At 44.1% G+C, this 288,358-nt stretch overlaps 3 protein-coding genes and 2 long non-coding RNA genes across 9 annotated transcripts; 3 read left to right on the plus strand and 2 right to left on the minus strand.

Annotated features, from left to right (window-relative positions):
* The first annotated feature begins 8,667 nt into the window (after positions 1 to 8,667).
* FAM234B (family with sequence similarity 234 member B) lies at positions 8,668 to 45,216 on the plus strand. Of its 2 annotated transcripts, XM_082352592.1 has the most exons (13): positions 8,668 to 9,263; positions 19,409 to 19,807; positions 23,273 to 23,371; positions 26,980 to 27,168; positions 28,608 to 28,738; positions 33,170 to 33,317; positions 33,646 to 33,787; positions 34,796 to 34,939; positions 35,099 to 35,180; positions 37,562 to 37,717; positions 40,147 to 40,264; positions 41,774 to 41,994; positions 42,576 to 45,216. In XM_082352592.1, exons 1-13 carry the CDS (start codon positions 9,086 to 9,088, stop codon positions 42,579 to 42,581), a joined length of 2,013 nt encoding a protein of 670 aa, XP_082208718.1. In that variant the 5' UTR covers positions 8,668 to 9,085; the 3' UTR covers positions 42,582 to 45,216. The 2 variants fall into 2 exon arrangements, with proteins under 2 accessions (XP_082208718.1, XP_082208717.1); XM_082352591.1 differs by lacking the exon at positions 42,576 to 45,216 and having other exon boundaries at positions 41,774 to 42,549.
* A 747-nt stretch (positions 45,217 to 45,963) lies between these two features.
* On the minus strand, positions 45,964 to 72,543 carry GSG1 (germ cell associated 1). Of its 3 annotated transcripts, XM_082352600.1 has the most exons (6): positions 59,748 to 59,804; positions 54,049 to 54,100; positions 51,173 to 51,491; positions 49,784 to 49,954; positions 48,936 to 49,088; positions 45,964 to 46,314 (listed from the first exon to the last, which is right to left on the minus strand). In XM_082352600.1, the coding sequence occupies exons 1-6, from the start codon at positions 59,789 to 59,791 to the stop codon at positions 46,121 to 46,123; spliced, it is 933 nt and encodes a 310-aa protein (XP_082208726.1). In that variant the 5' UTR covers positions 59,792 to 59,804; the 3' UTR covers positions 45,964 to 46,120. The 3 variants fall into 3 exon arrangements, with proteins under 3 accessions (XP_082208726.1, XP_082208728.1, XP_082208727.1); XM_082352602.1 differs by lacking the exons at positions 54,049 to 54,100; positions 59,748 to 59,804 and adding an exon at positions 72,448 to 72,543; XM_082352601.1 differs by lacking the exon at positions 54,049 to 54,100 and having other exon boundaries at positions 59,748 to 59,808.
* LOC309610151 lies at positions 60,029 to 146,903 on the plus strand. 2 transcript variants are annotated; one of them, XR_014233733.1, is made up of 6 exons: positions 60,029 to 60,157; positions 60,948 to 61,155; positions 65,205 to 65,329; positions 101,736 to 127,055; positions 127,555 to 127,680; positions 136,696 to 146,903. It is a non-coding gene; the product is annotated as an uncharacterized lncRNA (long non-coding RNA). The 2 variants fall into 2 exon arrangements; XR_014233734.1 differs by lacking the exon at positions 136,696 to 146,903 and adding an exon at positions 129,483 to 136,684.
* Positions 146,904 to 157,219: 10,316 nt separating this feature from the next.
* On the plus strand, positions 157,220 to 177,425 carry EMP1 (epithelial membrane protein 1). Its single transcript, XM_082352612.1, has 5 exons — positions 157,220 to 157,380; positions 172,061 to 172,173; positions 174,142 to 174,241; positions 174,356 to 174,496; positions 175,183 to 177,425. The coding sequence occupies exons 2-5, from the start codon at positions 172,096 to 172,098 to the stop codon at positions 175,332 to 175,334; spliced, it is 471 nt and encodes a 156-aa protein (XP_082208738.1). The 5' UTR covers positions 157,220 to 157,380; positions 172,061 to 172,095; the 3' UTR covers positions 175,335 to 177,425.
* Positions 177,426 to 193,258: 15,833 nt separating this feature from the next.
* LOC309610153 lies at positions 193,259 to 239,555 on the minus strand. The gene is made up of 2 exons (XR_014233736.1): positions 219,559 to 239,555; positions 193,259 to 217,171 (listed from the first exon to the last, which is right to left on the minus strand). It is a non-coding gene; the product is annotated as an uncharacterized lncRNA (long non-coding RNA).
* Between the last annotated feature and the right edge of the window lie 48,803 nt (positions 239,556 to 288,358).

Genomic DNA, 288,358 nt, shown 5'->3' on the forward strand with positions numbered 1-288,358 from the left:
ATAACCTGTTTCTGCTCTGGCCATATCTGAGCTCATCTTTTGCTAATTTCCCCCTAGAACCATCCTTTCCAGCCACATTCTTGTTGGTCTTCTAACAGTCCAGGCATGCTTCTGCCTCAGAGGCTTTTCATTTGCTATTCATGCCACCTCCATAAATCTTTGTTCAAGGGTCACCCTCTTACTGAGGCCTTCTCTAGACATCAAATTTAAAATTGGGATCCCCTCCCCCATTGCCAGCAACTTTCACACTTCATTCCCCCTTCCCTATTCTATTTTTCTCCATGACATTTATCACCACCTGATACACTATATATTTTATTTAGTTATCTATCTTCTCCCTGACCTGGCTCCACTATTTTGTTTGATCTTACATCCCAGCATCTAGAATAGAGCCCAGAAAGTAGCAGTCACTCAAATATTTGTTGAATGAATAATTTAAAAAGTGAATGAATGAATGAATGAATGAGTCCCAAAGAGGAAGCAGCTATGCTAACATGCCCTCCTTCCTTCTTCTGATCTCACCAATCAGAAAACTCACTTCTTCCATGGTGCTGTAGCAGAAATGTCTCCATGTGGCAATATGGGACTGGGAAATAAGTGTTTCCCAAAAAGTAATGGGGGAAAATATAGAAACCCATTACAAAGCATCTCCTCAAATCAGACCAGTGCTGGCTTTTAAGACTGGGGAAGTGGAGGAAAGATTAGCCTCATGCAAAATCTTCCAAGTGAAGAACAAAACTCAGGTTTTTAAGATTAACTCAGAGAAAGAAATAAAACAAGACAGTTGTGTTGGGAAGGAGGAAACACCTTTATGCAAAATCTCATCTCTAAGTGCCCACCTGTGGTCTTTAAGACTGGGGTAAAGGAATTTAAAAAAAGTAATTACTTAGATGAAAGAATAAAATTTACAGGTTTTGATGACTAAAATAAAAAAGAATATGAGAAGGAAGAAGTAAAAGAAATGAATGAGATCTGAAGAACTGGATACATAAAAGGCAGCTTTATATACACAGTTTCTGGAAATTTTCTCAGAGCCTTTAGTTCTTTAAGGACAAGCACTTGGAAGGAAAACAAAGCAAAAGAAAAAAGAATGAATGAAAATATTTGTGGAGGCAAATGTCGAGTAGATTTATTTGTCTCACAACCTCTGCCCAGTCTGTGGCTAACTACATCCTCTCAGCTCTGCCACTGCTCTTCTCAGAACCTCAGATAACATCCTAGTGATGAACTAAGCATCACATCAAGTACTGTGTTATATTAAACCCCAGGCTGATGAACCAAGCTTGCTGCCAAACCTAGAAGGATGGCCAGAAGTACCTGGTGATCAGGTTTTGTTAGTTTATTTTAGAGGCAATATTATAATAAAAATATTTAAGAAATAATTAGATGATGAAAAGTATGAAATAATTTTTAGGTCAAATATTTGAGAAATAATTTTTAGGTTATTCAAAAGTTACATTATTATAATGTGCTTCAAATAAGGAAAACTGAAAGTGTTAATGGTACAGGAATGTGAATAATGGCTAGTATTTACCATGATTGTATGTTAGGGAGAACTTACTTTTTATATAGTATATCTCATAGAATGGCCATTCACCTTCCTTTTGTGACAGATTAATATAGAAGGAAAGTTTATTTCCATACGTTGCGTGTTGGGCTGTCATCTAAGGCGATAGTTCCACCTAGCCGGGGGCATCGCTCAGGGCAGAGAGATCCAGGGAGCCTCAGTGTCTGTGTGTTATTAGGTCCAGTCCTCCAAGGGATAAGAGCCATCTGTGGCTGCGGATAAGAGCGTGGCTGTTGGAGCGGCAGGTATGCGTCAGACCGGGGGTAGGTAACTGTCCCATCTACAGCCAGGCTCACCGGAGAAGGAATGTGAGTTCTGTAAGCTTCAACAGGTTGTATGATAAGAGGAAGATAAACAGCACCCATATTTTCTTTTTTTTTGCCAGAACAGGAAAGCAGGTGAAAAGTCAGAATTTGTGCATACACTGTGTCTGAGAGACAAAGCATGAGTAACTGAATCCACCATGATCTCTTTCTTGTAGCTGGTCTCCCCATCTCCACTTTCAGTTTCTTCCAGTTTATTCTCCACATAGCAGCCAACTAGATCATAGTTGATCAAAGTCTTTCTCGGTCAAGGCCTGGAGGTTGCTTGCATGATCTGGCTGATGTTACCTCTTGCTTCTCACCACCAGCTCTCTGCACAGCTGTCCTCCAGGCCCGCTGGTTTCCGCCACTGAACCAAGCTCTTTTCTGACCCGGGTCTTCACTCAGCCAACTTCTGCCCATTCTCCGGGCCCTCAGGTTCTCAGAGAGCCCTCTCCTCGCCCCCTCCGCGCCCCGCCTAAGCTATGTTCTCCCCATAATTGTCTCTCATGGTACTGGCTTCCTCTCAGTCATAGTACTATTGTTATTCGTAATACTACACTATTCATAACCTGCTTAATGTCTGTCTCCCCCACTAGACTGCAAGGTCTTTGAAGGCAAGAATCTTATTGGGTTTGTTCACTATTTTATACGCAGCTCTGCGGAAACAACTGGCCCTTGAGAAGGATATAACCAGCGGACTCCAGGGCCCTTGATATCAAGTGTCAGTGTTGCTTATTCTGTAGTATGATGCCTATGGAGACGCAGAGATGAGATGACCAGAGGAAATTATCAGAAAAGCTGAGTCCACCTAACTGGAGGGCAACCGGGAGGCATGTGTGGAGTGTGTAAGCATTCCTGGGGGATAGACATTCAGAGGGACTGGGTTTCCTGAGGTCAAGTAGTCTGGGTGCTTGGACCATGGCACTGGTATGAAGAGGCGCAGTGAAAGAACTTGAGAACATCTGGATTACAGGAAGCAAGGAATGTGACCTTAGAAAAAGAAAGTCTTATTAATTATAAAAAGGTCCCCCACCTGTTTAAAAAAATTTTTTTTTTCTAAATGATCTTATTCTTCTCTCATAATGTGATAGTCATTCATTTGTGAATTCAAGTTTATCCAACAAACATCTGGGGCAATGTGCTTTGCATCAGATAGGGCTAAAAAGGATACAAAAATCTCACTTCTTTTTTTTTTTTGGCCATGCCAGCGTGGCTTGTGGGATCTTAGTTCCCAACCAGGGATTGAACCCAGGTCCACAGCAGTGAAAGTGTGGAGTCCTAGCCACTGGACAGCCAGGGAACTCCCTCACTTCTATTCTTAAAGAACTCAGCATTTAGTGTGGGGTTTTTAATATGGTAGACATATATTCAAATCATTACAACACACAGCTGCCTATGATAAATCCTCTAAGAAGGGCAGAAAAATCAGGTGTTCTAATAGTATGTGGTTACACAATCAGCAGTACCCTAATTTATTGACTTTCAGAGCATTACTTAGGACTTAACCAGTGAACTAGAAGAGCAGAACTAAAAAGACTCAACCGGGACTTCCCTGGTGGCGCAGTGGTTAAGAATCCGCTTGCCAATGCAGGGGACACATGTTCGAGCCCTGGTCCTGGAAGATCCCACATGCCGCGGAGCAACTCAGCCCGTGCACCACAACTACTGAGCCTGCGCTCCAGAGCCCACGAGCCACAACTACTGAAGCCCGCGGTGCTCCACAACAGGAGAAGCCACTGCAATGAGAAGCCCGCGCACTGCAATGAAGAGTAGCCCCCCCTCGCCGCAACTAGAGAAAGCCTGCGCACAGCAACGAAGACCCAACGCAGCCAAAAATAAATAAAAATAAAATAAATTTTACAAAAAAGTCTAAAAAAAATAGAAAAAGACTCAACCAGGGGTGTAATCCAAATATTAACAAATCAGTACATGTCCTGGCCAATCAGAACATGTCTGACTAATCAGCTAGGACTCCCAACCAATTAGAACAAACGTTGGCCAAATATCAGCCACACTCAATCATTGAACACCTATCATGAATCAAGTACTGTCTTTTTAAAAAAATAAATTTATTTATTTATTTATTTTGGGGGGCTGCGTTGCTGCGTGAGGGTTTTCTCTAGTTGCAGCAAGCGGGGGCTACTCTTTGTTGTGCTGCACAGGCTTCTCATTGCGGTGGCTTCTCTCATTGCAGAGCACGGGCTCTAGGTGCGTGGGCTTCAGTAGTTGTGGCATGCGGGCTCAGTAGTTGTGGCTCACAGGCTTAGTTGCTACGGGGCATGTGGGATCTTCCCGGACCAGGGCTGGAACCCGTGTCCCCTGCATTGGCAGGCGGATTCTTAACCACTGCGCCACCAGGGAAGTCCCTCAAGTACCGTCTTGAAGGGGTTTTTAGTATGGTTAGTATGCTATGAGTGAAGCAGGGATTACAAATAGTTTTAAAATTTTAGGCTGAATCAAATTGATAGATAGTAGCTCCCGGGAAAGCTGGGTTAAGGATTCTAAAGCTGTGTGTAGGCTCACGGTGCAGGAGTGTGTGATTGACATGTGCCACGGATGAAGAAAGGACAAATTGTAGCACATGTGCCATGTTCTTTCTTATGATTAAACAAACAAACCTGCATTCAAATCCTCCTTCAAGCGCTTAGCAACCCTGTGCCTTTGGGCAAGTGGCTTGTTCTATCCATGCTCACGTATCTTCATTGTAAGAATCGGGTGGTAATACCCACCTTGTAGGATAGTTGTGAGTATTAACCAACATTGTGTGAGAATTCCCTTGTATGAAATGACAGCTTCCATGAACAGATTTCACCCACTGTAGGATGGGGGTGAGATTCCAGCCTCCTGTGGAGGTTAAAGGCAGCAGGAGGCAGGAAAGGGAAGGGGGGAAAGCCTAAAAGTGGGATAGACCCAAGAGGGTCCTCGTGGAGGAAGACATAGTGGTGGAGTGGGAGCAGAGACCTGGGAGAAGAGACGTGCCTAACAGATTTTTTTTGGTGAAATGCTATGTGCCCTGTGACCCCTTCTCTCTCCCCCTCGAATCTTCAGGAAAACTACACAAGTCACAATATGCTTGGTCCACTGGATTGTTTTTTGGAAGCTGGTGAAGGGCTGGGTTTTGGATCAAGTTTGGCAAGGGTCCAAAACAGTGTCTTCCCTGTAGGTGATAAGTGCTCAGTAAATGAACACATAGGAACAAACTATGATGAGGGCCTAGAGGAAGGAGGGCTACAGTGGCCAGCGTGAGTCTGTCCTTAATTACACTGTCATTCATTCTTAAATATACGTTCCAGCCAGAGACTTGTTAAGCAGCATTTGTTTCAATCTCAGGGCCCAGAAAACGTTTTATAGTCTAGGCTAGACTAGTCTAGAAAGTTTTATGGTCTGGAAGTCTGTATGAGTCTAATCTGGATGAGCCCTTGTGTTTTATTAGAGGTTGCTCTGGGAACATAAACCCGTCTGTCTTCGTGATAAGCCATGCAACTCCTGGTGGTAGAGTCAGGTTCTCTGTGATGAGAAGTGAATATGCCACTTGTACCTGCCCTTTTCGAACTTCCTGATCCAAATGCAAGGCTGATGTCATAGGATCCTTGACATTTGCATCTCACCCCCAAATCTTTTGCTGAGCTCCTCTTTTGCTTTTCTCCATCTCCCTGCTGTCATTGCTATTTGCTACAGTATTTTCTTTTTGCTTTTTGATCTTATACGTATTGCTCCCTGATTCAATCTCTTTGGTACCCCTGTAGCAGAGGGTACTGCTCTGAGCCTGAGGTGGGTCTACCAGTGAGTTCAGACTTGTCCAGGCCCTGCTGACTGATATAGGAATGGCCACCCTTGGAGGGGCTGAGGCGCCTCCCGGGAGAGCTTAACTTTAGACGCACTGGCAAGTCCTAACTTAGGACAACAAGCTCAGCTCACGAGCAGAGCTTTGGTCCCTAGAAGAGAAGGGCAGTTCCAAGTAGAGCAGAGCCTGAAGCCCCTCCCCTTCACCAAGAACTTAGGTCTGTATCCTATAAATATGTGGGGTGACTAGTGTAGCAGAGACTGGCTTGATGCTCACCAAACTGTTTCCTTTTCTTCCTGGGCCCATACCTCCCTGGCACACATATTTTGTGTCTAAGTTCTGGCCAAATAAATGTGGGCAGAAGTCACATATATCACTTCCAGGCCTGGCCCATAAAACTTCCTGCATGATCAGGAGATGCAATGATCCAGTGGGGGAGTTGAAGGCCCTGGGATGAAGAAGCACCAGGCAGAAGGAGCTGGGCCCCTGAATGAACTGGAGGAATAGAGAGTCTCAGGGTTGCCTGTTCCCGCCCTCGCCTTGACCGTGACATGAGCAGAAATGAACTCTTATTCTTTAAAACCACTGAACTTTTGAGGTTGTTGCTAACAGCAATAACCTTGCCCCGATTGACTCACTGGGTAAAAATAAATAGCACTGTTTAATGAAAATACTGCATTTGACCTTGAAGAATAGGCAGCACAGCATTTATTTTTCTAATCACGTGTAACATAAGAAGAAGAAAGAGACAGTCTTCCCCAGTTGTCACTGCACTGAACAGCTCTGACATTTCAGCAGCACTCAAATATGAAGTGGCAGTGACTGCTGGGAGATACAGGAAGAAGTAACGGTTTTTGAAAGGAGGCAGAAATGCCCATGAGGCTTGGCGGTTATGGCAGTGCTGGGAGGGAGGGGTGGCCGCTGCTGTGCACACGGTGGTACTTGTTCCAAGAGGAAGGGGTAAAAGCTAGTGGGAGGGGCAGGACCAGCAGAAGAGGCCACGGTGTCTAGGGAATGGGAAGTACCAGATGATCAGATTTGCTTATGAGCCCATGTAGGACCTTTGGAGATTTTTTGAGCAATGCTTGGGGCATCACAAAGGTCATAAAGAACCAGCAAATATGGGTTGCCACCACAAAGCATTGGAAACTTGGAAGGTTAGGGAAGAACAATGCCGCTGCAGATCCTTGTAGGGAGAAGAGGCTCTTCTGGCTTCAGCTGTGATCTTCAGATATAGAGTTTCTTCTCTTCATGGCAGGCACAGCGGTCAGGCAGGGTAGGCTGTCCACAGGCTTATCTCCCCAGCCGATCCTTGTTTCACTCCTCTGGGAGGTAAGCCAAGTTGGGAAGTCAGGAAGCCTGGGCGTTTCACTTTCCAGGGCGCCCTCAGCGGGTGTCTGTGCAGCAAGGCACTCAGTCAGCCAGGAGACTAGAGAGGATGTCACAGCTTTTCTTTAGGTTAAAGGTTAGGATTCTGATTTGTTTGGTGGCCGCTTTGAATCTTTTCCTTTAATTGAAGAAAAGGACATTAAATGTGAGAATCACTGTTTTAAGCTGTGGTTCCCATGTTAAAATGGAAAAAAAAAAATGTGGAGGGGATGGGAGAGATTTCCGGAGGGGGCCAGAGTGTCAAAGAAGAGGAAAGGTCAGGGAGCCAGAGGGAGGGATTCCTGACATCTGCTTCCCCCTAAAAATCATTTCGGCAAAACTGGGGTGATGACTGTGGGGGGAGAGGAAATGCCATAAAGATTAGGCATAAAAAGGGGTTAGAGATGCCACATCTAGGGGATGCATATACCCTTACACATGTTTATGTGCAAACACGTAAGTGTGTGAACCCACACGGGTGCTTTGGGTGACGATACAGTTTGCAGCAAAGTTTTAATCAGACTTTGTACAGTTTTATTTTACTTTCATCACATAAGAAGGGACTTTCCCTAAGAAAAGTGGACAGATTTTTCTCCTTTCCTTCTCTGCTGTGTAACCTGTCTGTTTAAGTCCACCTGCACCCTCTCCTAGAAACCCAAGTTCCTATCCTACAGCAAAAACGGATCCTACTCACCTTAAAGGTTATTTTTCTCATATCTTCATATCTCAAGAATGTGTTCCAGTTAGCTAATCTGATTTCAGGCAAGTCTCTACTGGTTTATTGTGACCTGTAATGGGGCTTCTCTTAGATGACCCTCATAGATGCAAAATGTGTTTTTTAATCATACCTCCAGAGAAGTGCCAAACAGTAGAAGTTTCAGGTATTGTAGTATGCAGAAAGAATAAACAAATAAATTACTAACCCATTAAAGTCTTATTAAATTTATGATTAAGTTATTAAATTGTCAAAAATAATAAATTGTTAATAAAAAGAAGTGCTAACACTTATAAAACACGAGGTGCCACACACTGTTCTAAGTGCTTTGCATGTGTCCATTTAATTCTCAAGACTACTCTGTGGAATAGGAACTATTTCATCCCCAATTTGCAGATGAGGAAATCGAGGCAGAGAGAGATTAAGCAATTAGCCCTAGATCTGGCAGCTAGGAAATGGTGGAGTCCATTTGAACTCATGTGGTTTGGCTCCAGAAATCTGCGCTCAGTCGGAGTGAGTGACATTTTTGCGGGGGGAAAAGGGTGGTGAGGGTCGCTGTTAGAATCTCTGGGACTGTAACGGCGGCACTGTCCTAGGACAGTTTCTCACGGGAATGAAGCGGTCCAAGTGACAGGTATCTTAGAACTTTTGTTTGACACTGAGAAGTCACATCACCTTTACAGACCTCAGTTTTCTCTTTAGTAAAACAAGGAGCCTCTAAGGTCTGTTTCAGTTCTAAGATGAATAATATCTTCAGCATTCCTGGACTAAAATGCCGATCTCCTGGTGCCTGTAGGGAAGAAGCAGGTCTATTCTTGCTTCCTTAGACTCTTCAAGCTAGAAGCTGCGAGGTAGGGTGCTGTGTGGATTACCTGGAAAGAACTGGTAACCAGAGATGAGGCTTAGAGCTCCAGAAAACCTCGACTTTTACCTAAGAAACATAGAGAAACACATTTACTAGGTGCCTACTGTGTGCTGCGTGTTTTAAACAGATTATATAATATCATCCTCACAATACGCTCATGAAGTAGGTGGTACTGTCTCCATTTAAAAGATGAAGCTGAAGCTTAGCCATACCGAGTGACTTGCCCAAGATGGCCCAGCGAGTGATGGGTGCAGGCAGGATTCAAATCCCGTCCGACTCCGCCCACACGCATTTCACAACCCGGGCCTACTTTACTATCTATTATCTCATTCCATGCTCACTGCAAGCCTATGCGGTGTATTATTTCCCCATTTCACCGAGAAGGAGAGTGAGGCTCCGAGTGGTGAAGTGACCTGCCCAGGAAGGGGGTCTGTCCCCGAGGGGGCGGAGTGGAGCGGGAGGAGAGCTCACGTGGGAGCGGATGCCGCAGCCCGGCCCCTCCTCCCGGCCCTGCCTCGCGGTCCGGCTCCCACCTTTGCAGGTCCTGATCCCGCGCACCCCGACTGCGAACTACACTTCCCGGCAGGACGCGAGAGCGCGCACGCGCACCGGGGCCTCCGCCATGGCGACCGTGCTGTCCAGGGCGCTCAAGCTCCCGGGTAAGAAACCGCAGCCCCGCGACCACCCCGCCCCCGCCGGGCCTGGGGAGATGGGGAGGCGAGACTCCGGGGGCGAAGCCGATCGGGGTCTGGCCCCAACCCGGGCGCAGCTGCAGGCGCGGGGAGGCGAGGCGCTGCAGCCCCCGCGGGCTGGGGTCCACGCGCCACCAGGGGGCAAATGAGGCGTTCGGCGGGTTGGGGGTCGCCGGCGCTGGGCGAGCCTGGGAAACACGGAGGGGGGGGGACGCTGGAGGCGCGTGTGGATGGTGGCTCGGCGCTGCGGCGGCGGCGAATGTCAGGGAGCGCGTCGCCACTGTCCCCAGGGCAGGGCGGTGAGGTTAGCATCCTTTCCCGAGCTACGCGAAGGAGGTACCGCAGGGTCTCCAACTCCTTCCGGCTTGGGCTGGACCTGGGCGGGGTCAGGGAGCGGCAGGATGGCGAGTGACACCTTGGAGCAGCCTCACCACTTGATGACAACATTAATGCTGCCTTGAGGTAGGTGGGACAGGCATTTCCCCTCCTAAAAAATGAGTTATTTGGCAAATTGACCTGTCCAGGGTCGCGCAAGCAGTATTGGAAAAGCCTGGACTTGAACATTGTGGGGGGAGGGGGTCTTCTGACTGTAGATCCTGGGCTTTTGGTTCCACTTGTTGGGCCTCTGGCTCTCGAGCCTGAGCATTTATGAGGGAAATTATTTGGCACCTGCAAGTTGCAGATAACGGATGGAATATTCTTTCAGGAGGCACTCGTGGTGATGTCAACTTCCAGAGCTAATTCAGTACTTTGGGCAGCAGCTCCAAGTTTTTTGTTTTTGTTTTTCCTCTTAAACCTCCAGCATGGGACTGTGCTACTAGAAACGTGCTATTTTAATAAAAGTATATTTATTCTGCCCAAATAAATTTTAGACGTTAAGGCTTTAGAAAAATTTATGGTTTAACCTAAATAAGTTTTAAATATAAAGCTATAAACATTTGTTTGATGGTAACTTAAGGTGTTAGTGGGAAAAACAGTTGTTTTCCTGGCTTGGGTCGAAAGTGCTAGTTGGGTGTCTGGCAGACATCCAGCATAAGGCTTCAGGGGGATTACAGGGTCCTGTTTCTCAAGGAGTTTCCAGTCTGCTACATTGTGGCACGGATGACACTGGGTTGGATATGAATTTGGTATGAATTTTCATTTCTGTTCCCAGATTTCATGACCTCAGACACCTTTTTTTTTTTTTTCCCCACATGTGCTCAGTAGAACATCGGAAGGAACACTGATAATATCTCTCTTGGAATGTGTATGTAACATTGGAATGGAATGGGGGACATGTCCCTCTGCCTGCAGGATTAACTTTGAAGAGAGTAGCCTTGTGTATCCTTAGTGTAGGATGATATCCTCCCAAGGGGTAATGGGATGTCAGACATATTTAGCTTTATTTCTTGTTTTCTTTTAGACTCCTTGCCCCCCTGCTTCCCCTCCAGCATAGGTAATTGTCATTCTCAAAGGCTGGGAACGCAAACAAAATCCTGCTTTCGAAACTCTTGAGCTCTTTTGCATGCGGAGGCTTTGGTATTATTACTCCTGGAGTATTCAGTTGCAGTCACTTGGTCAGCCGACAGCGTAGGGGAAGCACAGTCTGGTCGTTGGGCCTGTGTTTGGGTAGCAGCAGGGCCCTGAGCACTCAGGAGCGTTTGATACTTTTAGGCCCAGGTACAAAGGCCATATGTTCTTTTATGTGATGTGGGTTTTTTGTTTTTTGCTTGTGCTTTTGCTTTTCTCCCTCTTGCCCTTTTCTCCCCTCCACCCCAAATACAGTTTTTAGGTAGAAGTTGCTTTCTTATAGCTCTTTTTGGATACCCTGTATCCAGTTTTGGGTCTGTGAAGCTACTGTCCTGTTTGGGCTACTGTATCATGTTACCTTAGTTAACATTCCCCCCTTTTTTTTTTTAAATTGAGTATCATTGACATATAACATTATACTAGTTTCAGATGTACAACCTCATGATTTGATATTTGTAGATATTGCAAAATGATCACCACCATGACATCCTCACCATTTTTACGTGTAAGGAAGCAGAGTAGAATGGTGGTGAAGAGCATGCGACAGACTTGGGTTAAATCCACTCTTTTTCAGATTAGTTACTTATTCTCTTTAAGCTTTAGTTTCTTCATATGTAATAATAATGTTCTTGTGGAACATTCACTGTATGCCACACAGTAGGGTTATTTGGCGTAGTAAAAGAGATGGATGTCCTTAAGAAGTTTGTTGACCTTTGACATGTGTTAAGTATTCAGTAAGTGTTAATTAACCATTCTTTTTTTTTTTTTTTTAAATTTATTTATTTATTTATTTTTGGCTGTGTTGAGTCTTCGTTTCTGTGCGAGGGCTTTCTCCAGTTGCGGCAAGTGGGGTCCACGCTTCATCGCGGTGCGCGGGCCTCTCACCGTCGCGGCCTCTCTTGTTGCGGAGCACAGGCTCCAGACGCGCAGGCTCAGTAATTGTGGCTCACGGGCCCAGTTGCTCCGTGGCATGTGGGATCTTCCCAGACCAGGGCTCGAACCCGTGTCCCCTGCATTGGCAGGCAGATTCTCAACCACTGCGCCACCAGGGAAGCCCAATTAACCATTCTTATATTCATCATTAGCACCATGATCTTTACAAGTGTGTTACCTTGAGGAAGACCTGATGTAATGTGCATATGACAGATGTCCATCAACCTGGTGAAGAAAGAACAGTTGCTGGGGATGTATTTCGGTCTCGTACCCTTTCACCAAGCTCAAGATGGAAAGATGTTTGGTCCACATGCATAGAATGAGGTTAATTAGTAACAGAAGGGCAGTGTGACAGTCATAAAGCAGGGGGTGGGGCAACTTATCTCTTAAGAATATATATTTTTAGTCCATTTAAAAGTTTAAAGGTCAAACACTGAAGGGAATATAAGAGCATAATGTTATTGTAATGGTTTGTTTTATTATATGTAACTTGGAAAGATTATGTGCCCCTGGATAAACTAATTCATGATGCGATTGATTTACCTTTAGTTGTAGTAGAGTGTATAGGATAGTCTATGTAAAGTGTAGTGCATGTCATAGAATAGTATATATTATAGTATGTTTTCCTGAAAACACTTAGGGGTGGTACAGTTGCATGTCTTTCCTACTGATGTTTTCCTCTATCCCGGGAATGCTATTTACCTAGTAACCCCAGTCGTCCTATAAGGAAAAGTGACAGCCATGGAAAGCTCATTTATGTTGATTTATTCTGAAATCAGTGTCCTCTCTTTATTCTTTGAAAACCTTTCATTGACTAAAAATGTGAGTGGTAGCTGAAATCAGCAGACAAGAGGGTGGGAAAGTTGAAGCAAGGATTTGGTGTCTACTCCTCAGCCTGAGTATAATTTTAGGCAAGTCAGCGTACTGTATACCTCTTTTTCTGTGAATAGACAGAAAAAAAAATATTTACTTAGGACTTCTCTAATTAAAACTTGCAGTCTGTAATAATTAAGCTGAGGCTTGTCTTTGCACTTTCTGGAAAAATATATATTAATAGTGTTAAAGTCAGTATTTATCTTCCTCTATAATTTGGGCACGAACACGTCGCAGTCTTCTGTGATCCCTTGAAGAAAGCCTCTGCGTTCTTGCATGCTTGCCTCTGTACTCCAGAAGTGTCGTGTGTGGGTCAGTTCTTGGACTTTGCGGCCCCCTCTTCTTTCTCTGAGGATTTTTCTATTTTGCCGCACTGTCGTTTAGAAACGTATGTTACTGTGGAGAAGGCAGCCTGATTTTTGTCCCATCATTAGTGACTTGATTCTTTTTCCCTTGGCCTGCCTGCTCATGTGATTCCTTCTTTGTCCTTGAAGTTCAGTGCCTTGACTAGGATATGTTTCAATATTGATTATTCTGTATCAGTTTTTCTTGGGGCTCAGTGGACCCCTTATTCTGCAATTTTAGGTCTTGCTTTACTGCAGAACCTTTTTGGTATATCTTTTAAATGTCATTTTTGGTTCCATTTTCTTTTCTGTTCTCTTTATTAGTTATGCATATATTGGATCACTTTTGTTCTTTATATCTATCCCTTTCTCTCTAGTCCTTTTAAAAGCTTTGATCTTTCCCATGGGAAGCACAGAGATAGTCAGTCCAGGCTTCAGGGCAGACTGCCTGGGTTTGAATCCTTGTACTATCACTTACTTGCTATTTAACTATGGGCCAGGTACTTAAACTTCCAAACCTCAGTTTCCTCGTCTTTAAAATGGAGATAATACTGTGTCTACCTTTAAGAGTTGCTATGAAGATTTACTGAGCTAAGACAGTAAAAGGGTTTGGAAGAGAGCATAGTAAGTGCTCAGAACTGCCAGCCACTGTTGTTATTTCCATTTCATCCTGCTTGATTTTCACAGTCTATCCTTTAAGTCTCTGATGCTGTTTTTAGCCATGTCGGTTCTTTTTGCTGATCTCAGTAAGGATATCCTTTTTAAAATTGTTTTTTTTTAAATTTTATTTATTTATTTATTTATTTAGGCTCTGCCAGGTCTTAGTTGTGGCACACGAGACTTCGCTGTGGCATGCACATGGGATAGAGTTCCCCGAACAGGGATTGAACCTGGGCCCCCTGCACTGGGAGCGCGGAGTCTTAGTCACTGGACCACTAGGGAAGTCCCTAAAATTGCTTTATTTTCTTCCATCGTTTTCCTGAGCTCTCCTTGTTTACTTTTCATCTTCTTTATTGGATTGTCATTTCTTCTTAGAAATACTATATTTTTCCTATGAGCCCTTATTTCAGAGAAGACTATTTCTTGAATTTCTTGGATCCCAGCGGGAAGTATAGGTTCATTATCTCTTCTGTATCGTGGTATAATTTGTCCAGCATTTGTTCTGTAGCCGGTTTCGTTCGCTAGGTTTTGTTGTAACTTCTTTCTTAGGTATTTGTAGAACTTTGCAGTAGCTTATGGACCAAGTACTAATGATGGCTCCTTTCTGATTTCTCTTCATATTTAAATGGGTGGCTGTTTTACAGCCGGCTATTGGCTGACCCGTGGGCTGGGGCAGCTGGAGGCTGGAATCTAGTTTAGGCTGTCAGCTCAGATCCCTTTCCCATCCGTGCTCTTCCTTTGCAGATGTTTCTCTCCTGGCTGGCGTTTGTCACGGGGCCTTAGAGTGCTGACTTAGTGTTTACTTCTCTTTGCTTCTTGTGCCAGCTATCAATTTATTGCCCCTGAGCTGCACATTCAGTTTTGTTGCCTGATCTGTGAAAGTGGATCTGGACCCTTTAAATACCAAGTTTGTCCTTCCTGGGATACAGTCTCCCCATCCTAGGATACCTTTTGGATTTCTCTTCCCATATTTATATTTACTCTCCTATCACTGTCTAATAATTCTTTATATGAAACTGTCCTCTTTGAATTACTGTCTGCTTTCTGTCTCCCTGTTGGACCCACACTGTCCAAAAAATCCTCCTCCCGAGAACTGACAGCGCTCCAGCGCTTTTTTCTAACCTGCCGTGCTGCCAGCCTGCTTCTTATAAAGAGAGAAGCTTGTGCTTTTTCTCCTTCAGTCCTAACCTTGCCTTTGACTCTGTGGTGTTGAATGGGGCTCATTGGTGCTTCTGGGACCCCAAACTTTGTCTTTCCGAGCAAGAGATTATTTGGTTTGGCTTTATATCCGTGGACAAGGGAGGCAGCATAACCGATGGGTTAGGACTGTGGACTCTAATCAAATTGCCTGAGGTTGAATCCCGGCTTTCCTTATTAATTCTGTGATCTTAGGCAACTTACCTCTCTACATTTTCATCTTTTTGATGAAAATGGGAATAATAATAATACCTACCTCTTAGAGTTGCTGTGGGGATTAAATGAGTTAATCCCTGTAAGTGCTTGGACCAGTGCCTGGCATAGTAGCTCTCAGTACCTTTCCAGTTGTCATCCCCATCATCACCATTATTAATTCTGTGAACTCTCCTCATTGCTGGAGACTTGAAATGTATGTCCCTATTCTCACTGTACTTCCTCAGTTGGATACACGTTTCACTGCCTTTGGCAACGGTTTTTCATAAATTCTAGTTTGGGAATGTGGCTGTTTCCCTTTTTTTTTTCTTTTTCCTATTTTTATTTCTTTTTATCCCCCCGCCCCCTGATTTTAGGAAGAGACAGACAGAAAGGCCTTCCTTTGCCATCATTAACTAGAAGCACATAATTTTGTTAGAGGGATCAGTTCAACAGCGGCTTTGTTTTTCAAAGAATGCTTGCAATTTATTTTTATGGATTTATTAAAGAATTTACAGATTTCTGCAGCATGTGCAGTTGAGCTTTCTTCCTGCCTGTGATAGTATATCATATAATAAAAGTGCATTTCCTTTGAACCGTTTTGTTCGCCAGTATTTCAGTCATGATTTCACTTTGGCAAAGGTGCTGTTTTAGGCTGTGTTTGTTGCAGGGTGGAAACTGACCAGCAAGATTGACTAGCGAGACTGAATTCAGTTAAGTGTCGATGCTAACTTTTTCACTAAAAATTGTGCAATGATAGGACAGCTTGAGTGTGTGTAGAAGGTGCTTGGGAGCTTTAGCTGAATCAGTTGTGTGATGGGGCTACCAAGGAAGCTGGCCTGATCCTAGGTTACAGGAATTGAACCGTAGTGTCCTCTCTGACTAGGGGGGACACCGTTCTGCTCTCCTCTGCCCTGGTCACACTGCACCCTGGGGACTGCATTCATGTCTGGGAACCGTCCTTTAAAGAGCACAGACATGTCCCATTGTGTCCAGAGGGGAGTGACCAGGATGTGTGAGCATCTGAAACAATGCTTCTTCAAGTAATGGGTTGAAGAGGTAGAGGTACTTAACCGGGGCTGAGGAGATTGGGTGAGGGCAGTGGGGAGACAGAATGCCAACCATAATAACAGAAGCTGAAATTCGCTGAGTGTGACCCTAAGGCAGCACTGGGAACCATGCATATGTTATCTTATTTAATCCTCGTAACAGTCATATGAGGTAGGAACGGTAATTATCCCATTTCACAAATAAGGAAATTGAGGTTACTAAAGTGAAGAAATTGAATTGAGGTCACACAGTTAATGAGAGATGGAGCCAAGATTTGACTTTAGGTTGCTTACTGTAAAGACTTGAGCTTGTAAATACCGTATCTTACGTTTCTTATGATTGGTATCTTCAAATACTGGTATCTTCAAGTATTGTGCGTGGGGAAGAGGGGTCCCAGAAATTGAAACTAAGACGGGTAGTTGGCAAATGCCCAGAAGTAGATTCCTGAATCAGAGTAAGGTGCTGCTTTCTAGATGCGAGGGTAGTGAGTTCCCTGATAAGGCCTCCGCTGAGGTGTATGCTGAGTGACTGCTTGGTGGGCTTTGGTAAGGAAGTGCATGTTTGGAATAGGGGTGGAGGTAGATTGTGTGACCTTCAAAGTCTCTAAGAACCCTGGGATTTGGGGCTGCTGTGTATGTTTTCCTCTTTGTCAAGTGTATTCTTTGTTTTTAACTTGAAATTTAAAAAATTGTGGTAAAATACACATAATAAAATTTAGCATCTTAACCATTTTTAAGTGCACGGTCTGGTTAAGAATACTCACATCGTTGTACAACCAAGCTTCGGAACTTTTTCGTCTTGCAAAGCTGAAATTCTGTACCCACCAAACAACAACCCCACCATGGACCTCTCCCTCCAGGCGCTGGAAACCACCATTCTACTTCCTGTTTCTGTGAATGTGACTACATATAAGTCGAATCATACAGTATTTGTGTTTTGGTGACTGGCTTATTTCACGTAACGTAATGACCTCAAGACTCATTGGTGTTGTATGTAGCATGTGTCAGAACTTCCTTACTTTTGAAGGCTGAATAATACTCCACCATATGCAGGCAGCACGTTTAAAACATTCTGTCAGGTGTATTTTTTTTTAGCAAAAAAAAAAAAACTTTAAAAAGTATTAGAGTTAATATTACAACAACCTATGGTTCTGTTTGCAAACTATTATAAATTAAGTTATCTGGGATGGTTAGGAATGATGGGCCCTAATTAATGAAACCATTTGGTTCATAGAGGAAATATAAAAATTATGGGAATCAGCTGCACTGACTCTGTGGCATATCCTAGAGGTACTATTTTGCATTAAATTTCTAATAATTGCTTAATTTTCTTATAATTTAATACCTTAAAAAATCAAATTCAGTATTTATTGGACAAAATGAAGTGACATCACCAAGATCACAGTGACCAGAGGCAGAGAACATGAGAAATTCTTCCTTTTCCCCTTTTAAATATCTGGGTTGTATTTTCTTTTTTATATGTCTTCTTAACAAAGGATTTAACCATAGAGTTTACGTTAGTGATAGCTTACCAGATAATTTCCAAAACCAGAAACTTTTTCTTGGTTTTTATTTGGCTATAGCCTGAAATAAAGGCATAAACTCATCTAGTCACTGGCTGCGAGGGCCGGGGTGGCTCAGGAGGAGGTGGGCTTAAGCCCCCCGTAATGTCTGCCTCTTGCCACCCCTGCAAAGATATGGTCTAAGTAAAACCAGGGTGCTTGTTGTGTAAACCAGCCTCAAGACAAGTCCTCCACCTCCTTGTGCTGGCTGGATCCCACCCCTCTCGGCATGCAGGCTCAGAATAGCAATTTTCAGGTAACCACTGTTTACTGAAACATGTACTGAAAGGGCAATAGACTTGCAGGAAGGTTCTCAAAAGTAAATTTTTGGTAAGACGTCTCCAGATGACTTTCAGCATTTGACTTTCTACGTGGTTTCCATAGCGACAGCTGGGAAACCACATATATTGGCCTGTGAGGAGCAGTGTGCAGAGAACAGTTGTTCTAAAGGTTTAGTGGAGGGAATTACCTGGCGGTCCAGTGGTTAAGACTTTGCCTTCCAATGCAGGGGGTGTGGATTCAATCCCTGGTCAGGGAGCTAGGATCCCACATGCCTGGGGGTCAAAAAACCGAAACATAAAACAGAAACAATATTGTAACACATTCAATAAAGACTTTAAAGAGGGACTTCCCTGGTGGCTCAGTGGTTGGGAGTCTGCCTGCCAATGCAGGGGGCACGGGTTGGAGCCCTGGTCCGGGAAGATCCCACATGCCTCGGAGCAGCTAAGCCTGTGTGCCACAACTACTGAGCCTGCCCTCTAGAGCCCGCGTGCCACAACTACTGAGCCCACGTGCCACAACTACTGAAGCCTGCGTGCTTGGAACCTGTTGTCCGCAACGAGAGAAGCCACCGCAATGAGAAGCCCGCGCACTGCAGCGAAGAGTAGCCCCTGCTTGCTGCAACTAGAGAAAGCCCATGTGCAACAACGAAGACCCAATGCAGCCAAAAATAAATAAAATAAATAAACTGAAAAAAAAAAGACTTTAAAAACATGGTCGACATCAAAAAATTTTCAAAAAAAAAAAAAAAAGACTTCCCTGGTGGCGCAGTGGTTAAGAATCCTCCTGCCAGTGCAGGGGACACGGGTTCGAGCCCTGGTCTGGGAAGATCCCACATGCCGCAGAGCAACTAAGCCCGTGCACCACAACTACTGAGCCCACGTGCTACGGCTGCTGAAGCCTGTGCACCTAGACCCCGTGCTCCGCAACAAGAGAATCCACCTCAATGAGAAGCCCGTGCACCACAACTAAGAGTAGCCCCTGCTCGCGGCAGCTAGAGAAAGCCTTCGCACAGCAACAAAGACCAACACAGCCAAAAATAAATAAATAAATAAATTTAAAAAAATGTTAAAAAAAAAAGTTTAGAGGAGTCGCAGGAAAGATTGGAACATCACCAATCTAAGATAATCAAAGGAAATACGCACATTAGGTGTATGGAAGCTTTCCTAGAAGAGCTGTGGTCTTTTTCGTTAGTGAGAGTCACACAAATTAAGAGAGGGCTTTTTAAAAAAAAAAACAACTAAAATGTATTTGAAATTTGCCGCTTTCTCTGTTTCTTTTCCAATGTTCTTAAGCTCATGAAAGCAATAATTCTAGAGCACTGATTTTCTTTTTTTCCCCCATTTCGCTGGAATCTATTTTATAGACGGCTCCAAGGTTCAGGCTTGTCAACCTAGATTTGTTCCGTTCTGTTCTGTTCTGTGTGTTCTCCTAGGTGTTTACTGTTGCTGTGTGTTTGCCCAAGGTCCCTCCTTCCAGGTTCTCCTTGACCGTCTGGCTTTCTGTCTTTTCAGGGAAGAAGAGCCCGGACCTGGGGGAGTATGACCCCCTCACACAGGCCGACAGCGACGAGAGTGAAGATGACCTCGTGCTTAACCTGCAGCAGAAGAACGGAGGGGTCAAGAACGGGAAGAGTCCGCTGGCAGAAGCACCAGAGCCCGACTCGGATGCTGAGGTCACAGGGCCTGGGAAGCCCCATCTCTCGGAGGTCACCACGGAGGGGTACCCCTTGGAGCCCCTGGGGGGCCTGGAGCGGAAGGCGGCCTCCTCCATCGCGTCCTACGTGCGCACATCCGTCTTTCTGCTGATGCTGGTGATCTCCATGGTCCTGGTGCTCGTGTGTGCCTTCCTGATCCCCTGTCCCCCCCGAGACCTGCACAGCACGTGGAGCCGCCACTTGGGCCCCCAGGGAGGTGAGCTGCGGGATTTTTAGCTCTAAGTCTGTAAAACCTTCACGATCGCATGTCATCCCGGCAAGCTTCTGATTACGTTGAAAATTTCCTCCACGTCTTTACACGTTAACGTGCGTGTCGTCTAGCATTTCTCCCCCTGTGTGTGGAGGTGGTTAGGAGGTTAGGATTTGAAATGAGACAGAAAGGTGCATCTGTACGGCTCCAAAACCTTGGGAGGATCGCTGCGCTGTGTGTCTCTGGGGAAGGTCTTAATGAGACGCAGGGAGGGGAGAACCCAGTTTGCTGAGTCCTGTCGTGCAGCTGAGGCTGCATCAGGGGAGAGCAAAGCTGTGGGAAGGGCGGTTTGCAGAGAAAAGTGAAGCTCCCATCCTGGCCAGGCCAGAGGCCACAGCTCCTGTAGGGCCCTTGGGGTTTTGTTGATTGTAGAAGCCTGATCTAAATTGAATTTTCAAATAATTTCTCTTTATTTTTCTTTTTTATCGAAGTATAGTTGATTTACAATGTTGTGTTAGTTTCTGGTGTGCAGCAAAGTGATTCAGTTGTGTACACATCTTCTTTTTCATATTCTTTTCCACTATGGAAAAGATTTATTACAGGATATTGAATATAGGTCCCTGTGCTAGACAGTAGGACCTTGTTGTTTATCAAATAATTTCTTTTCAAGGAAAAGAGAGTTGCTTCCTTGCTGCAACTTTTCTTTCTTGCTCCTAATGGTTGGGATGGTGCTACCCAAGTAATTTTGGCTATTTTGTCTCATTTTGGAGCAGGTTTCTTTATTTTTATTATTATTTTTTTTATTGAATGAAAGAGTCTTTAAATTTTACCGTGCTTTCCAATTTTCAAAAGTTTCACATACATGATTTCCTGTAAACCCCTTTTTTTAACCCCCTACCCCTACATTGCCCCTCCTCCTTCCCTCTCCCCCTGGTAACCACTAGTTTGTTCTCTGTATCTGTGAGTCTGCTTCTTTTTGTTATATTCAGTAGTATGTTGTATTTTTGAGATTCCACATATAAGTGATATACAGTATTTGTCTTTGTCTGTCTGAGTTAGTTCACTTAGCATAACACCCTCCAAATCCATCCATGTTGCTGCAAATGGCAAAATTTCTCTCTTTTTTTATGGCTGAGTAATATTCCACTGTGTATATGTACTGTATCTTCTTTATCCATTCATCTGTTGATGGACATTTACGTTGTGGAGCAGGTTTCTTTAAAGCAGCTTGCTCTGGGTCAAGATTGGGGATCCCACCTAACTGTCAGTGCCGAACGGTCCTGTCCCTCGAAAACTGCACCAGGCCGAAGGGGCTCAGAACACACCAGCCCAACGTGGCGCTTTGGTGTATTGACTATTTTGAGTTAAAGGCATTTGACCAATAGCAGGTGCAAGAGGGCCACTCTGACCTTCGATTCTTCCTGAAAGCAGGAGATGAAACTCCCAGGTGAAAGATGCCCTCCCTATTCCAGGAGGAAAGAACACTCTTATCACCAGAGACGGGAGGTTGAGGCAGAGAGACATTTGTACAAACAGACCTTGTTAGAATAACTCTCATCTTCCTGTAGTTCCCTCATATATTTTAGTTACTTTTCCAGTTGCCACTCTTTGTGCAATGCGGGATATAAACACTGCGGCCTAGCCACGTCTTTGGGTCTTCACTTAACTGTGGGAACTCCCATGCACATGCACAATTTTATTAAATAAAATTTGAGTGCTTTTCCCTTGTTCATCTGTCTTATGTCAGTCCCAGCTAGAAACCTTAAGAAGGCAGAGGAAAAATTTTCCCTTCCCTACAGCATGCCCACACCCCTGCATCATCTTGATCTAGAAACATTTTCTCTCTGACCCTTCTCTGATCCCAGCTGAGTTAGCTTCTGATGAGTTCTGTGTTCTCATCTTTACTTTCTCTTAAGGCGAAACTGGGTGGATATGTCTTACGATATGTTCCTACGCATAGAATGTCTCTCCCTCTCTTCCTTCCTTTTTTGTTTTTTCTAAGTTAGCTCTTGTAATATTTATATGCAGCGTAAAGACTAGTAACGAATTCTTGGTGTATCCACCACCGAGTTTAAGAAATGGGACCTTGTAAAGATCTTTGCAATTCCGCATGTGTCGCTCCTCACCGTATCCCCCTCTCCCCGCCAGAGGGTCTTCCTCTCCTGAGTTTTGTGTCGTTATTCCTTTACTTGTGTTTAAAGTTTTACCACATAGATATGCATCTCTAAATGATATGTTCTTTAATTTTGCCTGTTTTTGAATTTCGTATAAATATTGATATAATCATGTAGTTGTCTGTGACTTGCTTTTTTGTTCAGCATATTTAAAGAATATGTTTGAGGTTTATCCGTATCAATGTACTGTCACTGGAGTTTATTTTCACCACTAATTTTCCATGGTATGAATGTCCTATGATTTATCGATCCACTTTACTGTCGATGAGCATTTAGGTGACTTCTGTTTTTTTAAAAAATAAGTAATGCCACTAAGAAGATTCTTGGGCATGTTTCCTGTTGGAGTGTGTAAGGATTTCTCTAGGGCATAAACCTGGGAGTGAAATGGCTGGGTTACAGGGTATGTGCATGTCCAGCGCTAGGAGTTTCTGTTAAATTATTTTCCGTAGTGGTTGTACCAGTTTACACTTCCACTAGCCGTGTGTGAGTTCTCTCCGAATTTGGCAAGCATCCTCTGACTCCACACTGTTTGGAGGTGTGTGTGGGGGAATGACACTACCTACCTTGTCACTGCCGGGTGGAGATGGAGGTCCAGGCTCCCGTCAGGCGTCTGCTGACACCAGGGCTGGGCGGCTGCCCCATTAATGCTCGGTGGGGATAGAACCGTAGGCTTCCCTCGTGTATGGAGGCCTGAGTGCTGCTAGGTGGGGATGGGAGTCCAGCCTCCCCACCCGGCCTTCTCCGACCTGACGCTGGTGGGGTGAGGGGGACCTTGTTACAGCCCGGCAAGGATTTCCTCTTGGCCTTTGCTATGGGGCTGGCTGGGACCACAGTTTTATCTGTGGTGTTTGGTTGGGGTAGAGCAGTTCTTGAGGAGAACTTTTCTGGCTTGCTAGGCTGTGCCTTTCCTGTCCTTTGGCTGGGGACCAGCTCTTCTGGGGCCTTCTGTGTGTCCCTGGTGGCATTTCGGGGTTGCCAGCTTCTGCAGCACCCTGTCTGGGGTATGAGGCCAAAGAAAACCCAGGGGAGTCACCAGCTTGTCCTTCCTGGGGTCTCGCCGTCCCCAGCCGGTCTGCCTTCTCTCCACCTTCCAGAGTCTTCTCCTGTTTGTTTTATGTGTAACGCCCAGGGATTCTAGCTGTCCTTGGCGAGAGGCACGGGCAGAGCTGGGTCTGTGTATCTTATCTAGGACCCAGAAGTCTGCCTGGTTTTTATGGCGCATTCCCTTTCCAGCCTGGAGCAGGGAGCTGGTGTGTGCAACTTGCTGAGGACCCTGTGTTTCTCATGTGTCCATCAGGTGGGGACCTGTCTCCGCTGGACCTGGCGGACGTGAACGGGGACGGCCTGCGTGACGTGCTCCTCTCCTTCGTGACATCAGGGAACGGGAGCACCGCTGGTAAGAGGGTGCCTTTGGAGGCCTCGGCGGGAGAGGCCGGTTGAGTGGAGGGTGTGAGCTAAGGGGAGGCGCTGGGGCCGCCTCCTGCACGGGCTGCAGTGAGGAGAAGGCCCTCGGGGATCCGGCCCACACGACGGGCCTCGTCGGGGGGCTCCTGCACGTGCGTAACGCCTGGTTCAGGGAATCACAGAGCACGCGAGCTGGAGGGCGCCCCGGTCCAGGGACCCACCTGAGACCCAGGGAGGAGGTTCCACGGCCGCACGCCTGCCCTGAACAGCACCAGCACCTAGGCTGCTTGAGTTTTCTCCGAGTCGGTTCTCCCTGGCCTCTTAGATGATGATAAACACAGACTCTATCTACCTTCCCCTCCCTGGCGGAAAGCATTTGCTCACGTTCTGACATATCTTTATACACATACCTCTTGGCTGGGTGTTCTCCTTTGACCCCGTCTGTTTGCTCTTCCGTCTCTGCTCTCCATCGTGCTCTCCGCGGGACGGGAGGCCGACCCGTACGCGTTGCGTCAGGTCCCAGGCCTGCAGACTTCCACTGGGTTTGGCCAATGGGGAGCACAGGCCAGAAGCTGGAGGAGAGGAAGAGAGTGACCAGAGGGTATTTATTGCCCTGGCTCCCCTCTGCCCGGGCCACCTCAGGCTGGCCGCATCCTTGATCAGAAGTCACAGCCTCTCTCAAGGTGGTCCTCTTACAGGACTTTCTTTTTCTGCATTCCAGGAAACGCTTCCTCCCCCTGTCTCTTTGGGCCTGGGCGTGGCCACGGTTCTGAGGGGCTGTACTATCTCTTGTGGTTTCCCTACACCTTGACCACATCTTTGTAAACAGTCTGTTTATTAAACCTCCACAACTTACCCTAATTGAGTGAGCTGGGTTTTTTTTGGGACCCCAGCTGATACATGTCAACTGCAACAACAACAACAAAAAAGTTGCGTTTTCATTATAGGTACATGGGGGCTTTTGGTTTGTCCTGGAGCCTCCATTTAAGTGGATTCGAACTGAAGTCTGTAAACTGATACAGGAACTCTGGTTTGAGGCTGAGGATGCCCTACCAATTGTTTTTTAATCATTCAGGCCTTGGAATAAACATTTAGGTGTGTTATAGAGAATTCTAGGCTGCATGCCTCTCTGATGTTATTAGAAATACCTTTCTGGGGCTTGTGTAATATGCAGAAGCAATTTGGGCATAGATTTGTTTATGGGAAGAAGCTCCAGCCTAGAAATTGACTTTTATATGATTCAACCTTAATTATGTTTTCTTTCTGCCTATGACTCATTAGCCTTTGAAGTAAAAATTTCCCCCATCCACTTTTAGAGATTTTTTCCAGTCATTTGGTATTTTACATGGTTTGCTACATATCAGGACTCATGATGGCAAGGCCATGAGTTTGGACACAATATGGACCAGCCTGATTTGGTTATAGATTATAAAAGTAATAGTAGCGCTAACACACACATGGTACTTTGTATGTGCTATGCACTGTTGTAAGTACATGACATATTATGAATGAATTTATCCCTCAATGTACCTATAATGTGGACTAATATTATTATCCCCGTTTGCAGTTGGGGAAACTGAGGGGTAGTGAGGTTAAGGAACTTGATCAGTCTCACAGCTGGTAGTGGCAGAGGTGGGATCCAAATGGTGTAGCCGGGAGACTCTGGAGTTCCTACCCTTGACCCTTACGTCAAACTGCTGTGCCCATAACCCCAGCCAGTGGGTTCAAAGATCTGTGCCACTGAACATGAGGGGGATTGTGTTTCTTACTTGTTTGTTCATTTGTTCATTCATCCAACAACTGCTGCGCACCTCACATAGAGCTGCACTGCTTCTTTTGAGCTAAACGAGAGGAGTGTGGTCTCTGCCTCAAGGAGTCGTGGTGTGAAGGGAAAGGGATGACGCATCACCACCGGGAAAAAGACGAGTCACGCAATTGATGTGGAGTCGATAGGGTCATGAAGGAGGAAGGAGAGCACAGTCTATTAATCAGAACATCCCTGGGAAGTCCGGGGGGTAACATACATGGCTGAGATTTGTCATGTAAACCGCTGCTTCTGGCAACAAGGTCTGAAAGGGCGAGCCAGTTTGTCACTTGTTTTTGGGTTGTATGTTTAATTAGCAGTTCTGAGGAATAGGTACAGTGAAGCTTTAAAGCCTACATGTCCTTATCCTTATTAGCTGTTGCTAGAAGTGAAAAGTGGAAGTGTGTGAGGTGGGCCGTATCCCTATCCTGAAAGTGAATGTGAAACTGGCAAGAGAGAAAGTTATTATTCTGATAGGTTAATTGAGTGCCATAAAGGATTGTTAAAGAGCTGAGCTGCTCGAATCCTTTGCCAGCTAGGTAGTGAGTTTGCCCAAGTATTCTTTCTTGGCTGGGGCCAGATCAGCTGATTCCCTGGAACTAGACCAGGAGGACCTCCTGATCTTTGCTAAGTATAATCTTCAGGGTTTTTTGTTTGTTTGTTTCACTTTTTGGCCGTGCCACTCGGCTTGTGGGATCTTAATTCCCCGACTAGGGATCGAACCCGTGCCCGCTGCATTGGAAGTGTGGAGTCATAACCGCTGGACCGCCAGGGAAGTCCCCAGGTTTATTTTATTTTATTTTATTTATTTATTTATTTTAACATCTTTATTGGCGCATAATTGCTTTACAATGGTGTGTTAGTTTCTGCAAAGTGAATCAGTTATACGTATACATATGTTCCCATATCTCGTCCCTCTTGCGTCTCCCTCCCTCCCACCCTCCCTATCCCACCCCCCCATCCCACCCCTCTAGGTGGTCACAAAGCATCGAGCTGATCTCCCTGTGCTATACGGCTGCTTCCCACTAGCTATCTATTTGGCTGCTTCCCACTAGCTATCTATTTTACATTTGGTAGTGTATATATGTCCATGCCACTCTCTCACTTTGTCCCAGCTTACCCTTCCCCCTCCCCACATCCTCAAGTCCATTCTGTGGTAGGTCTGTGTCTTTATTCCCGTCTTGCCCTTAGGTTCTTCATGACCTTTTTTATTCCCCAGGTTTATTTTTTAAAGAGATTGTTTTCTGCTCTCAGGGAGCATTTGCTGGCGATGATTAGAATTCAGGTACTTTGCTTCCTGCTCTATACATATTCTAGATCAGTGTCAATTTTCTGAGCCTAGCTGTGCCTCCCGTTTTTTTTGTTTGTTTGTTTCCAATCACTCCTTTTCCATATTCTTGATTTTGCTCCTTTTATTCAGAAAGCACTTGGCTGCTAGATATGCTCGGCGCTTTGCAAAGCACTGAGGATGCAGAAATGAACGTGACAGGCTTTACCCTTAAGGATATCCCTGTTTAGCGAGGGCTGAGATGACAGACACGTCAACAAGTGTGTTGGGAGAGTAGAGGTGCACACGGGTTGCCTGGAGGATGTCGTCTTACATGAGAGATGTGTTGAACAGATGTGACAGGTACTCTGTTTGCAGACCTTGTTGCCAGAAATACAGGAGGGAGCTGAGCACACAGGTCTGAGTTGCTGCCTTACCTCTATTTCCTTTTGGTTTTCTAGCCCCCCGCTCATCTCTCCCTCTTATCTCCTCTGCCTCCTGCCCTTTCTTGTCTCTTGTGTGCTTTTAGGTGTCTCAAGGCCACCTGCTGTCCTCGTGTGCCTTTCGGGGATGAATGGCAGTACGCTCTGGTCTAGTCCCCTCCCCGAGGAGGCCCGAGATATTACCTGTCTGGATCTAATGCCAGGGAGAGTGGCCGAAACCGTCTGCCTTGTGACGGGGACACACAAGATGCTCAGCGCATTCAACGCGACATCAGGTAAACATCACTGACTGCGGGGGCTTCACTGGTGGCACAGTGGTTGAGAATCTGCCTGCCAATGTAGGGGACACGGGTTTTTGCCTGGTCCGGGAAGATCCCACATGCCGCGGAGCAACTAAGCCCGTGAGCCACAACTACTGAGCCTGCGCTCTAGAGCCCCCAAGCCACAGTTACTGAGTCCGCGTGCTGCAGCTACTGAGGCCCGCGTGTCTAGAGCCCGTGCTCCGCAACAAGAGAAGCCACTGCAATAAGAAGCCCGCGCACCGCAATGAAGAGTAGCCCCCGCTCGCCGCAACTAGAGAAAAGCCCGCGTGCAGCAACGAAGACCCAACACAGCCAAAAATAAATAAATTAAAAAAAAAAAAAAAAAAAGATCACTGACCATGAGAGATCCCTGTTCCTGGGAGGCCTAATCTCAGGTTAGAACAGTCTGGTAGGGAAGGGACCGTTGCACTCTCCCATGGTGGGAGGTCTGATTTCCTGCTCTGCAAGGTGGATATTAAGGGAAATAAGGAGAAAGGGTTTGAGCAGAATGAGTAATAGATCCGTGGTTCAACCTGTTTGGTGATAGGATGGGGCTAAACTCAGTCATCCAAACAGAACCTATCCCAAGGCTTTCAGTTTCTAAGTAATCTCCCTTCTCTGTTCTTTGTATAGAAGACCATGGAGCTTTTTCTCTTTGTATTCAATATTTGACATACAAGTGTTCACATGTAAACTTGGGCATTAACCACTGAAAAATATGCCAGTGAAGAAACTAAGGTTTGTGGAGGCATGTTGATTTGGCCTCTTTTATCTTTTTATCACATTCAGACATGTGACAAAAGGAACGGAAGAGAATCAAATATAATGAAGGCTCCTTACAGAGTCTTATACTTCCAGTATGCTTAACCTTCGACTTGAGTGAAGCTGAGTAAAATAGCCTCCTTCCTAGTTGTAAAGGTTGGAGTTTGGGAGTGGGGTTCTTCTGAGTGAAAAAAATTTGCGTGTGAGTTAACTCTAGCAATGAATTCATCTTGAAAACCTTTTATGATTTCTCTACTTATATGAACACATGGTAGAAGGAGCGAGTTGGGCTTCTGTTTGGCTGCCCCTGGATGGTTCCTTAGGAGTTGGAATCATCTCTAACAGATCAATTCCTCCATCCCAGACAACTGGGCTCTTCTTTCTTAGAGAGTCTTCAGCATGTCCATGTTACCTAAAAAATCCAGGTGTGAAGTTATTATATGGGCTTGTTAGCCAGATACTTGAGGATTTCAGTGCATACTCCCTGCTCCATTTCTCCCCAGTAAGATAAAAACGAAAGGAAAAAGTGTGTAGGAGTTGCTGTCTGTCATTCAGCCTGTTGAGTCTCTTTTCTGGCCTGGGAGCATTGCATCTGCCTTTTGCAGAGGCAGAAATCCCTAATTGTGATGAGTGTACTTATCTTTCCCCAGGGAAAGCCATTTGGACTTTAGACCCACACTACTTATCGAACGGTACCCTGGCTGCCCCAGGCGTGGTGCTGCCAGACCTGGATGAAGATGGCATTAGAGATCTCGCAGTTCTGGCCATTGGGGAATTGCAGGTATGCGCCATGTTAGGTGGTCCTTGTCTCTTACAGGGCAAGTGTCAACTTTGGTCGTTTCCTAGTATCATTATTAGAAATGCTGCTTGAAACCTTCTCATTACAAGGGCTTAGGTTTAAATAAATTCTCCTTGTGAGATTAAGTGAATAGATTACCATTATGAACCCATTTTCCAGGTCCCATTGACCGACATGGCAGAGCTTGGGAGCCAGATAGGTCTATGTTTGAATTCCTGCTCTACTGCCCTGTGGCCTTGGGCAAACCACAGAGCCTATCCCAGCCCTGGTTACTTCGTATGTAAAGCGGGGATGTTATTCTACTTGCAGGATGGTTATGAACATTAGAACTAACATATATGAAATGCCCAGAGTGGTGCCTGTTTTTCACCAAGTGTACATATTGTTGATTTTACTATGTATATTTAACTTTTATTGCAGCTATAAAACAATGAGACAGACGGATAGAAAGCTCATAAGATATACATAGAAAAAAATTGTAAGTCAAACAAGTAATAACAACAGCAACCAAAGAAAGAGTTGTCGTTTAAGCTGTGCCTGCAGACTTTGGTTCTGGTACGGTGGTCCCTAAATTATGCTTCTCAATTATGCTTTGCTGGAACTCCAGTGACCTGGAACTAGTTATTCTCTGCACAGATAAAATAATAGTAGTTTTTTTTTTCTCCGTAAATCACAGGAAAGAATATATTAATGGATAGAATTATCTCAATTTTAAGTTTTTATTCCTGAAGCTTTTCTCAGAGCTCCTGTCAGACTTTCTCTTAGACTTTTTCTCAGACTATCTAGTGTGAGTCTGCCAGGAAAGGCTCGTGGACAGCAGTCAGTGAGGAATATCTGTGGGAAAATGTGGCTATCGATCGTTGTGCCTCATTTGATAGCTGATTTTAATTTTACTAGACCTTGTTGTGATTTTTGTAATGTATATATGGAATGGAGTTACAAAATCTGCCAGTAAAATTATTTAGAATGGAATTAAATCTATCAGTACTTTACGGTTTTCTGTTAAGAGCACCGTGAACTAACTCAGAGTACTCCACCAGTCACAAGTTTCAGGAGCCCTGCTCTAGTGCCTCAGACGATACTTTACGTTTGTGAGGTGAGAGAAAAGAAGATAGATAGTGAGGGATATTTCCGAAGGCTAGTCGCTTTTAGGGGTCCTTTCTGTTTGTTTTTCTTCAGCTGGTCTCAAAGTAGACTGAACCAAAATGTCAGGAATTCTTCACATAATCTTTTTTCATTCCAGTCACTGTGAATAAAGAGACCTGGGAGTAGGGAACATTTTAATGATTACATCCATCAGGGAGTGATTCTCAGAAGGTCCTAAAGTGGAAAGTATGGGGAGTTTCTTTTTTTTTTTTTAATTTTATTTTATATTGGAGTATAGTTCATTTCCAATGTTGTGTTAGTTTCAGGTGTACAGCAGAGTGATTCAGTGATGCATATATATTATATCCATTCTTTTTCAGATTCTTTTCCCATATAGGTTATTGGGTTTTTTTTAATCTTTATTGGAGTATAATTGCTTTACAATAGTGTGTTAGTTTCTGCTGTATAACAAAGTGAATCAGCTATACATATACATATATCCCCATATCCCCTCCCTCTTGCGTCTCCCTCCCTCCCAGCCTCCCTATCCCACCCCTCCAGGTGGTCACAAAGCACTGAGCTGATCTCCCTGTGCTATGCGGCTGCTTCCCACTAGCTATCTGCTTTACATTTGGTAGTGTATATATGTCCATGCCACTCTCTCACTTCGTCCCAGCTTACCCTTCCCCCTCCCCGTGTCCTCAAGTCCATTCTCTACGTCTGCGTCTTTATTCCTGTCCTGCCCCCAGGTTCTTCAGAACCTTTTTTTTTTTTTTTTTTAAGATTCCATATATATGTGTTAGCATACGGTATTTGTTTTTCTCTTTCTGACTTACTTCACTCTGTATGACAGAACCTAGGTTCATCCACCTCACTACACATAGGGGAGTTTCTTTTTAAAGGAATTATGGTTGTTAGCAGAAGCATAGCAAGACATAGGAGAAGTGGTGGGTTCAGCGCAGTGGCTTCATCTTCATACTGACTTTTCTGACCTCTATACCAGCAAAAAAAGAACCTGAGGGACGTGTCTGCTCCGAGCAGCAGATGTGGTAGGAGGAGTGAGAGGTATTAGGCCTATGATACAGAGGGGTGGCATTCTTAGATCTGGGGCTGGAGTGAGGCAGGCCTGGGACACCTAGACACGGTTGGGGTTAGAGGACAGATCTGGGCTAGCATGTCAGCGGGAAGGGACCTCAGAGGCCGTGAAGTTAACCCCTCACACTGTGCTCCAGTCGCTGATACACTGTTCCAGATACATTGGCACCCATTCCCTCTGAGTCCTCAGGCTGATGGCAATAGTGTGCATTTGTGAGGCAGTCCATTTTGTTCTTGGCCCACTCTAGAAAATTCTTATTGGTGAGAAATCTGCTTTCTCATAGCTTCCATTCATGGTGCCGGCTTCAGCTCCATAGAATACTCTGAATGAATCTAATCCTCTTTCTACATGAAAGCCCTTTTGCTGGAAGCCTGGTCCCTCTAAAGCCTGCTATTCTCAAGGCTAAACAGTCCCAATTTCTCATACTGTTCCTCATGCAAAATGATCCAGACCCCTCTCTTTCTTGATGTCTTTCTCTTTTCACTATACTTTGTCCATATCTCTTTTATAATATGGTACCCATAAATGAAAACAGTATTCTATTGTAATATAACCAGTTATATCAACATAAGGAAATTGTTGCTTCTTTTGATATAGACTCTGTATATCTATAAATGCAGCCAAAGGCTGTGATAGCCTTTCTAAGAATCAGTTTTTGTTTATAACCCGTTAAAATACCCACGTCTTTTTTCCCTACTTCTTTCATTTTTTTCCTTCCAGTTTTATTGAGATATAATTGGCATACAGCACTGTATAAGTTTAAGGTGTACAGCATAATGATCTGACTTACATACGTCATGAAATGATGACCACAGTAAGTTTAGTGAACATCCATTATCTCGTATTGATACAAAATTAAAGAAATAGAAAAAAATTTTTCCTTGTGATGAGAACTCTTAGGATTTACTCTCTTAACTTTTGTATATAATGTACAGCAGTGTTAATTATGTTTATCATGTTGTGCATTGTATCCCTAGTACTTATTTATCTTATAAGTGGAAGTTTGTACCTTTTGACTGCCTTCATCCAATCCTCCCTCCTACCCCCCCTCCCTCTAGTAACCACAAATCTGATCTCTTTTTCTATGAGTTTATTTGTTTTTGAAGTATAACTGACCTACAACAGTGTGTTAGTTCCTGCTGAACAACTTACTGATTTGATATTTCTATACATTTCAAAATGATCACCACGATAAGTCTTGTTACCATAAAATACCCACGTCTTAATTAATGGCCTAATCTTTTCTTCCAGATTTTGACCCATCTTCCAGTCTAAGACTTTCTGGAATTTTGAGTTTGTCAAACAGCGTATTACCTATCGCTCTCAGCTTTGTGATAAACTTGAATTCTGTTCATTCAGGTCTTTGATAAGAATGATGAATAGGAATGAGATAATAGCTAGGTGCTGTGACATTCCACTGAAACCTCCCTCTGGGTTGGCACTGGCCCTTTCTCAGGGTACACTGAGAACCACATTTCTTTATCTTGTCCATAAGAATCCATGATGATAAACTCTGTCAAAAGCTTTACCGAAGTCAAGATATCGATGTAGTCCTTATATTTCCCAACCAGTGACTCTATTCCCAAAAGAAACTCCTCTAGCGCAGGGGTTGGCAAACTATGGCCTGCAGTTTGTTTTCATAAAGTTTTATTGGGACGCAGTCACGCCTGCTCATTCATGTATTATCTATGGCTGCTCTCACGCTCGAGTGGCAGAGTAGAGTAGCTGCTACGGAAACCATCTGGCTGGCAAAACGTAAAATACTTACTGTCTGGCACTTCACAGAAAAGGTTTGCTGATCTCTGCTTGATGGTGAGGTTGATAGTGGCCAGGCCAGATGTGTATGTCATGATGGGAGCACACTGCTTGCTCTGATTCTCCTGGGACCAAATGTTACTGGGGATTTCTGGGTGTGGGGGTAGAGACCGGGGGTCGGCTCTATTCTGTTTAGCTCTAGGCTAGAGTTCTTTGCCTCAGGAGACTGCTTGTCAGCAACAACTGTGCTTCGGAGAACTTGCCCGAGCTACCATCTAACAAGGGAATGGGGCATTTGCCCCACTTTCTAACTTCCAGGGAAGTAGAACGAAGTGGGCTTGGCTTTGGGCTTTCCAACTTTGGGAGGTGTTTCTGACCTCTTAGCTAATGAGGAAGCAATGACTATCTAGAGAAACGATTTGATTCGGAAACGATAAGTCTTCTATGGACTCAACCCCCGTCTTTCACTTCGTCAGCCAGATCTGTGCTTTCTGCTGGTGTCTGGCCGGACAGGGAGTCCCGTGGGCCGACCCGTGAAGTACAACATCGTGGGAGTGGGGAACCTGATCGGCCCTCAGGTTTACATCACCACCAGCGGGGCTGCCTACATCCTGTTTGGCTTTGGTAAGAAGCAAGGCTCATTTTTGCTACTGTCCCCATGGGTGTACGGTGAGGCCTCCCTGTGTGACGAAGAGAAAGCCTGGAGTCAGAAAGCCTCGAGTCACTGGCACCAGCCCTCTGTCACCTCCTCTGCCCGGGCCCCCTGCCGCAGGGCACTCACTCTTCTCCAACGAGAAGCTCTGCCCATCCCCCCCACTCGTTCCCTTCTGGGCCGGGCGGGCTGTGTTGGACCCATCCACCTGCCCAGGCTCTGGGTCTCTCGCTCCCATCCTCACCCTGGAAAAGTGCTGTAAAGTTCACCTTCTCCGTGTTGGTTCTTCTGTGCTGCTAGGAAATACCCAGGCTGTCGCCCTGCGGGACATTTTTGTTCAGGCCCAAAATCGAGACAGCTTACCACCTTCCCTGCAGATAGACGAGCCCGAGTGGGAGAGGCGGAGATCCAGCAACCTGTCAGAGCTCATTGACATTTACAGGTGGGCAGCGATCTGGCCCCGTCACAGTGAGACCAAGTCATTGTCTGGCTGGGCTGGTGAACACGTGGGCAGAGGTTTGGGGGGGAAAACAGTGCTGGCCTTCATATACCACCTTCTGATCTGGTTAAGGGGAGTTACAAGTGCTCTTCTCTTGGTGACATAAAGCGTTGACGTCTACGTGTGGGTGCCCGTGGCGTGTGATCACTTCGCACGTAGGCGGCGAAGAAGGATATTCGTTTGGCGTGGCAGTCAGAGCAGGGCAGGGTGAGACTGGGGAACCTCAGGTAGGGAGGTAGATTGATTTAACACAACTGCTTGTAAAACGGTGCGGAAGGATCGGCCTTGCTCTTCGCCCGTATTTTTCTCTTAGTTGAAGAATCACTTTGGCAGAAGCAAGGGCAGCATCCATGAAATCTTATTTTTTTTTTTCTTGTTTATTTCTTAACTAAAAGCATGTTGTTTGTTATCTACCGTGGATTCTACTCATTTCACCCCAGGCCTGGGTAATAATTGTCTTCGTTCTTTTCCTCCCAGAAGCTTCAAATCATTTTCTAGCATTTTCTTAGGCAGTATCGCATTGTGTCAGTGCATTTGACAGATGTTAGAGTAGTCCCGGTTGTACAGAGGGAGAAGTAATTGGATGAAGTGTATGGTGTGAGCAGCTGTCCGAGCTGAATGACAGTTTCAAGCATCCTGTCCCGACCTCCGTCTCCTTCCCTGCCACTGTCCTCAGCTCTGTTCTCTTTCCCAGAGCATCCAGCGTGAGATGCACTTCTCCTGTCAGTTCCTTCTGAACTTGCCTGAATTTTCTAGGGCTCCTTGGTTTCTAAAGAAACCAAGAAAAGGAGATTCAACTGCAATTGCAGAGTGCCCTGCTTGACAAGACACTGGTGGAAGACAAATGCGAGGGTCTATACAAACACGTACGCCGAGAGGAAGAGCCAAAATAAGCAGGGCAGGAATCTCATCCAAGCCTGAGGCTAACTGTCGGGGTCTTGTTTAACGCAGTGATGGGGTGGAGCTCCTCCAGGTGGTGAAGGTGCCGGATTCCAACAGCAGCAACCTCCTGATCACAACCAGACAAGGCCTCGTCCTGCTTCAGGGGCAAAATCTCACACCTTCCTGGACCTTGAGCCTCCAAGGCCTGCGCAGGTGGGCAGTGTGCTTTCTGTTCCACTTGCCCGCGTTTCAAAATCGCCCGGAATGATTGCTTGATATCTGGGGCTAGTGCAAGGGAAGGGGGCGGGAAGGAGTTAGGGTCTCCTCTTTTTCTCCTTTACTTCTAATCACTCACGTTGTTCTCACTTGCAGCCAGCCTACTCCTGGGTATTTCACGGATGATGAGACGTTAGACTTCCTCCTGCAGATACCGAATGGAGTTGGGATGAAAAAGGTAAAACCTGGGGACTCCAGATCAGTCAAAACATATATCCAGTGTAAACTTGGTGTCCAGCCCTGCGCTAGGCATCGTGAGAAATAAAAAGAACCTAAAATATGGTCTCTTCCTTCAAAGAGCTCCAAGTCTAGCTGAATGGATAAAATGAAAAGTCACAATGCAGTGCTAAACTCTACAGCATCAGAAGCTTTTCTAGCTGCCCTCCTTCCTATGCAGGAGTTCCTTCTGGATTCTCAATGTACAGGAGCCTTCTGAAGTCTCTTGATGGGGAAAGGCAGGTATACATAAATGTACTACTTCAGTACACATACTCCTAGATTTCACAGAAGGTGGGCTAGCCGGGGTGGCTGGGCTGTTACGGAGGACTTCATGAAGGCGGAAAAGGTGAGCAGAGTCTTGCCGCTGAACTGCGTTTCTAGAGGAGGGTGGTCAGGCAGGCAGGGGCAGGAGCTCCTGCTCCCTGAGATAGACGGTAAGGTGTGTTCCAAGGACACAAATAGGTCATTCTGATTTTATGTCAAGTTGTATATTGTGAGGATTTAATGACTGGATAGACAGTTTTCATTCCTTTAACATTACAGGTGGAATTCGAGTTTTTAAAATTTCCTTTTTTTTATAATCGACTGAGCGTTTTGGTTTATCTTCAGCGTGAAATATGTATTTATATACGATTGTACCCTGTTCCCTGAGAGTGACTTCAACAAACACTTAATCACTGCCTCTCATGTATGCCAGGTTCTGTGCCAGGTGCGCAGATGATGGCTGTGGAGACACAGCGTCAATGGGAACAAGCCACTGCCTCGTGTGGTTCAGTCACCGGGGTGCCTGTACCTCGTATGTCGTGGTAAGTGCTGGAACGGAAGTTCGCACGATGCCACAGGGACATGGGGAGCAGATGGAGTGAAGGGTGTCAAGAGATGCTTCCCATCGGTTGGGGGTTAGATGTGCAGAGTCACGAGAGCAGGGAAGAGGTTTGCTGGATGGATATAGAAGGCTGGGCAGAGGGGCCTTCCTTACAGAGCAGTCAGGACGCGCTCAGCTGGTGGAGGGCCTGAAAGCCAGGCTGCGGAATTCAGATGAGGCGTAGAGCCTAGGGTTATTTAGTCATGGGCAGGGGACAGATCCGAGGACACAAGTACCACTTCGGGGAGAGTCTTCCAGCAGTGCTAGACAGGAAGGAAGCAGTGTCTGAGTGTGTTTCAAAGGTAATTCAGGTAGAGACTGAAATGTCCGTTGGCTTTCCCAGCAGGATGAAGGAAGAAGGGTACAAAAGGGGTTTAGTCCCTGACTTATTGGTGACCTTGGGCAGATGACACAGTCTCACCCAGCTGTAGTTTCTGCATCTGTGAAACGGGAGTAATAAGACCACTTGCCTTCATAGGGTTGTCGTGACAGTTAAATGGAATAATACGTGTCACTGGCTAAAGTGTTTTAGTGCAGTGTCTCTAGACTTCTTTTCTCCCCGAGACTAACGAAAGGAATCTTGAACTGCTAGCCTGCTTCCTCTCTGCTTGCTCTCGGCGAAGCAGAGTCTGATCCTGGGCAGAGAACGGCAGGCCCAGGACGCTGGGGGCGCAGGGAAGGGATTGTCGAAGGAGGTGCAGGGCAGAGACACTGAGGACAGAGGCCGTGGAGATGCTGGGGCTGGAGGTGATGGGGGAGTTTCTCGGGGATTTTGGCAAAGGAGAGGCTGTTTTGTTCTAGAACTGTGCGGTGTGAGGTATTTGGGGTGACAGGAGATACAAGTGTTGCCGGGGATTATAAATCTAATCCCCTTAATTATCCCTTGAGAGATGCAACTAAGGAGTGAATTTTTCTCTTAATTTTATGTTTTTGTGCCTGTTCAGACTATGCTCTTTTAAATTTGAGACTCCCTTTGGGCTGAGCTGCACCTGCCAGGACGCACAGGACAGAGTCAAACTTGTAAAGCTTTTAGCACGGGGGACGGGACAGAGCTGTCGCCGAATCACGTTCCCCGTAATCGTGGCAGCTGCATCGCTGGAGGGAAGGGACGAGGGTCGGGTTTCAGCCCCTCCACGGTGGGATGGTTGCTCCATCCAGGACTGTCCCGAACGCAGAATAATCGGCGTCACTTCCTGTCCCTGAGCCTCCATCCCCTCATCTGAGGACGCGAGGAGGCCTAGATGATTTATAATGTCCCTTCCCACCTGGGAAGGCTGCAGTCCTTTAGACTCTATCTAGGGTCCTGGGCCTAGCTGCTATTTAACGCTCTCTGAACACCCCGTTGTTTGCATGTGGTAAGCTCCGCCTGTTAATGTATGTGTTATTTGCATGTCCATGGGCTTTTGTTTGGGTGCGCCTGTGTTTTCCGCTGTCTCTCTGAGGATGGCCTGTACTCACCATCTTCTCTTCTGCAGGTGATGGTGGTGGATGGGGCCTCTGGCCTGGTCGCTTGGAGTTACAGCATTCCGTGTCACACGGAAGAAACCCCAGCCACCTCAGCAGCCGCTGTGGACCAGAAGTCTGTCTTCCTCTTCTGGGCTGAAGGGCTGTCAGCTGCATCGCCCAATCCTGTGAGTGAGCCTGGGAGGGCCCCTGTGTCGCTTCGTCAGATGGCAGCAGCTCCCGGGGCTGACTGGGTCCGGAGGTGTTATTAGACCAGCCGCGCTTCCAAGCAGTTATGGGTAGAGACGAAACAGCCCTCAGGTGGGCAGGGCAGGAACCTGCCTCCTTCTGAGCTGTGCTCTGTCTGCTCTGCCTTTGCGCTGAGCAGCGAAAGCTGACCACGGCTCCCAGCTACTGGCTCCATGACAGTGGGAGGCGTAGGTAGAGGGTGAAGTCTAGACTCATATTAACAGCTGATTCCTATGTGCTGCAGGTGCTGAAGAGAAATAACCATGCCTGGTCTGCAGTGGGCAGGGAGGGTTTCATGGGGGCTGAGGCTGGGCTTTGAGGTGAATAAGCTGAGATTTCGGAAATGGGCGGGGCCGCAGGGTGGCAAAGCAGAGAGGTGGGGGACGCTGGGCTGAAGGTGAGGGTTCACCTGGGGGATCACGGGAGAGAAGCTCCGATACACGGAAGGCAGGTTTGAGAATGTCTTAAATGCTGTCCTGCAGCACTTTAACGGGGTTGAGGGGGCACGGGGCCACCTCTACAGGTGCCTGGGGATTTTGAGTAAGACTCACCCTGATTGAGTCCAGTTAAACACAGCTGACCAGCACCTACTGTGTGCCAGGGACCTCGGGGTAAACTAGGAAGAGTGCTGCCCGCTGCAGGAGAAGATGGACGGTCCCTGGCGATCGGGTGGCCTGACAGAGGGGGAGTCCTGCGTTCATCAGCCCTGTGCTCTAGGACTTAACTTTTTTGGGCCCCATGCTCTTTATCCGTTAATGAAGATGCTAACATGGTCCCTTGCTTTCGGATCAGATTTCCGTAAATGGTTGTCCTAACTCTGCGGTTCCCTGACATGTGAATGTGGGCAATCTATCTAACATTTAACTTCCTGGTTTCCTCCTTTAATAAAATGAGGGGCTCGGATCAGATGACTCTCAAATGTAAGTGTCTATAAATGACCACAAAACAAAGGCATATTACCAATGCTGTAATAGAGGTGCACATAGGAAGTTCAGATGGAAGCACAAAGGGAGGGGGGTAGTCATTTTGTTGGGGGCGATTAGGGAGCTTTTCTTGAAAGAGGTGGCATCGAGTTGGGGACCTCCGGACAAGAAGTGTTTTAATGTGTGGAAATGGGCTCACGAGGAAGACGTCTAAGGGGGAATAAGATTGGCCAAGGTCAGGTAAAGTCAAGTGAAGCATGTGCTTGTTTCACAGACGTTCTTGGAGCGTGGGGTGCATAGGCATATAATCGTAGGAGGCTAAGGAAGGCACATGGGGGTTGAAAGGCATAAGACCTTGGTTTTCACGCTAAGGAGTTTGGGCACCATGCCATAGGCAGTGAGGAGGGAGTTGGGCTATTTTCTTGTCATGTTAGCTGAGCTGGTGCTGGGACCCTGAGGTGTGTGGGAAAGCCCTCTTCTGCTCTGTGACAGTGGTGGGAGCGCACTGCGAGCTTCCCGCACACGTGTCCCCTCCCCTGCTGACAGTGTGGAAGCAGGGCTGACACTCTCACTTCAGTTGTGTCGAGCGGGGGCTACTCTTCATTGTGGTGTGCGGGCTTCTCACTGAGGTGGCTTCTCTTTGTTAGAGAGCACGGGCTCTAGGCGTGCGGGCTCAGTAGATGTGGCACACGGGCTCAGTAGTTGTGGCTCGCGGGCTCTAGAGCGCGGGCTCAGTAGTTGTGGCGCACAGGCTTAGTTGTTCCGTGGCATGTGGGATCTTCCCGGCCCAGGGCTCGAACCCATGTCCTCTGCATGGGCAGGCGGATTCTCAACCACTGTGCCATCAGGGAAGTCCCTGATGTGCATTTTTTTCTGCCGTCGGGGGTCAGGAGATTGACACTCAGGCCTTGGAATTTTTATTTTACGATTAGTGAGTTCTGTTTGGTCCATTCCTGTTTATTTCAGGAACAGATAAGATCTTTGTGATTTTTTTTTAGCCTGACTCTTGCGATTGGCTTCAATATCCAGTGAAAGCAAATGTCTTTGGCTCAATATTTTTTTTTATATGCAGATTTTGCCTCCACGAAGCCCCCTGCCTGCTGTCGGGGAAGAACTTGTTCCTAATACTCCATTGGCACCAGACTGCGAGGGCCCCCATCAGTTTCTCTCCTGGGGCATGCCCATTTCCTTTCTTCCTTTCTTTTTCTCATGAGGGAGAAAGCATTTTCTAGCTCTAGTGGTTTGAAGAAGTTAGTGTTTAATCAGTGTTTTCAGCTCTTTGAAATGACATGTCTCTCGTATGTGGGAGTTTCTCTCAGACACACCCTCATAGTTGGGATTGCAGGGGATGAGTGATCACCACCGTCTCCACCACCCTTTCATCTGAGTGACATCGTACGCTGGTGTGTGGACTGACCTTTGCTCTCACTGTTGCTTGTTGTCAGGATGTCGTCCCGGGAACCGAGCCACCCAGCCTTCACCACCTGTACCTCCTGCATCCAGCCTTCCCCTCCATTCTTCTGGATCTGGCCAACGCCACCGGCACCGTGACGGCTTCAGAGGGTAAGTCCCGGGGACGGTGGGGTCTGTGTACACAGAGGAGGGGAGGGGATGTGCTGGCCGTGGTGAGGGTGACTCCGTCGTCCCACCGAGGGGAGGGTGTGTGCCTGCAGATGACGGCAGGACGCGTGTGCCGAGCTGCTCCCACGCATTTCCCCTGGTGGCCCTGGTGCCCGGGGCCATCGCCTGAGAGCGCCCTCTGGGGGCAGCACCCGGCTCACGGGGTGAGGACCCCCAGCCTCCAAACATGCTGGAAGCTGCGGGCCAGTGTTGTCCCATCCCCAAGGGTCCACGGAGCTAATGTTTCAGCAGGTGTTTGCTCAGCATCCGCCATGCACCAGGCGCTGTGCCCGGGGCTGGCAATACAAATCAGACTAGTTTCTCGACCTTGTAGGAGCTTAGGACCTGGAATTCACCGCAAAGGATAAAGCAGAGGCAGGATGTTTCCTCAGGGCATTCGTTCAGGCTCAGTAGAGACTTTCTTTGGACTAAAGTGCACATGACCATCGCATAGAAACTGGCGCCAGGAGTAAAAGGGAAAAAGGAAAATCACCCGTAATCTGACCGCTCATAACCGCCGTTAACATTTGGAAGTGTTCTACTTTATATGTGCATCTAAATAATATCACAGAGCAAAACTGGGATCACATCTTAGAGACCTGTAATGCAAAGCCCTGGAAAGTCGGCCACCGCAGCTGGTCTGGGATCGTCCGATGGTCCCTTCCTTGGAGGGTCCCGTCCCACACTGGCCTCTGGGAGTCTGCAGTCCTGCTGGGGCCGGCCAGGCCGGCCATGGTTCCTTTCTTCACTTCTTTTCCATATTCCCTTGCCATTCAGAGACTTGCTGTCTCCTTACAAACTCGTTTGCCTTGAAGGTGAGGTTGGTGCTGTGGCTGTGGGCCCACTGGGCTGCACTGGGCAGAATAGCTCATCTGGAACCTGCAGGCACTCCTGCCCACTGGCTTTGTGCGCAGCAGGGCCGCGGTGGGGAGGCGTGAGTTTGCAAAATCCTGTGACTGGACCTAAATGGCCTCTTTTTCAATAGTAGCATAAATTATTATTCAGTGAACGTTACGTAATGGTAATTAAGAATCGAGACCATTTTTATTACAATACCTGGTTTATAGATGAGGCAAAATAAACACTGGCTGTGTACATAGCTTATGCCACCAGGTACTGACAGTCTAGGAATTCTCAGAATTTCTAGTTTGTTGTACTCACTTTTCTACCAAGTTGTCGCCACAGTTGGCCATTCCTCTCACTTCCTGATCTGGGGCTTTCTTAGAAATAGCTTCGGAGAAGCACAGGTACAGAGGCTGAGAATTTGCTGCTTTGCACCCCTGGGCACCCATTGTCTAGTCAGTGCCTTGCGTTGATCAGGTGCCCAGTAAACTTCTATGAATTAGCGAAGGAGGAAATGAGTGAATGAATCCAGTTGCCGAACCAAACCACTCTCCTGTTAGCTGAAGTTTTCTGTCCTTTTTAACTGCTCTTGTTTTTGTCTTTCCTCAGTTGGGATCAACGACCTCTGGAAAGATGCCTTTTATGTTACTAGGACAACAGGGCCAAGCTCTGAAGGGCATCGAGCACCCCTGGTGGTCAGCAAGCTTAGTCTGCGGTGGGCACTGATGGAGGGCCAAGTGGTCCAGCTAAGGGAGACCACCCCCAAAATTGGCCGCGGGGAGCTGCGAAGATTCCTCTCTAGGATAAAGTTCGTTGACTCTCCCTACCAGGTGAAGAGCTTGTGAAAGAAATGTTTGGTTACTACTGAGGGTTGAAGACACATACTACCAACCCCGAGTCTGCTCTTTAGAAGATTTGGGGAGTGGGAGCCTTCTCGAGTAGCCGAGTATCAGGAAACAATTATTTTCAACCAGTGTTATTTTGTAAGGGTACTTCATGACCGTGAACTACTACTCAGTTGTTTTGAGCTGGAAATGGTACCATCTCTCTTAGGAGACATTTGGAAGTTTGGGCTCCTGGCTTTTACTGTTACTCCTGGCCTTTCCTGGGTAAGGGCTCGTTGTGCCAGCATTGTGCAGGGCTTGTGGCAGTTACATACCACAAAGAATTATCTTGCTCAAGATGCAACCCTCCCTCCCACTCCTCTGAAAATACTACGGTCTAGTTCAATGTTCAAGAGTGTATCATGGAAAAAGATAAAGTCTCTGGGCCTTTCTGGAGGGACACTTACAAACCACTGGGGCTAGACAAAAGCACAGGAAAATAGAGGGATATTCTGACATTTAGGGTCCCTCCATGTCTCTACCGTGAAAAAAATTAAAGTCATTGATACTTGCACTTTTCTCCCTAGATCTAGGCTGCTGGACTCTTCAGTTTCAGAAGAAGTGAACTGAATGGTACCGTCTCTCTCCAGCTGGAGAGGACGACTTCTGTCACCCACTCCACCACCTCTGCGTGAAGGTTGCCAAACACTTTGGAAGGCACTTGGAGGCCTTGGATAACAGCACGATCCGTTTGGCTGGGGTGCTGCCCTTCCAACCCCCTAATTAACCCCTCCTAGGTGTTCTGTGTGGATAGTTTGGAAATGTGAATCTTGTGTTATTTTTTGTGTGTCTAATTTATGAACCCTTGCTGGGAAATTCCAGTGAAGTCCTTCCCTGCAACATTTTGTTGTGTGTTACGCCCTGATTGTGTATCTCTTGGTGTGGTGATGAAACCTTCTCTAGATAAGTATGTCCTAAGCTCCAGGGACCCAGGTTCTCATCCGTCCGAAACACATCTGGTTGGTTTGGGCCTCTTGAGACTCCCAGATAGCCTACCTCTGACTCGGAGGGCCCCTCAGCATTTCTCCCCTCCGTCTCCCCCTACCTGTACCTTGGCTGCGGTAGCAAGAAAGACTGACACGGGGGTGGTGCGGGCCACCCAGAATCCTCTTCTCTTCCTTGTTTTGTGGCTCCTGTCTCCTCTCTCCTCACATGTTCCTTTGCTCTGTATTCAGTGACCATAACAATAACCCTGTTCCTATCAGAAGGGGAGCAGGAGAAGTTTAAACGCCCCACCTCTGACAAGGTCCATAGGTTATGACATGGTTCGGGTGGTTCCTCCAGTCATGACTGTTCCTACCGTGGTCACTTCGGACGTGCTTAGGTGTGCACCGTCCACAGCTTAGAGGAAAACTCAAGTCAGGAATGCCTGAGGCTGGCGGCCTCATCCCCTTTATCTCCACCCTGCTTTCTCAGCACCTTTTCCTAGTGGGCGTCCTCCTTTCTGCCTCTCATTTTGCTCTCTTTTATTCAGGGATATTTTTGCTTTGCTTGCATGAGAGCAAAGCTGTTTCTGGACTTTGGCTCCTTGAGTCCAGCATGCAACCATTCTGCCCTGTACCCTCCCTTCCTTGTAGAGCCTTTGAAGCAGAGTATTTTGAGAATATGTCTGTGTAAATACTATAGCTTTTATGAATGGAGTAGTTCTTTGCGATTATCTCCAGAGCTTGCTTCTTCCTTCTTCTGTATGGATATGTTACTTTATCAGGTTCTCCCCTAAACTTCTAGGTCATTGTTTCTATTTTGAGAAAATGTCTATGTAAATACTATAGCTTTTATAAATGGAGAAGTTCTTTAGAATTATCTCCAGAGCTTATTTCTTCCTTCTTCTGTATGAATATGTTACTTTATCAGGTTCTCCCCTAAACTTCTAGGTCATTGTTTATATAACAGAGAATCGCTGTTCTTCTCGAATAATTTTGATAGGTCATCCCTGAGTGCACTCAGGTTCTCTCTTTACTTGAGCCCGTGTCTTTTTAGATTGTGTTACTAAAGAGATTCCAGAAAATCGGGATGCCAGATTTAAAAGGGTATGTCTGAATTGCCCATTGGTAGGCATTGTGATGTAAAGGAAGGTTGGTAGCCAGAGCTGTAAGCAGGCATGTTGCCTGGCCTGGAGACTGGCCTCGCCAGGTTTCTGCCCCCTTCCCGCCCCCCGCCCCGCCGCCTGAAGTCCCTGAAAGCAAATTTGCTTTCAACACTTTGGAAGGCACGTGTGGGTCCAGCTTATTGTGAACTTGGGAGAACAATTAGGAGACGCCCAAGAGTATGGGATTGATTCCAGATTCACTTCTAGGGTTTGAATCTGCCTGGGTAGAAGGGCGTAGGATCTAGTTCAGTCTAATAGAGAATTCTAAGGACTGATTCATAGTCAACCGAATACCTGAAGCCTGAGTGGCGGCCTGGGCTGGGCCACCTCGTTCTCTACCACATGGAGGCTTTCAGAGCTGCCAGCCACTTTAGGCAGGAGTCAAATGCCAAGTTGTTTACAGAGGATCTGGTTTGGGAGGACTGTTTGGGGCAGGAGACTATATTTATGCTGGGTGAGTCCCAGAAATACCTAAGCAGCAGCTAGGAAAACAGCGTCCCTAAATTCTTTGTGGTGTGTTTGCAGACTAGCTTCACATAGATTGTTTGGTCTCTGACCGGTTTGAATCTCTCTTGCTGAACACAGGACGCAAGCTCTAGGTTTCTTCTTCCTCCTGCAGCCAGTATAGGGGGAGTAAGTGGTGGCCGAAGATCGAGGAAGCTTCACCTGATCGGTGTGGGTGCTGGTCTCTTGTCAGATGTGTCCCTAAACTTCCTTCTCCTCGCAGGCAACCCCCCAGCCAGACGTCAAAGATAGGAGGCGCTCCTCTCTTTCGGGGTTGCCAGCGGAGCCAATCACGCACTACTTAGAAAGAGTATTGACTCCAGTGAATGCCAGGGTGTTCCTTCTCCCACTCTCTCCTCTTTCCTTCCCATACAAGCCCTCTACCCTAGACGACATCCTCCCCACCCCCAGAGGGACTCTGCTGCCCCATCTAGTGTGGTTGCCCCCCCGCCGTCGAATGTGAATGGCCGCCCTTATTGCCTGTGTTAAAGAAGAGCCAGCTGGTACGATGTCAGGAAGCGCTGTTTAAAATGTGAATCGTTACCGAACAAATAAACACTGTGTATAGGAGCGTACGTGTGTGCTGTTCTCATTCTTCTCAGCCGTCGAGGATGGTGGGTGTTCCCTGACGGAAAAGAGAAAGGGCGAGTGGATAGATGCACTGGTCGCTGGGGAGCTGCCATCCTGTCTGCGTGGCCTCAGTGGGCCGTTCTGGGGGTGGCCTGTCCCCGCAGGCTGCAGGAGCCTTCTCGTGTGCCCTAGTCTCCTGATGGCTCTGAGGATAATGTGTAATTAACGTGATGTGATATGTTCCCTGTCGCGGGGATGCAGGACACCGTGGTAGGCAGCGCGGAGGACGCCCGTTCTACAGGTCAGAGCTCCTAGGAGAGGCTTCCAGCGTGTGGCTTCCAGGAAAAGTCAAGTGCACCACGGAAAGCGGAGCCACCACCAACTACCCACCTCCATTCGTCCAAATCCAGGACAGATGACCAAGTTGGTCGGCCTCTAAAGGGCAGGAACTATATTTTACTCCTCTTTGTATCTCCCAGAACCTGGCATATAACCAACAATCAGAAAAGGCGACCAGGGACTTCTGAATGAGTGACACGGGGGGCGGGGAGTGGGAGGCGGGAGTGAGACCAAGCTGTGACAGAAAAGGGAGCGAGGGCACCGGGCACCCGGGCACACGCCCCCTGGACTTGGACTTTAAATGGCCTTGTTCTTAACCTCTGAAAATCATGCTCAAGAAACAGACTTAGGCTTAAGCACGTGTTGATAACAAAGCAACATCTAGGGCTCAGCCTGCTCTCCAAACCCACTAACCCCTAACACTGTTCTTCCTCTGCAGATGACCCGGCCGCCTCTTCCTGCGGCTCCCAGCTGGTCCCGTGTTGAAATTCCTTGTGTGTAGCTCTGAGTAGAAGTCCACTCCTCCGGAGACAGAGCGGACGGGCTGATGGTGGTACTGGGGGTAGCTGGTCAAAGGCCCCTCGGGTGGGCTGTGCACGCCAGCTCCTGAAGGAAACATAGGTGGTGATGCACTAGGCAGCTCGGCGGGGCTCCTCTGAAGCTCTTACTGTGCTTGCACTTGAACTCCAGCGCCAGCCGGCTGTATGTGTTGAAGGTGGTTGACAGCTGATGCCACGCAGCAGGTAAAGGAAACCCAGGCCGTGCTAGGGACAAATGTACGAAAAAACTGGAATGTAAGACTGACTTCCTTACGGGTTTGAAAGAAAAATACCGGGATCCCTTCCTACTAGTCAGCTAGGCCGATGCCGCCTTAGGGATTTAAGGATCTCATGGTGTTGCCTTCCACCATGTTGCAGGTAAAGAGCTGTGGGCAAGAGGACTGAATTTGGTCTCAGGGTAGGTTCTGAATGTTTCCTAGTAAAAGACAATGACTCGTATAGTGTTAAAGTCAGGCTAGGAGTTTAACGGATTCATTTTCACTGCACTGATTAGCGTAAGTGCTGTGTTCTTTCATACCTGGTGGCTTATTTTACGTGTGTGTGTATACACACACACACACACACACACACACACACACACACACACACACACACACACACTCACCCCCCACCCTGCCACACAATTTTTTGGACGGTTGTTTCCCAAGCTACAGTTACCCTTGTATAATCTCCAAGATTCCATAGACCTGTAGCTCAGCTGGACACAGTGGACACAGCCCGAGGCACTACATCCCTCCTTTCCCTGACACACATACTTCCTGCCAGATACCTCTTCCATCTTCCTTGGTTTTGCACCTAGCTGTCTTAGGGTCCACAAAGTTGAGCCTCTGAGAGGCATTCAGGAAACACTGACTACACGTCTAGAGGTATTATTATAGGTTGCTCTAGTGGAATTTGCCTACTATGGAAACAGTGTGGTTCTTGGCTTACGGGAGTTTGTAAAGGATGGAAGAGATGCTGGAGATGAAGAGAAGCTGGATGGATTCAACAAAGAGGAAAAGACACCAGGGAACTGTATCAAACACATTCCTAAAAACTGGGGAAGTCAAACCCCTAAGTCTTCCATGATCATGGGAAGCCCAGGACACCAGGAGTGGTGTAGGTCGGGGGGGTGGTATTTCACGAGGCCAAGTGATGGGAGTTTTGAAGTCTGAGCTCTGCAGTTGAAATGCCCAGAATGGCTTGAAAATGGATAAAAGGTGAGAAACGATGAGTCTGGAAAATGAGCTAAACTGATCGGGTGGCTGATGGAGAGATCAAAGGCCCCTGAATCCAATAGCACATATTACACCGTGAGAAAAGGGGATGAGATCCTGTGACGGACATATATAGGCTTCCATATGCCTCTTTGGCACGGACTGTCTTTCCAGCGCTGTTAAGTGCTTAGCACTCGGCCCAGGTGGTTCATGTAGGTCCAAGTCAGCACCTGTGCAGTGAATGGAGAGCGATCCTCAAGGGAGAAGGTGAGGAACCCAAACAAACGGGGGTGTTTCCCTTGAATGTGTGTGTTTCATCATGGTTGGTGCTTCCCTCTTAAGAGAAATCTAAACTAACTGAGCCCTCAGTTCTTTAAGGGTTAGAGAGAGACCGGTAGGGGAAGTTTCATTTCTATCACAGTTTGATGGAATAAGAATGGAAACAGGATGAAGTCACTCTTCGTCACAGGAGAAGAGTGAGCCATTCACAGGAATGGACTCCAATCCAGATTGCAAGGCTGATTCTTCATTTCTGTGTCTCCCGATACCTTGAATCATAAAGTATATAAAACAGAGAGCATCATTTCTGTAAGCCATGCAAAATTAGTCTCACTTCCCAAGGGCGTCATACGTATCAGGTGAAGAAGCACCTGTTACAGCTTTATCAGCAGAAAAAATAAGCCCGAGGAATCCACTCTGTACCTCCTCAGAAGGTGGGGAGGGAATGGGTGTGGGATGCTGGTCCAGCCCTCTGGGTGACTCATGCACATCTGGGATGAGGGAGGAAGAGAAGGCAGGAGGACATAGAGCAAGCCTCTAGTTGAGGTGGACCAGGGAAGAGAAGAAAGGTGGAGGAGCACCTACTAAAAGGCCCAGCCATGATTCCAAGCATGGGGCCTCCAGTCTACTGGACCCAAGTTGGCCGTTGCTTGGAAGACTTGTGAATACATCACACGGCCCGCCATCCCCAGAAGCCCTACAGAGGAAGCAGGAAGGCAGCTCCCTTAGAGGCAGGCTGGCATTGCCGTGTACAGGGAACACGATTCGGGAGCAACGTCCTCATCTGGCAGCAGGTACAACCTGTGTCGAGGCGTTCCATTACCCCGATGCTACCACATTCCAGGGAGACTACTCTGCAATGGGGGCTTCTCCTTGAAGGCATATTTGCAGTCGCTTCCCCAGGTGTTTAGTTTCAAGCTGTGGGAACATTTCTGAGTCAATGCTGCACACAGGCTGCTGCTCTCTTTACTTCTTTCCCACCTGTATCCCTGTCCTTCGTCTACACGCATCTCTCACTTGATCCAACAGAGCGTGGAAAAGCTGTGTGTATGTCATGACTCAAAAGTAAACCAGACTGTATTGTACATAATGAGAAAACTTAAATGAAAATGAAAAATAAAAAGAACCTAGAGAGAAATCATTTAGCAAAGGACATGATGATCTAATACAACATTTCACATGTTATTTCAATTTAAAATTAAAGACGCCTGTGCTGTTATCTCCTGGCTCCATTCTTGAGACTGCCTTGGGGCTCCTTCTTCCCTTGGGACAGAGACTCCAGCCTTCCGGCTAGTGCTTCAAAGGCAGCAGAGGACACCCACCCTCCTCTCCAGCTCTGGAGATGCTCACCTGACAAGACGGAGAAGATAGCGGTGAAGGTGCTGAGCTTGAGGCCACAGCCGGGGTTCCCCGTGAATAGCAAGTCCATCAGTAGCAGGAGGAAGCTGATGAGTTCAAGTCCGAGGTAGACGAATTGGACTCCCAGTGATAAGCACAGGATCTCTGTCAGAAACCAGAGGAAGAAGAACCCTCACCCTGACAGTTAACTAACTGAGCCGGCGGTAAACAAATGCTGCCCATGAGAAGTGGAGAGCCTCGTAGCACCAGAGGAGGAGACAGAGCTGAAAGCAGCTGGGACAGCCCTTAACCTGGGGCTCTGTGTTCTCACTCTGCTCAGTACCCAATACATAACCAAGTACGCTTGATTGACTGTAAATACTCTGAGGGAGGTTTGAGAAGAAATCATCCAAGTTTCACCAAATCTTGCAGGGATATGACTTTGCTAGTTATCATTTTTGTTTCTCCTTTGTTTTAAAGTTTAATTTTGGACCAATCCATTTTGTTTCTCTTCTTCCTCCCCCCCACCCCCACCCCCGCCTTGCCCTCTTTGACTCCCTTCTTTCTATGTTACAATAAAATTATCGGGGAAAAAAAAGAAAAAGGAAAAACCCAAGCTTTCTACGTGGTTACTTGGCAACTGGAGTAGGTTAGAGCTGTTGGCAGATTTCTATTTGTGGACTTTATTTGTCCCTGCTGTTCCTATTTTGCATTCCTGCATAGGAATGAGAGTCAGCCTAGCAGGAGTTTGTGTCACCCTATAGGGCTCAGAAGAAGAGAAAAGCAAGAGATCACAGTACAGTTTAGATACTCAGAGGCCCAACTCAATGGCAACTAAATCTGTTATCAAAGCCACATACTTGCCCCAAGCCCCAAGGGAAGCTGGGGGACGAAAGCCTTCTCCATCAACCGCTTCCCTCCAAATCGGAGAGTGGGGTGACATGGGCCTTGCAACGTGGCAAATTCCAGTAGTCCTTTCTCACCTCTCTCGGTTGGTGGTGTGAGTTCAAGGAAACTTCGGCACCTCTCCCCTGAAACAGACAAGGTACAAGGCGATGAGGTGCTGCCCTGGATGAGGGATGCAGACTTTTCCCCAGTCCCATCCCAGGTACTGCTCCATTTGGTCCTACACAGGCCTGCCCAGCAGGTGGTAGGCAGGCAATGAATGTCTCTTTGGAAGCAGGGAAGGATGTATGGATGGATGAACAAAATAGGCCAGAGTCATCCAAGATGAATTTCTCTCTCAAGTCCTGATAATGAAGAGTACACTTCCCTGAGTCACCCTGGGGAATGTTCCCAGCATTGGTTCACCAGCACCTTTTTCTCCTGCTGTACCACTGGCCTGCAGGGCTCTAAATTGTTTCCGGGACTGGAGTTGGAGCAGTGCTAAGTGGCAGAATAATAACTCAAGTGTAAATGTAAATACACACGAATTATAATCCTGTCCCATCTCCTTTTCCCCTTAGCCTAAATCGGGGGAAGCAGCAGATTGCAAATTGTACACATTTGACGTTGGGGGTGTCCTCAACCCCACTGCTCCCCACCCGAGGACGACCCTTACCTAACGGGCTGGCACAGTGCCTGCTTTGCGAGTGTGAGACCCAGCGGCGTGAGACCTGGGAGGGTCCGTCTGGGTCCACCTTCCACAGTCTAGTTATCCCCTCTGGGCTTCAGTTCCCCTACCTTTTCAATTGTAACAGTAACACTTAGAATGAGAACACCCTTTTGGGGTCTTATTTAAAGGCGATCTACTCTGATCCCTGCATCTCACAAATGAGAAAATCAAGGCCTGTAGGAATGAAGTTCTCCCTATAAGGTCACAGCCCGGGCTTTTTCTATGATAGTCTCCTCGTTTGGTCCAGGCAACTCTAGCTCGCTGGGATGGAAATTCTCATAATGTTAAAGGTCTGCATGAGCACAGGGAACTCTACTTCACTTTGCTGTACGGTAGAAACTAACACAGCATTGTAAAAACAGCTCTACCCCAATTAAAAAAAAAAAAAAGTCTGCATGAAACCCTTTAAGGGTAATGCTATTTGAAACCAGCGAGACTGGAGGTGAAACGCCAGATGGATGGACTTTGGGGAAGTCTGATGGGGAAGGGACACAGTGCAGAGTGGGGAGACCCCGAGGCGGAGGTGAGGCCCGGCGGGGGCGAGTGAGGGCCGTACAAAGAATCCCACTGATTCTTTGCCTGCATGAGATCCCTGGTGGGGAAAAGCTATCAGGTGGGTGGGGTGAGGGGCCACCTGGGTCTCCCACGATTTCCTCACAGGAGAGCCACACGCCACTCCGGAAGGCACGGAAGGTGAAGCGGTCATCCCCAGTCTCCCAGCTGTATTGCGCCACCTGCTGGGATGATGCGTCGGCGCTGCTCCCATGCAAGGGCACCGGCACATCAACGCGCTTGGCTGGCAGACCTTTCCCGCACAGGGGCTGGGGCACCTTCTGTATGCCCACAGACCAGTAGCTGCTGAGCAGGGGTGCTGTGGAGAGGCTGAGTGACAGCATGTTGAGGAAGGCAGATAGGCATGTCCATTGGTCAGAAACGGCCTTCGGGAGCTCCATCTGTAACAGACAAACACAAGAGCGGAGCCCGATTTCAGAGCCTCCTCGGAGATCAGTGCCCTCCCCTGCGGCTCCCTAAGCTCGAGCCACTTTCCTCCAACAAGATGGGCACAACGAGCCACAGGGAGTTTTCTCCAAGTAGCCGTGAGGCAGCTCGGGCTCTAGGAGTGGCCCAGAGTAGGCACCGTAGTGATGATGTTCATTTAAGCCGGACCTTATTATATTAAAATGCTTATTGGGGATAATCTGAATAAGCATCAGATAATAATGAGATTAAGCCACTGAGCTAGTATCTATCTGGTTGAGAAAAAGAATTGGGAGCTCTCCAAATGCTCCTGCTGGTAATTTTTGCCTTTGTCTTCATTGAAAGGTAGCAGCACTGACTTGTGGAGGTATTTGTTATTGTGACAACGTAAGTTTTGGATGTCTTCCTCCCTGCGTTAGATTCCTCTGAGAGGAGTAAAGGGGCATATATCCTATCAACGAATGTTAAAGTGGATCATCCCTGGGGGAGCAGATAGAGGCACTGGGCCCTTGAAGATAAGAGGGCAGTGGGCCAACTGGGATGGGGGGATGCTGCGAACTTTGGAGAGGAGAGGAAGCTGTGGGTTCTCAGAGGGGTGGCGATATGGGTCCAGCTTCCATCCACTGCCCCTGAGATGACAGAATCTCAAACGCCAGCTGGCTGCATGGTACCCATGGAGGCTGGACGCCGAGTGCTGTGACCTTGGAGACACGGGACGGTGCCCTTGGTGGGTGGACAAGGAACGCGCAGGGCCGGGCCCACAGCCTGATGCAGCCGCAGTGCCTGACTTCCGGGGGTAACCCAGTGTGTGGCTGCAGAATGAATGTGGCCCGGGTAGCTCTGGCTGGAGCCCCTGACCTCGTCGTTTTTAGCCTAAGAGAAGAGAAGGGTGGGCTGAAAAAGTCCACTATTAGATATTTCAATGTTGGGGAGTGGTGGCTTGGAGCCAGATTTAAGCTGATTTAGAAAAATAAAGAAATCTGACAGGTTTCAGATTTTGAGACCTTTGCATTACGAAGCAGTTTGTACTGTTATATTAATACATACCGAATGGAGAAGAAGCCCATACTTAGTTGCTGACAGACACTTCTTAAAGTAAACCATCTTGAGCCTTCTAGGCAATCACTCATATCAGAATTAATCAGACCAAAATCTGCTTAGCTTAAGAGATGTAAATAAAACCATAGCTAAATGAGACAGGCCCATCTCCTCTCATCACCTCCAGCTTAACATTTTCTACATTAAACAGGGAACTTTCTCTTAGAAACATAACAGTTTGTTCTTCAAACTGTTATGTCAGTGCATACCACAGACAAAGTGCAGGTTTTTTTTTTTTTTATGGCAATAAGAAATATATCAGATTCACATGTATATAAAAAGCCAGTAAGCAAAACGTATGATGAAACAGCTTCTGAAAAGCAATTTGCTAATATGATTTTTTTTAAGCACTCAACAAATTAACTCCACCAAGAATTTTCTGGATGACCCTGCTGAGGACTCAAAAGCCATGGCATCCGGAAGGGGGATGATCTTATATTGCCAGATACGGGAGTCATTATGAGGACCCCTTCTTCCTGCAAAAGAATGTTTTATTCTTGTTTTTAGTTATGAAAATCCTATTGGCTTTTGTCATTGTTCTGTTACTATGAGTTAGTTATCCTTTCTACTTTTATATCCACTGCTTGACTAGGAAAATAGACTTCAAGGTAAAACATCTTCATCAATCATCCTGTATAAAAGTAGAACTAAGGATTTATGCAATTCTACATTTTCGACAACTTTATTTTCAATCACATCACATCAGATTTTAATTCTACCCTCAATCCATTTCAAATCATATATATTTGTAAGTTATTCTTCAGGCTATTCCAAAATAAGAATAATGAACCACAGTGCAACCACTTTGTAGCAGCACTAAGGTGACAACCAAATTAAGGAATTGAGAAACAGAGAATGAAAAAGAGCTTAGAATGAAGCCCAGAGAGGTTGTTTCCAGGAGTGTCCAGCAAGGACAGACTCAAGGAGCCTCATTTAAGAATTATCTTTATCATCGAATGAGAATCCATTCAACAGTATTTTCAAGAATTATCTTCAACACCCGCAGTGCCATGCCCTGCATCACATATTTTATTCCTCCCTCCAAAATATGCCTTTTCTCACTAGGATCCAGATACTTTTTGAATTGGAAGAACAATCTAATTTGGCAACGGTTTCCTTAAGGGGATCATGGAGAAGTAGCAGCCAGAAGACAAGTTCTGTCTTTGCGTGTACTGATAAGCCCCAAGCCAAGGGGACTATTTACTCTCTAGAAAAGGGACAGAGTGTGGCTTCCCTGCTCAGATCACTAGGAAGTACATAGATGTGAAAATGTCAGTAATTCTTCCATTGACGTAGGTTAACAGAAAACCCTTAGATTTAACATAGGCTAGTAAGGAGAGCAAATTGATGAGACTGGCACATCTCTTAAAAAAATCAGGTGCAAAACAGCTATGGAATCTATGTTCTGAGTAATAAGAGAGGGAAGCTGGTTACCTTGGCCAAGGTCAGCATCTTGTGGCTTGTCCAGAAGGACTGCAGATGCCATCTGTGCTCCAAATCCCTTTGGTTTAGTGTTGAAAGAAGGAAAACTCCCTTTCCACCCTCCTCCCTCCCCTTCCCACCCCTCCCCTCTATCTCATATTTTTTTGGAGTACCTCATGATTAAATGCTGCCTTGCAGGGAACTTGGGCATTTAATAATTGACAGTGCAATCATGACCCAGCTGTTCTCGGAGATTACACAGGAGAGCTTGCCAGTGGGGATCTGGGATTCAGCATAAGAAGCAAGAACCTGGACCTCTGCATGTGCAGAGGGAAATTTCTTTAAAGAGTACATGATCACTGAGTTTCCATCTCACTGCCATTCCCTAGGTAACTAGTGTGAATGGACTGGTCTTGATTTTATGGCAGACAAAATATTCCAGAGTCACCATTACTACAAAATACTACATTCCCTTGTGTTGGGTTTTCCATCCCTTTAATAAACTCTGTGGCCTGCAGTGTCAGGGCCTCATGGAGCCATGGGTATGAAAAGGCTTCTTGGTGTCGTGGGTGGTCTCCACCGTCCAGTTAGTGATATTAGTAAGGATTATTACAACATCCTGAGACCGTCAGAGTGTTAGATAGGGTTGGGGGTGAGGATGCAGTTGGAGGAGGGTTGGAGAGAAATAAATCCCAGGGTCAGTAATGCTATAGCTATCTACCATTTCTCTCCCAATCTTTGGGCAAAGGGATAAAATTTTTTATTTTTTAAAAAATCATTTCTAAAACAAACAAAAAAAACGAATCTGGCAAATCAATAAGGGTTTGATGGCATCTCTTCTTGCCGTCAGTCCCCTAGAAGTACAAATTGTGCTTTCTGTACTCAAAAATTGTACCAAGTGGGATGAGAAGGCGGGAAGACTGCTGTGAGTTCATCCTCCTCCCCTTGACAGATACTCTTTCTTCCGGGAATGTCTTCTCTTTTACCTGGTGATCTGCTTCTCATCAAGATTAATAAAAGTCACTCATTCTTTAAAAATGTTGCTTCCTGGGGCTCCCCTGGTGGCGCAGTGGTTGAGAATCTGCCTGCCAATGCAGGGGACACGGGTTCGAGCCCTGGTCTGGGAAGATCCCACATGCCGCGGAGCAGCTGGGCCCGTGAGCCACGATTACTGAGCCTGCGCATCTGGAGCCTGTGCTCCTCAACAAGAGAGGCCGCGATAGTGAGAGGCCCGCGCACCACAATGAAGAGTGGCCCCCGCTCGCCACAACTAGAGAAAGCCCTCGCACAGGGGCGAAGACCCAACACAGCCATAAATAAATAAATAAATACTTAAAAAAAAAAAAGTTGCTTCCTAAGAACAGTTCCCTTTGCTTTGTCCTTGTCACACTGTACCCCTCCCATGACGCTTTCTATATTCCACTCTAATTGTTTGCCTTGACTGTAAAGTCCTCAAAGGCTGCTGCTTGTTCAAGAGCAGTAGGTCTCAATTCTGACTGAGCATCAGAACAATCTTTGCAACTTTGGAAGATATGCAGATTCCTGGGCTCCATCCTGAGCTGCCATTGTGGTTCTGGGGTGAGGCCCAGGAATCTGTAATTTTAGAAAGATTTTGGTACCCAACCAGGGATGGAATTCTGGTTTCTGGTTCTGCATGTGAGGACCTTGGGAGTCGCCACTCTGACCAAAAAACAAGTAAAACCTGAACAGACTGAAAACTATATAGCCAGGGGATTAATGTACCATAAAATCACACCTCTTTGATTCACTTTGGGCTGACATTTAATGAAAGCCTCTCTACCCTGCCCTGCCCTTCTGCCACCTTGTCCAGATTTGCCACCAACCAAGTCATGGTCTTCCCATCCTATGTTTGTGCAGTTGGTTTAGGGAATCAAAGGCAGGCTTCCCTCGGAGCATTTGAATTGGCCCACACTCCAGCCAAATGAGTCTGTCACCGGATATGTTCTCTACTCTAAACAGCACGTTTTACACATGTCCTTCTGTCCAGGCGTGATGTCTGTATCACCCAAATGGCCCTTTCTTCACGGTGACAGAACTCCCTCTCTTTTGGGAGGAGGGAGCAGGGATGCTTGTGGTCACTTTTTACCCCTGAATTGGCTGTTGGTCTCTAGGCTGCAGTTTTCATCTCAACGCTGGGGGGCACTATCTCCCCATATTTTCCCTCTTCGGACACAAGCTTCCCCCACCAGTTGGCAAAGGTGGGTGGAGGTGGCTGCCCGCTGGGCAGGCTGGCACTCTTGCTTTTTCTTCTTCCCTTGGCCTCCTCCCCACACACGAATCTATAGAAGCCGTGCGTCAGCCTTCTGGAATTCAGGGCTCAGAAAGAACTCTGAGGCCATCCAGCTGCTCCCCTGAGGACATCTTGTAAGACTGTTTGCTGTGGCACATTTTTTTGTGTGGCCAGTTTTAGTTTTCAGTAACTCAATAGGTCCTCATATACTTCCCATGGGAAATACAACTCCGCAGTAACAGAAAATACTGTTAGCCAATGTTTCCTGATGAGTTTTGCGCACATTTTTCCCTACTTAATCGTATCCTCATTCCCTTTCCACCCCAGAACAGTGAGCAATTCTTTTCCTTTCTCTCTGCTTCCACCCTTCAAATACTTGGAGACACTTCTCATATCCCGCTTGAGTCACCGTTTGGCACAGTACTCTGTCTTTGGGTTTTTATTGCCTCTGCTCATAAACCGTGCCCCCTGTGTCTTAATAGCCCGAAGTGTGCCTTCTCCAGGGAAAAGGGGATGGGAGTGGCAGAGTCTCAGGTGGGTCACATGAGGAGGTCTAGAGGTGGATTTCGAGAGTGTAGCTGATGAAACCTCAGCTTTGTGGTCCCCCACTTACTCAGGCCCCTTCCAAGATGCTGTTACCTAATTTGTACTTGTCATTTTGTATTATTTTTCTTAAAGAGGGCCTCTCAAATTATATTATTTTAGCCCTTCCCAAAGCCTGAATCTACCCCTTAGGAGGCTGTGCATTTAGTGTGTGTGCTTGGCTGGCTGGCTGGCTCCTAGCTGTGACCAATGTTGAGACCACTCCCCTTCCCTCCCCAAGGACCCTGGGCCACAATGTCTAATTTCCTCTTTTTGACAAAACATGAGTTTCTCTGCCTGGCCACAAAAATCAGAGCCCAGCATCCCACTCACTTCCTTTCATTGTAATTTGGGCATGTTAATCTTTTTTTTTTCTTCTCTTAGGACAGAAAAAGTAATCACTAGTCAATGCCACATAAATATAATTTGGTTAGGCTCAGAAGCTCATGATTCAAGACAGATGAGAAGATTCCACATCTCAAAACAATATTGAACTTTTGTGTGTTGGACTTTTACCATCTCAGGATTGACCTCACAGGGATGTATGTGCGACTGAACATTTATGACATCACAAAGCCAAGGGCTGGGACTAACCTAGTCTTGCTAAGGTCTTAGGTCGCCATGCCCTGCACTGTGCAAAACCACATTTACTAGGTATGAATGAAGAGAAACTGGTCTTGGGACACCCACACTTACTTTGTAAACAGGAATTCGATTTGCTTTGTGACTACGCTGAAGGTTAGAAGTGATTAAAACAATGGGTAAGAATGCTGAGATGTTGAGCAGTGGAAGATTGTATAGCACACCACTTCCCTCAGGTCCAAGCCTGGGGCTACAGGATCCCCATTTTTTTTTTTTTTTTTCATATATCCATTCTGGCATTTTGTCCCAAGAGAGGTTTGTTTGGGACAGATAGTAGTATCTCTGTCCTTCTCCCAGGAGTCAGATTTCTGACCCAGGCCCTGTTAACTAACTCCTTTCTGTTACTCAGTAGACAAAAGGCTGGAATGAAGAGTAAATGTTTTGGTTGTCACTGGCTCTGATCTACACTGCCCTGTTCTCTGTTCCAGCATGTTCTACTGTGTGCCTCTCTCATGTAACTCATCATGTGGTTTACTTGGCTGTTCTGCCCACTTGACTAAGTTTCTAGATACAGTAGCAACTATGCTTTATGCATTGTTGATCCTCAGAGCCTAGCCCTAACAGCCACAAATGAATGGAATGAATGAATGAAGTGTGAAATGGAAACCAGGCTCATGAATACAATTAGAATACAATTAGGAAGACTATGGGTGAAGATAAGATAATGAAGAAAGGTGTTCAAACAGCCTTCTATTGTAGAGGAAATACAAATCCTCCTGCTTCACATACAGAAGAGCAGTGAGAAGCTAAAAAGAGGGTCCACAGGTCCACAGAAACACCCTATGCCTTTCTACACAGATGCACCCAGAGTTTCATCAAACAGACCCTCTGCCAATACATTTCCTCCCACCTGTGGAAACATTCCTGCTGTTTGACCAGCCAAGCCCAGAAAACAGCAATGATCTCATGAACCAGTATTATCTTCAGTTCACAGACACCAGGGTACAATCAGATTGCTCACAAGCCAGTGACAGATTGGAAATGTTATGTCCTTTCCCAAGCTCGTTGATTCCCCACTGACTGGAACCCTTTCGGCTGACATATCTTGGAACCGTTCGAGCTTTCGAAGCTCTAAATTACAATTTTTACTTCAATGCCTGACATGTGACTCATTTATGAACGAAGATAAAGAAGGTTCACACAGGACATTTTTGATATCTGCCTCCCAGCCCTAAAGGGAAGACTAATGCCGCTAAAATGCCCATGCCGAGTATCCAAAATACTAACACCACTCTAGGACACTGAGCTCTGGGATTTCCTAGCGTCAGGTTAATTCTCATGTAACCATGCTTTATGTCCACATGACCCTAGGGGCTCACAGAATAAAAAACGACTCCTGTCTTCCTAACATGGGTCCCGGAGTTTTGGGAACACCTACTTATGTGCAGTGGGAAGGCCCAAAGAAAAGCATCTGGGGGCCTCTCCTCTCTGTGCCTTTTCCCTTTCCGCTTTTTAATGGAATTGTTTGAGGGCTTTTGCTAATGCAGTCATTTCCAGGAGAGGAAGCCGCCTTTCTTCCATGCCGCAAGCAGCTGGAGTGAATCAGAGGGGCAGCCCATCCGCACATCCTGTGGGGCAATCGCTCACGCTGGGGTGACAGAGCCCTCGTGGCCTGCTTGGGGAGGGGGTGAGGGTGGTGGTGGTGGGGGTGGGTCTCGGGGACCGATGGGTGGGGCGGGGTTCTAACGCGAGAAGCCTCTCGAGGGGTGCTTAGGGCGCGGCCCCGGGCGGGCAGCACTGGGCTGCCCCGTTTCCATCCCGCGTGCGTCCCCCTCGTCCCTTCCTCTCCTGTCCTCTCCTCCTGCCCCCGGCAGCCGCGAGGCCCGAGCATAGGCGAGTGCCCACCGCCACCCCGCAGCCCCCTCCCTCCCGGAGTAACACCCCAGCCCAAGGTTTACTACGCCTCCCGGTCGCCTAGCAGCGGGCGCGCGTTGCCATGGCGACGCGCGGGCGCGTGCTTTGAATTGTTTGGCTAGGCTCCGCCCAGCGGCCGAGCGCCAGAAGGTCCCGAGCGGGTGGGGCTCCCCGCCAGGGCCCTTCGGGCCCTCCACCTTCCTGCGGGGACCGGAGCGGCGGCCCGGGGCCCCTCCCAGGCGGGGCGGGCGGAGGGAGTGCGGAGACCCTGCCCATCCCCTGAATTCCGAGCACAGGCTGGTGGGCCGAGGGTCGGGAGGAGCCGGGTGCCGTGGAATCCAGTCAAGGCTTTCCCCGCCCCCTGCCCTTCCCCTGAACTTACTCTCCCGGCTCCAGTTCTGCCGGAAGGCCGTGCCTTTGCCTCATTTCGTGGGTCCAAGAGGCTAAACTTCGGGGCCACGAACCCTCAGCAGATCTGAGTTCTAGTCACTGCTCTACCCACGACCCCAGGACGGGACTAAAGATTTTGGCCAAGTTCCCTAATCTCCCCGAGCGACTGTTTTCTCAGAGGCGAATTAGAAAGAGTTTGACCTTCACGGTTCTGCTGTGAAGATCAAAAGCGGTGGAGTGAACGTGGAAAGGAAGAGGAAGGACCCCTTCCGTGTCCTGGACGGCTTACCAGTCCCTCCACAGACATTTAATCCTCACAACCAGCCCGAAGGAGAGGCGGCCGCTCCGTTCTAGACGCGAGTCCGATTCCCAGAGGCTGACTCGCTCAAGGCCACAGCGCTGGTAAATATTGGAAACGTTCTGATTCATGGCTTGTCCGCCCCGCAGCGAAGGGGAGGCCCAGTCACCTTAACCATCGCCCAGATTGAGGCCCAGTTAGGAGAACGCACACAGAATGAGGCGATGGACTGCGTACTTTAAACTTCACGGATTTATACCGATAAACAGACTCTCCCATATTTCCTCTGTATCTCTCCTCATAGACCAACAAAATGTTTTTTCACTGTGGCTGGCTTTCCTGTCCTATGCCTGTCCACTTCTGAGGGTTCTCTTATTTGTGATCTATTCACTTAGGTAGCTTCTGAACCAGGCAAGCGGGCTGAGCCCACCATGAGCTCTTCTCTGCGGCCCCAGAAGGGTCTCTTTCCTAGAACCCGTCCTATCCTTTCTTCTGAGATCCCTAAATTCCAGCCCATGAACAGCACACCACATTGCTCTGTGTGTTTTATTTCTCTGGCTAATTGTAAGCTTCATTTTTCTTTCCTGAGAAAGGCAAGATATGGGAGAATGAACATTGCCTTTGTTAGTAACCCTGAGAGCTGCAGTTTGGTAGTTCCCAACTTTCTCAAAATGGGAGGCAAGTCCCTTCCAGATGTGGGTTCTACCCTAAACAAGCCAAGACATCTTTGCTGGCTGTGAGTGTCTTTCTGGGTCTGGAAGCATCTCTGCAGATTCTTTGAGACCAGAAAGAACCTAAGGTCATGCTGTCCTCCTTAGTTCCAGCAGATTTCCCATCAGAGCTGGCTTTGAGTGGGGCCATGGGGCTGCCTCACCATCTCTTTCTGTTCACTAGAGTGATACACATCTTTATCGCTGCCATGGTCGTTGGGCCTTCTACCGGGGACCAGATTTTGTAACAGGAATCATACAGATGGAGAGGAAAAAAGAAGAGCTAGAAGACGCTAAGCTGCCCTGGGAACAGAGAGGAAAAGTATGATAAGAGTCAAAGGAGGAAGAAATGGAAGTTTTAATGGAAGATGATGAAAAAACAAGAGGCCAAGGTAGGGACATCACCAGGTTTATCCATAAAAACTGGGCTTGAGTAACAAATTTTTACTGCATTTCGGATCATCCTACCATGTGTTCTCAAGCTCCTTACCTTGAGCATGTGAAATAAATTGATGAATTTGTATAACACCTATTACCAATCCAACATTAAGCGTACTATACATGAGATAGTCCTGAGATTTCAGAATTCAAGGTACCTACCTTCTGGGTGAGAGAAACATTTTGAGTCAGCTGAGAGGAATTGCTCATTCACTTTTGAAGTTCTGAGGCCAAGGGGTTTCAGTGTTTCTTCTGCTCTGTCTTAATCGGTTGCATGGGATGAGGATGGAGTTGAAGATGAATCAAGGCCCCTCTTGCCAGCAGAGGGGTCAGGTGGTGTGAGGTGGGCTGGAGATGATGAAGAGGATATCCTGCAGCCAGGACACCTATGTAGGTGGGGCTGGCTGACACAGGAGGCTGCCTCTGTGACATCACAGTGGCAGCAGGGGTCTCCCTGCTGCGCCCTCTGCCTCATCCCCCCACTCTCAGAAGGACTGGGGCCACTCCGGGGGTACCTATCGGAGGCCTGGGTGTCTTCTCTGTCATCTGGATCAGTGCCTTGATTACTATGCATAAGAATAACCTGGGCATCTTAGTAAACGATCAGATTCTGAAGGTTGGGGATGGCTCCCACGTGAAAGTGACCAGACCACATGGGGTTGTAAGACCCTAGACCAGTGCTGACAAAGAGAAATGAGATATGACGTAATTTAAAATTTTCTAGTAGCCACATTAAAAAAAGGAAAATGGACACACACCCTGAAATACAACAGTGATATCTTATGCAGTGCTGTCGTCAAAGTCAAATGCAGTCCTCCCCCAAACGATAAAGTTGGGTTCAATGGAAAAATAATTTACACTGTTTCCATTTTTATGTATTTATTTATTTACTATTTTTGGCCGCATCTTGCGGCGTGCAAGATTTAGTTCCCTGACCAAGGATTGAACCCATGCCCCCCTGCACTGGAAGCTCGGAGCCTTAACCACTGGACCGCCAGGGCAATCCTGCTTCCATTTTTGAAATTTCAATTAAAATGAAATAAAATTAGAAATCCAGTGCCTCAGTTGCACTCCGCCGAGGGCTTTGAGGACTGCGTAGCTGCATGTGGCTAAACTGGGCTACTGGACATCTCAGCTCTAGACCATTCCCAGAAAAGACAGTGATGTACAGAAATTAGCACTCTAAAGGACTAGTATCTGGAAACTAGTAGGTGTTCACTAATATTATTTAAAGAAGTACATAATGAGGATTTGGGGGCTGTTAACACTGAGACGTAACTCTGAGGCTTGAAGAGAGTTTTCCAGCCAAGGGTCTGGCTGGGGACTTTCTGCCTTGTGAAGTGTCATGCTCAGTCCACCTCTGGGCTTTTACTTGGGGGCCCCTCACTGGGACTCCTTTTTCTTCCTTGTCACCCCACGTAAATCCTACATGACCTTCAGGGCACACAATTCCAACCTCAATTCAGCCAAAAGTCTTGCCTTGTTATTCTAGCCCTCATTTCTCTCCCTTGCCTTTGAGCTTGCATAGCATGGATGGCCCAGCTGCACTATGGGAGCTTCTTTCCGGGGGCTCTTGTGCTGCTTGCTATGCTTCAGGTGTGTTAGCCTGTCTCTCTCATGAGATCCTAAGCTGCTGGAGGACAGACCTACTTCTTTACTTTGATTGTGCTTAATATAGCGTTAAGGGCGTAATAGCTGCTCAATAGATATTATTTGATTTAATGAGCTAAGGTACCTAAGTAAATGTCCGAGAGAGAACATCAAATCTCAAAGTACCAATAACTTGAACAAAAGGAATAACATGCCTCGTTCTCAGAACGTCTCAATTTGATCAAGATGTCAGTTCTCCCTAAGTTAATTTATAAATGTAATGGAACCCTAACACAAATACTAGTGAGCATTTTAAAAGAGACAGATTGATATTAAAGTTCCTATGAAAAAACAAATGCCCAAGACTAGCTAGGAAACCACTGGAAAGAAGGAGCTCTGAGGGGGGATTAGCCCTAACATATTAAAGCATGCTAAGCCTCTGTAACTAAAACAATATGGTATTTACTGGTGCATGGCTAGACAAACAGACCAGTGGAATAGAAGAGAAAGTCCAAAAATAAACACAGCTACAAGTAGACATCCAGTATCTGACAAGGGTGATATCTATAATCACTGGGGCAAAGATGATCTTTTAACAAATGGTGTTGGCACAAACTGATGGCCCTTTAGAAAAATATAAATTGGATTCATTTTTATACCCTATATAAGAACAAACTCTAAATGAACTAGAGACCTGAATGCAAAAATGAAATTATACAAGTACCAGAAGAAAGCATGGGTAAATTCCTCTACAACTTGGGTGTAAATAAAGGCTTCCTAATGATCTAAAAATCCAGATACTAGAGAAAAAAAGATTGATAAGTTTGACTACACTAAAAAACCAAACAAACGAAACAAACTGGAGGAAAATATTTGTACTACGTATGACAGATAAAAGACTAATATCCCTAATATAGAGAGTAATTTTAAAAATTAAGGGGGGAAAAGGGCCACACTTCCTATAGAAAAGTACAAAATTCAGAAATAGGTGGTTCACAAAAAGAGAAATATAAATGGCCCTAAATATATGAAAAGATGTTCAACTTCATTTAAGAGTCATGCAAATTAAAACTATAAAGAAATCATTTCTTATCTGTCAGATTGGCAAAACTATAAACCTTGACAATATACTCTGTTGATGAGGCTGTGAGGAAACAGGTCCTTTCATTCACGGCTGGCAGGAATCCAAAATGGTACCACCCCTGTGGAGGAGAATTTGGCAGTATTTAACAAAATTGCATGTGCTTTATCCCTTGACCACAGAAATCCAACTTCTAGGCATTTACCCTGAAGGTGCACCTCCAACAGTATGAAAATATATATGCACAAAGTTATTCACTGCAGCATTATTTGTAATTGTAAAATATTGGAAACTACCTATATCTCCAAGCATAGGAGATGGGTTGAATAAAATATGGTATATACATGCAATGGAGTACTGTGCAGCTGTATGAAGAAAACCCAAAAAACAAAATAAGGGAGTTTTCTCTGAACTAGTATCAAATGATTTCCAGGAAATACTAACTGAAAAAATGGACAGTACAGAAGAGGATATACAGTATGCCATCTTTTGTGTAAAAAGGGAACGGAAATGAAACATACATATATCTTATCGTTACCAAAACAAACACAGGAAAGATAAATCAGAAAGCAATAAACTTGATTACTTACCAGAGGGAGGGGATGGAAGTGATTCAGGAGGGAGTGACACTTCTATGTGAATAATACTTTTAGTATAGTTTGACTTTTGGAAGCATGTCAATCTTCCACATATTCAAAAATAAAATTAAAACAAGATGGGAAGGGAAAGAAAAGCCTAAAACAAAACAAACTGAAATGAATGAATCCAATTGTATTTCAACCACACTGAAGGAGAAAAAGCAAAAGAAAGAACAAATCTAAGTAACTCATGAACACGTTGTTTGACTATTTATCTTCTGTCTTGGCTGAGGTTGAGTGGAGGAGAATTGTAATCAACTCCCGAACTCTTCTTAGTATATAATCTTATTCATCTCATGGTAAGATGTGTCAAGAAATTTGGAAACTATTTTAGATGTACTGTGGCATTGGGCAAGTGAAGAAATGTGTTAATGCTATTGGCAGTGAGAAGTACCGTATGGGAAATGGACATCAAAATGTGGAATGGGGAAGGCAAGAAGGAACCCTGTGGGGCTGGATTGGAATTAGAGGCATCAATGTGAACTCATGATTTCATGTATGTATACATACACACATATGCATATGTATGTATACATATATGCACACACATGCATATGTATGTATACATATATACATACACATGTGCACATAAATATGTATACATGTATATGTATTGTGCATGTGTATTATATATAATATGTATATAGTATTATGTTTGTATGTATGTATATAAATACATGTATATTTTTTCTAGCTTTGTCTACTGAAAGGGCCTAGAAGCAGAGACACCCCAGTAGCAATGAGCACCTAGAACTCAAATCTTGGCTGCTAATTCCAAGAGCTCCTCAAAGAAATGGCCAGTTCCAGAGCTGGGACAAGGTAGGTACATTATGAGCTTGGAACATTTGGCCAGAAAGTAAAGAAATGCATGAAAAAAAAATGATGAGAGGCATTCACAAGGACACAGGAACCACCTTGAAGGGATTGCTACTGGTTAAATCTGGTACAGTTTGAGCACCAAAATAATTAAGTATAGCATTGAATAATAAACCATTGAAAAAAGTAGGAATTAATAAGTCCCTACTAATAAATATGTAGGCAGATAGATAAACAAATAAATATATAACATTCTATTTTAAAAAGTTGGACTGTGTTCCTAAAAAATGTCAATGTCACAAATGTGACCATGGATGCAGAGACTGGAGTGATGTCGCACAAGCCAAGGAATGCTGGCAGTCACACCAGGAGTTGGAAGAGGCAGGGGAGAATTCTCCCCTGAGCCTCCAGAAGGAACGTGGGCCCCTGACATCCTGATTTTGGCCTAGTGAAACAACCTTCAGACTTGTGGCCTCCAGAAATCTGGCGAAGTAAATTTCTGCTGTTGTAAGCTCTCAAGTTTTGTGTTAATTTGTTAGAGGAGTCTTAGGAAACTAACACAGTGGTAGAAACAGAACTTTCTTCAACTTCTGTCCTCACCCTCCAGCCCATTACATATTCTTTCAGGAAGGTGTGTCCTCCCTGAGCCTTACTGCTTTTAATTTATAACATAGAAAAATAGAATATGTAGGGATACTGAGGGTAAAGGAGCAAAGGTCTGCAAAATACAACCTCATCATGCAAGCCTTTCCTCCCTCTAATACGGAAAGGTAGGTGCTTCCCAACCTTGCCACCTCTCTCTGATCCATCCAGATATCACAGGCACAAGGTGATCCAAATTGACTATATGAATAATCCTACCTCCTGTCTTTTTCTTTCTTAAATCATTATTTGGCTGAGAAAGGATCTAATTCAGAATTTAAAAAGAAATCCAATTGCATGTACTTATTAGTCATACTCCCTTTAATAAAATTTAATGCACTTAAACTCATCATTAATTTGGTGCATTGTCTCATTTAATCCCCATAATGCAACCAGGTAGGTTTATTAATATTATTTTCCTGATGAGGATGACCTTGAGGAAGTGACTTTACAGATGATGATTCATGACTTTCTGATAAGTTATGGTAGGATGGCAGATCTAAGGGGAGTTCTATGCAAGCATGGCCTGGACACACATTTTGCCCAACTTCCTGGGGTGATTAGCAAATATGGCAGAAGTTCAGAGAAGGTGAATCTCCACGGAGGCAAACAGAATGGACAGGGCCCGCAGACAGGAATTCCGGTGGAATTTGAAGTTGGTGGAGTCATCAGTGATTCCAACATAACTAAGTCTGCTTAGGTTTCCAACTGTCTCTGGTATCATGTGACTTTGAGAGAGTCCAGGTCAGGAGTTTTCTTGAATGTAGGTCATTTCTATCTTGGCTGTGAAGATTCTAAACCATCTGCATTCTCTACTGGGTAACGGGTAGAATTTGAACATTTGGAGGTGATATTACCCATGTGGCAAAGAACAGTTTAAAAAATGCATGGTTAAAAAATGCAGCTGATACTTCAGTCTCTAAGCCAATTATAATATTCTGGCTTTCCCTCTTGATATAAGTAGTTGCTGGCACTGTATAAAGATGACGGGATGGATGGTAGGTAGAATGGAATTGCAGGGTTAGTGCCAAAACTCTTAGGTTAAGTCATTGAAACTTTGAAGAAATCTGTTTCCTCATATCTAAAATGGGGTTAATAAAATCTTTCCTACTTACTTCATGAGGATGTCGTAAAGCTAAAATGAGGAAATGTGAACTTCTTAAGAGCTTTGGATTTAGACAGATCTTGGTTCTAATCTACTTTTTCCACTTAGAGAACTTTGAACTAGTTTATTCAAAATCTCTCTAGTCTAGTTTCTATGTCTGAACTGTGGAGATAGTAGCAGCTACTGCATAGGGTCTTAGAGGAAATTAAACGAGATAACAAGTACAACGCATTTAATAGTGCCAGGCATAGAGTAAACATCTCATTCACAGAAGCTCTGATTCTTAAGAGTCATAATTGACATACAAGGAATTTAAAAGGTTAAAAGGAACTGTGCAGCATCTTACTGAATAGTAGCAGTAGTAGTTGGTACAAGGCTCGCAAAATCTAAGCATGCCTGTGAAAAATGCAAATACGCTTGTTCGGGCAATTAGCTCTAGACACAGAAGTACGACCAAGCCCTAATGATTTTTCCCCAGCTGAGACATTATCCACCTCTATTTCGATTTCAGGTATTCCTACTAATCCTGGCATTTTGTGAAGCTTTTTGCTCCATGTGTAACTTGATATGCATCTTCTACTTCCTAAGACTGTAAATTCCTTGAGAATAAAGACAGCATTTTCTCGGTGGCTGTTGAGCCGCGTGCGCCTTGGTGAGGATGGCATGTGTGTTCAATACATTAAGTACTAATCGGTGTTGGGGCATGGCAGGAATGGTTCACATTTCCGCCCAGTGTGATTCTGGGGAATTGCACGTAGGGGACATGGAGCAGGGGAGATGCTAATGATTTGCTAGGATTGGGAGCCTCTTATTCGGGAGAGCGCACATGCTTTTCTCCCTGGGGCTGACATCCACAGCGGTATGAAAGAAAGTAAATTCTGAAGCAAAGCCCAGAGGACTGGTTATGGCTCCTTTCTTTCTCTTTTGAAGTAGTGGCTTACATTAATTTAGACGCCAAAGTCTAGGCTCTGATACTTCCTAGCTGTGGGAGCTGGAGTGTGTCATTAGGTCACTTTGAGCCTCAATTTTCTTATTTTTAAAACAGGGGTTGAGAACCTACTGTATAGCACAGGGAACTCTACTCAGTGCTCTGTGGTGACCTAAAGGAGAAGGAAATCCAAAAAAGAGGGGATATATGTATACATATAGCTGATTCACTTTGCTGTACAGTAGAAACTAATACAACATTGTAAAGCCACTATACTCCAATAAAAATTAATTTTAAAAAATTTAAAAGAAGGTAAAATGGGGTGATAATATCCATTCTATTTGCTTCACGGGGCTGTCCTAAGCACCGATGAGAAGGCATACATAAAAGCTATGCAAACTGTTACAAGGGATTGGGTACACACAGGTACTATTATGATGTCACCCCCACTACGGGCATGGGTCTTTTTGGTGGCTTCTTGCCCAGAGATGACAGTCAGCTACATCTGAAGCACTGAGTACTCCACTGGCTTCCAGGAGAGGTTGCTGTCCAGAACACTTCAGGGGCTGTGCCCCCTCAGTGGCCCTCGTCCTCCAGCTCACAGACTGTGCTGTCAATTTCTCCAAAGCAACCAGGGCCCAAACCTGGCTCTCCAGAAGCAGGAGGCATGCATGAATCTGTTCCCCCGGCTCCAGCACTCACCAGTCACTGTTCTGCCCAGAGTTGCCTGCGGCCACGAGCAGACATTTAGGCAGCAACTGGCTGTATTTGGTGTGCAGTCAAGGACCCCAGAACAGAATTTCTTTGTGGGAGGGTAACCATTCCCCCACTGTTCCGGCTTCCTGGTGCTTCCAGGGTCTTCTATAAGTATTTCCACATTTTGCCAGACTTCTCCTTCCAGAGTCTTTGCTGTAACTCTTGGGGTTGAGTGACCCACTTGTACACCTCGTCCTTGGAGTATGACGTCTGACCTGGCCAACGGCAAAATCGTTGGCTGATGCGTCATAGGTCAATAATGTCTCCCCAGGTCCCTCAGGAGAAGGGACATTATCAGCTGTGACCATTACTACCTATCACCTCATTTTTTGAGGAAATTTCCGGAAGAGAGGGGTATATCTGAGATTGCTTTTGCCCCTTGCATTGGTAATCATCAGACGTGAGTAGACAGAGGTAATTGATCCTCTGGAAAAGTCTAGAGGCTTCCCTGCTTACATTTCTCATCGGCTCTGTTCCTTTTTACAAATACTCCAAGACGCTCATGGACAAATTCCCTTCCTGCTACTCCCTCCACTTCTCACTTTACCTGGAGAAAGACATTTCCAGGGCAATTATAACTTCCTTTAGGATTTAATTTAATTTAATTTAGAATCACTGAACTTCAGAGTCAGTAGAGGCCTTGGAAACCGCTGTCCTAAGAGTTTCATGTGGACACACGTGGACCTGGGGGCTCAAAGAGATGAGGGGATTTAAGGGACGAGGTGGCTCCAGCTACGTACGCCCTGCTCTCTCACACTGCATGGGGCTGAAATTCCTCTCTGCAATAAACGGAGTATCATAAACTAGAAGGAAACTTGAGTGAGCTTCTGCTCTAGCCCCCTGATTGAGGCAGCATTGACCTGGCACCCAGACTGTAGGCAAATCTATTTACTTCATCTTCCTACATGATGTTCTTTCACTGAGGTCTCATATAAGTCTGTCTTTCACTCTCTCTTTTTTGCTTGTTTTTTCTCTTAATTCCTCCCTCCCTATACACTATAATTAAATATTACTATTTTAGTCCCTAGGCTTGTGATGTATTTTCTTTAAAAAAAAAAAGACACAAAGCAAAACAAAGCAGTGCTGCCATGTGGCAAGGCAACTGTATCCCAAACGTTTTCCGCCAGGCACATCAGGACACCAGGCTGGTCCCTGCTCATCCCTTCTGCTCTTCCCTCCCATTTGTTTTGAACTTAGATTCTTTCACCAAGTTCCCTAGACCCCAAAGAACACCCTGTTCAGTGAGCCCAGTCTGTCTTCTACCCTGTCTGCCACATGTTATGGAATTCCAAGTCAAACAGTGCTTTCCTGCCTTTTCCATTCAGCACAACAGGACTGTTTTCTCTGCTGGCAGAGGACTCACAAAAAGAGGAAAATGGAGCAAGCCTGTGAAGGAATAGGCTCAATTACCACAATGGAAACGATGGAAAAGTAGATACAAAGTATAATCCTTGTAGTTACAAATCATTCATAGGATTATTATCTCAAAAAATTTTGTATATGCAAATATAAAAATTACAGCTTGGAAATGTTTTGGAACCTGCTCAAGTTATCTGGGAGCCAAAGGGCTGTGTTCCCTCCTTCTGGTGACCAGTAATTTTGTTAGGGAACCATTGACCGAAACTGCCTGCCTTGGCCAGGCACGATAATAACTGCTTGCATGAGCTGTCTCACAACAAGAGGTCCTGATAAGGAACATGCTGCTGCTGGAAAACTAACCAGGAGAATTCGGGAGGGGCCAAAAGGAGGGAGGAGACGCCAGCCCATAATATGTCCTGCCAACCTTCCAGAAACCCTTGCGCTGGAAACCATCTTGACTGAGAGATGTGTGCACCACCAGGAAGGGCCTTGAATTGGGCCAAATATGGGCATGGGCAAGATGATTGGCCAGAGACAACCAGGAAAACCTGGTTGTCTAACCAGGTTGTCTAACCGCATTACCGTAAAACCTGAGACTGTGAGCCACGTGGCAGAGCAGTTCTCCTGGGTTCTCTTACCCCACTGCTCTCTGCCTGGGCACCCCTTCCCAATACAGTCTTTTGCTTTGTCAGTACATGTGTCTCCTCAGATAATTCATTTCTGAGTGTTAGACAAGACCCCACTCTTGGGCCCTGGAAGGGGTCCCCCTTCTGGTAACAATTAGACCCAAACCAGGACTCATTTGAGAGTGAAAGGATGCACTACTAACGAGGATGCCAGTGGTCTTCTAGTCTGTACTTAAATACCTTTACTAAGACTAGGCAGTGTTGTTGAATGCACGTTTGTGTGCTTGACGCATGGTGAGGCCAAGCAAACCAAAATGTCAGAGTTTGGAGCAGAGAAAGTTTTATTGCAGGGCCAAGCAAGGAGAATGGGCAGCTGGTGCTCAAAAAAACCTGAACTCCGCAATGGTTTTTGGAGAAGAGTTTTTACAGGCAACATTTGGAGTGAGGGCTGCAGGGTGTGTGACTTTCTTCTGATTGGTTGGTGGTGAGGTAACAGGGTGGTACTCTAGGAATCTTGTACTTGTGCTCAGCCTGAAGTTACTATCCTCCACCTGGGCGGGGACCTTAGTTCCTGCAGAAGGACTCAAAGATATTGTTATGTATATCCCTTGAGGAGGGCCTGGATCCTGCCCCATCATTGCACTATTGTTTCTTGACTGCTTCTCCTTTGTTTCTATACTCCCTTACTTCCATAATTAGTAACTGCTTGAATTTGCACTTTGGAACTCAGAGAAGGTAGGAGGCCGAAGCCTTTCCCCTACAAATAAGAAACTGAGACATGGAAAGTCTTTTGTACCCAGGAGGGCCCCACAGGGTCCTGCTCGGTTTCAGCAGTGCATTAGTCTCTGGACAGCTCTGAGCATTAGCTGAAATCAGCTTCTTTGCCTTTGTGTGGATTCTCTCCATTGAGCCATCAGGCAGGACCTCATCCTTCTTCCCCCAATAACAGATTGATGTTTGAAGATAGTTCTCCTGTCTACTGAGTCTGTTCTTCCTCAGACTAAATCTCTCTAGTTCCTTCAGCAATTCCTTATTTGGTGTAGTCTCTTGGTCTTTTGTCCTCCGGGCTGCTCTTCTGAAAGAGCTCCACTTTGTCTGTATTTGAAAGTGTCTGCCCAGAGCCAAAAGCAGTCCTCCTTCTGCCTGTAGCTATTAGATCTCTCAACCTGGCCTGACACAGCAGCTTCTTAGACAGACCTGAGGAACAGATGCTCAGCAGATACCCTCTTATTTTCTTGAGCTTCTTTCCACACACTTTCTCGGACATGGTGGGCAAGGATTGGCAGGCATCAGTGATGAGACCACAGGTGCAGAAGGAGGAACAGGGGCCAAAGTTCACCTGAGCTGGTCAAGCCTTTTACAAAATGGACAGGATTAAATAGTTTTGGCTGACTTTCTGTCAAGGGCTTAGTTTCCAGACTCAGACTACTTAGATTCAAATCCTGTCTTGTACCACTTATAAGATGTCTAAACTCGAGCAAGTTACTTAATCTCTGTGCCTCAGTTTCCTCATCTGGAAAATGTAAAATCATATTGCTGTTGTCAGGATGGAATTAAAGGTGCTGAGGACAGCCCCTGGTGACAAGTAAGTCTCACCCATGCTATTATTGTTATAAGTGTTGTAACTCTCTCTGCCGTCCTTTTTTCTTGGTGCTGTTGGTCACTCCTGGAGAACTTTTCTGAGGCAGCAAAAACTACAACTCACCTGAGTGCTTCAGGCTGGAGACTCACGTTTGCCTTCCAGATTGCAGGTGTCTCTGTGGGAGGATAATAACATGGAAAGCCTGTCATTAATCCCTTTCATGCTAAAGAATTCCAAGGCCCTTGAATAAATGAAGCCAAAACAATCATTAAAACTCTGGACATTTGTATGGCAGGTACAAGAAGTCATTCTGATACAGCTCGTTATCTGTAGTAATTGCTCATTATCTGAAGTTTGGGCTTTAAGAGCTTATTCTAAGTAAGCTTTAAATTTCAAAGCTCAACCCAGAGTCTCCTTTCCATTCTTTTTTTCCTTCCCTTCTGGCAAACCAGAGACAAAGGCTCTGAGCACTCCTTCCAGCTCAATTTCCTCAGATGGGAGAAGAGGAAGGCGTAGGCCAAAAGAGGAAAAAGGCAGTAACATGGGATTCCTGCAAAATCACATCACAAACAGCAAAGAGAATTGGACCTTTCATATTAAGATCTCATAGCTATTTATACTTGACATTTCTGTATCTGCAGTCAGACATAATTGTACTTAATTTATGTAGAGAGCGTTTTGACTTGCCCATGGTTAGAATTTCACCTCTTAGGCATAAGCAAAAACAACAACGATATATTGGTTTGTGAGATCAGTCCCATTGTTTCTGATTTTTAATGAACTCTGCAAAGTTCCTTAATCAAGGAGGTGTTGGAGGTCTGTTCTGGTCCCAGCTCTGGGCAGCATGGTTGGCCTGGCCACCTGCATGGGCATGACTGCATTGTTGGGGAGGAAGTTTTCCTCCACCCTTCTAGGTTCTTCTGGCTGGTCTAAGAATGAAATTGACACAGAACAGATTAGCAGGAGAAAATCAAACAAAAGTTTAATAACAAGTATACATGGGAGAGACCCAGGAAAATGGGGTAACTCAACCACAATGTTGGCCAAAGCCCTCCCCTTAAATACTACCTTCAGCTAAAGATGAAAGAAAATGTTGGGGATGGGGTTTGGGATTTGGAAGGGGAGGAAAGCAATTCACATGGAGTTAGTAAAGCGAATGTTTGGTCAAACGAATGTTTGCTGGGCCATCCAGAGACAGTGGGATACAGAGTGGACTCTGGTCTCCAGGCCCTGCTGAGCTTCCCCACTACACTCAGCCCATACTCTTTGCAGTTCCCTCTAGTGACAGCTCTATTCCAGGAACAGGCCTTCTATCTAAATTCTTTTAGGAAGTTATGGGGAAGGTCAAAGTTCCTGAGTCTTCTGTTTCTTAAAAATAATCAGCCTAAATTAATCCTCAGGCCAAAAAGGCATATTTTGGGGTGGCAAATTTTGCTTCCCTACAGCATAGTGGGTGATTTGGAGGTTGTCACACGCACAACCGTGAATGGTCAAAGGCTGCATTCAATCACATTGCAAATCCCTCATGCTCTGGTGAAAGAAAGAGATGCTAAAATTCCATTTCCTGATGGCCACATGAACACTCTCAATAGGGTGTGTCATCTGCCTAGGGATAACCTGAACCTCTTGGGAAGATGCGGATCTATTAATCTGGGAGAATCTCTTCACAGCACAGACTTTCAAAGATGTGTGTTCCCATCTCCAGTGGCAACAGATGTGCCTGGGTTTCCTCTTGCCCTCTGTCCCACACGTGGCTGGTGGGATGGAGGAAGCATTTGATGAAGTGATCTGTAGTCTCTGTCACTGCCCGCTTGGGTTTGGTGGCACATTCTTATTCCTAATTTCTGGTTTCTTTAAGGAGAAGGACAGAGAGAAGTGAATTAACATTTGGCGAGTCCTTATAATGAATCAGACACATTACATACATGATTTCACAGGTTGTAACATTCCCTGAGAATCCTGGCTTTTTTGAAAATCCATGTTAAGGAACATGGCGGATGATCTACACTTCAGACCAGAACACAGGAGATAAGGGGACAGGAGGATTCTCTTTGTAGAAGCTCCTCAGTTCTCTCTGCTCACAGGAGATGAAAATGCTGACACAATGCCAGATTCTAACACTGATAGACTTCCACATTTGGGCACTCTTTGGGAGTGCACATCTTCCTTTGCAGGTTTGTGAAATGATAGGCTCATATTACTTTGTGGACTGTCATACCCAATGGCAGTAGCGTTTTGGATTTGTACTGGTGACCCTGAAGAAACAATTTAGCATCTTAGCATAACTCATTGAGAGAACATTCTCAGCACTTCATAAATCATGTGTCTGAGATGCATGGCTGTTAGGTGATCAGGCCGTGACCAAGGTACCTCTACCCATCTTGCAGGACAAGTATCTCAGAGAAAATAAACTCACTGGATACCCTGAACATGTATAATGATGTCAATAGCATGATAACTATTTGTAGTATCTGCTTAATTTTGGTTCTTATTGCCTTAGTTTTGCTTTTGCTCATAAGAATTATTGCTTGCTGACCATAATGGCTCAGAACTTAATTCCATTGACACCTTTTTTGAATAGATGACACACCTTGTGGTGAAGATGTGGCTTCTGAAGTTTAACCCTGGCGGTTTCCTGTGGGTGGGCAGGTGGTCTGTTCCACATGCTGAGTTGCTGGAAAGAACTTACATGAATTATTGTATTCTGCTTTGCATATATAAATATTTAAGTCTGTGCTTAATAATATCCTTGATGTAAATATCCTATGAACACATGAACTGCTAAATCAGCCTTTCAGATAAGTTCAATGGGCTTGTCATCCCACAAACAGTTTTTAACAGCTGCCCTCTCTCCAGGCTACAAAACCTGTATCACAGAGACAGTAAAACTGATTAAAAACAATTAACATTCTTTCCTATTCCTATAAATAATATAACATTATTTCCTATTCCTATATCTAACATTCATATTCCTATTCTTTCCTATTTCCTTAAGCTTTTCTTAAGCTTCTTCTGGTAATAGGTATGTAGAACGGTGACATATGAGACATCAATTTACAAGTGTTTAGTGGACATCTTTACTATAAAGCTAAGTGTAGATGCCTGATCCAAAAGAGGTGGGAGATATTGTCCCTGCCCTCAAACACTAATAATAAAGTCCAGGAGTTAAAAATAACACTCAAGAAGTAAGCATAAAAATGTTTGACAATATGTATAAATTGTGTGACTAACCTTTGTCCTGGAGTGCTGGGGAAGGTCATCATGGAGATCCAGAAATGAGCTGGGACTTGAAAAAATTGTAGAATTTGTATTATTAATAATAATTATAATAATGGAGCACATTACCATTTACAGTGAGTTCTTTTTATGATCCCTATACCACCTCTCTGAGATAGGTGGTGGAAGGAAGGAATAGAATTTGTCGAAAAATATGCTAAGTGGACCAGATGACACCTGCACACGAAGTGGGTTTCATTACAGAAGAGGAATCTTGAGCTTAGGGAACCCAAATCTTTTATAATGGGGAGTAAAAGCCTTGATTTTTGTTCCGAAGGGAGACTCTGTCTTCCAAGGCTGTTTATTATACCAATGTCTTTGAAAAGATAAATCTGGAACAAAGAGTAGTCAGTGCCTCTCTCATAAGCCATGCAAACTTATGAGAGACCCAAGGAGAATTGTCTCTCATTACTGTCTCAAGATTACCCAGCTAGTAAGCATCAGGGATAGGATTAGAACCAAAGCAGCCAAGATCATTGAAATGGTCTCACTGGTTCCCTGTCCAAGATATCAGACTCAGATTTGTTCCAACACCTGGGACCAGCCCTCATCCTATTTGGGAAGTTTTGTTGCTGGTCTGGCTCATATGAGGCATCACTCATCAATGATTGGGCTCCTTTTTTGCCCTTTGGAGCCAAGTCCCAAACTTGGGCTCCATTCTTGTGGTGTTTCTTGCCTTGTTTCTCATGGCTGAAGTGCCTGTCTTGGTACTTGACCCAGTTCCACAGTCTCAGGGATTCCCCTGCCATTTTCCGGGCCACTCTGGCTCAGCATCATGCCTGGATCTGTGTGGCTTCTACCCCACTGTACTTGGTACAGTTGTCGCAGTTGCAGGAACTCCCGATAGTGACCTGCCTACCAAGAGCTTTGTGCTGTCATTCCTTCTACTAAGGCTACTCTGAAGGCCTAGTTGGGCTTCAGATATCCTCTCCTGTAACATCTCCTCCCACGTGCTTGTATGACCACGTCCAGTGTGTTTTGTTTCTGGGTCATCGTCCAGTTGCTTACTTGATTTCATTCCAGTGGGAGAGGGAGAAGGTGATGGGGAGATCGAAGATGAACAGCATGAGCGGAGTGCTGCTGGGTGATAGCGATACTGGGCCAGCCCGGAGGCCAGTCTGATTAGAGCCAAGGGGAAGAGTGGCACAGAAGAGCCTCTGAATGCCAGGCTGAAGAATACTGATGGAGCAACTGCTAAATCATAGAGCGTCGTAAAACTTGATGGTAGTGTGCTCAGTTTGATGGAGAGAGCATGGATTTGGGAATCAAACAGAACTGGGTTTGAATCCTGGATCTGCTGTGTACTTGAGCATGACCTTGGAACTTTTGCTCTCTGCCTCACAGTTTCTCATCTGTAAAATGGTAGTAATAACACCTATTTCATGGGGCTGTGATGAGGATCGTTGGTAACACACATGAAACACCTACCACCATGACCTCAATTTTCAAATGCTATTCTGCATTTATCATTATGGAATGTTTGCCCAGGGTAGACCTTAGAGCTTATTTAATCCAACCCTTTTATTTAATTAAATTAATTACTTTATTTATTGAAGTATAGTTGATTTACAATATTGTGTTAGTTTCATCTGTACAGCATAGTGATTCAGTATTTTTGCAGATTATACTCCATTTTAGGTTATTACAAGATAATGGATATAATTCCCTGTGCTCAACAGTATGGCCTTGTTGCTTATCTATTTTATATATAGTAGTTTGTGTGGTCTAACCCTCTTATTTTACACACAAGAAAAAAATGAAGCACAGAGCAGTCAGAAAAATGACCTGTTCGCCCAGCCTTGCCAACTAGTGACAGCGTCTTATTCATTGGACACTTATTATCTATCAAACAGTGCGTGAGAGTGTGCAGTCCCACGTTTATAACTTGACTTTGCTGCAAGCAGTTAGGAGCAACTTCTGGAGACACGGTCCATGGGTTTGATTCTGGCTTACTCTGTGCAGGGGAACTTGCCTTTCTTAGCCATAGACTATCTACATGTAAACCAGTAAAGTGCTCCTGTGACATAGCCAGTCTCCTAGCACTTGAGCCTCACTCCCTTTCCCCCATTCCTCAAAAATACCTCATCCTTTGCTGCCACTCAGGGTCACTTCAACCAGCTAATTCCTACTCATCCTGCGGGGCTCAGCCTAAGTGCCGTTTTCTCAACGAAGCCTTCCCAGAACTCCAGTGAGGCAAGTTTGCGTGTCATGTGCTCCTGTAACACCCGGTGTTCTCCTTCACAGTATTCTTTCTGCTCCTTATGACATCACAAGCACCCTCCTTTTCCGCTGGGTGATCTCTGTGAGAGCAACGGTTGGTTGGTCTTGTTTTCCGGGACATCCCCAGAGCTCGGCAGACAGTAGATGTTTAATGAATGTTGGTTAAATGATTAAACAAGGTTTGCCAACTGCAATAGTTGTTCCAGAATCTTGGCGTTGCTGCTTGGAGTGTAAAAAAATACTCTCAAAATTGGAAGATAATAGTCTCAGAAGAAAGGAGAGTTCTTCCCAAGAAAGGCAATTGGAAAAGTTATGCAGACATGGATAAATTTATGTAATCTACATAGTATACGTCTCCACATACACAAGCATATTGCATTGCCCTTATTTTTCCCATTTCATCTTGCCGTGACACTTCATCATGGACTTACTTGGCCCAAGGACTGGCGTTTGGAAACTGCTGTGCTAAAAGTCACAGCCATTAATTAACTGTAGCAATTTTCATTGCTCCACATTGCTGAGGAAAGCAAATTTCACAGTCCCAAAGGTTTTCATTACAAAGGTACCAAATATACATCCATCTTTTATTTCCTCTTGGTCCAATTTTTACCCCTAGTTCTACTTTTTTTTTTATGAAAACCCCACTTTGTCGCCAGGGCTTATTTAGTTCCCAGGACAGTGCATCCCATCCAGGCAAGGGAAGTAGCAGTAAGTGCAGAAAAGGAGCACTCCTCTGGGAAGTGTCATTTAACCAGAGTGAAACGTGACCCTTATAGCTGCTGAAATGCCTTCATGGATTTATGGTGTCCTCAGATGGGCCCTATCCTGCCCCAGGGTGACAGCAAGGGAACCGTGCTTAGGAAATGGGGCTCAGGGACCCCATGTTCAGCTGTGCAGGCTGCACCTTGCCCAGGTGTCCCCAGCTAACGGGAGGGAGCTGTCTCTCCTAGCTATGCATCCAAATGGGGACTGGCTCTGCTAGGAAGACAAGGCCATGTGTCTCTAGGTCACACGGAGGAGAAAGGGCCAGAGGTGATGTTGATTCACTGCGTCCGTGGAGTGTTTTGGTTTAGGGGATGTGGGTTTTGCAGTCAAGGAGACAGGGGTGTAGCTCTCTGCTCCACCACTTACTGTGTGACTTTAGGCAAGTTTGTAAGCCTCAGTTTCCTTCTCTGTAAAAAAAGGATAATGACAATATCTCTTTCATAAAGTTGGTGGAAGGATTAAATGAGATAATGCAGGCAGAAGCCTCTCAGAGTGGCAGGACCATGTTCAGTGCTTCCTAAATTCCGCCTCTGTCCATCATCAGTGGTGCCATGATGCCCACGGCCATCCAGGAAGTGCTCAAGAGCAGAGAACTCTTATGCCCTTTGCTCACTTTCCCCCATCTCACTGCCCTGTCCCAACCCGTGCCTCCCCTTACTGACCCCATCATTCTTGTTCACTAAAACCAGAAACCCAAGACCGTCCTAGCCGCCTCTCTCTTCCTCTCCCTCACCTCTAACATCTAAGCGGTCTCAAAGTCTATCAGTGCTACCACCTCAGCCTCCATTCCCACTGCTTTCACCCCTGCTGCTTGGCCCAGAAGAGCATGATTCCTCTCTTAGACCATGGCAGCAGCCCCAGGGCTGGCTCCCCTCGCCAGTCTTCCAGAAGTGCAAATCTGATCTCATGGACTCTCTTACTGAAGACTATCCCTGTTTAGGTTCGGGATAAAGCTCCAAGTTCTTTGGGGGTAATTATGGCTCGGCAAGACCTGGGCCATCTCCTCCTGCTCGTACCCCCATTCGGGTGTACCAGAGACGTGACACTGTTTGTGAACTCCCAACAGCTTTGTGTGGTTTTCTATCTCTGTGCCTTAAACACATTCCCCCTTTCTGGAATGCTGTTAATAATGAGGAGGAGGACGACGAAGCAGAGGAAGATGGTAATAAGAATAACAGCCAACATGTACTGGGAATTTACAATGTACGATTCTCAAGGCTCAGTGCTTTACATTCATAATCTGCCTTTCCCCAACTCATCAAATATAATTATCAGTTTTGTTGTTGTTGTTAAAATCTCAGGATATTTATTTATTTATTCTTTTTTTTTTTTTAAACTTTGGGTTTATTTATTTATTTATGGCTGTGTTGGGTCTTCGTTTCTGTGCGAGGGGTTTCTCTAGTTGTGGCAAGTGGGGGCCACTCTTCATCGCGGTGCGCAGGCCTCTCATTATCGCGGCCTCTCTTGTTGTGGAGCACAGGCTCCAGACGTGCAGGCTCAGTAGTTGTGGCTCACGGGCCCAGTTGCTCCACTGGCATGTGGGATCTTCCCAGACCAGGGCTCGAACCCGTGTCCCCTGCATTGGCAGGCAGATTCTCAACCACTGCGCCACCAGGGAAGCCCTATTCTTTTTTTAAAAAAAAAAACTATTTTATATTGGAGTACAGTTGATTAACAACGTTGTGTTAGTTTCAGGTGTGCAGCAAAGTGATTCAGTTATACATATACATGTGTCTATTCTTTTTCAAATTCTTCTCCCAATTAGGTTGTTGCAGAATATTGAGCAGAGTTCCCTGTGCTATGCAGTAGGTCCTTGTTGGTTATCCATTTTATTTTATTTTATTTTATTTTATTTTTAAAAAAAATTTATTTATTTATTTATTCAATTTATTTATTTTGGGCTGTGTTGGGCCTTCGTTGCTGTGCGCGGGCTTTCTCTAGTTGCGGTGAACGGGGGCTCCTTGGTTGCAGTGCACGGGCTTCTCATTGTGGTGGCCTCTCGTTGGGGAGCACGGGCTCTAGGCACGCAGGCTCAGTAGCTGTGGCACGCGGGCTCAGTAGTTGTGGCTCGTGGGCTCTAGAGCGCAGGCTCAGTAGCTGTGGCGCACGGGCTTAGTTGCTCCGCGGCATGTGGGATCTTCCCGGACCAGGGCTCGAACGCATGTCCCTGCATTGGCAGGCGGATTCTTAACCGCTGCGCCACCAGGATAGCCCTGGTTATCCATTTGAAATGTAGCAGTGTGTACATGTCAATCCCAAACTCCCTAACTGTCCCTCGCCCCTCCCCCCGCCATAACCATAAGTTCATTCTCTAAGTCTGTGAGTCAGTTTCTGTTTTGTAAATAAGTATCATTTTTTTTTGATTCTACCTATAAGCCATATCATACAATATTTCTAATATAATTATCATCTGTTAATATCTATCTTTGTGTTTAGTCACAAGAGTGCTTCATGTGTAATCCAGAGGGCTTGACTTTGCCTGGGTCTCTTACCTACTAGAGGAGCTCAAGTTGGCACATGTAGTAACCAGTGCTGCACCTCCTGCTCATGTTTTTTTCCTTTTATTTATTTATTTTAAAAATATTTATTCATTTAGGCTGAGCCAAGTGTTAGTTGCTGCGTGCGGGATCTTTAGTTGTGGCATGCGAACTCTTAGTTGCGGCAGGCATGTGGGATCTAGTTCCCCGACCAGGGATTGAACCTGGGTCCCCTGCATTGGGAGTGTGGAGTCTTACCACTGGACCACCAGGAAGTCCCATTTTTTTTCCTTTTAAATAGACTTTATTTTTTAGAGCAGTTTTAGATTTACAGCAAAATTGAGTGGAAGGTATAGAGAGTTCCCATATACTCAGTGCTTTCCCTTCCCAGCCTCCTCCAGTATCAATGCCCCACACCAGAATGGTACATTTATTATAACTGATGAACCAACATTGATATATCATTATCACCCAAGGTCCATAGTGTACATTAGGGTTCATTCTTGGTGTTGTACAATCTATGAGTTTTGGCAAATGTCTAATGACATGTATCCACCACTGTAGAATCATACAGTGTAGTTTCACAGCCCTAAAAAATCCTCTGTGCTTTACCTATTCATCCTTCTCTTCCACCAAACCCAGGCAACCACTGATCTTTTTACTGTCTCTAGTTTTACCATTTCTAGTATATCATATCGTTGGAATCACACAGTATGTAGGATTTTCAGATGGGCTTCTTTCATTTACTAATATGCATTTAAAGTTCCTCAATGTCTTTTCATGGCTTGATGGCTCATTTCTTTTTAGTGCTGAATAATATTCCATTTTCTGGATGTACCACAGTTTGTTTCTCCATTCACCTACTGAAGGACATCTTGGTGGTTTCCTGGTTTTGGCAATTATGAATAAAGCTGCTGTAAACATCTGTGTGCAGGTTCTTGGGTGGATATGTATTTTTACCTCCTTTTGGTAAACACCAAGGACTGTGATTGCTGGATTATTTGGTAAAAGTATGTTTAGTTTTATAAGGAACTGCCTAACTGTCATCCAAAGCAGCTCTACCTGTGGGCTGTGGTGTAGTGGTGACAGGCTAGGAGAATGGCCCTCTCCTCAGTTCTGTTATACTTGCACCAAGTTTCACAAAGCCTTTCATGAACACAGCTAGAAACCTCAATAAATGAAGCAAAGTACAAGTAACAAAACAAAACAAAAAAACAAAGTAGCTGTACCATTTTGAATTCCCACCAGCAATGAATGAGGGTTCTTTTTGCTCCATATCTTTTTTTTGGGGGGGGGTTATTTTTATTTTATTTATTTATTTACTTATGGCTGTGTTGGGTCTTTGTTTCTGTGCGAGGGCTTTCTCTAGTTGCGGTAAGTGGGGGCCCCTCTTCATCGTGGTGCGCGGGCCTCTCACTATCGCGACCTCTCTTGTTGCGGAGCACAGGCTCCAGACACGCAGGCTCAGTAATTGTGGCTCACTGGCCCAGTTGCTCCACTGGCATGTGGGATCTTCCCAGACCAGGGCTCGAACCCGTGTCCCCTGCATTGGCAGGCAGATTCTCAACCACTGCGCCACCAGGGAAGCCCTGCTCCATATCTTTGCAAGCATTTGGTGTTGTCAGTTTTTGATTTGAGCCATTCTAATAGGTGTGCAGTGGTATCTCATTGTTGTTTTAACTTGCATTTCCCTGACAACATATTATGTGGAGCGTCTTTTCACGTGCTTATTTGCCATCTGTATATCTTCTTTGGGGAGGTGTCTGCTAAGATTTTTTGCCCATTTTTTAATCAGGTTGTTCTTTTCTTATTCTTGAGTTGTAAGAGTTCTTTGTGTATTTTGGATAACAGTCCTTCATCAGATATGTCTTCCGCAAATATTTTCTCCCAGTCTTTGGCTTATCTTCTCATTCTCTTGAGCTTCTACTCATGTTTAAAGTGCAGCTCAGTGCTCACTTTCTGTGACATTGGGCTTGTTTCTTCCCTTCCCCAGCAGTTGATCTCTGTTGACTTTGTACTGGCACTGTACCTTTTACAAACATCCATTGTATTGTAAGTATTTACCCAGCAGACTGTGAGATTCTTGGGGAGAGGGTCGTGCCACTCATTTTTGCGTTTCCACAGCAAAGAGCAGTGTCTGGCATTAATTAAGCCCCCAGTACATGTGTGTTGAGTGAACTGAGGTTTAACATGAGGACACCCCTGCCTCCCTCAAAAGTACAGGGGGAGTTTTTCCTTCAGCAGAGGTAATGAGACACGTGCTCTGGGAATGGCATTCTGGTACCGGTTACATTACCTCTTCACCTGGACACAGGTATTTTTGCTGAATTCCAGATGCAGGCCATCTAGTCTGCACCAGAGAAGTCACAGGGGGGCAAGAAGCTGAATGTCCTCCCTACTCATGACAAAATATTTGTGAAAAGCTCTGAGGCTCTTCGTGGGCAGGGAGCCTGTTCGTTGTGGGCGCATAATCTTTCAGAGGGTGTATCCCAACTCAGCTCTTCTGCTCCTCTACCCATGTCTGCATATCTGCATAGCTAGAACCTTCACTTAATTGATTTACCATTCTGTCTGCCTCCAGAAAGTCTCTTTTGGTTTCCTGAATGGAGCCATATGTGCAAATACACGTGCGAGCCTAGGTGGTGAAATTCCTCGTGAATTCTTTCATGGATCAGAATGTTTCAACCTTTAAAATCAAAACCCTTTCCTCACTCTCTTCTCTCTCTACTTCCATCTTCTTTCTGTTTCTTCTCACATATCATCTTTGCCTCTCTTTCCTTTGGCTTGCAGTGTTTTTGTAAAATTCTCCCTTCCTGACCCATCTACTCTTTGGCATTTAGCTCAGAATACGTTCCATTATGTTTAAGAACCCTTTTCTCTCAACGGAGCTTCTATTGGGATCAGGCTCTGTGTCCAGGCTTGGGTTAAACCCTCGGGCGAAGTAATTCGGAGAAGAAAGAACTTTCACATGGTTTATAGGCTTGTGACCATTTGGCTTAATAGACATGAATGCTAAGACATTCAGAGGAAAAGTAAAGAAAAATCCCTTAAAAGATCACGATGTTTTGTCTGCAAGACTTCAGGCTTTTGATGTTAGGCAGGAAAAATATGTGGATTCTTGACTGAATTTTGCAACTTCCACAGGGTGTTTTAGGAATATTTAGATAATAGTCATTACTAGCATCTTGGATCAATTTAGGTAATTTAAAAAGTTACCAAAGTATTGCTTACTTGTTGTAAAAAGTCCAGGTAAGATGGGAGTCTACAGGGTAGAAGCTTAAACGTCCTTCTAATGTCGTTTCCCCTCCTTCCAATTTCACTGTTTCCTAAAATGAATCAGAGATTGACCATCTTTTTGGACATTTTTTTTTCTGTGCATCTGCATACATTCATAGTTGTATTGTTTTTTTTTAATGTAAATGGTCATTTTATACAATTCCCTCTGTGATGTTCATTTTTCTGATGAACAATAGACCTTGGCGATCTCATGTCAGTACACCCTAAGCTACCTCACTCTTCTGTGCTGCTGCCTAAGGTTCTGTACCATGGACACATTGTCATTAATTTAAACATTTCCCTAGGGAGGGGTGTTTGGCTTGTTTCTTTTCTTTTTTTCCCTTTCTTTTCTTTTTTAAAAATTTTCTATATTAAACAAAAAAATCAATAAATGTCCTTACACATATATTTTTTCCCATGTGTGTATATTTCTGTTGCATGTTATCAAGCTTTATAAGTTGTTGCTGATTCCAAGTGAGATTGAACATCCTTTTTTATTTGTCTATTTGTTTTTCTTTATTTCAAAGAAATTATTTCTGTAAATTTCCTTGTTTACTCTTCTTAGGAGTTATATGTATTTTCTTATTCCTTTTTAAGGACTTTCCCCCAACATTTTACTATGAAAAATTTCAAGCATACAGACATGTTGAAAGAATTGTGTAGTAGACATCCACACACCCACCATCTAGACTTGATCATTAACATTTTCCTATATTTACTTTATCATTTATCTTTCCATCTATTCATCCCTTTATTCATTTATCAAGCCACCTTATTTTTGTGCCTTTCAAAATTAAGTTGTTGATATCCATACACTAAATACTCCAGATGTTTATCAATAACAGACTTTGATATTCATTTACAGTCCTATTTTTTGAAGTAAAATTTACATACAGTAAAATGCACAAATCTTAAGGGTACAATTCAATGTAGGGAGCTTTTTATATATTAAGAGTAGCAATCTGGGACTTCCCTGGTGGTGCAGTGGTTAAGAATCCGCCTGCCAATGCAGGGGACACGGGTTCGATCCCTGGTCTGGGAAGATCCCATATGCCACGGAGCAACTAAGCCCGTGAACCACAGGTACTGAAACCCGCGTGCCTTAGAGCCCGTGGGCCACAACTACTGAGCTCACGTGCCACAACTACCGAAGCCTGAGCGCCTAGAGTCCATGCTCTGCAACAAAAGAAGCCACCACAATGAGAAGCCCACGCACCGCAACAAAACATAGCCCCTGCTCGTTGCAACTAGAGAAAGCCCACGTGCAGCAACAAAGGCCCAATGCAGCCAAAAATAAAGTAAATTAAAGGTGTTGCATGTTTCATTGTTTTAAAAAAAAAAGAGTAACATTCTTTCCCCTTATATATATATTGCAAGTATTCTCTCTCAAGCTGCCTCTTAATTTTTAACTTTGTTATGATATCTTTCACATACAGAAATGGAAAATGTACATAGTCGATCTATCAATAATTTTCTTTTTTCATTCTAAGTGTTATGTTTGCTTAGGAAGATGTCTCCCAACCTAATATTACCTTTTCTTTATAAAGCAGAAATATTTTCACTTTTTAAAAAAAATTTATTTTATTTATTTATTTGGCTGCGTTGGGTCGTTGTTGCTGTGTGCAGGCTTTCTCTAGTTGTGGTGAGCGAGGGCTACTCTTCATTGCAGTGCATGGGCTTCTCATTGGGGTGGCTTCTTTTGTTGCGGAGCACGGGCTCTAGGCACGCGGGCTTCAGTAGTTGTGGCATGCGGGCTCAGTAGTTGTGGCTCGTGGGCTCTAGAACGCAGGTTCAGTAGTTGTGGCGCACGGGCTCAGCTGCTCTGTGGCATGTGGGATCTGCCCCGAGCAGGGCTCGAACCCGTGTCCCCTGCATTGGCAGGCAGATTCTTAACCACTGGGCCACCAGGGAAGTCCCCTAATATTACTTTTTGACTTCTATATTTTCAGTGCTTTGGTAGTTCTATTTAAAAAATTTAAAATCCACATTAAATTGTATTTTTGTGTAGGGAGGAATATAATATAGCTTTTGCAGTGGGGAAACCAGTTGTCCCAAAGCCAAACACTCTTTTTAGAATTCTCTCCTATAGTCTTTGAGTTTTCTCCAAACCTTAGAAGAGATTGGAAGAGTGAAGAGAGAAAAGGCAGCAAAAAAGCAGAAGGTAGGGCAGAAGGGGATGGAGAGAGAGTGGATGAGATTGCTGGAGTGATGATTTTAAAGATGTCACTAAAATTTTCTACAACAACTGAGTGGAATGATTTCTGGCATAAAACAGTGAACATGCAAGGCTAGTTTTTGACAGCATCTCCCAAATAATACTATTTTCTAACTTAAACAACATGATAAGATGATTCAGGGTTTGGGAATTTGCAGTTTCTGTATCTTCTTAGTGGAGATATCTGTGAATGAGTTAGAGCCCAGATATGAAGTTTGGAAGATAAAAACTGCAGCGTTAACGATTGATGAGTCTCTACAGACATGGAAATGAGAGAGAGAAAGAAGACAGCAGCCAAGAGCAGGCATATGGGGGATATGGTCTACATCTTGCTGATTCACTTTCGAGGTGGGGACAATGTAGCCTTTGTAAGGGGGCATGACCTAGGGTTTGAGAAACAAGGGAGCAAAAGTAATTTGAACATGTAGTTCTTTTTTTTTTTTTTTTAACTTTTTATTATGTATTGGGGTATAGCCGATTATCAATGTTGTGATAGTTTCAGGTGCACAGCAAAGCGACTTAGTCATAGGAACGTGTAGTTCTTTTGAGAACACATCTAGAATATTTTATTCAGTCCTGGAGATGTTACTGTTGTGTAGGGAGAGATAATCAATTGGAGTGAATTGGAAAAACAGAAGAATAAATTATTTGTTAAGAGGATATGTTGAGATAATATATGCAAAGGCATTTTGTAAATTCCCTTGTGTAACACAAAAGCAAATGCTTTCTATTATTATAATACAAGGAAAGAAAAAGGAGGTATGATTTTTTTTTTTTTTTGGTTCCATGATAAACACTTACAGGCATCAAGAGAACTATATGTAGGGGTTCACATATATCATGCTTTTCTCCAAACACAATCTCTATTTATTTAGGATCTACTCAGAAGATAATATTGTACCATATGACCTAGCCATTCTCCACCTCGGCATTTGCCCAAGAGAAGTGAAAGGATATACCCAGACAACAACTTGTACATGAATGTCCATAACAGCTTTATTCATAATAGCCCCAAAGTGGAAACAACCCAAACGTCCATCAATATGTGAAGAGATAAGCAAATGTGTTATATGCATACAATGGAATACTATTCAGCAATAAAAAGGAATGAACTATGGTAGACCCAACAACATGGAATAAATTTCAAAATAGTTACACTGAATGAAAGAATCCAGGCAAAAGAGAGCACATGCCTTTTGATTCTGTTAATACAAAAGTCTAGAAAATGCAAACTATGGGGGAAGGGGGGACAGTGAGGGATTACAAAAGGGAACAAGGAAAGTTTGGGGGTTGATGGGTATGTTCATTATCTTGATTGGGGTGATGGTTTCACGGACGTATATCCTTGTTAAAACTTTTCAAATTGTACAGTTTAAACAGTGTACTTTATTGCATGTCATTTATACCTTAATAAAGCTGTTTAAAAAAAGATAATATCAGAAGGTAGCTATTCACTTTGAAAAACATAATCATTTCTAAAAGATTCAAAATTAAAAATTTTTAGCAAGCACAATTTGCTCCTGCATTCAATCCACGATTTGATTCAGAAAAATCCAGTTTATACCACATATTTTTAGAATTAAAATCTTTTAAAGAATTTTTCTTAGAGTTTAAGGAGTTTGTGATCATCTATGAGATGAAAAATGAGTCCGAGGGAAACATAAGAGGTTTGTAAATGCATCTGTTCACCATGACACTCTTAGGGTTATAGAATTAGTTCTCCAGAGGGAAATTATAGAAGTCCCATTTACCATAGTCAAGAAAATCCAACTGTACAGAGACTCAGCTAAGAACAGAGCTCAAAACTTGTAAATGCTTTCATCCAACGATATAAGCTTTTCCAAACACCAATTAACAAAGTCTCACACCATCCTAGGAGCAGAGCGGTACAATCGTCACTCCCTTTATAGACTGAGAATTGGACTCCAAAAGTGCTAAGACAGCCAGCTCAGGGTCCCCTGGTGGGGCAGCTGCTGACACAGGGCAGAAGCTTGAGTTCTGCATCCTGGCCCTTCCCTTACATTCTCCAAACAACAAGAAATTCTCTGGCCCTAAACCAGACCATGGAGGGGGAAGAAAACTCATGCCTTGACCAGTTTGCTTTGGAACCAAGACGGTATTTGAGGCACAACAAGGCAGTGATCTACAACAAGTGTGATGCTAATCTCACTTCATCCCTCACTATTTTGGACCAGTTCTCTTCTGTCTTCATTGAACTCTTTGTGAGGGAAAGAATGTGTTATTGAAAGCTAAATGATTTCTTGGTAAGCTCAAAATCAGGATTTTCACCCATTTGCTTTTCATCTGTTTTGTGTTTTCACACAAATTAGAGATTCTCTCAATTCTGTGGAAACTCTGGGAAATGCTCAATCCTGATGGATTGATGACACAATAAATTTGGAATCTCCAGGACCCAGGGAGGGAAAGCCTAGTAGACTCAAAGCACCAGCAAATGGAAGATTTGGTTTACTTCTGAATTTTGAGGAATTATGTAGCCTATCAGGGCCCCCTCGTTGTCTGGGGCGTGACTTCTGTTGGCTTTGGTTCACAAAGGTGGAGGAACCAGTTAATTTAGATGTCAGATCCTATGATCAGAAGCATTCTTTTCCCGGATGACAAGGTTTGAGGTTCTAGCCCATGTAAGACTCATTTACCATGAGTTTCTAGCGTAGCTCTTCTGGTAATGCTTGACTTACCTGGGAGTCACTCATACAGCAGACGCAGCCTTCTGAAATACAGCTGAGAAAACAGAAGGGAGCAAAAAAGGCCTTTGGGTGGCCAACACGGGCATCAAAAATCCACAGAGCGATGCCTTCTCTCTTAGAGACTATTTCCTTTTATTTCTGGCATGACCTAATAAGTTTAATTCTGCTCTACAGCAGATTAGAATCAGTGCATTAATGGGGCAGGGAGGAACTTTTGGAAACAGAAGCAAGAAGCTGGCAACTTTATGGTATGGGAGCAGAAAGAAGAATTATAAAAGCACAAATAAAAATGCAAGTAACATAGTCTGAGGTAAGGGCAAATAGCTCTCTATAATTCCAAAGCCCAAGAGTTCATTACTTTTCAACATCAGAGTTCAGTATTGGAGGTTATAATTATTTATTTGTTCTACAAATGTATATTGGGAGCCTGAGTACACCACCAGGTACTGGGTATGTAATGACAGAAATGGTTCTGTCCTTATGGAGGGTAAATAAATTATGTTGGGTCGGTTCTGTTTAGAAAAATAGAGAATGCTACCATATATTTAGAAAGAGTTTCATACCAATGAAAAATGTTTAAACGATTTGATTCCCCAAATTTTAGGCTCCAGGAATCTGGGAGAATCCATTATGTAGAACAGTTCATTTCCCACTGGACCTAATAAATGAGGCATTAATCATAGCAGCATGACATTGTTATTAGTTTGAAATTAAGAGCAGTATGCATATGTATTATTTTCTGAAGACACAGATGTCTGCTTTATCCTTTAATTATTGCCAACGCCTGTGACATTATACATTTCAGCTCAATTAAGGCAACCTACTACTCCTGGGGGTGAGGAGACCTGGGCACAACCTTGCTCTTTGATGAAAGGCAGTGACACATTCCAGAAAGGAGAAAGTAAAGAGACAGCACAGGGTACAAGGGACCCCCAATTTTCATTTGTTTATGGAGGACCCTCTTTTTTTTAGCTTCTCTCCCTACCTTTCTCCCAAGCCCCCCTTTTATTTTTTTTAACATCTTTATTGAAGTATAATTGCTTTACAATCATGTGTTAGTTTCTGCTTTATAACAAAGTGAATCAGGGACCCTGAACCAAGATGGCGGAGTATAAGGACGTGCTCTCACTCCCTCTTGTGAGAACACCAGAATCACAACTAACTGCTGACCAATCATCGACAGGAAGACACTAGAACTCACCAAAAAAGATACCCCACATCCAAAGACAAAGGAGAAGCCACAATGAGATGGTAGGAGGGGTGCAATCACAGTAAAATCAAATCCCATAACTGCTGGGTGGGTGACCCACAGACTGGAGAACAATTATACAACAGAATTCCACCCACTGGAGTGAAGGTTCTGAGCCCCACGTCAGGCTTCCCAACCTGGGGGTCTGGCAACAGGAGGAGGAATTCCTAAAGAATCAGACTTTGAAGGCTAGTGGGATTTGATTGCAGGACTTCGACAGGACTGGGGGAAACAGAGACTCCAATCTTGGAGGGCACACACAAAGTAGTGTGTGCATCGGGACCCAGGGGAAGGAGCAGTGACCCCAAGGGAGACTGAACCAGACCTACCTGCTAGTGTTGGAGTGTCTCCTGCAGAGGTGGGGAGTGGCTGTGGCTCACCATGGGGACAAGGACACTGGCAGCAGAAGTTCTGGGAAGTACTCCTTTGCGTGAGCCCTCCCAGTGTCTGCCATTAGCCCCACCAAAGAGCCCAGGTAGGCTCCAGTGTTGGGTTGCCTCAGGCCAAACAACCAACAGGGAGGGAACCCAGCCCCACCCATCAGCAGTCAAGCAGATTAAAGTTTTGCTGAGCTCTGCCCACCAGAGCAACAGTCGGCTATACCCACCACCAGTCCCTCCCATCAGAAAACTTGCACAAGCCTCTTAGATAGTCTCATCCAACAGAGGGCAGACAGCAGAAGCAGGAAGAACTACAGTCCTGCAGCCTGTGGAACAAAAACCACATTCACAGAAAGATAGAAAAGTTGAAAAGGCAGAAGGCTATGTATCAGATGAAGGAACAAGATAAAACCTCAGAAAAACAACCAAATGAAGTGGAGATAGGCAACCTTCCAGAAAAAGAATTCAGAGTAATGATAGTGAAGACGATCCAGGACCTCGGAAAAAGAATGGAGGCAAAGATCGAGAAGATGAAAGAAATGTTTAACAAAGACCTAGAAGAATTAAAGAACAAACAAACAGACATGAACAATACAATAACTGAAATGAAAACTACACTAGAAGGAATCAATAGCAGAATAACTGAGGCAGAAGAATGGATAAGTGACCTGGAAGACAGAATGGTGGAATTCACAGCTGTGGAACAGAATAAAGAAAAAAGAATGAAAAGAAATGAAGACAGCCTAAGAGACCTCTGGGACAACATTAAACGCAACAACATTCACATTATAGGGGTCCCAGAAGGAGAAGAAAGAGAGAAAGGACCAGAGAAAATATTTGAAGAGATTAGAGTCAAAAACTTCCCTAACATGGGAAAGGAAATAGCCACCCAAGTCCAGGAAGCGCAGAGAGTCCCATACAGGATAAACCCAAGGAGAAACACGCTGAGACACATAGTAATCAAATTGGCAAAAATTAAAGACAAAGAAAAATTATTGAAAGCAGCAAGGGAAAAATGACAAATAACATACAAGGGAACTCCCATAAGGTTAACAGCTGATTTCTCAGCAGAAACTCTACAAGCCAGAAGGGAGTGGCATGATATACTTAAAGGGATGAAAGGGAAGAACCTACAACCAAGATTACTCTACCAAGCAAGGATCTCATTCAGATTCAAAGGAGAAATCAAAAGCTTTACAGACAAGCAAAATCTAAGAGAATTCAGCACCACCAAACCAGCTCTACAACGAATGCTAAAGGAACTTCTCTAAGTGGGAAACACAAGAGAAGAAAAGGACCTACAAAAACAAACCCAAAACAATTAAGAAAATGGTCATAGGAACATACGTATCTATAATTACCTTAAATGTGAATGGGTTAAATGCTCCAACCAAAAGACACAGGCTTGCTGAATGGATACAAAAACAAGACCCATGTATATATTGTCTACAAGAGACCCACTTCAGACCTAGGGACACATACAGACTGAAAGTGAGGGGATGGAAAAAGATATTCCATGCAAATGGAAATCAAAAGAAAGCTGGAGTAGCAATACTCATATCAGATAAAATAGACTTTAAAATAAAGAATGTTACAAGAGACAAGGAAGGACACTACATAATGATCAAGGGATCAATCCAAGAAGAAGATATAACAATTATAAATATATATGCACCCAACATAGGAGCACCTCAATACATAAGGCAGCTGCTAACAGCTATAAAAGAGGAAGTCGACAGTAACACAATAATAGTGGGGGACTTTAACACCTCACTACCCCAATGGACAGATCATCCAAAATGAAAATAAATAAGGAAACAGAAGCTTTAAATGACACAATAGACCAGATAGATTTAATTGATATTTATAGGACATTCCATTGAAAAACAGCAGATTACACTTTCTTCTCAAGTGCGCATGGAACATTCTCCAGGATAGATCACATCTTGGGTCACAAATCAAGCCTCAGTAAATTTAAGAAAATTGAAATCATATCAAGCATCTTTTCTGACCACAACGCTATGAGATTAGAAATCAATTACAGAGAAAAAAAAGGAAAAAACACAGACACATGGAGTCTAAACAGTACGTTACAAAATAACCAAGAGATCACTGAAGAAATCAAAGAGGAAATCAAAAAATACCTAGAGACAAATGACAATGAAAACACAATGATCCAAAAACCTATGGGATGCAGCAAAAGCAGTTCTAAGAGGTAAGTTTATAGCTATACAAGCCTACCTCAAGAAACAAGAAAAATCTCAAGTAAACAATCTAACCTTACACCTAAAGGAACTAGAGAAAGAAGAACAAACAAAACCCAAAGTTAGCAGAAGGAAAGAAATCATAAAGATGAGAGCAGAAATAAATGAAATAGAAACAAAGAAAACGATAGCAAAGATCAATAAAACTAAAAGCTGGTTCTTTGAGAAGATAAACAAAATTGATAAACCATTAGCCAGACTCATCAAGAAAAAGAGGGAGAGGACTCAAATCAATAAAATTAGAAATGAAAAAGGAGAAGTTACAACAGACACCGCAGAAATACAAAGCATCCTAAAAGACTACTACAAGCAACTCTATGCCAATAAAATGTACAAACTGGAAGAAATGGACAAACTCTTAGAAAGGTATAACCTTCCAAGACTAAACCAGGAAGAAATAGAAAATGTGAACAGACCAATCACAAGTAATGAAATTGAAACTGTGATTAAAAATCTTCCAACAAACAAAAGTCCAGGACCAGATGGCTTCACAGGTGAATTCTGTCAAACATTTAGAGAAGAGCTAACACCCATCCTTCTCAAACTCTTCCAAAAAATTGCAGAGGGAGAAACACTCCCAAATTCATTCTATGAAGCCACCATCACCCTGATACCCGAACCAGAAAAAGATACCACAAAAAAAGAAAATTATAGACCAATATCACTGATGAACATAGATGCAAAAATCCTGAACAAGATACTAGCAAACAGAATCCAACAGCACATTAAAATGATCATACACCATGATCAAGTGAGATTTATCCCAGGGATGCAAGGATTCTTCAATATATGCAAATCAATCAATGTGATACACCATATTAACAAACTGAAGAAGAAAAACCATATGATCACCTCAATAGATGCAGAAAAAGCTTTTGACAAAATTCAACACCCATTTATGATAAAAACTCTCCAGAAAGTGGGCATAGAGGGAACCTACCTCAACATAATAAAGGCCATATACGACAAACCCACAGCAAACATCATTCTCAATGGTGAAAAACTGAAAGCATTTCCTCTAAGATCAGGAACAAGACAAGGACGTCCACTCTCACCACTATTATTCAACATAGTTTTGGAAGTCCTAGCCATGGCAATCAGAGACGAAAAAGAAATAAAAGGAATACAAATTGGAAAAGAATAGGTAAAACTGTCACTGTTTGCAGATGACATGATACTATACATAGAGCATCCTAAAGATGCCACCAGAAAACTACTAGAGCTAATCAATTAATTTGGTAAAGTTGCAGGATACACAATTAATGCATAGAAATCTCTTGCATTCCTATACATTAATGATGAAAAATCTGAAAGAGAAATTAAGGAAACACTCCCATTTACCATTGCAACAAAAAGAATAAAATACCTAGGAATAAACCTACCTAGGGAGACAAAAGACCTGTATGCAGAAAACTATAAGACATTGATGAAAGAAATTAAAGATGATACCAACAGATGGAGAGATATACCATGTTCTTGGATTGGAAGAATCAATATTGTGAAAATGACTATACTACTCAAAGCAATCTATAGATTCAATGCAATTCCTATCAAATTACCAATGGCATTTTTTACAGAACTAGAACAAAAAATCTTAAAATTTGTATGGAGACACAAAAGACCCCGAACAGCCAAAGCAGTCTTGAGGGAAAAAAACGGAGCTGGAGGAATCAGACTCCCTAACTTCAGACTATACTACAAAACTACAGTAATCAAGACAATATGGTACTGGCACAAAAACAGAAACATAGATCAATGGAACAAGATAGAAAGCCCAGAGGTAAACCCACGCACCTATGGTCCACTAATCTATGACAAAGGAGGCAAGGATATACAATGGAGAAAAGACAGCCTCTTCAATAAGTGGTGCTGGGAAAACTGGACAGCTACATGTAAAACAATGAAATTAGAACGTTCCCTAACACCATACACAAAAATAAACTCAGAATGGATTACAGACCTAAACGTAAGACTGGACACTATAAAATTCTTAGAGGAAAACATAGGAAGAACACTCTTTGACTTAAATCACAGCAAGATCTTTTTTGATCCACCTCCTGGAGTAATGGAAATAAAAACAAAAATAAACAAATGGGACCTAATGAAACTTCAAAGCTTTTGCACAGCAAAGGAAACCATAAACAAGATGAAAAGACAACCCTCAGAATGGGAGAAAATATTTGCAAACAAATCAGTGGACAAAGGATTAATCTCCAAAATATATAAACAGCTCATGCAGCTCAATATTAAAAAAACAAACAATCCAATCCAAAAATGGGCAGAAGACCTAAGTAGACATTTCTCCAAAGAAGACATACAGATGGCCAAGAAGCACGTGAAAAGCTGCTCAACATCACTGATTATTAGAGAAATGCAAATCAAAACTACAAGAGGTATCACCTCACACCAGTTAAAATGGGCATCATCAGAAAATCTACAAACAACAAATGCTGGAGAGAGTGTGGAGAAAGGGGAACCCTCTTGCACTGTTGGTGGGAATGTAAACTGATACAGCCACTATGGAGAACAGTATGGAGGTTCCTTAAAAAACTAAAAATAGAATTACCATATGATCCATCAATCCCACTACTGGGCATATACCCAGAGAAAACCATAATTCAAAAAGACACATGCACCCCAATGTTCACTGCAGCACTATTTACAATAGCCAGGTCATGGAAGCAACCTAAATGCCCATCAACAGACAAATGGCTAAAGAAGATGTGGTACATATATACAATGGAATATTACTCAGCCATAAAAAGGAACAAAATTGGGTCATTTGTTGAGACGTGGATGGATCTAGAGACTGTCATACAGAGTGAAGTAAGTCAGAAAGAGAAAAACAAATATCGTGTATTAATGCATATATGTGGAACCTAGAAAAATGGTACAGATGAACTGGTTTTCAGGGCAGAAGTTGAGACACAGATGTAGAGAACAAACGTATGGACACCAAGGGGGAAAGCAGTGGAGGGGTGGTGGTGGTGGTGTGATGAATTGGGAGATTGGGATTGACATGTATACACTGATGTGCATAAAATTGATGACTAATAAGAACCTGCTGTATAAAAAAATAAATAAAATAAAATTCAAGAATTAAAAAAAAAAAAAACCAAAGTGAGTCAGCTATACATATACATATATCCCCATATCTCTTCCCTCTTGCGTCTCCCTCCCACCCTCCCTATCCCACCCCTCTAGGTGATCACAAAGCACGGAGCTGATCTCCCTGTGCTATGCAGCTGCTTCCCACTAGCTATCTAAGCCCCCTTTCTAATGCCTGAAAATAAAGGGCCAAAAGGAATCGACTGAATGGAATTAGAACAGAGGGTGGGGGGGCCTGGGGATGTACCGTGCATTTAAAATGAAACGAAACCTAATGCCTCTCGGTTGCCAAGGCAGGAAATTTCTGCCCAACTGGAAGGGCTGGTTGCTGGAATGCTGGAATCCTTGAGGGGCCTTTCTGGAAGGGCTGGAGGAGGCGAGGCTGTGGGAGAGCTCCTTTGGGCATCCACACCCTGCTGCAGCCTGGCTGGGGGAATGAGTCAAGTACACCAGTGGTGTCAGGGCAGCTAGATGAGTCTGGCCCAGCAGAGGGATCATTTTGGAATGGGACAGCATTCCGGCGGGGTCATTTCTGTGTCAGGGAACCCTGGGCCCAGCAGGCCAGAGATGGTTGAATTGAACAGCTAGCGTGGAGCCAGCATTAGAACCAGAGCCAGAATCGATCTAAACTATATTTCTGAAACTACTTGCCATTCCTGATTTAAAACACACACACACACACACACACACACACACACACACACACACACACATGCACACCGAAGCAAAGCAAACAACACCCCACCTGTTCTAGAACTCCTCACACAGTCAAATCCAAGAAATCAATTAGATACTAAAATTGGGGAAAATTGGGTGAATTATCCCCATATTATTATTGGCCATCACTCCACAAAAGTTTCCATAGAATAAAAATAAATATTTTTTTCCTAGTAAAGAGTTTGGTGGTTTCCTGTTATTAACTTATTTACCCTTAGTAATGAAGTATACACTCAGAAGTTTATGGTTAGACAGGTTTTACCCTGAGGAGTTAGCAGTCTAATTATAATGAAGACAAACAAGCATAAATACACGTAAGTGCTCCTCTCATCAAAATAACCTCCAGGCAGGGCCTCTGCCCTGTGGCTTCTTAAATATGGCGTCTGCCCCACTCTTAAATATGGCGTCTAGGATGGCAGGGTGTTCTAGGCGTCTGTAGTGCTGGGTGACTGCATTTATGGGGTTAAAATGGTGTTCTGCCTCCTTGGAGCCTGAGCTTTGAACCCACACGTGGGCAGTAGCGACCCTTGCCCACTGCTCAGTTGACAGCACTACTCAAAGCATCCACAGCGGCCAGTCCACATACCCTTAGTGGTCTAGGTCTACCGCCAGTGAAGGAGCTTGCACCAAAACGTCGACCACCCATGCCACTAAGCACACTGTTAGGTTCTACTGCCATTTTAGAGTAAGACCTCTCGATCAAAGGTTGGCCAGCTTTCTCTGTAAAGGGCCAGATAGAAAATATTCTAGGCTTTGCTGGACAGTCTCTATCACAACTAGTCAATGCTGCTGTTTGGTAGCGCTAAAAGAGCCATAGGCAACGCACCTCGAATGGGTGTGACTGTGTTCTAATACAATTTTTTTTAAAAATAAATTTTATTTATTTATTTATTTATTTATTTATTTATTTATTTATTTTTGGCTGTGTTGGGTCTTCGTTGCTGTGCATGGGTTTTCTCTAGTTGCGGCGAGCGGGGGCTACTCTTCGTTGCGGTGCGCAGGCTTCTCATGGTGGTGGCTCCTTTTGTTGTGGAGCACGGGCTCTAGGCTCATGGGCTTCAGTAGTTGTGGCACGTGGGCTTCAGCAGTTGTGGCTCATGGGCTCTAGAGCACAGGCTTAGTAGTTGTGGCGCACGGCCTTGGTTGCTCCGCAGCATGTGGGATCTTCCCGGACCAGGGCTCGAACCCATGTCCCCTGCATTGGTGGGTGGATTCTTAACCACTGCGCCACCAGGGAAGTCCCAACTGTTTTTTTTTTTTAAACAAAAATTGGGGGACTTCCCTGGCGGTCCAGTGGTTAGGACTTTGCCTTCCAATGTAGGGGGTGCTGGTTCAATCCCTGTTCGGGGAGCTAAGGTCCCACATGCCTTGCGGCCAAAAAACCAAAACATAAAACAGAAGCCATATTGTAACAAATTCAATAAAGACTTAAAAAAAAATAAGGGTGATTAAAAAAAAATGAAAATAAACAAAAACTGGCACAAGCAGGAAGTGGCCAGTGGGTTGGATGTGGCTTGGGGGTGGGGGAGGGGCTGCAGCTGGCCAACCTCTGCTCTAGATGAAGGAGGCTGTTCGTGGTTACATTCTGGTGTGAGTTCCTCACCTTGAATACTGCTGGACTAGACAACATGTGGAGGCCACACGAGGCAGGATCCCAGGGCCCATCCACCTGTTGCTGGGGAGACCATGGACAAAGATGTTCTCTCCTTTCTGATCAGAGGAAACATCTACCCTTTGGCCACCCTGCCTTTTCTCCAAACTCATCCATGGCTTTAGCACCATTGCCAGTTCTTATAACTTCACTTAGTAAATGCCCACCCCCTTTTCCCCAGTCTCCTTCTCAGTCTCCTTCTGCACTACTCCCCACCTTCTTGCCTCTCTCTCACTTCTAGTTCTCTGCTCTGGTTAACCTAGTTTGGGGCCAGTTATCCCAACTTCCACTCTCTGCCACCAATAGTGCTGCTTCTACGAATGTCTAGTAAGGCAGATCCTCCTTTTCCCACTTGTAGTTGCAAAATGGTCAAGGTCAGGCTTTCTGGGTCATATTTCTTCTTGTTTAGATGTCCAGATCCTCCCTCTGGAGTTCTATGCTATCAAGTCTTCTACCTCTTTCTTCTCTGGACGCTAGTTCTTAAAGACTTCCTTGCATTTGTTGTCAATAAGACCCTATCCTCCAAGAGTAAGTTTCCGTGCTATGCGTCTTAATGATGAATGTTTCTCTCCTTTTCCATCTAGTTTCCATATGAGTTCACCTCTATCATTTCCTAAACTGCTCCCCTGACCTCTTGATCTTTTCTTCTGAGTTGCTGTCAGGAAACACCAATGTTTTCTCTGTATGAAAAGTTACCTAATTGGCCCTTCCTGTCTCTTTCTTGTTCCATTCAGGTTCCTTGACGTTGGATCTTTGTTCTTTTTTTTTTTGTCTTTTCTTTTAAATTATTTATTTATTTATTTATTTATGGCTGTGTTGGGTCTTTGTTTCTGTGCGAGGGCTTCCTCTAGCTGCGGCAAGCGGGGGCCACTCTTCATCGCGGTGCGCGGGCCTCTCACTATCGCGGCCTCTCTTGTTGCGGAGCACAGGCTCCAGACGCGCAGGCTCAGTAGTTGTGGCTCACAGGCCCAGCTGCTCCGCGGCATGTGGGATCTTCCCAGACCAGGGCTCGAACCCGTGTCCCCTGCATTGGCAGGCAGACTCTCAACCACTGCGCCACCAGGGAAGCCCTGGATCTTTGTTCTTTACTCTCACAATCAATACAGTGAACCATAGTTTTTTCCAGGAGCCAGCCACCCCTCACTGGGTTGGCAGAGGCTAGGTTTTTTGTTTTAACCTTGAATTTAAAGATTCTAGCTAGTACCTGGTACCTCGTGTATAGTCTGTAAATTTTTTAGGCTGACAACTGCACAGATCCATCACCCCAGCCCATGATTTCTCGTAACTAGGCAAAGGCACTCTGAGAATAGGCAGTAGTGAGGCTCCAGAGGAGTCGTGTGGCCCTTGGCCAGCTGCACTCTGATCAAGTCTGTCTTCTGTCTCTAAGTGGGTCTTTCCTCCACTGTTCCCATATCCGCCCTATCTTCTTTGAGGTGACCACTCTGCCTCCCAGACTTTTGTGGGCCCTACAGGAATCTCCCAGAGAACCTGGATTGTGGACATCGGTAGAATGGCATCATGCACCTGACCATAGCAGAGAACTGGGCAAGAGAGAGTGAGGGAGGCTGTGTCTTCTGCCCTTCTCCTCCCAACGGTGCGACGCTTTGGATGGAAGATAAACTCCTCCACGGGATTGTTGTCAGTGATTGGCATCACCATGAACCCATCACTTGAGCCAGAAACCAAGGTGCCCCCTGGATAACTCCCTGTCCCTCACCTGCTCATTTCCACCATCGAGTCTTGTCATCACCAGCCTTAATATCTACTTCCTTTCCTCCTGCTGCCACTTTCATTCAGGTGGCCGTCAGCTCTTAGTTGGATTACTGTAACAACTCCCTTCTCTCTGGTCTTCTTGGCTCCAGTTTGAACCTGAGTAATTCATAATCTCCACGGTAGCCAGAGGGACCTTTCTACAATGCAGTTCTGACCCTTCAGTGGTTATTCATCTTTTTCAGGTTAATGGTCAGATTTCTGAGCCATTCCTCATCTGCCCCTTGGTTACCTTCCCAGACTCACCACTCACTACTCCCAGCACCTTCCCACACTTACCTTGCTTTTGCCTGTGCCCTCGCCCACTCGTCCTTCCCAGATCAGAGTCATTCTCATGGATGACCTTCTCCTCTGCTCTAGGGAGCAGAACAGGGGAGCTGATAGGAGCACAGCTCTGAAGTCCACCGACTGTTCAATTCCCAGCTTTGCCATTTACTTGCTGCATGACTTTGTATAAGTTACGTACCCTCTCTGGGGCTCTGTTTCTTTTTCTCTCTCTTTTTTTTTTTTTTGAAAATGGGAATAATAAACTTACCTCCCTCATAAAGTTGTGAAGGTTGAAGAAGTTAATATATATGAAATACATAGAATAGCATTGGACACACAGCAAACACTGACTATGCTTTCGTCATCTAATTGTTGTCATTGTTATCGTTATTTTCTCTTCCAGTATGGGGGTAGGTGCCTCTCATATATGCTTCTGTTATGCTGACTGTTACCTGATCCTAGCACTTCCCACACTAGGTTGTTTAATCTTTACTTGTCTCCCTGTGAGACTGTGAGCTTTTCCTTTATTGAACGCAAACGCCCAGCACAGTGCCTGATGCAGAGCAGATGTTCAAAAGACATTTCTTGAATAAATGGATGAATACAAAGCAAGGATTTTCAATTCCCTGGAAAATGAAGTAGAAGGAGAAGATAAGAGGAGAAAAAAATTGAAAAAAAAGAAAAAACCAACCCAAACACTGTTAAGACAGCTTTATGCCTCTCCTTACCAAGGACACACTCTCCTCTGCACCACCAGCAGTTGGGGCTTATTTTCTTCTTGGCTCAGCCAAGCAGACATCAGCTGTCACCTTCAGGTCCTCATCTTTCTTTGATCGATCATGATGGGTGATCAAGAGTTGATTTATGCACCCCAAAGTCTTTTTTTTTTAATTTAATTTTTATTTTATACTGGGGTATAGTTGATGTACAATGTTGTGTTAGTTTTAGGTGTACAGCAAAGTAATTCAGTTATATCTATCATCTATCTATCTATCTATCTATCTATCTATCTATCTATCTATCTATCATCTATCTATCTATCTATCTATATCTCCATTCTTACTTCCACAGTCATAGCCATTCTGAGGATTCCAAAAGGCTGATCTCTGGATAACTGAGATGTTAAAGGCAGATCTCAGATCATTGTTGAGAATGGAATGGACCCTCAACTCCTCAAACCCTGAAAGCCAAAAACCAGTGTTGTGAGTTCAGTAATGGAAGGCTTCTGATTCCTGGAGTGAATCCCATTGGCAGTGGTGACAGCAGCAGGATTCACTTAATGAAGCTCATGGCGCCACAGTCTTCATTTTCTAACAACTGGACCTTGTAGACATTTGCTAACAAAGAAGTGACATGTGCTGCTTTGGAAAGGTCATGGTCAGGTGTCTTCAAAGAAGGGACCGGATGACAGTTTGAAAAGAGTGAGGAGAGCTGAGTGGGGTGAGACAGTCTCCCTCAGATCCTGACTATGGTGTAGCCAATGTGAAGCACTGGAATCCTTCAACTTTTCTTCCAACAAATGTTTATTGAGCGCCAACTATCTACCAGACACTGTGCTAGGCCCAGGAGACCCCAAAATGAATAACACAAATTGCTGCCCTTCAGAAGCTCACAGCCTGGAGCATTCTGTCTGGGGACAGTCAGAGACACCACCACATGTTGCTGTGCACAAGTGTCACATCTTATTCAGAGATTCAGTCCAAAGTCAGCATATAAAGTGAAATGACAAACGGAAATCACCCCTGCAAAAACCCCCGAAATCAACTCTAAGAAACTTCCTTCATTTTTCTTTGCATTTCAGCTAGAACTTCCTTTTTTTTAAAATTTTTTTTATTTTTTGAAGCTAAGGTATATTTTGCAGGGGGAGGGGAATTAAAAAAAAAGATGTCTTTCTCTTTCTTTTCTCTTCCTTTCCCTCTTTTTGTTTACTGAGCATGTGCAGTTAAATCCATGCAAGTTAAATGTGCATATGAGACAGCCCTGCATTATCCCTAAGATGGAAGTTTGTATGAATGTACTAAGTGCTCTGAAAGCACAGAGGAAAAAGGTTCTAACTTTATCCTAGGAAATCTAGGAAGGCTGCACTGAGGAGGTGTCATTCAAACTGGTGGAGGGTTAAGAGCATTCTAAACACAGAGAATAGCATGAACAGAGGCCTGTAGATGTGGGAGAGCAGAGTTTCTTCAGGGAATGATCTAGAGTTTACGTTTAGGGCAGGGAGGATGGTAGTGGAGACCATGGGGAGTGATGGGAAAAGAGAAGTTCATTAGGGCAAGACCATGATGCCAAAATATTGGCTCCCTGTACACCGATGCTTAAATAAGATACGGTGACGGAGTTTTGGAGGAGAAAGGGTGGCTTTATTCTTTGCCAGGCAGAGAGGGGAACACAGCAGGCTAGCACCTCAAGAACTGTGCCCCCCTCCCTGGGGCATAGGGAGAGGTGTTATAGTCGGGGCTTGTGGTCAGGGGTATGAGATAAGGATCTAGGCAGTACCAGTCTCGCATTCTTCTTTCTTCTGCAAAGTTTCAAAAGGGTGGGGTTGCTGACAAGATGAGGGTGTGAGCAGGGTCTCAGGTGGTCGGGTTTCCTAATCTTGATGAGCTTCTCTGGTCCCTTTAATCTCGCCTCAGGTGGTTTCCTGGCTGCTCCTCCCTTGATTAGCAACTGTTCACAACTGCCCTTTGGAACTCAGGGAAGGTCATGGAGGCTGGAGTCTTGCCTACAAGAAAGGGGGGACAAAAAGGCCTCTGTGCCTGGGAGCCCCACAGGCCCCGCTCGGTTTCAACCATGAAGGACTGAAACACACCATGTGGCTGGCGTAGCCGGAGGGAACACTGTGTTCACTCCCTAGCAGCCCCGCAGTCTCCACCCTCCCTTCTCATCACTGGCCACTTCCCTCCAGTGTTAACTACTTCCCGAAGTGGCCAGAGAGACCATTCTAGGCCTCAGTCCTGCTGTGCCAGTTCTGACTCACAGAGCGTTGCTTTCTAGCTGAAAAGGATGCGTTTCTATTTCCTAAGCCTCTTGTCATCTAAGGATCATCAAGTCACCTGGAGACTTTGAATCACTACTAAGCTCACTCATGACCCTAAATGTAGGTGGGTGTTGTTTGCTTATGTAGTTGTTAGACTGTGGCACAGCTGCTCTCGGGGAATCCATGGACTAGACTTTGGCCTGGATGGGAGCCTAGATGATACACTACTTTCCACTTTGTCATTCAGACCGTGAGATGGGCATCTTCTGGAATCATGGAAATATTGCCTTTTTCACTTCCCTGGAAAAAAAGGGAAGTGAGTTTCATATTTAGAGCCTCTGGAGAAATTAAGGAAACAACAATGGAATTTTTGGACTAGAATTTATTCAAGATAACTTAGGTGTTCTAGCTAAAGCCTGGAAGGAGGCTTTATCAATTAGAATCAGATCAGGTCACATATAACGAAGAAAACAAAATAACAGTGTTTTAAACAAAATAGAAATTTATTTTCTATATTTTCTTCTATATAAGAAGTCTAGGGGTAAGCTGTCTAAGGTTGATACAATCATGCACAGTGTCAGGGACTCAGACTTCGGTGTTAATACTCTGTTATCCTCTGCATGTGGTTTCCATCTCATGGCCCTGGGTGGCTGCTCAAGCTCCAGCTATCACATCCATACTCCCAACAGCAGAAATAAGGAAGGGACAATTAAGAAAGGGGTTAAGTGTCACCTGACAACTGTCCTATATAGAGATTTCCTGGAAGCTGTCACACATCACTTCTGCTTATAACACATGGGCCAGAACTTAGTGGAGCCTGGGAAATGTCATTTCTCTAGTTGACAAGGTGAGAATAGATGCTACAGTAGGCAACTAGCAGCCTCTGCCACAAATCCCACAAGCAAGAAACCAGCACTGTACATGTGCTCAGAGAGTGAACACACCCTCGCCTCTCCCCTCTGCTTCTTAACAAAGAGGCCTGTGCCTCAGAGAATCATGTAACAGCTGTAGGGGCCCTCCAGAGAGTCACTAAGCCTCACATCCGTGTGATATTTTTAGCACTGGTCTTAATTAAATGCCAGGGAAAGGTGGGGTCACCCCATGTGCTACCACCCTAGCCCTCCAAGTTTCTTGAGAACATCAGTATGGATGTTCCTAACTTTTCCCCAGACCTTCAGCTGTTTGAATGCTACGCAAGAGGTACCCCGCCTCTTTCTGAGCAATCGTGAATGTGCATTTCCTCTGTCACCTAGACAATACATATATGAGTGGCGACTGAGGACACAGGAGGGAAGAGGAAGTAGTGGTTCAAGTGGAGAAGGGATGGTGGGCGAAGAGGAGGAAGGAAAGGGTGGGCCTGCCCAGCCCTGTACAAATATGTGAATGAATCCAGTTTCTTTCCAGGGTCCGTCCCTATCTTTGGACACGATCCCCTTCCTTTGTTCTCCATGTCCTCACTCCCCTCTAGTCACCCACCCTCAGGTCCTCCTTTGCTCTGCCTTGACCAGTCTCTCCCTCCCTTTGTCCCACTCCAAAGCAACATCTGCTGCACTACGTCTTTAGGGAGTCCCATAAGCAATAGCACTTAACTAATGGCTAATAAATCACAGTCTTTCAAAATACGTTATATTTATTCACTCTCTCCTGTAAGTCTGATAAGCTTGTTCACTGCCAGAATGATCACAGTAAGAGTGTGTTCCTCCCAGAAGCCATATTTACATTGTAAGAGAGATTTCTAAGCCTGAACTCAGTGATACATTTATCACCTTCAAAAGAATGCTAGTAAAGCGAAAGGAATTAGGAGGTGACCCTGTGGGACTAGGGCTGGGGCTCTGGTGCCTGTGTCAGTCCACACCGTGAGTGATCCGTAATGAATAGATACGCAAGTGGAGATTTCATGAATGGACAATTTGCGAAGCTGTGGGATGAGATCGAGAGAACCACAAGGATAAACACGGTGGAAAACCCATGCAACCTCTCAGCCTGATGGCGCAGGGGAAAAGGGTGGCTAGCCGCCCCGGAGAGAGTCATGACTTTCAGAGAAGGGCTGTTTGACAGGAGTTGTGGCGTTGGGTAGAAGACCACAGCCACTGCCTGAACATGGCTCGGCAGGAGGGAATGAATCCCCAGACCTCTCTCTTCCCACCCCCCAATCTCTCACCTGCGCCTCTCATTGGCCAAACCCACCGGAAGCCAAAGGTGCAAGGGAGTCTGGGTAATAGTCTGAAGAGTTCAGCCTCTCAAAGGCAGGGTGGAGAAAGATGGAAAGTGGACCTGGAGGGGCAGATAGAAAATGTTTTAGCACATTAGCCTCTGGAAGCTTATACTTTAGTGCAGGAGACTGGTGTGCACATAATTCTAATTAGACAGATCAGACCTGGTGACTTTGCTGGGGAAGAGGGTTCCCTGTAGGAGCTAAGGAAGATAAAGTTGGATTGTTATTAGGACCACTTGGTGGAGAATTTCTAGACTTAAGGTTGAAGAAACAAAACAGTACAGAGCAGCCATCAAGGTCATAAATAGAATGTATTATTTGACTCATTTTATACTTTTCAGGGGTTTCTGTCAGTCCCTTAGTACAGTCTGGAAATCCTCAAATCCTCAAATCAGCTATAAATATTAATCAGAATAACCCGTCTTTTCTCCGTCCCTTCCTTCCTTCCTTCCTTCCTCCCTTCCTTCTTTTCTTCCTTCCTTCCTTCCTTCCTTCCTTCCTTCCTTCCTTCCTTTCTTCCTCCCTTCCTTCCTCCCTTCCTTCCTTCCTTCCTTCCTCCCTTCCTTCCTTCCTCCCTTCCTTCCTCCCTTCCTTCCTCCCTTCTTTCCTCCCTTCCTTCCTTCCTTCCTTCCTTCTTTCCTTCCTTCCTTCCTTCCTTCCTTCTTTTCTTCCTTCCTTCCTTCCTTCCTTCCTTCCTTCCTTCCTTCCTTCCTTCTTTCCTTCCTTCCTTCCTTCTTTCCTTCCTTCCTTCTTTTCTTCCTTCCTTCCTTCCTTCCTTCCTTCCTTCCTTCCTTCCTTCCTTCCTTCTTTCCTTCCTTCCAACAAATACTGAGTCCTTGGCACGTGGCGGGCACCATGTTAGGCATCTGCTTCCGGCTGGTATCAGCTCTGGGGTGGCTCTTTGTCATCACGGACCCTTCCTCTCTCTCCTGCAGACTAGCTTTTCCAGACCCTTTTTGAGAGACAATGATGCTTCATTGTTGCTAAGGTTGGAAAGAAGCAAGAGATGAAACTTTTTCATAAGGAATAAGCCATGTGGAATATGTATTTAAGTTCAAGCATGGACAGAGGAGTGGAGGGAAAGATTGGGACTCTGGAAATTCTGAACTAGAAGGTGAAGGCTGTGGGGCAACAGGGAAGGGAATGTCTTGGAAGTTCAGTCTTATAGAGGGATCGCCTTTAAATGCTAACTCGTGTCACTTTCCTTTCTCCCTCTCCACAAGAAATCAGCACACATGCAGAGGAAAAGCTACCTCAGCAGGTGAAGAGAGAGCCCTCTCTCAACTCACTTGATCCAGAACTGACCCTGTTTTAGATCTAAACTGGGAATTCAGTAGTGTACAAGTTCCATTCAAATAGTCCTAGAACCATTAAGCAAAGCAGACAGACTCTTGGACACTTGGTGTGGATTTCTGGCAATTCCCCTTGCCAACATGCCAACATGCCTCCCTCACCCTGTCTGCCAGCACCTGCCTATTTATCTTTCCCTCATTCTGCCAATTGTCAGTGACCTGATTTCATCATTTCCCTGGAGAACTCCTTTTCAGTCTGTCTCTCCTCTGTTCCTTGGGGCCACTGTTCTTTAATGACTCAGTATGTCTCGCCAGCCTATACTGAAGTATCTCTGAGGCATCCCCACAAGGATTCCAATTTTTACTGAGTAGCTACCTCTTTGCTAGAAAATGTATTTCGTTGCTTTCACAATGTCTCCTCCCTTCTCTGATGAGTCTTCAAATGTCAACAGGGTCGCCATGTTGGTTTCCACTTTGAACAGCACAGTTGTCAAGAGCGCTGATATCAGACTGCCTGGCATTGAAGTCTGCTCCTGCTGTTAGCATCAACGTGATCTTGGATAAGCCACTTAACCACTCGGAGCCTTAGTTTTCTCATCTGTAAAATGGGAATGCTAATCGTCCTAATTTTGTAGGACTGTTGTGGGGATTGATGGAGTCAATATGTATAAGATTCTGGGCCCCATGTTTGACCCATTACGTGTTCTCAATAACAGTACACTTACATCATTACCATGTTGGGGTTATTATTATGGCCCAGGGTACATTATAGTGCTCTTTAGAGTACAGTGTGCTGATTCCATCTGTAAACTGAGTTCTGTGCTCAGTTACAGGGATCTTCTAAGCAAAGAGATGACTTAGTTCTCAGGCTTATCTCCATGTAAAACTCCATCTTCTCAAGAAGGGGAGACTAGAGTAGGGTTCCAGCTCTGGTCATTAAAGGCAGCTGTCGGCTTCTTCTAGAGCTTCCTTGCAATCAGAGAATCAACTCATGTTGGAGCTGAAGGTCCTTAGAGAAATTTTAGCCCACATTGGGCATTTCTCAGTTGAAACAAAGATGAGACTTAGAAGTTATGATCACTTGCCTAAGGTCAACTGGGACCTAGTGGCAGCCTGGGCTAGAAGCCTTGTCTCTTAACTCCCAATGCAGTGTTCTCTCTACACAAGAGGGCTTTTCATGTTTTATAGATTTCATCTATATCTATCTATCTATCTATCTATCTATCTATCTATCTATCTATCATCTATCTATCTATCTATCTATCTATCCATCCATCCATTTCATTTATCTGAATCATTTCCCCTCAAATTACATCTTTTCCTGAGCCCACGTTTATGAAGAGGGAAAGCTGTGTGCTCTGGCTGAAGGGAGATGTAGGACCTGGACCCTGCACACTGACTTTTCCTTTGCCTTCTGCAGCAGCCTTGAGTCTGCCCACATCTCTATCTTATCAGTACTTGTGCATCTGTTTCTTTGACATGGTGTCACATTCCATTTTTCGAACCAGTTTTTCTGGTATATGGAGTTACGGAACCTATTCTGTCTTAAAAGGGGGTTGTTAGCTAATACTCTCCATATAATATACTGTAAATGGAGAAGTTTGGGGGCAGATTACCTTGAACTTTGGTCGTTGCAAGGAGCCTGGAAGCCAGCCTGACTCCATTAACATGGGCCAAAGTTCTAGAGGATGGGAAGAACCCTAAAGAAAACAAGCCTACACCCCACTTTCATCAACCTGAATATTTCTGTCCTCAGCTTGCAGCACACCCAGTCTCGAGTTCCAAAAATTCCATTTAATTTTTTGGCTTCTAGATTCACTCAGTTACAAGGGGACCAGAAGGAGTCTTGGCACTAAAAGTCTGCAAGGAAAAGGCTGTTTCTTTTAACTTTATTGCCCAACTCCGCAGACATTTTAGGTTCAGATAAGGTTTTGGGTGGCCAGTCAGTTCTTTCTACATGTTGTTCTGAAATGAACCCAAACTCTGTCACCTTCTGAGAATCACTGGTCAAATTGTGACAATGAGAAGCTGACACTCCTGATTCCGAAGCCAAGTTTTCCTAAAGGTCGTTTCTCCTCTGTGGCCCTTCTCTCAGCCTTCTCTTTACCTTCAGGTCATGGGAGGTGGGGGGACGGGTATAGTCTGAGCCTTTCCCTCTGACCCTGTGAACGTCTGCTTGGCGGCATCTGTATGTACGGTCTGGTTGTTCACTTGAGAAGTAAGAGGAAGATTTTTTGGAAGCGTTATCTCAGCTTTCTGGGCTATTGCTTATTTTTAAACCATCAGTGTCTGCCCTAGCAATTGAGCCTTCCACTGTAGGGGTTATAAGGAGAGTTAAGTGTGTAGTTTCTCTCCTACTCGGTTAGCCGTGTGTGTGTGTGTGTGTGTGTGTGTGTGTGTGTGTGTGTTTCAGTGAAAAGGGGAAAGGGCAAGTTCAAGGGGCCCCATTATCTTCTAAGCTCCGGGAGGGCAGGGAACATATCTGCCTTGGTTGATGCTGTTTCTTCTGCCCCTGCCACATACCTGGTACATAGTAAACACTCAATAAAGATTGGTTGAAAGAATGAATGAGCATCTGTCCTGCTGTATCAGTAGATCTTCTCTTCTGTTTCAGACTTAAAAAGTACCTTAGCCTCTGAGATCCAGGATATGGCCTTCAGTGGATTGTCTGGATCCATGGAAACTGGTCAGTAGGGCAAACTTCAAGTCAAGGAGGTAACTTATGTGGTATGTTTTGAAGGGTGTTGGGAGTTCTTAATGCCCCAAACAATCCTATAATTCAAGGCTCGACAGTCTACCAGTTTAGATGAATTTATTTGAGTCTTGAGTGTTATTTATTCAGCAGAAGTTCTCTATGAGAATTTTAGTATTCCTGGTGGGACACCTCCTTTAGATTTCTTTGTAAATTTGTGGACCCGCAAGCTGTGTGGGTGGATCATGGGTTCTGGAGCCAGATGAGCCTCAGTTCTAACTTCATTGCCACCATTTACCATCTGTGGGACTTGGATACATTATTTGACCTCTCTCAGGCGTTCCTTATCTGTAAAATGGGGATAATAATATCTTCCTCTCATAATTATGAACATTAAATGATATTGAACATAGAAGGTGACCAGCCACATGTTGGCACATAGGAGACCCTCAGATAATATGAAGTCTTTTTCCTGTGCTTCTCCTTCCTAAATGCCAGGTCCTAGGGAAGAGGTGTTGGTGGAGAAGGGGGTAAGGGAGGGTGGTGAGTACAAATCTTGTCACAGATTTAAAAAATTTGTCTGGCACCAGTCCCATTGACTAATATTGCCTAACTGGCATGCAAAACTAGTAAACAGGGAAATATGAAACTTTTTCCAGTTATATAAATTTTATTGGAACAAACTAACTGGCTTGTACAATACCTTTGTGCAAATTAGAAAAAAGTGCCAACACGTGGGTATCAACCCTCTGGGCATGAGGCTTGACAACCAGACTATGCCTCCAGACACATTTGAAAAGGGGCCATTTCCTCTGGGCAGATGCAGCCCTGAGTCGGGGTGCACAGCTTGGTAGAAAAAGCACAGGCCAGATATTAGTCCCTATCTGCCCCCTCAGCTAGTTGCCCCTTTGCAGTGAACTACCTGCTCGATCATATGAAATGGGCTTGCCAACCAGAGACAGCAGTCTGCCGTAAGCTGGGTCTCGGTCACCAAACATAGTAGAACTTTGTGGAGGAAGCCCTGTTATTTGAAGCAGAAGACTTGGTTCAAATCACTTCTACTTCTAATTCTGTAATCCAGGCCAGAATTATGAAGCAGACAAACACTCCAAACCTCAGTTTCTTCATTTATAAAATAGTTATAACTATATTGTATTAGTTATCAATTGCTGCATGACAAATTATCCCATAACTTTGCAGCTTTGAAAAGAATTAACATTTATTATCTCATACAGTTTCTGTGTGTTGGGAATTGAGGAGCAGATTAGCTGGTTCTTGCCTAGGGTCTCCTGTGAGGTCTTGATCAAGATTTTGGTAGGTCAATCAACATAATATGTTATATCAATAGAATGAAAAACAAAACCCACATGATCGTGTTTATGGATACAGAAAAAGCATTTGACAAATCTAACACCCTTTCATGATAAAAACACTCAATAAAGTAGGAATAGAAGGGAACTTCTTTAACTTGGTAAAAGAAATCTATGAAAAACTCATAGCTAACATCTACCTAATGCTGAAAGACTAGATGATTTTCCCTGCAAATCGGGAACAAGATAAGGATGTCACTCACACCACTTCTATTCAACATTGTATTAGAGAATATAGCCAGCGCAGTTAGACAAGAAAAAGAAATAAAGAGTCATCCAGATTGGAAAGAAAGAAGTAAAACCATCTGTATTTTTAGATGACATGATCTTGTATATAGATAATTCTAAGGAATCCACAAAAAGTATTAGAACTAATAAATGAGTTCAGCTAGGTTGTAGGATATATTTGCAATGAAAATGAAATTAAGATATCAATTCTATTTACAATAGTATCAAAAAATAAAACAGAAATACATTTAACAAAAGAAGTGCAAAGTTTATACTGTGAAAACTAAAAATTGAAACAATTAAATAAAGTTCAAATAAATAGAAATCATTCTATGTTCATGGGTCAGAAAACTTAATACTGTTAAGATAGAAATATTCCTCAAATGTTTCTACAAATTCAATGTAATCCTTATTAGAATATCATCTGGCTTCTTAGACAAGCTGACACTAAGATTCATATGGAATTACAAGGGACTCAGAATAAACAAACAATCCTGAAAAAGAAGAACAACATATCTCAAAACTTATTATAAAGCAACAGTAGTCAAGATGTGGTACTGGCATAATGATAGACATATACATAAATGTAATAGAATTGAAAGTCCAGAAACAAATCTTCGTGTCTGTAGTCAACTGGTTTTTGACAAGGGTGCCAAGACCCTTCAGTGGGGGAAAGAATAGCCTTTCCAATTAATTGTGCTGAGCCAACTGGATATCCACATGCAAAATAATGAAACTGGACTCATTTCACACCACATAAAAAATTAACTCAAGGGACTTCCCTGGTTGTGCAGTGGTTAGGAATCTGCCTGCCAATGCAGGAGACACGGGTTCGAGCCCTGGTCGGGGAAGATCCCACATGCCACGGAGCAACTAGGCCTGTGAGCCACAACTACTGAGCCTATGTTCTGGAGCCTGCGAGCCACAACTACTGAGCCTGCGTGCCACAACTACTGCAGGCCGCACACCTAGAGCCCATGCTCTGCAACAAGAGAAGCCATCGCAATGAGAAGCCCGCGCACCGCAACAAAGAGTAACCCCCACTTGCCGCAACTAGAGAAACCTGCGCACAACAATGAAGACCCAACACAGCCAAAAATAAAATAAATAAATAATAAATAAATAAATTTTAAAAATTAACTCAAAATAGATCAAAGATTTAATTGTAAGAGTTAAAACTATAAAACTCTTAGAAGAAAACACAGGGGTAAAACTTCATGATCTTGAATTTGGCAATGGATTCCTACATATAATATCAGAAGCACAATCCATAAAGGAAAAGAATAAGTAAATTGGGCTTCAGCAAAATTAAAATATTTTGTACCTCAGAAAACACTATCAAGAAAGTAAAACGACAAGCCACAGAATGGAAGACAGTGTTTGCAATTTATATATTTGTTAAGAGAATTGTGTCTAGAATATGTAAAGACGTCTTACAACTCAATATTAAAAGACATATAACCCAGTTAAAAAAGTGCAAAGTAACTGAACAGACAGACATTTCTCTAAACAAGGTGTATAAATGTCCACTTAGCACATGAAAAGATGCTCAACACAATTAGTCACCAGGGAAATGCAAATCAAAACAGGGAAATGCCACTTCACAGTCACTAGGGTAGCTAGAACCAAAAAGTCAGCTATAACAAACGTTGGTGAATATGTACAGAAATCAGAATCTTCATGTACTGCTGTTCTGGACATACACTGGTTTGGCTACTTTGGAAAACAGTCTGTCCGTTCCCCAAATGGTTAAACACAAAGTTACTATATGACCCAAGAATTCTACTCTTAGGTATATACCAAAAAGAAATGAAAACATATGTCCACAGGAAAAGTTGTATATGAATATTTACAGCAGCATTATTCATAGTAGACAAAAAGCTGAAAATAACCCAAATGTCCATGAACTGATGGATGGATAAACAAATGTGGTATATCCATACAATGCAATATTATTTGTCCATAAAAATGAGTGATGTAATGATACCTGCTACAACATGGATGAACCTTGAAAACACTATGCTAAGTGAAGAAAGCCAGTCACAAAAGACCACATACTAGATGATTACATTTATGTAAAATGTCCAGAAGAGGCAAATTTATAGAAACCGAAAGTAGATTAGAAGTTGCTTAGGGCCGGGGAGTATGGGGTCATAGGGAGTTAACAGCTGAAAGATACGAGATTTCTTTTGAGGTGATGAAAATGTTCTAAAACTGACAGTGGTGATGGTTACACATGTACGTGAATATACTTAAAAAAACACTTGTACACTTTAAATGAATTGTACACTTTAAATGGGTGAGTTGTATGATATGTAAATTATATTTCAATATAGCTGTTATTTAAAAAAAAAAGATGTTGGGAGAGGCTGCAATTATCTGAATTCTTGATGGGGACTGAAAGATCCAGTTCCAAGTTGCTCCTGGCTGTTGTCAGAAGGTCTCTGTTCCCCATTATGTAGACTTCTGCATCGGGCTGCTGAATTAGCCAGCATTCTCCAGAGAAACAGAACAAATAGGATATATAGATATAGATAGGTAGATAATTTATTTTAATATAGGAACTGACTCATGCATTTATGGAGACTGAGAAGTCCCAATATCTGCTGCCTGCAAGCTGGAAAACCAAGAAAGCCCATGATGTAATTCAGAGTCTGAAGGCTTGAGAATTCGGGGAGCCAACCATGTAAGTCCCAGTCTGAGCCTGAAAGCCCAAAAACCAGGAGCGCCAATGTCCACAGGCAGGAGAAGATGGGTGTCTCAGCTTAAGCAGAAAAAGCAAATTTGCACTTACTCTACTTTTTTCTTTTATTTAGGCCCTTGATGGATTGGTTGATGCCCACCTGCATTGGTGAGGGCAATCTTCTTTCCTCAGTCTGTTGATTCAAATGCTGATCTCCTTCACTCTTACAGATACACCCAGAAATAATGTTTTACCCGCTATCTGGGCATCCCTTAGCCAGGTCAAGTTAACAACATAAAATTAGCCATCAGAGCCGTGAGTGTCCTCACAAGATGGCAGCTGGCTCCTCCCAGAGAGAGTGACCCACGAGTGGAGTAAGGTGGAAGCTGCAATGTCTTGGTGAAGTGTGGCACTCCATCATTTCTGCAATATTCTAACAGCTATGCAGGTCAGCCCCATTCCATATGGAAGCGGCTACAGAAAGGCATGAATACTAGGAGGCCAGAATCACTTGGAGCCATCTGGGGGTACCTACCAAAAATACATGCCTCACCTTGGGAGCTTTCAACAAATGAGACAATGGGGGACTTCCCTGGTGGCGCAGTGGTTAAGAATCCACCTGCTAACGCAGGGGACACGGGTTCGAGCCCTGGTCCAGGAAGATCCCACATGCCGCAGAGCAACTAAACCCGTGCGCCACAACTACTGAGCCTGCGCTCTAGAGCCCGCGAGCCACAGCTACTGAAGCCCACGCACCTAGAGCCTGTGCTCTGCAACAAGAGAAGCCACCGCAATGAAATGCCCACGCACCGCAACGAAGAGTAGGCCCTGCTCGCTGCAACTAGAGAAAGTCCGCGCACAGCAAAAAAAGACCCAATGTAGCCAAAAATAAATAAGTTAATTAATGTTTAAAAAATGAGACAATGGATGTAAAAGACTTTGTAAACTTTAACCTGCTATTTATTTATTATATTTATAGTGTATTTTATTTAACTCTATATATCCAACTTGTGATCAGTATTTTTAAATTATTAATACGTTTTACCTTATTTCTGTACCAAGTCTTCAAAATCTGCTGTGTGTTTGCCCTCGGAGCACGTTTTAATTAGGACTGGCCACACCTCCAGTGCTCTCAGCCGCAGCAGCATGCTGGCGGCTTCTGGGTCAGACATCGTGGGCTGGAAGATAGTGTGAATGCTGCAGGATGGGTGGAGGGAGTGGTAAGGTTCTGGGGTCCAGAGATGCCCAGGGAACATGAGTACCACAGTTCGGCTCAAGTCTTTGGACTTAACATGGAGAATTTAACCTGCTATTTAAACATTAAATAGGACCAGTTGATTATTGACCTGAATTAATTGTCCAAAGCTAATTGCAGTTTGCTTATTAACGATTCCTGCTTTTGTTGTTCAGAATTCTTACAGTGTTTTGGAATTCTGCAGCTGTCTGCGAAATAGTAAGTTTTTTGAGACTATGTGTCCTTGTTGGCGTTTAGTTGACAGGAGGAAACAGATGTAAGGGAAAAGCTGGTCATTCTAGGATTTACCAGGAGTGAGATTCAAAGGACCATTTTAGCTCAATTCTGCAGCCCTCTTTGTCAGTTCAGCACTGGTTTCCTCACAGCTTTTATTGTGTGGGCTCAAAAGATGCAACAGGGTAAAAGGCAAAATTAAACAAAGACAAGGGGGAAAGAAACCCAGGACTGGGAACCAAGAAGTAACACCAAGTCTCCCTGGATTGTCCAGGGAAAGGCACTTTGCATCCCCATTTACTTGGAATCTGGTCCAGCTTCAGCCTGGCCCCAGGAGGGCAGTTTCAGACAGGATGGAGATGACGGTGAGGTGGGACTATAGCCAGGTTTCTGTCAGTGGCCAGCTACGTCCCGCCCATGTTCCGGGCTTCTAGAACACAACACACCCCAGCCTCTAAAGCCCTTGATAGCGGTGGATTTTAGGCTGCCTTCTGATGTTCTTTGCTTATAATTCTCACAGACAGCGTGTAGAATTTAGACTCAATACGATTATACAAATATAATCCCAGGTTCCCAAATTACAGAGCAGAGTCTGATTATTTGGATAGCTTCTGTCATGGAGGCATCAAGCCAGATGCTTCCTTCCAGCTTTCTGAGTCTAGTCCTTTCTTTGTCTCCAGAGGATCTCTTTGAAGTCTGGTCTCTCAGGCTCACTCCCCCTGCTGTTAAGAAATTGATTCTTTCACCTATTCAGATATCTCTCTCATAATTTTATAAATGTTAATTACCATCTGTGTTAGACATTTGCAGAATGTTCAAGTCTCTTATCTCATTTAATCATCAATATGACCCTGTGACATAGGTAATATTGTCATCATTTGGAGTTTGAGAAAACAGAGACACGAAAAGTTGAATAATTTATTTAGTAGTGAGTGCACAGATAGTGACTGGCTCCCAAACCCGGGGTTCCTAGCTTTCCCCAGACCCTATGCCTCCTTTCTTCAGCCCCAGGCACTATGATTTCCCTTAACTTACAGCACCTTTGTTCTTTCTTGGGGAAGAGAGTAACCTGCCGCAAGTAACCCACCTAGACATAAATAACGCTTTATACATTCTCCCTAAACATTCTGTTCTGGTTTGAGTCATTCCCCAAAGCTCCTATCTAGCTGGTTTAGTAGTTAGTGAGAAGACAGAGCAAATTGTGAGAATGGCCAGAGACCGCTTTTAGAGGGGATAATAACTCAAGATTAAGGTCGACTCTGAAAGACCCAGATGACTTCTGGAATCATTCCTCCCTTCTGAGGCTCCCCTGGATTGGTCTCGCTCAAAGGGAACTGGCATTGGTTTGGGCTCCATCCTGATGTGGATTCCTGCCTTGTGATGGGGTAAAGTCGGGACCATCCTTTGTGAGCATGTGACAGTGGGAAGGAGGACACGGTTATCCCTTATGTAGAGATCTACTCACTCCGGTTATCTCGTGACACTCCTTGGCACCTAGCACGAGTTAGCACAGGGCAAGTACTCAATAAATGTTTTTTTGAATTTAATCCAATGGTAACCAATATTTTGTCTTGTTATTTTCCCCCCTCCAGGAAACCGATTCTACGAATGAAATACACTTAACTGAAATTCCTTCCTGTCTTTCTCCCTTCCCTCCCCCTCTTTCTTTCTTTTTTCTTTTTTTTCTTACCTTCTTCTAAACATTGATGCATATAGAATGTTACTATTTTCAGAGTGACTACCAGTCTGCTCAAGCCCTAGACAGAGATGGGCACAATACAAACAAATAATGCGCCTCCCTCAAATAACCTCATTTGATCTGTCCGTTTCACCACTTTTACCCACAATGCATAGGAAATATAAATTATCATTAATTCATTCCACCCCAAATCCAAGCGTTTGTTCTATTTTATTTTTCCATTTCCTGCATTAAGAAGCTATTATTCATAGCCTTCCTCCCCCATCCCCGAGGGGAGAAAAAAGGATGCTCTTGTTTTTTGTGGGTGGCCTGTGAGGGTTCCTGAGCAGATGTTCAGAGAATTAGATTTCATCTGTAAATTTGTGTCTGAATCACTTTGGTAAGCTGTTAGTATTCAGTAGTATTAGTTAGTATTCAGTAGGCTGCTACCTGAGTACCCCTCCCCAGCACCTCTATTACTTTTTTCCTTTCTGTTTATTTCTATTATTTAAATGAACTCTTCTATTTTCTGAGTGTGTCGTGTCTTACAGTAATGATATGTAAGGAATATATCATTCCTAATATACAATCTATTATATTGTATATATTATATGAATATATATATCTCCTAATATATAAGGAAGATTTCAACATTATTTAGCTTATACATATATTGACAGTTCTTTTCTCACCTAACTCAGGGATTTTAAGGACATCAAAAAAAATGAAATTTAGCAGTTACGCTCAAGAAAAGGATACACCGTCTCTTGACCAAATTCCATTTTTCTTTGTACAACTTAGCCCAAAATGTTCAATACAGAATGCAGTAGTGCAGCCCAACAATTTCTGCGTCTCTCTCTGTGAAAGGAGATAGCAGGGAAGTGATGCAAAATAAGTTCTCGGGCTGTTGTGTATTTTTATTTAATACTTTTCCATCCACTGACCACCACCTTTGTTTTTCTTTTTTTTTTGTTTGTTTGGTTTTTCTTAATATTTTATTTTTTATTTTATTTATTGATTTGTTTTGGCTGCGTTGGGTCCTTGTTGCTGCGCGGGCTTTCTCTAGTTGTGGCGAGCAGGGGCTACTCTTTGCTGCGGTGAGCGGCATTGTGGTGGCTTCTCTTGTTGCGGAGCACGGGCTCAGTAGTTGTGGTGTGTAGGCTCCGTAGCTGTGGCTCGCGGGCTCTAGAGTGCAGGCTCAGTAGTTGTGGTGCACGGGCTTAGTTGCTCCGCGGCATGTGGCATCTTCCTGGACCAGGGATCGAACATGCACCCCCTGCATTGGCAGGCGGATTCTTAACCACTGCGCCACCAGGGAAGTCCTTCTCCGGCTCTTTTAAGGAGAAATAGCCTTTAATGGCAAGAGATGGAGAAGTTAAAGCACTGGATTGAAAACAGAACTTGATGTGATACTTGTGTTCAGGGAAAAAGTATTTCAGATTTTAAATTTAGCAACCTGGTTGAAAGTGACCAGGCATTTATACATTCTAAAATGTATGATTCTGAAGGACAGAAAGGAGTAAACCTGCAAGGGAAGAAGAATGAAAATCAATGAAGTGGATTCCAGTAGCTTAAAGAGTCTGCTGGGAAGGGTCTTTTTAAAGACAAAGAAGTCTAAGAGGGACTTCCCTGGTGGTCCAGTGGTTAAGACTTTGTCTTCCAATGCAGGGGGTGCAGGTTCAATCCCTGGTCAGGGAGCTAAGATCCCACATGCCTCAGGGCCAAAAAACCAAAACATAAAACAGAAGCAATATTGTAACAAATTTAATAAAGACTTCAAAAATGGTCCACATTAAAAAAAAAAATCAAAAAAAAAAAAGAAGTCTAAGAGACCTGCTTGTTTCATAAGAAAACAATATGGTTTCAATAACATATGAAAAAACTATCTTGACCCATGGGAAAGAAGGGAAGGGTAGAAAGAAATTAACTTGGCAGGGCTAAGGGTTGCTTTAAAATGATCTCAGAAGTGGAAGTTTGCCAAGCTACCAGAGAAAAGGATGGAAAAAATAGAAATAATTTGCTCAGAAAACCAGAAAAGCCAAAACAGGAAATAACATGCAAGTAGCAAAGAAGAGAAGAAAAAAAATAAGGGAAAAATGTATTATTTAAATACTGACCAATAAATGAGAGATATAGAAAAAATATTATCCTTTGTAAGTGAAAAAAGAAAGCTAGAAATATGTGATACTTGAAGCCAAAATTAATAAAAATGTTAATTAAGAAAATATTTTCTCACATGTAATCCCTCCATTTATACATAATCATTTTGTGTGCATTTTCTTCTAGACCTGAGCTATATAATACTTGGCATAAGGTTTGTTCCCACTGAGATGCTCTTAAGTGTCAAATACACACTAGATTTTGAAGCTTTAGTAAAAAAAAAAAAAACCCATTAATAATTTTATATTGATTATATGTAGAAATTGTAATATTTTGGATAATTGTGTTAAACACAATATATTATTAAATTAATTTCACTGAAATCACATAAGTGGGTCGCATTGTATTTCCATCTGATGGTACTGTCCACTTTTTATTTTCTGTATGTAATAATCAGGAAGTCTTTGTTAACTAGGAATCATCTGAAGTTAATCAATTAAAATGGGAATCAAAATTTCATAAGTAGCATTAAATTAATTAAACAAGGAGGTTGTTAGACTTAGGTGGCTCTAATGCCAAGGCGGCTTATGTAAAGAAATCAAAATCTCAGCCTGTAAATGCCCCAAGGTTACCAAATTGAAACACTTGGGACAACCAATCACAAACAGCCAACTAGGCTTACGTTATAGCCAATCAGATGATTTCCTTTCTTTGCTTCCTAACACTCTCTATGTTAGCCTTTGGAGACTGGCTAGTTAGTCCTGGCTCTTGTCTTTGGAGTCCTTCTAACCATTTCCCATTTGGTGCTGCCTGATGCCAACAAATTTTTGCTCAGATAAACTCTTAAAATTTTTAATATGCCTCGTTTATCTTTTAACAGTTCTTAAAAAGAATCCTTATGATTTTTACCTTGAAAATGCAATAAAAAATATACAAATAACTTTAAGTCTTCTTGAAATGAAATTTAGGTTAAACTTTCAATTACTCACCAATTCTTAGAAGAAAATACCAACAAATAAAATGGCAGGAGAGGGGATGGGGGATAATTTTTCCCAAGAAAATGAAAGTTAATTTAATACTACACGTTTCGCTTCATATTGGATTATTTTGTAACACAGTCATAAAGAGGACCAATTTTGCAAAAACATTTGAAGAGTTCATCAGTTTCCTCAATGGCCTCTCAGAATACTTTACTACTCAGATTATTCTCTTCTGCATGGCCCATCTTATCATCACCCTTGCCAACTTTACCTTCAATTTTTTATGGATCTAACTCTGAATTATTTGCTAGTGGCTTCGCACGTGATTTGTGCAGCTCTCCAGACTCCCCCTCATTTCATTAAATCTTGCAACTCTGGAGACTTGGATAATGACTATGTAGATAACGAGGACCCCTGCGTATGTTTACATAGTGGAGATAACACTGTAATACAGGTCTATACCCTATATTGCTACTTAACCCTACAGCACACTTATTTCACAATGCCTTTAAGAATTCTTTATAAACATCATTGTAAGTGAATGACTGCTAATAGTCTATCTTATAAATAAATTATAATCTATAATTTATTTAAACATTCCCTTATTTTGGATATTTATGCTGTTTCTTTCTTTCTTTTTTTTCTCTTATAAACAATGCAATAAATAACATCTCTGAACACAAATCTTTATCATATTCCTGTTTTTGCTCCTGATAGTTAACTAGAAGTATAATAACAAGGTAAAAAATGATGGACATTTTTATCCGAATTGCCAAATCGTTTTTCTGAATATTAGTTGTAATTTATACTTTTACCAGCAGCATATCAATGTTCATGGAATCATACTTTTGCCAATATTGAGTATTACCAAGAAAAATATTTTTGATAACCTAATATGTGAAAATTTCTTCTTACTTTTATTTGAATTTCTTTGATAACGGGTTTTAAGATGTTTATGAATGATTTATATTTTATTTTCTGCAATTCTCCCAATTTTCTTCTAAAAGTTTTGAAGCTTTCTTTTCAAATTTATGTTTTACTTCACTTGGAATTTATTTCTGTGGTTGGTGGAAGACAAGAGACATAATTTTGGGGGTAATCAATCATATGAGGATCACTGATTGATTAAATACGCCATCTCTTCTTTAAAAATCTCCATTGATTATTTTTAAGGTCATTTCTCTCATTTATCAAGTTTTAATTTATATGCGAGTCCATTTCTGAGTTCTCTATTCTCTTCTATTGGCTTTTTTGTCCATCCCCTACTAATACACTCTCAATAATTCGACTTTATAGTTAAGTCTTGATTTCTGGTAGAGCAAGCCTTGTCTTTTCACTTTATTTATCAGGAGTGTCTTGGATATTTTTAACCCCTTTCCCTTACTTGTGAATTTTAGGATCCAATAAATACTTGAATGGAGTTGCATCTCTTTTATAGATTTATTCAGGGAAAATTAATGTCTTTTCAATATTGAATCTTCCATTCACAGACATGTTTTATATCTCCATTCATTCAGGTCTTTTCTTATGTACTTCAATACTGTAATTTTCTAAATAAAGATTTTGTACAATATTTATTCGTTTTCCAGATTCTATTGATTTTATGGATGAGATTTTTTTTCCATTAAGTTTTCCAATTGTTTATTCCTTACAGACATCTTTTGACTTTTTAGCAGCTTTATTGAGATGTAATTCATGTATCATACAATTCATCCATTTAACGTATATAATTTAATGTTTTTTAGACTATTCAAAGATACGGACAACCATCACAGCAGTCAATTTTAGAAGGTTTTCATGACCTTGGCAAGAAGCCCAGCATCTTTTAGCTAGCCTCCTACTTTTTCATCCCTCCTCCATCCCCCCACAGGGAGGTTTGGACATGTCTTCAGAATGAAACAAGCATACATCTAAGAGAGTGAAGGAAATTAATAAGGGAAAGAGAATAAACAGAATAGCAGAGGCCCTGAGAACAAATGTCCATATTAGGAGGCAGTAAAAGGAAGAGGAGTTGACCAGGGGGACATGGGATCCGGCAGAGAAACAGAGATGAAGGTCGTTCACAGGAGCCATGGGGCGAATGAATCCCACTGAGTGGAACATCAACATTGCAGAGGAAGACTGAGGCCTGAAAATCAGTCATTGACCTTTAGACAACTCCTTGGTGACCTCTGGGGGAAAAGTTTCTATGGGGCATGAGGTGGAGCAAAATTTCAGGAAAAGAAGAGACTGCTCCTATAGATCACTGATTTAAGAAGTGTGGCAATGGAAGGAAAATAAGAATCGGATTGAAAATAGTGGAGGAAGCATCGAGGAACATTTCTCAAGTTATTAGAAGCCTGGATATGCTCATAGGCAGAGGGGAAAAAGTCTGTGGAAAGGAGAAATTGAAGGTGGGGTCTGCTATGCTCATTGAGAGAGGGGTGTTCAGGAAGTGATGAAACAGGTGTTGTGGTTAACTTGTATAAAAGAGGATGCTCTTTTCTTTCTTTTTAAAAATTTTAATTTAAGTTTTATTTTATATTGGAGTATAGTTGATTTACAATGTTGTGTTAGTTTCAGGTGTACAGCAAAGTGATTCAGTTATACATATATCTATCCCTTTTCAGATTCTTTTCCCATATAGGTTATTACAGAGTACTGAGTAGAGTTCCCTGTGCTATACAGTAGGTCCTTGTTGGTTGTTTTATATATAGTAGTGTGTGTATGTTAATCCCAAACTCCTAATTTATCCCTCCCCCCACCTTTCCCCTTTGGTAAAAAGAGGCTGCTCTGAACCGCCATCATTGTCATGGGTAAATCTATACCATTGCTTCCAAGTTAAAAAAAAAAAAAGTGATGCTCTTTTTCTTGAAGGAACAGTCTTTGGAGATGAAGAAGGACGGTGAGACATTCATGTTAGTTAGGTAGGAGACTATCGTTTCTTGTCAAGACTGCTGAAGATAGTGGAGTGGGAGGGAGAAACTCACTGCTTGAAGGACGTGAAGTAAGAGGGAAGAGGCGTCCACATCCCTGATATTCTCCACTTGCACAAGATCAGGCTGGGAAAAAAAATGAGCTGTTGCCTTAGAGCAAGCTGCCTGTCTGCCAGGCCAGCCGTGACACAGCCTCTTTAAAATGCTCCAGAAGCCATGAGAACCAATCACACACACACACACACACACACACACACACACACACACAGCAGCCTCAGGGGCTGACAGGAGAGCAGCCCCAGTGCATTCTGGGCTCCAGCCACCCTGGGCCCCTGCCACGTCCCCTCTGAGGACGGTGGGAAGCGGCTCTCTCCTGAGTACACAGGTGGGGGAGACCACATTCCCAATCTCCAGGCCAGCCTCTGGCCCAGCCCAGCTGCTGACACCCTTCCTCTGGGCTGTGAACGCTACTCGCATGTTCAGGCTGGAGGCAGCTTGGAGGTAGTGATGAAAATCCCTTACACTTCCTCTCACAACCATTTCAAAAGGGCTTTCCCAAAATATGATGTCATTGCATTCTCATGGCACCATGGCATTACTGTTGCCAGTTTAAAATGCCAATCATTAAACGTCTTGAGTGAGGCCATGCAGCTGATGCTAGTATCTAGGCCTTTTGATGTGAAAACCCCGGCTCTTTCAACCACCCTCATTGTCTACACCCAATTGATCCACTTGAGTGCTGAGGAGGTGGGTTCTGGGAATTGGGAGGCAGGAATGAAAAAAAAAAAAGGTGAATGATGGGGCTTCCCTGGTGGCGCAGTGGTTGAGAATCTGCCTGCCAATGCAGGGGACATGGGTTCGAGCCCTGGTCTGGGAAGATCCCACATGCCGCGGAGCAGCTGGGCCCGTGAGCCACAATTACTGAGCCTGAGCGTCTGGAGCCTCTGCTCTGCAACAAGAGAGGCCGCGATAGTGACAGGCCCGCGCACCGCGATGAAGAGTGGCCCCCACTCGCCGCAACTGGAGAAAGCCCTCACACAGAAACGAAGACCCAACACAGCCAAAAATAAACATAATAAATAAATAATTAAAAAAAATAACAAAATAAAAAATAAAAAATAAAAAAAAAGGTGAATGACAAGACTGATGACACAAAACCTGTCACCCAGCCTGAGCTTGCTGAGGATGACACCTCCCTCTGTGGTCAGGAAGCCACTCCCATTTCTGCTGGAAGGCAACGATGGTGCCTATATATTTAAAATCTCCTGGAAATGAAAGACTCAGTGATTTCTTAGAAGCAGTAGGGCAGGCAGCATAGGTGTGTGTGTTTGGTGATGGTGGTGGTGTTTGGGACACGGACAGGAGAAGGGTACGGTGTTACTTGAAACACAAGCGGGAAATGGCCTCTTTCCTCCTCCTTCACCTTGGATGTGGGCTGGTCCACTCCCAGGTGAAGCACACTGGCCAGATGTGTGACCTGGGTGAGTTCCTCCATCTCTCCTGGGTTGGGCTTCCTTTCCTGGAAAACGAGATTGGGCTAGATGATTCCTAAGGTCTGACTAAACCTAAATCGTCTCCGGGTCCATCATTCGTAGGAAAACAGAAATCATAGAGCAGGAGAAAAGGTTCTTCAGGTGGACTTCCTGTTCAAGGCCTTTTCTGAGTTCCCACAGGGGCAGTGAAATCATGAACGAGTCTGTGAAACAACATCATTTTCTTGTAGGTGGGTTTGTGCCCTTGTGCTACTTACAAAATGAACAGACTAACCAATCAGTTAACCAACTGACTACACAACTAAATCAACTGACTGACCAACACACACCTGGACAGGTAGGCATGTAAACATCCTCTTCTGTGAACAACAGTGAACGACGCTGAAACAGGGAGTGACGCTGAGCTCCGCTCAGCAATCCCGGGCCTGCAGGGTGCAGCAGACCCCACGTGTGGACGCCAGCGAAGTACGAGACTGGCTAGGCTGGTCTTGCAGCCAGGCCAGTGTGCCTTGGAATGGAGAATTTCCAAGGATGGTTTTCCTCTAAAGCTCCGATGGCTGGATGGCAGCCCCGGGGTGTTTCCTGACATGAACCTGTCAGTGTCTGGTGCTCCCTGGCTCGCAGGGCACTGGCTATTTTGGTTTCATGTGGCCCTGCCAACACTGGAGCGTGCACTTTCAGTCACGTGACCCGGTGACTCAGGCCCTTTCTAGTTCATGCTTGTTGGAGTATGGGAACCAGGGAGGAAGGGTGAAAAGCTCCTGCACCAGCTCTCTGGGAGGGTCTGGGCTTGAGTAACAGTTTGTTGTTATGTGGCTCGCCCTGAACCCTTTTTATGCCAGTGTAATAAAGTTATCTTATAGCTGCAGAATTGCCATTTTCAGATGAGGTTTCCAGAGCTCGTGTATTCTAGCTCCTGTCTCCAAACGGAGTAAGCCAAAATCATCCGAGGGGAAAAAAAAAAAAAAAAAAATCGACATTTCACCACTTCCTTTAATGAAATGGTTTGGTATTTAACCACCTCGTCACCAGAAATATCTCTGTGCTCTTGACCTGAATTCACCCTGCCACGTTTCAGCGTGATTCCAAGCTACTCAGGGAGACAGACTGGAAAATTCATTTCATAGCAGTAGGAGTGTCGAAGTAACCTTAAGGGAAGGTGCTTATTCCAACTTTATTTTCTCTTCCCTGCCAATCTATAGCCCCCTTTCAAACTAGATTTCAAAAGTTGAACCCCCTTTCTGAATCTTTCACTGCTGAACCCCTCTCATCCAGAGAGACCAGAACACACAAGCTTGGGGTTTATTTTTTCACGCATTTGTTCTTGTTGACATGCTCTTTTGCAAATATTCTGAGTCTATTTCAGGTCACAGCGCTCTGTATTTGCGAGTAGGGTGGATTCTCTTTAATGCAACTCTGGTGCTGTGAAAAATGCCTGGACTTGGAGTCAGAAGTCCTGGACTTGTCACTCACCAGCTGTTATTTGAGACACGTTCCTCAGCCTCAGACAGGTTCCGTTTACTCATCTGGAAAACAGAGAAAATGGGGCTTCACTGCTGGGGTCATTGTGAAGATAAATCAAGGAAAATGTATGCAAGTGCTGAGGATAATGGCTCCCATTTAATGGGTGACCCGCAGGCACTAATTCACATTTTTTAAGGGCAGCGCCTATAACTTCTATTTCTATAGTTTTCCTTGTTAAGGGCTCAGGATGCTGCTTTGCCCGCTGGAGAAGCTTCATGAGGACTGCTGACTGGCCAGCTTATTTGGTAGCTGAGGACACACAATCAGAAAAGGATTTAGGGTCATTTTGTGCTCTGAAGTCTGGTGAAGTCCCAGATTGAGGGTGCCCACACCAGGTGGCTTGCAGGAGATGGAACGATGGGGCAGTGTATGTCTGCCGGGAAACCAGGTGAGGCAAGATCCATAGAATAGGAATCTAGGGGAAACATAACTGAGGATTTGCTCTGAAAGAGAAGTCTGATGCAGGCATATGGGCAAGTAATGGTCCCATAAAAAACTCTGTCTCTTGTAACTTCTCCAGCTCTTAGAGTTCACCTTTGTGCTGCCTTTCTGTATTACTGCGTCACTTCAACAAGTCCATTCTGATCCTTATCTGTGAGAGGTGGGGCTTCTGTATCCAGGTGCTCAGTTTGATTGCCTAGGAAGTTGCAGAAGTAATTGCTGTGAAAATAACTTACTTTCCCCAGAAAACACAGGATCTGGCCTCCATCTAGTTCCTTAGGGCTTCTTCTGCACGAGGGTCCGAGACCCCATGATACGGCTGCAGCGAGGCTCTGGTGAGTGCAGGGGGCAAATGTGGACACTGCTCTGATGTGACTCCAGGTGAAGTGGGCAGGGTTACTCAGGGGTTGAGCAACCCATTCCACAAATGTTCTACGGAAGGAAATGAGATTTGGGTGGGAAACCCTAAGCCTGGAGATTACTGAGGCCTGGGGAGGGGTTTGTTTCTAGAAGGTGAGGCCAGCTCAATGGATGGGGGAGGGGAGGGAGACTGTTGGAAGGTCAAGGAAAGGGTAGGTCACGTCCATTGCCCAGCTCACCTATTTGGTCAAAGCAAATGAAGAAGTCAGGTGGCAGCTACTCATGTATTTTTCTACCACAAGTGCCTTGACCCATGATAGGATCCTCAGATGCAGAGTTGAACATGTCCCTCAGTTCCTTAACAGGCTGTGCAAGGTCACAGTCTGGTTTTACCTTGGTTGCTTTTCCCTTTTATCCCTGATTATCATTTCTATTTCTCTTCTGCCCCCTCCCTCATTTCCCACTCCCCCCAAGTGCCAATCACGGACTCACATAGGACAGTCTCTAATGATAGGACAAGTACCCTTGGACCTGTGTTCCTACAACTTCTGCAAGAGCCTCCTGGGCACATACCCAGCATGGGGGATTGCTGGGCATAAGGTATATGAATACTTCATTTTCACTAAATAATACTTGGTTGCTTTCCAGAATGGTTATGCCTGTTTAATGCTGCTCCAGAAATGCACAAAAAAGTCTATTTCCCCGAGTCTTCTCCATCACTTGGTATTTACCCAGCTTTCTAATCTTTGTATATCGTGTATGTGTATCAAGTAGTATATTGCAGTTTAAAAGTTTGCATTTTGCTGATTTCTAGGCCTTCCTAGAAATGCATATCTCATCTCATCCTTGGTATCCATTCTCTAAATTGTGTATTGCAAGTTTTGCTCATTTTTCTTTTGGGTTTCTTATCTTTTTCATGTTGATTTGCAAGAGTTTCTTGTATGTGTTAGATATGTAATTATCTACGTATGTAGATACTATAATTTGTGCTGTTCTTATCCAGTTTTGGAATCAAGGTTATGTATATTATTAACCTCATAAAGTGATTGACGTTTTAACTTCTATAACGGTTATTTATCTATGCAAGTTTTAAATTTATTCTTTGCCAACTTGCCTCTTTATTTTATATTTTAACGGCTATTTGTTTATTTTTAAATTTTTAATTATTTTTTAGTTAAATCATGTAAAATGCCATTGTATTAAATTGTATTTTTTCACATTCTTCTTTTTAAAAAATTTTTTTATTGAAATATAGTTGACTTACAATGTTGTGCTAGTTTCAGGTATATAACAACGTGATTCAGTTATACATATACATGTATATCTATTCTTTTTTAGATTCTTTTAAATTATAGGTTATTACAAGACACTGAATATAGTTCCCTATGGTATACAGTAGGTCCTTGTTGTTTATCTATTTTATATATAATAGAGAGTCTATTTTAATCCCAAACTCCTAATTTATCCCTCCCCCCCTTTTCCCCTTTGGTAACCATAAGTTTGTTTTCTATGTCTGTGAGTCCCTTTCTGTTTTGTAAATAAGCTCATTTGTATCATTTTTAATTTTTTTTAGATCCCACATACAATTTAGCACTTTATAAATTCACTATAATGTATCTAGGTATGGATCCCCCTGCTTATCTATGTTTTATAACACTCAGTAAGTTTTTTTCAATTCTATTTCTCTGCTCTGTATCTTAACTTTCATTTTTTTGCTTCTTTTTTTTAGAAAAAAATAAAAATTTATATAGTGTTTATTTGTTTATTCTTAATTAACATAAGTCTCATAGTGTCCTCTTGTATTAATTCTCTTCTTAGTGGAGTACTTCTTCCAAGAGAATATTAAAAGAAGTTTTATGTATGCTTGATATATCATTAATTTTGTCCCAAATTTTAAACAATTTAATTGGTGTTAAAATTCTAGGTTGAAGGTTCTTGTCTTTCAATGCTGAAAAAGTTATTTTCTTGGCCAGCATTTATTATAGATATTAAGAATTCCCATTTCTTTTCAGGGGATCTATACCTTCTCTCTGGAAACCTTTAGATTTGTCATTTTTGTTTTTGGTTTCCTGGAACATATTTATTTTCTTTACCTTCTGAGCCCCATGACATGACAGCAAAGGAGTAAAAACTGGTATAAACTTCCAATAATGTAGAGAACATGGAGAGAGTCTTCAGAAGATAGGCAATTAAGTGATGTGTGGATTATAAGAAGTAGGACAGTCACCAAATGGAACTTGGGTCCACTCATCCGATGTCCAGCAAAGCCAATCCGCTGACTCAGGGCTATGGCAAAGGAAAGTGGAGTGTTTATTACAGGGCACCAAGCAAGGAGATAGCTCCTCCTCAAGGGATATATTGATACATAACAATCTGATACAAATCTTTGAGTTCTTCTATAGGAACTAAGGTCCTCACCCAGGTAACTTCAGGCTGAGCACAAGATTCCTGGAGCACTGCCCTGTTACCTCACCACTAACCAATCAGAAGAAAGTCATGCACCGCACAGCGCTCACCCCAAATTTTGCTTTTAAAAACTCTCCTCTGAAAACCAACAGGGAGTTTGGGTCTTTTGAGCATGACCTGCCTGTTCTCCCTGCTTGGCCTTTGGAATAAACCTTTCTCTGCTCCAAACTTCGATGTTTCTATTTGTTTGGCCTTACTGTGAGTAGGGCACATGAACTTGGGTTCAACACAGTTTCGTTCCTGTCTAAAGAAATCAAACAACCTGTTTTTAGTGTGGGCAATAATGCCACATCTGGGATCCATTTCTATTCACCCTGAAACGGAGCCCAATAGTCAACAGTGGCACACCGAGTTCACAGTCAGCCTTAATAATCCCACCAGTGACTACGTACTTGAGGGAATTGTGATACATGAAAAAGAAATGTCATGGAATAGAGAAATAATCTCATAGAAATACAAGAGATAATTCAGGGTAAATAAGGAGCTTGAGAGAAACTAATTTGTATCCCCAGAGACATTTATGAAGACACCATATCAATTAAACAAGAAGAAGAGGCTATGAAAATGCTAATTAAAAAGCTGGAAGATAAAATAGAGAAAATTAAAAGACAAAGAGTATGAAATGATCAACAACAACAATAAAAACATTTAGAATAACCCAGGGGCTCAACATCCAGCTGATAGGAGATTTAAAAAAAAAAAAAAAGTGAGAAGGAATTACGAAAAAATATTACAAGAGAATTTCCCAGAGTGTAAGGATACAAAAGTTAAGAAAGAAGTGTTCACCTACTCTCCATCATAATGAATAAAAGACAGCAAATGCAACATTTAAAAATTCAGAACGCTAATATTAAAAGAGAGATCTTAACTCTTTCCAGAGAGAGAGAGAGAGGAATGAAGAAAAAATAATGATAACCCACAAATAAATGGGCACCAAAGGCTTGAAAAAGTAGCTCTAGATGATAGACTGTAATGAAATACTTCAAATTATGAAGGAAAACTACTTTTCACTAGACTTCTATGTCCAGCAAAAAATTGTGAATTTTGAAGGCAGAAGAAGAGACATTTTCAGACAGTGAAGTGTTGAAAAAGCTTAATTCCACACATCTTTTGAAGGAAGTCATTTGAGGACACACTCCCACAAAAAAATGAGGGACTAAAGCAAGCCAGGAGGAGACATAGGATTCTGGAAGCAGTACGTGCAACCCTGGGCAGGAGTGATGAGAAATGCATATGACAGTTTTGCTGCAGGTCTAAGGAGAGATCAGTACAGATTTTATAGCTGAAGGAAACACGAATGTGTATCTTCTGCCATTTATAAAGACATCATAAGCACAGAAAGTTAAGTCAGTTGAAGTTAGTGATCTGGACCCAGTTAGAGTAACTTCAGAGCCTGAACTCTTAATTTTTATCTTACATTGTTTCTTCTTGTAACTTAAAGTGACTTATGGTTTCCACCAGGAAAATAAAAATTTTAGTATGTTTCATGTGTGCTAAACATGCCTTTATTACAGTCAGAATGCAAAAAAAAAAAAAAAAAAGCTATGCAAAATTGCTAAATTAAGAAATAACTTTCTAGAAATCCAGAAAGAGTTCCTAGAGAAATGAATGTAACCATGAGGAGATACAATTTTAAAAAGAGTGAAAGGTGGTTTAATTGAGGGAGAAGTCATGGGCAGGGGGAAGAGGAGGGCAAGAGATTTTTCTTTACATTTTAAGTCTTCTGCACCTGAAGAAATTAAATTGTGTGCCCGTATTCCTTTGCAAATTTAAAATTTTATTTCTGTGTATTTTAAAAAGGGTAAGTAGGGCTTCTTTGGACGATAAGCCAAATGAGGAATTACGGCAACATGCAAAGGCATGGAAGAGCAAAACGTTCATGGCTTTGGGGAGAATGGTATGGTTTAAGTGACTGGACTGAAGGGTCATTGGGGGCTGGTAGGAGAAGACAGAGATGACTCTGGAAAAGTAGACCGGGGTAAGGCAGTGGAAAGCATCGAATGCCCACGCTAAGTAGATTGGAATTTCCTTTGTTGGCAACGGAATGTTGAAAAGTTTTAAGCAGCATGATTCCATCTGTGTTCTAGGGGCTCATCCTTATTGCAATGTGAAGCGGGCTCTGAGTGTGGGAAGGCAGGAAGCCGGAGGACCAGAGCAGGGATGGTTATAACCATCCATGACTTACGGCTCTGAGCTAAAGCTTTCAACCTGGGAGGAAACTGGAGCTCCATACCTGTGGCTGGAATCAAAAATCCTCCTGCCACTCTAGCTGTCGCCCTGGCCTGCAGTCTGCCGTCCAGCACCCTCTCTCTGGCTGGGTGGCCCCTGCCCAACGGTGCACTGATGGGCGGCGTGTTGGGGGGCAGTGGGGGGGGCCTCGTGGAATTGCAGCCCCTCCTCGCTTGGGAGCTGCTAGAAGCCCATGCCTGGGCGGCGTCTCAGTGCAGCTTTTTAGACGTTCCTATAAACTATTTTTTGGCCCCTTTTTAAGCCATGGTTTAGTTTTTAGGATGGGACTTCTACCAACTTCTCCCCACAACCCCCATACCTTTTAATGGTTCCCTTGGTTTTTATAAGCAGTTTTTCAGTTTTTTCCTCCTGCCTTGCTAACTCATCTAAGAAGTAGGATTTTTTCCCCCTTTTTCTTTTATTATTAATATCTTTAAAATAATAAAATGGAAAGAATGAGTGTTTGTAAACTTCTGGTCTCCTGCTTTCTAGGTCCACATCCAGGGTGCCCTCCCTCTGAGGCTAATTAACATTCCACGTGCTGGGTGTGGGTGTCTGTGTGACTAGAAGCCCTCAGATGGCTTCAGCCCTGTCTATCCAGGTACCGTGATTCCCTCCCTGCCCTCTTATCAACCTACATCCCTGCTTTCCTCCTGCCCTCTGGTTGCCAGGCAACATAGCTCAGGGGCAATAGAGTCTGGCTGGAAGTGCCCAGCTGAAGGAGCTCTGGTGTTTCTCCTTGTGGCAGCCTGGCTGGGAGTTGGGCAACTTGCTGAAGGTCAAAGGCAGCCATCCATAGCTGTGGCATTCTCTCCACTAGACGTGAACGTGACTCAGGAGGGGAAATATTCGAAGGCAGGGAGTGGGGTAAAGTAGTTGGTTTTCCCTTCACATCCAAGAGGCCACATGGCTCCTCCCTTTCGTGGCCGGAGCGGATCAAAGTCAAGCTGAACAGGTCTTTGTGCATTTCAGGAATGTGGAGTTCATTTCCCTTCAGGCCTCTCCTGCCACTGACTCTGCCTGACACTGCAAAAGTGACAAACTCATTTGTGAGCAGAGGCTGAATGTGAGGGTTAGGGATCCACCTCCGTAGTACCACGTCACTCAAAATACGGTCTGGGGGCTGGCAGCATAGACATCACCTGGGAGCGTGTTAGGAACGCAAACCTCAGCTGAACCCCAGACCTGTGAACCAGAATCCGCATTTTGTCCGAATGGCTGGGTCATTTGAATACACATTAAGTTTGAGACTCTGATCAGATACTCTACTGTCAACTTGGTTAGAATGAGGGTACATGGCTCACAGTGGGACTCGAGTTCCGGAGAATTCTGCCTTTCCCTGCTCAGCAGAGCGTCACAGAGCCATAGCCTTGGGGTATTCCATGGATTTGTGGAGAAGGGGGTGTGCAAACGCACAGACCGTCTCTCCTGATGGGAGCCCTCCCCTTTCTCCATCCACCGTGATCTTACCCAGGTTCGCATGGCCATGCACTCTCAGATTCATGATCCCAACTCGTCCTCACAGAACCCTGGGAGTTAACAAAGCGGGGTTATTAATCCCATGTGAAACAAGGACCCCCCAATTTTATCTATGAGGAAATGACTATCTCGTTCAAGGCCACAGAGCTACGAACTGGACTTACCCTTGTGATTCCCACCTTCCTTTTGTATGCGACCTAGACTAGATTTCCAGCCCTTTTCAACACAAAGCTCAGAAAAGTAATTATGGAGGAAAAAAAGCAGTCAGAAGCATCATGTTGGGTTGGGTTTGACTCATAAATTCCACCACGTAGGGCTGAACCTAAAGACTTCTTCCTGAGACTCTGCAAATCATTCCAGTAGTTCAGAGGCCCTTTGAACAAGAGGTTACATGGATTGAGTTTCAAAGAAAAGAATGTCGAAAGAAATCTCCCAGATGAGGATGGCCTCCAGATGTGAACATGGCTCTTCCAGATGTGTGGGAGAGTGGGGCTGGGGAGTGAGAGGCCTCACATGTCTGCGAGATGAAATGGAAAAACCGCTCGCAGACACGGGGGGGAAGGAGGACAAGGGGAAGAGGAATGAGACGGGAGGAACAGAACCCAAGTTCATCTCTTCAGTGCGGGGGCCAGACGAACTCGAAGCGCTCATTCCCAGGCGGGCTGACATTTAAAATCTGTGGTCCACAGAGAAGCCACACCTCAGACTGTGCTGCTGAAGAGAAAACTGAGAAGGGGTTGTGCCTGCAGGTCTCTGAACAGATCTGATCCAGCCCCATCCAGGAGTTTTCCAGGCGCGGTTACAGGGCAGCTCGGGCGTCTGGAGTCTTACTCAGGGCAGCAGGGAACCGAGGCCAGAATGCGGAAGAAGGAGCCAGAAACTGCCCAGTCCTTCCTTCCTTCAGCTTCTGAATCAGCAGCTCATTCTCTCGGGCCTCACCTGGTTTGTTCTTTCACCAGAGCTGGGAAGTCCCCTGTTTCTCAGGTGAGTAAATCTGCACGGAAAACGGAGGCCTTGTGGCCAAGTCATCGTGGTTCGTCGTGGTTCGTCACATCTCTGAAAGTCAGAGCTGTTGTCCAACTCCTGGCTGCAGGGAATAAAAACCCTTTGTTTCCCTCAGCCAACATCTCCCCTGTCTCCGGGAAGACCTGCCAAATCACTGCTCCTGATGTACGTGTCTCTCCACTTCCCCACTTTCCCAAGTCTTCCTTTCCTTCCACGTAAAGACCATCCCTGAGCCCCTGTGTCTATGTCACTCTGGACATGTGATTTGCATTCCCTTTTACCTTTTCAGTATTTTTTAGCAACACAAATAACTCACTGTGCTCTGGCCCCACTGGTGAAGTCCACATTTTTATTTTCCTCTAAGGGTTCACAGAATCTGAAGGACACATTCCAACAAAATGAGTACATTTAAGTTGTTTATTATTATTATTATTTGGCCGCTCTGTGTAGCTTGCAGGATCTTAGTTCCCTGACCAGGGATCGAACCTGGGCCCTTCACAGTGAAAGCGCTGAGTCCTAACCCCTGCACCACCAGAGAATTCCCTGTTAATTTATATTATTAAAACATGTATCGCAAGAGGGAAGAGATATGGGAACATATGTATATGTATAACTGATTCACTTTGTTAGAAAGCAGAAACTAACACACCATTGTAAAGCAATTATACTCTAATAAAGATGTTAAAAAACAAAACAAAACAAACAAACAAAAAAAACCATGTGCACATGTAACAATGCCTACATACTGATCACACACACACACAGAAGCACAGTCTCTGGCCAATATGCTAATAACACAATACTCAGTTGAAAAAGTTAATTAACATATACACACTACTATATGTAAAATATTTAGATAATCAACAAGGACCTACTGTATAGCACAGGGAACTCTACTCAATATTACTATAATAACCTATATGGGAAAAGAATCTGAAGAAGAATGGATACATGTATATGTATAACTGAATCACTTTGCTGTACACCTGAAACTAACACAACATTGTAAATCAACCATACTCCAATATAAGATAAAAATTATGTTAAAAAAGTAATAAAATAAAATATTCAAAGAGGTAAAAAGAAAAAAGAAAAAGTTAATTAGCCATCTTCTATTTCCCCATGAGGGACCTAACCTTCCCCTGTGATCTGCAGCCTAACACATTTTTCAAAGCCCACACCAGTCAGAGGGTAGATTATCCAATTAGAAGGTACTGAGATCATTGAAGGGTGAAGTCAGGATCAGTGCACCCTGGGTACAGAGATATGTCATTACTCTGGGAATCAAGTACCAGGAAGTATAGTACTATAACCGAGGATAGGCTCCCACCAATGACCGCCGTCTGCCTGCCTTTTGTCTGTAGAAAAACTTTAGTCAAAGAATAAATTTAATCAGAGGAGTGAGAAAATGCAGAAAGAAAGGAAAACAGTCAAGCAAGACAAAATAATAATAGTTTAGCCATTAAACAACATCAAAGAACGTTTAGTTCTTCCTCAAGGACCATAGATAATATTCTGAGCCATGTCCTTTGAGCTGTTTTGTTGATACTGAAACCCCCCACCAGGTGGAAGAAGTTAACTGTATGCTGCATGTAGACCCCAGACAGGTTGGAACCAGAAGACTGATGATGCCGAGCCCCACTTACGCCACCACCAACCAATCAGAAGAATGTCCACAAACTGATCACACACCCCACAAACCCCCTCCCTCACCCTGCCTTTATAAACCTTTCTCTGAGAGCCTTGGGGAGTTTGGTTCTTTTAAGCACTAGCCGCCTGGACTCCTTGCTTGGTGCCTGCAATAAACGCTACACTTTCCTTCACCACAACCCAGGGTCAGTAGATTGGCTTTACTGTGTGTGTGCAGGTGGACCCAAGTTTGGTTCGGTAACAATATCATTATCATGATCACCATCATCATCACTACTGGCTAATTGTGAATTCTTTATTTCCTTTGTTTTAATCTAATTGGAGTTGAATTCTCAAGCTATTGTTTGTTTTACGTTTGAGTCTAAGCATATTTTGATATTCCAATTAGTATCTGATTCAGTTTTATAAAATTGACTCTGTCCTGGCTCACTGGAATGTAGATCTTTAAATTTTTGTACTTAAACCCACTTAGAATTGGCTTCAGGCTTAGGAAAATAAGTACGTTAGTCTAAGTTCAGTATGTGGTTCAGAAAATGTCTATGCTTCATTCTGGCTTTTAGCTACAAACTTGGTGTATTTCATGCTTCTGAATTGGATAGATTTTTATTTGGCATTTTTGGTGGCAAAGGTTATTTTGTTCTTGTAATTGGTTGTATTCACTGTTATTTTTAAAAGATTCCAGAGAGCCTGGTGTTACAAGTAGCCTACCTTGTCCCCAAATGCTAGGTCTTTATGCATTCTGCACAAGCTTCTGGATTACAAAGATTCTCCACCTTCTATTTCTAGGCTTTTCCCAGAGTCATACATCTGCTCAGGAGCGATGGCATTTTGGTTCACTCGCTTTTCTGGTTTGAGCAGCTCCGTCCAGAAAGAAGGGAAATGGTCTTTCTTCTATCAGAACTCCCGTCCCTGCTGGAGAGAGGATCCCAGCCTAGGACTCCTCAGCAGTGACTAAGGCTCAAAAGCCCAACCCTTGTCCTTGGATTCCACCTGTGTAATTTCATTTGGAATGTACCTTTCTGTTGACTTGATCTCCGCCTTTCTTTTCATCTGTCTGTTATGCTTAATTCTACCCTCATGCACGTGTTAATTCTAATCCTTTGGTGACCTAAGCTAGAGAAAATGCCTCAAGAATAAACAGTTCTCCATCTAAGAGTTTTCTCCCTCCCATGTTATGGCATCTATTCCTCTAATATTAATGCACTGGTGTTACCGAACGCAAGTTCATGTGCCTGATGCACAGTGAGGCCTAACAAACTGAAACGTCGGAGTTTGGAGCAGAGAAAGGTTTACTGCAGGACCATGCAAGAAGACCAGTGGCTCATGACCCCCAAAACCCTGAACTCCCTGAAGGGTTTCAGGAAAGCATTATTAAAGGCCAGGTGAGGGAGGGGCATGGTTGGTTGTTACAAACTTCTTGGTGTCAGAATCCTTTGTCCTTACATCTGTCCATGTAGGTCAGGTCATGATGTTCCTGTAAACCTCCAACAAAACAAATGTTATTCTCTGTTCTGCAACTTTGAATCTCTATGGAAAAGTGTTATCCCCTTAAAGGTCAGAGCCTTGAGAATGGGCTATCCTGTACATTTCAGGCTAAGACAACATTCTTAACTCTAAGCAAAAGCCATGGAATAAAAAGGTTAAAGTAAAAGAAACAGATCCAATTTGGAGTCAGATTTGTTCTTCCTTATTACATTGGATTAAATCTACCATTTATTATATGCCTATGTGCCAAGCAATTGACTTCTATTTATCACATTTATTGTTACTAACAACCCAACTAGCTAGGTGGTGTTATCCCCATTTTACACATGAGGAAACTGAGGCTCAGAGAGGCTGAATGCCTTGCCCAAGACCCTGCAGCTGGAAATCAGATAAAACCTGGTCCATCTGACTCCAGAACCTCTAGAAGTTCTGGTTCAGGTTACCCCATGAGGCCTTCTGTGATTTCAAGAAATTCTCAAATTCGTTTTATTAATAAAAATAATAATGCCTATAGGTCTCATAGCAATAAAGTGAAAGGAAGGAGAAGAGTGTTATAGCCTGAAAAGTTGGAAATTTTGCCTCCTCTACACTGGAAAAAAGACTTCAGGTTACAAATGAGATGTTCCAGCAGAATGAGTTTGGCTGTAAGTGTGTGAACCCACCACTGCCCTTTCATTTGGTGGATGGATTTAAGTCTGTAGCTGAACCTGATGGAGGAGATTCCTTCCAGGTTCATGACCCTGCTCTTGGGGGTGCAGAATCTTGAGCTGGCAGGCCCTAAGTGATGGAAAAAAGAGCTGGAGGTTTCAAAGTGAGACGCCCAGGATCCAGGGCTGGAAGTTCATTTTGTCAAACAATCAAAAGTGCAGATAGTCTTCTTAGAACTTGTAGCAAGATGGTGCTTTCTATTACAAGAAAATACAAACTGCTTCCCCTCAAGGTTATTTTCTTGTGCATACCCACTGGCACCTTTGACAACGACCTCTCTCGGCCTCGGAGGACAAGCCTGTGTAAGTCTAGAGAAGCAGGGTCGAGTGTAGATTTACACCCTTATTCTGCCTGCTTTCACAGAGCACTTGAGGCAGTGCAAACAATACCGTGACCTGACAATGCCATTTTTTCCAATGGTGACAGTCGACAGCTTTGCTTGCTCCTGGAGCTCTGCAGATAGTCCTGAGGGGGTCACACAGTCCTCCGATGGAAGCCCCAAAGCTGAAAGTCACAGTCTAACTCTGCAGTCTTATTGCGAAAAATGGTATTTCTGGAGGATGACCAGGAAGCTTTTCTTATGGCATCAAGGAGACTGTTGAATCCAAAAAGACTGCAGAGGAAAGGGTTGAATTTCTCAGCCTTCAAAACCAGCTTTTAGGCAAGTGCCTTTCCATCCTTTATTAACTGCAAATAAAGGAGAGAAGGCCATAAGCTTCCAGGATCCCCATTTCGGGCATTTTTGCCAGTAGTGGGGGTGGTATTAGGAGAGAGAGACCGAAGTCTCTTGTTCTTCAGTTTATAAGTGAAGTTTGCTCAGGAAACAGGAGCAAACATCTTGGAATCCTTATCATCACATATAAACTGCTTTACTGGTTGACTCTACAGAGAGTATCATACTTAAAAACAAAATGATACCTCTGTGGAGAGTCTTTCATCATAGGATTTCTTGGCCTCGTCATCTTACCCTAATTTGCAGAGATAAGAAGAAAAACCAAGAGAGGTCACAGTTGAAGAAAAAGCCATCGGCAGAACGTGCTGAGAGCTCAGCCTTCTTCATCCTGGCCTTTGTAGCCAAGCCCTGGGCTCTGCACACGAGCCTCGTCCGCACTCCTAACCCTGGATAAGCACCGTTACTGCAACAGGGCACGTGTGGTTAGCGGGATGGAGCGAGTCCGATTGCTGTTGAATTAGTTGCAAGTTCAAGATCAGCTAGGTTCTTTCATTATTAACAAACATCCAACAACAATATTGAGCAGCTATATGCCACATACTGCATTGGACACCAGAGAGGAAGTAGGGTCTGTGACATTTCAACATTTAACTCGTACAGAAGAAATGGCAGGCATGGTCTTGTACTTTTCTTTAGAGAGAAGGTCAGTAGATAAACATGAAGCCGCTAAAGAATGACACGGAATATGTTATCAAAATGGCAAAGAAAAGGGTATGAAAGGAGCACTAAAGGGAACGAATGGGTGTTGGTCTCCTGGTGGTGTATCCAGGCCAAGGTTTGGAGGAAGGATGGACAAAGGATGGTTCTGAGAGAAGTGGAAGCCATATGGGAATGTTATCGTTAAGGCAAAGGGGTGGGAATCTCCGAGGTGGATGAAGGGCTGGATAAGAAAAAAGCAGACTGGACCTATAGGGCCATGTTGTGCTGAAACAAGTGATGATGGGGTTGAAGGAGGGGGTGGGCCTGGAAGAGTAAGGAACCATACACAGGTCCCGAGTCAGGTATGAAATGGTTTTTGAAGCTAGTTATTCTCACCAGCAACATGTGGTATCACTTAACATAAAAAAAATCGAAACCAAGGAAATCCCTAAGAAGACAACTCTAATAGTCTAGCAATGAGAAGCTTAAAAGATGAACCAGTGTTGATACCTTTGGAATGGAGAAAAAGATCTCAAAACAAGAAGTAAGACAGAGGAACAGACAGTTAGCAGGGCTCAGAAAAAAAAAAAAAGAAAAAAAAAAAGGCTATAGGATTGAAGGAAAGATATTGAGTGTGTTTTGGTGGAACCTTTTTTTGAATTTTTTGAATTTTTGAGTTGGAAGAACACCCTTAGTTCAATATTCTTATTTTACAAATGAGGAAACCAAAGCCCAGTCAGGTCTGTAAAGAAGTTGTACCTACAGAATTCAAGTGGGCCAGTGAAGTTCAACTAGGGCCTTATTTTATTTAGAAAATAACAAATAATTTTAAGGTTCAGACACAGAAACTTCTTCAAAATGATTGGGAGATCAGAGGAAACAGAATACTAGGTTTGGACTCATGACTTCTGCATTCTGATTCTAGAAAGCTCTGACCCTTGGAAACCTTTGGTGGACGGACAGATACTTTGTACTGGGCTAATCTGGATGGAGAGATGCAGGTCATCACAAAGCCATTGGGAAATGTAGTAGGCAGAGGACCGGGCGGGGGGCAGGGGAGGATCCTGGAGCCACACCCTGCTCCTGGGGGCTCCAAGATCTGAGGAATGTCAGGCTAGAGTGAGTGACTGGATCTTTTCCAGGAAGCCCCACTCTGGTGGGGGTGACCCGGTTCCTCTTCAGGCTGACATCAGCTTCACGCCCTGTGATTCTCTGTGACACTTAAGCCAGCATCATCTCTCCACACCATATTATATCAAAAAAAAAAAATTAAGATCTTTCTCATGGACTAGGAATTCATTTCATCTAGCTTCATTTAAAATACATTGTTAGACTGGTGTTCCACAAATCTGCCAAATACTATAATTATGTATGAAGTCGCAGGGGCCTCCCACACCCATGGAGAGGCCAGTGTTTGGACGGATAACAGACAGGGAGAATTTTAAGTACATCCTGTTCCACTAAAGCTTACTTTTTTCCCATTCTGCTCTCCCTCCTTCTTTTTCTCCCTCTTGCTCATCAACCTCCCTACCGCCGGCAACAGAAGAAATAATTGCTATGAGGGCTGAGCCTGGACGGAGCTGAAGATTTCTTCTTTCTCTTCCTTTAAAGCATTGCAACACTTTAAAACTGTGAGGGAATAACAGCCCTCCCTACAAACCCAAACATACCTCTCCTCTGGCAAACAGGAAACTTATGCCTGGGCTTGGTTTTTGCAGCTACCTTCCCCTCAGGTTCTTCCTGGCCATTCAACATGCTTAAAATAGTAACTACCAAAACCAGAAGAAGAGATGATTTCATTGTCTGCACACTGCCACTGGTGACCTGATTTGGGTGGTGGCAGATGGAGCTAGTCTTCTGACTCGGCACCTTGGGAATTCTCGTAGGGTCAAGGCTGGTCCCTCCCAGAGGATTTCAACACCCTGGTGCTCTCCCAGGGGCCAGCCTATCTCAAGAGGGCAGTGAATCAGGCAGAGCTGGCTTGCCACCCATGTGCGCACACAGACACATAGGGGGCAAGATGGCCATGGACATCCACCACCCTCCCTGGCACAGCCTGTGCACATGCAGACCTCCTGGCTTGTGAAGGCAAGGCTGGGGCAAAACCTCTCTGCCCTCTGAGCCAGTCCCTCCTGCTATTATCTGGGGAAAATGCACCCTACCCGGACCTGCCAGGTACAAGAATTTGTACAATTTGCTGAATTCTACTCTTGACATTAGGGAGCTGTCAGAGTGACAGGTACAGAAGGGACCCAATGGTCTTCCAAGGATGGGAGGAGAGAAAACTAGTTTGAGAAGGAACAAAGGGTTGTTAGCAGTTAATCTTGGGGAATAAAGGAGAAATCATTTTTTACCATAAAACACCCCACCTCTACCCACTGCCGTGGGGATTAAAATCTTCCCAACAGAGGTAAATTCACAATGATGAAAAGATCCTCGTCTTATGGCCCCCCCCCCCTTTTACTTAATTTGCTACTCAATTATCAGGCAAGTGGGTTTTAAAATAACTTCTGTGTGCCCAGCATCTCCCACAGTGTTGTGGGCATTTAGAAGATTTATAAGACCTATTTGCTCTCTTTGGGGACTTTATAGTTATTTAAAGAGAAAGAACTGGAACTTCCCTGGCGGTCCAGTGGTTAAGACTTTGCCTTCCAATGCAGGGGGTGAGGGTTCAATCCCTGGTCGGGGAGCTGAGATCCCACATGCCTCCGGCTAAAAAGCCAAAACATAAAACAGAAGCAATATTGTAACAAATTCAATAAAGAGTTTAAAAATCGTCCACATCGAAAAAATCTAAAAACGAAAAGAAAAGAAAAGAAAGAACTAACTCAGTTGAAGTCAACTGGAAACCAAACATGTCAAGCATTCACAAATCATAATTAAGTGCCTGCCCTCAGGAGGCTTATGCTCTAATAAGGAGGCAGGAAATAACTAAGAGAAATAAGTAAGGATATATAGCATGCTGGATAGTGTAAGTGCTTAGGAGAAAAATAAAGCAGTGACGAAAGATAGGAAGTGCTGAAGAGAAATTGAAATTTTAGAATAGTGACCAGAAAATTTCTTACTGAGAAGGTGACATTTGAGTAAAAACATCAAAGATGTAAGTACTGAAATTGCATCTTCCTGGCAGGTTAAGTACTTTAGTAGAAGGGCAGATCAGTGAGTAGTCAGAGGAAATTCATGCAGGGGGTGAGCCTCAATCTAAACCTTTGAAAGTCAAACAAGCTTTATCTAGTCAGAAGGAGGAATGAGAGGACAAAATTGATATCATTATCCTGAAATTCCGTGCACTGCAATAAATGATTTCTCTTATCTGTGTCTCGTATGTTACATACTTTAAAGAAAAACGATTCTATTGCCTAATTATACCCTTTGGGTAGCTACTTCAGGATCTAGAAATTTATCAGGGATGCCTGGGGGGGTGCCCATCATGGCAGGACTGGGAGGCAGTGCAGGTGAGGGGTGTCCCTTGCTCTAGCAGGTCCTCGCTGGGGAGGTGGCATGGGCAGAAGAGCACCGGCTTTGTCCTCAACCAGAGGGACATGGGTTCAAGTCTTGCTTGGCAACTTCCTATTCCAGACACAATACTTCCTTCTCTGAGCCTGTTTCCTCATCTCTACATTGGGAATACTAACTATTTTTCCAAAAAAAACCAGGGCTGTTATAATAGATACATATAAAGCACACGAGAAGGCATACCCGTTATTAACATTATCATGGAATCGCTGAACTATGTGAAATAAAGCAATGGGCTCCCTATGGTTGTTGTGGAATCTTGTCCCAAGTCTGACGGATGCCAACAGCAGTCAGAGGCATATTTCACTGCCGGGCTGTCAGCATGGGGCGAGTGACTAAGTGGGGGACAAAGAGAGGTTAAGTGATGCACAGTTGTCACTAGACGCAGAGGGTGTGGTTGGATCAGATTGAACACTCTGACCTGGGCCCTCAGGGCAGAGAGCACTTGGAGGGCCTTGACGCAGCTGCTGGGAAAGGGGAGTCAAGAAAAGGCAGGGAGAAGGTAGATGGGGCATCAGCCAAAGGGCTTGAGCTCCTGGAAGCCTTCCCACCAGCAGGTGCTGGTTCACCAGCATCGCAGATGCTGACTGCCTGTCAGTTCTTCCCCGGGAGGGTCCCTCAGGATGAGACCTGGTGAGAGCTGGCCTTGGCACTTCCGGCCTCGCCAGGCACTTTTTTTTTTTTTTTAACTAAATTTATTTATTTATTTATTATTTCTTTTTGGCTGCATTGGGTCTTCATTGCTGCGCGCGGGCTTTCTCTAGTTGCGGCGAGCGGGGGCTACTCTTCGTTGCCGTGCGTGGGCTTCTCATTGCAGTGGCTTCTCTTGTTGCGGAGCATGGGCTCTAGGCGCACGGGCTTCAGTAGTTGTGGCTTGCGGGCTCTACAGCACAGGCTCAGTAGTTGTGGCACACGGGCTTAGTTGCTCCGCGGCCTGTGGGATCTTCCCGGACCAGGGCTCGAACCCGTGTCTCCTGCATTTTGCCAGGCACTATTATTTCCTCTCTCTTACCGATCTTGACAGTTCACCTATGTGAGCATTCAAAAGTCATATGATAAAAACCTGATAAACCCAACTAGGACACTCTGCAAAGTTTCAGGTACTTAAAACTGGCCTGGAAGAGGCCTGAGAGAAATGATAGAGCGCGAGTCAAGAAGGGCAGAGGGACTTCCCTGGCGGTCCAGTGGTTAAGACTTGGTGCTTCCACTGCAGGGGACACGGGTTCGATCCCTTGTCAGGGAACTAAGATCCTGCATGCCATGCGGCATGGCCAAAAAAATAAAAAATAAAAAAATAATAAAAAATAATGAAGAAGGGCAGAAGGCCCTGGGAAGTTTGGTAGATAAAGCTCGGGGCTGAGAGAGCTGAGCGTTTCACAGCGAATGACAAGTCTATGGAGTGTGGTAGAGGCTACCTCCCTGGGTGGTAGGAAGACCTCCCAGACGGGGCTTCCTGAGTGTTTAAGCTGCTTTGCCAATGGGCATGCTCACCACTGAGCCCCGGTCTCCCTTTCAGCATAGGGGACAGGCATTTCTGCGGCTTTGTATGCTGTCCCGCCCATGCACCATCTAGATTCTGTATCATCATGGTGCCCCAGGCCTCTCTTGGCTTCCAACAGGTCTATCAGACAGGCATTCAACTGCTTGCTGATTCATTGATCAACAAGGCCATTACTAGGATTGCTTAACCCTTAATTTCTTTTTAACATTTGTTGGGCACTTATTGTGTGCCAGGCACTGTGCTTTGCCGCACCATCTTGTTTTATTCTCATAAAAACTTTATGAAGCATATACTCTTATTGTATTTGTTTTGCAGAGAAGGAAAATGAGCTTTAGAGAGGTGACACAATATGTGTAGGCCTGACAGGTAGTAGGGCCAAAATTTAAACTCAGCCTCAGACGCCAACGTCTGTGTGCTTGAACACAATGCTATACAGCCTTACCATCCACCATCACTTAAGTTTCGACTTCTTTATGTCTGTAAAAGTGAGTTCCTAGAGACAGAAGATGAGTGATTTTTTTTTTTTTTGAGAGGGCAGGGAGATTAACGTATTCGTGGTACATTTTCAATCTTCCATTCACTTTTAAATATGTTTTGTTCAATAAAAATAATAGAGCACTGGGTGGGGGGGAGAGATAAATTTGGAGTTTGGGATTAACATATACACACTACTGTATATAAAATAGGTAAACAACAAAGCCCTACTGTATAGCACAGGGAACTAAACTCAATATTATGTAATAATCTGTAATGGAAAAGAATCTGAAAAAGAATAGATCCATATATGTATAACTGAATCACTTTGCTGTACACTTGAAACTAACACAACATTGTAAATTAACCATACTTCAATTTAAACATGCAAAGAAAAAAAAAAGACCACCAACTATACTTAGGCATGATTGATAATTAGTGAGGATTCAAACACAAAAGACCATCCTTGCCATCCAGGATCTTGGAAAAGAGGAGACAGACCAGTAAATGGATATTGTGTTTCCTTGCGATGAGTGTTAAGATAGGTGTGCTCCCTGGAGCTCCCATGAGGGGCACCCAATCCTCACTGGGGAAAGGGGTGTTTTCCTGGGAAAGCTGATGACCAAGTTGAGTCTTGAAGACCAGGTCAGACAAAAAGGGTATTTCATCCAGGTGGGACATTGAAGGCTTGGAGGTGAGCTAGAACCATGTGGCTGGGAGGTGAGGCTTGAGGTTCGAGGTATGGTCAGGCATGAAAGGCCTTGTGTCCTGCATGAGTAGTGGGTTTGTATCCTAACAGCAATGGGGCGCCATTGTATGCCTTTCTGTAAAGGAGAGACATGGTGGTTCTGGAAAGTCACTCACAGAAGAGCCGAGAAGAATCAGGACAACACACCTTTAGTAGGGAGACAGGATAGGGAGTGATTGCAGAGATCCAGGTGAGTGACCGGGATCAGGGATATGCAAGGCTTTGATTTGGGTAGAGGGCCTTAAACACTCAAGTCCTCTCCATCCCAAATCAGAAAACACATACTCTGCCTTCCTTCTAGTGTAATTAACAGCATCCTTAAATTCAAATTGGTATTTCTACCTTTCTTATATCAAATGCCCTTTGATCGTCACCAATAGAGCTTACAGACATTATTGAGAGCCTTGGTGGCAGGTACTGTTCAAAGTTTCCATGTAGGTCATGTCATTTCATCTTCCTCTCGACCTTCTGGGATGGCTTTGATTCTCTTCATTTTAGAAGCAAAGAAACTGAGGCTCAGAAAGATGAAGAACTTGCTCAGCGTCCTCCAGAGTGACAAAGCTGACTTCAAACTAAGCCCAGTGTTCTTGGTGAAGTCCCATTGTGGATTTTTGGTGTTTGTTTTGGGGGTTAATTCTTCCCTTTCCCACCCACACCCACACTTTATGACTGTTGGTTAATAATCCAGGTCCTTTAAGAAATTCATTTTTGTACCCTCCAATTATTGTCATTGAATAAGGGTACAGGTTGTGTCAGGCACTGGATGGAAGGATTTGTAATCTGCAAAATGTTTTCACCTATGTTACCCTCATTAGATCCTCATCCACTCTAGTGAGGTGGGAAAGGCATTATCTCCCTCTTACAGGTGAGAAAATCGAGGCTCAGAGAAGCAAAAGTCATACAACTAAGTGACATAGCTTGCTGTTAATGCTCTGAATGTATCTTGTTCCTTTTTATTGTCTTTTATGGACTGGATTTAGGTGGTGAGTGGCATCACGTGAAGATCTTTCGGTATATAGAACTCTGGGGAGAAAACTGTTTGACCCTCCGGCTGTTTCTTTGTTCATATCCAACCCAACTCATTCAGGAAACACTGAGTACCTAAAAGGTCCAGGCACTGGGTGCTTGAAGATGCCCATCTTGTCCTTAGGGAGTGAGTGGTACCCAGAGGAGATGGATACAGTTCAGCCAAAGGTGAGACGGCGTGGCACATGCCATCCTAGAGGTATGTGCAGAACCTCCTGGCTCATGGGCAGGGATTACTCACACTGCCTAGGGTGGGGTAGATGGATGGGGAAGGCTTCACTGAGAAATTGGCATTTGAACTGGCTATGGAGGTGAAACAGCATTTCTTCAGGGCGAGAAGGGCTAGACAGCAACAACGACACCATGGGTATCACTTGCTAAGCCCTTGCTATGCGCCAGGCCCTGGGTTAAGAGCTTTACAGGTATTATTTCTTTGCTCCTCCCAATGACTCCATGAAGTGTCAACTAATATTATCCTCCTTTGAGGAAGTGAAGACTTAGAGAGGGTTTGCACTTAAGCAGTCTGACGCTAGCACATTCTCTCGATCACTGCAACACAGGGGCAGGTACTCAAGTTGAAGAACAGAGCCTGAGCAAAGCGTCAGAGATGAGAACGTGCCCAGCACCCTCGGGGTGTGGGGCGGGTGCGAGGAGAGCCCAGGCTTGAAAGTTGGGCAGGACCAGTGTGTGATGGGCCTCACACGCATGATCTTATCTTGCCAGCAAAGTTAGATCGCAGTCACGTGATCTGATTTGATCCCACGTGTGTTCCACACAGATAACTCTGATGGCAGGACAGAGCAAGGGCCATAAACGTCCATGCCTTCAGGGGACCAGACCCCTAAAACCAAGGGATCGGGCCCAGTGGGGAGGCGGGGGATGTCCGCACTGAGGGTGGCAGGCTTCACACTTCCAGCTCTTGCCAGCTCATCTAGGCCTTTTGTTGCCAGTGCCTGTGATTTTTAAAGAAACTTTGGAAAACCAGCATTTTATTAGACGTTTCCTGGTTTTAAAAGGTAGGATGATTTTTAGAACATTTTCAGGGCCAAACAAATTATGTATGTGGGCTGTTAGTTTGCCATCTCTGGTGTGGAGAGTGGCTTGGAATAGAGATCGTGTAGAGACAAGGAAACCAGTATTGGGAGGCCATGGTGATAGTCTAGACAGAAGAAGAGGCCTGAGCAAAGGCTGTCGCCGTGGCTGTGAAGAGAAGGGGGCAGACCTGAAATACTTTAAAATGGGTTAAATACAACCTGGTGACTTTGGACATGGAAGCTGGAAGGAGGAGTCCAGGTTGACTGGGAGGATGATGGAGCCATTAATTCATTTAATTTGGGGACAATTATATGTTGAGAATCTACTAGACGCAAGATATCGTGTTGGGAGCTGAGATACAGCAACAAATAAGACACAGGACCACGGTGAGAGGAGCTGGGAATTTATCGAGGAGGCCTGCTGGAGGGTAGATGCCCAGGGATTTGGAGACACAGAGGAGCAACTCTCCCAGTCTTAGGAAGTGAGGTGTCAGGCCGGCTCTGCTGATAAGGGAGACCAGAGACGTGCATGTGTGAGAGAGAAGATCAGGAGACTGATTTGCAATGTGTGGAGCTGAACCTTAACTTCAGCCTAATCCGTGATCTGATCCCCTCGCCGTTGTTTTTAGCTCTGTGACAGTTAAAAGTCGAGACATACAACACATCCCTTCCTTGCATCATGTTTTCCCTTTGCCCTTTATTAAAATGGTCAGCACAAGTGGGTACACGGCTGAAAGTGTCACAGATGCTGGTGTGACCGCTGTTATCCGTGTCTTCCCTGGTTCCCTTCCCCCTAGCTGTTCGTCTTAGGCATTGCAATATTTGTAAAAGGAACCTGGGCTTGTTTTTTTTTTTAGCTTACTCATTGCTGTTGTGGCGAACGACCTGGTTTCCTTTAGGTATTATTATTGTTGTATGGTGGATTATTTAAGGGGGAAATTCTCTGTGCTGTTAATCACTCTACCGCCTTCCTGAGAGCATCCCGCATTCTTTTCCAAATACAGGCGAGGTTTCGCTTCATTCATTCAGCACGTAATTATTGGGCACCTACTGTGTTCCGGGAACTGTCCTAGGTGCTTGGGATGCACCCTCGATCAAAGAAGGACTCCTGTGCTCACGCAGACTCACTTCCCTGCAGCCTAAATGATTTAGCTCTTGTTGATTTCTGTGCTGCTCCCTGGGGATGTGCACAGACAGATGGGCTCCTCCCAGCCAGGAGAACGCTCCCTCCAGCCCACTCGCAAGTGGGGCTGTGCTCTCCATCATCTAAGAAAGACTCTCCATTCCCCAGCTATGCATTATCCACAGCATGGCAGCTCCTTACCCAGGCAATTGGAGTGCCGCTGTCCCCAAAAGAACCTTAAGTGCTTTGCCCAAGTTCTAAATATCACGGTTACTGCCTTTCCTCTGACCATAACTTTGTTTTATAATCCCATAGGAGGTAACTCCCGCACATACCCTGAAAACGATTATGCTCTTTTGAGAAGACAATTTAACTGTGTCTTTAAATCCTCCCATAAATCAATCCACCACACGTACCTTCTGTCATAAAGTCCTTATAATCTTTAATTCTTTGCCCCCCAGCAAAGAGTCCTTTCTGGGGGAAAGTCTCCAGATAGTCCAAAGAGTGCCTGGAACCCAAGCTTGAGCTGGTTCATTGATGCGAATTTGGTAAAGCAGGATACTCAAGCAAAGGTCCCTGGGGAGGCTGGTTCCCACCAGATCACGGGGCATGCAAGATAAGCCCGGGATCATCAAGATAAGCCTGGCAGGGGTCGTTTGCGCTGAGGGAGTTCCTCACTCAGAGAACATGGATACAGGGATCTCTTGGAGTCATGGCTGCTCTGTGAGTGTCTAGAAACCGCTGATTTGGACAGCATCCAACTGGAGTAGCTCAAAACCATCTGGAAATTCTCCACCCTTTTTGTATCATCCTGGATCTATAGCAGACCCTTTCTAGCTTCCACGAGCCACAAAAAGGTCAGCAACATAGACACAGCCCTAAGAGACCTAAATGCTGTTCCTTAATAGTTCTGTGGGCTTAGTCAAGCAATTAGGCCTCTCTGAACCTCAATTTTACCCTTCCAATCATGTGAAAAGAGAAAGATATTAAATGCAAGGAAGGTGTGTCTAGAAGGTGCTATGCAAATGTTAAGTTTTTGCTTTTGTTGTAACTATTTTTAGCAGGCCTCCTTCTGGAGTCCACACTATTCTGGACTTGAATCCTCAGAGTCGCACCAGGTCTTTCCCTCCTGCAGACCAAGGACAGCCCAACAGCCAGTGCCCAGCGAGCCACCCCCTGCCCTGCCCATCAGTCAGCCAGCACTGGGCTGAGGGGTCTCGGATCTTGCATTTTATTACTTCTGAGCTAAGGCTGGAAATTCCTTAGCAAGGGCTCCAGCAGCACAGACTGGTCTGTCTCCCTGCCCCCAGTTTGCTGAGGGCACCCCATGGCACCAGGAGACAAGGAGCTAGAAGCCGATCAGAGACAGATCACTGGCTCACCTCCTGCGGCCCCTCTGAGTGCTGTGTAGGCTCTAGCCTGTGCAACTGACAAGGATCACACCCTGAGATGTGGGACGGAGGCATAAAATGGGCGAAATGATGCCATGAGCCTGGAATTTTGGGAAATGGGTATCCTCCAGCTGAGAACATGAATGGGGTAGTCCATGGAGATTTGGCCAGGACCACAGAATCTTTTAAATCTCAAATTCCTGGCAACCACCCAGCACTATATCTTTAGGGTTGGGCAGTCTCATTTGGCTCCGTTTTCTTAGATGAAAGATCAGAAGGAGAGCAGTATGAACTGTCCATCTTTGTGTATGAGATAAAAAGGGAAGGTAGAGACCAGAGAGAGCTGGTTGGCATCCATTCGTACATGCTTTGCATGAGCTTTAGAGTTGGGAAAGTGGCCATAAAATGTTAAGGCTAGAAGGCACCCTCCCAATCATGAGGAATAGGATCCAGAGGGCTTAAGGGAGTTTTCTAAGATTGCACATCTTTGAGGGGTGAAATCAGTACTACATGCCAGTCCAGTGAATGGGGGACAGAATATTTAATAAGATGGCAAATATGTCATTCCATGTAGAGATATGCTATGTACAAAGAGTTTCACCACAGTACCGTTTATAGTGACAAAAAAATCAAAGCAACATAAATATCCATTTTGCATTAAGAGGGAATTTATAGGGAATCATTTAAATACTTTGATAGATGCACATGATGGGATACTTTGTAACCATTACAAAAAATGATGTGTTGCCTTGTAAATTAACTATACTTCAATTAAAAGAATAATGATGGGAAAATGATAAAAATGGATCTACATTTATTGACATGGGAAGCTGTGGGGCTTAGCTAGAGGGATTGTGTGACAACAGCAGGTGTCAATGCACCATGTACCTCATCCTGGGTAAAATTTTATATATGTACGTGTATACACAGCTATGAAGGAGTGTTTACATTAATTACCTCAGAGGTGAGGTTTCGGATGATTTTTAACTTTCTTATTTACATGTTCACGCACTGTTGGAATTTTGTTCAAAAATCATGTTTTTTATAATCAGAAAAGCAAACGGTAAATGACATCCTCCTTTCTGTCTGGATCCCATGTGCAGTTTCAGAGGACTACAAGATGCTGGGAGTGAATTTCCCCACGTCCGGCTGGTTTAGAGTTGCTTGCCCTTCAAAAATCAGCAAGTGCTTCCCAGCACACAATCCAGAAATAAGCACATTAGGGAAGACATGAAGCCTTGGATCTTCAAAGGGAAGTTGTTACTACAGGGGGGAGATTAAGATGTTCCCAGAACATTGAGATAAATCTCCATTTAAGAGTAAAAATTAGGAAGAATGGAATGGTTGGTTTGAGTCTCTGTGAATGTGGCCACCCTAAAAAGAGTCACCAATGGGTGGCAAAGGAGATGTAGTGTCCCCCAGCTGTAATTAAGGTGCTGGGGTGTAGTCACAGGCAAGCACGGCTAAAGTGAATTTATTTATTTATTTAACGGTGTGAAATTTTTAAAATAATTAATTAATTAATTAATTCTTGGCTGTGTTGGGTCTTTGTTGCTGCACGTGGGCTTTCTCTAGTTGCGACGAGCTGGGGCTACTCTTCGTTGCAGTGTCCAGGCTTCTTCTCATTGCGGTGGCGTCCCTTGTTGCAGAGCACGGGCTCTAGGCACGTGGGCTTCAGTAGTTGTGGCACGTGGGCTCAGTAGTTGTGGCTCGTGGGCTCTAGAGCACGGGCTCAGTAGTTATGGCGCACGGGCTTAGTTGCTCCGCGGCATGTGGGATCTTCCCGGACCAGGGCTGGAACGCCTGTCCCCTGCATTGGCAGGCGGATTCTCAACCACCGCACCACCAGGGAAGTCCAAAAGTGAATTTATAAGTAGAAAGATGAAACGGAATAAATTGCACTGGATAGGCCTGGAATTTGCCTGAAGCATAGCTGAAACCAAAGGAGGATGGTCAGTACAGGGTCTGGAAAAGGAGCTTTGTGTGCTCGTCAGCATTTACCCAGTCCTGCTAGGGAAGAACGGCTGTGAATCCTATGGCCACAAGCTCTGCCAGGTTCCAGAGCCTTGAGACACCGCCCTACGTACCACCCACAAAGAGTCAGGTGGATCCGGCATCCGTGTGTTCGGAGGGGCAAATCACCTGTGTGTATGTGTGCCTGTGTGAGAGTCGTGAGGATCTGAAAGAGGTCTGTTTAGTCCTGCAAGACTTAATGGTTAAAAATAGGCAACCAATTACCCTAAAACTTAACCAGAAAGAATTTCCAATGAGGCTGAATTTTTGAGTCACTCTACTTAGTGTTTGTTTGTTTTCACCAAGAAACAATGTGTCTCTGAAAGTGTTATAACTTGCTCTCAAAGCTCACTTCGAGAGGGTCCCTATGGCTTGTGGGCTCTGCTGACCGCACGGCCCCAGTGGGAGACACATTCTAAGACCCCCCAGCTGGCTGTCCAGCTTTGTGCGCCCTTCCCTGACAATTTTCCTCAGGCAAATTGAAAGATATGTCTTAAATACTTTTCTCACAGCTGCGGGGGCTTAGTGAGCAGGGTGCACTGAGCAGCCCCTGAGTTCAAGGCGAAAGTCTTGAAGGAGGACGTGAGATTCCCGTACTTGGGGAACACAGGCTATGTAGCTAGCGTCCATCCACTGGGCTTGCTGCCTTCTAGGCAAAGGGAGGGATAGTCAGTCTTTAATTCCTTATAAATATTTAGCCCTTTACCTGAAATGGACCATTAAGCAGTAGGAATAATGTATTCATGAGAGGCCAAGTGGAGAAGGTGACATACCTTTAATATCTACCTTCCAGAACAGACTACAGCTGGCATTAGTTGGAAAAAGGCAGTATCTTTTCACTTTTTAATTTTGGTCACAACTGCTTATTTGTTTCTTTGTTATTCTTCTCTGGTTATGAACCTGTAACCAAGCGGACGTGGATCAGGAAGTCTGTTCTTCTAGCCATTCTGACCGTCCGTACACATCCAGCTGCCTGAAGAATTGATCACAGCGATTAGTAGCAGTCTGGTAACTGTCCAAGGTGGCAGGGTTGGCTCACTTCTCCCTCCAAGTTCAGATGTCATTGTCAATGCAGCCCTCCCTCTTCTGTAACTACATGCATCGTACTGCTTTGCTAGTGAGACTTTCCACTCAGCTGGGAAATAGCCAACAGCTCGTATTCTTGGAAGCTCTTGGAGTTTCATCAGTTTTATCTTTCAAAAGCAGTTTCAGGACAAGCTCGCTCAGAGACAAGACAGAGGAAGATGCAGGGGGGACTTAGAGACTTCTCATTTTATGAAATTATATGAAAATATCTCACTGAGAGGAATTTAGGAAAGTAAACAATAAAAGCAGGAAGGAAACAGCTTGTGGGAGAAATAGACAGGAGCACAGCAGAAAGAAGGAAAGAGGGAGGAATATGACATTTTTGGTAAATCCTCAAATTTCAAACTTTCATCCATTTGACTTTGGAAGATACTATGTAACTTTCATTTCAATCTATTTACCTTTCAAGCAGTGTTTTATAAAATTAACATTGACATCCCTTGCACATGTAATAGCTTTCGGGAACATGCTTGACATTCTTTTTAGCTAACTGAGCAAAATCAAGTTCAGGCTATTATTAGTTTTCTTTTCTGGGGGCAAGAGGGGGCCAGACCTACCTTAGACGATCTCTCCTTGTATCTTGTCCTGAAGAGCCCTGGATTTACACATCCATCTAAAGTGTTTACGCCAGTTCAGACTCAAAAATCTGCCCCAAATGGCATTGTGCCACAAGTGAATGCCTATTGCTTCAGAAGGAGGGGGCTTATTCCTGTGTGTGAATGCAATGCTGTGGCACTGGGCAAGAGGGGACATTCCTTTCTAGGGCTTTAATGAGGTCAAATGAAACTTTGCCCAGTTATTTACCCATGTTGAAAATGAATGTGTCTAATCCAAGTAGGGGAAATGGGAGCAGAGAGGAGAAAGGTAGATTACCCCAAATGGTTTGAAAAGACTGTGTGTGCCAGAGAGAGTGACATTCTCCAGTCCCACGTGGTTTTAGATCCCTGAACCCTTTATCATCTGCAGTCTCGAAACTGTCCGGCTCACGGCCAGGAAAAGAATCAGGCTTAATATTTTAATCACATCCAGAGGCAGAGTAAGCTGGAGCTTCAGCTAGAACAGATCCAATTTCCTGCCCAGACCTGATAACTTTATAAAGAGAGGCTCAGTGGCATTTCAAGGGTTAATTGCGAGCCTTTAGAAATCCTGGACTGGCATTTATCTTTTAAAAATACAGTAAGTCCTGCATCCATGGAATCAACCAGCCGCAGATCGAAAATATTCAGAAAAATTAAAAATTCCAGAAAGTTCCAAAAAGCAAAACTTGAATTTGCTGTGCACTGGCAACTATTTATGTAGCATTTATTTGTATTTACAATTGTTGACTTAGCATTTACGTTGCAGTAGGTATTATAAGTAATCTAGAGATGATTTAAAGTAGATGGAAAGATGTGCATATACATGCAAATACTATGCCATTTTTTATAAAGGACTTGAGCATCTATGGATTTTGGTATCCTTGGGGTCCTGGAACCACTCCCCCTAGTGGATACCAAGGGACGATTGTATTTACACAACCGCTGTGTGTGTGTGTGTGTGTGTGTGTGTGTGTGTGTGTGTGTGTGTTAAGAGATCAAAGCATTTGACATTTTCTCTCCAAACCCTAAACATCTCCAGAAGTTTAAAGGAATGTGAGATTCACTAGGCCCACCTGGAAGGCTATGGCATGGCCTCACTTTAAGTCTGAATTGCAGGAGGGCAGATTACTCACTGACCCCCTTGCCAGGCGGTGGGAGAGGAAAACTAGAACCATTTTCTGAGTTCTGTCTTCAGAACCCCTTTCTCAATCCACTGCCTCTCCCTTTCAGACCCTGTGTGGGAATCCAAGAATCCAGAAGGACCAAATGACTCCCCTGCTCAAGTACCATAAGGGAAGTTTCTGCTTTTTTCCTCTGCTCATCTTGAGAGGGAAGCAGGAGGGAGATTGCGTCCCCTCAAGGGGAAGCCCCAGGTTTCCCTTTAAAAAAACTAACCAGACCACATTCTCCTCGGCATCCCTGGACTGTACCCCTGGACCCGCCCCCCTGCACGTGCTGCTGGGGAAAGGGAGAGTTTGAAACTCGAAGAAGGCCTTGGAGGTGAAAGGCAAGCCAACAAAGGATGGGGGAAGGCCTGGGGGTGGGATGGGCCGGCAGACTGCATGCAGCTCAGGTAGGCTGTGCCTTCATTCTGCCCTTACAGCCGTGAGGGTCCCCAGGTCTGTCCACCAGACACCCCGACTCTCGAGGCTTAGGCTGCTCAGAGATCACGGGACTCTTAACCCACTGCTGGGAGGGGCTTTTCTCAAACAGACATTTTTATTATCAGATGAGTGATGGAGTATGCGTGTGTGTGTGTGTGTGTGTGCGTGTGTGTGTGTGTATGTGTGCTGTTTCCCCATTATTCACTTCAGATAATATTCCCTCCTATCCATTAAAAAATGTTTTTTCCTAAAAATCAAAGTAATGTAGGTTCATGGCAGAAGATTTGGAAAATATAGAAATGTGACCCAGAAGAAACAAAAATTCACCTGTAATTGTACCACCTAGTTTTATAAACGTTTTGTTGAATAGTCATCCGTCCCTTCTCTATTCTTTTATGGGATATAAATTCCAGCAGGACAGGCATCTTGCTCACATCCGTGACCCCGCGCTCTGAACAGTGCCTAGTGCACGGCTATGGGCAAATGCGTTGGTTGGCTGGATCAATAAATAACTCTAGGAGAATAATTTGAATTGAAATAAGTTGTCATGATACAGCAGTGAACAGCAGAAATAGAGTTGCTTGGGTGTGGCCGACTTGGAACGCAGCTGCTCCTGCTAATTTGCTGTTCTCCTTGGATCAGTTACTTCACCTCTCTGGGCCTGGGTTCCTTCTTCGGTAAAATCCTCATTCTAGTTAATATTTATCAAGTGCTTACTATGCACCAAGTGTTGTTACAAGCTCCCTACGTGTATTTCTCACCATAAGAGGTACTGTCTGCCCCACTTGTGCCCGAGGAAATGGAGGCATGCAGTCACATAGCTAAGTGGTGAGCAGTTGGGCTCTGGACTCCAGCGGACGCCTGGCCTTGGGATGACATGACTTCTGGGGCCACTCCCGACTCCACTGCTGAGTGAGAGAGGAGTGAGGCAGGGAGGTGGTTGGGATGATTATGCCCGAGGAGCTCAACTGTGGAGCAAGGTCCAGGTGATTATTACCTGGAGGTCAGAGAGCAAAGTTCTTAACTAGACGACTTCCTCCCGACTGTAAGTGTCTGGCTGGGCGTTCACAGAGCATAATTAAAGGGCCAGCCAGCCAGCTCTCCACGACTGAGAGGCAGGGTTCCGAGGGCTCCTGGTGTGTTCCGTTCTTCATCCCCAACCACCCTCAGGATGGTGCCCAGGGTCAGGCAGGGAAGTGAATCAGAAGTAAATCTGATCATTCCCCACCGTGAGCAGCCTCGGATGCATTTGGTGGGGGAGGAAGAATGGGAGTCTCGTGGGATGATTAGCTAGGATGTCAGTGGGCAGGGCAATGTCCCCCACCCTGTGCCTCCCCCCCAGATGAAAGTGTGGGCAGATAACCTGTGTTTTGCTTGTATCCATGGTAACCAAGTCTCCTTTTTGATGAGGAGGAATGGGCTTTGGTAAACAGATCTATTTGTGTGACTCCTGTTACTCATTTGAAGCAATGTCACTCCTTTTTCCACTGTGGTCTGTGTGTCTGAGTCACAGGGAGCCTAAACTGGCTTCTCTGAATTGATGGCTCCCTCCCAACCTCTCTTGACGGACTGCCAGCTTAGCAGGGCGTAGCTTACCAACACTTTTTTTTTTTTAAGCCAGACTGATTCATAGAGACTCCTTTAAAGCACAGTGAAAAGAAACCGCCCATCACACACCCCAGCACACCAGCGCAGGAAACTTATAACCTCGGGAGGCCAGCCCTCCCCTCACTGCGGTCACAGACCTCCAGAAGAGCGGACGCCTGCCACCAGCTCCTGTCACTCAGGGCACCTCCGTCTCTGGACTCTCAGGTAGGACAGCTCCCGACACTGTGGGGAAGCCCAGCGAACTTTCCTTCCTTCCCACTGCTCTCCTCCTTCCGACCTCACCGAAACTTTGCTTTTTCTTTTTTCCTTTGCTATTTTTCCATGACTCTTTGAAGTGAGCCCTTCAAATTTTTGGCTAAAAGTGGGCACCGAGATAACTTTTTCCTTAAGGTTCGGTAAAATCTAGTTTGACGGGGGCCCCGGGGGGTCGGGGCCATCGGGGGGGCTGGGCTGTTATTAGGTCTTGCAGGAACTGGGTCCTTGTTCTGAAAGCGTGATGGGAGCAGGGACCTTGGGTATTCCGAAGATTCGTACTAGCTTCCTAGGATACCACTAGCGTATCCTTTATGGGTTTTCTTTATGGGGGGAACCACGACGTACCTTTGAAATGACAGAGTGTGCTTGCCCGATGTTGTCAATTCCTCTGTTTTGATTCAAAGTGCTTCAGGACTTGAATTGTTTCTCTGTTTGCTGGTCTTTTGGGGTGATGGTGGATAGAGATCTGCATTTCAGTTTATTTTCGTGGTTACTTTTACTGCTATCCTTTGGCTTATTCATTCACTTTTATTTAAGTGTAAATATTTTTTCTTTCCATGGGATAGGAGGAGGGGGTTGGTTTGTTTAAAGAAAACCGTTAGAGGGAGAGAGAGAGAGAGAGAAAGAGGAAACTCTTTCTTTCAAATGGAGTTTGAAATAAAACGCAGGACGGGTGCCTTTGGTGAAGTTGGGAGCCTGATGTGGATTCCAGAACTCTCTCTCTGGCCAGATATGGAGGATGGGGAGAAGCAGGAGGGAAACTGGGTTTGGAGGGGAGAGCAGGGGAGCTTCATCTGTCCCTGTAAAAAAATCGCTTTGTGCTTTCACTTCAGAAACAACCAAATTTTAGTGCTGAGTGAAAATATGGCATATCAGAAATGTTAAAATAATTTTTTATTTTAGGTGGATGTGGGATTTTTTTTCTGCAGGGAAGGCAGTGATTGTTTTGGAACATTTATCTTCTCACTCTTTCCAAAACATGGCTGTACAAATGCAAACAAACGCTCGTGCTAATAATGAAAGGGATCTGGAAAAGGAAGACGAGTGATTTCTATTTGCTTTTTTTTTTTTTTTATGATTAGCATTTTGGTGGAGGCGTGGCCCATTTCAACATAGATACTGGTGTATTTTTTCCCCCAGGTAAACAAGATGAGGAGAATGACAGGATTCAGCTTGTCTGATGAAATTAGGCTTTTTCTTTAGAAATGTAGTTCATACGAAGAGAAGATTCAAAAGTAATCAGCTTGCGTACCTGGTACAGGCAAGGCGCCTGGTAAAATTGCCCTCAAGGGGATGATTAAGTTAGTGCAAGGGCAACTTTTCAAGATGCAGGGAACTCCCGCCTTTGCTTGAAATGTTGATTATTTCCAGTTTACATGGACGTGGATTAGGGAAGCCATTATTAAATTGATGGTAGTGGTATCCTAGGAAGCTAGTACAAATCTTTTAGTCTGTGCAGGTTAAAACTAATAAGCTAGATTTAACTGGTCAGCAAATAGACAACACTGACAATTCTGGGGGCGTAAACCATCATGAATTTCATTATTTGTGCGGCATCTCACTTTACGCTGGAGTTTTATAAATGAGCAAGTGTGCTGCGTGTTATCGCCTGGAGTTTGAGGGCAATTTAAAGAATGCGGTTCTGATTCCCACCTTCCCCTCTTCCTCCAGGAAGTAGTGAGAGAGTTCCGTGGCTGAGGGAGTTTTTGTGCATTTCAGCTGTGAATCTTTGACAAGACTGAACCGGGAGGGCTGTTTTCCCTCCTGCCCTCAGAGGTGGATCAAATTCTACCCCAGACTCTGAGGGCTGGGGTGGGCGTGGAGCGCTGTCTGGAGGGCCGTAGGATGTCCGGTCTGGCGTCCTGGTCCAAGGACCCCCTGGATTTTACATTGTTTGAGGGTAGGACACTGTCCTGGGAGTTGGCAGAAGGCCATCGAGGACCAACCCAGGGCAGATCACATCCCAGAGCAGATGCTGGCCCCCTCCCAGGAGTACAGGGCAGTCTCTAGGAGAGAGGAAAGACGTCCCCTCCACAGACCACAGAAAAGACTGTGGCTTTCTCCACTCTTCCTGCTTCCCTCCTAGGCCAGACTTGGCCCATCCAATTCCCAGGGACATCTGGGGGACCTAGGGAAGGAGCTCCATAGAGCCCACCTGGGGCATGCAGACCCTCTTGGCTTGGATTCGGTGGCTCTGGGGGTTTCAGCTGGTACCAGACCCCCTGGGACCAGCGGAGAGAAAGCAGTCAGAGACCTAGAAGGCTTAGAGGTGAAGCAAAAAATGGCTTTTCTGTAGACTCCTCAGAGCCTGACAGGGCATAGACCCGAAAAATGGCCTCAGAAAAGGGCACGAGGCAAATATAGTTACAGTTCATCCTTGATTTTGTGCCCTGAGTTTGGCAGGGATCTTGGAGGTCAACCCATTCATTCTCTGCCATTTGCAGAAATCTTATTTTCACACCACCTTGGACGGATGGGAATTTTACATTTCCCTAAAATTGCCAGAGAAGAGGCTTGGTACCTCAGAAGGTACTGTCATGCTCACCCACCTCTGCTAGATAGCTCTAATTACTAGAATTTCTTAGATCCAGCAAACTTGGCTTCCCTATAACTTGTATACTTTGTTCCTAGTTCTCCGGTGCTGAAAATACCTATTCTATTTTCATAGTTGTTGACCCATCCGATGCTCCTTATCCTCTAAACACTTGACCCTTATTTAATATTTAATGGATACAACTTGATGCAGCTGTATTATTATTATTACTACCTAAGGTTCAGAAAGAGCAGGGAGCGTTTTCGAAGCTTTGAAACTGTGAGCATAGTCATGCATACGCAAGTGATCTGATTCTGAGGGCCTTCATTTTCTAAACACACGCATATGGTTCCCTCTTGAACCGACCACCTGTATACACGTAGCTGCCTAGCACAAAAGCTCAGAGCCATTTGGGACTCTCAGATATACATACTCAGAGGGACACACCCAATTACTACCACGAGGTCATGGTTAAATTAATCCAATGCCAGAAACACAGGCTTCTTTGGCCTTCTGGGGCTGGTCCCTTAACTTGGTCCATAGTTCACGCAGCCCATGCCTTTCCACTGTTAACCTCCTGTCACAGTAAATACAGGAACAGGCTGCCAATCAACATCGCCTCGATCTAATTGCTGGTGGGCAGTCTGGATGTCAATCCCCTGAAAAGAGCTCATAACCCTTAACTAACATGGAACTGGAATTTTCTGACCGTAAATGTCCCTTTTCCAATACTTTTTCCAGTTCTGCCCAGATGACCCTGGATTTCTATTCAGTAATCAAGGGAGCCCAAATACGCTTCCAGTTAGGAGTTTGCTTGAATTCCCAAAACCCCACTCCCCAAACATGCATGTCTCAAGACCACTCTTTGTAACACTTCAGTTACAAGTCATTTCTCTCAATTTAATTGGGAGATCCGCTGATACTGAAGCACGAAGATAAAAGTAGAAGCCCTTGTGGGGATTGCTGTGTCTCTCTCTCTCCCTTTTTAACAAAATATTTGGGTCAACCTTTCCTTCCCTGCTGTGGAAATGGCATTTCTCTGGAGCTAAAATGGACTCCTCTATTCTTGGGGCCATTGGCCTTACGCGGATCTGGCAGTTTTCATACTTCCCGAGCCTGTTTCATGAATTCTCTTTTCCAGTGGGGTAATTAAAATTGAGAACCCGCTGGGCTTGGGTTGAAATCGGTGGCGTGAATCCTGGGGTAGGTGCAGGATGGCTGAATAGGAAGCCCGAGGGGCCGTCGTCTTGTCCCGACTCTGCCGTGTGACGTGGGCAGGACACTTGTCTTCTCGATGGAGGGACCTGAGCTTGGTGGTCTCCACGACCCCTTGTGGCTCTGAGACCCTATTGTTCTAAGATCCTACCATTCCTGTTGTGAGAAATCCCTTGGCTCACGCTAACAGCAAGCTTAATCCGTAAACGTTGGTAGGAAAGCGAAATGAAACAACGTGTTGCATGGGAACAGGCGTCTCACGGAGGACGGAGGACCCAGGCGGGCTCCTCGGCTTCACACGCTCAGAGATCCCTTAGGGACCGGGTCCGCGGGCTTCACCGTCGGGTAGCAGTGAGCATTCACCCAGCTCTCGGAAGAAAAGTAAGAGGTTTGATTTATGAAACCCGAGGAGCACCCGCTCAGATAAGCAGGGCCAGGCTAGCGAAGCCTCGTGGGGGTATTGACAACAGCAAGGGATCCGCCAGGAAACCAGGCCAGGCTCGGGGGGAGATGCGAGGAGCTGGTCTTGGGAAAGGAGCCCCACCCCCTTGTCAAGGAGGGTGCGGCCGCAAAGGTGTGGATGAGAGCTGATGGGGAGCCGACCTTGAGGAGGAAAGGGGAGGTGCCAGGAGGAAGGGGGCGGGGAGCAAGGGGACTGCGCGGGTTTCCTTAGGCCTGTGTGTCGGGGGAGGAGGGGGGCAGATGGAAAGGCCTAGAAGAGGGAGAAAGTGGAGAGAGGAAGCCAGGGAGAAGGAGGAAGAACAAGGCAGAAGTGTGAAGATCTCTTGACTCCCTCCCTCGATGCCTCGGGACCGTCCTTAGGGCCAAGTATTCCTTCTTTGTCTCCCCCGCACCCCCCAATACCCTCCGCCCCGCCCGTGAAGAATCTTCTGTTGCTCATGGATGCAACATCTGAGTTTCCATCGAATATCTGTGCCAACAGGGCGGTGATCTTCCCCGGGGACGTTTCTTCCCTTTTCAGAAGGGTCATATCAGGGCTGACAGCAGAATGAAGTCCTGGGTACTTTGATGTCTTCTTTGAAATAATCAAAGACCCTGCCTAGGAGGCTAGGTGCGGGGAGCTGGGGAGAGGTTTCCGCTCCTGAAACCAGGAGTCGGACCAGCCAGGTGGGTCCACACTTATTTCAGAGAAAGGGTTGTGAAGCTGAGACCTCGTGCTTCCCTCGGCCCGCCATGCTTCGCTGGGGAGGCGGGCTTGTGCTGTAGGTGGGAGCCAGGATGGAAGGTTTGAAGCTCGTCTGGGGTTGGCAGTGGCAGCGGGGGAAGGAGGCGGGGGAGTCGGGTTCGGCGGGGCAGGCTCAGCTGGTGGACCCTCTCAGCAACCTAATGGAAAGAAGCAGCGTCCTTCCAAAGGCCCTTTGTTTCTTCCAATGGCGCTCTTTTGAGGGGTTGTGCTGACCCTCTGATTAACTAGGAGGCGGTGGGAGGAACAGAGTGAAGGGGAGATCCGGTAGAAGTTCTAGAACTTCTGCCCCAACGTAGGAGAGAAAAGCTCGTGCTGCAGTGGAGGAGGCCTGACCTGGAAGATGCCGGGGGTGGGGGGTGGGGGGGTGGGGGGCTTCATCCTGCTGCTGCTTTCACTCTGGAGACCTGCTTTTCCTTTTCTGTCGAGGAACTGGACTGAATAACCTCAGCCCTACTAAGCCACTAGACAACCAGTTGCCCTTAGAAAGAGCAACAAAGCCCGCAGCCCACCCCAGGCACTGGGGCGGCCCCGGCTGCACCTGCATCCGTCTGGCCCTGCCACCTCCTGGGCTGCGGCCCTGCTGGTGCAAGCCTGTTACCGCCACCTACTGTCGGATCCCTCCAAGGGACCCTGGGGCCGGGCCACACCTTGATTTTCTTCCCAAACCTTAGTTATTATCTTGGCAACCTCTCCCTTGGAGACATTCTGGCCGCCAGAACACTCCTCTTTTGTTAGTATCAGAAGACAACGAAACTTCCTTCCTCGCCCAGGGGACATTGCCCAATGGCCTGACCAGCTGCGGGCCAGGACCGGGACCAGGGGCGCGGGCTGGGCCCGGCCTCGCTGTCCGGGTCTGGCCTGAGACTTGGCAGATGTCCCCCAGATCTAGCCACTCCCCAACACAAAAGAGGACCAGGGGAAACCAGAGAGAGAGGTTATTCTCTTTGGGAACGTTTGGAAAAACAAGCTTCATGTTGCTTGTTTGCTTTTAGCAGAGTTGCTGGCCCTCAGTTTCTGCCCGAGAAGCTTCAAGCCCATTGCGCTGGGCCGAGCTTCTCATTTTCCATAAAGGAACACAAAGAATAACCAACAACTGTACAACCTTTGCTCTGTGTCAGGCAGGAGCCCTTCAGTCCTCACACTAAGGCTACGAGGTCTGCAGATCACAGTTAAAACGGGCTGGAGTTTCAACGTGCCTGAAATAGCTTACAATTTTATATGTCAACTATACCCCATTAACACTGAATTTTTTTTTTTTTTTTTAAGTGGTGCAGTCAGGAGTTGAACCTGGAATTTGTGCTCTTTTTGCTGCTCAATACTGTGTCTCTCTAGGAGCTACTGTCCAGAGAGGGTATGTTATTTTCCCAAAGTTAGCAGTTAGTCAGAGGCAGAATTTTTATGAGAATCTGGTTTTCAAATAGGTGCTCTTTTTTCTTTCTTTCTCGTTTTGTTCCCCTTCAATAACATCTTCCTACCCCCACCCCCAGTTCCTCATCCCTAACTATGGCTAGTCTACAGCAGTGCCGGAAAAACACCACCTTTTCTATAATAACCCTCGTTCATGAGAGCCCACATTTGGGAGGTGCGGTCCCCTTACCCCCAGGACCATGAAAGAATAGTTGTTTTCTTTGGAACATGTAGATTCCTGTTACCTTTGCTACTAGATTGGTGATGTTTCTCCTGGTCATAAAAACTGCCCTGTGCGCTTGAAAACATCAGACCCTGGAACGATGTGTATATAGTGAGGTACAGCTTGAAATTCTTTCCTTCCACACCAAACATCAGACATCCAGAAGCAGGAGGAAATAGCCCTTCAGGATTCTTTTTCTCCACATGTTTCCCACGGAGAAATTAATGCCCCCCTCTCCCACCCCTACATTAAAACAATATTTAGAATGGAAAAGTACACTTGACAAAAAACAACAAGAACAATGGTCAGAAAAGCTCATCCAAGGTCTCATCCACTCAGCCCTGCCTTTAATCCCAGCCTTTTCCTCCTCCGGATACATCCTCTACGGCTGCTCCCCAAAGAGAGTATTTCCTTTTCTGCTGCACATTCATTTTGCCAACCCAAATGATCCTCAGTGGGAAAGAAACATATCAAAATAAACCAACAAAAGCAAAATGATCCTGATGTGTAGAGGACAGAAAGGCATTCGTGCTACCACCCTGCACAGTGTCCCCAGGAGAAGCACAGCCACAGTTTTGGGTATGCCACGAAGGAAGATGGGCAGATGTGGGCTGACTCATGGAGCTCGTACGACCAGGAGTGGCTTTGCCTTTCATCTTGCGCCTTGGAGAAAGCACTGTGTCTTGGTCTGAGAAAGCATTCTTCAAAGTCTGCAGGTACCCAGAAAGAGATGGGGATTTCACTGAAAGCATCAATCAATGAAGAGACAGAGCGTGTCCAGCAGTCGGGTCATCTCAGGACAGTGTTATGACTTTTAGTGAGATTTGGGAATCTCAGGTGATGTCCTCTGGCTAATTCTCTGATAACCTGGAAGTTCTGCTGGAAAAGTGACCACTTTAGAAAAATGCTAACAAGGAAGCATTAGACAAAGGGCAGAAGTAAGATCAAGATAGTCATTGTCAAGAGCAGCCTCTGACGTGTTGTCAGGACCTTTCTAATGGAAGGGGGTCTTGGTAAGTAGTGAGCTCCCTGTGACTGGAGGAGTTTAAGTATGATTTAGGTGGTTCCTTGGTGTAGATTTATAGATGAGTTTCATGTATTGGGGAGGAATTTTAAAGCCCCCTTTCAGTCAGAGATTCTGTAATTTAAAGAGGTAGATAGGGAAGTTAAATACACAAAATAGTATTTAGAAGTTTAAGATTTTTTCTTTGCATTTACTTGTTTCTTCTTGAATAAAAGGGAACAAACACACATATAACCTTGAATATTCAAATGTCAAAGATCCTCAGAGAACTTCCCTGGTGGCGCAGTGGTTAAGAATCCACCTGCCAATGCAGGGGACACGGGTTCGAGCCCTGGTCTGGGAAGATCCCACATGCCGCGGAGCAATGAAGCCTGTGCGCCACAACTACTGAGCCTACGCTCTAGAGCTCGCGAGCCACAATTACTGAGCCCATGTGCCACAACTACTGAAGCCCGCGCGCCTAGAGCCTGTGCTCCGCAACAAGAGAAGCCACCTCAATGAGAAGCCCACGCACCTCAACAAAGAGTAGCCCCCGCTCGCCGCAACTAGAGAAAACCTGCAAGCAGCAACGAAGACCCAACGCAGCCAAAAAATAAATAAGAATTAAAAAAAAAAAAAAAGATACTCAGGAAATATTCACAGAGTTTGCCTGTAGTAAGATGTTCAAAACATAGTTACAGAAATATATAAATAATTTCTAAAACTAATACAGAACCTAAAGTTCACCTATATAAAAAAGGGGGAAACATTTTCTCTGTAGAATTCTGTTGTTTTTTATGAAGACTTCAGTTACTTTGACATTGATTGTTTTTCCACAGAAAAGAAAATATTGCCTTCCTTGATTCATTTATTTGCTCGCTGAACAGATACTTGGTACCTATCATAGACAAGCTTCTCCTTTCAGGAACTTAGAATCTTAGGGGTGGGGGAGCGAAACATTTCCACAAATAATTCTGTTACCAGGCGGGTTGCCACCAGTGATTTTAATAACAGGAGGAAAATGACTACTTCTGTTCGGGTTTAAAATTCCTTGGATTCCCAGTGCCAGCGTGAAGTGTTTGGATCCTCTTTCCCGATTGGTGGTGGGGTGGTGGTGTGTTTGGAAGATTTGAGAAGAGGAGTGACTTGGTCGGATAATCCAGTGGCACAGAGCATATATTTAAGAGGGAGGAGTTCAGAGAGAGGATCGCGGGAGAGGCTGATGGTCCTGAGCCGGACAGTGACAGTGGGAGTGGAAAGTAAGGATGCACGGGAGATAAATACTGGAGGAAGAATGCATGACCTGACTGTGTTATTTTCAGCAATGAAACTGGGATGATGAGGACATGGGAGGGGGAAGGGGAAGCTGGGACGAAGTGAGAGAGTGGCATGGACATATATACACTACCAAATGTAAAATAGATAGCTAGTGGGAAGCAGCCGCATAGCACAGGGAGATCAGCTCGGTGCTCTGTGACCACCTAACGGGGTGAGATAGGGAGGGTGGGAAGGAGACGCAAGAGGGAGGAGATATGGGGATATACGTATATGTATAGCTGATTCACTTTGTATAAAGCAGAAACTAACACACCCTTGTAAAGCAATTATACTCCAATAAAGATGTTTAAAAAAAAAAAAACTGGGATGAGAGGAAGGAGTGATGGGGAGGGACTTTGGCATCTGGTCATTATTGCTCCTGTCTCCCCAGAAAAGCCTGGGCTGTCTTCAGCTGCCAGGGAAATGACTAAACTGTCTTCTGGCTAGCCAGCCAGATCCACAGGCTTCTCAGAAAGCTATCTTGTGCCATCTGGTAGAGGATGCCTCCACTTTGCCTTTGTCTGTGAGACTGTCACACACTCCAAGTGAATCACAGACATTTGAGCTCTGTGGGGCCCCCCCATTGCTCACACAACCCCCAGATCCCTGTTTCTGATTATGTGACACCCCCAGTCTCTGGCGAGATCTTCAGTGACTCAAGCCGACGATTTCCATCGCTTCCTTTGCTGGAGAAGTAGGTTTTGGGGGCTCTATTCTGTTGTATTGTTCCCAATTATTGTTCCTTGGACCACCCTCAAGCATTGCTTCCCCTAGACTCTGGTGGCCGCTCAATAAACACACAGGACTCCAGGGCAGAAAGAAAGTTATCTGACCCCTAGCTTAGCAATCACGGAGCCAAATTACCAACACCTCAATTGTCTGTTTAGAAGTCAATGATTCTCAAAGTCTCTGCAGTATGAGTTACCCATCAGAAAAGGAAAGGTGTCCACAGAGACCTGATTAATTTCTCCTGGTCAGAACGCCCTAAAAGTGTTAGGCTACCTGAAAAAGGCAAAGAGGAAGGCAGTCTCAGGGATATGTTCCTTTGATTCTTTCATTTTTTTGGGGTGGTGGGTATAAGAGGGAGGCAAGAAACCAATAAAGATTTAAGTGGAAGGAGCCAACTAGAGAAGGCAGTTATCTTTCTCCCCAACATTAGCTAGTCATTTACAGTTCCAATCACCAGCAACCGTAATCTTCAGGTTCATTTTCACTAACTGTCCTATTAGCAAAGAACTTCATCCAGATCTAGAATGGTCAGTGGTTGTGAGGCTTGTAACGGGGACAGGAGTGTAAAGAGACCACTGCCCTAGTGTGGTCTGGGTGATGCGGGAAGAACAGGGGAAGCATGGTCAGAAACAAAGATGGCGGAGGTGGAAAAGGAACCGGCGGGCCTGTCCATTAGGGCAGAAAGAAGAACAGGAAAGGGATAAAGAGAGCCTGTGTGTGGCTCTAAGTCGCTAACCTCCGTTTCTCTTAACGATCACTTCTCTCTAGAGTCAGCATTCATGCCTCTTCTACTTTTCTCAGTTTCCCACCCAACCCCACGGAGCCCTGACCACCCCTGTCCCCGAGCTTGTTGGGTAAATGAGGATAAAGGGGGCGATCCTACTCTGCTTCCAGTGGTGGGTAGAGAAATGTGTTCCTGGCACCCCACGTGGAACAGTCAGTGGACATCCTATCCCTTGAGAATGCAGTGGATTCACTAGCTCTGGTGGCCTGGGTGCAACTCCAAGGACCACAGATCATGTTGTTAGGAAAGTCCCAGCAACCACGTGACAAACTTTGGGGTGTTCCCGAGCACCGATGCTCTGTTGGGAGGAAGGTGTGTCACCCAGCTCTTTAGAACCTCCATGCCGTTATCCTCTACTGCCTGGTTTGAGCCGCCAGGCTGTGACTAGGGGTCTGCTTTCTGTTGGCGCGTACTATCTATAGCCTTTCGGAGAGGTGGGAGAGAGAACTCAGTTATTGTTTTAGTGAAGCATACTGCCACGAAAGAAAGTTGTAGCAGGCAATACTTCCAAAGATATAAATGCTCAGAAATGGTCTCTTTTCGGTGCTTTTATCTGAAGCAAGATACACACGAGGCCAGGGAATGAGGCTCTCAGAAATCTCCCCTGCCTGTGAAGGGTGGGTGGACCCCGTGGGAGCACGGGGTCTTCTTTTATTTCTACCCAAACCGCTCTACTACTTGATAGGTCCCCACTCATCTGCTGGGGGGCCTCTAGTATAGGGACTGAGTACCTAGGGATGATCCAGGCCAGACATTGAAGAAGACAGTTCATTCTGTTTCCAAACGTGTTGGGGAGAGCCATTGAAATGAAAGGAAGCCCCTCTAAGCTGACAATGGATGATACTATTAAAAACCTGACAAATTTGGGGCAATGAAAAATGGAGAGGTTACTATATGTGTTATGCGATAGCTCCAGCTAAACAGCTCCTACTTCCGGCTGGATACAGCAGCCAAAAGTGGAGAGAATTGTGTGTTCCGTGCACTAAGAACACTTGCTAATCCAAGACATTTTGCTCCTTTCTTTGGTGAAAAGATGTGGCATGATTACAGAAATCTAAATACCCTGAAAGTGAGTCGCTTCCTTGCTTGATTCCGCCGCTCACTCCTGCCTGCGCCCCGCAGGGGAATAATGATCAGGTGGGGCTGTGGGTTAGATCAGAAGTGAGAGCCACTGGCCAGGAACTCGCACGCCCCAGGGGGTGCAGTGGACCAGCCACGGTGAAGGTGCAGGGTAATTGGAAGGCAGTTATGTTCAAGTCATCAAAACGGACAGTGTGAGCCGGGGCGAAAGGAATCAGACTCAACTTCGGAGGGTTACAGACCAGTCCAAGGAGACGGAAAACACTGCTGGATCCCCAACAGCATGTAAGGGAGGAGACTCATAACATTTTCCTCGACCTCATTTAAGAGCCCTCACTTGGTGTGTTATATTCTGTCTTTGGTCCCTCAACCCCTATTAGGAAGAGGGTGTTTGCAAAGGAATAAAAAAGTCATTTGTAGAGCCCAAGGAGGATTAAACATGACTCGTTATATAATATTTTTTAAAATCAATTTATTTATTTTAATTTTTGGCTGCATTGGGTCTTTGTTGCTGCACGCAGGCTTTCTCTAGCTGCAGCGAGCTGGGGCTACTCTTCATTGCGGTGCTCGGGCTTCTCATTGTGGTGGCTTCTCTTGCTGCGGAGCGTGGGCTCTGGGCGTGCGGGCTTCAGTAGTTGTGGCACAAGGGCTCAGTAGTTGTGGCTCGCGGGCTCTAGAGCGCAGGCTCAGTAGTTGTGGTGCACGGGTTTAGTTGCTCTGCGGCATGTGGGATCTTCCCGGACCAGGGATCGAACCTGTGTCCCCTGCACTGGCAGACGGATTCTTAACCACTGCGCCACCAGGGAAGCCCACATTATGTAATATTTTAATTCCCTGCATTCAGAGAATTAATTCATACCTGTTCCTTTCTCCATGAGGGGTGAGATCAGGATCTAGTGATGGTGCGAAATCTTGGGGGTGCCGGGAGGATGGGTAGCACAGGGCTGAGAAGAGTGAGATTTCTCCTCCTCATCCCTAAGGGGGTGTTCCCAGTGGTCCTCCCACTCAAGGGGCAAGGATTAGGCATAAAGACAATTTCTAAGAGACCTAAATGATTTTATACACACAGCCTTGTGAACTGGATAGCAGATATCCTATTACTGGCACTTAAAACATGGGGCAGCCTGGTGACGGATGGACTGGGTTGGTTTGGTGCCAGCTACTCAGTTTCATATAATAATAATAACGATAATAGTAATACTAATAATCACAACGAAAGCAGCCCCATTAGTATCTGCCATGTGCCAGGCACTGTGCTGGGAGTTCTCCATATACGATCCAATGTAACCCTCACATTTCCCTGTATGATTAGCACCGCAACCCTCACTTTACATAGGAGGAAACTGAGACTGGAAGGTCAAACAACTTTATATGATTCTAACTCAACATTTGTCTAATTCAAAAACCTCTTTTCACTGTGCATTAAACTCAAGCAGAAAATTGAGGAAGTGTGCAAGGACCTGAGAAAAACAAAAATGCATTTGAATGTGTGGGGAGATTATTAATAGCAGGCATGAAAGCTCCAAGCTCTCCCCTGAAGCCGCGGGATAAACTTCATCATTTTAGTCATTCACAGTTCAATTGGACACATTTCTACAAAAAGAATCTAGGTGGCAGGAAGTGCTCGGATGGGGAAGGAGGGTGCCGGGGGGGGGGGGGTTGGAATGGGTCGGGTGGGCAGTGGGGGCCAGTGTCTACCTCTCATTCCTGGCCTGTCAAGAGCAAGGCCCCCGGGGTACCGTAGGTCATTCTAGATTTTGAGTGCCTGATGAGGAAAGGGAGAGGAGATCAAAATCATCGGAAGTGTTGGAATGATTGTATCCGTGCTCTCCAGTAAATACCCGGTCCAATGTGAAAGGGGCTCAAGCACACTCAAAGCTTCCATTAAATGAGGTGGAGGGAGAGAGAGAGAAGTGGGACACAGTTGCTGGATGTGCACCGCCAACTCCTCCCTGAGAGGGGATAGCCACACATCCACCCTGCCTAGGGTGTGAATAACCTGAGCCCTTTCCTTCTGAAGTTCCTGAGAGCTGGCACCGCCTCTTAACCTTCTTGGGCGTGAGTGACAAAGCACTCCTGTAGCTGACATTAATCAGAATAGCTGCCCTCTCATGCATCCTTCACACTTCCTTTATTTTCTAGGTTTGATGACCCATGGGCTCCCGTCTTCTATTCTGCTGAGATTACGGCTGAACGCTTTTGTTTACCCATGCACATTCTTAATCTCTATGAGTTCCCCATCCTCCCACCCACCGTGTGATGGATGCATTTGCCCATCTGCTCTACTGAGTCCTGAAGGATTGGCATTTGGGTAAATGTCATGCACAAGCCAAAGGCACCTTTAGTAGTCTCTCAAGCTGCATCCAGCCCCCAGAACTGTCATATTGAATCATAGGAAATATAACCCTATGCCCCCAGACCAATAGTAGAGTCTGTACCATGACACAGCCCAAAGGCTCCGGTGCAGTAATACCAGTCTAAAATGTTCCATCGGTAGATGATCAGATCATTAGACTGTAATTAGGTAGTTATAATTATTGAATATCGAACAGCATTATTATAATAGAAGTTGTGGCTCTCACGTTTTATATCTCATCTGGGATCAAATTAGTAGCCCATTCAGTCTCTGGGCATTCAGTAATAGCTGCTGGTCTGAGGAAAATTCGATTAAAATTGCTGGGTGAGCAGTTTGATAGAAGCGTGGACACTTCCCTAGTGGAAAATAGAAATTTATATGACATTGTTGCACAGAGACCTGGAAATTACAGCTGTGAAAGGCCTTTTAAAAACCAAAGTCCTACTTTTGGCCTCTAAAACACAAACAAAATAAAATAATAACAGTTACCATAAAATTTTCTGGTTTCGAAACAGGCTGTATCAGAAGGATGAGTATATAAATACCTGAGAGGCAGAATTCTGTTTCTGTTGAGGTCTATTTAAATAGACGAATAGGTACTTGGGGAAACTGGGCTAACTAGTTGTTTGCAGGAATTTATGATGAAATCTTGACGGTTTTCACTGCAGCTCTTCCTGATTTTAGCAGCTAGCCCACCCAGGTGGGAAAGCTGAATTATCGTGTTGAATCTGACAGTAACCTCTCCTTTCCCTTTCGTGTTCTCCTTTCTTTTCAGAACTCTCTTCACTCCCAAGCCATCAAAAAGCCAAGATGTTGGTGTTACTGGCAAGCATCTTTGTGGTCCACATCGCCACCGTCATCATGTTATTTGTTTCCACCATTGCCAACGTGAGTCGTGTTCTTCTGTTCATTCATTCATCTGGAAGTTATTTGCATATTTACATAAAGTGCTACAAAGGACATTTAAGCCATAATTCCTGCCCTTTGTGAATTTACAGTTTAGTCATGGAAAAAAAATAAACACATACTTGCACTTCAAACAACTAAGTAACAAGCGTCTACATGAGTGATCCCGCCAGGCTGGAGAACACAGCAAGGCTTCTCAGTGGAGGTGGAACTTGGAGGATGGGTAAATGGGTGGGGTTTCTCTCTGCTAAAGATGCAGAGCGAAAGGAGCATGGGACGCCTTCTAGGTGTGCCAGCCAAGGAGCCCAGCAGGGACGGACAGGCTTTGTTCAGGGCATAATGAGGACACTTGCGTGGCAGGGCAGAACTTCCCTTCCTTCTGGGGACCTTGATTAGAAGGAGAAATGAGAGTGAGATCATAAGACACTTTGGTGGCCCAACCGCCAAATTCAAGATCTGGGCAGAGAGTAGCATGTGAGAGTGGAATTTTGCAAGATTAACCTGATTCCCCTGAATTAACTCAAACAAAACAACCTAAAAATATGGAGGTAGCAGCAGGCTCTTCTCTCTGAACCTTGGGCTACTCTGACCTCTAGTGGTAGTTTGCAGGGTCCATTGTGCTTTTCTCAGAAAAAAAACAAGACAGCTCCTTGGACCTAAAAACCAAGGCCATCCATCACTAGACAGACAAAGATGGTTCCAGAACCTGTTTAGGTCCCTGTTACAGTTGAAGGATAAATGGGTTTTAAAGTTCAGAGTTTTGCCAACATCGGTGGGTATAATTATAGGCAAGGCTAACTGAAGCATCACTGTGATAAGCCAGAACCCTCACCCATGTGGCCTCCTCCAGACTCTAATTTAGCCATTCTGTATGCTGCCCTCCAAGTCTCTCAGGATAACAGGTCTGATAAACAACTTCAAACTGTATTAGTGGATGCTGAGTGCTGAATATCTGAATTATCAGCTTCTGATATGGGGCTGGACACAGAGTTGTTTATTAAATCAAGAGCAGGCAGGCGATTTGACATCCTGGCCCTGCTTTTCCAATAAGTCTCATTTTAACAGACACTCTGTGTAGACAGGGCTGGGTGTTTGTTTTCCATCCCAGAAGGATAACTGTTTTGCTGGCACTGTGGTGAGCCTCGGGGAACACATTTTGGTCATTCTTCTACTTTCAGCTGCCGCCACAGGAAGGCTGTGGCTAGACTATGTTATTATGGAATTACTTTGCATGTTGTGACGATCAAGGTTTATCTTTCTGTTTAGATGAAAGTGGCTTATTGATCACCCAGCTATTTTCTTCGTTGCCCTTTATGTTTCTTACTTTTTTCCAGTTGAACATTTTTCCTTAACTTTTTCCCCCTCTAGCCAGCCCCTTCCATGAAACAATCTTGGTAGGGTGTATGAATTGTGCCTCCTTAAAACCAATTTCCTCACGCAGGGTTTCCGTTTCTTAGATCCTTAGGATTTTAAACCGCGATGGTCGAATTACTTCTTTTCTTTTTTTTTTTTAAAGTGATGAGGGATGTGAGGCCCAGAGAATGAGGTGACTTTTCCTTGGCCACACGTTCTTCTCTCTCTTTTTTCTTGGGATCTTTGTGACTTCAGTTTTAGTGAGACCTTATTTCCACCAAGAGATGGAAATAAACCATGTTTATGACTAAATATGGAGTCTTGGTTAAGATTTGGTCCTGACACAAGGTGATTTGTTGTTTCCTTTTCTTTCAAAGCAGGGGGTTAGTTTATAAACAACTTTTTATTTCTTTTTTTAATTTATTAAAAAAATTTTTTACTGGAGTATAGTTGATTTAAAATGTTGTGTTAGTTTCTGCTGTACAGCAAAGTGAATCAGTTATACATATACATATATCCACTCTTTTTTAGATTCTTTTTCCGTATAGGTCATTACAGAGTACTGAGAAGAGTTCCTTTATTTCTTTTTGATTTCAGGTCTGGATGGTTTTAAATAATGGAACAGGATCAGTAGGTCTTTGGAAAAACTGTACTTCCACTGATGGCTGCAGTGACAGCTTGTCATACGGCGGTGAAGGTTCGTACAAAGATACTGTACTCAGTGCTGACAGTTGGTGGGCTCAGGGAAATGGCCAGTCCCTCGGGGACTGGGTAGCCTAATGGCCTCACTCCCCCCGCCCTGTGTCCACAGACGCCCTCAAGGCAGTGCAGGCCTTCATGATTCTGTCCATCATCTTCTCCGTCATCTCCCTTGTGGTCTTCGTGTTCCAGCTGTTCACCATGGAGAAAGGCAACCGCTTCTTCCTCTCGGGGGCCACTATGCTGTTGTGCTGTGAGTATCAGCTTACCCAGAAAAAGCTTTCCCGTAGATCTTACCATGGGTGCTCCTGGCAGCTTGAACAGCTGAGCACGTGGGGCAGTGAAACCGCCTTGTACAATCTGTGCTCTTTGGGAGAGAACCCCTGATAGCTGCTTGGAATAAGAACCCTCGTCGGCTTCATTGTTTAAACCTGGGCTCCTGGGCAGCTACCAAGTGGCTGGAGTCCGCCCATCAGTAGCACTTGTATACAAGACCCTCGAAGGGGGCAGGGATGTGGGATTCCTTAGAAAGATGAAACCGCTGCCAGAATGCCTGCAATGATTGCCATTCCTGCTCTCCTGTCATTCTTCCCCGATACACGCAGTTTGGTGGAAGGCGTGTTCTTTTGCATCCCTCAGGCAGCCTGCCCTTGTGTGCTGGGGTCCAGATGGGAAAGCTGAGGGGTGGACCCGAGATGCTGTGTTTCAGCCGCACAAACCAGTGCAGATGTGAGAACTCGAACACCTCTGATTTGCCAACACAACCATCAAGCTTGGTTTGGGGCAAATCGACAGAACTACCGTTGGGGGTCAAATTTCAGATTTCATTTTCCCATCGCCCATGAGGGAAATAGGCTCTTCCTAAAATTATAAAATCTTTTTCTTGGTTTTCATGTTAAGAAACCAAACCAACAGCTAATCGTTGTTTTTCGCCTGCAGGGCTGTGCATCTTGGTGGGGGCCTCCATCTACACTCATCACTATGCCGACGGCCCTCAAAGTCACCAGGGCTATTCCTTCATCCTGACCTGGATCTGCTTCTGCTTCAGCTTCATCATCGGCATTCTCTACCTGGTCCTGAGAAAGAAATAGGCTGAACACGTTATTGGGGATCTGGGGGGTGGGGTGGGGAGGAGGGAGCCCTTGAATCTGGGAGAGGAGTGGAAGTTGCTAAGCAGGAAAAACCAAGAGAGGGAATTGGGGGGAGGGGAAGGCAGGGGGGAGGGGCTGAAATGGAAGCATGACGGAGGGGGTCCTGTACTGGTCCAGCCCCTGCCCCAGGAGAAAGCCGTGGGCTGGGATGGATGCTTCCTGGATTCAGGCCAGAGGGCCTCCCTCCAGCCTCCAGCTGTTATCAGTTACATACACTGCCTGGGGCCCCAGCAGCTGCCACATCGCTGGCTCCACTTCCGAGGGTGAATTCAGTCTTCAGACCTACTGCACCTAGTTAATGTAGCGGTACAAGTTCCGGCAAGGGCAGATACTGTTCTTGTGCGGAATACGCCAGGCTTGGAAACCATCCTGCCCTTCCGACCCAAAGCAAAACAGCACCATCTGAAGGGCCCTGTGGGAGGACTTTGGCCAGTGAGCCATTATCCCTCGTTGGAACAGAGATTTAGCTCTGTGGTATTTGTGACAAAATGGGAGGAAGAGAGATAGTGATTAAGGCTAAGTTGGTGGGTTAGCTAAACTGAGAAAGAGAACTTTTCACAGTGGAAGGCCTGGGGCGTGGTCAGAACCCAGACTAGACCTCACACAGCTGCCCCTCGTGGAGACCTCTTGCTGCAGACTTTGCTTGGCCTCCCGTTTAAAGTCAAGGCAGCTCTCTGGAGTTTCTGGAAAGCCACTAACGACCAATTCAGTGGTGGAAGCACCACACAAATTATGGGAAAAAGGGACAGTCTTATAGCAGGGTTATATTAGCTTTATGTTATTAGGAACCTCTCTCCATGCAATCAATGTTTGTTTTAAGTATATAACGTGAGAGAGATGGACAAAGACCCGTGCAACACAATCTGTTACTCTCCCTCTAAATTATACACTTTTGAGGAAGTTTTATCTAATTAGCCACGTTGGGGATCAGGGCTCCTAGGCTCAGAGACAGCTCTAGCTTTGACATGAGCTGGAGGGGTTGCCTTTCAGAGGTCCTGCCTATCCTGAAACACAGGTGAGGCAAGGCAATTCTGGAAGTTTCTTAAAATACACACAAACCAAAACCAAACAACAAATCCTTGGATGAAAGGTGCTATATCATTGTCAAGTATTAAGCATACTAGATTTCAGTCACAATAAGAACAGAGTGTCTGTGCTTCCAGGAAAATAAGAAAATTTCCGTGAGAGAAATAAAAATATAGGTGATGGGCAGATATTTTCTTTAAGGAAAAAAAACCCCTAAACACTCTTGTGGTACCCAGTCAGATGATAATTGAGCTTGTCTGCTGCCACAAGAGTGTTTCTATATAGGACTTAGAAGTATGGTATTAGTATGGTATTCCTGGTTAAGCAGGCATTGCTCTGGCCTGGCGCAGCTATTTTAAGCCATCTCAGATTCTGGCTAAAGGGTATTTTTTTGGTGGAAGACATTTCCTTTACCAATCTGAGAATATCTACTCTAGGGAGAATCTGAGACATCTTGCCTACTTTTCATCTTCTAGCTCCCTCTTCATCCCATTTCTTATATACGTTTCCTTTTGGGGAGCTATTATGCCACAGTTGCTGGTATTTATGTAAAAGGACTATTACTAAGTATATTCCTTTATGTTCATTCTGGTTAGGGGAATGTTGAGAGCTGGCCACCAAATTATCTGGGCTGTGGGGTAAATTGGTTGGCAAGCAAAAACTGTGGGATGATAAACTTTTAAATTATGACTTAATGATCACATGATTTTAGAAGGCTGTCTTGCGTGCAGAAGCAGATTTACATATCAGATACAGCCAAAAGAGATACTAGCATTGCGTTAAAAAGTCAAACTGTGACTGGAGTGAACCATGTATTCCCTTGTCTTTTACTTTGTTTCTGTGCCATTTATGTCTCATGTAATTTGCATTACGTTGGTGGGTTGTTCTAGTACTGTATTTGGCTTCTTCTTTAATAGATTGGTATTTCATATACTATAATTGTAAATATTTTGATACAAATGTTTATAACTCTAGGCATATAAAAACAGATTCTGATTCCCTTTACTGTGTGAATGTTTTCTTTCAAAAGATGTGTAGAGAAAATATGGATGATAATGACATTTATTCCTAATTAAGTTGTCAATCAGTTCGATTTGGACAAGTTGGCATTTATCAGAGACATTAAGCTACTTTCTGGAACTGAAAGTATAGTTTTATCTTGCTTTAATTAAGCCTCTTAAGCAAAAAATGGAACTTCATAAGCTAATACATTAGAGAGAGGTTATTATCTTGAATCAGAATGGGTTATGACATTAAGAAATGAGATACTTGTAAATTTTCTTTGAAGTAGCGAACTCTTGTAATGTGTCTTCAACATATAAAGCAATTCACAATGGTATGCGTCACATACATTTTCAGGAGCCAATTCATTGCATTACCCGGGGCGTAATCTGTATGGACTCTATGAGAGAAGGAAAGATTTGAGGCTTTCTGGGCACAGTAAGGACCAGAATGAAGAGTGGAAAGCAGGGTTTGGTGCTGTGTACCCCAGCATCATGTCAACACCAATACGATAAGAGTGGTTTTAATGTGGAGTAGGCCATCTTTCAGTCCCCTGTGGTCTTGGATGAAATAACTGCACACAGAGTAATGCACAAAAAAAAGACACAATGGAACCCGAAAATAAGACTTCAACATATTTTAAATTAAATTAATCAAATTGCATCGGTTATTGATAACCTCTTACAGACCTATGTGAGTCAGTTCCAAAAGTTATCTTCTTAAGCTGATTGTTTGGGACTCAGAGCATATTTTCCATAGAGACAATTTACAACGATCTTACTTATCATATGGGCTAAAAAGACTTTTGTGAGTCTAGCCTGGAAAAGAAGTTTAATAATGATTTGACTATTATTGTTGTTTTCAATGGGAAATGAGTTAGTTAAATTCTGGAACCTGGAACCCTCTGTTGCCCCCCCAGACCCTTCATGGTAAGAGGAGTGTATCTGATGTAGGGGGAGGTGGACATATGGCTGCCTGGGAATCACTCTTCCCCGGTCATGTCAGAGTTTGCCATTGAATATAGGAGAACGTGGCATTTAGAATCACTCTGGCTGTAAATATACATATATAATTTTGTAAACTGGGTGTTCTTAAGCTAGGACTGCTTGTTCCATTCTCTGATCTCATGGTGTAGAATCAATCTTAATTTTCCCACTTTATTAGCGTATCAATAGCTTAAACCCAGTTTAACCTAGGAACTTTAGAATGATTCTAACTCCTTAGTGTAATAATTGACAGTCTTTTGAAAATTATGAAACCTTACTATTTTAGTTTGATTTCACAACTTTTCCTCCCTCTCGTAAAATAATGACAAAGGGCACATATATCTATAATTTTTAAGGTGAATCAAGTGGTTGACAGAGGTGGGGCTGAAGGCTGGGAGAAATGGGTGAACTCTTTGGGGTTTTTTTTTCTTAGCTTAAATAAATTGCATTTTTAAAAAATGGTATTAAAAAGATACTTTTCAACTGGTGATTCTGATGCCTGACATGATACAAGTTGATTGAAATAGAAAAAAATTTTTTTCTTATGAAAAAAGAAGTAAAGCTGTTTTGAGTATTTGGGTACAATTTTGCCATAGCTCTTGAGGTAACTAGGCATTGCAAAATCAAGTTTTGAGAATTATAGTACTGGATTTATGAGTGACATAGATTACACTAATGAATCTGATACTTGGTCACCTTATTTTAAAAAAGTTAAAATCATCCTGGCCGTAATATTTAAACTCAGATTTGTTTCCATAAACCAAGTTACCCAACTCACTTCAACATGGCACACTTGAACTGACTCTACTAATTTCTTTCTCCAGAGTAATTCAAATTCTTTACCTCTCATTGTGTTTAATGCTTGTCAGAGCTCCTGGAAGGACAGGTAAAAGACCGATGCAGACAAGTCATAGTTGTTCAGTTTAACTTCATTTCAGCCACTCATTCCCATGGCCTTTCCTTGGGTGTTCCCATTCCCACCCACAGTTTTTGAATTCCATGCTGTTAGTTCCTTAAGGATACTTTTTGGTACACCCCTTTTCCCTGTATCTCCAACCTCTCTCTCCCTCTACTGGAAGTGTTCTCTTGTGGGTAACTTATGTTTAAGTTTATCCTGTCTTAAGCAAAACAAAACAAAACACTCCCTTCTACCCTAATACTTTACCTCTTGCTGTCTCTTCACACTCACGTTTATTGAAAGTGTGTCTTGTTATCTATGTCTCCACCAGGCCTCACCTTGACACATGTGGGCCCCAAGTAAGAGCACAAATGGAGGTCTGCACACTGCGTCTAAATATTTAAAAGTTACATATCAAGTTAACGAGCTGCTAAATAAAGTGTGCTCTACTGTTCTACCTTGATAAATATACCTAGAAGGTCAGGATCAAATTTAGAATTCTCAGAGTCCTTGGGGTTCTGGGGTAGAAAATGGTTTTGCAGGGGAGAGTTGGTACCGGTTTCTGGCTCACAGCCTGCTTCCCTCACCCTTCACTTCGGGCTCCATCCGTCATCCTCAGGGACCTTGAGTGCATGACTGTGGAGACCCCAGCCCCACACATGCAAAACCAGTCCTCACCCCTTCCCCATCCTGCAAACGGCCACCCCTCAGCCATTTCTTGGACCAAGAGTGTGCACACGCATGACATGGTCTGACCTCTGTATGGACTAGACTTGAGAGAAAGCCCAGGGGAAGGAGGCCTAGAAATGAGCTTGGGGACGTTTGGGCAGGGAATTTGGGGTCCTGGATAATCAGAATATAATCTGGAAGGAGCATGTGGGCTCCAGTGGGTATGCTCCTTTGGCTCCAAGCCCAAGGACTTCGTGTCCGTGTAGGGGTGTGGCTGGAGGACAAGCAGAGCAGAGCCATAAAGCACAGGCCTGGGAAAGGCCCTCTCACCTGGTCTTAGGGCGTGGTTTTACAGACTGACTCCTTGCCGGCTCCTTTACAGCCTCACTCAAGCAGATTTGCTTCCGCCCTCACCATTCCAAAACGATCGCTCTCCTAAGGGTCAACGGTCACTTTAGATTCCCTAGTCCAGTGAATATTCTTTTTTGTTTGTTTGTTTGTTTGTTTGGTTTTCCTTGACCCCCTGTTCATTTTATCTCTGTATTCTGCCCGAGAGACTTAATTAAAATTCATACAATTAATCACCACCGATCTCATAATGATTCCAAAATCTGCATCTTGGCTCAGACCAATTTTCTGGATCCAGTCCCATAAGAACCACAAATTCCACAGAACCCAGTACTTTCCACCCCCTTTTGTATCCCTGGTCTCAGGAAATAACCACCCATCACTTAGATGCAGTTAGACGCTAGAAACCCAAGTGTCATTCACAGTTCCACCTTCTCCTTAATTCTTTATATCTAATTAGTAACTGTATCTTCTTGATTTTAAATCCTAAATATTTCTAGACTCTTTCTCTTTCTTTCTAACTCCTTTGCTATGGTATTAGTTTAGATCTTTAATAGCATTTATTTAAAGTAGCTGAAAAGTCTCTTAAGAATTCACTGCTATAACTCATTCTCCACTCTGTTGCAAAGATGATTACTTAAAATGCAAATACCATCATGTCCTTCCTCTGCCTTTTTTTTTTCTTCCTCTGCTGTTAATCCTTCATTGGCGGCTTCACGTTGTTCATGATAAAATTCAGAGTGCTAAACCTGTCCATCTCCACCTTTCCTCCCCATACCATTCTATCCTCGAGCTAAAATGTACTACTCATCCCGTGCTTTGGGAAGCGTTTCCCCATGCTATTCCTTTTCCCCTCCTTTCTTTGGTATTTGGCTCTCCCCTGCTGATTCCTCAAGACTCAGCCATTTCTCATCTTTGGAAGGGTGGCCAGACTACCCCAGGCCCTACTGGGATGCGGTTTGTCAGCGTTTACATAACACCTTGTGCATAGTCATCAGAATGTTTTTTACAAACTATTTTAATTGTGGGTTTAACTACATGGCTTCCTCACTAGAGCACCATGAGGGCAGGGAACCCATTGTTCATTTATTACGTCCGCATTTAGCATTCTGCCTGGCAATTAGCAGATGTTTAATATAATTTTGTGGCGCCAGGGAAGGTGCTGGGGGATAGCATGATGAGTGACAGACCCAGTCTGCCATGGTGGCTTTGACAAGGAAGAGGGGAAAGATGCCCTTAAGTGGGTGTTTAAAAACCTTTTTGGGGTCATTAAATTTGATAAAAGCTATCTCTGCAAAAACATACATATGTTTTTTCCCCGTAAAATTTAGGACATTCACAAATTGCCCTGGAGCCATCCATGGATTTCCTAAGTAACGCATCCCTTAGACCTGCGTTAGAGTGACCCCTGTCTTAGAGGAATCTGCTCTGGCCCTCACCCAGCTGTGCTCTGTGGGCTCATGCCTTTGAGGAGCATCTGAGATGAACTTGAAGGGTGGGTAAAATTTTGGGAGCTGTACCCATAGGAGGAAGAGGGAAGGTAGTTCAGAAGGATGGGCTGATAAAACATGGAGTGGGGAGAGCTAGCTGGAGCGAACGAGCTCTTTGGAAATGTAGAGTAGGTTCTCTGCTGCAGAAGGCACTGACTCTCAGAGTTAGGAATTTTAAACTGATTTAGTGGGATCATGAGAAGTCCTTCAATGGTTTTCTTGGGGGGGCATGACGTAATTGGAGCATGCTCTGAGAGGATGACTTTGGTAGATTATTGAGTGGGTTCTAGGGGAAGAGAAAGAAGATTGGAGAATGTGGGAAGCTGACGCAGTGGTTGAGGAAAGAAGTATAATTGAAGAAACTGCACAAAGTGGATGGGGATGGAAGAGATGAAGGCAAGAGACATGACTTAGACGCCCCGTGACTGAGCAGGAATTCAAGGAGAAGCCGATAAAGATTATTCTGATGTTACGAGATTGGACGTTGGGAAACTGGCCATGCTGTTAATGAAACAGGAAAGCTGAAGGAAGAATTAATGTGAGGGCGATGATGATAAGCTCAGATCTGGACTTGCAAAGTATGAGGAACCAGCTGGACATTGAGGAAGCTCTCCCCTTCAAGTCTACAGAGGTTCTAGAAAATCTTAAAGGGTTCCATTCTAGAGTGGTCCTGGAGGTCTCTGAAGCACCCCAGAATCTAAGTCCCGAGGAGGCTGCATATTTCCCATGTTTAAACTCTAGATAGTTAAGTGTTTCTGGGCACATCTATCATTCTGGGTCAACTCTCTTGGGACCGACCCTTCTTATATCTGTTTTAATTCAGCTGTCACTTGTTTTAAATTTTACTTTTAAATGGTTTTTATGGCCAAATTTAGCTTCCTCAAATTAGCATCATATTTTCTGTTTATGTTAATTCCAACCAGGATCTTGTAGCCCCATGGAGAGCAAGGCAGTTGGAGGGGTGGCCATGGAGGGCTGACAAGAGGACAGGGCATAGATCCAGGGCACACTTGGAGTTTTAATTTGGTATCCCACGAAAATTCTCTTTTTTTTTTTTAAGATTTTTTTTTTTTTGATGTGGACCATTTTTAAAGTCTTTATTGAATTTGTTACAATACTGCTTCTGTTTTGGTTTTTTGGCCGCGAGGCATGTGGGATCTTAGCTCCCTGACTAGGGATTGAACCCGCACCCCCTGCATTGAAAGGCAAAGTCTTAACCACTGGACTGCCAGGGAAGTCCCCCCACGAAAATTCTTGTTAAAATATCTTATTTGCTTAAATTTGCTTTTCAAAAATGTTGCCTTTTACAAACTTTCCCTTTGGAACATGTCTAACACCTGCTTTTGTTTTAAAAATGTTTGTCTCTTTTCCTTTTTAAAGACATCTTTTATTTTGGTCCAAACTCTGTTACCCTTAAAATGGAGACTTCTTTGGGTCAAACTACTTTGATGCTAAACCTCTGAACATCGATCTCACCAATGAGAGAATGATGCCTGGACACAGGTAACAGGGACCTGGCATGGACATGAGTCACATGATGTTATGAACAAGCCCATGTGATACTAAGATGTATGAAGAAATATGCAGATGAGGGCAATAGTTTCTCTATATTCTGAATTAGTCAGATTATAGTCTGCATTAGAGACTTGAATTATAGTCTGAATTAAAGCACTAGTCACCACTGTTCAAAGGGATGTGAAGAGCTTGGGGTAACTGTATTAACATGCAACAAAAATGATTAAAGCATTGGAAAATAGGTCTCAGGATGAAAGATGAAAAGGTTTTTTGATGTCTCTGGACGAGAAGACTAAGGTGGGGCCTGATTCTGAAAGGTCTTTATAAGGGATAGGTTAATGGAAAGATAGAATAGAATGTATGATGGAGGAAGATTGGGAGCAAACTTAAGAGAAGAAAAAATGCTCTACCCTGTATAATTTAGGCCAGAGTCAACCTTTTGCCCTGTCCTGTACTCTTGGTAGACATTACCAATTAATCACAACACCCTTTTCTACAGAGATTGGGCCAGTCCTCAAAAGTCTTCCATTTGGAATTCCAGGGAGCCTCTACCAGTCCTTTGGAATTTTTACTTAAGAAGAAACACATTTGCAACTCTAAGTTTAGACATTTAACTTTCTGAAGGCTTGAGGTTTTACCCGACGATTTCTCCAAGCTCTTTCCAGAACCATGATTCTACCAAGTCTTTTGGTTAAATGAATTTCATGAGGATTGGACTTAATTTATAGATGAGAATGGATCTTGGCTCTTTCAGCAAACTGGGACATCTTTGGAACACTTTTAGTTAAGGAATTGTGGGGCTTGCTACTATTTTATCACATAGAGTTTAGTTTTCCTCTCAAAAAAAGCTCTTCAGAGTCAGCCTAGAAAGTCTCATAATGCTGACAAGCTTAAGCAAAAAGAAATATACGGATGGAGCTAGTTACAAGGGAGGAGTTTCTCTAGAATCTTCTCTTTAAAAATGGTTCAGGAGAAGAAAATTGGCTCTAGGTTGACCCTGAATGCTGATTGGCTGGGGAAGGCATCATGATGCATCATGATGCTAATAAAGCTAATTGAGATCTCTGCTTTTTCTGTAGCTCTTTATGTGTTGTTATGAAAAAAACCTGATGAGCAGTGGTTTTCTGACATAGAGTCTCTGGGAGGTAAACAGTGATAAATGGCAGATCAGGAAGCTGAAGGGCAGAAATCAATACTTGCTGTTACTCTGTAGTAAATTATGAGAAGCTTTGGACGAGAGGGACAGATGTTGTTTTTCAAATCACACTGTTTGAACTTTAGTTGTTTACATATTTCCTCTCTCCCTGCGGGTCCAAGTTTCTATCTTTGCCATATATACCCTAAACATATGGGGCTATACGTCAGGACAATTTAAAAAGTGGCAGGTAATTCAACTTGTTAATATCTGAATTTTCTTCTCTACCATCTACTTTCTCTAGCTCTTCTAATGGTGACTAGCATCATTTATTTTGTTGAAGGAAAGCCTTTGGATCACAAGATGGATTGAACTAAAATAAAAAGAACTAATTGTGCTTTAAAAAAAAAAAACCTTAAGAATTTCTTACGCTGAGTTTCAAGGGCGTCTTCCTTAGTGCCATTTGGCTCACAAACATACATTCTGGAGTCACTAAATTTGAAATACAAAAATAAGAGGGATTTTTTAAAAAAGCCATTTCTTCCAATGAGGTCAGCACAATTTTCACCATATTTTAGACAAATTCACCATGTTCGTCTGAGTCAGATACATACATATACTAAATTGAAGTTTCAACTCTGAAAAATAATAAAGAAAAAAATTCTTCAAAGATATTTTTGCTGTTTTCTGGGCAGTTGTTGTCCTTTAGTGTTTATTGATTTTCCTATCTTTTCCTTATTTATATTCCTTGCACCGTCCACCCCCCTTTTAAAGAATGGAGTAGCTTCTTGAAATTTGAGCTAACAAGGCAGCTATTAGGAAATTTGCTGTTTTATAGATCTTGATCAGGCCGATCACCAGGAGAAATGTACGAGACGTCATTGGAGGAGACTTCTTGCCGCCTGTCACACAGGTGTATGGTGATGCTTTCATTGCTGCTTATCTGAAGGAACCACCGAGTACCTCCTAGAACAATCAGAGTCAAGACTGCGGAGAGAATATACCCAGCCCTGTGCTCCTGTCATGCAGGGACACTGCAACTACAGAGGGGGTGTTGGCTCCTCTTGCCTCCCCTATCCTGTCTGCCTACGGACTGCAGGCTCACCTGACTGATTTAAAGACAGAGCCCAGAAGGGTGGGTAGCCTCCTGCCACTTGATAATGATTATTTAGAAAGAGAAAGAGAGAAAAGGATTTTAAAAAGCAACGAGGAGAACCTGACAGACCTCAGGGCTGTGAGGCAGAGAAATGATGTTTTGAGGGGCTCTGAATCACGGCCAGATCATAAAAACTGAGGCTTTGATCTAATTAACATCAAGTATCCCTCCCTTGACTGTAAGTACGTGGAGTGCACGTTCTATAACTTTTCTTCCATTGTTTGCCTGGAGCCCACCACATTGCCTGGCTCATATAGTAGACGCTGAATAAACATTTATTGAACAGATTAAACAAGGGGAGGAATGAAAGAATTTTAACTTAAAATGTAGGAGAAATAGATTTTCATTGAAGCATCAGGGATGTAGGATATACTTGCAGGGAATTTCTTGGCAAGGAATATTGTTGAAGTCTATTATGGGTTATTGAGTAAGTTTCACGTAATCTAAGGGGATGCATGATCACACGTTAACAGTACTGGAATGATTTCAGTGGACTGCCTGGAGGAGGGCACAGAGTAGCTACTCACAGCCTCTCATCCTTCTCTTGCTGTTGATGGTTCTGATTCTCAGGAAGCTTTCCCTCTTCTCTGCTCCCCTAACTAGCTGTGTCTATTTCCCAGATGATCCTAATTTCCTTGTAATCGCCGCAGTACAGGAGCCATGGGTCCTGCAGCATTTTTGACAATATGGTCCTGGCAGTCTTTTTCAGAGCAAAGATGATACCTTCTCAATTACATCAGTGGTGTTATGGGCCAAGACGGCTGAAGGACTAAAACATAAGGGGCCAATGATCCCTCTGCTAAAAAATATAGTGCATCATTACTGGTGCTAGCTAGCAAGTGTTAAGAAACAGAAGTCAGAAGCTACTCCCACCCATCTTTTTTTGCATTAGCATCTGTTGACCTATATTGTGCATTCTGTAAAAATTCCATATAGCAGAGAAATCAAGAGTAAAAAGGTCATGTGAAGGCAGAGAATGAGTTGGAGAGGACGTGGAATAAAAGGACCCGGAATAAGAAGGCAGTTTATAAAGATAGAAGCCATGATTTCTGAATTTTTTTTTCAGCCAGAAGATAAATAAGCCCAAAGGATGCTGTATCAGTCTTGGGTCAATCAGGCATATTTTACCTGTAAGAAAAATAATGCATTTCCATTTTCTGGGTCCCTCTTTGCTTCTTCTGTCTTAGGGCTACCTGTGAGGTATGAAGTTGCCAGCTGCTTCCTGATGGACCCTGGGACCAAGAGCCAACCTTTAAGGAATGCTGCATGACGTGAATATCCTTATCCTAATGAGTGGCTGGTTCCCTGTCTGTTATTTCACACTTTGACACTAGATGTCAGGGAAAGACTTAGCATTGTAATTTGCAGGTCTCACACCGCTTCAGCAGAAGGGAAGGCTGCCTGCAGAGAGAAATCAGGTGTTGAAAACTGGCAAATTCCCAACTGTGAGCCGCTGGGGACACCAGGGTTCTTATGTCAAAACATAACTACCCTGCTCATGCTCTATTAGACATACTCTAGATACAGCTGAATCTAGTTTATAGAAAGGGTTAGATCAAGGTCATTTCAGAGAAATAGGGTTTTTTATGGGGGGGGAGAGAATCATCAATTTAATCTTTCAACTTTATTATAAAAGATATTCAATTTTACTTAGGAAAAAAGACAGTAGATATAACATGGTCATGTTCCTATAATCCTTTTTATTAGTGAATTAGGAAACAGCCAAACCAGTTAAAAATTACATGAAAGTCTCATAAGATCATTCCAATCCTCTGTGGTAGTTCCTTTCATTTTGTAAAACTGGCATTTTGTTTTAAATGACATTAAGTAAAAATGTGGTTTTACTGCAGAATAACTAAATCTTGGCCTGCTCTAGTTATATTGCAAGATTCCCAAGGCCCTCAGACCCTTAGCAAGACTTCCTGATGTGCTTTTTCATTACTATGGATGCCACATTCAAAAAATTTTTTTCTTTCTTTCTTCCTTTTTTTGACCTGAAAGAAGGCAATGTGAGCAAACTGGAATCTGGCAGGACAGTGATAAAGGACAAAGCCAGAAAAGGGGACATGGTTTTCCTCACTATGTACATTTCCCCTCCCCCATCCCAATTCCAAAGGGTCACGGCCACCCTTTGGTGGTGTTCTTAACCACCCTTTTGTGGTGTTCTCAACCACCATTTGGAAATAACTAGTCATCTACCTGCCCAAGGTTAAAAATCGCACTCCCACAGCTGGAGGAGGGTCCACCCAGATGTGGTGTAGCAGCCCTACCTGCAGGGAGACGTTCTAGGAGTCCTCTTGGTGATTCTGGAAGTCTTTATATCATCATCAAAAATAACATTATTAATATCACATTATTAAATGCAGGTGCATCCTGCATTTATTTGTGAGCTGGATGTTGTATATTCCTGTATAGCAATCTCAACAACCCCATCCACTTCGAACTTTCAGATAAAAAATTGATGGGGACAAAAAATAGAGGCAGTTTCGCAGTGTAACTCAGATTAGAGGATTACTCAGACAGGAATAAAAATATGGAGGGCTGTCAGTATTATTGATTTATTGATGGATATGTTGACTGATTTATTGATTAATTTATAACAGACACTCATATAGCACATACTATATGCCAGGCATCAAATGTCAATCCATTTCAACCTTAAAACAACCCTACTAAGTAGGTACCGCTATGAGTTTCGTGTTTCAGATAAGTAAACGGAGGCAGACATGTTAAGTAACTTGCCCAAGTATTGACAGGTAGGGCTGTGGTCCTCGGAGGTGGGGGGGAGGGAGGGCTTTCATTTACCTTTCCTTCTACTCAACCTGAGGTCCCATTGGACCAGCTATGCTTTTTCTCTTCCACTCAGAAATGGAGCTTTATGTAGTTTAATGGCCAGATGCCAGGTCACGAGGACCCTCCAAGAGCCCAGTGGAGATTCTACATGGTGATGAATCCTCCCACAAACGGCCTGCGTCAACTTGCCAGCCGTGTGAGTGAGCTGTTCTAGAAGTGGATTCTCAGCCCCAGTCTCACCTGATAGCAGCCCTGGCTAAGATCTGGACCACAACCTAATAAAAGACCTTGAGCCAGCACCACCCAGCCAGGCCACTTCCAGATTCCTGACCCTCAGAAGCTATGAAATCATTAGTATTTATTGCTGTTTTAGGCCACTAGGTTTGGGATCGTTTGTTACACAGCAATAGGCAACTAATACACTTTCCCTCACCTATTCTTTCTCCAGTAGGTCATACGGGACTCTTATCTCCACTTCTCACAGAACATTCTACTCCCGATGTAAATTTAGTGGAGGAAGTTTGCCCTGAGAACTGACCTCTTATGGACCATTGTGATGGAGCAACACCCCCTGACAGGTGGAAGTGTCTTGGCTTCTTCATGTGGTCAGCCAGTCTTCACTGGCATTCAGCTGCCCACTAGGCGTTAGTGGATGTGAGCTCTCACGTGTCTCTTTGCAGATATTAGTACTCTAGTAGTGGATACGGATGATGAAAAGCCTTTATGGTGTGGTGAGTATCTGTGTCAGGGTGGAGGCAAGTGATGGTTTGAAGGAGACCCCTACTAAGACCCCTACCAAGTCACTTTTAGGGAGATGATTCCTGAGAGTGTTAGTTAGTAAGGATGTCTATGTGTACATAGTGTGGGGTATAAAAAGGAATTGCCTGGAGGTTTGAAAACCCTATAAAACTGAAAGCTGTCAACAATTCTGGGGTGAGTATTGTCTATGTTCCTACATAGACTTCTTTTTTTTTTTGCCAGCTTGGAGTTTGAAGCTAGTAAAGACCTAGGTGTTGGCCCAGAATGTCCAGTTACCACCATTTAACTGCCTGTGCTTATGTGACATCTGGACATGTTAGATTTGGTGGACCTGAGTCCCCAAGGAGATCTCACCGACACAGCAAACATGCTTAGTGAAAAGAGGCCGGGAATTGAAGTCATACAGACCTGGGTAATATCCCTTTAGACCTGGACAACCAGGGCCCCTGTCCTGGGTCCTGAAACTCTAGAGGGCTCTGTTCTGGGGGGAGTCCAAGGGGCCAAGGGGACATTCTTGCCTAGAGCCCAGGCCCCTCCTAGACCACACTTTGGATATGAAGGACCTAGGATTTCCTGCCCAAAGAGACCTCAGCATCCTTCTGGGGCCCCATCACCAGGTTTACCTTCCCAAGGGTGGACACCTGGACTCTTGGCTTGAGAGATGAGCAAGGGATGGCTGTTTGGGGGGAGGGAGGGCAGAGCTTACACGTGAGGGGTAGGGTGTCCACACACACGTGTGGGAAGGCACTTGTGGTACAGGATGGAGCAGAATGGAAGAGACATTTGGGAAGCCTGGGGCTTCCCTTTAAACTCTTGTCCTGAGCCTTGCAAATGTTAAGTATCGGCCTGGACCCTTCCTATAAGGTTAAATAAAATTCAAATTCCTCGTAATAGCATACAGGGCCTTTTGGGATTGGGCCACCACCCACATCTCCAGTTCAGCTCTTACCAATCCACCCTTCCTCATCGCACCCAGCCTACTCAGGCCTTTCTGTCCCAGGAGAATGTCAAGGTTATTCCCTCCATGGGGACTTTTGCCCTGGCTGTTCTCCCTGCCTGGAATCCTCTTTTCCTGGAAGGTCTTCACTTGAATGTTTCATTCCCATCATTTAGATTTCAACTCAACTGCTCAGAGAGGCTTTCATTTATCAACCCGTTTAGAGGAAGTCCTTCCTGCTACACTCAATCATACCACCAGGCTATGATCTTGATAGCAGTTCTCACTATCTGAATCTCTTCATTCATTTGTTTGTTCACTTGCTTTTTGACACCTCCTCCCCATCGTGTCCCATATGCTTCATGAGAGCAGGGGTTGTCTTGTTCACTCAGTAAATCCCAAGTGCTTTGAAGAGTGCTTGGCATAGAGTAGAAGCTCAATTAGTATCTCAGTGAATGAAATTTTCGGACGGTTTTGTTGGCTATAAAATGAGACTATGCATAGTCATCATGTAGCAATCAGATATAGATTAGAAAGAGCAGAAAAGCATTAGCAACAGTCCCTGGTACGTATTAGGAACTCAATAAATGTGATTTTCCATTATCTCTTGCCCATATTAAAAATTCATCTCAAGTTTCCTAAAATGATAAGCATTCCATGCCTCTAGTTCTGAGTTTCCCCCAGATTACCCTACTCGCCCTCCCCCCTTCCCACCTGTGTTCTGCTCCAGTTCTTGGCGTCTACACCCCTCTTGGGCCTGCTTCTTTTCTGGACCAGAAAAGTTGTCAGTGTAAGTGTGCCCCCTGGTGGCCATTTCAGAAATCACCCTCACTGATTTCCCTTCCACATTGTCCTCCTTCAAGAAGACAGTTATTTTCTTGAAGTTCAGATTGTCACCCGCCATTACTCTGCTCAAAAGACACTCAATGACACTCTAATGCATGAAGAATAAAGTCCCATCTCCTTAGCCTGGTTTCCCAGACACTTCAAAGTCTGGGTTCAACCTGCCTTTCCAGTGACGGTCTCTTCTACTCATCCCCTTTCTCCCTTTTACATGCTTATGTGTACGGCACCTTGACCTTTCCCCCAAACATGCCTCTACTTCATCAACTTCCACGCTGTTATCTCTGTTGGAAATGCTCTCCCCTCACGTTTACCTGCCAGGTTAATCCCACACTCCTCAAAGCCAGCTCAAATGCTGACTCCCATGAACTGACTCTTTCCCCTCTCTGTGCCCGTAGTCTACTGTGCCCGTAGTCTACTGTGCCCATAGTCTACTGTTCATATTTCCACCACCACGATTATATTATGTCTTAAAATTGGTATGATTTTTTTACAGACTTGTCTTTGCCACTTTTCTAAGTTCCTCTAGTGCAGAGATGGTGTTTGCTTTGCTTATCACAGTGTCACGTGCATGGTAGGTCAATCATACTTGCCGAATGGGTAGATGAATAACAACACTCAGACTGGGATCCATGTCACCTGGAGCCCAGCCAGGCTGCTCTAAGAAGTAAGAGGGCGCATATGGTGATACTGAGACAGGATATTTGAAGTCGGAAGTGCCTTGGGCAATCTGGGATTTATAGTCACCCAGCACTGGAAGTCCAGTCCCCTCTGGGGTCCTGTGAGCCCTAGCCTCCTTAGGCGGACGATGTACAAAATCATTTCTGAATCTCCTTCTCTCTATTGAGAGGATGAAGGTGAAGATCTGGCGATAATGTCTTCTGTAATCTGATTGCCAAAATACAAGGCAAATGTAAAAGTTGATATTATTAGAATATCGATCACATGTGTATGGGAAATTGTATTCCTGCAACATTCTATCTTTCCCAAAATTTAATTGAGTTTTATATTTCTTTGCTTTGGATCCCAAGGTAGCTTTATATTACAAGAAGTTGAGATGTACAAGATTGACGTTATGGTATAATCTCTCAACTAATTTTGAGACAAAGGACTCAAGAACATCTAATTAACACAACACAGTCCTGGAGAGTCAGTAACCAAATACATAAGTTTATCTTTTCCCTGAGTCACTTTGTTGTGTCTCTTAATGATCTTTTGTCTTAGTTTTCTCACACGAAATTTGGAAATATCCGATTTCCAACATTACTAACAAATTAGGCATCCAGTGAACACCAATTGAGTCACACCAATGAAACTGAACATTTTCTAGAAAAATGCCAATTATCCTAGAAAAAAATCAAATGTGAAGTTACATACTTGGGACCTTTTTTTCTAGATCACGTACCTACACCCTGAGACCAGCATCATACAGTGCATTGTCTTTTTTTTTTCTTTTAATCAATTAATTTATTTGTTTTTATTTTTGGCTGTGTTGGGTCTTCATTGCTGTGCGCTGGCTTTCTCTAGTTGCAGCGAGCGGGGGCTACTCTTCGTTGCGGTGCGCAGGCTTCTCATTGTCATGGCTCCTCTTGTTGCAGAACATGGGCTCTAGGCACGTGGGCTTCAGTAATTGTGGCACACAGGCTCTAGAGCGCAGGCTCAGTAGTTGTGGCACACGGGGCTTAGTTGCTTCGCGGCATGTGGGATCTTCCCAGGCCAGGGATCGAACTCGTGTCCCCTGCATTGGCAGGTGGATTCTTAACCACTGTGCCACCAGGGAAGCCCCGAGTGCATTGTCTTCTATTGCTCTTCTTGGCTCTTGGAGAGGACAGAGAACATCCTTCCTACATTCTTTGATTGATGAGATACCTAATTTCTACACACAAGATCCCCTTCTTGTTCAGAAGGGAGTAACAGGGGGCTAGGTGTGGAAAACCCACTGTCAGGTTCTGTACGGAGATGACATCAGGCCAGGTCCACACAACACAGCCTCAGTGGGAGACCCAAACCAGCTGGAGAGACTGCTGGGAGCCACTGAGCCAGTACTTGGGGTTCTGTCTCTATTTCTAGGTGGAGAAATACACTTTCTCACGGACATGTCCTACCAATGAGAAAAGGGACCAACCATACTACACACAACCACTTGCCCCATGTGGTCTAATAAGCAGGACATGACGTAAACACTTAGTTCTATGACTTATAACCATGTCAACTAAATACTCAAGTGTAATTTTTAGAGTAATTGGAGTCTGGTGGGTTTGGGGCAGGTTTCCACACTCCCTGTTTCTGTTTTTGTTTTTTCTAAAAAAATAATCCTAGGCCAATCTTGGATCTTATGTACTTTGAAGGCCGATTAAGTGGAGCTTCTCCTTGACTGTTCAGAATGTTTCATTTAGCACTGATCTGTTGGAGACCCTGAAAGTCATCCTTGGGCCAAGGTTCAGAGGTTCCTTGAGGGCATTAGCAGGAACTTGGCATTCTCAGACCCACCACAAGGAGAAAGTGCTCCTGGAGACCCACCCTGGGGGTCTCCAGGAGCAGATCTTTCATGCTTGTGCAAACTTATAGAAGAGTTATTCCAACAGTTCCATCCACGACCCGGAAGACAAGTGTACAATTAATATCATGTTCCCCGCAAACCCAAGCTCCTGAGCATGGCTCTGGAATTTAGACCACCACCCATGAGGATCAAGCCAAAGCCCCCATCAACAAGCATTTCTGTGTTCCCTGGCAAATGTTTCACGTCTCATTACATTCTTCTCACAACCAGATCGGGTCTGTGAGATAAACAGCCAGTTGCACGGTGTGTGGTTATACTGCTTTATTTGAAAGTCTCTTTCAAACATGCCACCCAGTGGTACTACTGAGTCCTGGAGTGACTGGTGATACCCATTCCTAGGCTGTATATGAGCCAAGTTCAATAGCTTTCATGACTCTCCCCCGTGTTCAGGGGGCAGGGAGGCCCACCAGGCACTTGCTGCTATGAGCTAACCAACTGCAGAGCAATGCAAACACAGTTACAGACGAGGCTGCAAATCTGGAGCCCATGTCCTCTGTTCTGAGGGCGAACAATGTCTTCCTTAAGAGAGGTGCCGTCTCGGCCAAATATATTCAGTGGTCCGTTCCTCTCAGCCCTGTTCTAAGGAGATAATGGATAATGCTACTCCACCAGTTGTGTGAAGTGGGAGAGGGTCAAGAAAACATTTGCAGCTTAGAGCAACAGGCTGTGGGATGCATCCAGTCTTATGCAACCTTCAATCCCCGGGCGTAAGCTCCATGAGTAGAATTTGTCAGCAGTGGAGAATTTTTAATTATAAATTAATTTCTATGTCAGCTTGAGGTTGTGTGAATGAGTGACAGACAGGTAGAGAGGAAAAGAGGGAGAGAGAATGATGAAAGAGGGGAAGACAATGAGAAAGATGAATGAGGATGAATAACGGGAGGTAGAGATAAACGAAAAGCAATCTAACACAGAGAAGGGAGAGAAATGAAGCAGTGACTTCTGGTGATTGCGGAAATATATCACAAATACAATTGTGGAAAAGAAGGGATTAGGACAGCAACCAGGAACGTTGAGAGTATAGCTGTAGGTGGAAGAAGAAAGACGAATAACGGGGGAAGAAAAAGGAAAAGAACAGTTCAACAAATAGGTAGGAAAGGAGATGTGCATTTGGAATTTAAATGAATTACGTTGTCTCCCAAGTTTTTAACTTACAATGTGTCCTGCGATGACAGTCTAACTCCCAATTAAGATATGCTAATAAGGCTGACCATGCACCGTAGACTCACCCTGCCTGATAAGCAGCTTATTTTCCTTTTGGGTTGGGGGGGAAGGCAGTTATCTTCACTTTCCACACCTACATTTTTCATTGGTGTTTTTCCTCCAAAGGCACAAAGTGACCACATATTGTTCCACCTCAGATTTGTTTGGGTCTATTACACTTTCACCTCCGCTGAGCTGACCACTCACTGTTCCTACAGACTTCCTATTCCTCCATCTCCTTTCAGTTACCTTGATGAAAACTCGTATTCACATGAAACTTAGATACACATATATGTATAACTGAATCACTTGGCTGTACACCTGAAACTAACACAATATTGTTAGTCAGCTATACTCCAATATAATATAAAAAGTTAAAAAAATCATATTTCACTTGAATCTTTTTTCTTAATGGGAAAAAATTGGTTTATCCTGGTCGATTTATCTGTGGAGAAATAGAACTATTTTCCAGTATGTAAAGCATCTTAGGAGGCTGCGAAGATGTCTGAGAAGTGACACTGATAGAAAAGGAGCCATCATGGGACTTCCCTGGTGGCGCAGTGGTTAAGAATCCTCCTGCCAGTGCAGGGGACACGGGTTCGAGCCCTGGTCTGGGAAGATCCCACATGCCATGGAGCAACTAAGCCCATGTGCCACAACTACTGAGCCCACATGCCACAACTACTGAAGCCCGTGCACCTAGACCCCATGCTCCGCAACAGGAGAAGTCACTGCAATGAGAAGACCGTGCACCGCAATGAAGAGTAGCCCCCGCTCGCCGCAGCTAGAGAAAGCCCGCACGCAGCAAAGGAGACCCAACACAGCCATAAATAAATAAATAAATAAATAAATTTATTTAAAAAAAAAAAAGGAAAGGAGCTGTCATGTCACAGAGTCATCTTGCTGACCTGCAAATGATCGACAATGAATAGGCACTGAATCGTGGTAATTGAGTGAAAATCTGGATGGTCCTTCAAGGGATGTTAGAAAAAGGATCAGAAAATGGCAGGAAGACGTAACATACAAAGCAACCAATTACTGAGCGTTGGAGCCTTGTGAAAAGCACGATGCCTGTGTCATCACAGTTCACAGGGGTGGAACTCATCCTTTCCACGTGCAGATTTCTCCAGGGAGAGTCCCTGTTCCACGGTACTGCAGGAACTCAGGGTCCTTCCCGAAGGCTTCTGAGGTTCCCAGAAATTGCTTCTATCCTCCTGATGTCCTTGCCTAGCTTTTGCTTTGGGATTCTCCCAGATTTCTCCTGCTGGGCTCATTTCCACCTTTCTGCGGTGTGCCAACATTTCTGATCCACTCCTCCCCAAAATGTCATCGCAGATCCTCCCTTTATTTCTTTCCCAGGCTAACATGGACCTAAATGACGATGTAGGGAGTAACAATGGTTAAGATTAGGAGCTCTGCAGTCAGACATCGTGCGTTCACATTCCGTCTCTGACCCTTGCTAGTTGCATGGTCTTAAACTAGTGGCATAACCTTTCTGTACCTCGGTTTCTTTCTCTGTGAAATGAGGGCGATAATAATAGTTCCTTCCAGAGTTGCCTTGAGGATGAGTTAATAATATGTGGAGCCCTTAGAAGAGCAGCTGCCACACTGTAAGTCCTCAATAAATGTTAGTTATTATTAGTGACAGGTTGTAACCACGAAGAAACTTTACTGAAGACTTTAGGTTATAGGAAAATTACAGCTTTGGGAAGAGCAGTGTGAAACTGTGTATGAGATACCGCCGCTGCTAGAATCCATTGGCCACTCTCTCTCTCTTTTAAAAAATCGTATTAAAATATAGTTGATTTACAATGTTGTGTTAATTTCTGCTGTACAGCAAAGTGATTCAGTCATACATATGTATATTCTTTTTCACATTCTTTTCCATTATGGTTTATTACAGGATACCGAATACAGTTCCCTGTGCTACAGAGTAAGACCTTGCTGTTTATCTATTCTACATAGAATAGTTTGCACCTGTTAATCCCAAACTCCGACTCCATCCCTCCCCTCCCCTGTGGCAACCACGAGTCTGTTCTCTATGACTGTGAGTCTGCTTCTGTTTCATAGATAAGTTCATCTGTGTCATATTTTAGATTCCACATGTAAGTGACGTCATACGGTATTTGTCTTTCTCTTTCTGACTTACTTTGCTTAGTATGATCATCTCTAGGTTCATCATTGGCCACTCTCTGGATCCACAGGCTCTGACGGGTTGTTTTTCTTCTCAGCCCTCAGCCTGCACTGTCCTGCTGAAGTCACACTCTGCCTTAGTTTTTATGCTCCTCTCTCTCATCTCCCACTTCCCCCCACCATGCTGGACCACAGTCCTTAATCTCTGAGTCCCGAGGAAGCCAAGAATAGGTAAACAGCAGGACAGTCTCTGCTCTCAAGACAGACAAACCTTTCACTTTCACTATGTAGAAGCTTTGGGTCTTCATGGTCTTAATCACTTCACCCAGATTGGGGACTGAACCTTACATCTGCATAACCACAAGTCCCATTCAAGAATTTCCCAAGCAAAACAACAGTCTCTTCCCAAAGATGAATTCTCCTGGCATTCCTAGGATGGAGCTAGGGCTGCGGGGAGTGGGAGCCCCTCCAGAGGCTCAGGATTTGTCCACTAGCATTAAACATATTAAAAACATATCGCTTGACTAAGACAAACTTGTTTTGAGCCCATGAAGCATGTTTTGGTGTTGTTGAGGATCATGACCTAGAGGAAAAATCTGAGGTGCTTCCAGAAACGGTCTAGGAACTAGATGAGTGAAGAAATAAAAGTTGGTCACAATGACTCTGAGATCTATTCCTTGGAAATAACTGATGAAGATGGAAATGGAAGCCATATGCTTCCTTTCACTGCAAAACATACTGCCTTACATTCTAATCACCCTGGCTTGTATCTCCATCTCTCTGCAGAAGAGTTCTCTTGAAAACAGTCAATATTCTCCAAGTTGCTACGTCCAGTGGCCTTTTCTTCCCTTTTATTTCTTTTTCTTTTTTAAAATATTTATTTTGGCTGCACCGCGTCTTAGTTGCGGCACGTGGGATCTTCGTTGCGGCACGTGGGATCTTCGTTGCAGCATGTGGGGTCTTCGTTGCGACATGCGAACTTAGTTGCGGCATGAGGACTTCTTAGTTGTGGCATGCGGCCTCTTACTTGTGGCATGCACGCAGGATCTAGTTCCCTGATCAGGGATCGAACCCAGGCCCCCTGCATTGGGAGTGCGGAGTCTTACCCACTGGACCACCAGGGAAGTCCAGTGGCCTTTTCTTAATTCACGTGTTCCTTCTCAACCCTTTAGAAAATTTGACATGATTGAAATTCTGTTCTCTCCTGGCTCTCCTGGTCCTTCATCTCCTGATTTTCCTTGACCCTCTGGTTGCTCTTTCTCTAACATTTTTTGTGGCTTTATTGTCACACTCTTTTCCCCAAAATGTTATTATGGCCTAAGGCTTTATCCTTGACATTTTTCCCCCCCTTTCCTACACTTTCTCCTCTAGTAACCTTATTCATTGCTATAGTTTCAAATATAATTTCTCTGCAGATAAATCCCAAATTTCTGTCTTTAGCTTTGACACCTATCCTGACTGGACTCACCTTTTCAACTGCCTTCACACTTCTCTATTTAGATATTCAGCTGAAAACTTAAGCTCAAACTCAAAGTCTTCATCTTCAAAGACACTGGCATTTGTTAATGTCTATTTTTTTTAAAAATGATACCACTGTCCTACACTGATGCATATTTAAAACCTCTAAGTTAATTCTTTCCATTTTTTTTTTTTTACCATGATCCACTGTAAGAAATACATTTTACGTCATGACTGGTATATATACCCATGTGCACACATGCACACACACAGACACAAATGTAACAAAATTTCACAAAATAGTACTTACTATGTGTGGTGCATATTAATCTATTTTATTCTAATCTATTCCATTAAATAAAATCTGGTTGTAACCCATTAAATTGATTTTATGATCCACTATGGAGATATGAAAGGCAGCTTTAAAAATACTGCTTTTAAATAATTTTTGATTCATCTTCCTTTTTAAACTCCCAAATCTAATCAGTCATTAAGTAACATTTATTTTCAAAATGTCTTGCATACTCCGTCTCTTTTCCCTATTTTCTCTCTGACTTTTCCAAATGCCCTCTCCTGGGACAGCTGTGCTGGGTTCCTCCACTCAGGGTAATCCCCTCCCCGCCCCCCCTCCCGCCCCGCCGTCGCCAAGCAACTCTGTTTCTTTGTTTGCATCTCTCTTAAGTTACTTAAGTATCACACCCCATAACTTTTTGTTTTCTTATCTTGATTTATTTCTTTCTCCCTAGCCCTTCTCACTTGACAATATACAATGTATTTATATGTTTCTTTATTTTCCGCCTTTTTCGCTGGATTGTGAGGTTGAAGATCCGGTATCCCCAACGCTTAGAACTGAACTGTGCTTGGGACACAGACCACCAATAAAACAAGGCCAGAGGGAAGAATGAATGAAAGGATGACTCCTAGTGGCAACAGGGACCAAAGCTTCCTCCAGGGATGGAGAGAAGGAGGCTCCTGTAACCTCTTTTTATTTCATTATTATTATTTTTTAAACTACCTTGGATCTTCTGCCCACGGTGGTATGTGCTGGAATTGACATGACCAAGGGATTGACATGTGCTGATTGACTTAATGCCTGAATTCATTGTCCGGCACTGAGTCATTCACTGTGAATGACTCCAATCAAGGCCCACCCTCACAGCCAGGAGTTGGGTGTATTCAACCAAAACCCCTGAGTGTTTCACAGTAGGAATGGGGGGAGGGGTTGGAATGGATATTGTTGAGCCGATGTTGAGAGGCAACCAAAATGCCCACGACAAGAATTCAGAGGAGACCTATCAGAAACAGTTTCTTTCAAAATCGACTTTGCACTGCCACTTGCATGTGCTAAGCTGGCCACTCTACAAAGTCAGTGAAATGACACATCCCCCCACCCTGCCCTTCCCTTCTCCTTCCAGCTAAATCCTTTGGTCTAAAATATACCGCTCATCATTCTCCAAAATCCATAAAAATGATGCACTGTCACACAGTTGCTTTGAAAGGAATGAAAACACTGAAAGAATGAATCAATTGTTTAAAATGTGAACAAACTATGCACCAATAAAAATGAGAATGATGTAGAACACTTTCATCTATATTCAAAGACACCCTTGGGGAGAGAAGGGGAGGGGCATTCAGAGACTTCTAAAGCACGGCTGAATTGCTTAGGTTGCAGTTGCAAAGAACTTACCCCGGAGGAGATCATTTCTGTAACTTATAGGTGTTCTCCAGCAGGCCAGGATCATTTTCTGTAGAAGCCCCCTGAGACAGGAAGGGACTGTGGATTCAAATATTCTGAGATCTCCACATGCTAGATCTTCAGTACGCACTGTGTCTTCCCATATTTAAAAGAGGGACCCTCATCCCTTGCCCTCATCCCTTTTCTCACAGCCTGGAGCCACTCTTGGGAAGATGGGGCCAACTGTGGTGGCCAGTTTCAGGCTCCTTGGAAGCTCACAAGAGGCCTGTCAGTCAGTGAAGAGCGGGCAGCTCTAGTGGGGATGACGTTAGCACACATTCTGACACAATGATCCGAACTGTTCTGTGGCTTCTGTAACCCTTAGCAGGACCAGCCGGGAAGGGAAGGGCAAATTCAGTGAGCACCCCGGGCTCTGCAGAGACCTCATCCAGCCCTGCTAGGGGGGCTCGGGGATGCGGACACGGGGTGGGGCAGTGAGAGGCAGCCAGTGAGCCTGCGTTACAGAGAACCCCAGCTTCTTTTCTGTCCAAGTCAGCTTGGTCAGGATGTCCTTCTGCCAGCAAAAGTCCCCTTGCACACTGACCCACCCTCTTAGGCCACTGCCACCCTTTTACTTAATTTTTACCTTTGATGGTCATCTTAATCAGAATCAACTTGAATAAAAGTACAATGCAGGATCTGGAAGTAATAAGATGGTCGAGGGTGGTGTCCACTGCAGAGTAATCTGTGGGGTGGGAGACGTTTGTCCCCAAATATCTCCTTCAGTCTGAGAGTGTGAAAATCCAAGCTTCACGACTCTTTTGGATCAAAGTTCAAAGATTCCAACATCCTCTGGGAGGATTAACGCCTCAGCACATGGTTTGTTATCAACCATGAGTCCCTTAGCAGAGATTGGTTTTCTCAGATTATCTTATCTCTTCTGATACTAGAGCAGGATGAAGCTTTACATATAGTATTTCATTGGATTGTCCAGACTACCTTATGTGGCAGATCTTACTATACAGATAAGAAAATTGAGTCCTAAAGAGAATACAACTTTATTCCCTCATCCATCCGTCTCTCTGTCCATTCAGCCAGCGTTATTTATTAAATGCCTACAATGTAACAGATATTGTGCTAGAAGCCAGGATGAAGAGATGAGTATAGATAAGATAAGGCCTCTGACCCTGAGGAATTGCCAATTAAGCAGGAGAGAAACATAGTGAATTCACACTGGTAATCATACCTGGAGCTGTGTATGTAGCTAGCTAAAGGATGAACTGGGGTCATGATTCAGGTCTCAGAACTCCTAATATACTATTTTTTCATTGCATCAAACTATTGCTTTCATTGTAGCAACTGATTTCCTGATTGTGAAATATAGCTAATGTAAGAGATGTGGAATAGCTAATAAAAATGATTGCAGTTCACCTCTTGTGGAGGACTCTTTTGAACAGACTTAATGAGTCATATGAGATAAAAATAATAATCAGAACACTTTTCAAACTACCCTGCAAAATTGGCTCTGGTCTTTCTCATTCTTGATCACTCACTGATGCCTCCTCAATAGCAGTGAGTATCCACAGCCTCAAGAATCCTGGGGTAAGTTCTGTAGTTCATAACTTTGAAGTTATGAAGTTAAAATTCTTCCTTTTGCAGAGTAGCATTTCTCTCCCAGTCAAAATAATTCGCTTGGCTTTTGTTAATCTGCATGGCTGTCTAGCTTTATTAGAGGGGCAGGTAGAAGGAAGGCCTAAGATGTCACCTGTCCAGAGAACTGAAGAGCAGCTCGAAGCAGTGCCAGCAACAAACAGATGACAGTAATTCAGAGTCACTGGTGACAATACCATGAGAGTCAAGTGGGACCTCAGAGAGATCATCCAACCCAACACTTGCAATATAACATAGCTCAGGGTGGTGGAAGGAGTTGTCAAAACCACATAGCAGGTGAATGTCAGAGCCAAGACCAGGTTGAGCCCAAGTCTTCTAATGCTCAGTCTTTGATCCTGATGTTGCCATGGCAGGGAGAAAAGAACCGTGTTCACTTGGCCAAATACTTTGAGAAGAGACACGATTTGACAAAGAAGAATGAAGCTGTAGGAAACTAGGAATCAATTTTCACAGTTATAATTTATGGAAAGTCATTGAACCATGTATGTCAAGCTACCTGGGTCATAGAGCTGTAGTTCTGGTCTGTCCTTTTATATCCTAATGACCTTTTGCTGGTTAAAGCTTCTTAATCTTATTTATTTATTTTCTTTGGATGGAGTTGAGTTCTGAAGATGTGATAAAAGCTGTAGACCCTTTCCCCAGATATTTGTACATACATTCATAATTTTATAAACATTTTCAAGGGTTTCATGAGCTTCTTGAATCTCATTCATGGCACAAGTACACATTCAGATACCTTTAAAGAGATGCTCTGGGGCTTCCCTGGTGGCGCAGTGGTTGAGAATCTGCCTGCCCATGCAGGGGACATGGGTTCGAGCCCTGGTCCGGGAAGATCCCACATGTCATGGAGCAACTGAGCCCGTGCTCCACAACTACCGAGCCTGCGCTCTAGAGCCTGTGAGCCACAATTCTTGAAGCCCGTGGGCCTAGAGCCTGTGATCCACAACAAGAGATGTCCCTGCAATGAGAAGCCCGCTCACCGCAACTGAGAGTAGCCCCTGCTCGCCGCAACTAGAGAAAGCCCGTGCGCAGCAACAAAGGCCCAACGCAGCCAAAATAAATAAATAAATAAATAAATAAATTTATTAAAAAAAAATAAAGAGGTGCTCTGGCTCAGGGAAGCTGACAAGATGTGATTGTGACTCATCTCACTGTCTCCATGAGTTGCTTGAAGGTGGGCAAGAAGGAAGTCTGCCAGCAGACGGCCTCTAGACTCGAACTGCACACTATCCTATTGGTTCTATTTTCTGGAGCATCCCGACTGATACAGATTTCCCCCAAAGGGTATTGATGTTAAAGCTGTGGCAGAAAAAGTCTATGTCGTCCAGAGCACACCTTACTCCTGGCAATGGTAGTTGCGCATACCTCTGCCAAGGGGGCGGATAAAATCTGTGCTTTTGTTCCAATTGATCAGTCTTCCAGCTGCTCCTTGAGACTCATTGTTTTAGGGAAATCTGAGCAACGTCTGCATGTTCAAAAGCACTGGGATGGCCAAACAGACTAAGATCAGATTCTTAAAATCTAGTTTGTGGGAGCAAAGCATAGAGTGGTCACGCCAGTCAGTAAGATAGGGCTCTAGAACAGGATTAAATAAACTGACTGAATTACTTGTGGGTGCCCAGAGCTGCCATGCGGCTTCTTGCCTCTGTGCCTTTGCACATGCTTTTCCCTCTGCCAGAATATCCCTACTCACACTGTGTGCTAATCAGCGTTCTCCAGAGAGACAGAACCAGTAGAAACAAAATATATGTATATACTGAAATATATACATCTCTCTCTCTCTCTCTCACACACACACACACATATATTTATTTTTAAAACAGTTTCTTTTTTAAAAAATTTTATCGAAGTATAGTTGATTTATAATGTTGTGTTAATTACTGCTGTGCAGCAAAGTGACTCAGTTATACATATATATATATTCTTTTTCATATTCTTTTCCATTATGGTTTATCACAGGGTATTGAATATAGTTGCCTGTGCTATACAGTAGGACCTTGTTGTTTATCCATCCTATATATAATAGTTTGTTTATTTATTTACTTTAAGGACTTGGCTCCTCTGGTTATGGAAGGAGATGGGCATGCCCTAAATCTGCAGGGGGAAGAGCCAATGCTGCCGTTCAAGTTCAAAGGCCATCTGCTGGTAGGAATTCCCTCTTGTTCAGGGAAGGTCAATCTTTTGTTCTATTCAGGTCTTCAATTCATTGGATGAGACCTACGGACATTTTGGAGGGCAATCTGGTTTACTCAAAGTCCACTGATTTAAATGTTAATCTCATCCAAAACATCCTCACAGAAACATCCAGAATAACGTTTGACCACACATCTGGGCACCAAGGCCCCGCCAAGTTGACACATAACCATCACACATCGTTTGCCTGGGTTCTTCTCCTAATTCCTTAAGGTCTACCCTAAACATCTTACTCCCTCTCTATTTTGCTACTGAACCCAGCATATTCTTATGTTCGAATCCGTGTTCCCCAGTATTGAAATGATTTGATCACGTGGTTGTGAACTCTGCTAGACACTGAGGTTTCTGAGGGCAGGCACTGTGGGGTCTATTGGAGGTGATATTACAAGATGACATGCTGGGCCCTACCCAATGCCTAGCACAGGGAGTTGCTCAGTGTAGTTTGTGGAATAATGTGATAAATTAATGGAAGGACTCAGAAGCTAGAAATCTCCAAATTATGACTTTTTTTTTTTTCCTGAGTATTTGTTGCATCAGAGATGCAACAGAGCTTGGTCACCTTGTCCCAGCAATGCAGGTACACACACACCCATATTCATTTTGTCAGACCCCGGAAAGATTTGGAGAGGTCGTTAGAGATGCAATTCAATGCTTAGCTCTTCCTGCCCTTCTCAGGGCAGAATGAAGCAGAGGGAAGAACAGGGTTTATAGCTTCGGGTAGATTTGCCTTTGACTCACATGGCAGTCCCTTGCTAATCGCCTGGACTTGGGCATGATTTGTATATTCTCAAAGCCTTCTTAAATTAATCATATGAGAACAACAATAATGATACCTACAACATAGTGTTAGAAAAATCAAGTGCCTAGCATAGAGTAGTTCCTTAGTAAATGTTGATCCTCTTTGTCTCTTATTTATGTTTGAATTAATTTCTAGTACATGTGCATTAACTATTGAAACTAACTAAGAACACGTTGATGAATTCTTAAGATAGTCTTCATGTCTCTTGATGCTCTAGGCTTCCTTTTTGTCTTCTTTCACTTTTTGACTGAAAGGGAGAATGTAGATTGTATAGGGGATGGTCCCATATGAAAGAACACAGGAGAGGGCTTGTGTGTGCACCATATTGTTTTTCACTGCAGCTGGTAATTTCTGATCTTTCCTGGGACACAGGCACTTTTGAGGATCTTCATAAAGCTAAGGACTCTTTCCCCCAGAAAAATGCATGTACATTTTACACTTTGCATATTATCTCAGGGAGTTCATGAATCTCATATATTCCAGATTAAGAACGCTGGGTCAAAATATCCTCACCTGCTGTCTGTCTGTCTTCTGTCCCTTGTCTTGCATTCTCTCTTCCTCTCTCTTTTTCTATCTATATTTTCATGTACTTAACTAATGTATTTAGGATTAGGATAAGGATTATGGATGGATAAATGGGTGAATGGATTAGAAAAGTAGAGGGCAAGAAAGCACTATGGAGTTAGAATGGTTCCTTCTTTTTTCCTGGAAAGCTCACTAATATGTCACCTTGGACGTACCTTGCTGATCTGTTATAAGGCAGAATGTTATAATGGTTAAACTCTGGAGCTAGACTGCTGGGTTCAAATCCTGGCTGTGTGTGAATTTGGGCAATTAATTGCCTCTCAGTTTCCCTGTTTTTAATGTGATAACACCACCATATTGAATTGTTGTTAAGAATTAAATAAGCTAAGACATATATGGATTTTAGGATAAAATACTTTAGCAAGTGCTCAGTAACAGCTACTACTATCATTAATTTTGATCATTTAAAATCGCCAATAATATAATTACTTATTCACAAAGCATGACATACTACAAATAATAAATTCAACATTACTAAGAGGAAAACTGCAACTAGAAATCCTCTTTTGAAAAAAAGAACTTGCCTACCCCTAAGGTGACTTACTCTTAAATAGAAATTGTAGGTTAACAGGGTAGCTAGGAAGCCATCCTGGATTTTTTCTTGAGACCCAGTGAGAAGAGGGAGCCATTGTCCAGAAGATGTTTTTTTTGTTTTTTAGTTGTTTTTGTTTTTTTTTCCCATACTACCAAGGCCTTGTTAGGAGAGGAACCCAAGCCTACTTCTAGACATGACTAGGAGGGTTTATGTCCTTTTGTCTTTTACTTAGGAAGGGTCTCTAGACTGGTAATTACACCTATATCAAGGCAAAAGGTATACCATGCTGTCAAATTATGAAGCTGATAATTTCCCATGAGATGTTGCTTAAAAGAAAAAAATATGAAAAAAGAAATGTAAATGTGTGGTCACCACTGTTAACACTTCACATTTTTAAGGTAAAAGACTGTCTAAAATGGAATCTATTTTCCCTAATTTATAGGACTTGTTTACATGTGGCCTTTCATTCTTCTCTTGCAATGTGTTTCTTGCTGCTTTTTATTTTTATTTTTTTTAAACTATGTGTCTCAACCCCAGAGGATTTTTTTTAAATTAATTAATTAATTAATATATTTTTTGGCTGCGTTGGGTCTTTGTTGCTGCCCATGGGCTTTCTCTAGTTGCGACGAGCTGGGGCTACTCTTCGCTGCGGTGCGCGGGCTTCTCATTGCGGTGGCTTCTCTTGTTGTGGAGCATGGGCTCTAGGGCACATGGGCTTCAGCAGTTGTGGCACACGGGCTCAGTAGTTGTGGCTCATGGGCTCTAGAGTGCAGGCTCAGTAGTTGTGGCGCATGGGCTTCGTTGCTCTGTGGCATGTGGGATCTTCCCGGATCGGGGCTCGAACCCATGTCCCCTGCATTGGCAGACGGATTCTTTAACCACTGCGCCACCAGGGAAGTCTCTCTCATTGCTTTTTAAATGGAAAATATTAACTCTTGCAAAACTGCAGCAGAATTGTCCAGTTACTGCAGTGTTAGCAGGAGGGGAAGAACCATTGGCGCCAGGCCAGCTCTTGACACCCCACCTGTGCTACCGGAAGGGGAAGGTGCAGCTGAGTCTGCGTCCAGGAGATGGCACTGCCTTCAGAACATGGAAAGGAGGAGTGGTCCGGCTGGGGAGGCTGGGAGGGGTCCCTGGGAGAGAGCAGCGGGGAGGGAGATGGGGGGAGGGAGGAGTGAGCAGTGGCCAAGGCCTTGTTCTAATGGTTCCAGAGGTACAAATTGTCAATTTCAAAGGCAATGTAATTGAATTCTAATTGTTTTGAGGTGGGAACAAAATCTAAGGACGTTCAGATAGATCTGGGGATGCCTGGAAACCCAATGGCAGGGTCTCCTAGTAGCCTACTTGCATGAGAATTGAGGCTCCTCCTGGGACAAACTCTTCCCAAGGGAAGAAGGAGCTTTGAGAAGCAGGACCAGTTTGGTCCTGGATCACTATATGCTAACTGTACGAACGGCCTGGAAGTGGCTCCTGAGTCATGAACACAAGTCTGCATTTTGGGACTTCCCTTGTGGTCCAGTGCTTAAGAATCCACCTTCCAACTCAGGGGATGCGGGTTCGACCCCTGGTTGGGGAACTAAGACCGCACACGCCATAGGGCAACTAAGTCCGCGTGCCACAACTTCCGAGCATGAGGGCCACAACTAGAGAGCCCGCATACCACAACTGCTGAGCTCTGGCACCACAACTGGGGAGAAGCCTGTGTGCTGCACGCCGCAGCAGAGGATCCTGCCATGCTACAAGGAAGATCCTGGAACAACTAAGATCCTGTAGCAACGAAGACCTGACGCAGCCAAAAATAAAATAAAATTAAAAAATATATTTTAAAAAGTGCTCATAACTTAATAAGAACAATATTCCTAACAAAACAAAACAAAAGAAAAAAATACCAAGTCTGCATCTTGTGAGGCGTAGAGAGAGGAATTTGTAAATGCCCCCCGGAAGAAATGTTTCATTAAAATCCCAGGAGGCATTGTGTGAGGTACAAGTCACACAACCTTGGGGCTCTCCTGGCAGAAGCTAACGCTGGGGTGATGGGGACATTGCTACCAACAGCTGTAATCGCCGTGTACCCAGGACTTATTTTCTGCCTGACTCTTGCCAAGGGCTTTATAATCTTGTCTCATTTAGGTTTCAAAATAAATCTAGAAGGTAGATTCTACTTCTGGTCTTATTTTACAGAAGAGGAAACTGAGGTGGACTGAACTTGTGGGCAGAGCTAGGGAGTTGCAGGCTGGGTTTGCACCACGTGGGCCTGACCCCAGGGCACATGGCGACTACGGTCCTTGTCCTGGGTGCCTGTTTGAACCTGTGCCAACAACAGGACTTGCCCACAGTGTGTGCCCTGAGGAGATGAGATTGTGCGGGAGGGCTCAAGGCAGTTCTGACTGGCATTGTCTTGAGGTCAACATGGTGCTGTTGAACTTGAACCAGGCTTTGAAGACTTGGGTTTGGGAAAGGAATTGAGCTTTTCAGGCAGGGACCTGGAAGGAAGAAAAAAGTGAAGGCAGGTGCAGGTAAGGTGTGATCAGGGGCAGTGAGAGGCCTGTCTGACTGGGTGGAGGGGTCGGTAGCCTGAGGCCCATGCAGGAAGGGTGACCTGGAGCTGGCAGCCTTGAATGACAAGGATTGATGGTGGCACGTGTGGGCACAAAGAACGCAGTGAAGGGAGGGTGAGGTGGGCTTCACATCCCTAGGACCCCAGAGACCTTGGGCTGTCTTCCACACGGGCTGCCTCGTCAAGCTCTGAGTTCTTGGTGCTGACCAGAAGGCATGGATCGTTTATGGGCCTCTGTCAACCCAGCATGAAGTCGGCATCAGAAGTGAAATACTTTTTTTTTTCTGAAGAATGTTGCAGAGAAAATAACTTTATTGTCAGTTCGCAATTATCTGTGAGGAAATAAGGTTAATTGAAATCTACAGATTTCAGTAGCTAATAGCTTTACCTTCTTTTGCAAACCATCCTTCATCACACCTTCCAGAAAATAGCACAATTGACGAATCAGATTTTTGCATCTTCTCTTTCATGTCCTCCACCTGAAGTGCTAATAAGCAGGGAAATGGCCCAAATGTGGAGAGCAGGAAGGAGAGAAAGGAAAAGCAGGGGTCTGGAGAACAGTCCACCTAGATGTGAAACTCCTAAGGAACCCAGAATGAGCGTTTGGATGCGTTTGTGCCGACGCTGTTGTGACTGGAATGCATTTGTGCATCCCATCAGGGCTGCTGGCTTGGTGGGGACCAGGAGATGGGATGGGAGGTAGAAATCTGGGACATAATAGCGGCAGACGTCATTGAAGTTCAGAGTTCAAGGGCACCCCACAAAGTCGACGTGTCCTGAGAAGCTTGACTAAACACCTTGTCGGGGAGGCTTACATGGGGAACATGGGAACAAAACTGGGGTGAGCTGAACTGAGGACCAGCTAGTGGGGTGGAGGCATTCAGCAGACAGCTCCATGACCCTCATCATCACTCTCCTCTTCTGTTCCCCTGGAGAGTGGCTTCTGGTGGGAAATATTTATATAATATCTGAGTTAGCAGTGATGTCATCCGTGCCTGTGTATCCTAGAACATCTTGTGACTTAGATGGAAATTCTTTATCATCTCCATTTCTGCTAAGTAGGGTCTGTTCCTGATGTGAGGATACAGGGCCTTGGGAAGAACATTTATATGTGAGAGAAGAGGGCCTGATGTGTAATCTCAAGAGTGCCCCTTATTTCTTTTATAGGGAGAGGAAATGAATTTGGGGTAAATAAGGAGGCTGTAAGTGGGGGTGATGGGGCTGGAGAGAGGGAGGTATAGTGTTTTTTACCTTTCTTGATGGTAGGAGAACACAGAGCTTACCCCAGGCCCTGGGCAGATGCTCCGGGGTGGGAAGAATCGTCTGTAGCCAGGGCATGTGGAGAAAGAGGACCAGCCTCTGGCAGGAGAAGAGAGGCAGGAGCAGGCTGGGCTCTGTGTGCTTCGGCCTCTGCTCAGACCCTGGTTTGCTGTTCTGACAGAGCCGTACAGAAGATTCTGCTACCGTTCCTTTTCCTCTTGCAGTGTATGGCCCATTCCTCCACGGCCTAGGACTTCTCACCCCTGACAGCTGCCATTCTGGCTTCTTGCAGCCCAAGAACCCATGAGCAATGCCTTGGCCATTGCAGCTTCATGTCACACTGCGCACAAACCTAGAGCCCCGTCTTCAAGGAAATCCGGATCCTGATGGGGCTTTCTGTGGGCTGGGTGCCTGGGGCTACATATCACAGCGCAGCAAAGCCTCAGAGAAGAGAATCCCTGAGGACAAATACCCACCAAGCCTTGTCCCACACTCTCGGTAACATCCCATCTTCTTCTTATGGGATATGGGTGACTCTGTTGGTGGTGGAAAGATGGAGTTGGGCGGGAAATCTGAATGCTGTTTTGACATGGAGAGGGGATCCTTATATGAATTTTGGGAACATTTACTCCCTTGAGATCTCTTCAGCTATGTTGCTTAGTCTTGTGGTGAAGGAACACCCCTTCCCCCCTCTGGGATTCTGGAAGCAGATGTTAACTCTGACCGTGACTCTGGTGACCCCAGGGAGACTCAGCTCCTGAGGTGCTGGGTGGGAAGTCCCAGTTTTGGTGCCATGTTCCTGGAAAAGCTGGACTTCAAGATGGAATGGCTTATTTACCAGGTTGTCAGGAGCCTTAATTTTTGTTTTTGGCTCCATGAAGGATTAGGTGTGTCATTTGGCCACCAATGATGCAGCCTTGGAAAAGTCACGCCACCATCCTGACTTCAGTTTCTTTATCTGAGAAATGAGGGGGTTACGTAGATAATGTCAAAGGCGATTATTCACGTCAACTAGGCTTTTATTCTAAATCTCTGGACAAACAACTTACATCTCTGACTCTTTCTTTATCCACAAATGGGGATCATAATACCCACCTCTACCTTCTAATCTGTGTGAAAACACTTAGACCTCTGTGGAGGAAAAGCATTATACAATCCAGAGTAGAATTATTATTATATTTTATTTGTTCTTTCCTAGTCATTCCTCATGGCTATGCTCTACAATTAGGCCCTGGGGTGAGTTATGTGACTAAACAGTCACACTGGGCAAGCTTATCGGGGGATGGAGCATTCTGATTGTGTTGGTGGAAAAGTCTTTTATTCAGTCATTTTAGAGTGGAACTTGCTATCTATGTTGTATCCAAATGGAATACATCCCTAGCCCTAGAATATAAGCTTGCGGTTAATTTAGACTTTGTTTTCTTGCCCTTGAAGTTCTGTGGCTGTTGCTTTGCCTGGTTCTGAGCCTGAGGAAGCACAGCACCAGTCCTCTTTGGCTCCCAGCAAGACCCTGCTAGTGCCCCAAACTCTGATGGTACCTGGGGTTTCGAGTATAACCAGGGTCCCCATGCCTGGAAAATCTTTACAGACCAAGGCACGTACATAAAGGCTCACCACACCTAGCTAAACAAACACACGCTGGCTTATAATTGCTTTTGTATTTTCCCTTTGTAGCCACCAGAGGCCTCCCAAATTGTGGTCGATTTTAATGTCAGTGGAAATCTACTGGGAATTAACCAAAAAAAAAAATATTTTTTTAAATTGAATAGAATGCCTATGAAAGTTCAAAGTCTGTTACCTTGTTCATTCAACATTGCTATTCATGCAAAATGTCATGCAAATCAGTCCTTATTTACTGAGTACTTTGCTTCAGTAACCCCCCCAAAAAAATGCTAAGAAAAAAAATCGCTTATGTTTAGCCATCTATTTTTCCAAAAATAGGACAGCAATTCAAGTAGTACCACATGATACGACTGACGGTATCAGTGCAGGAGAAGAGCGCCGTCTTGGTGGCTGGTGCTCTAGGGCTGGGCATTTGAGCATCACCAGAGGCTGGGCAGTGCATCCCGAGGAGAAGTTCTGGAATGCCAGGGCCATCAGCAATGTAGATGCTACACGGGGCATGGAATGATGAACGCATCCTTTGTGTGATTAATCATGGCAGCTGTGCCTTCCAACAGGCGAACTCAGAGATCCTTTGGGAACCTAACTTCACCTCTGTGGTGCTCAGTTTCTTCTTCTCTAAAAATGAGAGGCTTGGGCTATGTGATCTCCAAGTCCTTAAGAAGCTATGATTGGGGCTTCCCTGGTGGCACAGTGGTTAAGAATCTGCCTGCCTATGCAGGGGACATGGGTTCGAGCCCTGGTCAGGGAAGATCCCACATGCCGCGGAGCAACTAAGCCCGTGAGCCACAACTACTGAGCTTGCATGCCTGGAGTCCGTGCTCTGCAACAAGAGAAGCCACCGCAATGAGAAGCCCGGGCACCACAACGAAGAGTAGCCCCCGCTCGCCGCAACTAGAGAAAGCCCGCGTGCAGCAACAAAGATCCAATGCAGCCAAAAATAAATAAATAAAATAAGTAAATTTATTAAAAAAAAAAAAAAACTATGATTGTTTTCTAAGACATTTAGGACCATTTGTTGTGCATCTGTCATGTGCAATTACAACAAAAGTTGGTTTGCAAATGTTTTCTTACTTAACTCTCGAGACCACCCTTTGAAGTAGGAATAGCCAGCTCCATTTTACAGATGGTGAAACTAAGCTCAAAGAAGTGAAGTCCGTCACCAATGAGGGTTGGTGAGGGACTTCACTTACAGCACAGACAAAGCCAAATTTGCACTCAGATCAGTTTGATTCCAAAACTTCTCACTGCCTTATCCTACCTTGCATGCATTCTCAAACTGAGAGAATAAACTCAATTAACCTATATAATTTACATAGGGTTAATATAGGTAACTATGTAAATGGGGTGTACCATTCCTTGCTGGTTACTGTACCGGTTAAGAATTGCGCTTGTGGTAAGCAACAGACCAGACAACTAATGGCTTAAATACACATGACTTTATTCCCTCTCATAAGTAAGGAGATGGGTTGCCTAGGGCAGGTGTGTTGGCTCTGGAGTCACCAGAAACCTCAGTGCCTCTGTCTTTCTGCTTTACCATCTCCTAGGATGTTGTTTCTATCCTTAAGTTTGACTCATGGTGCAAGGTGGCAGATGGAGATCCAACCATCACACCTGGATTCCAGTCTGGAAGAAGGAGGAAAGCAAAAGAATTCAGAGGGCGGGTCTCTAAGTTGACTTAGCTCCACTTCAGCAACACTTCAAAATGTCAACACAGTGCTCCTGCTTACATCTCATTGGCCACACTTTAATGACATGGCTACACATAGGGGTGAAAGTGTAAAGCTAACCAATGCAATCTTGATTCTGGTTGCCTAACTGCCCAGTTAAACCCTAGGGTTTAATGTTGTTAAGGAAGAAAGGGAAAATTGGTACTGGGAAGCAAATAGCTGTTGTTGCCATAGTTATCAGCCCCACAGTGACACCCAGCTCTTTTCTGCTGTTGGAGCCCTGATTTCATTCAGGTTTCTGCCTTTCCCCAGCCTCTCAGGTAATCCTGAATAGGTGGAGTCAGTCACGGTGGTAACCACTCCCCTTGCCTGTGATTGTTTGGAATTAGATATATGACTAGTTCTGGACAATGAGATAAGAAAGGGCTTCTGGAAAAGGTTTCTTTGCTCTTAAAAATTTGGTGTTTGGGAAGAGACTGCTTTTCTACTAGATGTTGTAATGTCTGGCAATGACATCTGGAATGTGGCAGCCATCTTTGTAACGATCTGGGGAACCTACTTCTGAGGATGAAGCTGCACCTGAAGATGGCAAAGGGGAGAGATGGAAAAAATCTGGGTTCTTGAGGATGAACTGACCAACTTTGGAGCTGGCCTACTTCTGGACTTCTTATGAAATACATTGCACATTGTTTAAGCCAGTCAAATCAGGGTATTTTCTTATTTGCAACCAGTGGTGTCCTGACATATATGCAGGAGAAAGAAAGAGATCCATTCCTTTATGCCAGCAGGCTGGCAAGCGAGACACCAATCTAGGCCCATCTTTGACTAAACCCCTGTATTGCTCTATTTCTTATAAGAGGTACTTTGTTTTGATTCCCACAGAGAGGATACCTTTACGCAGAGTATTTAATAGGCTCAGGTAGGAATGTTTTAGAGTTACAAGGGAGCTTATCCCCCTTGCTCGAGGCTCAGAGAGAATCAGTGATTTCTCCAGGGGAAAATTTACTTAGTTAGGGGTGGAGCTGGGACTGGGGGTCAGGCCTTCGGAACGCCTCCCAGTTCAGTGCTCTTCTCACTACATTGCTGCCCCTCTCCTTTGTTTCCAGTGCAACCACTGCTGCAAGGTCTAAAATGTCGTGCGTTTGTCTTGGTCATGGTTAGAACTTTCCCAAAGAGATGCCCTCCCCTCCATGCCCCCAGCCTTGCCTTTCTGCCTCTTCCACATGACCCCTCTTGGTTCCAGGCTCCCAGGCTGGTCATGCTGGGAAAGATGACTTACAAGTGTAGGCAGGAAGTGGCTTTCAGCCTCAGCTGTTGCCAACCACATCGGCCATGGCTGTCACTCTTCCTTTCTAACTGCTCTTGCCAAAGCGTGCTGGAAATCCTTAAGATGGCCTCCTTCCCTTGAAATCAAATCCCAAAGGGTTTTGTGCACTCAAGCCCCATCTGCTCTTCCTTCCAGACCATGTCATGTCACAATTATCCCCAATCATGTCTCATTTGGCCAGCCAGGATGCACCGGGCTGGGAAAAATTCCCTTAGTGAGAGTCAGAAGTGTGTGTGCAGCTGTCCAGAGCTGAGGGGTGGCGGGCAGGGGGAGACGCTCTGGGACCTGAGTGACAGGCTCGGTCATGGTCTGTGGATGTCCTCCAAGAGAGACAGGCATGGCAGTCATGGCTGTGGAGTCTCACCAACCCCAGCTCAGCTGCCTACTGGCTGTAAGACCCTGCAGGCTGTTTAAATTCCCGGTGCCTCTGTTTCCTCACCTGTCAGTTCAGTATAATAAGATTGATAGTTATCTTGTAGAGCTTTAGTAAACACCAGATGATACAGTATATATAAAGTACTTAGCAGACACTCAATAAACAATTTTTAAAAGTATCTAGAAGGCACTCCTTATACTATTAATCAAAAAATAAACTTTTGTCGTGGAGTTACAATAGCATTAAGGCTTCAACTTGCGTCTTGTTTTTTTCTGAGTTGATGATCTTTGCTCCTCTGACTTGATACTTACCGGTTCCCTGGGATCCAGGGAAGAGGTTAAGTGTCGCTCCTTCCCAATCACAGATTCTTAGAGTTGAAGGGACCTTGGAGCTGTGTGTCCTGACCTGCTTGGTCCAGGCCTCTTACACAGTCTTGCTGAGCAAACTGGATCAATTCAACAGGTGGAGCTTGAGTTACTCTTACCCCAGGAGTTATCGTCATCCTGCCAGAAGAAAATACCTCCCAAGGGACTACTGAGGCACCAGAAAGAACAGTGACTTGTTATGGGCTTATGGTGGAAGTCAGTGTGGCTCTAACTTGTCCTGTCTCTGCCTGTCTAGGTTACTCTGATCCTTCTTCCATTGGGGTTGTCCCCTTTCCTCTGAGGTCCCCTGGATCTCATCTGACTTTTCAAAGGGTAGACAATCCTTCCCAAAAGGCATCCCCGGGTATTATCTTAACCACCCTTAGCAAAAGATGGAATCAAACGGATGAACTGGGGTGAATCACAGAAATGGTATCACCTTTGTTCTGGCTACCTTTGCTCTGACCCTTCATATCCTGATAGGATGACTTAGCATGTCATATTACCTTTGACGTTTACCATCTTCCCTGGAAGTGGAGTGAGGGGAATTGTAGACCCTGAGTTCTCTCATGAGACTCTTAGGTTTGAGTAACAGCGACCTCATAAGAGCTGATAAATTTGGTTAATTCTATCAGTGTCCTCAGTTTCATTGCAGTGGTCCTATTAACTTCCTGTTCAAACACAGCCGTATCGTTCACCTCTTGCTATTATACTTTCTTATCTGTACTGTGGAGAGGACGATGGCTACATTAGCACCAGCATTCTCAGATAAACTGCACCATAATTCAGGGAATGCCTTTTATGTCTTCTAACCGAAAACAGGCTAAGGAAAGAGTAAATGAAAAAAAAAAAAGTTAAACAGAATCTTAAGGGGGACATTTGCTATTTCACAATTTGCCTAGTGGGAGGATATTTTATGATGGTGTCAGGCAGTCCTCCTATCTTGGGGACACTTGAAAAATCTTCATGAGGCACTTGTTCTAAAAACTGGCCTGAATGTATGGGACAAAGGTTGCTGAGGCAGATTTTCACTGCAGTGTCAAGAGGCCAGCCCCGGAAGACTTCTAGAAGTCTTGGCCATCTGGTCTTAAATACCAGAGCACATGCTGGGAATTGGTGAAGGACGGGTGTCCTTAGGAGCAGGGCTCAAGGAGGCTCTCGTGACACAAGTGGTTGTCTCCAGTTTGCCCTGAGGAATGTTCAGATGGGGGCTCTCGATTGCACTGATGTTATCTCATCTCTGTGAGAACCGTCTTGTGCTGAGCTCCACACTTTCGTTTAGAGGCAGTAGATGGCCCCCTCGTCAACGCAGAGGACCAGGCTGCTTGAAGGCTGTTTCCTCCAGCCTCTGTTCCTTTGTTCTTTGTCTCGTTTTCCCCCTAACGTGTGCTCATCAACGTAGGTCCTTCCTTTTATCTTGATTGTCTCTTTAATTCTCTAATTTTCAGCATTTCCTGGCCTCTTCCTCTCCGTCCTTATCCTCCAACCTGCTTTCACCTCCCTCACGCTTCCTTTCTTCTCTGTATCCCACCCACCAGTTTATTCTTTATTCTCTCTCCCTTGTTATCATCCTACTTCCTTCATTCTGTCGTCTTTTTTCTTCTCCACAAAGCTTTCTTGGAACACAGTTTAAGACAGATGTTAGCGCTCTGATAAAAACAAGAACTTGACACAGAAATATTTTACTGAGGAACCCTCTCTCCATCCATCCAGCTTTGGGCCCTGCGGGGGCTCTCACACCCCTGGTCCCATGTCACCATTCACCCAGCGTATATTTAACGTGCTAGATGACTCCAGAATAAGATTGGTTTTCTTAAGATCAGCTTGTTAATTCTTGGAGTGGGCCGATGGAAGTAGGTGCCCAGAGCGTGGAACCCGCAGCACACTGAGACCCTAGGGAAAGCCTCTGTCCCGGGCTGATTCCTTTCCAGCTCATCCCTAGAGTAGGGGGATCGCCATGGGTAGCCACATCGAGAATTCCCTTTTGTATGTGAAACCAGAGAGCAATGCATTTTGATCAGGTATCCCAACGAACGATTCAGCATTTCTTCCCAACAAACACTTCTGGGCCTGTGCTAGGAAATCCAGGTATCAGGGACACCAAATTAAAGGAGCGTACCTACCACCCTTGAGGAATGGACAGTCCAGCGATAGGTCCTTCCTCAATCTTGAGTTTAATGTGACATCTGCTGGGGTGGTTCACGGGGCCTGGAGAGTGAACTCACGTTTGCTGGAATTTTCCAATGCATAGTTTACCCACGTTAAGTACAAATGTATTTTCCTAACAAGAACTTGTGTAGAATATGCTATCAGGCACCTTATGTATTTTCTGGAGATTATCATCCCTGCATGATTTTTGTTTGTAAGTAGGTCCACAGCCTTTTTTTTTTTTTTTTTTTTGTTCCAGAATTATTTCCAGAGTTGTGAATAGGTTTAAAAATCACTTGTTTGGAAAGCTACATTTAGTTCACAAAAATGTCACTGAGCTTTGCAATGGTCACCAGAGCCACTTTTATCCACAAAGTCACCTTGCTTAGAAACTGGTCCAACTTTAGGAAATTAAAAATTCACTTGCTTTGCAGGAGAAAACTTTTGGACATGATAAATAGATTTATTATCTTGAGTGTGGTGATGGCTCATGGATGTCTATATATGCCCAAACCTATCAGATTGTACACCTTAAATACAGGCAGTTTATTGTATGTCAATTATATCTCAATAAAGTTGTTAAAAAAAAACTCTCTGGGCCCCAAATATGTCCCTTTCCTCTGCCTAAAATTCATCATTTTGTTTTCTTTCACTGTCTTTGACTTCTTCCATCAGACAGTCATTTGGTTCTATCAGATTTTATGAAGTAAATGCTACTAGGAAAGTAAAAGTACAGCCAACAGATTCTCAAACTCTTGTATCAATTAAATCAATTTACTGACTTTTTAGCAACTGGGGTTCAGAGCTAAAAGAAGACAGAACTGGAGTTCAGATGAGGCAGGGAAAGAGGGAAAAATGATTTTGGAGCCTGGGGAATTTTAGAAGATGAGAAGACAGGGTAAAGTGACTTGGTGACTAATCAGTTTCTAGGGAGGGGTCCCAGGAGATGAAAGTGTTAATTTGTGTCAAGGGTCAACCCTGTTATTGATCAAGACAGGTCCTCTCAGTCTTTTCTTTAGGATCAAGGGTGGATCTGCTGGAGGCTTTGAAGTCAGGCAAACATGGATGTGACCACGGTTCCCCCACTGATGAGATAGATGACCTTTGGCAAGTTTTTCAACTGACCTTAACTTCATTTTCCTAGTGTGTCAAAGGGTATAAGAATGTTTATCTCAGAGGGGTGTTGTGAGGCCCAAATGAGATTATTTAAATGGAGAGCTTTACCGAGTGCCCTGCACAGGGTAGGGCCTCCTTTCCTCACTTTAGGAACAATTTTACCATAGATCTTTTGAAGCTTCATCAAACCCATTTAAAAATAGGTATAGGGACTTCCCTGGTGGTGCAGTGGTTAAGAATCCACCTGCCAATGCAGGGAACACAGGTTCGATCCCTGGTCCTGGAAGATCCCACATGCCGCGAAGCAACGAAGCCCGTGCACCACAACTACTGAGCCTGTGCTCTAGAGCCCGCGAGCCACAACTACTGAAGCCCGTGCACCTGAGAGTCTGTGCTCCGCAACAAGAGAAGCAACAGCAATGAGAAACCAGTGCACCGCAACGAACAGCAGCCCCCGCTCGCCGCAACTACAGAAAGTGTGCAGCAGTGAAGACCCAATGCAGCCAATAAATAAATAAATAAAAAGAAAAAAATAAAAATAGGTGTATACTTTTTTTTCTAATCACAGAAGTAATCCATTGTAATGGTTTTGAAAGAGTGCAGAATACAAATTAGTCAATGGGGAAAAAAATCTCCTTTCCCTGTGAGTTCTTAAGAGAAAATGAACAACTCAAAATATAAACATTCAGAAATAATGCCATTTGCAGCAACATGGATGGACCTAGAGATTCTCATACTAAAGGAAGTAAGTCAGAAAGAGAATGACAAATACCATATGATATCACTTATATGTGGAATCTAAAATATGACACAAATGAACTTATTTACAAAATAGAAACAGACTCACAGACATAAAAAACAAATTTTTGGTTACCAAAGGGGAAAGGGAGGGGGATAAATTAGGATTTGGGATCAGCAGATACAAACCACTATATATAAAGTGGATAAACAACGAGGTTCTACTGTATAGCACAGGGAACTGTATTCAATATCCTGTAGTAAACCATGATGTGAAAGAATATGAAAAAGAATGTATATATATGTATAACTGAATCACTTTGCTGTATGCCAGAAACTAGCACAACTTTGTAAACCCTCTATGCTTCAATAAAAAAAATATATAAATATTCATTATAACCCTTACAGAGTCCTGTTAAGGGTGAGAGGCTGTGGATGGGTGGAATATGGGACCCTGTGTCCTATCCTGCCTTATTACCTTTGGTTAGCTTTGATCTCCTTTTGATTCTGGAAATCCAGGCTGACACTTATTTTCAGATACTACTGTCTTATTTTAAACCCAAGGTAAAAGAAAATTTGGCATAATTTTATATTGCAAATTTCAAGGATGCTTACTCAGTGTGGAGAGCAGAGGGCGATGTACCACGTGACCCAAAGCAGATCTTGCAGTTCCGCCGTGTCCTTTTTAATAAGGCCAAACCCAGAGCATCCAGGCTTACTCTCGACTTGCTGTTTTTTCCGACCTCTGAGCACAACAGAATTAGTCTCTGGGTTACCCCTGACCTTTCTCTTCCTTCCTCTCTCGCACCAGCTCAGTCACCAAACCACGCCTGTTCCCTCTGCCCCACATGTTCTGCTCCATTCTTCCTGCTGCCTCTCCAACCATCACGATTCTTTTTTCTGCAAAATCATACTTGCTTTATTTTTTTATCCATATTTTTTCATATTCTTTTCCATTACGGTTTATCCTAGGATATTGAACATAGTTCCCTGCGCCCTACAGTAGGACCCTGTTGGTTATCCATTCCATATATACTAGTTTGCATCTGCTAATCTCAACCTCCCACTCCATCCCTCCCCCAGGCCCCTCCCCCTTGGCAACCACAAGTCTGTGCTCTGTGTCTCCATCACACTACTCTTTACACACACAACATCTTTGTCGCTTGTGAACCACACCACCTTCGGTGCCACCTACCACTCCTTTAAATTCTTTGTGGAATCGAATTATCAAGAGCTAGAAGAGACTTCAGGGTCATCTCATGTACTCCTCCCATTGTATCAGTGCTTAGTTCAAGGCCACATAGCTGGGGCTGCTGCACTGATGTTCTGATGCCCAGGCACAGGTGGCCCGGAATGGGCTGGAGCAAGGGATCCACCAATCCATGACGCTGGCCACGATCACCTGGAACGACTTGCTCGTAAAGCAAGGAAAGGCTGGGGAGCCCCTTAATTCTGGCATTTTGTGCAACACAAGGAAAAACCCTTTAAAAAGTTTAGCTACTTGCGTTGCTCTTAAACCTGAGGACCTCCTGCTCGCTTCCATTAAGGGGGCTGATGAAAGAGTAGTCCCCCCAGGGTATCGATCCGTGTCCTCACAGCCCAGGCCAAGTCTGCTGCGTCCCTGTCCCCAGACACACAGATCTGACCCTGTGGCGACACAGAAGCACTTTCCCATCTATGCCACCTGTCTCTGCACCCCCTGGTCCCTCTGACTAGAATGTCCTTCCCACTTTTCTCACCTAGAAAATGTCCAGTCCAAGCCCTCTTCTGTGCTGCCTTGCACGTTATCACGATCCCTTGACCACCCCAACGATGGTAATCATGATAAGAAAGACAACCATGGTAATGAAGATTGATTGAGTATGGGCTGTGTGAAGGGCAATATGCTCATCAAGACTCACTATTTTATTTCTTTCATCACCAGAAATGACTTGATTAGGATGCTATGTTTCCAGAGGAGATCCTTGAGCCTTAAAGAGGTTTAGTTATTTACCCAAAGTTACAGCTAGAAAACGGTGGCCTGAGGCTCAGACTCAAGTCTGTCTGAATCCAGAGCCCAAGTCCCTCATCACGACATCACCTCTCGCCACTCATCATGTTGTCTTAACAATGATCTGTGAGCAAGTCTTACTGATTGAGGACGGGGACCGCCAGCGTATTCCCAGTGCCTAGAATAGTGCCTGGCATATTCCAAGTGTCCAGTAAATGTCTGTGGAATAAGTGAATAAACAATACATTTCAACGGGGCACTCCCCACCTCCAGCAGTCTCTGAACTAAACCCAGTGACTCGGGTGGAGGATGCTGGTCTGCGCCTGGGAGTAGCAGCAGATGGTGGTGCTGGGAGATGCTTCTCCCATCGCTCCTCCCCTGCGCTGTGCTCTCCATCCCCTCTCCTCCGGAGAAGCCCCCGTGTTCCAGGAAGGCAGCCAAGTGAGGCTGCCAGCAGGAAACACCTGGCTGGTCAAAGGTTTTTGCAAAGCTTTGTTCCTACAATTACCCTTTATTTCTTTCTCTCTCTCTCTCTCTCTCTCTCTCTCTCTCTCTCTCGCTTAGATTTCATGCAAACCAACTGGTATTTCTTTCTAAACAGCTGAGAACACCAGATGGAAGGGGAGGGAGGGGGGGAGGCACAGGGAAAGGCAGGAAGAGGTCGAGCAGGGTCTGTGGATGAGGAGGAAATGTTTTGAAACATGGGAAGTTGGGAAAATGCCGGACAGGTCAGCAGAGGAAGGAAAGGAAAAAAGAGCTGAGAAAGCGAACAGCCACCATATGTGTGGTGCACAGACATGCAGGGCTTTCAACATACCATTAAAATAGAGAAGGAAACGTTCTGGTTTCCTTAGCAACAAGGCCTGTTGGTGCCTCAGCCAGAAAAACTTATTGGGAAAAAAAAGGCATTTGCCTGTTAAGGAGCCTGATGAATTGCGAGATAATTATACAGCGTTCCACCACCACTAAAGACACACAAATATCCTCCAGGAAATATTTTAAAGAGCACGGCTTGTCACAAACCTGTGAAGGCAGGGGATAGGAGAAAGAGGCAGAGGCAAGGATTAAAAGGCCACTGCAATGATTCTAGGGGAACAGCCCAGGGGTGTGTGTGCTTGTGAGGGGCAAACTAGAACCAGTTCGTATGTCAGGCAACAGACATCTAGTGAGAGGCCAGAGCTGGCCATAGCTGTGTTTGATCGGAAGAAGCCAGTACATTGAGTCCTATTCTTTGTCCTTTCATGAAGTGGTGGGTGGATCTGTAAAATCTAAACTATTCGATTCAATATGAGAGAGTCTATTGACCAGGGTGTTGGGATCTGCATTTATTAGGGTCCTGCTAGTGCCATGCAATGAGTCAAATGAAACTCATGGTACATCTGGTCCCTGAGATAGGGTGGGACAGAAGAGATTCTTTTTTATTTTTTATTATTTTTTTTAATTTTTAAATTTTGTTTTATTTATTTTTGTATACAGCAGGTTTTTATTAGTCATCAATTTTATGCACATCAGTGTATATATGTCAATCCCAATCGCCCAATTCATCACACCACCGTCCCCACCCCCCCGTGCAGAAGAGATTCTTGAAAACTGAGTAGGGTAACATAGAATCTTGCTTAGGGTAGAAGGAGAGGAAATAGGTAATTATTTTGTACTCAAAGCTCGGGACACAGTGCCGGGCATATAACAGTTGTTAATATAATAGCGAATGAGGATTGAGTGGATGAATGGATAGATCGATGGTTATGTAAGTGAACTGATGAATGCATGGATAAAGAATCATGAATAACCAGGTCCCCACCTTCTTCCCTCTTGTTCCTCCCTAGGAACTTAGCTGCACTCAGTTTTGTCCTCCAGAAGATGGGCAGAAGCGTGCACACTCTCAGCCATGGAGTCTTTGGAAGAGTCACATTCCGAGGTAAGCCCTGGGGTCCTGGGGCTAAATTGTCGAGCATCTTCAGGAGTCTTTGAGGAGTGGATTTTCTGTACATGTTCCTCCCCACCGTGGATGGCATATCCTGTGATACACCCTTCTAGGGATGCATCCTGAATTAGAGGGAAGAGCTCGCCCACTTCATCAAAGCACCAGGACCACTTTCGGTGGCTCCTGGGGCTCAGAAGAGCCTTCAAATTTGCTCTGAATCAGTTTTCCACCCTCTGATTTCCTGTAGTGCTGGGTGATGTCTTCATCTGCACCGTATCACATGCCATGTACAATCCTTAGTTATTGTTTAGTTTCTCCTGTGTGGACGTCACACCTCTCCAACTAGACTACGCTCCTTAGGGGCAGGGGACTCCCGCAGAACCTCTTCTTCCTGCCAGCCCCTAGCAGAGCGCCCTGCATTTCGAAGCATTGAACGTTGGCAGCGCTAACACCAAGGAGAAGGACATTGACCCAGAGCCTTTAGACGCTGACAGAAAGCATCAGGCTCCAACCCAAGCTGGGTTCAGCTCCATGCTGAGAAGCCCCTTGATCACCAAACACACCTGCACCCACACCTACCATTTTGTGGGTGCTGCCTGGTCGGCTTGCATGTTCAGGCATGGGCTTGAGGGCTGTGTGAACTGATGGGAAAGAAGGGAGGGGTCAGGGAAAGTGATGGAGGACCCATCCCCCTGCTACTCACAGGCACTTGGCCTATTCTTGAACTGAGTGTATCACAGTCGCGCCCTAAAGGGGTCCTGCCCGGGAAGGGAATGCTGAACCAGCCTCGGGCAGCTTCTTTGTTCTGAATGTAGAGATGAGGGGATGGGCACCTCGGGCACCACTGCCTCCTTGTCATCACAGTTCTGGAGGAGCATTTGGCTTATATTTTGTTTTCTAGACATGGAAATGGAGGTTCAGAGAGGTTGAGTAAGTTGCTCAAGGTCACACAGCTAGTGAGTGACCATGTTGGACTTACACTCAGGCTTTACACTGTGTCCAGTGTCCAGGCTCTTGACTCCTGTCCTATATTGGCTCTTGTGACTCAGGCTCACTGGAGGAAGCCAAAGTATGTTTGATCTCCCTGAATAGATGCCTCTTCCAAAATACAGCTGGTTTGGGAGTAGGAAAGAAAAAAATCGGATCAGAGCCCACTGCTAGTTAAAATAAAGATGAAGGAAGCAGAGTTCAGAGCAGGGAAAAACTTATATGTCTTATTTTGTGTAAGCATCATATTAACAGATTCCGTTCCAACTATAAACAGATTTTCACATTTCCACCTTCCCCCTCCCATTCCCCTCATCAGCCCCACCATCCCTAACAGATTGTTCCTTTCCTTCTTGTTTAGATTACAAGTAAGCAACATTGGCTTTCTTTTCATTCTCCACCCCCCGCGCTGCACCATCTGCGGGGGGGGGGAGGTGCTTATTTCTTACCCCAGTTTCTTTTAAAATCTTCCCTTGACTTGCTGTCCAGCGGCCCCGTGCGCTTTGGAAGCTCTGCAGAGAGTTTCTCTAGCGGCCGCCAGGGGTCGCGGTCGAGCAGCCGGAGCCTCCTCTCTGCAGGGGCTCAGGGACCGCTTGCCGGGAATCGCCAGCCCATCTCCTGTAGATATCAGCGCGCAGCATTCATCAGGCCGCAGCTCTGCAGTGCTGCGAGCAAAGTGAGAGACCGGGGCTGGGAACGAGACCGGGGCTGGGAACGAGAACGGACTTTTTCAGGCATCTAGAGCGCGGCCGCCTCAACTCTCCCGCCCCGGGCTCAGAGCAAACAGTGCTCCATCAAGTGAAGTGAGGCCACCCACTCGACCCGGCCCAGGGTCGTGCTGTGCCTTTCAGGGTTCCTGAAGGGAACAGGCGCGGGAAACCCCAGGGCCCGTGACTATGCAGAGGGCAGTGCCCTGCCAGGCCTGACTTCATCAGGGGAGGAGGAGGGTGGTGGTACAGGGGCAGCGCTTGCTATAGGAGGGGAGGGCATCTCTCCCAGCCCGGTCCTCTTACTGCCCCTCCCCCCATCCCTGTCGACAGCCCCGGTCCCCAGAAGGAAAGTGCTGCTTTCCTCCCGCACACACGTGGACGCTCACAGCTCCCCAGTGATTGCTCTGTCACCTCAGACAAACTTGGCCCAGCCTCGCGTGGTCTCCGCCAGAATTTTCTCAGATGAGATGCAGAGGAGGGGTGGGGGAGCACGTGCTGCCTTTAGCATACGAATTTTTCAGCATTACATTTTCATCTCTCCGTCCTATTTCTCTCCGCTCCCTCCCACTGCTCTTTTCAGAAGTGGAGCTGCTTAAGATTTGATGCAATTGCTGGGCATCTAAAATGGAGGCACAGTGGGGAGGAGGGAGGAGAGGGAGCAGAGGGGGAGGGGGAAGGGATATGGTAGCCCAGGATGCCAGCGGTATGGCAATGATGAGAATCTGGGGGCTCGGTGAGGCTCTGCCAGTCCTGGGAAGCACTGCTGAACGGCTTGATTCAAGACAGTGAGGTGAACCAGCAGAGACCCAGGAGGCACCTCTGCTTTTCCTTCCTCATTTCTCCTGCCCCTCCCTCTCTTCCTTCCTTCCCTCTGTTCCTTTCTTCCTTCCTTAGAGACAGTTGCGAGCACACATAGAGAATAATACACAGGCATGAAGACATGCTTACAATACAAGATGGACTTTGTTCTTTTATAATAAGTTTGAAAGGAATAAGGAACTATGAGAAGTTATTTTAATGGAAGGGCCTGGTAAGTTTCCTGAAATGAGTGAGATTTGAGTTGGAACTTGAGGGATGGGTAGGACTTCTGCAAGAGGGAACGAGGCATGCCCGGCAGGGAAAAAAAGAGCTTGAACAGAGACATAAAAGTGAGAGGTTTCATAGCACTGGGGGAGAGTAACGAGTCGGCAGCTGCGGTTCAGCAACAGGCACAGGGGAAGGGATACATTGGACGTAAGCATGCGAACGTAGGTTGGACCAGAAGAAGGAGAGCTCTGCGAGCCCGGATGAGGAGCTAGGATTGCCTTTAAACGGTGAAGTCCATCAAAGGTTCCCATGGCACAACAGACTTGTGGTTTAGGGGGATCCTTCCAAAAGATGGACAGATAAAGAGCTGACAGACTAGGAAGTTGCTGGGATGGGAGATCTGTTAGGAGGCCATCATGGTGGTGGGAGTTGGAGACCGTCAGGTCCTGGACTGGAGCTGTCACACTGGGAGTGGAAAGAGAATGGGAGCAACCGTGAGGAAGGGCTTCATGATTGCTCCTCAACATGCCCGCCCTCTGTTTGGCCGAAAGTTGTACTTTCGTTTTAGGTTCGAAGGATTCATTAACAAAGAGACACCGCTCGTCACACCAATAGACAATTTCAACTTGACTTTAAGAGAAAATCATTAAAAAGAAAGAAATAGAAACGAAAAGGGAGAGAAAAGTAAAAGCACGTACCTCACCAAACTGGGCCGACACCTACATCCAGACTTGAACAGCGCTGGGAAGTCCCGAAAACAGCAATCTGGAGTCCCAACTGGGCAAGGTCCCGGGCAGTGTGTCCGCTCCACGGGTGAGACTTTAAATTGCAGTTTAGGAGAGCCCCGCTTATAATACCAGGCCGCAAACTGATATCATCAGTTTGCCTGCAAATACGCAGCTTTGGGTTTCTTCAACGATGCTGTTTATCTCATTTCGTGTATCATAAGAATTTCTAGATCCCTGGGAACTGGCCAGGTCCCTGAGGCTCATGAAACTGCACGATCCACTCCCTTCTTTGTCTTAAGTGCCGCCGGACTTGCTGGCCGCAGCTCACAAACAGGCACGTAGTCCAGGCAAGGTCACAAATCAGTTAGAGGCCTAATATCGCCTCTGAGGCCTGAACAAGACGACTTCCATTTCAGTCCTCCTAACACCCTCCCACCTCTTTCCCTTCTTCCACTGTCATCATAGCTGGTGATCTCCCATCACTCTTTATTGAAACATGGAAACTATTGGAGAAGAACTCTTGCTTCTCCCAACCACCAAGTCTGCACATGGACCTGTGTGTGTACCACTGTCTCCATCTTCCCTGCTCCTGGGAGGCAAAAAGTCCCCCGTATCAAAGACCAGTGCCTCCCCTCTGCTCTTCTAAAGGATTTTTCTTCTTCGTGATTCCTTTCTCCTGCATGATCAGTCTCTCCCTCTTTAATAGTCATTACTACCAACATACAAGCTTGCTCTCGTATTCCCCGTCTCCACCAAAGCTTTGACTGATGCTACATTTCTCTCTACCTCTACTTCTGTTTACAGTAAAACTTCCCCCAAAGTATTGTCTGCACATACTGCATCCATTTCTTCACCTACAAATTGCTATTCAGTTTGCTCCAATCTGGCTCGCAGCACTGCTTTGCCAGAGATTACTCTGCAATCTCCATCATCCTAAACCCAAATGGGCAGTTTCCTGGCTTTATTTTGGTCTTTTAGTAATATTTGGCACATTTGACCCCTTCCTCCCTCATGTAACACTCTTCTTTCTCAGTTTTATGAGATGATCTCCTGGATTTTTTCTATATCACTGGGCTCTGCTTTTCATGCTGAATATTGCTGACTCATCCCCTTTCCTTTTCTTTCCTTTATTTTCCTCTCTCTTCTCTTCCTGTCTTGTCTGTTCTCTTCCCCGCATCTGTGCACTCCCGTGGTGTAAATACCATCTCTACAATGATGTCTTCTGAATAGATCTCTATCCCAGAGTTTTACCCATGGAGCTCCAGCTTGTTATATCCAACTGTCAACTTGACATCCCCACCAGGATGTCTCACAGGCGCCTTAAATTTAGCATGTCTAAAACAAACTCTTTATTCCCTGCTGTACTCAACTGCCAGCTGGCCCTGTTCCTCCTTTTATGTCCCCAACTCACGAAATGGCATTATCAACCACCTAGCTGCTTACACCAGAAGCCCTGAGTCATCCTTGATTCCTCCTCTCCCCCCGCCATCCGCATATCTAATCCATCAGCAAGTCCTCCAGCATAGACCTCAAACTGGTCCATTGCTCACCATGGTCATTGCCATCCTGTGGTTCAGGCTGTCACTACCTCTTATCTGGTCCGGTGCAAAAGTTTGAACTTGCTTCCCTACCCCACCTCTTGCCCCCTAATCCCCATCAGTGAAAGTGAACTTTGAAACACATAAATCAGATCAGATCCCTGCTCTGCTTAAACGTTGCCATTTGATTTCCCATCACACTTGAAATAAAATCTAAATGTCTTGAATGGCCTCCAAGGCCCTTCCTAATCTGGCCCTCTGGCCACCCCTCACCCTAATCCAGTTATAATCACACCCTCCTCCATAAGGTCTGCCACAAAGGACTCACTGCTGGTCCTTGGACATGTAAAGCTCCCTCTCTCCCTGTAGCCTTGGCATCTGCTGGCTCTTGAACCTGGATTGTTTGTTCTTCCCCTGGGTCTTTCAATGAGAGGTTCCCTTCTCGTCCTATAGAGATGCCTTTCCTGACCACCCTCATGGCTCCAATCGTTCACATCACCCTGCTCCCTTCCTTCATAGCATGGGCCACACTCTGCAACACGACGCTCATTCATTTGTCTACTGTCTGCCTCCCAAGAATAGGCAACTTATCTGTCTCACCCGCCCTTATATTCTCAGCACCGAGCAAAGCCCCTGGCTATGAATGAGTCGTGTTATCTGTTAGGTAGAAATGAAAGACTCTGGTGAGTTATCCCGTATACAGAGTGTAGAAGGGAGAGATTTCATTAAAGATGGAGGGACTGGAAAATGCTAATGCCTGTCCCTGGTTGAAGGGACAAAGGAGAAAGTAGAGGCTCGAGTGGAGAGATGAGTAGGGTGGCGATTTCACATTGAGTGTGAGATGCCTGTAGGACTTCCAGCTGTTGGATGAGGATATAGGTCGACAGCTTGGCTAAGAAGTTAAGGCTCGAGATACAGGTTTGGGAGACAGCTGTGCCAACATCATAATGAAAGCCACGGGCATAGATGAGACTGATCGTGGTGGGTCAGATGGAGGGAGACCAGGAGAGAGACAAGGATGAAACCTGAGGTAATGCCTATAATCAGGGATGGGAGGAAAGGAGGAGCTTTTGCGGGAGCCTGGGAGGCAAGAGGGAAACCAGGAGAAGGAAGTATTCCTGAAGCTCAGGAAAGCTGAGATTTTAAGAAAAAAGGGTAGTAAACTTTCAGTTCAGCCCTACAAATATTTATTTTGCTGTTTCTCCATGCCAAATGCTCTACTTGACTGTAGAACTACAAATATAAATAAACTCTCATTCCTTGCGGGGAGGAGTTAGAGTCTGTTAGGAGAAATAGATATGTGAAAACATTTAAATAAAAAATATGTGCTGACACAAACTAGCACTATGTACTTTATAAGTGTATATCTAGAGATAAAGATATATGTCAAATGTATTAGAGTGCTTTCCTGTGGGGAGAACAGGAGTGCAGAATGGGAGTAAAAAGGAATCAGTACATAAGTAAAACAAGAGAGGGGCTCAAGCACACAAGGATGTTTGTTAGAATGCCATGAACAGAGACTCCTGCCCACCTCCCAGATCCTTGCAAGTTTTCCCTTTATTATCAAAACACTTTTTTTCTATTATAAAGTGCTAAGCACTTAAAGTGCTAAATATTTATTGTAAAATCTTTAAATGGTAGAGAAAGTATAAATAAGAAAATAAGCATCCCTTGACATCCCATTGCCCAGAAACAACCTATGCTAATATTTTTGTAACCAGGTATGCATGCACGTACATGTATGTATATTTTTGGTCCCTTTACTTATTTAAAATTTGCTGACAATTTTTGTTTCAAATCACCTGGAAGCAGATCCCCTTTTGGGGAAGAACCACTTGCGTGTGTTCATTTCGATAGTGGATATAAGGGGCGTATCCATCTGCCCGCTGTTCTAGGAGAAAAATATAATAGAATATGTTTCGGTTTTACAAGAGTCCAAAGCTTAGACACTGGGGTGGGTGAAATTAGGTAGTGAACTTCCCAATATCCTTTGGTCTCCATTAATTAAGAAGTCAAAGAGCCTTTATGAAAAAGGAGTGAGTGAGGCAGAAAGAGAGGTGGGGTTGAAGAGGTGGGTAGATTCTATCCTGCAGGGCCTCATAAGCCAGGTCTGGCCTTTGCATTTTGTTGTTATATATGATTGGAACCACTGGAGGATTTAGGCAAGTGTGTGACATGACCTGCTTATGTCGTTTACCTGCACATCTAGAATTTTCCATATAAGCGGGCATACGATCCCCTCTCTTCTGTAGCTTGCTAGTTTTGCTCAGGAGTATGTAATATCCAATCACATCTGTTTCGTATGGGACGTGCAATGCCATACCTTTGCAGAAGGGCCCCGGGAGCACAGAGGAGGGCATGTCCAGCCCTAAGGAATCATGCAAGCTTTCTTGGTAGAGGTGTCTGATCCAGGTCATAGATGAGAGGTAGCCTAGTAAGGAGCAGTGAATGGATCACATATAGGCACAAAGGAGAGAAGCACAGGAGAGGGTGGGGCAGGGCGCCCGTGTGCACTGCCGCAAAGGTAGAACAGGACAAAGAGGCCACTGGAGTCGATCTTTTTTGTTGAGATGTAGTTGACCTATTATATTCGTTTCAGGCGTGCAACATAATGACTTGGTATTTGTATATATTGTGAAAATATTGCCACAAGACGTCTAGTTAACATCCGTCACCCCCCATAGTTATGATTTTTTTTCTTGTGGTGAGAGCCTTTAAGATCTACTGGAGTCTGTTTTTGGGAATTCCCTGGCAGTCCAGTGGTTAGGACTCCGCGCTTTCATTGCTAAGGGCCCGGGTTCGATCCCTGGTTGGGGAACTAAGATCCCGCAAGCTGTGTGGAGTGGCCAAAAAAAAAAAGGTGGGGGGGAAGATATACCGGAGTCCATTTTTAAGAGGCGATGATCAGCAATCTTGAAAATATCAGCTTCAGGGAGGTTGTGAGAATGTGGGTTCAACAGACATTGTCGGATTACAGGGACAGAAATCACTCAACTGAGAAGGGCAGCTGGCTATTTTAAGGATCTCACAGGTGGTCTCACAGATACCCAAGAACAGGATACGCTGGGATTGAACCTGGAAAGTCAGGAACTGAAGTCATTCTCCCTCTGTGAGAATCTGATTGGCTGAGCCCTGACCATTACTGGGTCTGTCCACTCCAGATCCAATTGGCTTGGGTGGGTTGGCAATTCCAAAGAAAAGAGCATGGGTTGAGCAGGCTTCCCAAGTGTGTCTTCTGCAGCTCTTCTAGTGATGAAGAAGACAGGCTCCAGAGCCAGAGTGAGGCAGAACCTCGGCACGACCATTCACCAGCTGTGTGATATTAGGTTAATGGCTTAACCACTCCGTGCTTACTTTCCTGTACTGAAAGATGAGGATGTTAATGATATATATCTCTATCTCTCTCTATATACATATAAAATGTTTATATATGACTGTTCCTCTTCAAAGAACAATCCTGTTGGGGCTCAGATCTGTGGCTTTGGTCTCTGTTGATAGGGGAGCTCTAGTTTTCACCTGTTTGGCAGAGGATCATGAATCGGACTGAGAAAATGCCAGGACCTTCCCTCTCTTGGCTCAGCTCTGAGGTCCTGCCCCGGCCCTTCCTCCGCCGATCTCTCCTCTTACCTTCTTCTTGTGCACGCAATGCAGACCCTGCCCCACACCCTGCTCAGTGCCCAGAGGACCCACACGGCCTCCTTCTGGCAATGGCTTCTGTTCCCCAGTGATTTATGGACCATATTTCCTTTAGTGTGAACATCCCCTGAGGGCAAGACCCATGCTTATTTCACTTGAATATCTCCCTCACACTCCTTCACTAGGATATGTAGCCCAGGGCTGTGAGGTACACAGTGGGCGCTCAATAAATGCAGGTTTTCCAAATGTGGAAAAGAAGTTCTCAGACTCATTCCACTTAGATACCGTTCACCTCGATCTCCATTGGTAACATCCCTTTCACAACACACACTGGCACTTTCAGAGACAACTTTACTTTCAAAATACTTTTAAGGTTCTTGCAGTTCTATTGGAAAGGAGTCGACTCTGGCTTCCAATCAGGCATTTGTCCCCCCCTATTAGAATCACTGATTGGGGAAATGCTTTTACTGGAGTTCAGCATGAGATGGGCCTACTTTCTGCGGCTTTCCACTCTGGAGGCACAGGGATGTTGAAGGCTGTGTGTGGGAAGGAGGAGGCTTATGATTATTGGCAACTAAGAGAAGACTCCTGTGAATCAAGAAAAGCTCAGCTCTTTATCTTCATGCTTCTGTTTTATATCTCTGTACTTCATGTGTCAAATTGGGTAATGACATCTGTAGAAGTTGCCTACCTATGATTTTAAAATATCTAAGATGATGAAAATGCTTTGAAAAGTGCCAGGTGAGATGTAAATACCAGGTATTCTATTTCTGCCTGCACACAGATTTTAAGGTTTCAGTTCTGACAGGTATGCCTCAACTACTGAAGAATATCTAGGGGCTGTTCATTATGTGTGTGTGAAATACATACTCGGACACACCAACACTCTTTTCCTTTATCTCAGGAGAATTTATTTCAAAGAAAATGTTATAAATACAGTTAAAATCCACTGGGTACTCCTCCCCAATCTCATTTCTCTCCTTCTTTTCTTAGAAGTAACCAACACCCTGAATTAGGTGTTTATCGTCCCACACATTTAAAAAAAACTTTTACTATATATACATGGTCATAAAAATATATGGAATTGGCTTTCGTGTCCTAGAAGTTTTATATAATTGGTTGTACACTGTACCTAACATTCTGCAACTTTCTTTTGTTTGCTCAACATTACACATATATATGTATATACCTGTATAAATATATGTATGCATATACTTTATTGAAGTATAATTGATATGTAAAAATTGCATGCATTGAATGTATATTTGATGAGTTTGGACATGTACATACACCTGTGATACCATCACCACAATTAAGGTTCTAAACTGATACATCACTTCATGGAGATTTTTAAATAGAATCTGCATGTCTGTGTGTGTCTATATTTATGCCAGCAAGGATTTTTTGTAAAGATCTGCCCATGGCAAGTGTGTGTCAAATATATCATGATGATGCATTTATATGTCCTGGTTTAGCGGGATGAACTTGAAGTCTGCCCCTGAACATATCCAGTTAAGTTATACACATGTTTATTAGAGATGCTCATATTTATAGATTCAGATATACCATAGGTCAAGTCCTGTCCCCACTAAACACGATAGGCTCCTATTGGGAAGAATTTCTTCTGTGCTTTCATCCTTGATTTTGGACTAATATCCATAAATTGGCACTAAGAGTTACCCATCTATTTCTCAGAGAGCTGTTTGTCTTCTCTTATGAAAGATAATTACTTGCTAGCCCAAGAAAGTTCCTAAGTTCCGGTGGGAACTTGAATTCCAGGAAGAGATCACTGAGACTGGGTGCTACTAGGAAAAGTAAGACTTTGCATTTCAAACATTCCTGGGAAACTCAAGTACACTGCTACTGAGTTACAGGCACTACAGGCTATGATAAACAAAGATTCTACTTCCCATGACTGATTGCACTTGACATGAGAAGTATAGACCAGACCTTGACCCCAATTAATTAAATTGCCAACTGCTATTTACAGAGGTGAGCCCAATGCCTGTGATATGTTTGTAAAATCTCATTAATTCAAACTTCATTAATGTAGAATTTAGCTTCCTTTGGAGAGGGCCAACCTCTGCATTTATCCTTGTGTTAACTGCAGGAAACAGTCTGCTGCAAGAGCTGGTGAGGCGAAAAGTCACAGTGGGGAAATATTTAACACACGTTGGCATAATGTAAGCAAACGGAACCTCTTCGTGGTGTTCCACCAGCCTGGATTTGAGTTGCTGCAAGACAAAAATGGGTGCGGCGTGGATGGACCAGCATTGCGTGAAGATTATGATCCAAAGCTGTCAGATGAGTTTGGACAGGTACATACACCTGTGATACCATCACCACAATCAAGATTCTAAACTGAGACATCCCTTCATGGAGATTTTAAAATAAAGTCTGCATGTCTGTGTGCGCCTATATTTATACCAGCAAGGATTTTTTTGTAAAGATCTGTCCATGGCAACTGTCTGTCAGGTATATCATGATGATGCATCTCTATGTCCCAGTTTAGCGGGATGAACTTGAAGTCTGCCCCTGCACGTATCCAGGCAAGATGTACAAGGCTCTTCCTCCTCTCCTGTGACCACGTGTCTCTTGCTCATGGCACCTCTGTTTCTCTCTGACATCTGTTCCTTTTTCTTTACTAATCAGTTCTTCTGGTCTTATCCATATATATCTATATCTATCTATCTATCTATCTATATATATATATTCACATTTCCAGGGAAATTCTGATTCCTGTTTAAAAAAAATGTTTTTTTTTGATTCCTGGTTTTTATGGCTCACCCCAATTCACTCGGCACCTGTGGGAAGTGATCCTTTCTTACTCATGTTCCTGTGCCCAGCTTACAGTTGATATTTACTGAGTAGACTGTTGACTGTGACCTCAACTAGACACATTTTATCAGAAAGCCATGCCACTTTTCTCACCCTCTCTGTGGGCGTGGGTGAGGCTGCACCAGTGCAGACACAGTCCTGGCCCGCAGGCAGCTCCTCCTGGACTCTGCCGTGGTCTGCTGTGTGCTGCCCTGTGGCAGTGTCTCCTATACACGTGCGCCGGCTGTAACCTCAGCACCCAGGGACGTCACACTTCATATCTTTAACTTAATTATTCCCCCAACATCTTAAGGATGCGAGGCAGACTCAGGTGTGGAGTACAAAAATGGAGACGTGAGGTCTTGGACTTTTCCACCATCAGCAGCCTGGAGTCGGGGAGGTCAAGAGAAATCCCTCTGCACAGCTCTCCCTCCTGTCACTCACAATCTGTCACTCTGTAAGTGGGTTCAATGATGGAAAGATAGACTGTGAGGGGAAGAAGTCCACAATGCCTTCTAGAAGCCCAGGGGAGCTTTTCAGGAGACAGCACATCTGGCATTGCTTCAAACCAAGACTGGCCTAGATTCTGCGATGAAATAAACAAACAAACATGGTGGATGCTTGTAACTCACTGAAACCTTGTTAGAGATCTTAAATGACTTCCCACTGTTCTCCGGCTAAAGTCCTAAATCTTTACAAAAACGGTGCCCTGCAAGATCTGGTCCCTGCCTACTTCTCTGGTTTTCTCTCATCAATATTTTCCTGGCTCTGGACAGTCCAGCCAAGCCAGTCATCTTCCAGCTCTCCAAAGTGGCCTTGGCCTTTGCTCACGTTAATTCCTCTCCTGTGATCATTTCCCCTTCCCTTTCCTCCTCCTTCATCTAGCTAACTCACATTCCACTGTAGGTTTCGTGCTTAAATTCACATATTCAAGGAAGACTTTCCTGACACCCTAGGCTATAATATTAGTCAGTGTTCTCCAGAGAAACAGAACCAGTAGGAGCTGTATACAAAGTAAATAATAAATCTGTAATAAAGGTATTTATTATAAGGAATTGGCTCACATGAGGATGGAGGCTGAGAAGTTCTACATCTGCTGTCTGTGAGTGGGAGACCCAGGAAGCTGGTGGTATACTTCCAGTTTGAGTCTGAAGGCTTGAGAGCCGAGAGCACGGATGGTGTAGGTGCTTGTTCAAGGGCAGGAGAGATGGATGTCCCAACTCAAGCAGTCAGGAGAGAGAGAACTCTCCCTTCCTCTGCATTTTTGTTCTATTTAAATCCTCAACGGATTGGATGGTACCCACCCACATTAGGGAGGACAATCTGCATTACTCATATTCAGATGCTAATCTCATCCAGAAACATCATCACAGACACACCCAGAAATAATATTTAACCAAATGTCTGGGTACCCCATGACACAGTCAAGCTGACACATAAAATTAACCATTACAATCCCCCTACTATACATAACAATGCACCACAGTTTTTTTTTTTAATTTGCTTTTAATTTTTTTAACTTTTAATTTTTATTTTTGGCTGTGCAGCATGTGGGATCTTAGTTCCCTCACCAGGTTTCGAACCCATGGCCCCTGCACTGGAAGCACAAAGTCTTAACTGCTGGACTGCCAGGGAAGTCCAACAATGCACCACAGTTGTAACAAATTATCTGAAGTGGTGTGGTTACTACTTTAAAGTCTGTCTTCCCATTGTAGCCCGTAAATTCCATAAAGAACTTATTTTGTTCACCGCTTTATCCTCTATCCAGCATGGTGCTGGAATAGAGTTGGCACTTAATGAGAATTTATTGAATTAATAGCGTTCCAGGAAAATCCCATCAATTGCTAAGGAAGGTATTACTGAAGAGATAGGGAGGTGGAGAGTTTCAAATTCTACTGCAAATTCTGAGGCAAAGGACTTTATCTTACATTCTTTTACCCCTCAAAATTTTCTCTCTCTCATTCCTTATTCCTAAGTCTTAGCAATTATTGAACAAATGCTCAATGAGAGAAGGAAGAGAACTAATGGTATGACATGTGGCGGGGAACTCAAAGAGTGGGTCTGGGTTTCAGGCTGGTTTTGTTGATAACCTGGGAGATGACTGTCGGCAGTTACTTGACTTCCCCCTGCATCACCTCTAAGCTTGGTCTCTGCCTCAGCCATGCTGCTCTCTGGTCCAGGAGCAGAGGGGCCTCTCCACCTCTGTGAAGGGAGGAATGGTGGATGCATGTCTTTCTGCGAGTCCGTGTTGAGAGGTCTTGATATTGCTCCCCAACTTTGCAAAAATGCAGACGGAAGTCAGCTAATGGAGGGAGGGTGAACCCAAGTGGTCAGCGCACAGTGGGAAGGAAGAATGAGTCCCCTGAAAAATTGGAGCTGGTAGGAATCATCGAGTTTATCTAGTTCAGGCCGTATTTTACAGGTAAGGCATCTGAGGGCAAGATCAGCTCATTGGTTCATCCTAGATTAGTGACCAAGCCAAGACCCAGATTCACCTGTTTAGACTTCTAACTCAGGGCTCTTCTTACCCTGTCCCTTTCCCTGTCCACTCTAAGGACTTGTGCACACACCTGAACACAGACACACGTAAGCAGTGGGCTTGATAAACCTCCATAACCCAGGTGCTAGCTGGAGTCCCCTGGCCCTTGGAAATGCGGATAATAATGGCCGGAACCCTCATTCCATGGACACTGGGGCTCCACCTTCCCTCCCAGTCTCCCCAGAGATTCTTATAGAAATTTACTCTTGGACTGGTCTCCTCAGGCTCTGAGTTCTTGCTTCCGCTGAATTAATTCCATTTCTGTATCACCGGGGCCACCTGTGCATGCCTTGCCCTTTCCTCACTAAGTTACCCCTCACTAAGTGGGGTCCCTTCACCCCTGCAAGAGAGCCCATCCCCTCCTTCAGCTGCGTGCGTAGCAGACTCAGGTGAGGGCTCAGGGCGGTGGAGGGAGTTTACATGGCAGCACCACAAACAACTTCACTGCATAGTAGACACCCTGTTCTTGAACCTTCTTGGGCATTTCCTACTGGCCCACATCTCAGCAAGGGGCAGCCTTCAGCCACATTACACAAGCCCCACCCCCGCTCCTGCTCTATACCCCATTACATTTTTGTGCAAAAAATTTTAACTAAGTCATTGACTATCTCCTCTTCGTCCAAGTTCTTGGGGCCCATCTTCTGCACTTCAGTGGGCATAACAGGGTATTTGCCCAACCAGAGGCAGTTCTCTTCCTGAGGTGAACTTTATCTAGTGCCTTCTGTGTGTGTGTGTGTGTGTGTGTGTGTGTGTTGGTGTGTAAACAAGTATGGTGCAATATTTTAATTTGTTCTTACTGTTTTCCTAATTGTTTAAATATTTTAATTTTAATTGTTTCTTAATATTTTCCTAATTTTAGAGAAGGATGGGAGCTCAAAGAAGGATCAGAGGAGAAGAATGCAAATGGCTGTTATAGGCAGGTAAGGAGGGTGCTGCAGAGGGGCAGAAAAGACTCTGAACACCACAGAGCCAAGACAAGGTCAAGGTACAGATGAAGGGCGGTCCCTGGAGGTGGGTGTGCCAGTGGTGACGCACGTAAGGCCAGGCTTGCAGGGGGCAGAGTAGTTGAGGCCCTCCGATGGGCAGGTGTCAGATGGAGATTGGGCAGGTGTGACTTCAGCGGTTGAACCAATGGTCCAAAACCCTGCACTCCCATACTTCAGCTGTGGCTGCAGCCCCAAGTCTGGCTGTCAATCACCGTTAAAATAAGAGGTTGGGAGGTGCTTCAAGGGGGCCCGGGAGTCAGAGACCAAGATGGAGCCCAGAAGGGGATTGCATTAAGCCATTCTCATTGGATAGAGTGAGCAGGGGGGTGGCTACGGGTTTTGTGAATGGGAGGTTGAGTATGGGGGGGGGGACTTCAGAGAAGGAGCATAGAACCTCAGGGTCTTTACCGCCTCCTTCTAAAACGTGGGTCCAGCACAAATGGGACGAATTGTCCTTTGCTTCCAGAAGCTTCTCCTAGATCTATTACTGTAGTCAAGGAGATGGACTATTCTAGATGGTCAGCCTGGGTCCATGCTCACCCCTAGGACAGTGGGGGAGGAGGGCTAGGTCATGGGGAACGACAGCCCACTTGGCACACAGGGTGGGTGAGTGGTTCTCCAGTGGGAAAGTGAAGCAGCGTTTTCAGACAGCCACTGAAACAGATTTCTGCTAAGTTAAAGTGGCAAGAGAAAGAAGAATCTTTTGGTGCCAAGAGGTTTCCCTGAGCCTTTCGTGGCATTTCTCCTTCTTGTAAAATTCTGTGTGACAGCAGCTGTGCCAGGTGCCTGGGATACAGACACGAAAAAGCCATTTTTCCGGGCCTTTAAAGCCCACGCGATCTTTTAGCTGGATGGAAACATCAAAAGACAAATGCAAGGCAGTGTGACGTTGGCAAAAGGAGGCCTGGGCAAGCTGCATCGGTGCATCTGATAGTGTCTGTGGGTATCAGATGGGGAGCAAATTGAGATAGCCCTACAAGAGGTGCAGCTTGCTGGCAGTTAGCTTGAGGAAGGGCAAGGGTGCCTTCGGGGCAAAGAGAACAGCTTGGCAAAGGCAGAGAAGCACGGTGTTCCATGGAAATCCAAGTTCAGTGTGTTAGCACAGCCGAGACCCTTTGTGCCCTGCCTGCTCCAACCAGGCCGGGCAAGGCAGGGGCTCGGGGGGCGTGAAAGCGGAGGGCAGGAAACAGCATGTTTGGGAGGCAGCCTTAAGGTCAGTGGAGGCTTTGTCCCAAAAATGGCTGCATTTCAGCCCCACCAAGGTGGGTCCCGTCCAGGGCTTCTGGTAAGTATGCACAGAGGCTCCACCCTCCCCCCCAGCTTCTCACCAAACAGGATGTGCGCAGCTCAGCTGTTGCTACTTAGGGCACATCCCCCGTTTGGGCTGCTCTTTCCCTGAGGTCTTTCTCTCCTCCCCTCTCCTCTTTACGTGCGTGCTCATGTCTGTGTGCTCTGGCGTCTTTCTCTCTCTTTGAAAGTCTGCCTGCCCTGTGTCATGTTGACAAGGAGGAGACACACTGGGAAAATGTCACAGCTGAATGGTCCCAAGGGAGACAGCTTTGTTAGATGCCAAGCATACAGGAAAGAAAAAGGCCTGCTGCCATCTGGGGAGGGAGTGATTAAGTGGAATCCAGGGGCTGGCACCACTGGTGCCCCCAAGATGGCCTTAGCACTTGTTTTAGAGCAAGCCGAGGGCAGGGGCCTGAAATGGGGGAAGGGTGGAGTGAAGCTCCTTTTAAAATTCGTGGCCTGGCCCTGCCAGCCTGGGCCCTGGGGGTGATGAGGGAGGCTGACAGATGAGTTTGGGTGTGGAGGTTCTGCAGCCCCTCCTGGGGTCTGGAGAGGGCAGTTTCTCAACCAAGAAGGATACATTTGAATCCTTCAATGGGATTTTGAACACACTTAGTAAGAGGGACAGATGTTGGTGGGAAGCTGAGTTAGACAAGATTTTTAGGACTCCTACCCTAGTTCTATTCTGAATTCCCAGCGCACTTTTCCTGGGATCTTGGAATTTTGCAGATGCAAATGGACACAAGCACAGGTCCTTCTGTAGTTGTGGTGTTTGGACAGGAATTGGTTATGTTTTAGACTTTTCCTGAACCATACTGAAACCAAACCCATGTACTCAGCATGCAACGGGCTAGGATTCTCAAGAAGCAATGCTCATGCCTAAGAGAAATATGAAGGCTCTTTATTCCATGTAGTAAAGGGTCAGCCCTCGTTTCTTTCTCCAGGAGCATGTCAAATACTAGGTTTATTAAACAAAACGACACATCTGTCTTTATCCCTGCATCCGGACTGGGCACAGACTTGTAGAAGAAAACAGGCAAAGAGAACTCAGGTACCAGATGGAAGACTGTACCATCATCCTCTAAAACACTGATTTAGGCAGAAATCACTTCCTTTTATTCACAGTCATTCCCCAAATTCATGAGGCTTCTAGTCATGGGAATAAGACAATGGACATTTTCAAATCATTCACTTACCCATTCATTCATTTAATGAACATACTATAAAAACTTATTTTGCTCCATGGTAGGGACTTAGGAGGCATTCAGAAAGTCCTGTCTTTAGGAGTCTCATAGACTCATAGCAGAAAGAAGACATGTAGACAAATAAGAACAATTCAATGGAAGAAGTAATTGGGATCATAACAAAGGTTTGGGAAAAGGACTGTGCATGCCACTTCTCATCGGCTAGAAGCAAACTATGGCCACCCTAAGCAAAAAGAGATTCATTGGGATTGTGAGATCATAGATTAAGCTTCAAAAAGACAGAAGTAAGGACAACTTTTGGAAAGCACAGGTATGGACTCAATTTCTAGGATTCTGCCTTAAGCTCCACCTGTATTTCATTTGCTACTCCTTTTCTCTTCCACCCAGATCAGCTTGCACCAATCTTGCAGTGTCCCTTTCTTACAGTATCTTATGAGAACCTACGAGAAGTAGTGGGGACACTCTAGTATCTAAGCCTGCAAGGAGGTGGCTTACACGGCCACACTGTCCTTCACCAGCTCACACTATCCCATATCTTAGGAGGCTGTCACTTTCACCAGCCTATTTCTGGGCACTAATATCAAGGCAAGGTGGGTGAGTTACTACACTTGGCTTAGCCTGGGTCAATGCCTGCTTCTGAGACTGGGGGTGAAGGAGGGATCTGTTAGAAGAAGAAACAGTGGAGGGGAAGGCTGCTCAAGAGAAAGGACATCAAACTGTCACCTACAAGTGATATAGATACTCACAGGGAAGAGAGGTCTAGATGGTGGAATCAGAGAAAGCTTTGAGAAGGAGCTAGAGTTTGGGCTGGGTTTTTCATGTAGGTAACTTGTAGGGGGTCTTCCTAGGGCATGCCTTACTGCTGTGAGACTGTCCCCCTCTCAGCAACACAGGTATACCTATACAGAAGCTCAGTCAAGTTATATTTGATGATCCTCACCTCCTTGGTCATGGCTGGGCAGATGAAGTTGAACAGCTGATGGCCAGTCCAGTGGAAAGTTGACCCAATGACACCTCCTTCCGCATCCACTGGGAACTGGTATACACTGCAGGATACTGGTTAGCTGGCTGGTGAGCTTGGAGCTGAGACTCATGGAAAAGCCTTAGGTGGCCATGTTTGGTCAATATATATGGAAAGGTAGAAAAAGCAGAGTCTGAAAGCAGCAGAGCAGACTCATGGGAGAAAGTAGAGATAGAGCATATTTGACTAGTGAGGAAGGAAAAACTGGGGTGGCTGTGAGGGGCAGAGCGAGAAAAATGAACCATTGCCCCCTATGGCTTTCCTGTGTCTTATTTCAGCCCCTCGTAAGATCTAGTTGTACTTGGTTCTTTTGGTTTTCATGAGATATCCTTCAATCTTTCCAATCAATTCCTTTTGAGTAAATTTCTGTCTCTTGCTGTCTTTGAAGGACAATGGGATATGGACCTTCAGAGATGGGCCAGGAGGTGAGGAAGAACATTAGAGGCAGCTTGAACAAAGTCTAAAGGTGGAAGAGTGTAGGACTTAATAGGTAAAGAACAGTAAGAATAGTTCAGTTTGATTGGTTCATTTTGTAAACAAGGGCTAGGAAGTGGGATGGGAAAGTAAGTAAGGTTAGATTGCAAGGACTAAGGAGTTTGGAAGTTAATTGGGATGTAGGGTTGAACCACTGAATTTTTGAGTGGGAGAATGAGTTCATCTGACCTGGTCTTTGGGAAGATCACAGAGAGTGGACACCACTTTGGTATCCAAAAAAAGTGTGTAATGCTCCTGCTTTCCTAGGAGAGGAGAGGAAATCCCTTCTATGCCCCACTTCCATAAGATCTGGCTTGGGGCAGCTTATTTTGTATGGGGTGTGTACTCCTTCTTCACCCTTTATGCTGGGTAGCACCCAAAAAAGAACCTGGGATTCTTCTATTCTGTGTCCCAGATCAGTCATGTCTAAGATGGGTGTGGGGATTTGCCATTGGAACTTTAAAAACCTGAGTGGTCAAAATCTCTGAAAAGATCTATCATCAAGACAAATTTCCTCCCATCTACAATAAGAAGATTATGCAAAACAGTGTGTTCTGAGATATTTCGGTTTTGAGAACATTTTCTGGATGACTCCAAAAAGGCAGAAAAAAAGTTGCCTAATGATGGAGGTTGTTCATGATGTTTCCTATGCTAATTGTACAGAAAAACATCTTCATGCCCACTCCCACGCTCACCCAGCCAAGGAGAATCAGCAAGGTGTGGATCTGTGGTCTCAAATTTACGAGTGCCTTGTTTGTCACTGCATGCAGTCACTTTTATGAGTCCTCTGTGACAGGAAGAGAAACATGAGGAGTACAGGAACCTTGGGTACCAACTCATTTAGCAACCAGCCTGCTCTCAGCAGTGACGGCTAATAACCAGGTTAGAAACCAGAGACGCTTTCAAATAAAAAGGATTGCTGAGGGTGAGTTGAAAGAGCCCAGTAATGGCTTAGTTTAGGCAGGTGTGTTCTGTGCTGGGCTGGGAGGAGACTCTTTTAGCTTGAGGCAGGGGATTCCGTAGAGATAGGATATGAAAGGATAAGCCAGAGGGGTAGTCGTCACGCCCATCCTTATCGCTGCTTGCTGGATACGTAGCAGTTCTGGCCAGTTACCCAGGGCTCTTCCCATTCTCCTGCTTGCCAGCGCTGCTAATGGTGGTGGGGTCACCACGGTACCCTTCCTCCAACATCCACCCCCATCACTCTACTTACAACAGTCAGTTCTGCAGCTGACAGTTCTCGGAGGCACGTGTAGAGGTGCCCGTGGGGAGGGAAAAATCCCAAGAGGGAAATCGAGACAGGTGAAAACAGTGGGAAAGCTGGCAAGAAGCAGAGGGTAAATGGACGGTAAGCGGTCCATTTATCTCTGCCCAAGTGTGGAAAGGGGGCATTGCCATCGCACAAGAGAAGATGCCCCACTCTCAGACTCAGTCCCATGCTCTTGGAATGTGGACCTTGGAACAGAAGGCTTTGAGGGCTCATTCTAATGCTTACGCGGTGTGATTCCGTGGATTACTGAGCTCCCTGGGGTTCGTTCTCCATCACTTGGGGAGGAGGTGGAAGGAGCATCATGGCTGTGATGGAGGCCCTTTCTGCCCAGAGTGACTTGGGTCATAGTTTGAAGAGGAAAACAGGTACGGTAAAGCTTAACTGGTTTCCTGGGGTGGGGTGAGAGGTGGGGTGGGCCGTACTTGGTGGCATTCTGATAAACCGATTGAAAAAACAAAATCTTGCTCTGCTTATTTTCAAGTGTGGTCCAACATCCAACACTCTTTCCTCCTATTTGGGCAGACAGAGGTTTAACTCTAACCAAAGTATGTGGAATGGTAAAGAAGTCTTCTACCTTCATTTATTCAAGTTTTGAAAATTATTGTTTTAGGTTTTTTTTTAAACAGTAGATTCCATATTTTGGAATGTGTTTTGGTGGATGTGATTTAAATTAATGATATTTCAACTAGTCCAATCATCTTACCAATGCAGAAATCTCATCTATAATTGATTCCTGCCTACCTCCCTCCCTTTCCCCCTCCGATCGACATGTTTAATATATGTGTTCAGAGCGGGGCAAGAAGAATGAATAGAAATTCAAGTGGTTCATCTGTCCAGGGTGGGATGGCCGGGCAGAAGCCATGCAGACACAACATAATATAGATCAAAGCACAGCGTCCGGTACGTGTTAGAGTTTACTGAATAAATTTTTGTCTAAAAACAAGAAAGAAAGGACTAAATACATCCTCAGTAGTTTTGCTCTCTGCTTTTCAAGGAAGCCTTTTTCACCACTGAATAATTTTGTCAGAAAAATCTTTCCTTCTTAATTGAACTGATTTCTGTGTTTCTGTTTTTTCGCTGGCTGGCTTATGTTCTGCCCTCTCTTCCTCTCAAAATCCTTTTCATCCTTTAAGAACCATCTCAACAATCACCTTTATTTGCCTTTCCCATCCCATAGTTCTCTTTCTCTGTTGGCCAGGGAAGTGACTGAAATAAGCCCTAGAAGATGCTCCAGAGAGCAAAAGTCTGGGGCTTGCTTGGTTGCCTTTTTGAATCTCTTTTACTTGCGTTTGGTTTTGTAGAGACAAAGGTCCAAAGGAAACCCAGCTGACATGTTCCCTAACTGGACATCCTGCACTGGGGCCAGTGCACACCACACCTGTAATCCTGCAGCCCAATTACAATATATCTTTTGAGGGTAGTGCAGATTTTTACTCCCATGTGTACCAGAAAGGCTAAGTCACTGATTAGCCTAGGCCTTTAAGGACGCTGTCATAATTTAGGAGTTAGTGAAACGTCACAATGTGTGAGCAAAGCCATGAAACTCTGAGACTGTCTCTATCTGTCCCAAAGTGAAAGGGAAATGGGCACACTATCCGGTTTATAGCAGTATTAGAGGTTGTGAAGAAGACTGTCAGCTGTGATTCCACATCTGGCTTGAGCATCTTTCTCTCGTGACTCTTCAACGTGACCTTTCCCTTTCAAGTTAATCTCCTCAGTGGCTTATATTCCCTTAGTTGAGTTTATGTCCATTGGCTACTTCTAAGCCCAAGTTTGTAGCCCACTTTTGATCATATAAATTTCAGTTTCTGTTCCCAGTAGCCCTTGTTTGTTTACTAGGTCACAAAGTTTTAAAACTAAATAAAACATCTTCAAGTTTATGAGACTGACGTTTCTTGGCTATAGATTGGTGGTAACGGCAGCAAAATGGAATCAGATTTTAAAACTTGCTTTGAGGTATTGAACAATTGTATTTGTAGTGATTTTACAACCTTTGTGGGCATTTCTTTTGCAGTTATCATTTGATGCCATAGGTTGGTCACTTATATTTTCTCTATGGATTTCTCCTCTAAGCTTGGTGTCTCGGCTCAGCACAGGAGTATTGCTTTTTGAAACGGGGCAATGTTGCTTGCCCCAAACGTAGCCAAGCAGTGTGTTCCTTCCTCTCAATATAATACCAAGCTCTCAGTGTATCAGCCCTAATTAATAAGATGTTGGAAGTCAGAATCGTGCATATCTCATAAACTCCTCTGAGTCTGGGCTTTGCCATAGTTGATCAGGGGGAGACTCATCAAAGTATAGCAGAGAGGAAGGCAAGCCCAGACCAGAACAAAGCCAGGGAAAGAGAGCTAAACTGAGCACCATTTAAATTATTTGTCACGTGGCCTGGAGAAGAGCCTGCAGAAATACGAGCAATTCAGCTCTTGAAGATTTCAGTTTTCCATTTTGGTCTCTCCTCCCTTCTCTCAGTTCTTTATCAGCATGAGAAAAAACTTAATCCATATGCTGACGACTCTCCAATTAACATCTTCATTCCAGATGTCAAATTGCCTTCCTGACTTGCCCCTTGTATGGCTAAGGGATAACTCAGATTTAATGTGATCAACCCATGATGCTGAGCTCCTTCTCCCATGCTTGTGTTTTTTGCAGTCTTCCCCCATCTTGGTCCATGCTAACTCCAACCTTCTGCCTGCTGAGGACTAGCACCTTGGAGTCATCCCTGGAATCTTTCTCTCATAGTGGTTACAGCTGCTGTCTCAGTAGCTCGACAGTCAAACCACATCCACAGTCTGCTCACGTGTGTGGCTGCCATCCTCATTCAAGCCGCCATGATTTCTCCCTTGGGTCATTGTCATAGTCTTCCGACCAATTCCCCTACTTCTACTCATCTCTCTACACCCTAATCACGGCACGAGGGCGTTAAATGTTCCTTTTAGAATTGTCAGACTAGGCCACTCCCCTACTCAAACTTTACACCTGGGACCTAAAAGGCCCTACATGACCTGTCCCCTTTCTTCCCTGACTTCACCTCCAACTGTTTGCCCCTCACTTACTCTGCTCCAGCCACTCAGGCTGCCTTGCTCTGTGATCGTGTGGCACACACTCTTGCCTCAAGGTCTTTTCATGTGTTTTCTCCTCTTCCTTGAATCTTCTTCCTCCAGAAATCTGAGTGGCTTGTTCCTTCATTCCCTTCAGATCTTGCCCCCATGTCACTTTCTCACTGAGGTCATCTCTGGTCATCGTCAATAAATCATGCCCCCACTGAATACTGCCCGTTCTGCTTCCTTATTTTGTGTTTGTCTTGGGACTTATCACTGTCTTGCCGCTATCTTCACACTGTAAGAGTTGGCTAGTGTTGAGTAGCACCCAGTGACATCAGTCATTTGTGTTTCGTGCTAGCACATTTGTGAGTCGGCTGAGGATTAGGTAATCCAGGCTGGGTTTGGCTTCGGGCTCTGCTTCCAGCTGTAGGTCTGGTCTGTCCTTCTCCTGGCAGGTAGGACTCAGGTGGGTTCCTTGTGATTCCATTCTGGAGTCTATGTGCAAAGGGCAGCAAGGACCCAGGGAAGGCTCTTCTCATGGTGATGGCAGAGGTGCAAGACTACACCCGTGGTCTGCAAGCACATTTTAAAGACATTGTCAGCCTTCTCTGAAATAATAGCATGTCTACAGTCAAACATCTTTTGGTGATGTGTTGACGGTCTCTCTCTTGTTTTGAGATGAAATGTTTATATTAGCCAGATAGGACCCCCCTCCCATGCCTCACTCCATCACTTCTTTTGTTCAAATATCACCTTTTCAGAGGGACTTTCTCTGACAACTCTTTCAAACATAGCATACCTTACTCTATCTCTGTACTCTGCTGTATTTTATTTTATTTTTTAAATTTATTTAAAAAATTTTTTAATCAATTAATTAATTTTTTATTTTTGGCTCTGTTGGGTCTTCGTTGCTGCGTGCGGGCTTTCTCTAGTTGAGGAGAGCGGGAGCTACTCTTCCTTAGAGTGCACAGGCTTCTCATTGTGGTGGCTTCTCTTTGTTGCGGAGTGCGGGCTCTAGGCGCACAGGCTTCAGTAGTTGTGGCACGCAGGCTCAGTAGTTGTGGCACACGGGCTTAGTTACTCTGTGGCATGTGGGATCCTCCCGGACCAGGGCTCGAACCCGTGTCCCCTGCATTGGCAGGCAGATTCTCAACCACCAGGGAAGCACCTGCTATCTTTTATTTATGTATTTATTTGTTTGTTTTTTTATTAAAAAAATTTTTTTAACATCTTTATTGGAGCATAATTGCTTTACAATGATGTGTTAGTTTCTGCTTTAAAACAAGGTGAATCAGCTATACGTATACATATATCCCCATATCTCCTCCCTCTTGCGTCTCCCCCTGCTATATTTTAAAATAGCATTTCTCTGTACTTTACATTTCAAAAACTTTTTATTGAAATATAGTTGATTTACAATGTTGTGTTAGTTTCAGGTGTACAGCAAAGTGATTCAGATATATATATATATAAAATTTTTTAGATTCTTTTCCACTCTAGGTTATTATAAGACATTGAGTAGAGTTCCCTGCGCTATGCAGTAGGTCCTTGTTGGTTAGTTATTTTATATATAGTAATGTGTGTATGTTAATCCCAAACTCTTAAGTTATCCCTTCCCCCTTTCCCCTTGGGTAACCATAAGTTTGTTTTCTAACTACATAACATTATAGTAAATATTTATTTCTTGTTTCTTTTTGTCTCTCCTACAAGAATATAAGCTTCACGAAGGGAGAGACTTTGTCTTGTGCACGGATGAATTTTCAGCACCTTGAGAGGTGCTTGAAGGCTAGAAGGCTTTCAATAAATAGTGCTGAATGAATTAGGAAAAACGGTTATGAAAGAGGTCTAAGTCTGCATTACAGACTTCTCCACGGAGGAGAGTTGCTTGCCCCTGAATTATGTGATGTCACTCTACAGTGTCCGTTTATTCAGGGTCGAGCTCTTTTTGACACAACATCAATATTTTTGACATTCTTGTTTTTTTTATTTGCTCATAAAACACTGTCTGTGGCCCTGTAAAAACATCTCTAAAATCTTCCTGATACTTCATGTGCTGTCTTGATTATTTCTGAAGCCATTCTCTGAGCCCCTAATATATCTGTCCCTCCTGTCTGCAGATACTTTGAAGGTGGTAGAGTTGAGCTAACGATATTCGGGAGTAGCTAAGCAGTCGGCTTTGCTTCAACCTTGTGCACTGACTGCTTTTGTGTCTTATCCTCGAATCTGGTATCAAAACAAAAATCTTTAACACGGGAAGATATTCTAGTCCTCAAGCTATCTGTTATTGTCACAGATAATGAACAAGGCAGCTTTTAAAAACACCCAAGCAACGATCTCTAACCTGTCTCTCCAGGCACCCACCTTCTCCTACAGTGAGAATGTTATGATTGGATTCATTCCAAATAACCTTACTTTTATATAACTTAGAACTGTAATGCTTTTTAAAAAATCTCACATATTTGTATAGTGTTTGTTCCTTTCTGGAGAACTTTCACATCGTGTATTTTTTCCTTACACGTCAACGTAGGTATGGCTGCTCCCATTCGACACAGGACAAATCAGATACAGAAGAGTTCATTGACATCCTCAAGTCACTTGGCTAACTAGTGACTGCATCACTACACAATCTATCTCCAGGCTTCTGTGCTATACAGATTTCGAATGTTGAAATATTAAGGTCACTTCATCTGATTCCCAGTATAGACTTTCTGTTTTCTAGATTTGAAAACGTATCAGTAAGCTTAAAAACGAAACATCAAAGGAACGGAAGTGTGTTTGGCGAAGCTGTGAGGCTGGGGTAATCTACATACTGTACTCTCCCCGCTGTCCCATCACTACATTTATGAGGATAAAACCAGTTGTGTTTAATGGAAAAGGGTGGGCATGAAAGGGCAGCATGAAATGTGAGGGAGATGTGTGTAAGGGAAGGGGGGCTTCATCCAAGAGTGTACATAAGGTAAGAACACGTATATTAAGGCTCTAGGGCTTTCTTTGCCAACCCTGTCTTTCTCATCCTAACTCACAGAGGCTTAGCCGTGTCCATTACTTGAGCCAATCTTGACCAGGTGTCAGCAGCCTCAGGCCACCAGGTGATGTGTTCTAGCATTTGCTGTCATGGATCAGGTGTCTGATATGAGCTATAGGCAACCATATGCCCATCAAGTCCTTGCCTTCTTTGGCCTTCTTTGACTGCAGCGGTCACTTCATATGATTGGATTTCTGTTTGGAGCTGTGACCTGAATACCTGATCATCTATTTAGGACCCCAGTGACCCCCATCTAGCTCCCACCAACTCATACCCTGAGGGGGTGGCTGGGTTTTGCTTTCTGAAGATTCAGGCACTGGTTGGGAATATGAAGGTATCAGTTGTCGGTAATATTGCTACAACTGCCTGCCTGACTTCAAGCATGTCCTGTAGGGTCCAATGCTAAAACTCCAATGCCTTCCATCCTACCTGGAATGGGGTAGACAGTCAATGAATAAGTGAATGAATAAACAGAAACACTTCCTGACTTCCTATATCCACTCACTGGGGAGAGCCTTTTAGATAGGACATCTGTCTGGATATAACCTGAATTACATCATCTTTTTGGACTATGAGTCTTGGGCTCTCTACCATTTGCAGCTAATCCAGTCTTCCTGCTTCCAGATTCATGGACAAGCATGTGCCTTACAAAGGTCTCCCCTTCACTTGCCCCTTTATCCAAGTTGGCTACCCTACCACCACTACTTGACAGTGAGTAGAAAGACAGCCCCCTTCCACTTTTGGAGACTGTGGAAGCCATTTCAGAAACCAACAAGTGTGCCCTCACTAAATGGACTCTAAAAATGCTTTTTGAGGAGCAGGAAGGAGAAATCTCTGGCTCGTGCTCAGGATTTTGAAGGCAGAATTAGATTTGGCAGTAGGAAAAATTCAATTCCATTTAACAGAGATTTATTTAATTTTAAAGTACTTTTATATGCCTAGAACAACGGGAATGAAAAAGGGGAGTCAGACATGTACTCTGCTCTCTAGGGAATGACGATCCAGTGCCTGAGGAAGACCCAGTGATAATTGAGGTAGGCACAGTGATTCCAGCATTGGGCAGATTTAGCAAATGCTATAGCAGGTCAAGGGTGGAAACCCTGGGGAGGGCTCAGCAGTTATCATATATTTCTGGGAGACCGAGGGAGGGAGAAGTCCTAGAGTACTATAGCTTGTCTTTGGTGTCTTCCCATTTCCTTTTCGGGATCCTCTATTCTAAATGAAATGAAATGAATTGAATTAAATTCAAAATTTTGGTTAGTTAATACATTCCAGTGATCAAAAACCAAAAAGGTTTCATGAGACACACATTTCGAAGTCTTACTCTCACCATGATCTCTTTCAGTCCATCCCCCACTCCTATTCCCTGTAGGTAAGCTTTTGTATTGGTTTCTAGTAAATTCTTCCAGGGCTACTTTATGTAAACAAAACAGATAAGAATGCACATTCTTATTCCATCCATTTTCTCACACAAAAGTTTACGTTATGTTCGGTTTCCATCTTGTTTTTTTTCTTTACGATCTATCCCAGAGATGATTCTATATCAATAAATAAGGAACTTCTTCTTTTTTTTAAATCAATGCATAGAAAGGCTTGCCGTTTATTGAACCAACTCCTTTGGGGTGTTTCCAACTGTTCGCCATTAAAAATATTGTTGCACCATTTATGTACATCATTTCATTTGTGTGCAGGTATATCTGTAGGGTAAACACCCAGAAGCAGGACTGCTCAGTGATCTGCTCTCTTTTCTTTTTCTTTTTCGTTCAAGCTCATCACTATTCCCAGTCTCAGAGATGAATGCTTTGTCGTAGAGACTCTCAAGGACCAAAGGACTAGATCTCTTCTGGTTGAATTCCAGTCCTATGAGGAGATAGAAGGTGAGATCTTAAGACACTACATCTTAAATATCTTAAGCATCTTAAGTTGCTACATCTTAAGACCTAAGAAGCCACTTAGTTCTACATGACCCACTTATTGGATTGACTCTATCATCAAATCCTGATTTCCAGTTCCATTAATATTTGTTTCGGCCTGGTCAGTGGCTTATTCTGCCCTCATTCACCTGTGCAGCCAACAAATGTTTATTAGGCACTTATTAGACCTTAAGGTCTGATAGACACTGGAGTTAGAATTGGTCCCTGCTCTCTAGCTCACAATCTAGACAGAGATGTAACTATCTAAGTACACATTCAGTACGGCAGATATTGCTATAAACCTAGATGTAGGTTGAACTTTGTCTCCAGCCTCCCCACCTTCCCTGTCTATGTTCTTGGCAACCTATCAGGATCCCTCACTGCCACTTGTCATGTGCTTCTCATAAGGCATGGAAATTGGGGTCAGAAAACTTGAATTTGGGTTTAATCTATGTTACTTATTAGCTTGTAGTTTTTCAGAAAATCTAGATTTCCATTTGAAATGTATGTGAGTATCAAATGAGAGAAAAGCTTGAAATGCTTTGCAACTTATTGTTTACATTTTTCTCTCCTAGAAAACAGCACTGTGAGTGAGAATAGTTAAGGGTTGTGGGAATAATTTTAGTACTTGCCTCTGGACCATCAGAACCTCTCAAGTCCCTCTCCTTTTCTGGGTAGATTTGTCCAGGTGACAAGCAGTCAAAGGAAGACGTTAAAGTTTTCTTGTAACAGCTGTCAGTGCAATTTCTCAGGTGAGCTTGGCACCGACTTTGGCCCACCTGTACTTGTCGCTGTCAGTGTCACTTCATCACCACTGAGCCACTGAGCTGACCATCCTGCTCTGACCAAGGAGGGGGAGGGCTTTTTGAGATGATGTCCCTGGGAACCGTACCAGAAACTCTGAGAGTTGTACCCAAAGTATTCCTGCATACGGATGGCATGTCAGTGTCAACACAGGGTCAGAATCGGGCATCTGTATCAGCCAGCATGTGGTCAGGAAAAGAAAGCCCAGGCCAGGGGGTCCCGCAGAAGAATTATAATATGGGGAGCGCATCTCAAAGGCACTGGAGGAGCTGAAAAGTGAACCTGGGGATAGAGAGACAACTCAGAACTCAGCAACATTCACAGCCGGCCGCCATCCCTCGGGTGGGAGGGAACAAGGGAGCAGGAGGTATTATCAGCGCCCAAGAGGCAGACCTGCTGGTCTGTCTTGGATCACAGAGCAGCCTCAGCTCACTGATGGGAATTAGAGAAACTCTGTCTTCTTCCTCTCTCCTCTCCTCCTCCTGCTAGTACCTTCTGTGAGCTGAACCTAGTGAGAAGACTATTGGCAAGGGAGCCTGGGAAATAGATTTTGCTGGAGAAATTCAGGGAGTGAATCCGAGAGCAAACAGGCAAATGACCAGCACAGACTCTACTCTCTTAGAAAGTGTTCTCTTTAAGTGGGGAAGGATGCTTCCAACTTTCCTTTTGTTCCTGAAGCCATATTCTTTTGTCTTGAGGCCTATCGGGTTTTATGTTCTTTGTTATTCTTTCTTCCAGCAGGCCCACCAAGCCCAGACCAGAGAGAGCTTCCGGGAGTCCCAGCTGGGACCGTCAATCAGCATTGTCCTGCCTGTTCTCTTTGATTCCTACAGCTGTCTAGCTAGCCCTTCCGTCAGTGGCTTGGTTGGATGCACAGGTAGGAAAGGGGAGGTCCAGGATCAACACGTCACCTCTTAGAATCATCGAGAAGCCAGAGAATTCTGAGAAGGAACAAGATGATTGCTGAGGCTTCACCGTGGTTATTACCCACCACAACTCCAGCGGTTACAGGAAAAATCCTCTAAATCGCTTTCCTGTCAGCCACAATCTTCTAGCCTTGATTAGAACTGATAGCATTTCAGAGCTAGAAAAGTTGTTAGAAATAACCAGCCTCAACATTTTCTTCTTCATTGTATAAACAGTGGAAATGAGGTCCGGCGAGGTTAAGTGACACTATCAAGACCACATAACAACTTAGTGGTGTGAGCTGATTTTAAAACATTCCTTTTCCATCTCCCCATGTCAATTTCACTTAACTTCTGTACTGATTCACCATCTTTTTAAAAAATTAATTAATTAATTAATTAATTTTTAGCTGCTTTGGTTCTTCGTTGCCGTGCACGGGCTTTCTCTAGTTGCTGCCAGCAGGGGCTACTCTTCGGTGCGGTACGGTGGCTTCTCTTGTTGCGGAGCACGGGTTCTAGGTGCGTGGGCTTCAGTAGTTGTGGCTCGTGGGCTCTGGAGCACAGGCTCAGTAGTTGTGGTGCATGGGCTTAGTTGCTCCGCGGCATGTGGGATCTTCCCGGACCAGGGCTCGAACCCGTGTCCCCTGCATTGGCAGGCAGATTCTTAACCACTGCGCCACCAGGGAAGCCCATCGATTCACCATCTTAATACATTCTTCCAAAAAGATGTAAGCACTTCCACTCCTACTACTTCAGAATTTCTCAGTGTAGAGATCAGTTTAGGTGGTCGCAGATCACTTGCAGCAGATTTTTATTTTCCCCTGCTGCCTCCACCTCACTTGATGCAAATGATTCTGAGCTGAGGAATATCTCAGGTGAGCTCAGGTTTGAACTGGCCGGTGGCTTACGTTATCAGAGGGAGGGCTTGTGTGGCTTTCCCTTCTCCAATGTTTGTGATTCGAGCATGCGAGGGCTCTTTCTGTGAGAAGTTCTGCGGTTTTATTGCCAGTAAAGTAAAATGGAAAACCAATACTATCATTTTCACTGTAGGTTTTATTTCCCTGGTGATACATGAAGAAATTGGTTCAGTGAAGAAGCCAGCTGTGAGCGTGGAAATCTGCAGAGCGCAGGTCCATGGGAGCCCCGGAGAGGGTGTGGAGTCAAGGGGGAGGAAGGTCTGATCTTTGATGGGACGGCTGATCCCACAAGGCTTCTCCCCAGCTTCAGGCAGTGGCTTGAAGCAGCAGTTTAGTTTTTATCTGAGTGGGGAAGGAGAAAAAGACAAAAAAGCCAAGAGAAAAAAGATAGAAAAAAGAAGGGGAGTGGGCACAACAGAGACAGAGCACAAAGGAAAGAAGGAAATAGAAGGAAATGCTCCCATAGGAGCAAAGAGCCATGGGAGAATAAGAATCAAAGAAGGGGGCCACATGTCACCAAAAAGTGCATTGAATGGAAATGTGACTTTTTTTTTTTGGTCTGCAGCACTAAGCTGAATTAGCTATTTTTATCAGTGTGAGGTAATCAGACTCAGGCCATGTTTCTTTGACTGCAGAGAAATCAGAGTGATCCAAAGACCAGGTCAGTCTGGTTTGCAGCTTCAGGGACTAACGTGCTGAGATCTTACATGGGTTGGAGGTGAGAATGGGGTCGGGGGAGGAAGAGGGGGGCACTGTCTTAATCCACTGGGGATGGGGGCTCGCACATACCAGGTCCTCCGTGTGCACTGGTTAAATGTTCATTCCTCCTTTGGCTACTTGTTCTGATGCAGTCATGGCGATGCCAAGTTAACACAAAGATTAATTTGTACGTTTTTTTCAATTGTTGTGAGTCAATATTTGGCTAGAAATTGGGCATCCTGAAGTTTGGAAGGTAGAGGAGTGAGTGGGAGGGGAAACCTCCTGGGTTAACATAGAGGTAGGAAGGTGTTTGTTCTTCTGGGCAGTAGTGGAGGAGAAGGAATCTTCTAGAGTGGGCAGGTGCTAGAGGGCTGTATAAAGTGGAAAACAACTGCGCTTTAATCAGCTGGAAGGAGAGAAGGATAACTGGTTTGAGACCCTCTAAGTACTTTGCAATTACATTGGTTGGTGAGGCCATCAGTCACGATGCTCCAGCTGGACTGTTTCCCGGAACTTAGAATCATTCGCAGATGAAAAAAGCAGTTGGTAGGATCGTCTCTGGAGAACATTCCTACCTTATCGTCAATAAAGGAGAAAGTAATGAGAGAGCAGGAGATTAACTAGTTAGTTGGGGAATCAAGGAAAAGGTGGGAATTGACACCTCGGGGCCTAATCTTGAAAATTGTTCTGGCACAGACGGCAGCTTGCTGAACAGAAGAGGAATGGGATGTGGAATGCCAAAAAACAGAAGAGAAAAAAGGAAAAAAAGATCAAAAATGCTAATCAAAATATAATAAATAGACCTAGAGATTTTCATGCTAAGTGAAGAAAACCAGACAGAGACAAATAGCGCATGATATCGCTTATGTGTGGAATCTAAAAAAAACCCAAAAACAAATGAATTTATTTACAGAACAGAAAGAGACTCACAGACATGGAAAACAAACTTATGGTTACCAAAGGGGAAAGGAGAGGGGGAGGGATAAATTAGGAGGTTGGGATTAACATAAACACACTATTATGTATAAAATAGATAAACAACAAGGACCTACTGTATGGCACAGGGAGCTATACTCAATATCTTGTAATAACCTATAATGGAAAAGAATCTGAAAAAGAATATATATATCATTAAAAAGTTATATATATATACATTTATATGTGTATATATATGTATATAACAGAATCACTTTGCTGTACACTTGAGATGAACACGACATTGCAAATCAATTATACTTCAATAAAAAATTTAAAAAATATGTAATAAATATAAAGTGCTAAACTATTTTAAATAAAAATAACAGCTTTGGTATGACATCTTTATTCAGTCATAGATGACATTTATTAAAAATGCTCCCGTTCCTCAAGCTGTTTCAGCACAGGAGGCAGAGAGAGAAACCCAAGAGTTAAACTGGTGACGGTTGCAGATAGATTCCTTATCTCTCCACACTGTGTGGGACGCCAGTCCTGATGGCAGCGACAACAGCTAAACACGGCTCTGAATTATAATTGTCATAAGGCTCTTTCCCGAGTTCATCTACCTTACTTAGCATTTTAAGTCTCTCCTGCTTAATGAAATGTCATCTTTTCAAAGCTGGTGACCAAATAATTGTTTAAAGTGAATCAGAATGTGAAAGGTGAAGGTTTTCATAACTCGAAGCTTAATTCATTGTGATACTGAGAATCATGCCTCACGCTAACTTAAAGGATGTCATATTTCAGGACGTGTGACCTTTCACCACCCCACGCTTCACCAATTACTGCATTTCCCTTTCTCCAGAGTAGCTGGGCAGAGGTGGTTTCAATTTCCAATATTCTGATTAACTGGGTATTGACATATAATCCAATTATCAGAGAATGAAAATTCATCTTCTCTGAATGATGACTTTACCTTTGTAACCTTTCTGTATTTTCTACTCTCTCTTTAGGTTAATCTTCTTGAAGACCAACTCATTTCTCCCCAGCTCAAAACTTTCAATAACTGAACTTCCCTGGTGGTCCAGTGGTTAAGATCCTGTACTTCCCCTGCAGGGGGCATGGGTTCAATCTCTGGTCAGGGAACTAAGATCCCACAAGCTTCACGGCCAAAGAAAAAAACCCTTCAGTAACCTCCCGTAACCCATGGGATAAAGCTCCCATTCAAAGTTGTTCATGATCGTTCCCAGTGTATCCTATTTTTACCCCAATTTCTGTACCCACCGTGCCTCTCACACTCTTCTTCATAAACACCCTGACCTTTCTCCATGCTTGGTGTTCCCTCCACAGAAGGTTGTTTCTGCATATTCAAATCCTACCTATTCTTAAAGACTCGGGTCAGTTCCCTCTTCTTTGGAAAGCCTTCTTCAATCTCTCCCTCCCCCCACCTCCTGATTTTACTAATATTTTCTCCTTCTGAAATCTCATATTCTTTCTTTTTAATTCTCTGTAACATTCTCTGTAACATTCTCTGAAATTTCTTTTAAAAAAATTATTGAAATATAGTTGATTTCCAATGTTGTGTTAGTTTCTGGTGTACAGCAAAGTGATTCAGTTGTATATATATATATGTATATGTACACATATATATTCTTTTTTCATATTCTTTTTCATTATAAGTTATTACAAGATATTGAATATAGTTCCCTATGCTATATAGTAGGACCTTGTTGTTTATCTATTTTATATATAGTAGTGTGTATCTGCTAATCCCAAATTCCTAATATATCCCCCCACACCTTTGGTAACCATAAGGTTGTTTTCTAGGTCTGTGAGTCTGTTTCTGTTTTGTAAATAAGTTCATTTTTGTCATATTTTAGATTTCATGTATAAGGGATGTCTTATATTTGTCTCTCTTTGTCTGACTTACTTCACTTAGTATGTTAATCTCTAGGTCCATCTATGTTGCTGCAAATGGCAGTATTTCATTCTTTTTTGTGACTGAGTAATATTCCATCATATATATGTACCACATCTTTATCTACTCATCTGTTGATGGACATTGAGGTAGTTTCCATGTCTTGGCAATTGTAAATAGTGCTACTATGAATATTGGGGTGAATGCATCTTTTCAAATTAGAGTTTTCTCTGGAGGTATAGCCAGAAGTGGGATTGCTGGATCATATGGCAACTCTATTTTTAGTTTTTTAAGGAGCCTCCATACTGTTCTCCATAGTGACTGCACCAATTTACATTTCCACCAGCAGTGTAGGAGGGTTCCCTTTTCTCTACACCCTCTCTAGCTTTTATTGTTTGTAGATTTTTTTGATAATGGCCATTCTGACTGGTATAGATGATACCTCATTGTAATTTTGATTTGCTTTTCTCTGATAATTAGTGTTATTGAGCATCTATCGTGTGTCTCTTGGCCATTTGTATGTCTTCTTCGGAGAAATGTCTTTTCAGGTGTTCTGCCCATGAAATCTCATATTCATCTCTGCCTCTTTTGGGAAATGACTTTCCCCTTTAAGCCATTATCATTTACATCTACTTTATCTTACCAATTAGTCACAGCTTCCCTGAATGTATAATTTGTGACAGATATATCTCTGTCAGTCCCCTAGGTGCCACCACATGTCTTGCACACAGTAGGTGTTCATTAAATAAATGAAGCAACAGAACCATAATTTCATCACTTGGATGGGTCAGAAGGTGGTTTTCTCTTTCTTAGATGATTCATAGCAGGATCTCACAGTGCTTTTGATTTATTATGATTAACGTCAGCCATCATTAGAGAGGCTGCAAATAAGTCTGGGTATTTGAATTTTCTGGTTTGGATTTCTGAACAAAACTGAGAGTGAGTACATTTAGCAACCAGGGGACTGACAGAACCTAAGGGAAAAATGCAAGCGTTCATTGACTTCACATAAAACACGGTAAAGGGTTCAGGGAATTAGGAGAAAATTAAATCCATCTAGATGTGGAGTGATTTTGTCTGAGAGAATCTAATTAGTCATGTCAGAGCGTGATCAGAACCTCAGTGTTAATACTACCCGGCCTCCCCACTCTCCGAGGAAAATGACTTCAGGAAATGTAGCCATCCCAAGGGACAGGACCAGGCACTAGGCAGGAGGTAGGCAGCTTCCTTCTTAATCACCAGAACCACAACTCGGATTGAAAATTCGCTGTGGTTTCCTGCCCCAAGGGCTGCAGGACATGGCATTTATTTCAGGGCTGGCATAGTCACTGCCCCTGATGCCATGCCTGCGGGCCGACAAGAGTTCGTGCAGAGTCACGCACACCCAGATAAAAATAGGAAAGAGGCCAGTGACCAAGCATGGGTGAGAGGGCAGTGTCCGTGGTGCCAGGCCATGCTGGGAGCAGGATCAGGTCAAGTGATCTGAGGAAGAAAGAAAAGGGGATGTAGGAGCTCATGGTGGGATACGGTCAGGGTTAGCAGTGTGTCGGCTGCCAAATGAGCTAATAGAAATCAATCAGAGATGTAGATGTCAGGAAAAAATAGAAGACCAGTCCAGGCTAAGAATCAACATCTTTGAAATCTGAAGAAGTTGAAGGGACAAAGCAAGATGGATTGCCAATATGGAACTATCTGGAGCATTTTGCAGCTTTCTCTCCAGAAAGCAGCTGCAGGGTCCCAGCATCCAGGAAAGAAATGAGATGCCAGGGGAATTTGCTATTCCAGCCCCAGCTGCATCGATGTGCCCTCTCAGTCTAGTGAAACCCACTGTGAGGTCTCCTGTCTCGAGGGTTGGCGGACGATGGTCACTGAAGGCTGGTGGCAGGAAATGTGGCGGTGATCATTGGAGGAGATTATCCAGGCAGAATAATTTTCTCAACACACGGGCAAATAGTTGTTTGGAAATGGACCCTCCCTGGAGCATTAAGCTGATCAGGACATCTACTAGGGATTCTCTTTCTTAGACTTTTATCTGATTTCTCCTCGAGGTTATGGGAACCCAGAGTCCACTAAAATCCTCTCCAAGAGCTCCCTGTCTTGGTCTTTGACACTGACCGACGCTTAACTGTGGGTCTTCCCACAGCTGGTTGTATTGTTCTCATAACAGCTGGTGGCAGTGGGAGCCAGGTTCACATGCCCTCTTAGAGCAGCCCAAGCCCATCCTAGAGTAACTTCCAGGTGGATAGCTAAGTGGAGTTCTTTGTGTAATGGAACTGTCTAAATTATAGACTCTGTAATGTTAAAGCTAGAAGAAGACAACTCTGTGTTTCATACAGAGAGAAACAAGTTCAGAGTAGTTAAGTAACTGGCCCAAGGTCACAGAGTCAGAACCAAGAGAACCCAGATCTTCTGAATTCCTGTCTATTAAAATCATATCCACATGGCCATCAGGGACCACACCAATTCCAAGTCAAGCTTTTAGGTTCCCATCTGATTAGTGAACAGGAAATTCTGGTCCATTGTCCATGCAGTGGAAATTGATTCTTAAAATGATTATCATGAGACTATGTAAGAATGGGTGAAGATGTGTGAGCAATTTACCAAAACTGCTCTGAGCCCCCGCTTTCTTATCTGGAAAATGAAGGCTTATCACCCCCCCTCAAAGGATTACTGTAGAGATTAAATGGATAAAAATGTAAGTATAACATTAACTAGATGCATGGTAAGTCCTTGCTTCATCAAAAGAAAGATTCAAGAATGTTTAGTTTGGGTGCTCTTTCATTGCATTAAGTTTCTTGGAGTTTAGTTAACTCCTGCAGGGTTTTTTGTTTGTTTGTTTGTTTTGTTTTGTTTTTTGCAATGTTCTGCTGACCAGAAAGAAGCACAGTACGTGAGAGTTATATGTACTTACATGACCAAGAAACAAAGATATCTAAGTGTCAGTTCTAGCTCTGCTACCTACAAACTGGATAATCCTGTGTAAACCATTTAGAGTTTATGGCTATCAGTTTCTTCTTCTCTAAAATTCAATAATAGACTGTGTTTTCTGTATCTCCTTCATAGGATTACTGTGAAGATCAGATAAAGTAACAAATGAGCAAGTGTTGTTACCATGAACTCAGTGGCCATGTATCGAGTGTGTCAGTTTCCAGCCGTCATTTAATCTCCACAATAATCCCGTGCGGCAGACATAGCTTGCTCCATTTGAAAACCTGAGCTCAGAGAGACATTCAGTGACTTTCTAAAGCTTCGCAGTTACTGAGCAGGAGAGCCAGGGCTCAAAACCTAGCCTCTCCACTACAAGTGCCTTTCTCACTATTATGTGGAATCAAATAAAATTGCTATTTTTGTAGGTCAAAAAAAAAAAAAATCGAATGTCAGCAGTTTCACATGGTTTAACCTGATATAACACCTCTGTATAAAGAACTATTGAAATTCAAGAGAGCAGAACTATTGAGTAGTAGCTTAGGCTCTGATTAGCACCATTCAAAAAAGTGTGCCTTTATACCATGTAGAGGATCAGAAAGGGGTCATAAATTTCACGTTTCATCCAAATGGGAAACGTGGCAGAACCCTGCTCTGGTTGGGCATATTCACACAGTAGTTCAGCCACAGCTCATGCATAGAAGACAAGCTCTATCAGCAGCGCCGTCCTTAAGCTGGGGCCCTGATAGACTATGTGATGTACAATATCTACCTATTGTCATAGAAAAATGTAAATTCATGATGAACCTGAATCCAGGTGCAGACTGAGATACTAAATAATTTATTTAGTAATGTAAAGTGCACGCCTTTAGCAAATATGCCTTTATGAGATTGAGATTTTTTTTTTGACTATTCTTTTTTTATTGAAATATAGTTGACTTACAATATTATATTAGTTTCAGGTGTACAGCAAAGTGATTTTTATAGTGAATTATATAGATTATACTCCACATAAAGTTGTTATAAAATATTAGCTATATTCCCTGGGTTGTACGTTACATCCTTGTCACTTATTTATTTATTTATTTTTAGGGTCTTTATTGAATTTGTTACAATATTGCTTCTGTTTTATGTTTTGGTTTTTTGGCCTCGGGACATATGGGGTCTTAGCTCCCCAACCAGGGATTGAACCCGCACCCCTGCATTGGAAGGCGAAGTCTTCACTACTGGACTGCCAGGACAGTCCCACTTATTCATTTTATACCTAGTCGTTTGTACCTCCTCACCTTTCTTGCCAAGTCCTGTTGACTCTTACTCTAAGATCTCTCCAGCATCTGTTTACTTCTCACCATCCTTGTGGCCCCCATGGTGGTCTAGGCCATCAGCATCTCTCACCTGGATGACTACAATAGCCTTGTAAATGATGAGATTATTTTTTAATATGAACTTAGATTGGTCTATTCATGAAAATTGCTGTATTTTGGGAGGAGATCTACAACTATTGGCTGATAGGGTCCTGTTAATCCTATGAGGGATGCTGGTTTGAGTTTCTCTTCACTCATGCAGGAAAAGACTGTGAATGGGTTCTGGGATGAGCTTGACCTAGCATTGCCTGTACTGGAGATGTGGGGTCCTCCATATGGTGTCACACAAGGTTGGACAGCTGACCTCTGGGGAGATGTATACAGAGTATCACGATTGCTTTGATCACAGGGCTGGATTATACCCCACAGATAAGGGTGGGGATTTTCCCTGAAGATAATAAATGTTCCTACTGTTGGTTATCCTGGGGGACTGGAAACAGGAGGGCTTTGGATTAGAAAGGGGAAATCTTCTCTCTGTAGGTTGAAGGGCAGCTAGGGGCCAGGATTGCAAGTTAGGAAGAAGTTTGGACATTCCTGTAGGATTGAATTCGACCAGCTATTTCTAGATAGTGGCCTTGACACGTAGCATTTAGAGAATTTCCTCCTGGAGCTGCATACCTTTTATACCAAGCCTTCAGAACAATTTCACTAATTGTTACAGATCAGCTTCCAGGTAAAAGCAACAAGGTGGCCACATATATTTATTTTCACTTCCCCACAAAACCCCACTAAAATGATAGAAAAAGAAATTTAAAAAACAGTCTTTATTCATGAAGACAAAGAATAGGAGAGGACAAAATGACAATTAAATTTTGGAGGCCGGGAACCAGGTGGATAAGTGATAACTGACTTAGCAAGCCTGAGAATGTGTGGGAAATGAATGGAAAAAACTGAAAAGTAATTGAAGTTACATTGAAGAACTCCAGAATTTGTGTCACTATGGAAGCGAGTATGAAGATGGGACTGATACCAGGGAGGTTGGTTGAAAGTCTGTTTAAGAAGGAAGCAGTTATAGGCCCAAATCCTTCCTCCCATGCAGTGTAGCTGGGCTGCTGCTTCTTCCCGACACTGGCAGAGGTGAGAGAAGGTACAAAGTCACTAAAGTGAGACGATAGTAAGTACGATTGAGACTGGAATTATCATAGTGAAAGTATCCATGGGAGGGAGCATCAGCCAAGCTGACTCTCTCCATAGTAAACCTACTCACTCGTTCAGAACCGTCAGTCGGCATTTTCAACCAACAATTGCGCGTATAAACAGATCACCAAGATGACCATGCATGTCAGAGGGAAGTCTGCAACATGAAAGCAATAGATAGGAACAAATACACAGAGAAAATTAAAACAACTTGGAGGAAACAAAGATTATACAGGCACAGGAACACAAAATATTTGCTATTCTCTATGACTCAGCCATAAAAAAGAATGAAATATTGCTATTTACAGCAACATGCATGGGCTTGGAGGGTATTATCCTAAGTGAAATAAGTCAGACAGAGAAAGACGTATACTGTATAATATCACTTATAGGTGAAATCTAAGAAATACAACAAACTAGTGAACAGAAAAGAAGCAGACAAAAAAGAAGCAGACTCACAGATAGAAAGAACAAACTAGTGGTTACCAGTGGGAAGAGGGAAGGGAGGAGGGACAATACAGGGATAGGGGATTAAGAGGTATGAACTATCAGGTATGAAATAAGCTACAAGGATATATTGTACAACCTGGGGAATATAGCAAATATTTTCTAATAACTATAAATGGAGTATAACCTTTAAAAATTGTGAATCACTGTATTGTCCACCTATAATTTATGTAATATTATACATCAACTATACTTAAATTTAAAAAAATTGTAAGTCAGACAGAGAAAGACAAATATCATATGATATTGCTTACATGTGGAATCTAAAAAAAGTGGTACAAATGAACTTATTTACGAAACAGAAATAGAGTCACAGATGTAGATGAAAAACTTATGGTTACCAGGGGGGAAAGGGGTGGGAGAGGGATAAATTGGCAGACGGGGATTGACATATATACACTACTATATATAAAATAGATAACTAATAAGAACCTACTGTATAGCACAGGGAACTCTACTCAATACTCTGTAATGGCCTATATGGAAAAAGAATCTAAAAAAGAGTGGATATATGTATACCTATAACTGATTCACTTTGCTGTACAGCAGAAACTAACATAACATTGTAAATCAACTAAATTTTAAAAATTTAAAAAAAGAAAAAGGAAAAAGAAAAAGAAAAAAATTGCTATTCTCAGAGACATGTGAGGATAATATATCTACAGACCAAGGATACAATATTGTAGAAAACAAAAACTTACAGAAAACAAAAAAAAAAAGCTCTTGGAAATTAAAAATGACAACAGAAATTAAAAACTTGGAAGAGTTGGAAGATAAGATTGAGAAAATCTCGAGGAAATAGAACAAGAAGGCGAGAGATGCAGAATAGGAAAGAAAAGAGCAGAAAATGATATAATCAGGATATAGGAGCTTCACAAAAAAAAGAACAAAAACATTTAAGGGAAAATATTTATTAAAGAAACAATTAAAATGAACAAGTGGTCAGCACAAAGGAGGGTAAATCCTTTGTGACCCATAGATGTCACAAGGGATGTCGTCTGGGCAAGCTCCAGAGGCTCCCAACACACTCCACACGTAATAGTTTGGTCCTAACCTCAAATAATGTTCTTCTTGGGTCTCTGAGGACTGGAAAAGCCTTGTTCCCCAGAGCCAGTGTGTATCAGTCAGAGTAGGCTAGGTTGCACTGTAGTAACAAATAATCCTCAAGTCTCAGTGGCTTAACACAACAGAAGGTTATCGCTTGTGCGGGCAGGGGGTAGGCTCACTGTAGTCACCCAGGAACCGGGAGTGGTAGATACCCCATCTCTACAAAGTCTTCCACAATTCCCAAAGCAGGAAAAATAGGATATAGAAACACACATTGTCTCTTAAAATCTTTCACCTGTTAATGATACATCACACTTCTGTTCACATTTCTGTTTAGCTCCATATCATTGGCTAAAGCAAGTCACATGGCCATGTCTAACTTCTAAGGAAGCAAGGAAGTGCAATCCTATCTTGTGCTGGGAAAGTGAGGAGAGCTGGACTATTCGTGAGTATCCCTAAAACCAGCAGTGTTTTAAGAGTCAGCAGCGAAATGCTTATCTTTTGGGATTTCACACTAGCCTGTGAGCTTCTGGAAGCCAGAGCTTGTGCCTTGCGCATCTCTCTATTCTAAAATCCTAGCACAATGCACAGCATGAAACAAACTCTCAATAGATACCTGTTGAATGAATTAACAAGTAACTAGATGAAGACTCTTTCCTTAAAGAATAATCCTTCTCACTGCTGACCAGAAAAGTCTACATCACCTTTCATATTTTTAAATTAAGCTTCAGGGACTGAGTTCCATTGTTATATGCACTCTTCTAACATGGGTAGAAAGGCACCCTGGAGGCATGTTCAGCCCTGCCCAGATGAGCAAACTCAGGTAACTGCATTTCAAGCCTCACTGGTGACTTTTGGAAATTACAACCAGTGCAGTCCCTTGTGTGCAAGTCTTAGGGAGATGGTAGGGGAAGGTGGGCAAGCAACTTCCAAATTTGAGAACTGGTGATCAAAGCCCGGACCCGGGAGGGCAGTGAGGGACCCGGGTCATCTTCCTCAAACATTGATGAAGGCAGGGGCTACAGATGCTGAGACTGGAGCCCTGGCTCTATTTGAGTAGAAACCCTTAGAAAGTCTCCCAGAACAGATATTCTGTTTTCAAAGTAGCAATGCCAATGCCAAGTTTCTGGGCCAAGTAAAGGCCATAAAATCAAATAATATAGCTGCTCTCAAAGGACAGCTAAGTCACTGGATGACTGCTAGAGCCAGTTTATAGCACCCACAGAAGTCAACAGACTAGGATGGGTAAAAAACAGGCCATAATCTGATAGGCCCCCCATTTATCATTGCCCTTCATGGTCCACGATGTTGAAGCCCTGGCAGTGATCTCTATCTTTATTGGTCTGCCTTAGACAAAAAGATTAGTGCATGGCCATGGGTGTATCCGCAAGGAGACTGACAAAAGGCCTGGAGGAGAGAGCAGCCTCAGCCCAGTGCCCTGTGCAGAGTGTGAACCCGGGGACCGGCACAGAAGCCAAGACGAAGTGCCTTCCCTTGGGAGTGGGTGTTGGTATATCCAGGACAAATAATGCAGGCCTTTGCCGTGAGAGGAAATTGAAGCCAGCCCACTGCCCGAAGCGTGGGACAATTTATGGTCATCCTTTGTTGCCAGGATATGCATCACTCCCTGGTGGATGTGTGCCCCCCGCCTTCCTCACCCTCTTAGCTTCTATGTTGCACACAGGCCTGCTGTGCCCCTCTCAGGGGCTGGCCCATCATGGTATGTGCGCTGAGTGTGCTGGAATTATTTGAGCGGTAAGAGGGTCAAGGTGGTGCACAGAGACGTGTGTAATGACATGACTCCTGCTCTTCCTTCCAACCATTTTTCCCAAGCTGGATCCAAGGATGCTGGGAATCTCTGCAACCAGAGGCTGGGGGCACATCTCCCCAGGGGGTACCCCTAGTCCTTCTTCGACAGGTTTGGCTGGGCTCCCTTTCAGACTTCTGAGTGGTTGCCTTTCCCTGTGCCTGATGCTCAGGGGGTGAAGACGTGAATTTGACCTTGGATCACTGGAAAGTAGCAGCTTGTGACGAAGAGGTCACCTACAAAATCCTACCTGATGCTACAGAAGCAAGAGTAGCTCCCTAACTTTGTAAGCCATCAGAGTCCTAGAAAATAATGGGAGTTTTAATTTCTTCTGGGGAAGGGTAATCTGGTTTGAGTGACCTGCTTTGAATGAGCCCTTGCAGATAATAGATTCTCATCCCAAACTATCTTATGAACTTGATTCAAGAGTTTCTTCTTTACATTTTCTGAAAAGGCCCAAATAGTAACTATTTGAGGCTTTGCTGGCCACGTATGGTCTCTGAGCTCCTCCTCCTCCTCCTTCCTCTCATTAAAACTATAAAAACCATTCTTAGCTCAAGGACCGTATATAAACTGGTCTTGGGCTGGATTTTGCCCACAGGGTTGGTTGCAGGTCCATGCTCTAGAACATAAAGTGAAGAAAACCATCTAGTGTCATACAGGGGACCGGAGCATTTTTCAAAGACTGAAGTCGAGTGGGACCATGACTCTAAGTTGGTGGCCCTTCACTGGGACGGTTGCACATTTATGTAGGTCAAGTAGATCTGAGAGGAGCTGAGAACTCAGAAGTACTTCTCCATCCATCTGACAAGAAGAACATGAAAGTCTACCTGAGATATGTTCCTACAGGTCAAAGCTTACACATCCCGGGATTCCCAGTTAAAAGATAGTCCAGGCAGGTTAAGATTCATTTCTCCAGATGGTTTTCTAGATTAAGAGGTGAGTTAAAAGGGAACGAAATGTGAGACAGGTGGGTTGAGATGCCTTCCGGACCAGATGAGCACAGCTCAAGTGGTAATAGTGTGTAACAGCGGCAGAGGGCAAAGAGGCTCTTAAGTGCCATCCAAGCAGGTGACATAGGTGGGTCTCAGACGGTCTGCATGTTCAGCAGGAACCAATGAAGATGACCAGTCAGCAAAGGGACTGCAGAGGTTTCCACAGGGCTAAGACACAGGACACTGAGTACATCGTTGTGGATTCCAGCAACGCATCCAGCAAGAGACAGGCAGCAGCGTACGGGCTGGACGTGTTCTCTCCCCTGCCCACTGGCACAACTTGGAGCCTGAGAACCCTCCTTGGGTAAAGGGAAGGAGAAGGGCAAGGGCAAGGAACTACTGACTATCAGATGTTCTTGACTCTACAGGGATTAAGTTCACCCTGAAAGAGACTTTCAAACCAGAGGATGCTGAATTCCCATCAACTGGTAAATTTAAATTCCCCCACCTTCTCCCCCCACCTCCATCATTAGGAATCGAGGCTTAGAAGTAGAAAATAAAGTCCTCTTTCTATGTCCCTCCCCCATCTGAATCATACTTTGGTCTCCCTATACATATTAAACTGTTTATTGCCCACCACGTGCGAGCCCCTGCTGTTGCACGTAACCGAGATGGACATGACCTCTGCCCTCATGGAGCCAGTGGTCTTCCTGAGCGCTGGTCCATCATTGTAAAAGCGCTGGCCAATCTCTCTTCTATGCCTTCCCTCTGGTCATCTCCAATAGCACTGCCCGAAATAGCCACCCACTGGTTTCTCAGTTCCAGTATTTTCCCGCTGAAACCCATTGTTCTTGCTGCTACTAGAGTGCTTTTTCTAAAAAGTGCAAATCTAATCATGTTCTTCTTTTCAAAAGCATTTAATATACACAATATATAGGCATTTACTATACACCAATATTGAATCATTGTCTTGTGCCCCTGACACTAATGTAATGTTATAGATCAATTATATTTCAATAAAAAAAATTTAAAAGAAATAACAAGGTATTGAGAAGTATCAAAAGGAATATGACAAAAAGGGCCAGCCTATGCTTTATAATCAGAACTTTGAGAGACAATTTCATTCATCAAATTTTAAAAGGGAAATACAAGAACAGTATAAGCAAATAAAGGGGCAAAAATGGAAGGTTTCTGTTATGTTGTTGTTGTTGTCTTTTTTAAAAAGAGCCAAAGTAATGAGGGCTGAGTCAAAAAAATAATAAGTCCAATAATGACGATGGTGCTCAAGTACAGAGAGCTAGGGAGGAAGATACTGATTAGCTGATCTCTGCAATAAATCTGTGGAGGTCTGTGCAAGGGGAAATGGGCTTAACTATGAAAAAAAGATATATATCCCCTAGAAGTAATAAAGCATCTCCCAATACATACTTTTCATGAAAAAAAAAAAAAGGCATTTACTGGTCTTCTACTGCCCACAGGGTAAAATCCTAATTTCTCATTGTTAGGAAAACCCCACGTGAAGCCCACCCAGACATATGGGGTTCTTGCTGCTCCCCAAACAGATCAAGCTGCTTTGCATCTTTCAAGCTGTGTGTGTGACTCCTTGTGCTCTGCTGTGGTCTGGAAACTACTACTCATTCTTCAAGTCTCCCTTGATGCCCATCTGTTGGAGCTTGGCTAAGAACCTCCTTTGCTAGGCTCCCACAACACCTTATGCTACCAGAGCGCTTACCATACCGAAGGGTCATTGCTTATCAATGTCCCGCATTGGGTTCATTCCTTCATTTATTCATTCACTTAATATTTGTTAAACACCTACAATGTGCTAGACATTGAAAAACACACAGTCCTAGCCTTTCAGGAGCTAATATTCTAGTGAAGGAGACACACAATACATTTAGAATGCACAATAGATAGTGAGCATTTTAGGGTCAGGAATGGGGTTTTCTTTATCTTTATGTCCCTGGTGCTTAGCACATGTGTGACACCCACATGACCCTCCATGATGCTTGTGAATGAATGAATGGATAAGAGAAGCAGAATGTTATACCACTGACTACATGAGTATATGGAGAAATTATGTTTGTTTTCGATTCATCTGAAATTCTCTTTTCCTCAAAATGCTCTTCCATCCTCCCCGGTAGAACTCTAAAGACTTTTCACTTGGTTCTCCTTATTTCCCCTTCTCTTGGATCCCATTCCCTCATGATTGTCCTTCCCTCAGGACATTCACCGTCTGGCAGATTTCTCACTCTTCTCCAGACAGAACAAACCATCAGCCGTCTGGGAAAAAGAGAAGTATCTCCTGGGCTCTTTCTTCTCCTATTTCATAAACACTGGATATTCCTCATAATCACACATGACAGTATACTCACAACCAAGGTATGGCAGAGTCAAATCACTCTCATGTAACAGAATCTCGTTAATATCTGTTTCTCCAAAAGGCTTGAAGAAGGCAAACATGATGCGCACGGAGATGCATGTGTCGCCCTAGGTGGGGAAACTCGCAGGTACACATGCATACGGTACACAGCCATGTGGAGTCACCCAAATTGTCACCCCCGGCCCCTGAGACACACTGAAGCAGCTCCTGTCTGAGCCTCCCTTTCTGCATCCTTACAGACTTCTCTGCAGTCATCAGGGCTTCCTGACCTTCCTCCTCCACTTCAGACCTGCCTCGAACCCTCTCATTGGTTTCCTCTCCCTATTCGTGGGTCAATAACCCCTCTTCTTTTGCAACATCCATACCGAGATGAAATCCACATTTGCTGATTCTCTTAACTGAGCTCTGTCCCCCACAATTTATTAAAAATTAACCTTGCACACCACTACCTTGACACTGTACTTTTCTATGGGGTCCCCTTTGATCAATGTCACCATGGTATGGAGATCCTACAGTGAGAGGAGGATACAATTTTATAGCTTGGTCCTCTTAGGCAGGCTCATGACTTTCTCAAGACACGGACTAATAAATAGTGACTCCAGAAGCTTCCAAAAAAGGCTAGACAAGATGGCTAGTCCTTTAAAACATGGCCTGTAGCTAAACCTCATGTAAATACACAGTCAACTTGGATAGTCAGGATGAGCTGGAGTCTGCTAATTGCCGTGGTAACAAACATCCCCCACCCCTCAATGGTCTACAACAGCAAAGGTTTCTTTCTCACTGGTTCCACTCGTCCACCACACCTGACCACACTCTGCTCCCTAGCTCCACTCTAGGGCCCAGGTCAACAGAGCAGCCTCTGGCTGGAACACGACAAATCTCATGGCAGAGGGAAAAAGAGATCATGGGGACACACAAGCTGGCTCTTGAGGCTTCTGTCATATTCACTCTCACCTCATCAGCCAAAACAGTCACATGACCAAACCTGATGGGTATCCTGGGTGAGGGCCAGCAAATAATTTGGTTGGTGATACAATCTATCACATAGTGGAAACTTAAACTAACCTCTGAATAACTCTTCCTCTTCTTCCTCCAAGCTATCTCTCCCTTCTTTCAGATCAGGTGAATGGCACTAACATCTACCCAGTCACATTTCCCCAGGATGCTTCCAGAATTGTCTCTCCAATTCATAAAATGAATCATACCACACCCCTGCCTTAAACGTTTCAGTGCCTGTGCTCTGCTCATGGGATAAAGTCCCAACTTATCAGGAGGGTCTATGCAGTTCTTCACAATAGGGCTCCTGCCAAACTTTTATGTCCAGCTATGCCCTCCCCTGAACACTCTGTGCTGCATCAATTCTAAGTAACCTAATGTTGATTTTTTTACAAATCCCGTTTTCATGGCTTCATGTCCATTTTCATGGTCATGAAAACTTGGTGTACTCTTCCTGTCTTCAGCCTAAAAAAGTCTTACCTATCTTTCAACCATCAACACAAATTTCACCCCCACTATAATGTGTAGACCCCCAGGCAGTATTCCCCCAAACTACCCCCAGGTAAAACTGGCAATTTTCTCCTTTGTGCCTCTACTACATCTTATAGATAGCAACTTTTAAACTTCTTTGATTGTGCCCCTCTAAGAAACATATTTGATATCACAACTCAGAACATACGTACATATGCATAAACATAACACATATATATGTGGGGCTGTATATATATGTATTGTATATACACACACATACAAAAATGAAACAACAGTATTAGGAAATAATATATCTACTTTTACTACGTGTGACAAATTTTGTTATTTTCTATTCTTTCTACTTCATTTAAAAGATGCTGCTAGGTCCCACTGAATTGGTTCCATGACTCACTAACAGGTCATAACCCACACTTTGATAAACACTACTATATAGCATAGATGGATCTTAGGAACATATTGCTTAGTAAAAAAGTTAGAAATAGATTGTGATCTGCGATTCAGTACCATTTATTTGAATTAATACACTACCATGTGTAAAATAGCTAGCTAGTGGGAACCTGCTGGATAGCACAGGGAGCTCAGCTCGGTGCTCTGTGATGACCTAGATGGGTGGGATGGTGGGAGGGGGAGGTCCAAAAGGGAGGGGATATAGGTATACATATAGCTGATTCACTTCACTGTACAGCAGAAACTAACACAACATTGTAAAACAGTTATACTCGAATTAAAAATAAAAAACAAACACGCACAAAAAGTAACAACATATGTGTTGCAGGAGCACACACAAAGAAAAATGATAGGCTTAAAAATGGTTGTCTATGAAGCAGGGAGGAGAATGGGAATGTTTGGAGATAATATAGAGGACAAAACAAATAAATGGATCAATTAATAACTGGGAGGCCTTGCAAGTACAATAATACTAACAGGTAATGACTTTACACTTAGGGTCCAAAAGAAGCTATAACAAGGATTCACTATTATGGAAACTTCTATAATATTATCTAAGATTTTTTTCTTTGCCTTTGGTGTTCTGTAGTTTCATTATGATTTACAGAGGATGTGGATTCATTTTATTTATCCTGCTTAGGGCACATTGGACTTCATGAATCCATAGATTCAGGTCTTTCTTCAGTTCTGGAAAATCCTCAGGCATTATCTCCTCAAATATTGCCTTTCTTTCACTCTGATTAAACAACTATTAAATGTTCTCTTCTCTCTTCCACATTGCTTAATATCTCATATTTTCCATCTCCTCATCCGGCCATGGGGTTTTATGGATTTTTTTGTTAGCTCTAATTTACAGTTGACTAATTCTGTCTTTAGATGTGTATAATCTGCTGTGTAACTAAAGATCCACAGACCCCATGTTACTGACCAGTGTTCTTGGCCTCCTTAATCAACAGAAATTGAGAAATTGATCACATGCCAGACAATAAATTCAGGCAAGGCTTTACTGGGGCCTCTGTTGCAGCAGTGGGGAGTGAGAACAAGTAACAGTTTCTCTTGCTTGCTTGCTCCCTGACTGGGAGCTGCTTCCTTATATGGGGTGAGGGTAGGGGTGTGTCCAGGGGTCTGGCCGGAGGGGTGGCTTAGATCGTTTGCCTACTCCTTAGGTGGTGTTGAGTGCAGGGGGCATAAACAGTACCCCACTTTTGCTCCCAACCCCCTGCTTTTGTTCCTAGCTCTTCAGAAGCAGCAGTTGGTATTTTTGGCCTTTTTGTATCTCGTTGTCCAAAATTTGCTCCAACTGCGCATGCACGCGGTGATGTTTAGTCCCTTATAGTTTCTTTGTATTCTGTTGCTCGAAGAGATGTTTGTCCAGGTGCAAGCACTGCAGCCGAGGGTCCCAGGTCCCAGGTCCCAGCCTGTCTCACCCACAGTGAGTCCAGCTTTGCCCTGACCCAAGCACACCTCTCCTTGGGATGTCAGGAGCCTGGAGGACTCCTGTGGTTGCTGCCCTTCTGCTGACAGCTCCAGCCCTCAGAGATGACAGCAAAGACATATGCCTGGCCCTTACTTTATGGGACCCTGATCCTCAGTCATGGTGGGTTTTGATTGTGAGCCCATTTTTGCTTGCTCTCTTAATCTGTGAGAATCCTGAAGGTCTAGATCAGGGATATTTCCCTTCCAGACAGGGTCTGTATCTACTTCTGCTGAGAGGTAGGGTCTTATCCTGACTTGTGACCCTTCAAGGACCTGCAAGCGTCTCAGGTTTAATTTCCCCATTTTGCTGCTGGCCCAGTGCTGATATCCTGAGAGCATTGCTAGTAGAATTTGCTGTTGGGGCAACTCCATCTTTTCCACTGGCTTATAGCTCTCCACCTCCAGCAATCCATTCAGCTCACATTTTGGGGGCAGAGGGGAGGGTTTGTGTGACTAATTCTTGGAGATTCCTTTTGAGTACAGCACTGAATTACAAGGTGTGTTATACCCAGGATCTAGTAGTTTGGTAGCAGAAGGATCCTTCCAGGGTATCTAATCAGCCATATTACAGGAGGCAGAAGGTTTTTACACACATCTGTCTCCCTCTACTAGACTCTGAGCTTTCTGAGGAACAAAATATGCCTATACCCAGCACCCAGCACAGTGCCTAGACTATGATAGGTCTTCAAAAAATGTTTGTTAAAAGAATATATGATGTGACAACACTTTTCTCCCTCAAAACACTACCAAAGCAGCCCCTCACCCCCAAACACATAGCATGTACTTCTTAGTCTGAATCTTGTCTTTTAAAATTATTTTCTGAATTTCTACTTTTATGGGAAAACAAGAAGGAAGAATCACTTGGGTTTGTTTTAGGTCTAAATGACCACTCCTAGACTGTCACCCGACTTCTCACCCCACCCCCCCACAAGGAGCAAGGGATGGTTACTGTGAAGTTAAGAGGTGGTAGAGAAATTCATAGTAAAGTTCAGTCTGCTCTGGTGCTTGGAGATCCTTGGGGATAGTATTGGTGTACACATTTTAAATACTTATATTATTCACATTTATTACTATTAGTATCTAGAGTCCCTTGCAGTTTTCTAGTTCAGACATTCTGATCCATTCTGCATTTCCTGATACCCAGCAAAGTAAAGATTCCCTGCAACTAAGTCGCAGGGATTGGCAGAATGCCAAGCTGGTATTATTGCCAGGCTAATAGTGCTTAATAATCAATTAGGCTTATTCATTAGTATTAACTCTCTCTCTCCAGCACCACCTGCAGTCCATTACACGATGGCAGACAGATGCTTTCCAGATGTTCACAAGGCCAGTTTTGTGGGTTTTCTTTTATTTTTAAACTTTGGGTTGGTTTGTTTGTTTGTTTATTTATTTATTTATTTATTTATTTATTTATTTTTGGCTGTGTTGGGTCTTCGTTTCTGTGCGAGGGCTTTCTCTAGGTGCGGCGAGCAGGGGCCACTCTTCATCGCGGTGCGCAGGCCTCTCATTATCGCGGCCTCTCTTGTTGCGGAGCACAGGCTCCAGACGCGCAGGCTCAGTAGTTGTGGCTCACAGGCCTAGTTGCTCCACGGCATGTGGGATCCTCCCAGACCAGGGCTCGAACCCGTGTCCCCTGCATTGGCAGGCAGATTCTCAACCACTGCACCACCAGGGAAGCCCGGGTTTTCTTGACTCTAATCAGGCAGGCTGTGAAGATGCCTGAGGTGGAGAGGAAGGAGTTGGGGGTGGAGGAGGAAAGATGGGGAGAACGAGGAATGAGCGCTCGTTTTCAGGGTCTGCGGTGAATTAATGTCGGGTTCGTGGAGAACACGGTGTCCAGGCTGCGGCAGACAGAAGGTGCATCCCGTCTGCGACAAGCTCTGGCCGGCAAGGGATTGGATACAGGAAACAACTGGCCCCACCCTGGTCCCCCTCCCACTGCCTGATGAGCAGATTCTACCCCAGTAGAGTCGGGTTGGAGTGGGTTCCACGGTGACTCCAAATACTTTCCAGTTGTCTGGGAAGTGGGCACTGTGAGCTTCTGGATGAGTCACAGTGGCATCATTAGTTTGTAGACCTACGGCCAGCTTTTCAAGAATGTGAAAACTGAGGGTTTTCACATTCCCAGCAGCTTGGATATAAATCACATCCTGCTGATCAAAACCGCGCAGTAGCAGGGAAGCTATGTGGCCTGGGGAGACCGATTCCGCAGCCCAGGTTTGTGTCTTTTGTGTTGGATTTGTGCCCTGTCTCTGGGCGGGTGGACCCCCCTTCCCAGATCCTGGAGGAAGCAGATGGAGAGTGGGAGGAACAAACAGCTCCAGCAGCCATGGAGCTGGCTGCTGGAAAGTTGTCGTAATTATGATAATAAAAATAAAATTGTCACCAGTTATTTGCCAGGCATGCGTTTAACCATCACAACAACCCTGTTAGTTTTGTGACATTATTGTTCCCATTTTACAGATGCAAAAACAAGTCCAGAGATTGTAAGTTCACATGCACCTCTTCTAAGTACACATCCACATACATTGCTAAAAGTTGCACAGTCAGAATTCAAACCTATACTGTCCAGTTCCCAGTTGTGCCTTCATATCCTTGTTCAAAAAAATTCACCGTTCTCGACCCTAGGACTGTTTTTCGTGATTGTGGTAGGTTGGGCAGAAGGTCTAATGCAATCTTATTTTTGGTAGGGGGTGTTCAGAATTAACGTATGGTGCAGTCAATGGATAAAGAATTCTTTCAAGCTAAGAACTTGTGAGTCTCTATAGTGTCAAAGAAAATTCAGAGAGCTTTACTTGATATGAATATTTGATTAGCAACAAACAAACCATTTGTGGACAGAGAGACTTCAAAGTTGAAACTGGTCTGAAGCTCAGAGTCTGAACCTCAGCTGTTACAGGACAGGTTATAAAGGAAAAAGGAAAAAGTTGTTTAACGTTTATAATGATTGATTATTACAATGGGGGTTTCCAGACGGTGGGGGAATGGTTGAAAGTAATTATCTTATATCATTTAAGGAAGATAACTTAAGTTTTATTTATAATTATCAGAGGCATTTACGAGAAATAACCTAAATTAACTTTCACTTATGTTCATGAAATAAACTAGATTATTTTGCTTACATTGCTGAACTGGTTTTCTCTACTTGGAGTATTTTCAACCCTGGTCTTCTTTTTATTTTATTTTAACAGAAGGTAGGTTTAGGTAAAAAATTGGGGGAAGCATGTTTATAGATGGCACATATATTTTTTAGGCGTTAAGACTAGAGAAACAACACACACACATGCGCACACACGAACACTTACAATCTTTGTAACTGAATAACTGTTTTGGTTTCCTGATTGTATCAGCTGCCTGGGAGCAAGATGGCCTCTGAGAACAAAGGTTCAAACACAAGAGGGCAGAGAGTGTCCTGAGAAGAACAGGTGGCTGTGTGGTTTGGAGACAAAGCCCCTGCCTCCAGGGCTGCCCTTCAGGCTCTCATCCTGGGGTTGTTCACCCCATCAGTTCCCTGGGTAAAGCTGACTGGGAGATGGCCTGGGGCAGATGTGCCCCGAGGCTGCTTTCTCACTGGAAAGTCCCTCAAATGTAACAAAGACTCTTCCTTGTCTGTGGGAAGTACCAGGGCTGGGAGGGCTGTGAACTCGGAGACACACAATTGCTGGATTGAAGCCCTTAATTGCTCCACACAAAAGGGCCTGAATGCTGACCTCCCAGCATACTTCCAGCCTTGGGCAACTGAGATATTTGCTGGGAATGCCTGATTTGCTCATTTCTACCTCATTACCCTTCATGCGGCTAACATATATTAAGCACTGATAAAAGTTGCTAGAATGAATTAATAAATGCATAACTCATTTCTTGAGCAAGAAGTCAGAGATCAAGCTGTGGGAAAACGTTTCATACCATATTTAATAACCGTATTCATTCAGTATCTATTGAGCTCCTTTTTATAGGGACCATGTACAGCATTGTGAGGGATACAAAAATAAAATATCTGGTTCCTATACCTGAGGACTGGGAACTGTAGTTAGGAAGGGTAACTGTTAACACTGACAATTCTTGTCTTTACCTGAATTCTTTTCCCTTATTCTCATGTCCAGATGGTTCCCATCCTTTAAGATCCTGTTCAAATGATGCCTCTTCCATGAACCTTCCCCCTTCTCTGCATTCCCAGAGTGTATTATAATTATTTCTGTATATGCATTATGTACTATTTTAGGCTATAAGCTTCTTCAGAGTATCATTGGCATCTGAATCATGGATGTATTTTCTCATCTGAGAGCCTAATGTAAACCTAGAACATAGCAGAATCTCAAAGTTTTTAAAATTAATTAACTATTAAACCAATGAAAATACACTAACAAAGAAAACAAATTTTGAGGATGGCACAGGAATCGGGATAGGTGAAGAGGGAGGAAAGGAATCCAGAATGTAGAAAGGAGCAATGACTTGACAAGTGGAATGAATTATTTCATGGGTAGAACCATTGAGAAGCGAAGAGAGCCCAGTGTATTAGTGGTCTGGAGCTGACAAGGGGGAAGGTGAGCTATTCCACTGGCCCGTAGAATCCAGAGGAGTGGAAGAAGCTGAGGGTGTCCAGAGAGAAATACACAGGAAAGTTTAAGCTGTAAGGAAAGCCTCGTTATATTTCATTCTGGGTGATGAGACCCAAGATGAAGTTGATAAGTAGATTTAGGCTGTAAAGGGGTTTAAGAAATTTCTGGTCAAGATGTCATTGAAAGGTCACTCTTGGAAGTCTTTCAATGACTTCTACATGTAGAAAATTTTAAAAAGGGAAAATTTCAAAGACAAAGCTATGTTCAAACACCAGATAAATATCTCTGTGCAGCACAAATAAAATGAATACGAAGTGCGAATTGGGCTGAGACTGGGAGCCTTCTGGGCTCTAGGCCCAGAGATAGGCAGAGAAAGCCAGGTGGTTCAACTCTTGCAGAGTGACACAGACAAAAAGGGCCTCGCTCCAGGTGATGATCAGACTCTGTGGTGGGGGGGCTGCCACCCACAAAAAGAGGCTAATAGAACTGCATCTGTTTCCTGGGGCTCTGCTTCAGTGAGGGTGGGAGGAAGCAGACCCAGACGTCCACCTAGAGCCATGGCCAAGAAAACCTCTGTCCAGGATGGGCAATATGAGTTCTGGTTCCATTCTGGGGGCCCTGGGTGGCTACATGGAAACAACTGCAAAGCTGCTAGACCAGGAGGGATGGAGGGACAGGGAGAGAGGAGAGAGGAGAGATGGAAAGCGAGAGAGACAGACAGACAGAGAGAGATAAAGAGACAGAGGGACATAATGAAGATGTGGCACCTATATACAGTGGAATACTACTCAGCCAGAAAAAGAAACAAAATTGAGCTATTTGTAGTGAGGTGGATGGACCTAGAGTCTGTCATACAGAGTGAAGTAAGTCAGAAAGAGAAAAACAAATACCGTATGCTAACACATATGTATGAAATCTAAAAAAAAAAAAAAAAAAAAAAAGGTTATGAAGATCCTAGGTACAGGACAGGAATAAAGACGCAGACGTAGAGAATGGACTTGAGGACACGGGGAAGGAGAAGGGTAAGCTGGGACGAAGTGAGAGAGTGGCATGGACATAGATACACTACCAAATGGAAAATAGATAGCTAGTGGGAAGCAGCCGCATAGCACAGGGAGATCAGCTCGGTGCTTTGTGACCACCTAGAGGGGAGGGATAGGGAGGGTGGGAGGGAGACGCAAGAGGGAGGAGATATGGGGTTATGTGTATATGTATAGCTGATTCACTTCGTTACACAGCAGAAACTAACACACCATTGTAAAGCAATTATACTCCAATAAAGATGTTAAAAAAAAAAAGGAGACAGAGAGTCAAAGAGACAGAGAGGCAGAGAGAGACAGACAGAGAATGAATAAACTTTTAAAATAAGATTGCAAACTAAAATTCCCAAAACATGAAGGGAAAGTAATGCTAAGAAGAAAGCAAAACCAATAATTTGGGACATGAATTCATCTCAATGAAATGAAAATAATAGAGCAATCTAAAGAGGACTTTAAGGCATGTGGACTTTAAGATATTCAGACTCTTCACAGAGATAAAGGAAGGAAGAATAGCCCCCCCTCCCCCAAATAAATTATGACACACTAGAGTAAGAAATAAAGCAAGAAGAGAATTTTATAAAAATGAAACCATTGGAAATCCTGGAAGTAAAAAATGATCATTGAATTGAAAAAAATCTCAACAGCCAAGACGAATTTCACACTGGACACAAAGGGAGAATTAGTGAATTGGAAGGCATTAGTGAGAAGGCACCTAGAATAGAGCAGATAAAAGTACGGAAGGGCAGTTAAGAGATGTGGATAATAGCACTTGTCCCAGGAATTCTAGATGAGGAAGTAAGAGAGGACCAGTACTTAAAAAGATAATATCTAAAAATTTTCCAGAATTGAAGGAAACATGCATCTTCAGACTGAAAGTGCACATAATGGCCTAAAAATAAATCTACATCACCTAGACACATTGTGGTGAAATTGAAGAATATAAAGTATAAGGGAAATTTTTTTAGATCTACCAGAGAGGGAAAAAGTCCAGACCATTTTAGAAAAAGGAATTTCTCTTATACCATCAGTAGGCCACTCATTAACAGCAATAGAAAAGTCAGTGAAGCAGTATCTTCCAAGTACAGAGGGAAAGTAAGGGTTCAGATGGGTTAGAAATAATCTGGGTTTAAAAATGTAATTGGGTTCGATCTCTGGTTGGGAATCTAAGATTCTGCATGCCATAAATAAATGAAAAAATTTTTTAAAAGGGAGACTTCCTTAGTGGTCCAGTGGTTAAGACTCCGTGCTTCCACTGCAGGGGGCATGGGTTCCATCGCTGGTGAGGGAACTAAGATCCCGCATACCATAAATAAATAAAAAATTTGAAAGAAATGTAATGTAAGGTGGGGAGGGGCAAAATAGGTGAAGGGGATTAAGAGGTATAAAATACGTAAGTTACAAGGATGGAATGTACAATACAAGAAATATAGTTAATATTTTATAATAACTTTGTATGGAGTATAATCTATAAAAATATCAAACTACTATGTTGTACATCTGAAGCTAACATAATATTGTAAGTCAACTATCCTTCAATAAATAAATAAATTAATTAATTAAAAAATGTAATGCAAGGGCAAAATAAGGATCAACTGAATTTCTGCTACCCTCCTTTCCCCTCCACTCCATCCCCTAAGCCTTGCTAGCAGAACTACTACAAAAGGCATACCTCAGCTAGGTTCTTAACTGTGGAAATTTTGCCTCTCAAGGGACATTTGGCAACCTCTGGAGACATTTTTTGATCGCCATGACTTGGGAGATGCTCCTTGTTTCTAGTGGGTAGAGGCCAGGGATACCGCTGAACGTACTGCAGTGCACAGGACACCATGCCACAGGAAAGAATTAATCCATTCAGAATGTGAATAGTGCCACTGCTGAGAAACCCTGAGTTAGAAGAAATCAAGAAACAACATGAGCCTCCAAACCAGTAAAATATATTAATGTACTCAACTATGGGTTATTTAAAAAAACATTGGTAATGTATAAAAAAGGTGGAAATAAATTCTAGCAGTGGGAGGTGGTTTTAAGTAGTTGGTTAAAGCATGGTAAAGTCTTTATTTTATTAAAGAGGAAGATAGAAATAATAATGTTATACTTTAAAATGTAAATTGTGTGTTTGTTAAAAATTTGGGAATAACAATGAAAAAAAAATAGAAACACACTCTATAGGTTCCAAACCAGTAAATGAGGAAAAGCAGGACTAAGACAACTTTATTAACTTAACAGGAGGCAGGAAAAGAGGGGCAATGAGGCAAAAAAGTATGGAAAACAAAAGATACAAAATAAGATAGAAATAAGTTCAAACATATTAGTAGACACAAAAATGAAAAGGAATAATCTCACCTAGTACAGATCTCAAAAACATCATGTTGAATGGAAAAATCAAGTGGTTTGTTGATATATACAGGCTGATGATATCATTTGTGTAAAAATGATATATTTAAATGAATGTCAATTATAGATAAATGCATACACAGTAAATATTTTAAAACATGAAAGGGAAAGATACACACTACCTACTGGTTTGTTGTGGGGTGGGAGAGGAATGAGACTGGAAAAAGAGAACATAGGAAACTTCAACCTTTTCTCTGAAATACTTCATTTCAAGAAAAGGAAAAATCTGAAGCAAAGATGGCCAACATTTGGGTATTGAGTACACAGGTGTTCGTTAGCTTTCATAGTTTTCTGAATGTTCAAATTATTTTTAAAAATCATTATAATTGGATTGAAAAATGGAATAAAAGCTGTCCCAAGAAAAAATGAAAAAGCATTCTGATAGAGTTTTAGAAGTGAATCTGCAGTTTTTATAATGATGCTTTCTTACACATCTGGTTTCGTTACTTATTAAAAATGTCTAGTAATTATTTTTAGATTGTCGTATTTAATTGCATATTCATTCTCTTTCTATCAGATAGTCATATAACAAATGTATGTAAAATAAACCAACCAACAAACAGGTAAATAAATACATTCATAAATAGGTAAATACATAAATAAAATATCTTAAGTGCGCCCGTAAGAGAATGCAGTGTTTGCAGGACATAGTGTAAGGAAATCATAGACATGAAACGTGTAACGGAGAGAGGTCTGCTCCTACCCCAGCTCTGCCACGCGGAACCGCGGGCAGGCATTAATCACCAGGAGATCGGATTCCTGGTAAAAAAATAAAAGAGGTTAATAATCCTTGCCTGATATGATTGAAATGACAAGGGGGAAAGCACTGTGCAAAATTTAACAGGCAAGTAAGATGTGTGAAATAAGAACAGAAATGAGCTGAGTTGGCTGTGAAAATTCAGGTAGGGGAAATGAGACTAGAATGTATGCCCCCAGTGGTGGGGTATGGAGAGGGGAGATGCTTGTGAAGTAGGACATTTCCACCCCCTATTCAACATGTACCTTAGGCCAAAGTGGACCAAAACTAATTGCAAGGACTCTATCCCAGAGGGCATCTCCCTACCTGCTGCTAGAACTGGGTAACAGGCAATGATGCAGGACAGGTCAATTGGAAATCAGCATTCATTGGAGCAGTCAGCTGCTGAATACAGATGCACTTTACATATATATGTAATAAAACTGACAAAGGTATCGGTGGAAAGTATGCTGAGAAGGGTAATTGCTTTGGAGGCCACATCTCCAAATATTGACCCAACTTGGGAGCATTAGCATAACTATTGTCTCCTGATACCTGGGGAGATGGTAGGCATACTAGCCATAGGCTAAATGAGTTCCCACAAATTCTCTGGTCCCCGTCAATCTAGCAGTTACTGCCATGCTGGTCCCTGTGGCAGCTGGGCAGCAAGTTATATTGGTTTAATATAATTTGGAAATCTATAACACTTTTCATTTTCCTATGTATCCCAAAGAGTTTATCATTTAAAGAAATTAAGTTAGAATTTTCTCAGGACTATAATTGGAGCAGAGAACAAAAAGAACTTCTCAGCTGCAATGGATATCAAAAGAGGTCTCACAGAAGTCCCCAGTGGTCCATGGAAATTATACTTAGATAAAAACTTCTATCATTCCCCCAAACAACCACCACAATAACAACAAATATCATTTATTGAGTGATTACTATGTGGCATGCACTTTGCTGAGTGCTTTATATGTATTATCTCATTTATACCTTACAACTATCCTATTAGGTAGTTATAATTATTGTGTTGATTCTGTAGGTGAGGCTATTGAAGCCTAGAGATCACACAGCCCATAATTAACAGAATAGGAATTTCAACCCCCATTTGTGGCTTTCCAGAACCTGAACTCTTAAACACTATTTTAGTGATTTTTGAACCTTAGGCAGCTAGGTTCTGTCATGACTTTTTCCAAATCCACCTACCGCCTGAATGATTATTTGTTTAACTCAATTTCCCCTCCCCAACTTAAAAAAACATTTCATAGATAAGAAACAGATACAGAAAACCACACAAACATATATATTAATTAATGAAGGCAAACGTCTTTGTAATTATCACCCAGGTCAAGAAATAGAACTTTGCTACCCGCTTCAGAACCTCCTTCATGTGCCGTGTCTCAACCAGAAGTCCCTTCCCTTCTCCCACAAGTAACCACTATCTTGACTTTTTGGGTGTTTTCTTATAGTTTTATCATCCCAGTTTGTATCCCTGGGCATAATAGTTTAGTCGTGCTCTTTATAGAAACATGATATGCCTTTAATGCATTCTTTAATCTATAGGTTCTCCTACCATTCTTTTATTTTACTTAACATTTATTGTCACAGATCTGGGCTGTTTGCCCAGTAGAGTCTTATTCAGTCTGGCTTTTGCTGATTGCATACTCATGATGCGGTCCAACATATTCCTTTTTCCTCCAGGTTTTCTGTAAATTTGCAGGTGGATTCAGAGGCTTGGATAGATTCAGGCTCAATCCATTTGGCAAAAATATAGGTGGTAGTGACGTGCTCTTTCACTGGGAGGCACGTGATACCTGTCAACTTCAAAGCCCGGATCCATTGATTCATTAGGGGATACAAAGTGATGATATTCTAATTCTATTATTTCATTCTTCAAAAGTGGCCAATTAGTTTCTTCTTCCTATCATTATAAACTCGTAGATATTTGAAGGGTTTAAATCAATTCTAATTATTGTACTTAATGAAGCTCAAAATATCCTATCTTTGGCCTTCTGGAGCCTATTCAGTTTAGCTCCTGAGTTCTTTTGTGATGACCCTAGTACTCTTTGATAGCTTTCTTGCTATCTTAAAAAATATTCCAAGATGATCTTGTATCTTTCATGCCTCAGACCTGGAATCTGCCATTTCTCCAAGAAGCTCCGTATCTCTTAGTGAAGAATCTTATTTTGAGAGCAAAATCTGGGCCCTAGGGAGGCTTATGGCTACAGGATTGGTCATAGTTTCTACATATTTTCAAAGGACAGAGCTAGGACATAAATAAATAAATAAAATACTGCTGTGTATTTATAAATATGTATCAATATGAAATATCATATGAAGTCATACTGCTACTTCAAGTTCACATCCAGGACTATAGAATTTTTGTTTAACTTTTTCTAGATTACATTTTTTATCTCATTTGTATATTATATATATTTTTATCTTGTTGCTTCCACACTGAGAATTCTGTTTCCTAAGGACACAGGGAATATTAGAATTAAAGTATCCCATATTACTTGTTTGCTTTGTCGCACATCACACACACAGCAATCTCAGTGTAATGAGTCTCAAACTCCACTTTGGACGTTTGAGTGCTGACAGCTTTCAAGCTTCATTTTTCCTTCTTTCCCTCAGGCCTTATGTCTGGGTAAGCCCGTAACAAAGTTCGCATATTCCCTCTCTTGGTGCTGTTGGAAAGTTCAAAACATACAAGGCCCAGACTATGCATGGGAACCCTCATCCCAGCCTCATCTCCGACCACAATATTGCCCCTCCTTATTCTCTGAAGACATTTTGGACCTACTGGGAGTCCACACTGTCGTCCCTAGAAAGTCTTAGCACGTGAGTAAAACATTTTCATACCCTTTTGGTCCATTTGTGGCATCATCAGTCTTAACATCTGATTTATTAATTGGGAGGAAGTTCATCCTATAATAATAATACTACCACCATCAGAATGACTACTAAATGATGTTAAAATTATATATATACACTGCCCATTTTCCTCCCCCATTTTTTATAGTTCTACTATATCTTCATTGTCAGAGTTATAACCATTTCATACTATACTTTGTCTTTCTCAGCCCTCAATCATAGCTGTTCAAGTAATTATATACTTAATGCTTGTGTAAAGGGTACTGTAGTCATTTTAGTTGTCTGAAGCTTGTTCTCTACTAGATTTCTCAAGAAATGCTCATGAGAACAATATTCTCTGGGTTCTTGTATGTCATTAACAGTTTGTGTTCTTCATCCTTGAAGGTTAGTTTTGCTTGATATAAAATCCTTGGGGCATTCTTTCTTTCCTTGATTATATTACTAATGTTTCCCCATTGTCTTCTACTACCTTTTTTTTTTTGAGTTCGTGTTTTTTAAAAAATTCGATTTATTGAAGTATAATTTACATGCAGTAAAATTCACCAGTTTTAAGTTTCTTGAATTTATTGAAAAGATTGCATTATTCTTAGGTCACTTGTATATTGTTTGAGAAGTTGGAGGTTAACTTGGTATTCATTCAGTTTAAGTGACTTGGGTTTTTTGTCTGGCATAAAGCATTGCTGGCAGACATCTGATAATGATCTAATTTTCTTTCCTTTATAAGTCACCTGCTCTTTTCATCTAGTTATTGCTCATTTTCTTTCTTTTTTTAAACTCAGTTAATTATACAAATCTGTCTTGCTCATGGTCATTCGGAGTTGATATGCTCGGATATGGGTTGTGCTTTTTCAATATTTTTTTCATTACAGGAAAGTTTCCTTGGATTATATATATATATATATATATATATATATATACTTTTTTAAATTTATGATGTTCTTTTGCTTTGATTTCCTTCTTCAGGGATTTCTATTATCTGTATACTAGATTTTCTTTGCCTATCTTTAATGTTTTTCTCTTTATCTCATTTTTTCTTTCTTTATTCCTATTTGATTTAAAAACTTCCTTCTTTTCACCTCTAATTTCTCTTAAGGAGCTGTCTATTGTACTTATTCCCCCATGTATTCTTTTTTGTTTAGTTCTCACTTCTGAGATGAATTGTCCTTTTTTTTTTTTTAAAGACAGTGAAATAGAGAGAAAGTCTTTTTATTTATTTATTTATTTATTTATTTATTTATTTATTTATTTATTTATTTATGGCTGTGTTGGGTCTTCGTTTCTGTGTGAGGGCTTTCTCTAGTTGCGGCAAGTGGGGACCACTCTTCATCGCAGTGCACGGGCCTCTCACTATCGCAGCCTCTCTTGTTGCGGAGCACAGGCTCCAGATGCGCAGGCTCAGTAATTGTGGCTCACGGGCCCAGTTGCTCTACGACATGTGGGATCTTCCCAGACCAGGGCCCAAACCTGTGTCCCCTGCATTGGCAGGCAGATTCTTAACCACTGCGCCACCAGGGAAGCCCCTGTTCTTTTGTTTTTATTTCCTGAGTTCTGTTACCTCATTTCTGAGTTTTATGTAGTTCTGATTTATGTTATTCATTCATCTCTTTTATCACTTTTAAATGTCTTTCAGTTAGTTTTGAAACAGAAGGTTACAGTTTTGATCTCTTTGTGGGCATTTTTTTTCCTGGAAGGCTTATTATTCTGCTTTTTGTTCTTATTTTCTTCTTATGGTTATTTTGCGTGGGATTTGACCTCAATACTTTTTGCATGCTTTTATTTATATGAAATGTTTCCCTGAAATTTTAGAAAAATGCTGTGTTCAGGTCAAAATAGACTTTCTAACTTCAGAGAGCTCTCTCTTCTGTGGTTTTGTGTAGTACTGAAAAAATAGCACTTGGCTTTCTGAAGTCTGCTGGCTGTGCTACTCTTGCCCAATTTATTCTACATTTTTTTCTTCATCTCTATTTTCCTTATCCTGCTCAATTTTAATCTCATCCTAGCAGTTTCTCCTCAGTCTGAGTCTTTCTCTTGGAAGGGGTCCTTAACTGGTCAGTTTTGAGAGTTTATAGATGCTTGACTTCTCCATTGCCTTCAAACCTTACTGCAGTTCACTTGTACTCAACCACAACTGAGAGGGAAAAATAACTCTTTGTCTCAGCTTCTTTTGTCAAATTGGTCTGCCAAGCTTTCCAATCAACACCTGTTAGCTATTTTGACATTCTCCTCATGTTGCCTGTGAACTTTTGGTTTTGCTCTCTAGTTGTGTTCTTTGTTTTAGTGTGAGGATTCAGAAAGATTTAAAAAAACAAAAAACAAAAAAACGATGAGGTTGCTGTCTTCTGATTTCCACAGAATCTTCTGCTAACTTTTTTTTAGTTCCATTAAAAAAAAAAAAATGGTGTACTGAGGTGAAATCTACATGTAAAAAATGCACCAATTTTATGTTTCTTGAGTTATTGGCAATGTTGCTTCATTATTGAGTTGCTTTGTGTATTGTTTTTGAGGAGGTGGAGGCTAAACTGGTATCCATGAATTGCAAATGATTTAGTCTTTATGTCCAGAAAAAAAAAGTTTTAATTAACTTAAGCATCTTAATAATTTTACTAGGCTATGGCCTAGTGTTAATTATTTGGGTTCCAGTGTTTTGAGGTATACTATAGACTCTTTCAATATGTAGATTCAGTTCTTTTTTTTATTTTTTGAAAGTTTTCTTGCATTATAGTTTAGACATTTTTATTTTGTTCTCCTGCTTGCTTTTCCTCTATGGAGTTATTTCACCTACTTCTTTATTTTCTTATCATTCTCTTAGCTGTTTCCATTTCTCTTCTCAATTTCACTTAATATACTTTCAATCAAATCTATTTTCACCTGAGCTCATAAAAATTTAGTCTTCATTTCTGAGAAGAATTTGTCTTTTTCTTCAATTTTTTTCATTGAGTTCAAGTTCAGCCAACTCTCATTTTATGTCTTTTTTTTTTCTAAGTCTGTAATGAGTTTTTGAATTTCTGGTTGAAAGAGGTCTTTCTTCTACAAATGCTATTTAAATGATATTTAATTCATGTTGAGGCACTGTGTTACAGTTTTCATCTGCTTCATGGTTGATTTGGGGGAGAATTTTTTTTGTCATTTGAGAAGTTTTGATTCTCAGTTTCTATTTTCTTTCTGTAGCAGCTTTGCATGATGTTTCCTGATATTTTCCATTTATTTTAAACTGTCTTGTAATTTTTCTAGTCCAGCAATAGCAGAGGTTTATATGGAGGAGTGAGAGGAGTTGGTTGACTTGCAAAGCCTCTTCACTTTTCTTTTATACAGTGAAGGACACTTTCTTTAAAAACTGGTGTCTATTTGGGGAGAGGGAGGCTCTTGATTTTCTGATGGAGTCTTCTATGATTTCTGTAGAACTCTTATTTCAACTGCTTGCTTCCTACTTTCCCTTCACCACTAGGCCACTCCAAGGGACATTAGATCAGTCAGGGTCCAGTCAGAAGATAAAAATATGCCAGTAATTGGAAATTGAAAACTTAATATAAAGAATTGTTATCTAGTAGTAGGTAGTTGACTACTAAGGGATAAAAGAGGACTCTCAGGATTCCAGAAGTAACAGGTTAAAGAAATCAGCTACTGCTTTTAGGCTGAGGAAAAATAGAAATAAAGTAACTAAGGATTTAGAAGAACATCCTTATATCCCTTAAGCATGAGATTCAGACTTATTTAAAGAGGAATGTGCAGCCTGCCTGTAATGACAAGACTTGCTGCAAGGCATGGATTAAGTGGCAATGCAGTTGCCTAAGGGTGTAGCTGCAGCTGCTGTGGAAGTGGCTCACTGGAACCAACCAGAACCAGCTGTTAAGTGGGGAGAGGATGGCTTGAAGATGTAATTGGAGGTACCAAGGAAGTAGCCCACTAGAGTGGGTCAGAAGTGGTTACCAGACAGGGACAGAGTGGCCTGAGGGCTCATAATGGGTCCATTATGGCCACTAGGCTGCAATGCTGAATAAAGAATGGTGAACTAGAATCT

This window comes from Balaenoptera borealis (assembly GCF_965194805.1).
Source record: "Balaenoptera borealis genome assembly, chromosome: 13".
Classification (NCBI taxonomy): Eukaryota; Metazoa; Chordata; class Mammalia; order Artiodactyla; family Balaenopteridae; genus Balaenoptera; species Balaenoptera borealis.

Bases quoted from the DNA above. Each gene is read 5' to 3' on its own strand.
- FAM234B (XM_082352591.1), top strand. From the start codon at position 9,086: ATGCCGCAGCCCGGCCCCTCCTCCCGGCCCTGCCTCGCGGTCCGGCTC. The intron at 19,808-23,272 runs GTGAGCTGCGGG...TGTGTCCATCAG, and splicing joins CCACTTGGGCCCCCAGGGAG to GTGGGGACCTGTCTCCGCTG. The intron at 33,318-33,645 runs GTAAGAAGCAAG...CTGTGCTGCTAG, and splicing joins CTACATCCTGTTTGGCTTTG to GAAATACCCAGGCTGTCGCC.
- GSG1 (XM_082352600.1), bottom strand. From the start codon at position 59,791: ATGAGGCAAAGGCACGGCCTTCCGGCAGAACTGGAGCCGGGAGA. The intron at 54,101-59,747 runs GTAAGTTCAGGG...TTTGGAGCACAG, and splicing joins GCAGAACTGGAGCCGGGAGA to ATGGCATCTGCAGTCCTTCT. The intron at 49,089-49,783 runs GTATGTGGCTTT...GGTTTCTGACAG, and splicing joins TCCCTTGGGGCTTGGGGCAA to AGATCCTGTGCTTATCACTG.
- EMP1 (XM_082352612.1), top strand. From the start codon at position 172,096: ATGTTGGTGTTACTGGCAAGCATCTTTGTGGTCCACATCGCCACCGTC. The intron at 174,242-174,355 runs GTTCGTACAAAG...CTGTGTCCACAG, and splicing joins CTTGTCATACGGCGGTGAAG to ACGCCCTCAAGGCAGTGCAG. The intron at 174,497-175,182 runs GTGAGTATCAGC...TTTCGCCTGCAG, and splicing joins GGCCACTATGCTGTTGTGCT to GGCTGTGCATCTTGGTGGGG.